Source organism: Manis pentadactyla, chromosome 4 (genome assembly GCF_030020395.1).
Source record: "Manis pentadactyla isolate mManPen7 chromosome 4, mManPen7.hap1, whole genome shotgun sequence".
Lineage (NCBI taxonomy): Eukaryota > Metazoa > Chordata > Mammalia > Pholidota > Manidae > Manis > Manis pentadactyla.
In genome coordinates, this window is record NC_080022.1 from 12,302,498 (window position 1) to 12,586,474 (window position 283,977).

The window sequence follows — 283,977 nt, forward strand, 5'->3', positions numbered from 1 at the left end:
CCTCTCTTCTTTGGGCTCTGATTAGATGGCCCAACGTTTTGGTTTATTTTGGGAAGTCCTGGATTGCAAGATAAAGAGCCATATCCTCCATCCCTCCCTCTCTTCCTTTCATTCATCCATCCAGCAGTACTAATCAGGTAAACCCCCAGCTAGACAGTGCAACCCTTGTTGGGCTCACCCAGTCTTTATGCAGATGAAACTTTCAATCAATTGCATTCCCAGGACACAATTTGCGTTGTAACATAAGAGTTATTTGCATTACTACTGGTTTTCTACAATTTGTAGAGTGACAAGTTACCTGAAGTTGATGAAAGGCAGAGGTGGATAAACTAGTCAGGATACCCACTGTGTTTGAAAGTCTTTTTGCAGTATCTCCCACTTGTCTTGCCTTCTTTCCCTTCCTCCCGCTGTCATGCTGTTCCAGCCACATGGCCCGTGCGTCCCTTGAGCAGGCTAAGCTCCTGTCCTCAGAGCTTTTGCTCCTGCTGTTTGTCTTCCTGGAATGTGCTGTCCCCAGATGCCCCTGAGTGCCCCAAACCGTCACCTCCCTCGGGTCTCTGCTCAGATACCACCTCAGGGAGGCCCAAACAAATAGCCGTCCCCACCTGTTCCCTTCTCTGCTTCATTTTTCCCTCTAGCCCTTTCCATTTGCTGGCGCACTTTGCATTTCCTTGTAAACTCTGTTAGCCTGTCTTTCCGGCTGCACAGTTGTTGAACGGAAGAATAGAGCGACTACCAGGTCCCAGGCAGCAGGAATTATATTATTTTTAGAGTTGGAAGTGGCTTTAAGATCTTTTTGGCCCCCCCGCTGTTGCAAGGACAGGGAAACCCAGAGCAGGAGAGGGAGGAGCTCCTCAGGGTCACGCAGGGGGATGTGGCAGTCAGATCTGTGTTCCCGTGACCTGCTGCGGGCTCAGTTCTTGTTACGGGATGCTAGACCAGTGCCCTCACCTCCTTCCATCTCAGCCCCCTCTTCTGGAGAACACAGGTGTCCTGGGGCCGGTGCTTGTTGAAAGGACAGTGGTGACACAGCCCAGCACAGTGATGCCGGGGTTCTTGTTCACGAAGCCAAAGAATGAGCTCCACAAACACTCAACGTAGGAGGAGAGCAAGGTACAGGCTTTTATTAATAAATAAAGTGAGAGAATAGAGTTCTTGGCTCACGCCTGGAGGGGACAAGAGAGCCCAGGGTGGTGTGTTTGTCCAGGGATTTATAGGCAGTTGAGGATTTTTGGGAATTGAGGGCGTAGGGTGTGGACTTGTACCACCTGCCCTGTCCTCAAGGTGGGCTGGGTTGTTGTCTGCCTGCTAGGGCTGTTTACAGTGAAGTCACGGCTTATGCTGAGATATCCTCACGGACCACTCAAGCATTCCAGGCCAAGGTGCTCCTGGCCTTTTGACCTTTAATTGATCTCACTGAAGATGTCTATATTCCTAGTCTAGTATCTTTACCCTAGAGAATTACTATTACCTTGACTTTGCCTAATGCTAAACACAGAGTTTCGATAGGGACTTTACACTGTTACATAGCTTTGACTGTAAGCATCTTGCCTTGCTTTCTCTGGAGGCCCTCACCCTACTCTGTCTAAGCCCATGGTCCCTGTCTCAACAGGACACCAAGCAACAAATGCCAGCATGTGATTAGGAGCCCCCAAACCAGGAAACAGAGCCATGTGGTTTTTTAAAGGCAGCTGAGCCACTGTTCTTCTCTGGAGCTCCCCTGGCTTTTGAAGGGAATTACAGGTGTGCAGGGAATTGGCCTTTTGGAGCAAGGGTCAGAGAGCAGGGCTCTGAGCAGCTGCTTAGAGCAGGGGTGCTCACATTTTAGCATCACCTGGAGGGTGTGGCTTGTTTGGCAATCCGTTTTCTAACAAATACCCAGCCATCCTGGCTGTCAGCCCAGCACTACTCTCTCTGTCTCTGCTGAGTCTGCTGTGCTGTGAACTTGTGGCTCCAGTTCCTACCTGCTTAGCCCAGCTTCCTGCCCTTTCTCCACTTCCCCCAATCTGACCTGGATTTCCTCTTCCGTCCTTATGCATCTTTACATACATGGTTCTTCTCACCCTCCCCACTCCATTAATGCCTTCTCACACTTTAAGATAGAGCTCAGACCACATTCTTGGCTTTTATTATCATGGGTATGGTGGCTGATGCCAACTGCTCTGGCAAGTTAAACCTGAAATGTTTTGGCCTCCGTGAATTGAACTCCTGAATCAAACAATGTAGCTCACCTCCTCCAGGAAGCCTCCCTGGATGCCCAGGCTCAGTCAGGTGTGCCTCTTGAGCCCTGTGCTTATCTGCCTCATAATGGTCCATTTCCTGGGAGGGGACTGTGAGCCTAGCAGAGCAGGCAGGGATGGTGTCTTATCCAGCTCAGCATTCTTGGTGTTGTTTTCGTTGTGACCAGCAGAGAGCGGCTCAGCACCACCATACAGCTTCCAGGGTGAACAGCCCCGACCTCCTCTGTCCTCAGGAGGTCTCCGGGCAATGGTGAGGCTTTACCTTATTCTCTAAGAAACAGATCGCCTGTGGCAAGAGCCTAGGACTTGGGTCCAGACATTCCTAACTGCATGGTCTTGGGCTTTGTGACTTGCTCACCTGACCCTTAAATTTATTTTATAAATTGGCTATAATAAGGCCTCTTGGGGGTTCTTAAGTATTTAATAAAATAATCATGTGAAATGCTTAGTCCAGCCTGGCTCAGGAGTAGCATGCCCGTCACTTACTAGCCGGGTGAGCATGGACCTGTGCCTCAGTTTCCTCATCTGTAAAGTGGGGATAATGTTGATTACCTCCTCCCAGAGCTGTTGTGATAATTAAATGCGTTAATATACATAAAACACTAGCAACAGTGCCTGGCATGTTACGGGTCTGTGCCGTGTTCTCACTTCCCTTCATTGTCAGCACTACTTAGTGATGATGTTACTGACCAAGCTCGGTTTTCACCTGTCACATCCTGGCTGATGACGGGTCCAGAGTACATGCTGCTGCACCTGTGTTCCTGGGCGCCCCCTACTCACGCTCCTGGCGGGGGCAGATCTGTGCTCCAGCTTTGCCTGGAAAAGGTTGGTGGGGGCTTTTGGCCTGAGCTGGGGTGCTAGGTGGTGTCCTCTAAGCCTGGCTGCAGCTCATGGCAAGAGTGGAAGTTCAGGGTTTCCCCAGGACCCCCCACCTGACCCCACAGAAACAAGACTGCCCTGGATCCCCGGGGAGGCCCTGCTCTCCATGAGGAGGCTAGAAGGCAGCAGGGAGGCTGGGGGCCAGGCTGGCAGTTACAGCTGGATGGCAGGGGTCAGGCTGGGGATACTTGGGCTGTCGCTCGCTCACTCCATCCACATGACGGGGACAAAAAGACCTGAATCCCCTCTCGCCCTCGGGGCGTGCTGATGGAGCAACACCTCAATCCAGGAGGGTCAGATGCAGGGGAAAGCCCGCATTTGGGAGCCTGATGATCTGGCTTTGAATCCTGACCGATTTCCTACCAGCTGTGTGACATTGAGAGCATGACAGAACCTCTCTGAACTTCAGTTTCCTCACAGTGACGCAGCTGGCAATGAAAATGTTGTGTATGTAGGGACCAAGGGCAGGCCGCCCCAAGACGTGCCATTGTGACATGCAGATCATTTTGAGCTGAAAACCATCAAGGCCCAAAAGACTCAGGAAGATCCTTCGGCCTCCCGCCCCGCTCACCCACCCCCAATGCGCAAAAGGCATTCAGGTGGAGGAACTGTGCAGAGAGGAGAGGCATTGCCTTACAGAGCTGCCTCATAACGTGGACTCGGCGTGACGGACTGGGAGGAATGTGGCACAAGTCTGTTAACATTTCTCTCTGTGCCCCCCGTTTTTCTGTGTGGCCCATCAAGTGTTTTGTGTACCGAACAGTTACTCTCTTCATATTCCTGTGACTTACTTTCCTTTTCCCTTGAAGTCTCAGACCCCTGCCCCCTTCTCCTTGATTCAGGATGATGCATAGACCTGTTCTCCCTGACTGGCTTTGGAACCCGTGTCCACGGCTTGCCAGTTAATCCGTAATTAGACTTTGGTTTTTTCCCCCTGTTAATCTCTCATGTCAGTTTGATTCTTAGACCAGCTAGAAGAACCTCGAGGGGGCAGAGGAAGACGCTTCCTTCCCAACATACACATGTTGTGTGTTCCTGCTGTTTCACTCCTGCAATTGTTTTTAATATTAGAAACCAAGTGCGTTTGGCAATCTGCAGGGTAATCTTCAGTGAGGTGATACACGACCATATTCTCTGGGCCAGCACCTGGCCACCAGCAGTGGGCCTGACTCTGCACCTCAGGTCGTTGTGCATGCTCTGTCTCTGAGTGGACAGGCAGAGGGAAAGCCCTTGGGATGCATGGATGCAGCTCAGAACATCAGCCCTGTACACACGGGCTTCTCTGATTCCTCCCAGCAACAGTGAGAGGTGACATCGCCCCAATTTATAGACAAGAAAATGGAGGCTCTAAGAAGTGGAGCACTTGTTCAAGATGCACATCTGCAGATCACGTGGCTCAGGGTGCCTCTTGGGTGGAGGAGGGGGTGTGAGAATAGGAGCACAGACTCACCCTTAACCCTGTCCGTAGTCCTGATGCTACTGCTCAGACTACAAGGCCAGGGGGTGACGTGCACATTGCAGAGCTTCCTGGTGACCCCCTGCCCTGCAGAGCTGTCCCTCTGAGCTGCAGGTGAGGCTGACCACTGATTTCTGTGAAGACACTTCTAGGAGAACAGTATTGTAGCTGGAAATGACCAATTATGCCTATCACTAGCCTCTTGGGACCTGGGCCCCTTCTAAGCCACTGGCTCCCATGCCCTCTATGACTTGCTTTCTGCTTCTGAAATGTCTTGAGTGTGCCCCAGCTGCTTGTGCTGTGCATTGAATTCTCAGGATGGCCCTGAGCTGGGCAGAAGGTAGACACAATCGGAATCTAATAAATGTGTGGGCTGCCAGGCAAATAGATGTACATAAATTATGCCTCTGAACCTCTCAGTGGGGTAACATCCTTAGAATACTGTTCAGGGGCCTGAGCTGGGAAGTGAAGAGGCTCAAGTTCAATAGCAAGGTAAATGTTGGTGATTTGAACTGCGACTAGAGACAGGGTGGCATAATAGTGAAGTGACAGGGCTGTGTTCAAATCCTGATCCAACCACTGTATAAGCGACAAAAACAACCACCGTGCTTCATTTCTCCCAGTGGTGTGGACCCTGTTTTTCCACTCATGCTTTGACGGATGGAATGTGGTGGCAGCGGGGGCCTGTGACTCTCAAGAGGCTTGCACATTCTCTCTCGGACCTTTGTAACTGTTACGTGACCCCAGCCTATGCTAGTGTGCCTGGGGATGAGAGACAACGTGGAGAAGAGGGTCCCCAACAAGGCCATCCTAGACCAGCTGACAGCAGGCTCAACAACAAGCCAAGTCCAGCTGAGATCAACTTAGTTGGGTCCTAGCCGGAAGAACCACACAGCTGACCTTGAACTATAGTAGATACCTATTGCCTTAAGCCTTTACATTTGGCTTTTTATGCAGCTATAGTTTATTGATGCAGTTACTAATCATTAAATCATAGTGGCCAAATTGCTTACCCTCTCAGAGCCTCAATCTCTTAATCTGTGAGATGGGCATGATTACAGCCCATGTCCCAGAGGAGTGACGTGTGGAGGATATGAAATGCACAGAAAGTACTTAGCACGATGCCTGACACGGAGAGGTCAGCTAGAAGAGGCCCTGTTGTGCAGCCATGAGAACCAAATCTTCATCACGGACATTACCAAGGTCTGTTTCTTGCTCTTGTTGCTTGTTGATGGCAGGTGGCCTGGGGCTCTACTCATGGGGACTGAGTAGCATCCTGGGTGGGTGAAGTTCCCCATCCTGAGGGGCGCTGTGCTGGTCACTGTGGTGGAAGTGACATAGGTGGTACTTCTGTTCACAGCTCATTGCCCCCACCCAGCCAAGGGACCAGGAAATGCCAGCCATCCTTCACACCTGAGGAGAGCTGGACATATTTGGCCAACAGCATTCATAAATGTGAGCTATTATTTGTTGCTTTTCAAGTCCAGGGAATGAAAAAGCCCTAACAATACTAGAAGCAATGCTAATAGAAAGAATAGTAGCAGCTCTATTTACTTAGCACCTACTGTGTGCCAGGCACAGTGAGATGTGTCACTATCTTGTCATCTCCATTTGATGCACGATGTGATTCGGAGATGGGGCCTGCCCATAACACAGACCAGGTTGGTGGCAGAGCCCGAGTTTGGGTCCAGGCCTCTAAAGCGCCTTTTCTTTCTAGTAGACTGTGTGGCCCCCTTTCAGGTCTGACTAAGGGGCTTTTGGGAGAGCGTCCAGGAGTTAGAGCAAGAAGCTGGACCAGGCTTTGCATAAATGGTGCCAGGGCATCAAGGCTCTTCCTGGACTCCTGTCAGTTATGGTCAGAAATTTAAAAAGCCATTTGTTTTTGTACTTTTATTCCCCCTGCCCCCTCCAGACTCATAGCACAGCTTTCCTCCGAGGAACTGCAGTGTGGTCTCAAGTGAGCCAGGAGGTACCGGATTTTCTTGTCCCCATCAGACTGGATGTGGGCTCTTCTGCTTTGGAAAGTCATTCATAACAGTTGCCATCGTTTACTACACTCTGGCTGCTTACCACACTCCCTCGGCGCTTCATGAGCATTTTTTAATAGAAACCCGTCCACAGCCCTGTTATCATTCCCACTTTACACAAGTGGACACAGATGCACAGAGAGGTCAAGTCCTGTCCTAGGTCACACAGCTGGTGAGGAACTGGGCTTGGAGCCCAGGCAGCTTCGCCCAGGATCGCGACTTTTAACCACTAAGCTCTAGAGGGCTTTCACATTGTTGCCTTCATCTGATCTTCCCCCCAGATGCACACACACACACGTGCACATACACACACACCACCACCTCCACCACCACCAAACCTGAGAGATGGATAGAGCAGGTATTATTACTTTAACTCTACAAACTAATGTGGAGTCTGAGGCCTGGGGTCATTTTGAGGTCACAGGTTTCCAGAGTAGGGGCCCAGGGGGGATGCAGTGTGGGTGTTCCGATCAGTGTGGGTGTTACAAACCTCCCCAGAACTTCATGGCACCAAAAACCATTTTATGAAGCTAATAGACACAGGCATTTGGACAAGGTCCAATGGGGACAGCTTCTCTCTGATCTGTAGTATCTGGGGCCTCAGCTGGAATATTCAAAGGCTGGGGGTGACTCAGTGGCTGGGCACTGGGACCATCTGGAAGCATCTTCCCTGACATGTCTGGCCGTTGCTGTTAGCTGTGGCTGGGATGCAGTCAGGCTGCAAGAGCACCTGTACAGGACCCCTTCATGTGGGGTGGGCTGCCCGTCATCATCAGTGCCTGACATGGGGGCTCCAGAGGTGAGTATCCCAGTTACAAGACGGAGACGGCCTTCTCTGACCTACCGGTGTCCATTCTGCGGCATTCTGTTGCCTGCAAACCAGTCATGAGTCTGTCCAGATTCAGGCAGAGACCCTCTCTCTCCGTGAGAAGAGAGTCAAACAGTTTGTGGACATATTTGAAAACTGCTCCAGGTGGGTGGCATCAAAGCCTGGCCAGCCCCATGGGACGGGGTGGAACCCTGGTGGGATCAGGCCGGCTCAGTGAGCACCGCCCTCCAGCGTCTGCTCGTGGCTTCTTGGTGAAACTGTCTTGGGTGTCAGTAATTCTAGGAGCTTCCTGTCCGCATCCTGGAGGAGATGCTCCTGGTGACCAGCAGGGGGCGCCCAACATCCCTTGGTGTCTAAAGGGAGGAGGACATTGGTTGCCTTTCTGGACACAATCACCCTTGGATGTTCAGCAAGGAGGCCTTGAGGGGGCTCCGGCTGTGTCCACGCTGTGTTGGCCCACCCCCACAAACTCCACAACAGGCTGCTGTTGGCTTTTCTTGCCTTTCGTCTGCTGTGCCAGCCCCACCGTACCCTCTGGGTTACCCCTGTGGGCAGGGGGTCCAGCACTGGCTTTGCCGCTGGGCAGGCAGTGAGGTTGGACAAATCACGTTCCCGGTCTGGACCTTGGAATTTCCAGATACAACAGTGGGGGGGCTGGACCACATGATCCCCCAATTTCCAGAACTCCAAGGAGCACCTGAATTTCTTCTCAGGCGAAAGCCTCATCTCCCCAGGCTGACTGCAAGCTCCTGCAGGGCAGACCACGTCTCCTTGACTCTGGACAACAGCTTCCCCACTCTGAGCCTCAGTCTCATCTGGAAAATGGGCATGTGGACAACACCTGCGTCAGGGGACCGCTGGGAGCCCCAGGGAAGCCCCTGGCACCTTACTGGTGGTCCACAACGGCTGCTTATCTGCTTTGGTGCAGGCACACCCTGAACCCATGGAGGTGGGGCCACGAGGCACTGGTCCCCTTGGGTCTCCTGGGGGCTGGGGCAGTCTGTGGATGGTTGAGAGCAGTCCATCATGGCAGTGGGATGCAGACTTCCAAGAGCAGGTCTTCTGGGGCAGCCTGGCCTACAAAGGATGCTGAGTGAGGGTTCAGGAAATATCCCTTATCTTTACAAAAAGACTCGTTTTCCCGGGCCTGTGCCCGAGGCCCCTGCTGTGCTGCGTGGGCACCATGTCGGGTGGCCACTGTAGGTGGGAATCAGGCCCAGGGTCCTCGGGAGACACTGAGATCCAGGGAAAAGGCTGAGACTTCTCAGGAGCAGTTGCAGCACTCCTTCCTAGGAATGGAGGCGCCAAGCGCCTAGTGTGCGACCTACTGTGTGCCAGGCACCTCCCCCTCCAAGTGGGGAGGGCACTGCCATCAGTGTGGGATGAGGAAGTTGAGGCCACCCTGACTTTCCTGTGGTCCTCCCTGCTCTTTGCCGCTCTCCCTCACAAGGGCTCTGAGACACTCCCACCCCGGCCCCCAGGCCCCACAGGCCCACACTGCAGAGGCAGGGCCTTGCTCACCCTTATCTCTCCTTGCTCAGCCTCCCATGTTGCGGTTGTGGCTGGTGCAGCCCCAAGAGTATCAGCTTGGCATCGCTGCTGGCTGACATTTGTCTAGAGAGTCATGAGCCCCAACCAAACAACTTTCTGAGTGGTAGAAATCACTTGTCTTGTTTAAACATTCCCTCCTCTCAGGTGTGATCCCTGATTGGGAGTCTTTGGAGAAGCAATGTTAACTCTTAAAAGCACAGCCTGCCACAGCCACTGGGACCCACAGGACTCAGAGAGGGTGGGGTTGGGGATGGTCCTCTGGCAGGGACTGTTTTTCACAAATCAGCTTTAAAGTTCCCAGGACTCGGGGAGCCTTGCCTTTTGTGCAGCGAGGGTCCCTGATGTTAGGGCCGCCACATACAGGCTTGCAGGCTGACAGTGGCATGACTCCAGGGGCACCGACCAGATGGGCTGTACATGGTGGCACCCCCCGAGCTGTGCACTGTGGCAGCCTGCCTGGTGCTCTGCAGTGCTGGCCTGGCCCTCAGCATCCTGCTTGCCAGGTGGGGGAGGGAGGACCCTTCATGTGCCTTTTGCCTGTCCTGTCCTATGGACCTGGGCACCTGCCTTGGCTTCCCTGGGCTGGGCCCTGGCACCCTACCCATCTCTTGCTGTATAAAGGGGCTGGATCCCCCTTCTCTGGCTCAGGCAGCTAGACAGATGGTCCCAAATTGCAGTGCCACCAGCCTCCTAATACTGAGTAATGCTGCCACCTGGACACAGCTGTGGAGACCCCAGCCTGGGATGGACCTCTGATGGGCCAACATTTGCGCACATTGGGATCAAACTAGAACAAAATAGAAGCTTCAAATTCCAACTCTACCTCTTTCTCTGTCTGATTGTGGGCAAGACTCTCAAATCTTTCTAACTCTCAATTTTCTCATCTGCAAGATGGGGATAATACTAGTAAATCTGTAATAAATCTATGGGGGTGGATCTTGGTGGCACACTGATAGGGATGGGGCAGACTCTGCAAATGCCAGCTGTCAAATTCTCGTCTCCTTGGGGAACTGTTCTTTAAGGTAAGGCTTCCCACCTCTGTTCCAACGAGATCATGTAGATGGGCAACTGAAATCCTCAATTCCAAGGAGAGCTGAATCTCTTCGATGCATTTTTAATGAACTGACTTGATCTAGGAGAGGTTTTTGGTGGATCTGTTTAAATGACAGAAAGAATAATTTGCCATTAGTGGGGCCCTCATGAATGTAAATGGGGGTTTCTATGGTATTCGCTTAAAAGTCTTACATTTATTTATGCATTCAATAAACCTTAAGTAAACACCCACTATGTGCCAGGCCCTGGGTTAGGTGCTGAGGATATTGGTAAATCAGGCAGGCAGGCTCCTAAATTCATGGCGTTTATAACACAGCTGAGGGCAAAGATAAAATCCAAGCAAACACATGGATATATTACATAATTACAAATTACATAAGTGCTTTGGAGAAAACAAACTGGTTTGCTTACTAAAGCATAAATGATACAATGGTAAATTTTAGCCTGGCCCATGGACTCTAAAGGTTTTTCTAGGATATTATGATAAAAATGACAATAGGCACACACCGCACTCTCCAGAGATGGCCATGGCTTGCTAAGGCTCCAAGTATAAATGAGTGCTTTATGTAATTGGAGCTCATTCACTCCTTACAACAGCCCTAGGAGGTGAGAGTCATTATCTCCATTTTAGAGATTAGCAGACAGAGGTCAAGGGGTCAGGTGACTTGCCTGAGGTCACATGGCTTGCTAATGAAGCTGGATTCCAACTTGGGTTTGTCCAATCCGTCCTGGCTCTAATTACAGACCTTGTCCAGGCAGTGCTGGCTGCGGCTCCTGCTGTGGTGTTTGTCCTGCTGTGGCTGAGCCTTGGCAGGGAGCTCTGAAAGCCCAGTGGCCAGAGGCCTGGGAGAGTGCAATAGAAGATAACTGAGTAGTGGGACAGGGCTTGTCACCAGGGGAGGAGGCTTCCCTGCTGAGTTGGCAGAGGGGTGGGAGGGCCTTGAGACCTGGGGCTGGAGGTTGTTAATGGCAACGCAGCCCAGAAGCTTGTCTCAGAACGAATGGGAGACAATGGTGTCTGTCTCCAAGATGCACTGGCAGGTCTCCTCGGAAAAGGGCCTCTTGCAGCAATCTTGTTTGCAAAAGCTGGATGAGGATGATGGGGTGGGGCTGGGGGGCCCCAGCTCTGTACCCACACAGCACCTGATGGCCAGCATGTCTCACAGCCTTGACTGTTGACATTTCAAGGCTGTAAGCGGGTGGCCTCCCAACCCTCCAGGAAGTTGGGACTTACATAGTGGACCCTATGCTCAGTATCTGGATTCCCTGCTCCAGTACCACCGGCCATTGGCAGCCCCAGTCCTGTTCTTCCTGTGGTTAAGAGCCTGCGCCCAGGACATTAAAGGACCTAGATTCAAATTCTGTATCTCCCAGTTTTCTAGCTGTGTGACTTTTGGCAAGTTACTTAACTTCTCTGAGCCCCCACCTCTCAGGCTGTTTGGGAGATGAAATAAGATGATTTATTAAAGTATATCACCCAGGTCCTGATCATACTGTAAAGGTCAATGAGCATAAAGTCAAATCCTATTCTTCCAGGAATCTGGGTTTGGGCATCTCTGCAGCTGATGTGGAGCATTGCAAAACAAAGTGTGACCCGCTAATGCTCTTTCTCTGACTTTGTTCTAACTGCTTGAGTGTTTATTCTTGTAAAAGAGTATTGTCCCTTCAGAGTAGTCACCTGGGGAAGCTTGGCTCTTGGAGATGTTTTCAGAGCCTGTGGTCCAGCTTTGCATGTGCTCAGTAGCATCCCTGAAGGTGGGTCTGGTGAGGAATTAACAAGGCATCTTTTGGACCCAGGGTGGGGTTTGAGCCAGGAAATGCTGCCAGGGAAAAACAGAACCACAGTGCATCCAGGAGGGTGGAGCGGTTTCTACATGGAGGGCTGTGGACCTGATTTAAGCAGTTTTAGAATGAATGTGTAGAGGATGGGCAGGAGACAAGCTTGGGCTGTCCAGGCACCAGGGCTTTTGGGAGCTAAGCTTGGGCAAAGGGTGATGCTTTCCCTGAAATGATGGTCCCAGACATGTCATCAAGATCTTCTCACGTGCAAGTACAGAGCTCTGTTTGAATGGATTTCAGCAAATGAGAATATATCCTGAGGATTCAGGGGTGTCTCAGAAACCCTGCCCTGGCTGCCTGAGTGATACCAGGAGCTGGACAAAGGTCAGCCTGCCCGCCTGCATCTATTTCCACAGTCTCATTCTCTCTCTCTCTTACTTGTGGTAAAATACACATAACATAAACTCTGTTATTGTAACCCCTTTTAAGTGTACGTTTCAGTGGCATTAAGTACATTCACAGTGTAGAACTATCACGACTCCCCATTTCCAGAAATTTTCATCACCCCAGACAGAACCTCCTCTCCTATTAAACACTAGCTCCCAGCCTCCCCCTGCTCCCAGCTGCTAACCACCATCCTACTCTTTTCTTAGAATGTGTCTGTTCTAGGGACCTCATGCCGTGGAATCGGGTGATCTGAACTCTTATGACTGGCTCATTTCACTTCACATAGTGTTTTCGGAGTACACCCATGTTGTGGTGTGTGTGCCGGAATTTCATTCCTTTTTAAGGCTGAATCATATGCTGCTATATGGATAGACCACATTTTGCTTATCTATTCATCCATCTATGAACATTTGGGGTATTTTGCCTTTGGCTGTGGTGAAAAATGCCAATAGCTTCATCTTATCTCTGCTTCTCCCTTGGCATCTGGGACGTATTTCTCTGCCTCTCTGGGCATGAGGCAGAGGGTGGCTGCCCAGCAGCTTTTGAGTTGCAAGGGCTTGGTTCCAGCCCTGCGGAGTCCCAGTTCCAAATTTCTGAGGCAGAGACTGTGACTGTCAGGTGAGCATGCAGTGGCGTGGGGCCACATGGTGCCAATGTGGTTGCTGGGATCCAGCATCAGGGGTGGGGAGTGGTTCTGAGAAAGGAGATGGGAGTTGTTTGGATTGGAAAACATCCCCTTCAGTAAGAAACTAAGCGGGTTACTCCTGGATGGAGATACTTCCAATTTAATGAGACTGTCTGGACTTTTTCTGTCAGAAGACTCAGAAGGGTGCTATTTTAATTTCAACATACACACATGCTTTGTGTCATCTGGCTTACTGTTTTTGAGGAATAAGTGTGAGGGCCTCTACCAGTCATTCCGGGCCCTGGTTTGGCTGACATGCTGACTCAAGGTGGGGACCTATTTGCCTTGGAGGTCAGCTGGCTGGAGGAGCAGGAGCGAAGAGCATCAGCCAGTTGCTACTTCAGAACCTCTGGGGCCGGCAGTCCCTGGTCCAGCCCCACCTCGCCCCAGCAAAGAATTACCTGGTCCAGTGGGCCAGTATTGCCAACAGTGAGAAATGCTGGTCTGGAGCAGCTTGGAAGATTCATTCACTCAGTACATCTTTAATGAGTATCTTTCGGGGCTGGGTGTGGGGGAAGGTGAGGGGTTGGTAAGGATACAGGGTGGGCATGAGGAGTTGGAATCCAGCTTCATTAGCAAGCCATGTGACCTTGGGCAAGTCACCTGATCCCTTGACCTCTATAGTGGGGAGGAGGCAGAGGGTCTGGCAAATGGTAGGCACTTAGATACGGTTTCTAAATCAATGTTTAGCCTCAGCTGCAAGCCCAGCATGTTACTCTGTTTGGGTCCTGCACAGATGACGGAGCAGACCAGGTGGGTAGAGCTCGGTGAGAGGGGACTCTTTGGGGTACTGGCCCAGCAAACATATAAGTGGCCTTGGTGGGGCATAGCCTCCATTGGCAAATAGGTGCTTCTGAAATGCTTGGTGAAATTGCCACCCTGCAGCCTCAGCCAGCTGTGCATTGCTTAGGCAGTCACTACCTGGAAGAGAAGCAAGCTCCTCTGACCGCTTTGTGTTACCAACAGATTGGGGAGAGAAGTGGAAGTGGATTTATAGTCTTTGCTGGATTTGCGGCTCCTCCTCAATGACTATTCAGCCCCTCCTCTGTCCCCTGGGCCTTGGGGGCAGGTGGGGAGAGGGGGAACAAGAGAAGAGAAGACCCCTAGAGAGCAGGAAATTCCAGAGGCCTGTATACCCTTCAGAGGATGGGGCCTGGTTCAGGTTTCCAAAGAAAATTACCAAATGCGACTCTGGCCTCCCTGACCTGTGCTTCTGCTTCTGGGAGTGGAAGGCCCAGGATGGCGCTTCTGGGTCGGGGAGGTGGGAGAGGCAGTAGCCCTCTGGGGTGGGGCTCTGGGATCAGAGTACAGCCTCCCAACAGGGGCAGCCTCTCCCCTGGCCAGGGCAAAGGGAAGGTGCTGGAATGAAGGCCCCCTTCCAAGGTTCTCCTTCCAAGGCCAGGAACTCCCCTCTCAGCTCTGGCCAGACCCTCTTAAAGGAAGAGCTTTGCCCTCTGTTAACTTCTGCAGGTGGAGAGGCTGCTTCTCCACCTCCCTCCTCTTTGCTCACAGTTCAAGCCCTAATGATACAGACAGCCAAGCTCTAGCAACAAAGGAGGGCTGTTCTAGGTGCTTGGATTGTGCGGTCGCACTGAGTTTCTCCTGCGCTATCGGTGTGCCCACCTTATACCCTCCTCTTCATGGAGCCGATGCTCACACGGAGGCAATCTTGTCTCTGGTCCAAGTCAGCAGCCTCCCAGGTGAGGATCTGGTGAATCAGGGCACGCGTGCTCTCTTTCACCGTGCAGGGCTTTCAATACTACGAGGGCTTACCGAGCCCTTTGTGCTCCAGGCCTGTGGCTCACTTGGGTGACCAGTGGACCCCGGGCAAGTTTCTTATCTCTCAGAAGCCTGAGTTTCCCTCTCTGCATAAAGGAGGAACCTGGTTGTGAGGTTTATATGAAGTTAGGCCTGGAGAGGATTTTAGTGTATAAAACATGTAAGACCCCCAACCCAGGATTATTGTTACTGTTATTATCATCTAAGACAGGGGTGAGCAAGCTTTCTCTGTAAGGCCAGACAGCAAATATTTGTGGCTTTGCGACGCTGCAGTCTCTGTTAACACTCAGTTCTACTGTTGTCTCACCAAAGCAACCATGGACAATCAGGAAATGGGTGTGCCTGTTTCAATAAAACTTTATTTACAACAACAGGTGAGGGGCCAGATTTGGCCCAAGGTAGTTTGCTGTCCCTTGATCTGAGACCCTGAGGCTTGACTGCCAGCATGCTGTAGCAGAAAGTAGAGCAGGGCCCAGGCCAGGTTTAGTGTGAAATCTGAGCATCCGTGTCCAAACTGCTATCTGTGAGTGTTTTAAGGGCAGGGACTGATATCCCTGGAGACCCCATTCTAGATTCTCAGGGGCATGTGGTAAGGGCAGAGTAAGTATGGTTAAATGACTTTTCTCTGTATTCCAGATACTCATTCTCTTTTCCTTACTATTAAAATATAGTTGATATACAATATCATATTGGTTTCAGGTGAACAACATAGTGATTCAACAATTATGCACATTACTAAATGCTCACTGTGATAAGTGTAGTTACCATCTGTCAACATACATAGTTACTGCAATATTATTGATGATATTCCCTATGCTGTACTTTTCATCCCTGTTACTAATTAATTTGATATAACTGGAAGTTCGTACCTCTTCATCCCCTTCACCTATTTCACCCATCTCCCAGATCCTTGAGTTCTTAAAGCAGTAGACACTTGGCTAAAACCTGGGGGTGGCTAACACTGACAGGAAGAGTCTAGGCAGGCCCAGGCTCCTGAGTGAGCCTTTCTGCTTTCCTGAAAAGATGTCCCCGGAATCAGAGCCACCGTATTGTCTGTCCCCTGGAAGCCAGACCTCAAGAGACCATTCCTTGCACAGTCTCATTTAATCCTCACGGGAACCCTTTCAGATTGAGACTATTACTATCATTCCAGTGGAACAAGGCAAAGCAGGCTCGGAAAGACAAGGCAAAGCACAGCTGGAAAGGGAGGGATTCCAATCTGAAACTTTCCAGCTTCCAAGCCTGTTGTCTCCTACCTGCTCTGGTTAAAAGGGTCCCAGTCCACGGGAGTCTCCAACCCTCCCGATGCCCTGTGCCTTTTCCCGGGCCAGGGACAGCTGGCAGTGCCCAGCCTTTCTGCTTGCACCCCTCCTAGAGGCCCCCACCTTTGATCACGCTCCAGTTCCTTTCCTCATGCTGGTAACTTCCTGGTCCTCCTGGGACCGGCTGACTGGCTGCCCAGCCCAGCCTGGCTGGGCCCAACCCTGCCGGGCCTGACTCAGTCTAGTCCTTCCTCCTGGCCTGCCAGAAGCTGCCTCTTGTCCTGCTTGCCCGCCTGGCAGGTCTGGCAGGTGAGTGATTCACACTCCTGGGTCCTCTGCACACCCAGTGCAGGGAGCCAGGGTACTTGACCTCTGGATTCTCCACCGCCCTGCCAGCTGCTTCTACAGACAGACAGACGGGACTGTTCCCTGCCGGGGAGGCCTGCCCCCAACACCTGCACTCCTTTCTCGCGGGCTGGATTTGGACTGCACAGAATCCAGGTGAGAATTTGCGTTTTTAAACATCTCTGTGCCTTGCTGAGCCGAAGGAGGATCAGCCGGAGGTCGCTGCTGGTGTGTGTGAGGTCTCTGCTGTCTGCTGTCACTGACATCCTTGGGCTCCAGGCCCAGGGACAGCCTGCTCCCTCCCAGGTGCTGGTGGAGCCCAGGGAACACCCTGTAGGGAGCTTAAAGAGGAGAACTCTACAGGGATCTCAGTGGACGTGACGCTGACCCTCGTGGCCACCTGCGGGGGCAGGTCAGGGTGACTTGGGGTGCAAGGAGGAACGCAGAGGGAGCCTCATGCGGGCGTGTGTGCCGCGGGAACGTTCTCCAACCTTCCTTACGGTCACACAGTTTGAAGGCTCCAGCTTGATAGGGCCTCAAAAGACACCCAGGTCAATGGCATCATTTTACAGTTGGGAAAGCTGAGGGTCAGAGGACAGGGAATAACGTGGGGTCACACTGTGGAATGGTGGCAGAGCCGGGGCTGGAAGCCAGAATGGGCTGCTCTCCCCCATTCCTTGCTCCTCATACCCTGCTCTTCTGTTTCTGCCCCCAGCTCACCCGGGTAGCCCTCTCCCATCTCCTATCCTGGCCATATTATGGGCTCACAGTTGGAAGCATTTTAAAGGTCACCCAGGCAGTCCTGGCTGTGTGTCCCCGACAGGTGGCTGCCTGAGTACCTCCGGTGCTGACGAGCTCACTGTTCTTGTGGGCAGTGCCTTCCATCGGCGTGGCCAGTGTCTGCTGAATGGTGATGTCATGCCTGCTGGGCGCTAACTTTGTACCAGGTGCTCAGCTAACAAAGCACGTTACATGTATTAACTCAGTAATCCTCCCAGAACCCCTATGAGCTAAGCAGTAGTATTATCATTCTTATTTATAGCTGCGCAAAGAGGCACAGAGAGCTTAGGTAAGTTACTCAAGCTTTCCCAGCTTGAAAAAGGGTTGCTGAGCTCTGAAGGCAGGCCGGTCTGGCCCCAGAGCCCGATGGAGCCTGGGGCTCCTCCACTTTACTGCAGCTGTGAGATGGGGCTTACTGGATGGGGGCGTGGGGTCTGGCCAGGCATGGCGAGGCAGAGGCTGTAAATGGAATGTGTGGCTGGTTGTGTGTCCCTCTGGCCATAGCTTCTCAGGGTCCTGGGACACAATGTTTCTGCTGAAGCTTTTCTCCCACACCTGCTTCAGCCCCCTGGCAGACCACTTTCTGCCTCACACAGCCCTCCAGCTGCAGTGACCACGACAAATAGTTTATGACTTCAGGGTGGTCTGTATTGAGTGAGAGAATAAGGGTAGAGAGCAACTGGCCCAGGATTCAACCCCGAACACCACTGTCAGGACTTCCACGGGGTCTAACCTGGGCAGAGGAGGCAGCAGGTGTGTGTGTGGGGGGCACATGGAGCAGGAGCATGAGGAGCCTAGTCCTGAGTCTGTTTACTTCTCCGCATTATCACCTTCCGGGGTGGCCTTTGCCGTGCCGCCCCTCTTCTGTGAAGGGTGCCTTGGTGACTGACTGTGGCAGTGCCACATCCTGAGGGGCTTGACAGTTTGCAAAGCAAGCCCACCTCTGTGGTCCTTGTCCTGTGTCGATCCGTCTCCACTACCTGGGGAGCTGGGCAGGGCAGGAATTGTGATCCCTGTTATGATCCTCCTAATGGAGGGACAGAGGCTCAGAGAGGGGAGGTGACCTGCTTGAGGTCACAGAGCTGAGATGGCAGAGAGGCAGCCCTCCCTCCAGGCTCCACCCCAGGTTGGTCTTTTTCTTTCAGACGTCCTGGTGCCCCTGGGACAGTGTCTGAGGTGAGGCTGCCTCCCAGCTTTTGGCCTCCTGAGGCTTGGCTGGGGCCGTGGCCTCTCTTCTGTCCCCCCCAGGGCTGAGCTTTTCTGAGAGTGCTGCCCACCGTCCTGGCTGGGGCTTTTCATTTAGCGGGACTCTGGGGCCTGCAAGGGGGTGACCGATCTGGCCCCATTCACATCCCTATTCCCAGGAGGGGAGAAGAGTCCCCAGTGCCTCCTTCCAGGGCCTCCTCCAGACAGTCACATGGGCAAGAGGTTGGCAGGGCGATGTCATTCTGTCCTAATAATGATGCTAACAGCAATAGTGACTGCCAGCACTGCCACCATTACTGGTACTAGTACTCGTTGGTACAAATGCACACTATTGGCACAAATGCTAGTACTGCATTTCCATTTTCTGGGCACTCACCATAGGCAGAGTTCTGTACCAGGCATTCTTCATGCCGTAGCTCCTTTAGTTTGCATTTCACTGATGAGGAAGCTGAGGCTCCGAGAGGCAAAGTCATTTGCCCAGAATCATACACCTGGTCAATGGCACTGAGGTCCCCAGTCAGACAGTTGAAAGCTCACTTCCAAAGTCACCCTCCACAGCCGCATGCTGAGATCACGGCACAGCCAAGACCAGGCCCCCGGTGGGTTGGCTCCTGATTTCAAGTTCTCCCCACTTGGTGCCTCTGGGCTGGGCTGGGCTGCAGTGGGCCTCAAGAACCATGGGCTCTGCTACTAAATACTGCAGGACCTTGGGTGGCTCCATCTGGATGAAGGGGCTGATCGTTTCTTTCCTGTTATCTCCCTGAGGGCTGTGAATCATAGTTATGGCTGGGAATGCCTTTCAAACCTTGATACGATATGCACACCGAGAATTAGTAAGAAAACAGGCAATTACCCAAGCGGTCCCCTCTGTGCCTAGGATAGCCTTGGGGTGCAGGAACATGAGCCGGGGCTCTGTAGCGGGGAAGCTGGGACCCAGGCAAGTGAAGTAATGTGCTCAGGGCCATAGGACGAGAAGGGGGGGTAGCAGGGATTTGAACCTTGTCTGTGTATCCCCAGAAGTGAGTGCCCCCACCGTGATGAGACAGCTTGCTGGGCATAGGGGTCCCTCAGGGTACCAGGGGCTGGGACAGTGAGCGGATTCAAGGTGGTCAGACGATGGGAGCAGGTACCTAGGCGTTTAGCAGATGTATCCAAGGCAGGTGGGGTGGTGCTGCCCCACAGTGAGTCCCTAGCTTCCCTGTTCAGGCCTCTCCCCACTTTGCCCTTCAGCGGCACAAGAGAGCACATCCTTCCTTGTCTCAGGGACAGGGCAGCCCTTGTTCCAGGGGGACCAGGAAAACAGGGCGCTCTCCTAGCCATGCTAAGACCTGCTCAGCAGGCAACCCTGACCCCGCCCCTTGGCCCAGCCACGCCCACCTCAGCCGCTGTGCCCAGAGGACTGACCCCGGAGGGAGGCAGTGAGGTTAGGCAGCACCCTGCCCACCTCCTCCCTCCCCATCTTACCCTACCCGCTTCTTCTCCTGAGCAATGGAATTAAAGCTGATAACCCTTTGTTCTATCTGATATAAGGGGCTCCAATGTCAGGGCTTGTTTGAGACGCGCTGGGGTGGGGGAGGGGACCCCGGGCTGGGAGCCAGGAGGCTGCCTCTGCTCCCCCTCTATTCTTCTTGTTCTGTGTAACCTTGAGCAAATCTTTTGCCCTCTATGGGGCCTGTTTCCCCTCTGTGAATGGAGGGAGTTGGCACAGATCATTCCTAAGGGCCCTTCCAGCTCTGAAAGTCTCTGAATTTCTCAACTGGGTGGCCCCGAGGTGCTCCCTGGGCTCCCTGACAGCTGTCCCTCCCTCACATGGCCACAAAGCCCGGGGAGCACAGGAATGTGGGGAAGGCTTGGTTTGCTTCTGCTGTGTGGGGACTGGCAAAGGCTAGGGTAAGCACCATAAAAACCTGCTCCTATTCTTTCTATCCAGTTTGGGGATAAACCCAGGTTGCCAGTGTTTGCCCAGCTGCTGGGGAGAGCCCTCCTGAAGCCCTTTCCACCTGTTTATTAGTAACAAACATTATGCGCTTTGGGGTCAGACAAGGGTTCAGATCCCAGGTCTGCCCCTTTAGATGGTGAGAACTTGGGCAAGTCACTTGGTTTTAGTTTATGCATCTGAAAAAGAAGATAATGACACCAAACTCACTGAGGTGTTATGAGGGTTGTGTGTTATCCCAGGCATAGCACTTGGCCTGACATATAGTAAATGCCCAGTAAAAGGGCCATCTGGACTCCCGTTTCTGGCAAACAGATAAAGCTCTAGAATGACAGAAGGCCTCTCTGTGCTTTTCAGGACCTCAGTGCTACGTTCCATGAAGACAAGCAGGGGTCTCTCGTTGTGGTAGAGATATGGTGGTATGACATGGTGCTTTATAGTCCCTCCTCTTAATCTTCCTTAAAGTTCCTCTGGAAACCACAAAACTGGGCCACATGCCTCAGGCTCTCCTGGGACCACTGGGTTTCTTCATCCCTGAGCCTTGCTCTCCCCACAGGAAACCGGAAGCCCCAGGCTCCAGCCAGGGGACAGTGGGGAGGAGGGCAGCTGCCTTTTCCCTGCACTCTCCCCTGAGTCCAGCTGGCCGGTTCAGGCCACTGGTCAGAAGTCACGAGGTGTGAGGATCGGTGGGTCAGCATGAGATCTCTTAAATTAACTGCAGTACAAGCCCCCTAAATCACCTGGTGGTGTTCCAGAATTCTACGATAGCACTCAGGGAGGGGGCTGGGCGCTGACTCTGATGAGACCCTAGGGTCTGTGCAGCTCTGTTCCAAGCACCAGTCCTGGAGCCACTGGGCAGGGAGCTCACCACATAGGGCACATTTTGTGGCTGCCTCCAACTCAGGGACACGTGGTTTGGGATTGAGCAGATGCGATTCCCTGCCAAGTGGTAGTTTCTGGGAAGGGGAACCATGCTTGGTCACACTGCATGCTGCTGCTTTTAGGAAGTTGTCTCAAGGCTCATCAGCCACATAGAACTCCTTGTTTTCACCTTTCCTAAAAATCAGCAACTCTTCTCTGCTTTCCCTGGAATCCTGGCTTGGGGGATTTCCACTTAGCAGAGCAACTGTATCCAGCTTCCTCTTGCTTCGCTGAGTCGGGGAGGTATGGCTTTATAGTTCTTTTCCTCTTGTTTTGCAATAGTATTCATCCATCCATCAGTTGTCCATCTTTCCAGCTCTCCACCCATCCATCCACCCATCATCCACCCATCCATCTACTCTTCCATCCATGTATCCATCCATCCAAAGACTATTTACTGATAACACTCTGTGCCAGGCACTGTATTTTGGAGATACAGCTCTGTGCAAAATAAGCGTGACCCTGTCCTTAGGGATATTATAGTAGATGAGGGGTGACAGACAATGTAACCAGCAATACTGTACTTTGTGCTGTGGCTTTATCACCTCTGTTTATCATTTCTTTATCTGTTAATAATACCGACCTCATGGGACTATTGTAAAGAGTTGATAAGATGACACAGGTAAAGGGTTGGCTCAGTGCCCGGCATGTCGTACATGCTTGATGGTGTTAGCTGTGAAGATAGTGCACATCATGCACCTAAGTCAGGGCTTGGCACTAACTAAGCAGCTGTGTGTATCCATGAGTTGTTCTGGGCAGGCTGGCTTTCCTCGGCAGCCACAGTAACAGGGAATTGGTGATGAAGGGCAGGCCCCAGCCAGCTTCGCAGGGTGTGGCAGCCCATGAGCAAATCATCTCAACAAGTGGGACGTGGGTGCTGGCTGTGCCATCTGGCACTGGGGCATGTGGGTTTGGGCTTCTTGGGGCAGCCTGAGCCAGCACAGCCACCTGTCTGGTTTGCCCAGTCAGGACTTGGTTGCAAAGCATCTCAGGGAAAAACAGGCTAGGGGACCAGGAACTGTAGACTGCTTTGTGGCCTAGGGCAGGCTACCTGGAAAGCTCCCAGGAGCTGAGGGGTGGCAGGTGGCTAAGGGTGCCAGGGGTAGGGATAAGCCCCTGCACTGGGGGCTCAGGGGAGATGGCTGAAGCTGGAGCTCTAGGGGGAACAGCCAGAGTGGTTGGGGTCCCTAGTGGTCCCCCATGGGGCTGAGGGGGCCCGAAGCATGTCAGTCATGTTGACCACTGTACCTCCAGCTGCTGGAATGGTCCCAGGCACATCATAGGCACTTATTTGGAAAGTGTTTGAGAAGATTTGTTGAATGCACGCTAAGACTCTATTGGGACGGTCTGATTTAACCATCACAGTGGCTTACCTGGAAGAGGCAGTGGTTCTGGAACCAGACAGAAGTGGGCTCAAACCCTGACACTCTCATTTCAGCTCTGTGTGACCATGGCTAAGACACTTCCTTTTTTTCAACCTCAGTTTCCTAATTTGCAAAATAGGAATTACAAGATTGACATTGAGGGTTGTTGTGTAGAGGGGGATGGTGAAGGGGTTTAGTAGGCACCCAATAAAGAGCTGCTGCTATTGTTATTTATCTACACATTGGGGGTGACACCAAGTAGTGAGCCAGGACTGTGGGATTGCGTCAGTGCCAATGGAGCATTGGCTGAACCGCACATTGTGAAATTTTGGGGAGGTGTGCTGGGGTAGAGTCAGACAGACCTGGAATCTGTTGCTGACTTGCTGTGTGATCGTAGGCAAGCTACTTACCTCTCTGGGCCTCAGTTCCTGATGTGAAAAAGCAAATCTTGAAAGGAGCCATTCTATAGAGTTCTTGCAAGAGTAAATGGGATCATGCACGAAGAGCACAGGGTAGGGCCTCCTCTAAATTCTGAGTAAAGGGGAGCTATCATTATCATCAGTGGTGTTCAGAGGGGGTATGGGGGTAGAAGGACTTCGGGAGTGTGAACATGAGATACCGTAAGGGACTCTGGGTTTCCAAGGAAGGGGTCTGTGCTGGGGCTCCCTTCTGTGTGGGGCTCCCTGCTGTGTTGGGGCTCCCTTGGGAAGTGACCCACCCTGATGTAGCTCTGCTGACCCATTGGGTAGGTCAACAGGGCCGCCCTAGTGAAGACGTTGAGGTTCCAGAACATGCTTACTTCCGGGAGAAAACCTAAGCAAACCATTTGGCCTAACTTCTTGGGTTCACGGGGCAGTTCACAGGGTTCACATAACCGGAGGCACACAGTATGGGGGAGGGAGCCCCGACTCTGGATTTAAATTCCAGCCCCTTCATTGTCCCACAGTGTGACCCTGGGCAAGTCACCTAACCCCTCTGGGTCTGTTTCTTTATTCATAAAATGGGACAAAGCCCCTTCCTTGCAGGGCTGCCCGGAGGCCGAGCACCCAGTGCGCCCCTGTCAATGGGAGTGATTTGTGCTGGCTCCATGGAGGGCAAGGGAGTAGATGTCAATGAACGCTGGGGCTGGTCCAAAAATCCAGTCTATAAAACTCCTGCCTGCAGCTTCTGGTGCGTTGCTCATGGGAGTTTATGTGAAGGACACAGCAGGATAAGGGCCCATTGTTCGGAGTGAGGACGGTTTTATGACTCTTAGAAAGCTCTTTCATTTGGAAGACCAGGGAGCTTATGGAACCTCCCAGCCCTGGGCGGTGAAGCCGGGGGATGCTGAAGGTTTCTGGGGCTGGTGCCAGGCTGCAGCCAGGGCCAGGCCCTCCTGCCAGGGGCTCCGGGCAGTCTCAGTGGGTGAGGGCTAAGGCCCCCTGGAGCGTCACTGCAATCTCAGGGCTGCCAGAGGCCGCACCTCCCTTTTCCGAGGTCCAGGACCTTCTCTCCTGGAGATCTTCTGTCCAGCCTGGCCTGGTCTGCGTGGCAAGCCTGGAGGCTCGCTGTGCTCCCCGAGCTCCCTTCCTCCTCCTCCCCTCCTCAGCAGCCAGTGCCGCATCCTCTTCAGCCATAAGGCAGCTTCTAGAACAGGCCTCGGGCCCTGCCTACCCTCAGCTGACCGGCAACTCTCATGCCTGGGAGCCTTGCCTGGCACCCTGAGCCCTGGGTGGGGACAGTAACCTGATGCCAGGAAATGAAGACCTTGTCCCTTGTCCTTTCTAGCTCCTTGGCCAGGCCCCAAGCAGAGAAATCCAACTTTCCCTTGGCTCCCCACCCCTCAGCCTGCTGATCCCCAGCGGAGGCTGCAGGTAGCCGGAGGAGGGGGTGAGGCTGGCTTCCTCGCATAGGTTGGGCTGCCACACAGGGCCTGTGGGGTCTGGGCTGATGCCCAGGCGATCTATGTCTGTGTGCAGCTGCTTCTGATGCCCTAGCTCACATGTATCCCAGGCTGTGAATTTTCCCCCTTTTCCTCTTTTTGTCTTTTCCACTGGGGGAGAAACAGGAAGGCTAGAGCAGGGTGTTGGAGATGCTGCTTGTGCCTTAATTGGTCCCCTTCATCCTGCCCCAAACAGTAGGTAGCCATGGGCAGTGGGCCTGGCTGGATGTGAATCCCTCTTCTTGACATACGCCTCTTTGCTTTCAAGGAATAAAAATCTATATTCAGCTGAGTACAAGTGAAGGGGGGCCCTCCGTAAGGATACAACACATCACTCTCGTGGACATTCAGGCTAGGACAGAATGTCTTTGTGCCTCATTTTCCTCATTTGTAAAACAAGGATAAAGGTACCTACTTTATAGGGTTGCTGTGAGATTAAATGAGTCGATACACATCAAGTGATTAAACAGAGCCTCATATTGAGAGAGTGTTTAATCTGACTAGACACTTAATATAGTGTTTGCTATTGTTATTATTGTTTTTATGTGAACACCTTCTGGAGCTGTACAGTCCCAGCCTTACTGTCTTTTACCCGGCACTCCTGATTGTTTTTTCTTTCCATGGCATTTCTGATCCCCCAGCATCTCAGCCTGAACTTGGCTGTGGTTTGTTGCAGGCCCTGGTTCTGTACAACCTTTCAGGCTTAGTGTCTGTCCCCTGGTCATAGTCATTTGATTGACTCAGTCTTTGATCTCTCCAATTCCAGATTCCTGGGAGTAATGATCTGATTGGCTGGGTTTCAGTCAGATGTTCACCCTCTTGTCCAATCAGTGGTGCTGTGGAGGAGTGGGTTGCCATGGCACATGGGTGTGTGTGGAGGCCATGTCCTGGCATGTCCACCAGCTTTCGCAGAGGCTCTATCAGGATGGCAGAAGAACTGTGAACAGTGGCTTGGTGCTTTTTTTCCCCAACCCACGGGGCTTTCCTATATTTCTAAGTGTTCAAGACAAGCTTTCAGAACTCCTCCTTCTGCTGGCACTTGGAGCCAGTTTGGTCCACAAATTATTCGCCCACTTAAAATCTGAAATAGTTGTTACTATTAAGAGTCAGGGAATTTCATATAGAAATCTGGATTTCTGCCTTCTTTTTGGGAAAAAAAACAAAGCTCTGGAGGACATAGGGCTGCATCTATTAGATAGAACTGGGTGGTGACTGTTGCCCCTACCAGGAGTATGTGCTTTCCCCACCTCCAGGGGTCCCCCCCTCCCTGCAATGTGCTCAGTCTTGAAACCTAGTATTGGCTGTGGCACGTCCAGCTTGCTTCTTCCATTTTCAACCCCTACCAGGCCCCTAGGCTCTGGAGATGCCACCTTACTGTATACCCTGGCATTTTCCCAGGGAATAGGAATTTCACAAAGAAAAAGAAACATTATATAGTTCCTCGAAATTTTGGAATATGTATATGAGCCCAGTTCTGTGTTAAAGAGCCCACAAACATGATCTCATCTAATGGTCTAAACAACCCCATGAAGTACGTATTATTTCATCCATATTATACAGATGATAAAGCTGAGGCTCAGAGAATTAAGCAACTTGCTCTTAGGTTGGCACAGGCCATCTGACTTTAGGAATAACTTTAAACTTACAGAAAAGCTGCAAGGACAATACAGCTTTCTTACCCTGAAGCATTTGAGAGGAAACTGCTGACTTGTTCTTTTACTCTGGCTCTTTAGTGTGTATTTCCTGCAAACAAGGTCAGGTTCCTTTACAACCATGAGACAACCATCAAAATCAGGAAATTCTCATCATACATTTCTACCACCAAATCCTCAGACCCTATTCAAATTTCACCGAATTCAGAACCATATTTAGTTGCATTTAGTTGTTCCATCTCTAGTTGGCTTCAATCTGGAAAAGTTCTCCAGTCTTTCCCTGACTTTTGTGACCTTGGCATTTTGGAAGGCATTAAGAGCAATGTCCCTCAATTTGGGTTTGTTTGATGTTGGCTCATGATTATGTGAGTTGTTCATCCCTTTGGCAGGAATATCGTGAAATGATGTTGTGTCAGGAGGCTTGTGATGGCCGAATATATACCCTGACTGGTCATGTTAACATGATTCGACCACTTGAGTGAGGAGGTGTCTGCCAAGTTTCTCTACTATAAAGTTGTTCTTTTTCCCCTTTGTGGTTAACAAGTATTTTGTAGGGAAGTACTTGGAGGCTATGTAAATAGCCATTTCTAGCTTTCATTTTATTTGTAAGCTCATTCACATTAGTATGGACTCTTGGTTTCCTCCTGTATTCATTGGAATGTAAATCCTTACAATCATTATTTATTTTGATGTTCAAATTGCCCTCAGTTTGTCCAGTGAAGGCTTTTTTTTTTCTTGTGTTGCTATGTTCCCATCACTTCTTGGGATTTATATTAATTTCAGACTGTAAGTCCAGGGAAAGGAAATCCTGGGGCAAAATACCTCTAAAAGCCAAAATCAGTCAAAGGGAGAAATAAAGTTTAAAACCCATTTATTGCTTACAAACTGCAGTCCAGCGCTGTCTCTCTTCCCTGCTACAGAAGAAGCAAGCAAGCAAGTCAGCCCCTCCCCTTAACCTCGCAGGTTCAGATACACCCTTGGTTGCCCAGGTAATTTACCCATTGACATGGAGACAAACTTCTCTCCACCCCTCAGGATACGCAAATGCACCAAAGCCAGGCGAGATATTCTGGAAATGTTACAGTTTTACCCACACTGACCCAAACAACATATTCCAGGCTCAACTTGTTCTTCCCCCAGAATCAGCCCTTTCTCCCAGGAGCTCTGGTTCTTCTGAGTAGAGGATGGTATTTAGAAACCATGATCTGGCCACTAAGTGTGCTCATTGCTATTGAGGTGTCCCTGCTCCCAGGACTTCTTGATGGACAGAGCTATGAGCCCACACCAATGCTTTCAATTCCAGTCCAATACCACAGGGATCATTTTATTTTTCTCCCTTTCCATATTGGTAATTCCCTTCTGTAACAGTGAGAATTCCAAAAAGTTGAACTCTTGACTACTATAATGCTAGATTGTCTCTTACAAGTAATAGTTATGATTGTTTATGACAATATGATTGTTTATGACAATAAATAGTTGAAAAAAATCTGTTTGACTATATTGGCTTGTTCCTTCAAAATCCTATGAGTTAGGAGAGGCCAAAAGGATTCTTTTTCCCATCCTCTAGGTAGTGGGGTCAAGCGGAAGAGGTTGAGGTCTGTTCTCAGGTTCCTATGGAGAGCTTGGGATGACAGAGCCTTGTATTGTGTCCATGTCTAGCCCACTAGACATGAGTGTCCATCATCTCCCTCTCCTGGTTGTTCTGGGAGAATTTTGAGGATACATTCCCAAGACAAGGTGCTGCTCAGACTGGCCTTTCCCTGACACCAAGGCCTAGGAAGTGGTGGCTCAGAGAAGTCAAGCCTCCTTCCCCACCTGGGTCCCTGGAACCATCTCTACCTTTGGCTATGCCTTTGGCCTCAGCTGGCTGCCCCACAAATGTAGGTCTTGGGTTGTGGAGGAACATGTTAGGCTTGAGGTGGGGGGACGGTTGCTCAGTGCACCCCAGTCCCCTTCAAAATGCCCATCCCACTGAATGGGGACAGGAGTAGGAAGACAGTTTCATCTTGGTAAGGCAAACTCTGTCATCTTCTTTTATAATCAAAATGTGATCCAGCTTCTCTTAGATAATAGCCTGTTATCGGTTGGTTTGATGATATAGTGAATAATAATGACTGACTGCTTCCTGTATATTCTCCATTCACACTGCTTGTGTGAGGGTGGTATCTGGGCTTGGGAAGTCCACTTTCCCGTCCGCCCATTTCCTTTTCGATCCACTATGAGTTGGACTGGTGGAAGGATGGCTGGCTGGGCTGGGAGGCAGAGGCAGGAGCTCTGGGTTCCCACTTTGACACCAGCTTGCTGGACACACTTGGGCAAGTCACTTAGCCTTTCTGGTCAATGGAAAACATCACCCCTGCACTCCCTCCTTCTCTTTCTCCCAGGTCAGGGGTGGAGATGAGAGTGAAGAGATCCCCAGTCCCATCCAGATGTACCATTAATAATTATGTTTACACAGAAGATCCTGCACTCACCAGAATGCTTAGTGAGTGGGAAACTCTGGTTAACTGAATGTTCTGGGACATGGAGACGTTCCCAGAAATCCTTTTTGTTCATTTTGTGGCTATTGAAACTTATTCAGTCATCTGTTTAGCAAACACTGGTCTCATGCCTATGTGCTGCCAGGCTCTGTCACAGGTGTTACGGATTCCACGTTGAATGAGACAGCAGAGGCCCAGCCCCCAGGGACTCACAGTCAGGGTGGAGGACCTGGGGCAAATACAGTACAACATAAGGTAGGATGGGACTGACCAGGGGACTGTGTAGGACACTGGGGGAGGAGACCAGGAGTCCAGTCTGGGGGCACTAGAGAAGAGATCTTTGAGAAGGTGGTATCTATGTTGACAGCATCAAAAAGCAGTTAGCCATAGTGTTTGGGAATTGAGCAAAAATGACATTGCAGGCAGAGGGAAGAGCATGGGCAAAGGCCCGGTGAAATACCTTGTGCATTGATGCTGTAGAGCTGAGAATGTGAAGCTGGGGAGGTGAGAGAGAAGGGGTGTGTGGGTCAGGAGAACAAGATAGTGCAGAGATGGAAGAATGTGGTCTGGGCTGGGACATGGCCTGGAAGGTGAGGGCTGCAAGCTCATTTATTCTTGAGTATGTGTTTCGTGATGTGGCTCTTCCTTTTAAAAGTAGAATGTAGAAGAAAAATGAAATGAAAACACTCATTCACAGAGGAGGAGCTTCAAGTCAGATGGGTACCACAGGGCTGGGCGGGATGGTAGCAAGTGGAGGAACACAGCTCTGGTAAGGGGCTTGTTGACTGTGGCCCAGCATTTTCAGATCTTCAGATTTGTTAAGAGAAGCCAGCAATCTGGCTTTTTTATGGGAAATCTCCCAACTGTTAAATGTTGGCAACTAATTAACAACAAAGCAAAACTACTGCGAGCACAACAAAATGCTTGTGTGGGCTCCGTTTGTTCTATGAGCTGATAGATCCCAATCCTGGATCCAGAGGGTTCTACTGATGATGGTTTGAGGGTGCCCAACTGGAATCCAGTCCAACAATCTGATGCTAAATGTGTCCCTAACCTGTGCTGGGCCCTGGGGGCATAATGGTGGCCTGAGGTATGGCCCTTGCCCTCAAGCCTGGATCATAGCTGCCCTCAAGCTGGAGTCAGTTCAAGTTAGTATGTGTCCAGAGCTAACAAAACAACAAAGGTGCTAACAAATGCAACTAACCATGGCAAAAAGTGCTATGGAGCTTAAAGGAGAGGTGGTCAGAGAACAGAGGCCATGGAGGGAGCTTCCTGCAGATGCTGGGCTTTCTGATTGTTCTGGAAGGAGAGGGCAGGCCTTAGTGCAACCACAGAGGGGGAAGGCATTCTGGACCGGAGGGTTCAAGAGGGCTCAGACCCAGGAGGGAAATAAGACAGCCAAGGAGGGGGGCTGGAGTGGGTCTGAAAGCCTGTGAATGCAGGTCCAGGGACTTATACTTGGCTCTGTCTCTGTTAACAGGATCCAAATGTCTAAATTCTGACCCATGGCTTAATGCTGTGAACCCTACTGTCACTCAATGGACATCTGAAAATGTTCTTGCTGCTTTGCTGGAATTCCAGAAACTTTCCTCTCTGTTGTCAGGTCACTGTTTATTCACCCCTGGAGTGGAAGCTCTAGCAGGGCAGGGGTCATGTTTGTTTTGTTCACTGATGTCTCCTGAGTGCCTAGAATGATGTCTGGAATATAGTAAGTGCTTAATAAATATTTACTGGCTGCTCACTAAGAGCCTAGTGTTGCCCTAGGTCCAGGCCTCGTGCAACATTATGAGCAACTTTTAGGACCGGCTCTATGGAGCTTATGTTCTTGTGTAGAGATGGACAATAAACAAGCAAACACATCAATGAATAAGAGATTTCAGAGAGCATGGTCTGAGTGTGGGTTGTCTAACTGCACTGTAGTGGCCTGTTTATTTGTGTGTCCTCCTAGCCTACGGGAGTAGAGGGGGCAGGGCTGGGGTCTTTCTGGTCCTTGTTTCATTCCTAGGCCCTAAGGCTGGTGCCTGAAAAATAGGGATTAGTTAAGAAAACGTTTTTGCTGGCTGTATTGAATGAACACAGGCTGATAATGATTCTAGCGTATGTACACCTGTGCCCTTTGGAGGCTGCAGAACTCATTATTATCAACCCAGGAGTAATTGCTGATAAGCCTGGGTGTGAATTTCGTTGCAAATAGAGAGGTGGCAGGGCAGTGTTTAATAACGAGGATAATCTTAATTAATGACCTGATAACTGTAATTAATTGCATCATATCCAGAGGCACCCTCTGGAATTCTGGGAGGGAGTAACTAGTGTTTAGCAGCTTTGGGCTCTGGAAGGGAGGGGAGTGCTAGGATGTCTGTTCCACCACTTCTGTGCTGGGTGAGCTTTGCAAGTTACTCCCAGCTTGAGCCTCAGTTTCCTCATCAGGAAGATGGGGCTGGATGGTGGGGCTGTTGCCAGTTCAGTGAGATGATCTCGAAGCCCTCAGCATGGCTTAGGAATCTCTCGCCTTCCAGGGAACCCCTGGGCAAACTCCTGGAAGTGAGAGGGAGAAGCACGCAGCCAGTGTGCGGGGCACCTTCCGGAGGGAAGTAGGATGGCGTGTGGGGGCTTCTGGTGGGAGAAACAGAAAGTGGGAGGGGACACTGGGGCTGAAGGAGAGAGGGGTCCCTGGCCGACCTGGGGCAAGGCCTCAGTTTCCCCAGCGGCGGCGGCCTGGTGCGAGTGACCCGGCAGGGCTCGCGGGGGGCTCCAGGCCTCCCCCAGCCCCGGGCGGTGCGGGGCCCCGGGCTCGGGCGGGGGCCCGCGGCGGCCCGGCCACCAGGGGTTAAGCGGTGACCTCAGCCGCGGCGCGCGGGGCGAGCAGCCGGGGCGGGCGGGGGCGGCGCCGCGGCGGGACCAGGCCGCTCGGAGGCGGCGGGCGCACTCCCGGCCGGGCCGCGACCTCGCGGAGGGCGCGCGCGGCGCGGCCATTGGCTCGGGCGGCGGCGGGCCGGGCCGCGGGGCGCGGGCGGAGCGCCGTCCGGCCATGGGCGCCCGCGGCGGCCTGGGCAGCTGACGCGCGGGGCCGGCCGCCGGCGCTTTGTGAGCGGCGCGGACAACAAAGGCGCGGCCGGGCGGCCGGGGCCGGTGAGTGCGGCCCGCGGGGCCCGGGCTGCGGGGCCGGGCGGGGGCTGCGCTGGCGCCGCGGCCCGAGACCCCGCGCGGCTGCTGGTGGGGCCGCGGAGAGCCCGGGGTCCCGCGCGTGTCTCTGCTTCTGCGAGATCTTTGTGTGTCCCTGATTCTCCGAGTGTGCAGCTCGCCGGCAGCCGGTGCGTCTCCGTGGGTCCCCGCTGTGTCTGCGAGTGTCTGTGGGTGGGAGACTCCCCGGGGCCGGGTCTTCCCTGTGCGCCTCGTGTGTCCCCGGGAGCCGGCGTCTCCTCTGCCCGATTGTCCCGGGAGCTGCTGTGGTGTGTGGATGTACGTGGCTCTGGGTGAGTGAGTCCTCCGCAGCCTGGTCGTCTCGGTGTGTGTGGGTTCCTCCTTGTGTCATTTGAGTGAGTGTGTGTGTGTGTGTGTGTGTGTGTGTGTGTGTGTGTGTGTACCCCTTCCCCATGGGAATGTGGGCGTCCTCTTCCTCTGCATGACTCCGGAGTGGCCTTTGTGTATCAGTGTGCGTGCGTGCACACGTGTGTGTGTGTGTGTGTGTGTGTGAACCTGTGCCCAGCTTTCCTGTGAGTTCAGTAGGCCTTCAGGTCCTGCTGTCACTGTGCTCCACCTCCCCCTGCACTGACCTTGGGGGTTCCTGGGGTTATGTGAAGTGAGGGCATGCCCCTGTGGTCTCTGTTCCAGGCCAGCCTCTCCCGCCCTGGACCTCTGCGCAGAGGCCTCACGGGCAGCCTCACCGAGGAGGGGCATGGGAGGAGAGGAGGCCCTGGGCAGCTGGAAGGCCGTGGCCCCAGAACCTGTCAGGCCTGGACAGTGCTCAGGGCAGGGTGTTGTGTCTGGGGTGGGACTGCTGAGGGTGGAGGCCAGAAGGGGCGGCCTCTGCATGGGCGCCCAGGTCTGATGTGGGTTGGCATAGTTCTTTCCTCCCTCTCCCAGGGTGGGGTCCTGGGGTAGGGCTCAGGAATTTTTTTTTAGCTTGCAGGGCTGGGGGACCCAGTCTCCGGCCACAGCAGGGAGGTGGTGGGGATGGGCTGCACTTTCTGTTTGCTTTGGAGTCCGATGTTGCCTCAAAGTCCTTGGTCCTCTGGAGGGATTCAGCCAGGGGAAGCCCGCCCTGCCAGCCCAAAGCCCCATCTGCTCCTGTTTGGATGCAGGGGAGAGAGGACAGGTTGTGCAGGCTCATTAAAATGCTCAGCCCTTCCCTGCAGGCCCTGCACTGGCCATCAGAGCATCCACCCATCCATCTGCCCACCCACCCAGCACGGTGCCCCTAAGGTGTCCAGGCCTCGAGCACACAAACGAGTAAGGAGGGCACAGTCTGGAAATCTCCAAGCTCCCTGGGACTCTGGCTTGTGAGGCCTCCCACTGTGCCTCTGTCTGATTGTCACTCTGCTCCATCACACTTGCCTTCCTGAGGTCCCCTGCTCCTCCCTTTTCCACCAAAGAGCCTTCACCCTCACTGTTCCCTCTCCCCAGAAAATTGGGCCCATCCTTCACCTCCTCACTTCTTATTACTCAGGGGTCTCTTCCTCTTTGGCCAGCCAAGCTGACTAAAGAATTCATGTTTAAGGTGCTCTTAGAGCCCTTATTGTGATGAGGTGGCCTGGTTATGCGTCCCAGAGGACTTTAAGCCTTTGCAAGCAGGGACCATGTCTGTCCCTGATCACCAGCATAGAATAGTACCTGACACATAGTAGGTGCTCAACAAATAGTTTCTGATTAAGCAGCTGTCCAGTAACTAATGGTTCCTAAATTCTGCTGTTTCATGTTTTAACTTTGGAGGAGTCTGGGAAGGAAGGGAAAGCTAGCAGGTTCCTTAGGGCTCAGGTACCAGGTTAGTGTAAGATTTAATAAGCTATAGTTAGATAAGTAACAAATTAATTAACAGATATTTATAGTATCTAGTCAGTGCCAGACACTTCACATATGTGATCTAGTAAACAGTGGGAAGGAATATAATCTTCTTAGATAAGTTTTGAAATGATAAAGCAGGTGATGTATACATATGATAACAGTAACAGATTTATATTGCGATTTTCATGTCTATGAGCTCTTTGTTTCTACAGCAGCCCTGATAATTAGGGAAGATGGACTCATGCCCATTTTCCAGATAAGGAAAATGTAGCACAGTATTTAAGTGACTGCCTGAGGTCAGTTAGTCAGTGAAGGACTCAAGCCTTGCTCTGCCTGACTGCCCAGGCTTTGTTCGCTTCTGCAAGCTTGTCTTCAGTGCCTTCCTGTCTCATCCCCTGGCTGGACGGTGGTGGAGGAGCCATTTCCTTGCTCCTAAAGTGTCTGAAGTCTAGGGAAGAGAATCAGATTCATGAACAGTGAAGTGGGCCAAAGACCTCTTTCTACGCCACTGTGCCACCCGGGCACCAGCTCAGCTTCCTGGCCGTGTGTCTCTGGAGAGTCCCTTGGTCTCTCTCTGCCCTGGTGGAGGGTACGAGAGCCCCTTCCTTTGGGGTCCTGGTTTGATAGAGCTCCCAGGAGGGACACGTCCTCACAGAGCCTGTGCTGGGTCCACTGTGTGCTGAAGCATGAGAGCTGATGGCTTGATTTTGGAATTTTGTGAGCTGGCTGTTAAACACAGTCATTATAAAAAATCCTAAGTGTATAAATTTACAGTTAAATAAGTTATACTAAAAACAAGGGTAATAAATACTCAAAATACAGTATTTCCTAATTATTTCACTGGCACCTATGTGTTTGTGGTCATTTGTGTCTTGGTATGTGTGTGTGTGTCTGTGTGTGTGTATAAATAGATGGGTAGATAGAGAGATGGTCATACTGGTATGCTACTGCACATCTCTTCCCAACTCTGTGTTCAGTGCTGTCATCTTGGTAGCTGGAAATGGGCCATAGTGAGAATATTTACATCATAGAAATTGGCAAACACTGCAAATCAGAGTCTCCTTGCTCTCCCCTGGAGCCAGTTGTTAAACACTTACCAGCACACCATGGGGATCAAGCAGTGAGCAACTCAGGCATGGCCCCTCTCTGGAACTTGCATTCGGTGTGACACCACTCCAGGGCTGGTTTAGGGTCTCACGGGTGCAGAGCAAGAGGGGCGGCTGCTAGACTGGGCCCTGGTAGGGGTTATAAATTGCCCTCAGATGAGCTCTCCACTCCAGAAACGGTTGTTAAATCCCATGCAGCAAGAAGAGGGGATATGGGATGAGGATAAGATTCAGTTAATTGAGAGCCTGCTTTACTGTTGATTGAATAACCATACTCAGGGTGCCCCAGGCATCCGGGAGGCCAAGTGGCCGTGGTGTCTGAGGCTAGACTGTGGACAGGTCAGATAGCTCGGGGCTGGTGGAGGTGTGATTTCCAGGACACGGGTGGCTAGAGTTGTCTAGGGGTGGCTTAGGCAGCATGGTCGCGTCTTACTCATATGAATTCAGAGACAATGTAAGAGAGTAGAGTCAGATGAATGGCCAGGCTGTAGCTCTTGTACAGTCTGAGAGCTCAGGCTGGGAGATGGACATATGTGCAGTTACTTGCAGTGGAGGTATGAGCAGGGTATAGCAGGAGAATGGGGTGGGGAGAGGGAAAGGGTCTGTGTAGAAGGAAAAGCACATGCGAAGGTTCAGAGGCATGAGCTGGAATGGGGTGGGGAGAGGGAAAGGGTCTGTGTAGAAGGAAAAGCACATGCGAAGGTTCAAAGGCATGAGCTGTTAGAAGTTTAGTGTGGCTCAGGTGTCAGGTGAACCAGAAGTTTTCAGGGCTTGTGGCAGAGCAGGGGAAATGCTGAACCCTCCTCAAGTCAGAGGGCACGGCATCATCGGGGTGCCTGCCAGGGGGCATCTTATGCTGTGGACCACCCCTTCCTCCGCAAACCTTTAGTTTCTTGTTATCCCTCAAGCTTGCTGCTGCTCCATCCCTGGCATCTGTGGCTGGTGGATTCTCAGAAAAGGTCTCCATTTTAGTATCAGACCAAACAAAACGGAATTGGGAAGGTAAGTCTGCTGTCCACCCCCAATAATGCCAGAAATGCCGAAGATAGAAGTTCCTGCTTTTGGTCACCTCTGCTACTTTCACCCTTCATTTAGGCAGATCATTGAGAGCTTATTTGTTTAAAGGCAAGTCATGTTTACTTTATGCTTATACCTGCCAGACATTTTTCATGCATCAATCTATTTCATTCCCATACTGATCCTGCAGCTAGATCCTATGATCCTATCTTACAGATGAGGAAACTGAGCCTCGGAGAGGTTGAGTGACATTCTCAAGGCCACAGTGACTTGGCAGGATCCAGGCCAGCAGGCCTTGAGATCTTTCTGCAATCCTATTTCCCTCTCCTTTTGAGGAGGGGGCGGGTAGAGAAGATTCAGCACAGGTCTCAACACACTTTGCTGTCCTTGGTTGAAGTTAATGTGTGTTTTTTCACTAGCGTATGTGGGTTCATGCCCTGTGGCTAAGGGTCAAGGCTTAGAATAGAAGTCCAGTGCCCAGATGGGGCCTGGGTCTGGTGCCAGGAAAGAGCTAATAATAATAATGGCTCATATTTACGGATAGTACTAATAGCCCATATTTATGGAGTGGCAGGCATGTGGCTCCTGGGAGCTTGTTCAGTCCTCAGCCATCCTGAGAGCTCGGCTGTATCCTTGTCTCCATTTTGCTCCCATGAGGCAGAAGCCTGGGTAAGTGATCTTGCCCAGGGTCAGGCATCTGTAAGGGGTGGAAGTAATAGGGGTCAACCTTGTTCTGTTTTCCCCGGAGCCCCAGCTCTCAACCCTGAGTTCTAGAGTGGTGCCACCCTTTCTGGGGCTCAACCTGGCCATGCCTTTGATGTCCCCTGGCAGCAGCACCCATGTCCTGTGGGAACTGGGGAAGGACAATTAACCACTTGGCTAGAAGCACAGGTTCTGCCCATCTCTTGGCTCGAGCCTGGCGCTGAGCCCCAGTCAGGGGATCCATCTTCCCACCGAGCAGTTTGACAAGAGGGTGGTCTTGCCCAGGCCCACCACTACCTTCTTTGCAGGTACTTTCCTGGTCCAGGGCAGTACAGGTAGTTTGGGGTGGCCCCTGCCTTTGACGGCATGTAGGGTCCTAAATAAGGTAGTATTTTTGGGTTTGGACTCCCTCCTTCTCCTTGAGAGCTTGGCCTCCCTACAAAAATCCCCCTTGCAGTGGCTGCCTGATTGGTATGCATCCCTGAATTCCAGCCACTAGCACACAAGGCGGGAACCAGCTCCCATTTCTTCCCTCTCTTCATTGTTTGAAGTGGGCAGACTTGGAGGGAGCTGTAAAAATGCAGGCTTTTTATTCAATTTCCCTAGAAAAACAATGGTTCAAACTAAGTAGAGGAATAACAGTCTCTGGAAATTGAAGAAAAATATCCCTGAACCCAGACATTTCCCAGAACCTTTGAATTTCTTTTAAAATAAGAGTTTATTTTACTTTAAATTATATGTGTATTCAATGACCATTGAAGAAAACTTGGGAAATACAAAGAGAAGAAAAAATCACCCATTTTTCCAGCACTCAGAGACAACTGCTGTCAATATTGTGGTGCATATCATTCATTTATTAGGTGATGGTTCACTTATCTGGCAAGTACCTATGTAGGGCCCTGTGTGATCACATGTCTGATTGCACGCCCAAGCAGGCAAGTTGCGATGGGAAAGTTCTAGAGAGATAGAAGGAGAGACCTGAAAACACTATGTGACAAATGAGGGTTTATTGGGACTTAAATACAGGGAGTCCAGGAGCCAGCTGGATGAGTTTTACACTGCTATTGGGGACAGGGTGGGAACTGCTTATATGGGGTGAAGAGACAGAGACTATGTGCTTTACTAGAAGAGATCAATCTTGTGCAACCAGCACCCCAAGGAACCTTGGTCAGAGAAGTCTGCCTGCCAAGATGTTTCCGTTGATACGGAGGGCCTGGATTTGGCCAGCCCCAAGCCATCGACATACTGTATACTTGGCATGCTGCCTGAAGGAGGAGGCCATATGGAAACAGGGTTACACTGGGACAGAGGCTATAAGCGGGCGGTGCTTGTCCCCACTTGTGTTGAGCTTGGGGAGTAGACGGTACTCTGCTCTGCTTTCTGGTGCACCTCTTTCTGGGCTGGATCTCAGGCACCTCACTTGGCCCCTTTGTATCTCAGTTTCCTCGTCTATAAGATAGGGGTAATCTAGCAGCTGTGCTGTAGGGCATGAGACCTCAGGGAGAAAGTGCCAGGCTCTCCTCAGGACAGTACCTGGCCCCTGTAAGAGCATGGTAATGCTGGTAGCTGTTGCTATCGTGAGCAGACAGCAGCCTTGCCCTGTGAACTCATGTGGTGGCAGAGGAGACAAAAAGCAAACACATCAAACAAATTTAAAAAGTAACTGCTTGTCATGCAGTAAGTCCTTGGAAGGAGGCAATCTGATGTGATGTGTTGGGAGTAACTGGGGATGGGGTTGATGGTGGGGAGGGTGTCCATGGAGGGGGGTGCAGAATTTGGTAGCTGGAGGGGGTCAGGGAGGCCTCTGAAGGAGGCCTTGCCCCCAAAGAACTGAGGGAGAAGTGTTCCAGGCCGGGGTTCCGAAAATTCAAAGTTCTGAGGCCAGAATACTCTTGGTCTCTTTGAGCAGCAGAAAGCCCAGAGCCTGCAGTGGGCGAGGGGGAGAGGCCAGTACACCAAGAGGCTGTGGGGAGCAAAGCAGATGACGGCAGGCAGGCAGGACGGTTGATCCAGGTGCAATGGGAAGCCATTGGAAGTTTCCTTTAAGTTTCACATAAATATCTTTATTAATGAAATATAATTCTAGAATTCCAGCTAATAATAAATGTTTTAAGAAATTTACCTTTTCTAGATCACTTATTAAAAAATGATTTACTGAGAGCTTATTACGTGGAAGCACTTGAGTAGGTGCTGTGGGGTAAGGTAAGACAAGTGCCTTGCGCGGGCAACACGCCGTGGTGCTTGCGTTCGGTCCCACTGACCCACCACAACCCACTGGAGCCTTCTGGTCTCCACTTTGGAAATGGTCCTCTGGCTGCAGGCAGAAAGGGCTGTGGGGCTGCAATAGATCGGGCCCAGAGGAAGGGCAGGTGTGGTTCGGATCTGAGTTGTAGCAGTGGAGTTGGAGAGAAGTGTCTGGATTCAGGTTAAGTATCAGGGATAGAATCAGCTGGAATCGCTGGTGGGTTGTTCACAGCGGGTGAGGGAAAAGGGAAAAGAGGAACCAAGTGTGTTCTAGACTCTTCTTAAGAGTATCTGGGTGGGTGGTGGTGTCACGAAGCCAGATGGTTCAGCGTGGGTGAGGAGCATGGTCCTTGGAGAATCCAGGAATCCAGTCTCAGACAGGTTCATGTTGAGAGGCTGCTTCGAAGGCCAAGGGAGTCCTGGCGGTCCCAGGCTGAGAGTCACATGTGGGGGCCGTAGTGTATTGATGGGACAGGTGGGATGGCCTAGAGGGAAGGTGTGGCGGACAGGTCTGGTCAGGCCCAAGAGGAGCAGCCGGGCAGAGAAAGGAGAGGGCAGTCACTGGGAAGCTGATGTGGGGCGGGGTGGGGGACCGTTTCAGAAAAGCCCTAGTGTTCAGCGGGGCTGCAGGCCATTAAGAGTTCAAGTACGATAAGACAGAAAGTAGCCTCTGGTTTTGGCAACATAGAGGTAGTTTGGCCTTTTGTAAGAGCAGTTTTGGCGGAGTGATGAGTCTGGAATCTGAAGTGGGAGTGGTCGGGGGGGCGGTAGGTGAGCCAGGAGGCAGCGGGTGTGGACAATCTTTGAGGCTGTGGATAAGTGGAGGGTCGCTGGGAAAAGATGTCTCAGTTATGGGGGGGTAGGAGAATGGCTTGCGTTGTTGGTCAGGACTGCTTCAAGACTGGCGAGACACGTGGGGCAGCCACAGGAGCTGGGCCTTTAGGCAATCGGTAAAGAGTGGCACCCAGTGTGGTGACGTGGGGGTGGCGGGCTGGTGGGAGCAGGGATGCTTCTTAGGGGATGGGAGGGGGGTCGATTTGGATTGTGCATGATGGGAGGTTGAGGACAGTCCCACTGATGTTCTTATGTTTCTCAGTGAAACCTTGACCAGGGGAAGGTGGCATACAGTCCCAGTAAGACTGCCCACCCTGAGAGAGATCATTCTGTAGCCCCTAAGAGAATGGGCAGAGATTGCTGGGTCCCCAAAATGATGGAAGCTCCTTAGCCCGCCTTCCTCTAGAGGAAGAAATGGGCTTAAGGAGGTCTGTGGTTTGTTGGAGGTGGTACAGTGGGGCTGACCCCTCATTTTCTGACTCCGTGGGACCCACATTCTCCCAGGTGCTGGGCTGCTGGGACCTGGGGTCCTGCTGAGTATTGGCGCCAGGTGGGAGTGTGGTGTCAGGAGAGCCGGTCCCTGCTGCAGTCTCCGCTGTCAGCTCCTGGCCCGCTGTCATGCTCACCTCCCGCCTGGCTTCCCCAGAGGTCAAGTACAGGGAACTCATCTTCATGTGCCAGGCACTGGCCTAAGCACTTGGGAGGATTAGCTCACTGAGTCTTCACAGTGAGGGGCACATGATGTTTACAGAGGGTAGGGGGGCTCCGAGAGGTGAACTATTGTGCACACAAGCACACGCAGGAGCTACACGGGGGGCCGAGGGTCCACACCCGGACAGTCCAGCTCCTTCTCCCACAGAGTTTCCGTTTAGCAGAGGAGGGTTCCGGAATTCATGGACTGGTTAGTTTGTTTTCATTTGTCTGGGCTTGCATTCCTCTCCTCCCAACACACTTACGGAGCACCTGCTGGGAGCTGGGCACTGGTTTAGGAAGTAGGGATGAGTAAAATATGGTCACCCTCCTCCTGGTGGAGAAGGCAGGCAGGTTATCCACGGGAGATGGAGGAGTGTGTGACCCAGGCCCAGCGGCCCAGAGAGGTTTCCTAGGGGCGTGTCTGAGCTGCGCAGCCAAGAGGCAGAGATAATTCAGGGAGAGGGAAGCATTCCGGGGCCTAAAGAGCTGGGGGTGGGCGTGTGGTCCGCTAGGGACAGAGTGGTGGGGGATACCCCTGAACTGCTCCTGAATCTCCTCAATTGCTTGCACTTCATCTGGAGACCCTGTAGGGAGCCTAGAGGGAAGGGAGGGCCGTAACCAGAACTTTTTGTCCTGGGTAGAGATTGGATTGGAAAGGACAGGAGCCATCAGGAGACCGTAGAGGCCGTTATAGGCTCTTTGATTCCTAGGTCTTTCTGTGAATCCTGCCATTTCCTTAGTGCTTCCCAAACTGCTCATTTCTCTAAAAAGGTTCCTGAGACTCCGAGAGGTTCAGCAACTCGCCTGAGGTCACACAGCATAACACAGGCTGAGACTGGTCCCTGGAGTGAAAGAACAGTGTCAAGGTCGGAAGCAGGCAGTGAAGCAGCCTGGGAGGGGCCCACTGGAGGCTCCGGTGGATGTCCCCATCCACGGTCCCCTGTGTCTTTCAGTGTTGCCCTTTCACAGCCTCAGAGGAAGGCAGTGCCTCTGCGAGGGAGGGGCTGGGCTGCTGTTGGGCCTGGGAGTCGGCCTCCCCGGAGCCACAGCCCTTGGGTTGGCTAAGCAGTTCCCCAGGAATTGGCTTCCCCCTGGGTGAGTGAGTGGAAAACTCTCTGGGGCTGAGCCCGGTCATGTGAGACCAGTGAGGGACGCAGTCCCTGGCGGGAGGGCCGCTGTACTTTACGGATGCCGGCAGAGGCCTTATTCCCAGGGGCTGGAAGTGATGGGGAGCAGTCACCAGAGCCCTGCCCCGTAGGGGCCCTGCCGTTCTGGGACGGCGTTTGGGCACATCCCGCTGGGGTCTCAGTCACCTCAGCTGCGAAGCAGGGATGATACGAAATGTGTTTGCAAAGGATCGAAAAAATAGCCAGTGTTTACTGAGGACCTAAAGTGTGCCAGGCACCCTGCATTATCTCTTTCAATTATTTATGGCACTGTTGTGAGGTATGTGTGGTGGTTGCCATCATTTTACAGGTGAGGCAGCTGAGGAGCAGAGAGGCCCAGTAGTTTGCCGAAAGTCACACAGCTAGTTAATGGCAGAACTTGAACCCTGATCCGCCTGACTCTGTAGCCCTCCCTTGAAACCCCTCTGGTCCTTGTCAAGCTTTGTTCAACTGAGCCCTTCTTGGCAAATCCCCTGATAGAATCCTGTGGGTTCCAGCATCTGCCCATCCCCTTGGGGCACCCCAGTCTGTTTTATCAGTAAGCTTTGGAGCTCCAGCGGCCTTAGCCCCTTGCTCATCATCCCACAGCCACTTGGGGCAGACTCAGGATGTGCCCCCCAGCTCTTCTCAGAACCCCAGGGTCTCAGGAAGAGCACTGGACTGGGAGCCGGGCACCTGGCTTCTATCCCACCTCTTCCTTGAACCAGCCAGCACAGCTTGGGCAACAATTTCATCCTATCCTCAACATCACCCTAAGCCTCCATGTCCTCGTTTTCAAAGTGAGCAGGTTGAGGACCTGGAGTCTCCACCAATTCCAATAATCCGTGAGTATGATTTCAGGCTTCTAGGAGTCTGCAAGAGCCAGACACTTGCCACTTTTCTCTACTGCCTGTCCTGTTGTCTGGGGGTTTAGGGGAGATTGGATTGAGGGAACTACTCAGAGAGCCTGATAGTTAGAAAGCAGCTGATGACACAAGCATTAATCGAGCACCACTGTGTGCAGGCATTGAGTGGCTGCTTGGCGTGTTATCTGAGGGTGTGCTCAGCAGGGAGGCTTGCATTATTAGTGCTGTTGTACATGTGAAGACTGTAGGGCCAAGAGGACAGCAAGCTCTCCCGAGGGTCCAGTGGTAGAGTTTCCTGTATGAGGCCTGGGCCTAAAGGCCCAGGGACAGTGCCGAGGGGGACGCTGCCTCTCCACATGCATCCCACAGAGCTCTTGGCAAAGCCACCTTCTGGGATCCCAGATGAGAAAATCCACCATGTCCGTCCATCCTTGAGAAATGGTGATGAGGGACCAATCTGGAAATGCAGAATGGGTGAGTCCCAGTGAGGACAGTGAAGGGACAATGCAGGGAGAGCGAAAACAGTGCTTAGGGCACTGCTGGCCAGAGCTCTGGCCTGTCCGTCAGCCCAGACTGGACAGCAGGCCTCAGCTGTTTCCAGAGAAAGGCATGGGACCAGGGAGAGGTTGTGGCTGGCAAGCAAGGAAACAGCCGAGGGTAGGGTGATGGAGTCACTGGTTATTTAGAGCAAGAAGGGCCTCTGGAATCCTGGAGTCCGAGCTCCTAATTTTATGTACGGGGACATCTTAGTCTGGAGAGGGGCTGTGACTTGCCCCAGGTCACACTGCCAAGGCAGACCTGGGGACAGAAGGGGATTTGGAAAGCTGGATCCTTAGGCTCACCTCCTGGCCATGACTTCTTGCTGAGGCCCTGCGCCACCCAACCCCTCTCCTTCCCACCAGAAGAACAAGAGCAACAACAGTAACAAATGAAGGCAGTCGCCTTGCTGAATACTCAGCACGTTCACCAGAAGGACTCCGGCGGCAGGCTGTCTTGCTCAGGTCCCACTGGCCCTGCTTTCCTAGCCCTGTGACTTGGGCAAGGCATAGCTCCTCTTAGCCTCCAGCTCTCTTCATCCATCATGATTTAAGCAGATTTTGCAATTGCAGGACTTCTCGGTGCCTTTAATGTACTGAGTATTATTAGTGTCTGGGAGGGAGATTGCCTGTCTGGTTCTTCCATAGATTTGACCACTAAACATCTTTTTTTCCATGAACCCCTATTAGCATGTTTTAGGACACACTGTTCTTCTAAATATCCTGGAGAAACACTGATGTCACTGGTTCCTCAGGACTGTTTAAACCTAGACTAAACTGAGACACTGTGGGCTGATTGTGGAGTTGTGGGGAGGTATCCCTACTCAGTTGTGACAATCAACCCCCCTTTCCCCTCCCTGGGGTCAGCAGAACCATAACCTCCCAGACCATATACACTCATTTCATTCTCTGATGCCCACTCCTCCCGGGGGCACCCGGTGGAGGCAGTACCAGGCACCTTCCATCATGGGAGCTGCCCCGTCTTCCTGGGGCAGCAAAACCGGCTCAGGTGTCCAGGGTTGGCAGCCGTTGCTCTGACGAAGTCTCTTCCCAGGAACCCTGGCTCACTTGAGAGCAGGTACGGAGGATGCCAGGGAGGGGCAGAGCCTCCCAGCTGGGCTGGGGCAGCCTGGGACCATGGAGTGAGCCCGGGGCACCGCTACCTGGCTTCTAGCCTGGCTCTGGCACTCACATGTGGGTAAGACACAGCCCTCTCTGGGCCTCAGTTCCCTCATCTTTAAGATGAGAGGCTAGCCTTGGTGATGTGTTGGTTCCCTGGCAGGGCCGATCTCAGGAATGGGTGCATTTGGTACCTTTTGACCTCACTGTAGTTTGCTGGGCTTCTTGGAGCATCCAGATGCCCTGTCAGGAACTTTTCTCTTTTAGGGGGTCAGGTGCGCATGAAGGTACAGGACCCATCAGGTGGTCTTAGCCCCCCAAGGAGCCCACGTAAGTTTGACATATTCTGTGTTCCAGGGTCACCCAGACAGCCTGCTGAGAATGCAGACTCTTGGGCCTCACCCCAAGAGACTCTAAGTTTGTAGACCTTAGAATCTACACTTTCAAATAGCTGCCCTTCACTCAGGAGGCTCTGAAGCCGGTATTTCAAGGACCACGCTTTGGAAAGGCTGTTAGACTCTCTCAGAACCAAAAGATGCTCAGGAGAGTGATGGTGTCCTGAGGTTGGAACATCCTCTTCCCCACAAGCTGTTATGTCCCAAGCCTGCCTGATTACTGGACTCGTCAGGAAGCTTTTGAACAAAGTATGAATTTTTAAGTCTCACCCTTAGGGAGTCTGAACCAGTAGATCTCAGCCGGGACCCAGAAATCTCTGTGTTTAAAGGTCTCCCTAGGTCTTCTCATTCGTTTGCCATTTGTTCAAGTATTTCCTGAAGCCGGCACTGGCCTAGGCCCAGGGGAAGGTACTGAGGACATAATCGTTAGGCCAGACCCAGTCTCAGGCATCACGTCAGCTGTGCTGTAGCTGGTGATGATGTAGGGGGGCTCTGCCAGGTTGGGGAAATGTGACTAGGAAATGGTCGGGTTCATACTAAATGCCTGCACAAAGCTGAGATTCCTGAGCGGGCCCAGCAAATTCCACCGATGTACAGCCTTAAGCCCATTGGCCTCTGGTCACTACTTATAGACCCCTGTCATTTATTCATTCACTTATTCACTTATTTATCCATCTATCCACCCAGCCAGCCTCCCATCTATCTACCCACCCACCTAGCCACCATCTCTTGAATCTCTACCATGTCCTGAGGACTGTGCTGGGTACTGAGAGATGGATCATGAAAGGCATTTCCCTGCCCTCAAGATGCTCACAGTCCGGTGGGGAGTCAGAAGCAGAGCAGATGATCCTGTGCAGTATTAGGTGCTTAGAGGGGCGGGTGGCCGGCTCTCCCAGGGGCATGATGGATGATTTCCCCGAAGTGGGCTGTGTTAAGGCTCAAAATGAGGGTGGGAGTGTCCCCGGCAGGTGAGGCGGGGCACGGCTTCCAGGCCAAGAAAGGGTCTTGCCCTTGGGAAGGCAAGGCCCTGTGGCTGGGGCAGGCAGGGCGCCCCTCCTGCTCCTGGGGCTCGGGCTGTGTTTTCTTGTTTGTTGCCCCGTGAGGCCTGTTCCACAGGGGGGCTCAGCAAACATTTGTTGTTGGTGAACGGAGAGATGAGGGCTGATCTGTCAGGAAGCATGGCCGATGGGCTGAGTGAAGGGCCTGTGGCCCTACAGGGCCCTGGACGGGGTGTGGGGGTTGCGGGTGGGAATGACACCCTCACCCAGGCTCCCCGGTGTGGGCAGGAAGAGTGCAGAGGCCACCCTTCCTCAGCCTCCTTGGCCTTCAGCTTTGGTGCAGATTGGAGCCTTTGCATTCATGAAACCTCGGAGCGCCTGTGACTCCTTCTAACAGCGAGTTTGTCCTGCAGTTCAAAGGGGACAGTGGAATACAGGGGCGGGTGTAAGTAGATGTGGCAGCAGCTAAGAGCCTTGGCCTCTGGAATCAGACTGCCTGCTTTTGATTCTCACCTCTGCCTCCTGTCAGCTGTGTGTCCTGGGAGAAGTGTCTTTACCTCTCTGTGTTTCAGTTCAATTCCCCAACTTGTCAAATGGGGATAATAACAGCCTCTCCCTCATCTGGCTCTTGTAGTGAATAAGCCTTGTCACATGTAAAGCCCTCAGAACAGTGCCTGGCATGCAGTAAGCATCAGGTAAACAGGGGAAATGTAGAACTTCGGGGGCAGTTGTGTGGGGTGGTCAGATGTTTATTAGTCTTGGAGATGGAAGACCTGTTTCGAATTCCACCTCTACCTATGACTAATTTTAGAGACTCTGGCAAGCTGACCCAGGCTCTGAGCTCAGGATTCCCATCTGTGAAATGGGGATTGATGCCCAAAGGTCACTGGCAGGAACCCTGAGTGAGATGGTTCATTCTCTGTGTTGGGCTTATTATTAAAGTCAGAAAACTTAGGTGTAAACAGGTAGAGCGGAATCTCCATTTGGTGACGGTGGTGTGGACAGCTCCCTCCATAGGCTGCAGACCCTGGGGGTCAGTCTTTGTCTGCAGGGCTGCCTCTCTGTGCCCCAGCCTTCCCCTTAACATGCCTCACTGGCTCCAAGATGCTATGGAAATGGATCTTGTATGAGGGGCTTGGGGTCTTCAGAGCAGGTGCTGTGGGGAGAGGGTCACAGTTAGTGTGCAGGGGCATGGGGGGACAGACTGTCCTCCTCTGGACAGGCTGGATATGACACCTCTCTGGGACGAAGCACCTCCCACCTCGTGTTCCTGCTTGGTTGAATTCTCAAGGGTTCATGTCCCTGAAGATTTGGGTCATAAGCAGGTAAATATTAACCCGAGAGATCGAGCTCCGACTGTAAACCTGTTTGGGCGGGCTGCCTGGGGTACTGACAGGTTCTGAGTGCCCTACCCCAGTTGATGTCCAAGCAGGCACCCTCCAGTGGAAGAAGGGGCACCTGCTGGACACCAGATCACTCCATTTAATTGCTGCTACTGTCCAGTGGCCAGGGGCTGCAGTGTCTGCCTTAAAGGGAGGAGGAAATTGGGGCATAGAGAGGGCAGGAGGCCTGCTTAGCTTTACAGAGCTGATGGGGTGACCTGAGGTGGACCCGGGAGTGTCTCCCTGCAAAGCCCATGTCTCCCACCCTGGTCTTTTCCCCACGTGGTCTCCTTTCTGCCTTTAGGGCCACACTAGGATGTTTCAGTGTCCCAGGTGCTGAGGTTTGCTCTCTGACTCTCCTTCTGCAAAGTGGGGACAGGCCAGTTTGGGGTCCCTGGCTGGTAGGACTGGCCCAGGACACCTGAGCATGGGGCACTCTCCCTTCTAGTGACAGGTGAGTCTCCTGGGGACCTGGGCCGGGGTGTGGGGGTAACTACCTGACCAACCAAAGAAGCCTTCTCTTTAAGACTGTGTACGAGGCACCGTGGGGACGCCCAGGGCCCAGTCACAGTCGCTGTCCCCATGGAGCTGGCACAGGAGCAAGAGTCAGGACACAGATGCAGGACTTCCAGACCTGGGATTAAGGCCTGGGTCCGTTAGTGCTGTGGTCTTGCGCAGATGCCTTCGCCTGGCTCAGCCTCAGCAGCTCAGGTGTTATAACTCCTACATTGTGGGTCATGGTGAGGATGGAGTGAGATGGTGTGTGCAAAGCCCCCAGCACACAGTTGGTGATCAGTAAGTTGATTTCCCTCCTTGGGCCCTCAGATGCTAGTCTTCCAAGGCTGAGAGTGATGAGCAGGTCTGGAAGGTGAGTGAAAGCTGCTTGCCTGGTGATGCCTGGGGGCAGCATGGGGTGGTTCCGTGGGCAGCATGGGCCTTAGCTCCGCAGTGGGGTGGCTGGGATGTGGGGCTAAGTTGGGCTGCAGAGAAGGAGATGTTGGCTTTTACTTGGTCCTCCCCCTCCCCAGCCCTGTCGGCCGAGGCTCCAGGGTGGTCTTGGTCTGTTTTCACAGACAGGGCCACTCAGAACTCTGGGAGGGGAAGTGACTTGCCAAGTGTCAGTGGGAGTTGGTGTCAGAACCAGGCTGACCCCCAGCCCCAGGCCCACCCGGGGCTGCACCTTTAGCCGTCTGAGGTAGGTCCCTGGGCTGTCTGGCTCCTGGCCTCTCCGGCCTGCCCTGGAGCCAGTGGTGAACGGAATATTTGGGGCATGTGACTCACAGGACTGGCCCTTCCTCTGCCAGGGCACTGTTCTGTTTGCCTTTCTTTTCCTTTTCCCTAATAAGGCCTCATGTGGCTCTTGCCTCTCCTTTCTTGGGGCCTGGAGGGGGCAGTGACTTTGCCCTGGCAAGTCTGTCCCAGGAGACAGTGTCCCGGAAGAGCACCTCCTATCAGGTAGCTGCCAGACTGCGGGTACACAAATGTGGGAAAGTTCAAAGGGAGGCTGAATGGGGGCATCAGAGCTGCTTAGACCTGGGTCCATAGCTTGACTGGCCCATAGCTTGACTCTCTAGCTGTGTGACCTTAGGAGAGTCACTGTACTTCTCTGAGCCTCAGTTTTCTTACTCAGTCCAATCCAACCAGCATTTATTGAAGACCTGTTAGATATCAGGTATGGTGCTAGACGTTTTGGGCAGTGAACAGACTTAGGCACTGTCCTTTGGGAGCCTCGAGATTGAGGGGAGATTCAAGTGGGGACCTGGATCTCCACCTCGAAGTGTTGAAAATCTCATGAAAACAACTACACATGGCTCCTGGTTTTAACAGGAACTCTGAAATGATAGCAAGCATCCATTTTATTCCCAGCCCATGCGAGCAGTATCAAGGATTTCACCTGAATTACTGTCACTTTGATTTTATGCTTGTTAGCAGGAAAGTTCCGAGGTTACTTCCAGGGGGACACTGTTGATGTTCCGTGTACACTGGTCATGTAAGTCAGCATCACTGGCTGTCAGCTGAGGCTGGCGTGCTCCCTTGTGACCCCAGCCTCTGCAAGGAGGCAGTGCAGCCCAGGTGGTGGTGCAATGGTGGGTAGTCTGCCCTGGGCCCTAGTGGGTGCCTGAGAGTGTTTGTTGATCTCATGAGAGGTTTGGGCAGTGGCAACCTGGAACCGCATCCTAGTGCAGCTGTGACCGCCGTGGGGAGGGAGGGGCAGCCGAGGGGCATCTTGGGTAGGAGAGAGGAGCTTTGTTCTGAGAAGTTCCAGGCGATGAAATGAGAGAAGGTTTTGACCCTTCCAGAGTGGGACAGTGACTCATCTGCCAAAGGAGGGATTCAGATGAGAAACTGACATGAGACAGCGGCTCAGGCTTGGGGTAGAGGTGGGGCATTTACAGATTACCCACTCTTGCCAGGCACAGGGCGAGGCTCTGCAAGCTCCATCTGGGCAGGGAGCCTTTTTCTTTTTTGGGCACTGATGTATATCATGCACCTGGAGCAACTCAATGGGGTGCTTAATGAATAAGGGTTGAATGAATGAAAGAGTGAGTGTGTTACTTAATTTGTTCTCAGGAGTGTTGTTACACTCAGTTTGCAGATGAATAAACTGAGGCTTGGGGAGTTCAAGTCACACATTTCCTCGTGGTTCCATGTGCTGACCCGAGTGTTTCCCTGAAGCACAGGAGCTCAGCCAACTGGTGACTAGCTGGTGGCTGATGTTTAAAGGAGCAAATACGGTAGGGGTTCAAGGCACAGCCCTGCAGCTAGAGGCCTGGGTTGAAATCCCAGCTCAGCCATCTATGGACTATGTAACCTGGGGCAAATTTCTTCCCCTCTCTCCTAATCTGTAAAATTGGGACGATAATAGTTCCTCTTTCAGAAGGTTATTGTAAAGATTAAAGTAATTATAGGAATAAAGGGCTTGGAATAGCTCTGGACACTTAAGCAACTGATACATGTTAGCTGATGTTGGCACTCCTCGGTGGCATCAGGCAACCCAAGGAGCTGTTGCCTTTTCTCTGTGTCCAGTGCCTGGCCTCTGGATTCTACCCACCCAGTACTGCTTGTCAAGGATGAGGGAGTCCCTGGGCCAGGTGGCTGGGGAGAGAGGAGTGATGGCCGTGTTTGGGCTCTTGGCTGCTGCTTGGAAGCCCCCTTTCCTCCTTCTTCCCCCCTGTCTCTCCTGCTCACATGTTCTCATTGTGATATGTCCCAGGCCTTCCTTGCAGGGATGAACTGTTCATGCTTTTGTTCACGGTTTCAAGGAGCATTGACTGAAGGATAGTGTGCATACCTTCTCAGTCCAGGGCCTCTCCCAGGAGTTCTGGTAACCCCCAAATCTTCCCGCAGAAACACTGCTTGCTGTTTTTATTGTTGGAACATATTCTGTTCTTCCCCTGCCAAACGGTGTGCTCCAAGGGGTAGGGACCCATGAGGGTAGAACCATGAGCTAGCCTAGGCTCAGGGACACATCAAGGAGTGGGGCACAGCCCCTGGCCTTGGAGAGCTCACAGTCTGATCATTTATTCATTAACTCAAAGATAGCGGCTCCGTGCCAGGAATGGTAGTGGGTGCCCAGGAGAAGGGGCAAAGATGCTATCCCTGCTGTGAAGAGGTTGCAGTCTGCTCCCTCCCTTCCTCCCTCCCCACCTTCTATATTCCAGACCCTAGGCCAGGGAGAGGAGATGCACAGGGAAATGAGGTGTGCCTCTGCTCCCAGTCGAGTGGGGAGATCCACCTACATAAGAAACTGCATGTAGCATAGAGCAGTTTCCGTAGAGACCTGTAGCCTGATATTTATCAACATGGAAACCAGTGGCCGTGACTTCGGTTTTTGTGTCTCTGTGACTAACAACAGTAATCTGACCTGTGTTAACAGGCTGGTATCTGCTCTAGATCCTCAAAGGACTTGAGCAGATGCCCTCAGACCAGGGGTTCTCCACCTTGATGCTGCTGGCACATGAGCCAAATCATTCTCTGGTGGGGGGCTGTCCTTGGCACTACAGGATGTTAGGGAGCGCCCCTGGCCTCTACCCGCTAGACACCAGTAGTGTCCCCCTCCCCTCCCAAGTTGTGACAACCAGAATGTCTCCAGACATTGTCTAAAGTTCCCTGGAGTTGGGGGACAAAATTGCTCCCACTTGAGAACCACTGCCTTAGATGGATCAGTAAAACTGCCTAAATCAACTTGGGATGGACACTGTGAAATCCAATATTGCCTTTCCCAAAAAAGCAAGAGAGGAGAAAAAGAGCCCACAACATCCTGTATTCCTTGGGTGAATAAATGATCTGGTTTGGCATGAAATGCAAACATCCGTTGGGAGGTAGGAGGGCCCTTGGAGGCTGGAGCAGTTGTGTGCCCTAGCCAAGCCACACAGAGGCACAGCCCCCGGCAGAGTTAGCCTGAGCATCACCAGGTCTTCGAGTCCCCTTGCACTTATCATGTAGGGTGGGTCCTCACATGAGCACGTGGAGTACATGAGACCAGCATCAGTCCTACGAGAGTAGAGTCACAATGTTCTAATGTCCACCTGAATCTCAACGAAGCCCTGGTATCTCTCTCGCCTCATAGTACATATCCTGGTTTGTAGCAATGTATGCATCTGGGTGATTGTTTAATATCTGCCTCCCTGTAGGACTTTGGCCTGCAGGAGGGCAGGAACCAAGGCTGCTTTCTCATCAACAAGTCCCCAGAACCTTGCATGGTGCCTGGTGTACAGCATGATCAATAAATACAGGTGGATCAATTAAGGAATATTGTTGGATGGCAGGGATTCGGGAAGATGAGGACTGACTCTTCTGTCCTTCCCTTGAATGCTGTTGATCTTAAAGGTTCCCAGAACATGGGAGTGGGTCTGGAGACCTCGGTTTTAGCACAGATGGTATGTATGTGGAAGGTGTGACCTCTGTCACTCACTTCCTGACTTCCTAGTTTGCACCACACTTTGGAAGGAGATGATGTCCCTGTCCTCTGCCCAAGACTCTGGCCATGGGACAGGACAGACTTTGGATGAACTTGGCAAAGGCTCTGTCTTGGTGGGGTGTGCCCAGGTGCCCATGCATGCCACCCTGCTCTCTTTCCACAGGTCACTTGAGGATGCTCCTGATGCAATGTTGAGTGACAGCCCTGGGCATACTAGAGATCACTGTATACTTGCTGCGTGGAAGCAGGTTCTTGTCCCTGATTTTAACAGGATATATTTGTGTTTGAACAAGGAAATGGAGGTATCTGATATTTGCAACCCTTACCAGAGCCAACTCTCTGGCCAGAGTGCTTTACATAAGGCTTAAATCTGTAGCCGGCTCCAGTGCCTGCCTCCGCTTGACCATACGAATTCAGGGAATTGGAATGTCTCCCTGGCACCAGGCACCAAGCTTTGATCCTCTCCATGTTTCGCACCAACTAAGGGAACTTAGCATGATTGTTTCATTTTGGGATCCTCCCTTTCCTGACCATGACCCCTTTCCCTGGAGTCTTGACTTTAAAAGGGGTAGGAGGTGGTGGAGGCTTTGGGAAGCTTATATAAAGCTGAGTGTTAGCCTCAGGGTCAGGCCAAGCTGATGGCTGTCCCAGAGCATGTCAGTGGGCACCCCTTGCCCTCTTTGGGGTGCTGCATGGTCAGATGCTGCTGTCAAGGCCCGCCCCCCCACCCCACCCCAACCTTGTTTTCACTGACCCAGGGAGGCTCTGGAGGGCAGCAATGGGGAGGCCTCTACCTGGAACACCACTCTTCTTGGAGGACAGGGCTGCTGTCCAGTTAGAAGGAGGTGGCTGTTGTTTTGTTCATTTAACAAACATTTATGGAGCGCCTGTTGTATTCCAGGCTCTCAGTGGAGCACTTTATGTGAATTATTATCTCATTTAATCCTTATAACAAATCTATGTGGTAGGGATTCTTACCATTCTATAGCAGAGGGAACCAAGGACCTGAACAGACCATCTGTGTGTCACAGCGAGTAAGCAGAGGGCCAGGACCCAACCAGGTTCGATCACAGAACTCACTATCCTAAACACCACACCTAGGGCGTGATGATGGCAAGAAGGGGCACCTGAGGGACCCCTCTCAGGACCAGAGACTGGTCACAAAGGGCAACCCTGAGTGCAGTGGGCTCCCCATTTTCCCCCTGGCGAGCAGCTTCATCTCTGGCTGCAGGACCCACCAGGGGCGGGCTTCCCAGGTGGGTCCTGTACCCACCTGGGAAGCCATGCGGCACCCAGGGCAGTTTCAGTGCCACGTGCAGAAGAAACACGAGGAGGGAGTTTAGGAATTCTTTGTAGGACCAGTCTCTGGGCAGCACTGGTTACCCAGGACCCCCTGAGTTCCACCACAGGGCTGGTGGGTTCTTCTTCAAGCAGCTAATGAAGGAGGACAGGTGTTTGGGACTGGTTCCCACGGTCCCATGACTCCACCCCAGGACAGCAGGATCTGGGGCAAATCCGTGTCATGGCTGAAAACATCCCTCCGTTCTCCGGGCCCCAACACCTCCCACCAGCCTCCCTGCTGCCTTCCTGCAGCCCCACACAGCATTCTCTAGGGGTGTGAACTTCACTGCAGGGCCGGGGGATGGACCCATTGGCCTGGTGAGGGAGAGGCAGCCTGCTGTCGGGGAAGACTGGACAGCTCTTGGGTCTAATCATGGATTAGATGGTGAGCTTCTCGAGTTTGCACAAATCTATTTCTGAGCCTCAATTTCCTCATCTATAAATGGGGCTGATCCCACCTTCTCGTGGGACGGCTCGCCCCTTTGTGTGGCTGCTGGGAAGACACATTTCTGCACCTTCCTTACAAGAGGGGAGAATGGAGAGCAGCTGGGCGACCCTCCTATCTTTCCTGGGGGGAGGGCAGCCCATTGTTAAGGAGGGTGATTTGAGTCTAAGTGCTGGCTGCTTTGAGAGTGCAGCCAGAGCTATCCTGGGCCATGTGGCTGAGGCCCCTGGGTCCCCTGGGGCTCCATGTAGGGCTTGTGTTTCAGGAGACTGCAAATGCTGCCTGGCCTGCTTGCCCTGCCTGCATTGGGTCGCTGAGTTTTTAGCTCTGAGTTTGCAAAGGCTCTTTTCCTGCCTAGAGCTCTCTTGTGGGACAGAGTAGGTGGCCTCCTCCCTGTGAGAGGCAGAGCCCGGACCTGAAGAAAGAGATTGTAGCTAGGTTGGACCCTAGTGGGCTTTGAAAAGGAGGTGTTCTCTTCTCTCTGCGGCCTGCCGGCCTGGGGCATCAGTACCTGCCATTGCTCGCTGTGGCCACGGCGGGAAGCTGCCTGCCCTTCCCTTGGAAGACTGAGTGTAGGCCAGGATTCCCTCACCTGCCTGTGTGGGAAAGGCTGGCAAGTTGCCTCCCTGCTAGAGTGGCTGTGGGTGGCAGCCCTTGGGGCTCTGGGGTCTGTCCCCTCTCCTGGCCTCGTGCTTCTGACTCATCAGAGCAAGAATGTGGTCTTTTTGGAAGCAAGTTTTTAAAAATAGTCCGAGTCCTTCCTCCAGCTCTTACCCCACCCCTCCTCTGACACACCCTGGCGATGGCCCCAGATCTCTTCCCGTACTGGTTTTGGGGAGCTGCCTCTTGCACAGCTTGGCAGCGAATCTGTTTGTGGGGCTCTCCTGGGAGGAGCTGTCTGGCCACTGGATGATTTCAGATGGGAGGAGCCTTCTCCCCTCCCGTGCTGGTGATGGTGAGACTGACCCCGGGGCTGGTGGGGACCCGGGCTTCCTGCATTCATTCAGCAAGTGTGTGCTGAGGTCTGCTGTGTGTCAGGCGCTGCTCCACGGCAGTGGACAGAGGGTGAACAGGAACAGGAATTTCCCTGCCTTCGTCAACATTCTAGCAGAAGGAAACTGATGTAAACAACTGGAATATCCAGATGTCCAGGGGTGTTAAATGCCATGAAGACAGGGCAGCAGGGGCAGGGGCAGGGGCATGGGAGGGATGTGTGTGCTATTTTAAAGAAGGTAGTTGGGGAAGGCCTTTCTGAGATGGTGACCTTTGAGCGGAGCCCTGAAGGAGGTGAGGAAGCTATCCATGTATATGTTTGTAGGACCAGCATTGCAGGCAGAGGGAAGTGCAGGTGCAAAGGCCTTGAGGTAGGAGCGTGTGTGGGGTGTTTGAGGAACTGCACAGCGATCATTGTGATCAGAGTAAGCTATGGGGAGTGAGGTAGTCCCCCAAGTTGGGGGGCCACACCATGCAGGGCCTTGAAGGCCAAATTAAGGACCCTGCTGTCTACTCTGAATGAGGTAAGAAAACATTTGAGGGTTTGAGCAGAGGGATAACTTGGCTGCTGTGTCAAGAAGAAAGTGTGTGGCGTTGGAGGTCAAGGTGGAAACAGACCATTCGGGCTATTTTAGGGGTCCAGCTAAGAGATAACGGCGGTTTGGACCAGGGTGGTGGCTGGGGAGATGGTGAGAAGTGGTCCGATTTTGGACATATTTGGAGGGTAGAGCCAACAAGGTTTGCTGGTGGATAGGATGTAGGTGTGAGAGAAAGAGGGAGTCAAGGGCGAGCCTGAGGTTTGAGCCTGAGCTCCTGGCAGGATGGGGCTGCCATCAGGTGGGATGGAAATGCTGGGAGGGGCAGGGGTGGGGATCAGGCATTTGTATGAATGCTAAGTTCAAGATGCCTGGGAGACCGCAGAGCAGGTATGTTGAGCAGGCACGTTGGGCAGAAGTTGGGAGTTCACGTGAAGGTTAGGCTGGAGGTATCGCCATAGAGACAGTCTTAAAAACCACAGGATGGGTGAGGTTGCCCAGTGAGGCAAAGGTTGAGCTGAGGTCAGATCCTGAGTCTGGGGGCAGCCCAGTGTTTGGGCAGGAGGAAATGGGCAGAACAGGAGGAGCTGAGAGGGGATGGGATGGGTCAAGGCACGTCTACTGGATTTGGCTTTGTGGGGGTCACTGGTGACCCCAGTGAGGTGGCTTGTGGAGCAGTAAGGGTGGCACCTGTCCGGAGGTGGGTCAGCAGGGAATGGAGGAGGGGACCTGGAGAAGCGCAGGCAGCTCTTTGGGAAAGGGGAACAGGGGAGCCTGGTGGGGTCTGGAGGCCATGCAGGGTCAGCCGGTGCAGTGTTTTTGTTTTTTGCTTTTTAACTTGAGCAGGAATGTGATCTTTATATTTGTTGGGAATGATCCCGTAGAGAGGAGCTGAGGTGTCTGTTGGCTGGCTGCCTTAGCTTATCTCCCAGGAAGACATCCCTCTTCCTTGCAAAATGTTGTCTTCCCCTCCCTCCAGGCCCCAACTTCATCCCATCTGACGTTAGCTCAGAGTCCAGATCTTGTGGTCTAAAGGGTCCAGGTGCCCAGTTTCCCCGTCTGAGGACCCGCACAGTGGGAGGTGTGACCTGAGCATCAGGGATGGTCAAGCGGGGTTAAGACGCTCCCTTCTGGAAGGTGGGGGCAGGCAGGCATGGCCCTGGGGAGCCATTCAGGAATCAGCCATGTGAAACCAGCACCCTGACTGAGCCCTGACTTCTTCACTTCTAGAAGCCAATCCACAGATCCTGGGGGCTCGGCACACAGGGCACCAATGAAGAGAGTGTGTCCACCGGGAGCCTAGAGGGAGCCTGGGTGCCTCCCTGTTCCCCAGGGCCCTGTGGGAAGCTCTGCAGGTGTGGAGAGAGTGGTCTGGCTGTAGTTTAGCTCCTATTTGCAACTTCCAGGCAGCAAGGTGCGAGCGTCTTTGCAGCTGTTTACTGGCGGTGCTTTTGGTAAGTTCCTGCCTGTGCCCGGCGATGCCCATTTCCTCATTTGTTCCTCATCCTAATTAGTCCACACACAGCTAAGCAAGTTCTAGAATGTAGTGGAGTCAGGACTTGTTTACAGTCTGGCCCCAGAACCCCTGCACCAGAAGCCCTACACTGGGCTCTGATCTGGAATGACAAGCACGCCCAGAACCCTCTGGGCTCCTGTGGGATCTGCCCTGCCCTCCTTGCCCTGGGCAGTGCCCTGTTAGAAATGTGGGCTAGACCATCCCCACTTCCATGCTCATGGAGCATCTGGCAGGTGCCCTCCTGCTGCACAGGTACAGACCTCCTGGTGTTTGCTCCCTGCAGACTGGAACCCGGACTCTCTTTTGTTCCTTTGTCCCAGCACTGAGCTGGGGCCCGGCAGGCAGTAGGTGCGATGGAAAATGTTTGTTCAGTGTTCAAAAGGATGAGTGACTATTGCTATGTAAGCTGGTGGAGGTGAACTTGACCCTCTGGGTGACTGGAGCAACACCGAGTCCAGTCTGTCAGCCCCTGCATGGTGCGACCTGGTCTCAATGGGCCAAGGCCACTCAGGAACCTTCAGCGTTCCTGTGGCGGCCACCTGGGATTCCCGGGGAAGCAGTTGCGCATCAGTCTGCTCTCCTTGAGGCTTCAGCTGGCTGAGTGGCGGGGAGTGACCCTGGCCCCTGCCTGTGGCTCCCCCGGGATGTCTCATGCCTCTGCCACTTTCACCTGCAGGCTGACCCTGTTTCCCATGGAGCATCACTCCCTGGAAACCCCACTTCCTTCCTGCCCTCTGCCTTTGCCTGGGCTATTTCTGCAGCCCAGACAGGCCACCTGTCCCCTCTATCAGCTCCACCAAATTGTATGGAGCCCCACACACCTTCATTTCCTGGTCCCGCCCCATGCTGCCTGGGTGGCTCCAGGAGCCAGGTTGTTTGGCAGATCTGAGCCTCAGCTTCCCAGCTGTGAAAGGGAGGGAGCAAAGCCTACCTCTCAGGCTTATTCCAGCATGAGAAGGCTCTGCTGCTAGAATGAGTGTTCTGTGGCCCTGCTGATACTAAAGGGTCTGAGTTGTGGACTTTGGATGGGGAAACTGAGGCTCAGCAAGGGGAAGGATTGGCTCAGAGTCAATGCTGTCCCTTCCAGCCTCCAGGTTCGCCTGCCAAGGAGCCCCATTGTGTGGGCTCCCTAGGATGTGGCAGAGGACCTGGGACATGTGGGAGATAAGGGCAGGAGATGAGGGCACAACATAGTAGGCTTTTCACCTGGCCCTGCAGCCTGGGACCTCCTGTCTGGCTGAATGCTGGGCACAAAGGGGTTAATGTGTTACGGGAAGAGGAGGAGGGGCAGGGGGCCAGTCTTGTGGCAGCCCCTCAATATAGGAGCCAGCAGCTTCTCTAGGCTGGCTTTGGTTTCCCAGGCAACAACTCCCAGCGATCCCCTCTGGGGTGGGGGTGGGCTGGCCCTTCTGCCTGGAGACCTGCTCCTGGGGACTGCCCCCCACCTGTCCTGCCTGGGGATCACTGACCAGGGGCATGCCTAGGAAGTCAAAGAGGGAGGGAAGGTGGGTGTGGGGACACCTACTCTGGGCAGAGACAGAACCTCCATTGTCTGCGGCTCCAGCCATTGACCAAGTGTCAACCCTGTCCACAGCCAGGAGGGTGCTCCTCCACCCCCTTCCCACTGCAGGAAGCCCACTGAGTGGCTTGGCACCTAACGGGCAAGGGAAGGGGCTGGCCCAGTTGTATCTCTGGCATTTGGAGGCTCCTTCCCACCATGGGCTGGGGAGGGCCTGGGAGGATACGTCCCCACTCACCTGTGTACTCACCCGTCACTTGTTTACCCAGCACCCACTCCGTCCTGGGAATCCCATGAAGACCAGCCCCAGGGGCCCGCCCTGCTCTCCAAGCTTCCAGCCTGCTCAGGAGCTCTCCTTACTCTCCATGCAGTAGCTGTGTGGCCTTGGTCCTGTCCCTCAATCTCAGCCTCATTTCCTCGTCTGCTGTGGGAATGAACACAAACTGTGAAGTGTTCAGCATGGGGCCTGGTGCATGCCAGAAGAGTGGCATCAGGAGACGTTAGCTATTACCATTTCGAAGACATTATTATGTGATCTCAGGGCTGATGAGGGTCATGAAGGCCGAGGCTGGTATTCTAGTGGGTGGTCACCCTGGACTCAGGTGAGCAGTCTGCAGATTGGGATGACGCTGCTTTCCTTGAGGAGTGGCCACAACCCTGGAAGAGAACTAACACTGGTTAAGAACCCACCAGCATTGTCAGGCATCATTTCATTTACATCTGCATGGACAGGCGAGGACAGGACACACAGGGAGGGTGAATGCCTTCCTGAGGCCTCACTGCCGCTTAGCAGCAGAGTCAGCATCTGAGGCTGGGTCTCCAGGACCCTAGCCCGAGTCCTTTCCACATAGCTCACATCCGTTTTTCCAGGGCTCTGTCTTCTGGTCACGTGCCTCTGGTGTTTTTGGACAAGGCATGTCATCTTACAGCGGCTGTGGGTTCCCCTTCCTGGCTTGGCCCCCTGCCCAGCTTGCATCCCCTCCTCTTCCCCTTGGCTCCGGTCTTTCTGGACAGGGCAGAGAACATGTGGGGTACTAGGTTCCTACCTGGGCCCATGCCCTCCCTTCTGTCAGCAGCAAGACCCCCACCCACAGCTGCCCCAGGCCCAGGGACGCTCCAGCCCCACAGGGTTCTCGGGCTCTGGGCTTAATTCAGTGCAGATCAGCAGCTGCTGTCCAGCGTGTGGGCCAGTGCTCCAGATGCCGAGATGAAAGGGCCACCGTCTAGTGGGGGAGAAAGTTATCATAGGGGCTGGATGTGTCCCAGAATCACTTGTGCTTTTTGAAAATAGACTCTGTCTGGCTGCATCTCTGAGCTACTGAGTCAGAATCATGGGCCTGGGACACAAGTATTTTTTTAAAAAGCTCTACAACCAGGCTGGGGGACCACTGCATGAAATAAATCTGGGGAAGTCTCACAGAGGAGAAACTGGGTCTGTGCTTTGAAGGTCGAATAGGAGTTTGCTTGTTGGTTGTGACAGAGAATTCCACCTGGAGGGAATGGGCCTGAGCAACAGGCCCAGAGACATGAAACAGGTCGGCAAGGCCACGGGCCTGAAGGCTTGTTCAGAGTTCCCAGGCAGGCAGGGGTGAGAGCAAGACCGGGAGGTCAGTGCAGAGGGGGAGGGGTGAGTCAGTGAGGCAGGACCCAGACTTCATTCTGAAGGTGACAAGGAACAGTCACTGTGGCAGTGGAGGCAGGGGACAGGCTGGCCACGGTCACACTGACAAAGGCCAAAAGCCAGAGAGACCTGTGGGTAGGGGGTGCATTGCTAATGTGGAGGAGCTCTGGTCTTGACCAGCCTGGCACCTGGTCTTGCTCCCTGTCCCACACTTTTTCTTGGCTTCCAGGAAACAGACAGGTGCCTCTGAGGCCAGGCTTGAGATAGGTGCCAGGGCCAGAACCTCTTCCTTGTTTCCCTCTGTGCAAGGCTGGGCGGCAGGTACCCTTCCTCTAGTGACGCTGCCTGACTCGGATACACCAGGATCTGCTGCTTCCCCAGCTTCTGGGACTGACTTCCTGCCTGCCTGGACCCCTGCCCATCTTCCCTTCCCCAGTGGCCTCTCTCCCTAGAGGCCAGCCTTTCCTGGCCAGACTTGTGCAGACTCCATGACTTTCAGGAGCTCTCCAGGCCTCATTCGGGGGAAGTGTGATGGGGGTGGGAGATGGCCCGGGATGGGGTGAATCTCTCCAGCTAGTAACAAGGGGCAGGTGCTGGCTGGAGGAGGTTTCTCCTGGGCTTCTGGGCTGATTAGACTTTGAACTCTAGAGGGAGAAGGAGCTGATAGCATCTCAATTAAATTAAAGGCAGAAAGACGCCTGCTGCAGGGAGCAGGATTGCTGAGGGTGGCAAGAGGCTCTAGTGCTGGCTGCTGTGGGGTGGTCCCGGTCACTGGGCTTCACCTGCTGGAGTACACCCTGCAGCCTGGGAGCTGGGGGCTTCTCCCCTTGCTCCTCTGCATCTTGTCGTATCTGAATGTGGCTGAAAAGCACAGCTCCCTGCTAACCTTTCTGCAGAGTGTTGTGGGAAAGAGCACTGTTCAGGGCATCTGCCTGCCTGTCCAGTTTTGGCAGTCATTTTAAAAGAGATGACCCCAAGAGAAGATCTTCTATAACCTTACGACCCAAGCATAGCACTGGTAACATCACGATGACAGTAGCCACTGTTTACTGAGAGCTTTACTCTGTGCACAGTACCTCCTTTCATCCATGTGGGATATCAGCTCGTACTCCTGAGAAAGGTATTAACTACACTGCCGGTAGGTGGCAGAGCTGGGACTTGAATGGAGATCTAGCAACAGATCCCCTCCTTTTAATCACGGCTCCCATCTCTGCCTCCAGGGCCGCAGTGCTGCAGGCCAGGCCCTTCCTCTCCTTGGGCTCAGTTTGCGCACGCACAAAGCCAGAGCAGCACCCCCTTCAGTGTAGCTGCTTTGTGGTTCCAACCTGCTATGATGTTTTTGCATCCATTAAAAAATAAAATGAGAATGGTAATTTTCATTTTTTGTTACTATAATGCTTACTGTAGATCTGGTAAATTCAGAAAAATAGGAAACAAATCTATAACCCTGCCACCTGAGCATAACCCTGTTAATATCTTAGCGGATTTCCTTCCAATCCTTTTCCTCTGAGCACTTTTAAGACACAGTCTGAATCCCTTCTGTGCACTGCTGGGCCGCTTTCGGTTTCCACTTGGCTCTCCTACACCGGTGGGCCTGCCTCTTCTGCCAGAAGACTGTCATGGCGGGAAGGTTCTTTTCTGAAAAGATGGCTCTTCAGAGAGATGCTCGCTTAGGGGGCATCACAACATGTTTCTTCTGGCTCGGCCTCGCACCTTGAAAGCTTCCAGACCAAACACAGCTCAGGGAAGACTTAACACAGATGAAAAGGAAACAGCCGACCAATTGCACCTGTTTGCTTAGTACTTTCACGCCCAAGACCTGGCTCCTTGCTTATAACAGCCTAGGAGATAGTCTGGCCAGGTGCTGTCATGCCCACTTCAGCAAGGCGAAGCCCGAGGCTCGGAGAGGCCTGAGGTCACTCTGCAAGTCTGAGGCAGAGCTCAGACTGCAGGTGGGTCTGGCTGCCCCAGGCCACTGCCCCCAGATCCCCATAGCTTGAAGTCATAGGCTCTCGGGGTCCCTCCACGAGCCTCCTCCAGGGTCCCTTACACTCCTGGAAATCCAGACATAGAGTCCCTTTTGCTGTCCCCCAGTTTGGTGGTGACAACCTCAAGGATGAGCACTGTGGTACTGATGGAACCTGCTTGGGGCTTTGGGTTGACTCCCAGTGTGCTGCTGGGAGTCCCATGGGGCAGGCAGTGGTATGGATGAGGACATTGAGGCTACACCTGGGTCCCTGACTCCCAAGGTGGAGCTGTGGTCATCAGAGCCTGTGACAGGAGTGTTAATGACCGACACAGACCAGTATGTCTCAGGGTCCCTTCCAAGAGCTTTACATTATTTACTCTTAATTTTCTTGTTAACCCTGTGAGGTGGCTGCTTTTTAATCCCCATTTTGCAGATAAGTAATCTGAGGCCTAGAGATGGGGGTTCACTAACTTATCTAAGGTGCCAAAGCTACTGAGTGGTGGGACCCAGGCAGAATCTGAATTCTTTCCTAAGTACTGTGCCATGAGGGGCTCTCGTGGTAGCGGCAGGCTGCTCTGAGTTATTTCTCCTCTCTCACTTTTCTGAGATTAGGGGCATGTGTGTGCAAAATGGTGGCCATAGGCCTGCGGGTGTGCATGGGGCTTGGGGGCCTGTGTCCTTGCTCGGGGACCTCACTGCCTCAGACCAGTCTGTAGCAGATGCCTGCCAGACGCCAGCACCGGATGCCAGGGAGGTGGTGTGATTGAAGGAGTGAGACTGGGGTCTGGGGTCTGTGTCTCCGCCATTGAATCCTAGTGTTGTCGCCTTGTTCCCTTGCATCTGTGGCCTTGGGCAAATCCCTGCCTCTCTGGGCCTTGGTTTCCTCATCTGTAAATAGAACAACACAGATGAAAGCTTTGGGTCCCATGATGGCTGATGTCTCTTCTCCTCTCTCAGGAGAGCCTTGGGCTTGAACTGAGGGTGGGATCAGGCCTCAAGGGTGAGGGGGAAGGGGATGGTGTTGGGCTTTCTGGCCTGAGGGGAAGGCTCCTGGCTTTCTGCCTCATCATAACATGGTATTTAAGGAGCAGTGGGTCTAGGAACCTGGGTGGGCACCTCTCTTCTCCTCCTGTAGAATGAGTTTAAGTCTCCCCACTCCTTCCTAAGTGGTTCTGCACGAGTCCCGGTGGGGAGGGACCTGCTGGAGGACTGCTGTGCTGCTGTGTCTTGCAAAGGTTTCCAGGTTATTTTAGTTTGCTCTCCTTTGCTGAAGATAAAATTCTAGTCTTGACGGTTTTCAGTGTGGGGCAAAAAGACATAATCACACACTTAGTGGACAGTAGTTTGCATTCATCAGAATGAAAAATGTGGTTCTCCATGGAGAGGATAGTCAGTGGTTCTGTAACATCTTTCTGTGTTGACAGATAGCAACTGTACTAGTTGGGGTGAGGATTTAATAATTGGGTAACTGTTGAATCACTGTATTGTGTACTTGAAACCAGTATAGTTTGTATATTCCCTATACTTCAATTAAAAAAATAAAAGAAAAATGTTGTTCTCTTCTTTGATCCAGAAGATCCATGTCTGGCACGGGAGGGGTGCCCTGCGTGCACAGGTCCATTTGCTCAAGGCCCTGTGTACAGAAGACGTTAGTTACTGTCTTGTTTGTAATAATGAGAACCCAGAAGCACATCAGTGTCCATTGATAGGGATTACATGGATCATGGTACATCCGGAAGAAACCCCAAACAAAATGATGCATCTGTTAAAAAACGTGAGACTGATTTCTGTGTACTGTTCTGAGATGATCACAGAGATTCTTAAGCAAAAAATGTGGTTGCAGCACAGCAGGGACAGTGTGCTTCCTCCCGCATCCAACAGGGCATATGTACAGGTACATACACAGGTGCAGGCATGCAAGCTGGTGCATACATAGGGTAGCTCTGGGAGGATTCATAAGGAGCTAGTAACTGGTCACTTCTGGGGTGTTGGGGGGCTGGGATGAGAGGGTGATTACTTTTTTTTATCAAAGTGTCATTGCTATACAATTTAATGAAGGTTCCCATGAACGCCATTGTGGTTTCAACATTCACCCATATTATCAAGTCCTCACCCCCTCCCCTTGCAGTCACTGTCTATCAGTGTAGTAAGCTGCTAGAGAGGTCATTACTTGGAGGGTGACTTACTTTCCATTGTGCACCCTTTCTGTTTGAGAGGTACTAGAGCGCAGGGGTTACTTAATGAACACAGACTTGGGTGCCCATTGCCAGGGTTCAAACCCTGGCTCTGCCATTTACTAGCTGGTGATCTTGGGCAATTTCCTTAACCATACTGGGCATCAATTTCTCATAATTTGGATTAGTAGATGTCAATATTTGTAATGTACTTAGAATAACATCTGGGATATAGTAGGCACCACATGAATGTTTGCTGTTATTAATTGCCATTTATATGCATTCTGCTTTTATTTAGGAAACCAGTCATTAAATATAAAGGCTTTGGGATTGCAAAGGAAAACAGACATGTGGCCAGTTTGTGGCAGGGGTTGATTGTGGGGAGCTTGGTGCTTGCTCTCCAGGACTGATTCTCGCCTCCACAGGGAAGTCTAGAAGGACAGCACCTAGCTCAGAATTGGGGGTGCTGGTAGGGAGTGGCTCTTTCCCTCCCTGCTTGCAGGGGACATCTAGTAAGGCTGGCTCCAGGGCCCAGGAAGCCCAGCAGAGGCCCTGGCCTCTAGGCTGTGTGAGGCCCCATTGTGAGGCCAGGAGAAACCGAGGTCCCTGCTCCCAGCATTTGGGACTCTGCTGCTATCTCTGCCATCTGCCTCTCTGCATCCCTTTACTTCCCTTACACCCATGTGCCCAGGCCAGGTGTCAGTCAGCCAACCCCATGGGCAGGATAAAGAGAGACAGGGAGTGAATGGCTTTCAGTGGGGTCACAGTCGGGGCTGCTGAGAATGTGGACTAGAGGGAGCCCACCATTACTGGGCAGCCAGGAGGAAGTGTCTGACCATGTCCATGACAGTTCTGACGTGATCCAGCTTCTGGAACACAGGGGTCTGAGCATGATCCTGTCTCTGGGGCTGCAGTTTACCTGTAAGCCATGGAGGACGAGGGGGTTGTCAATCCGCACTCACCAGGCTCCTGAGGGTCCTTGGCATTGGGCAAAAAGGAGGTCTGTGGCGGCAGGGGCTTCTGAGAGGGAGGAGTTATAGTTCCGCCGCTGCTGGTTTCTCTGGGTTAATGATTTATGGGGGTGGGGGCTGGGGCCGCCCTGCGCTCCCGGAGCTGCCGGGGAAGGGGTGAGGAGGCTGGCGGGCTGGAGTGCCCAGGCTGTGAGCCTGTAACCCTCTCTATTGACGAACCTCAGCCTTGAAGGCCAACTAATTAGATTTTTGGACTTGTTTTCCCAGGTGAGCGGCTGGGACGGTGCTGGTCTGAGCTGGGCCCTGTCTGATGGCTTCCTCCAACCCTCCTGCACAGGCGGCCAGAGGTACCGTACCCCAGGCTTCTTGCCGGGTCTCGTGTCTCCTCTCCCCGGGGCCGGGGAGGTGGGGGTGGGTCCGGCAGAGGGCTTCTAGCTTTGGAGCGGACCGACCCTGGCTGTGAGTCCCGCTCTGCTCGCAGTCAGCTGCATACCCTTGGCAAGTGACTTCACCCCCTGCCTCAGTTTCCTTTGTCTACAACACGGAAAATTTCCTCCTCCCAGGGTAGGCTCCAGACAGGGAGTGATTCCTTACCCGTCTCCCTGATGTCGCCTGGAGACTGAGGTGTGCTTTGCGGTGAAGCTTGTGAGTCATGGCAGGGGGGAACCTGGGGGTCTGAGAGTTGAGGGTTTGAGGGTTGCCAGTTAGCCAAAAGAGAAGAAAGAAAAATGCATACTTAGGCTAAAAAATTATTTGTTGCTTCTCTGGATTTCAGTCTGACGTCCTGTATTTTATCTGGCAACCATAGCAGGGAGGGGCCTCAGATCTAGGCCCCGCCCAGGAGCTGGACGTAAGGCCCTTTCACCCACTGGGCCCCGTGTCCTGTCCTCTTGTCCATCTTTGGAGGAGGCAGATAGCAGAATGGTCATGAGCAAGGGCTGTTTGTCACCGCGGCTCTGTCACCGCTGTGGGCTCGGTTGAGTGACTTGGTGTCTCTGTGGCCCAGTTTCATCACCCATAATGCCATGGGGATAATAACAACACCCTCTCCTATGTTGTTGTAAGGTTTAAATATATGCAAGGCCCTGGTGTGTGGTAATTAATCACTCAGTGAATGGGAGTTATCGCCATGGGGTATTAGCAGGACACTGCTGTGTGTACTCCGCTCTGAGCCTGGCACAGCCCGAGGAGGAGCCCCTTCCTGAGCCTTTGAGGCCCTTCTCTGAAGGCTGGGAGACCTTCTCCATGGGGCGGGCTGGCTTTGCAGGGTCCTGCATCCTGGACTCCCTGGGGGTGGCTCTCCTGAGGATGGGGTGTGCCCAGCAACAGCAAAGGCCTGTGTGGCTGGCTTTAATCTTGCCACCTGTCCAGGTGGGTGGGAAGGGCTCAGTTCCGATCTCTATTATCCAGGGTGGGGCCTCCCTATTTTTCTTCTGATAAGGAGTCCTGTCTGATCGCCTGGGTCTCAGGAGCCTGGGAACAGAGCTTTGGGGACAAGGGCATCTCTGGATTCATGCCTGTGACTTGGGTCCCAGGCTCCTGCTCTCATGGGCATCCAGCACCCTTTCTCCTACCCACCAGGGAGGCCAGACACGTAGAGTAAGAACAAAATTGTTTGGTGATTAAATCAGTTCAGCTCCATTCAATATTTGACAATCATGTATTGTTTCAGCTGTATGTGATAGTGCTGGCTGGTGTCATGTGGTCGGCCTAGGCTCCTCCCCACTTCTGCATCTTTGAGAGCCTCCCCTTGTCTTACCAGGTCAAATCCAGATTCCCCCAGGCTCCTCATAGCCCCTGCGGTCCTTGCTCAAACTTCGGCTCTCCTGGGTCCCTTGCTGTTTGTTCTCTGTTCCTGCTGTGGCCTCAGTTGGAACACCTCCCAAACCTGAGCCTGTCAGACCTTTGCTCATCCTTCAAGGCTCTGTGCAGGGGCAGCCTTGTGCCCGAAGCCATGCCCCATGCCCCAGTTAGTGCGAGCCTCCTCCCTGTCGGTACCAGCTCAGTCTCTGGTGGTTTGTATTTTTCTCTTGCTGTGTCTGCCTGCCTTGTCCCTCAGTGAGCAACTGGACACAGCTGAAGCCTCCCAGCCCAGGGGCTGCCGGGAACAGTTCTTTGGATGTGGGATCAGCTGTATTGATTGACTGATGGGCTGACTGAAGTCATGTATACTCTTAAAGGGCAAAGGTGCAGAAGTGACCCCAATCCCTGGACACAGCCTGTGAATGGGGAAGTCCTGCCCATTCACCAGGTCAGGGGCTGGGCTATGATTCAAGACAGTAATAATAATAATAATAATGCTTATCATGATAATGATGATGCAATGACGATGACAAAAGCGAGTCATCATCGTAAGAGTAGCTAACATTTAGTGAGCACATACAGTGCCCCGGGAGCTTTTTGTGCTAACTCGGTCCACCCTCCCACAGCCCTGTAAGGCAGTTACTAGCGTCGCCCTCTTTGCAGGTCAGGAAACTGCAGCTCGGAGGGGTACAGTGACCTGACACTCATGCAACCAGGATATAGCAGAGCTGGAGCCTGAGCCCACGTGGTCTGACCGTGAAACCATAGTCACTGTGATGATAATGGCCATGTGGAAAGGGAGGCCTTGCCCCACCGCCTGCCCAGCAGATTCAAGTGGCCAGGGACCAAGGGCACTTCAGTGGCAGGGTGGGTCTATATCCAGAAGCCCAGTAGTATTACGCAGGGGCTTTGTGGTCAATTATCCTAGTACTTTTTAAACTTTTAAAATGACAACCCGTAGATATGACAGCAGGAGTGAACGCGCGTGTGTGCATTCAACAAATACTTATTACGTGCCTGTGGTACGCTGGGCCCTGCATCAGACGCTGGGCTTACAAGAGTGAGTGAAACAGAGAATACCTGCCCTCAGGAAGCTTATGTTCTAGTAGGGGAGCCAGACAGTAAGATTAATAAAACCTATAGCATATCACATGTTGATAAGGGCCACAGAGACAAATAAAGCAGGCAAGTCACATGGGGCAGGGGGGCGCCCACGACATCTCCATGGGCAGTTTTTGTCGTGGCAGCAGCCTTCCTGGGAGATGACGTAGAGTAAAGACCTGAAGGAGGTGAGAGCAGGGGAAGATACCTGGGGGAAGAACATTCTGGACTCCAAGATTGGAGGTGCAAAGGACCCGAGGCAGGGGCAATCTGGCATGTTCTCCATGAGCAAGGATGCTGGTGTGGTAGAAGGGAGTGAACCAGGGGAGGGGACTGAGCCAGAGGAGGGCAGTGTTAGTAACCCTTAAGGGGTTGCTAGGAGGGTGGACCGAGTTAACGCATATAAAGCTCCTGAGGTGCCGTCTGTGCTCACTGAGCGGTAACTACTCTTAGGATGATGATCTGCTTACGTCGCTGCCTTCTGCACACACATTGTAGATGTATCACTGCAACAGAAGCATCAGAAACAGTATCAAAATAACACCAAATGTGATTGTATTAATATTGTAATAAGACATTTAAAAGTATCTTAAATAAGCAATTCATAAACAAAGCCAAATACTGCCTGGGAATCCCCTAAGTGGTTTTGTGACCCACCAGTGGGTTGAGAACTGTAATTTGAAAACGTCTAATCTGGCTTCCTACTCATCCCCTGGATTTCCTTTCTTTAGTTCATCATCACAGGCCCAAGTGTCCAAGGGCTCAAGCAGCCTCCAGGAGGCAGCCGGGCTTAGTGGAGAGTGTAGAATGGGAACAAAGACAGATCTGGGCGCACACCAGGCTCCTTGCTTATGAGCTGTATGACAATGGGCGCATCACTTTACTTCTTGAAATCCCTCTGGCCATGTCCTATAAGGTGGGGGCCCTGAGGCTGAACCGAGGAGCCACACGGGCGCATTCCAGGGTCTCTGTGAGGGTTTCTTTCTCCACACCTGAGGAAGGAGCTGGTGCCATAGGCCACATCGTTGCCCAGTGGAGTCCGCCCCTGCCGATGTTGGTCCATGGGGATCCCAGGCTCCCAGAAGAAGAGGCTGGGTCCCCACCTCAATGGCTTCCATCTGCTCGTCATCCCCAGAGGAAGTTGGGAGGCAGGGTGAGCTCTGGGCTTATGCTGAAGTTGAGCAGCTGAGGAAGGGACTTCTTGAATTTGATACATTTCTGCAATGTTCTGCTCTGGAACACCCCCCCGTCCCCCCGCCCAGGTCACTGTTGGGGAGGGACTGGATTTTCTGGTCAGAGAGGCCGTGAGAATTGGATATGTCCCTGTGTCTCTCTGCTCCGTCCACCTCCCCCTGCCCCCATTCACTCATTGCTGCATCTAAGAGTACCTGCTGGGACTGGGTCCACACACAGGGACTGGCCAGTGCTGACCTCACCCATCTCAGGCTGGGAGGGGACTGTGATTACAACAGGTGCTATTGTGTGGTCGTGCACATGTCCAGGCACTCTGCCAAATGCCAAATCTTCCCCAGTGGTTCTCAATGGGGGTGGTTTTGTCCCCCAGGGGACTTTGGCAATGTCTGGAGAGTTTCTTGGTCGTCGCAGCTCCCAACCGATCTGGCCGTGGCTCCACCAATTCCCACCCCTCTGGCTGGCTCCCCTTTTTTCCAAGCACCAAAACAAAGGAACTGGGCTCACTTACTGTGTCTGGGGCAGCGCGGCTGCTGGGTCTGGGTCTGTGGGAGGAGAGCAGAGGGAACCGTCAGGCCAGCCCGCCCCCTTTCCCAGCCTCCCCCGGGGTGCCAGAGACTAGGCCTGGCCATCGTGGGTGCCTGCTGGGTTCCTGTCTCCCTTCCTCCAGCCCCTGCACGGTCATTAGGCTCCCTGCCCTGCCCTGCCCTGCCTTTCCTGATCTTCAAAGAGGGCGATGCTAGTAACTGCCTTGCAGGGCTGCTGGGAGGTTGTACCAGTGTTGCTGACGGGTAGAGGACAGGAATGCTGAGCTACACATCCTCCGGTGCCAGTGAAGACCATGTGGCCCTTATGCCACAGTGGTGAGACTGAGAAACCTGGACGTACATCTCAGCTAGCATCAGGTCCAGTTTACAGAGGAAGAAACCATGGTTCAGAGAGGCGAAGTTACTTGCCTGGAAACACACAGCTGGGAGGGGGCCCAGAGAAGACTGACTGAGCCCAAAGCTCATGCTCTAAGTTGTGGCGTGAGTTGTGACAGGAGGAGGGGAGGCCCTCTGCAGACTTGTAAGACCAGACCACACTGCCCTTTGGTTTGGGGTGGGCTTGCATGAGGAAGGGGGATGGGCTTAGCGAACTCCTGAGGTCCTGTCCAGCTCCAGCTTCTAGGAGAGAAGTCTTCTAGGGGAGAAGACTGGGGGATCCCAGTTTGGTGAAATGGTGGAAAGGTGAGGGCTTGTTAAGTTCTTTAGGAGTAGGAGAGAGATTCCATTTCTTCACTTGTTTAATGAAAGCTGTGGAGTTCTAACCAGGACCAGTGCAGCATCTGTTCCCTTAAAGGGGATGGTAAAAGGGCCTGCCCTGTGGGGCCTGAGATTTGTAGGGCAGCACAGTTGAGCAGAAAACATCACATCGTTATAGGCTATACATTAATGGATGAAGAAAAAGGGTAAGACAGAGAAGGGGGGCAAGACCTCCTTTAGTTAGGGCTGTTAGGGGGCCCCACTGCCTGAGCTCTGAAGGACGGCAGGAGGACGTGGCCATGAAGGGGATCTCCTAGGAGGGAGAAGCGGGGCGTGAGGCCCCTTTGCGCAGACCTCTGTGCTGGGAGTGCAGGCCCCTAGCCCTGTCCCAGCCAGTCTGTGCCCTGCTCCCTGAAAGCCGCTTCCTTCAGGCTCCAGATACTCTCATGAGCTGTGATGTGCCGCCGTGCATATCAAATAAAGTGCAGCGCTCAGAAGAAGCCTATATGTGCTCATTCGCATGCGAAAAACACAGACACATACGCACACTCAGAAAGGCTCACAAAGGTGTGTGCCCACATGCACACGTGCAGATGCATTTAAAAAGGCCCCTTGCTCAGAAAATAGGAAAATGGAACACAGGAAGATGAAAAACTTAGGTTCAAGTGCAGATGCACACCCGCTTACTGTGGAAGCTTGCTCCCTCCCCTCCGTGCACTGCTCATCTGCTTTGACCCCTAATCCAACCACAGGTCACCTCGGAGCACGGAGGGCCAGCTGGTCTGCACGTGGGTTTACTCTAGTCTCTGGGAACTGCCCTGGTGCCCTCTCTCAGACCCACAGTTGCTCACCCCTTGCAGCCATCTCCCTTGACCAAACCCTGAGACCCTGCAGCTGGCTAACTCCTCCCTTCCAGGAGATCAGCTGGTTCCTGGAGGCCCAGGCCCCTCCCCTGAGGCGGAGGACGACCCTGGAGAGGCCTTTGAGTTTGACGACAGTGATGATGACGAGGACACCAGCGCTGGCCTGGGCATCCCAGGCATTGCTCCAGAGAAGGATGCAGATGCCCCACTGATCGACTTGGACTCCGCCCCCAACACTGGTAAGGTGTTTCTGGGAGCCTTGGGTCCTCCCATTTCCGGGCCTCTGGGGTTACAGAGAGCTTAAAGCTGGGTGGGAGCTGCCAGTGAGGCCTCACAGCCCCTCCGCTGTCCTCAGAAAGCAGGACGGGAAAGACCACTGGCAAGAAGCTGCATTCCGTTGCTTCCCTTAGGAACTGGAGATTCCTAGCATTCCTGCAGCATCTGGTGCCCTTTGACACATTGTAAATGGAAATGGTTGGTGCTGGTTGCGTTTTGGACACAGTTACTGCCCAGGGCGTGTATGTCTGAAGCACCCCGTCCCCTGCAGCTTCTCCCAGGGAATCACACCAGCCGGATGAGCCACCTCCCTCTCTGGCTCCCCGGTCCAGTCGGCCATGGGGAGCTGGTGGCTCTGGGGGCGGGAAGGGCCCTGATAAGCTTGGTGTTAAATGGCAGCTTCTTGGGCTCTTGGACTCTGTCATCTGGGAGGGACAGGAGACTGGACTAGCAGGAACTTCCTGTGGGCTTGAGGACAAGGGGCTCCTTGAGGAGCTGGGGACGGGGGGCAGGCCCAGAGCAGGCAGGGCGGCTGGTTCCAGTTGGCGTTGGGATGTGGGCCATGGGGGTGGGGGTGGTACAGGTAGGGCAGGGCAGGGAGCTTAATGACCGTGCAGGGGCTGGAGGAAGGGAGACAGGGACCCAGCAGCCACCCACGATGCCCAGGCCTAGTCTCTGGCACCCTGGGGAGGCTGGGAAAGGGGGTGGACTGGCCTGACGGCTCCCTCTGCTCTCCTCCCACAGACCCAGACCCAGCAGCCGCGCTGTCCCAGACACAGTAAGTGAGCCCAGTTCCTTTGCTTTGGTGCTTGGAAAAAAGGGGAGCCGGCTGGAGGGGTGAGAAACGGTGGAGCTGTGGCCAGGGGGGCGCAGGACAGGACTTTGGCCCAGGAGGAAGGCATTTCAAGATCCCTGGGCTCAAAGAAGAAGAGGTCAGTCCCTGAAACTCATGTTACTTCTTCCTTTATTTTGCTCACAACCTGTGAAGAAACAGAAAATAGGCCTGGCTCTGCCCTTTGCTAGCCTTGTGGCTTGAAGGAGTCACATTAACTCTCCCAATGTCAGTCTGTTCATGAGCTGAGTGGGAACAGTGTGCCCACCCAGGGGTCTGGCTCTCGGATTTCCAGTGCACTGTCTGCCCACCATACTGTGTTTGCCATTGCTGTTTCTTGGCTAGTTCCATTCCCATCCCCTTACTGGGACTTGCTGGGGACACTGTCCTTCTCTACCTGGGGGGCTGTCTGAGGCAGGGCAGCCTAATCTCCAAAGGCCTGGATATGGGGGCTTTGGCCTGCCTTTTACTCTGGCCCCAACACTGGCCATGGGTCCTTGTGTAAGTCGCAGTCTTCTGGGCTTTGGGTTCTCTTCTGTAAAACGGGCCACTGCTTCCTCCCTGCAAGTACGGTGGAGTAAGCCTCCTAGCGCTGAAGCAGGCACCTAATCCAGGCGTTTATTTTCGCCACTGTTCCCTCTGTGGTCTTCTGGCAAGTCAGCTCAGGGTTGGACTGTGCATTTGGGGGTTGGGGGCCCTGAAAGCTGAGGCCTCTGGGAGCTTTGCCCACTGCTGCTCACTGTTCGGCTTTGGGAACTTGGGTGCTGAGAGAGTCCCCTTCTGAGGGCAGCATTAGTGGTGCATGTGAGCCCCGGGGCTTACGGCCAGGGGCACTGGGGACCCTGAGTCTAGGTACTGGCCACGTTGGTCCGGGGACGGTTGTTTGAGTTGCCCTTTGTCTTCCTGGTGTGAGCTGAGTCAGGGGGCTAATCCTCATGTATCACCCACCCTGCTGCAGGTCTCTGAGATGCAGATTACAGCCCTGGGCCCCTGGAGCCACGGTGGGTCTGGATTCAAATCCAGGCCTGGAGTCCTTGCAAGTGCTCATTTGCCCTATGGAGTGGGTGGACCCTAGGAAGGTTTCTGCTGGGCCTGCCATTGTGTAATTAAGGCCTGAAATAGAGGCCAGCCTCCCTGCCCTGATTAGGGACCTGTAATGAATCACCAGTCCTTCTGAGATGGCTGTGACCTCCTGGGGATTATAGCCCTCTTGGGTGGGCCAGGCATGAAGCACCCCAGAAACCCAGTCTGCTGGGGGATAGAGACACATCAAAATGGGACAGAGAAGGATGCCCAGGGGACTGGAGGGGACCAGTGGGGGTTTTGGCTGAGCAAGGGGGTTTAAATTCCCTGCAGGGGAGAAGAGAGGGTTTGGAAGGAGTGGCCACACCGAGGAAGCCACTCCGCAAAGGCACGGGGTGGGAAACTGTGTGGCTAGTGAACAAGTGCACCCCCTCTTGGGGTTCGGCGCTCCTGGTTCTCTCAGGCCCACCCTCCTGGGGAGCTCTGTTCCACGGCCCCAGGGTCAGGAGTATGGCAGCCTAGCCCATCCCTGCCCACCTTCTCTCTCTTTGTCCTAGGGACCCCATGACTGCAGCTACATTGTGTTTGGCTGGTACCAAGTGCCATGCTGGGCTGTGACCCAGTGGCCCCCAGAGCTGGTGCAGTACGGCGTAGTGTTCAGCAGCCCACTGCTCAGGACAGCTCAGGGTGGGCCAGGTGTTCTGGGGAGAGGGGCCCAGCCTCTGCCTTTAACTCACTGCAACACCGTCACCTGTCTAGCTCATCCTGGAGAGACCCCAGCCCGTTGAACACCGTCTCCTGGGGGCACCAGGGTGTGAGTCCTGCAGGCTCAAATCCCTCAGTCCTCACTAGCTGGGTGGCTTTGGGCTGCCTGTGAACCTCTCGGAGCCCTGGTTTCCATGTCTATAAGATGGAGATAATGTCCACCTGGACGGTTCATAAGGAATAATAGGTGGGACTGGTCGTGGGAGGCACTAAGTATGCCCATCACGCCTGCTTCTGCTCCTGCCTCCTGCCAGGCTGGATGTCCCCAGGGCAGTGAGGCTGGAGGGGCAGAGACTGTGTGCCCCGTGCCTCGGACTTCTGGGCCATCCTGGATTGCGGGGCCTGTGTTTCACCAGCAGCCTGCGTGAATAAGCACCACTTGCGAGCTCACTGCATGGGGCAGACACAGGACATGAGCCCCTGCAGAGCATTATCAGGGTAGGAGTCTGCAGAGGCCTCTATTTCAGCCCCTTCATTTTACAGGTGGACAGTGAGGGCGGGGCTGCCTGAGGTCACACAGTGAGATGCTGGCAGCCCTCGGATTCCCTGTCCAGTGCTCTCTCTGTGGTGCTCTGACTTCATCCCTGCCCTCTAGGTCTCTGTGTATTTGTTCCAGCTCCATCTCTGGGTGGTGATTTTCCACTCTGGAGACCTCTGGGAGAAGAACCATCCACATCACTTTACTTCTTGTTATCCAAGAGACAGGAAAAAAACCTTGGTTTTCTTTTTTTTTTAATAAACTTCCCTAAAGGTAGTCACTAAGCGAACGCTGCGTTGAAAAATCGCATTTCCAAGTGAGGACATTTCACCTCTTCGCACTGCATTTCTCCCAGTTGACCCTGCCTGGAGGTTTGGAATTGGCCTTGGGCTTCGCCTGGCTGCCTACCCGGCCTCCGGAGAAGCAGGAGCTGCCTGACCTGAGGTTCCTGACAGTGTAGCTGGAGTAACAGCCCCCATCTGGGCAGAGCTGCAGCCTTACTCGGGCTGCAGCAGAGCTCGGGCCCGTCAGAGCCCTTGTCCGCAGCTGGGGAGGGAAGGATGCGAGTTCAGTCCTGATCCCCACTTCCTGGCTGGTGAGCTGTCCCAGGCAGCAGCGGATGGGTGAATTGAGGGGTGGAGTCTGGGTCTGTGGGTGTCCGGAAGCTCAGGCTCTGAGCCACATGGAGTTGGCTTCCAGTCTTGCTCTGCTACTCTCTAGCTATGGGCAAGTGGCTTCCTGTTCCAAGCCTCACTTTCCTAGCCAGTAAAATGGGAAAATAAATCCACATTCTAGCAGGGCTTTGTGAGGCATACGTAAGTTAACATCCAGTGCTCAGTCTGGCTGGCATGTGCTGGCTGCTCCAAATGTATATGCAGTTGTTATTCTGGGCCCTGGTTTAGATCTGGTTTTAGAGAGAACTGGTTGGGCTCTGTACCCTGGGAGTCAGATGGATCTGGGTTTGATCTGCCTCTTACCTGCCACTACCCTACCTGCACAGGGAGCAAAATCACACCTGCTGGGTGGGCTGTTATGAGGGCGACTGAGGCTGACTGGCAGTCCAGATACCTTGGCAGGGGTGTTGGGTCTGTCTCTGGCTTTGAGGCCTGTGGTTTTCTAGTCCCTTTGCCTGCTTGGGCAGTGAGGAGGTATCCAGGCTGCTGTGGGGTAAAGAGAGCTGCTGGCATTGCTGGGTGTGTGTCATACTGAAGCCCCTGGAGTGGTTTGAGATTTGGGGCCATGCTGCTTAACAGTCCCAAGGAGTGAGGATGGCTGGGGTCTCCTGTGTCCTATTGCTGGGCAAATCAACCTTCACAGTGCTCAGCTAACTGCTGGCACGTTCTCTTTCCTCAACAGGACACCCCTATTATCAGACAATGCTAATATGATAATAGCAGCAAACAATGGTAATAATAACGTTAGCAATAATAACGATCATGTTTACTGTGTGCAGGCACTGAGCTAAACGCCCAGCCCCAGTTACTCCTATCTCCAGGAAGCAGATGCTGTCAGTACCCAGGTCACTGGTGGGGAGATCGAGGCTCAGGGAGTTGGGTGGCTAGGGTTACATATAGATAGTACATGCTCCTTCAGAACAGAGACTAGAACCAGGGCCTCGCTGACTGGGGGCAGGTGTGTGACCACTGCACTACCTCCAGGGATGCACTGGGGGCTCCATGTCTAAGCTCAGGACTTCAGACTTTGGCTCATGGTGGGATGTGTGGCCAGCTCCATGTAATGACCTGACAGTACATGTGTTTACTGGGGTAGGAACTTTGCCTGCTAAGAGTCGTCACTGCCTCACTGAGCTCTTGGGAGAGTAGTTTCCAAGCAGTCGGTGGAATGCTCCATGGACCTGACCTGGGGAGCCAAGTAGGGTGGCCTTGGCCCTGCCCGTGGATGATTCTGGGTGGGGCTCCTTCCCTGGAGATGGGAGCAGGGTAAAAGCGGATTCATCCCCCTATGGCTGGCACAGAGGTCCTGCGATGGTGGAGGGGTGTGGAAGTGTGACTCCCTGCCTGCAGGTGGGCTCCCAGGGGACAGGGATTTGGGTTGGTGAGGAGAGGGGGATATTTTTTGCTTCTGTATCCTCATGGCATAGCACAATGCAGGGCCCAGGGTGACATCCCTGTTGCATGAATGATGGGTACTGATGGTGGAAGAACCAGTGGGATCTGAAAGTCAACTTTCAGTGTCTCCATGACAACAAGGAGAAAACAAATAGTGTGGAAATGTGGAGTCTCTGGACCTTGGGTTCTGTCTCTGGCAGCTGATGGGGGCCAGGATGGAGGCCAGCAAGAAGGGAGTGGCTGAGTGGTGACCCTGCTGATGCCGATGGTGTTGGCTGTCATTTACTGAGCCACACACCAAGCTAAGTGCTTTGTCACCGGCTCTTGACTATGCCCATTTTGCAGATGAGCAACTGAGGCATAGAGGGCTGATGTAGTTTACCCCAGATCTCTTAGAGCTGGTAAATGGCAGGACTGAGCTCAACCTGTCTGACCCCACAGCCTTCTGCTGGAGCCTGCAGGGGTGGCCTTTCCTCGTGGGCTTTGAGTCCCATGCACTCACAGCCATGCTGAGCTCTCTCTGGGGCAGTAGTGGATGAAAGAGCAGATGACCGGTGGTTGCTGGGAAACGAGCAAGTGGGTAGCTGGCTTCCTGTACTTCCGTGGATTCAGGCCTGCCTTTCTCACCTCTGAACACCCTGACCCAGTGGACTTCAGCCCCCTCTGGAGTTGTTTGCTTTTCCTGTGCGGTTTGCTGCCATTCCCATGGGCCCCCTGTGGCCTTGGTATTTCCTGTTGGGTCAGACCTTTGGCTCCTGTCCCAGCTGTAAGGTTTCTCAGTGGCTCCCTGGAGGTACCTGTCCTACCTTTTCTGGGCTTATCCAGACCAGATGGACTGTGTTGCCCAGTGGCCAGCATTTCCCACCTGAGCCTGGACCCTGAGGGAAGCAGTTGGGCAGCTGGGTCCCTGGAAGGGCCCAGGAGACCTACCCTCCCTGGACATAACAGGCATGGAGAGGATCAGGCCAGGCTTGGGGAAGCAATGTTTGAACAGGCAGACCAGAGGGCCTGCCTGCAGCCTGGCTCTGGGGGGCACGGGGGCTCTTGGTGGGGCAGTTCAACAAGGCTGGAGTGTTCCCCAGCCCCCAGAGGGCATTCTCCCTGGGGAGGTCAGACAGCCAGTTCTCAAGGTTCTCCAGATGCTGCAGACCCAGTGTGGAGTTGTTTGGAATCCCAGGTTTGTCCTTAAACATTTCCACAAATCCGGAGCATCCATAGCTTCTGTGTCCTGTCCTGTGGGTCCTGCGTGGGACCTGAGACCTGGCAGAGATCAGCTCCCTGGTGGAGTCCCGCATGGGAAGGTGACTGGAACCAGGTCCCTTCTTCCATTACAGACCTCTTTCTGGCCCCTGAGCAGTCCCTAGGTTGGAAAAGCTGTATTTTGTGATGGTTTTGCTTTTCTTCTTTTCCAGCTCTGGTTACAAGGGCTTTTCACATCAGAGCCATGACCTCTGGACCACAGACTCTCTGGGTGCCCCTGTAAAGGCCCCCCAGTCTCTTCCTTGAAATAGGTGCACATTTGCCCATCTGTCACATTGAGTACATCTTTCGGGAGCCTTGGGAAGTCTGTTACTGGATCTCTGGGTGTGCGACTCTGCCTCATTCATCTTTCATCCCTACGGCCCGGCACAGAGAAGGCTCAATCTTACAGCTTCCAAGTACATGGACTTTACCGTTCCTGTAGTCCTTTCTGCACACATCTCGTTTTGATTCTCACAACTGTGGTAGGCAGAATAATGCCCCCTACCTCCACTGCCCTCTGCCAGCATGTCCACGTCTTAATCCCTGGAACCCGTGATCATGTTACCTTATGTGGCAGAGGGACTTTGCAGTGATTAAGTTAAGGATCTTGAAATGGAGAGATTATCCTCTGTTATCCACTGGGCCCAGGGGAATCACGAGGCCTTATAAAGGGAGGTAGGCGGGCCTGAGTCAGAGAGAGACTGAAGGATCCCAACCTCACTGTTGGCTCTGCAGATGAGCAGGGGGCACGGACAAGGAAGACAGGCTGCTTTCAGAGGCTGGAGAAAGACAAGGGAATGGAGCCCCCAGAGGGCGCACAGCTCTGCCAACACCTTGCTTGTACCCTAGCGTAACCCGTTTTGGACTTTTAATGTCTACAACTGTAAGATAATAAACTTGTATTACTTTAAGTTGCTAAGTTTGTGGAAATTTGTCACAGCATCGGTAGGAGATGAACACAGTAGCCCTGGAGGGAGGGGATTATTAGATCCCATTGTGCAGACACAGAGAGGTAGAGCCCCTGGTCAGGGGGGCGGGCCGGCAGGGGGTGGGGCTTGGCTGTCTGTTCTTCCTCTGCAGGCCCCACCCATCCTCCATCTAGGGCAGTGCTGGGCCTACTCTTGGCCAGTATTCTGCCCTCCATCCCTCTATCCAGCTTGCCTTTACTGAGTGCCCATGAGGGGCCAGGCACTGGTGACCCAGGAACAGCCCCTGCCCTCCCAGGGGTCGACATTCTGTGCCAGGTTGCATTATTTTCATGTGCCTGGTGTGTATACATGATCCACTGTCAGGTAATAATGGCCTACATGTGGTCAGCACTCATTTTTGCCAGGCCCTATTCTAAGATCATTACCTGCCTTGTCTCATTCATCCCCAGTACACTCTTACAGGCAGGCACTGTTGTAACCCCCATTTTACAGATGCGGAAACAGGCGCAGAGAGGACATGCCATCAGCCTGAGGTCCCGGAGCTGAGATGGAGCAGAACCAGGGTTGAACCCATTCAGCTTCTAGCATCAGCATTCTAACCCTCTACCTGCCATCTCCCAAAAAGATGTGGTTTGGATTCTGCCCACCTTACGCATTAGCTCCCTGGCCCAGGGCCCATTTATTGCTGTGTCTGCCTAACGCTCCATTTCTTCTGTGTGCAGTGGGCCGACTGACTCACCCGATGGGGCCGTCAGGAGGATAAAATGAGATGTAAGGATCAGTTGCTCAGTCAGCGAGCTGCTCTTTATCGCTGTCCGAGAAGGTGTGGGTCTGTCTGGGGCAGACTCCAGGGTGCAAGGGTCCCATGCTGGCCACTGCATTCCATAACATTTTCTGAGATATGTTTCTGTCCCTCTTTCTCTTTGTTTTACTTTTCTTAGTAATAGTCATACATGTCATTGTGGAAAAACTGGGAAGAGCAGAAAAAGACTAAATGCAAGCTTTAATTCTACCTCTGAGTGTTTCTGTCCAGCTTCATTGCTATGCAGATTTGTGACTATACATAATATTTTTCACAGGACTGTGGTTTTATTGCCTGTGATGTTTCATAGCTCAGTTTTTGACCTAATTACATACCATGAGCATTTTCCCATCGGAACTCATATTCTTCTTTGACACCCTGCATGGCTCTTGATAAGTTATTGCCAGGGTGCAGTGGCTGGCCATGGTCTGACCCTGAGCTCCAGGGCTCTCAAGATGTTGGGGTGGGAGGTGTGCACACCTCCAAGCAGGAGCTAGACTCGGGATCTAGGTTGGCATCCGTGGCTGTGGGGCCAGGCTTGTGTGTTGAGATGGTTTCATGGTTGCTCCCCACTGAGGACTGTGTTATGGATACCGAACTGGGGTCCCTCCCCAGATTCCCCTGGGGGCTCCTTACTACTCTGCTCCTTCAGTAAGTGGATTTGTGACCAGGTGTAGGGTGGCACGGGACAAGCAGGCTGGGTCCCAGAGCCCTCCTGTGTGTGAGGAAGAGCTGGGCTGCAGCAGCGAGGGGGTGAAGGCATGCAGGGTGGAGGCACTGTGCGCTGACCAAGGAGGGACCCTCTAACTGGAGGAGTGAAGGAGAGGAGGCGGTGGAGGAGGAAGGAACACGCAGTAGGATTTATCACTTGCCAGATGCTATGCTAAGTATTTACACACCTTTTCTATTTACTCCTTACCAGAACCCTAAGAGGGAGGTTCTGTCACCCCATTTCACAGATGTGGAAACTGAGGCACAGAGAGACGCTAAGTGCTTTCCTGTGTTATCCCACTGAACCCTCACAACAGGAAGCAGAAGCAGTTATTTGGCACGTTCTGCAGTAGCTCTGGGGCGTGAAGTAACTGTGCTGGTGCGCATGGCCACGTGGCAGAGCGGCGGTTTTATCCCGGGTCTCTTGGCTCTGGAGCCATGGCCCCTCACCCCTCTATCCTGCTGAGCCTTGGTTCTCAACTCTGCCTGCGCATTGGAGCCAGTGGGGATGCTTGGACCCCTCCTGACCAGCAGGTCAGAATCGCTGGGGCAGGGGCCCCGGGCCTGTATCTGTCAGGAGCTTTCCAGAGAACTGCACAGGGCAGCTGCTTGGAGTCATCCAACCCCACATGATCTTTATTTAAAGTCCTTCTGGCTTTAACATACTATATAAACTAGAAAGTGGCCCAGGATGAAAAGTTCTGGCAGCAGGCTTATTATTTTGTTTTTGTCTTTTTTTGTGTGTCTCTTGGATGTATTTTTGTGTGTCTCTTGGATGTACGGAAAGTGGAAATGGTGTAGTGGGGGATTCCTGTGGGGGTGGTGACCCATCCTGGGCAAGGCCTGATCTCAGCCCTCCGTATGCTGTAGATCAGGTTTTACTCAAGGCTTTACAAGACAAATGTTAGTCTTCTCCTTTCTGTTCCTCAAAGGTAGAGTTCTTTCTTCTTTCATATTTTTCATATCTTGTTGTGAAATATACTCAGGAATGCCCTCCGTGTGGGGGGACCCTGCTGGCCAGGGATCCTCAGACGGGTCTGGTTTGGGTGACCTTCCACACTCTACAGCCCCTGGGAAGGGATCCTGTGGAGTCTGCCATTCACAGAGCTTTGCTGAGAAACTGGGCCTGTTCCAGCAGCTGCAGGGGTGGGGGCACTGCCACTCTCTGGAGTGGGCTTCTTATGTAAAATAGGAGGGCATCAGTCTTCACCGAGTGCCCACTGTGTGCTGGGGGTAAAGGAATGGGGCAGCGAGGCCAGAGCAGGTCCCTGCTGTCACAGGCACTCACCCCCCTGGCATACCTGGCCTGTCCCTGGAGAAAGAGAAGGTGGACACAGAAGGTGCTTTGAGCTGCATGGTAGCCTCTGGTGTACTTGACCTAAGTCTGGTTGACAGTGGGCACTGTGTTGGGCACTGGGAGATGACCTTTTGTCTATCTCCTGCCTCCTCTTTTTTGCCCAGCTCCTCATTTTCTGCTCCTTTCCATGAACTCCGCTTCTTTCCTTTGCATTCTGCTGGCAGTGGCCTCACCTTATAAGATTGGTATCATCTTAGTCACTGGCCTTTCTCTTACGTGAAAGCCGAGAGGCATTTGAAGTGCAGGGAGCTCAGATAAGGGTGAGATAACTGGCTTCTTATTGCATTTTATGGTTCTAATTATCTGGACCTTTTGGGGAGGCCCCAGAAAGAGTGTTTGTTCACAAGAAGAATTCCAGGCAGGCAGCAGCTGGGAGAGGATGCCCCCGGGGATCCCCTGGGTACAGGGTGGATCAGTGGCTTCGGTGGGCAGTGAGAAGGGGCAAGGTTGGGGAGGCACCCCAGCCCCATTTCTTGCGTGTCCTCCTCTTCTCTTGTCTGGGAGGCCCTTTCCCCCGTCTTGTCTGCCTGGGGAACACATGCTCCAGTCGCGGTGCAGCAGAGCTGGTGTTGGGAGCAAGGCTTTGCAGGCAAATTATAGCTCTGCTACTTGCTGGCCAGGTGACTTGGGGTAAGTCATCTGCCTATTCTGAACCTCAGTTTCCTCCCTGGTAAAATGGTTGTGATAATAGATGACCTTGTGCTCAAGAGGGTGTTGCGTGGGCATTCCGCACAGCTCTGGGTACACAGTAGGTACCAGCAAAATGCAGGGAGGGCTGTGGTGGTCTCCAGACAGCCAGGCCTCTTCCCTCCCTTGGGGCTCCCAGTCTGCAGGCAACGTCTCTGTGTTGTGTGACCCCCCATTCCCCAGCCCAAGAAGCCAGGACCAGTACCTGGGCTGGCCACTTGATGGAAACATGAACCTGGACTAGCCTCTCTAATGGTGCAGGTGGCTTAGACTTGCGCTGCCCTATAGGGTGGCCACTAACCCCATGTGACTGTTTAAATTTAGGTTACTTAAAATGAAATAAAATGAATTAAGTTCACTGTGTTTTGGTAATGCTCAAACCAGGAGGCTCATATTTCAGCCTCCCCCAGCTTTTAGTATGTCATTGAGTATTTCTGGATCCCGTCTAAAGCTGCCTGACCTCATCCCAAAATACCTACTGCCCCTTGAAGTCATCTTTAGAGTTTATCTGGGGCTTTCTTGGTGTTCTTTGGTTGAACTACACCACCGCCTTGGAGCTGGGTGCTATGATTTCTCTTGGACAGTGACTTGAAGTTGTGTCTTGGGCTGTGTGCCCAGTGCTATTTCTCTCCTTCCTTTTTTAAAAAATAAAGGTTGTCTAAATAGTTAAACAAATTTCAGTAACCTTATGACACAGAGTATCTGTGATGTAGATAAATATTAAAATGCAAGTTCCCTAACCAAGTTGTTTTGTTTGGGAGAATCACAGACTTTGCAGGCAGTTAGTCTGGGCTGTAGATCCCTGCTCCCTTGGACGAACCGAGTGACTTTTGGTAAGTAGTTGAGTGTGAGCCGTATTTCCCAATTGTAACATGAGGATAACGATGTCTACCTCATATGCATTCTTGCAAATTGACACATGTAAGTATAGATAAAGCAAAGCAGGCAGGAGGTCCTTTGTGATGGTTGTTGACTGTGGTGGTTAACGTCCCAAGTAAAGAGGCTCTGCGGCTGGAACTGCCACACACCAGTTTGCACACCAAACTGCCAAGCTCACGTCGGCTCAGGCTGGAACGCTCTGGTTCTGTCTCCCTGGGTGGGCTCAGGCCTTCAGGATGTCTCTGGGTTGAGAAGGTGGTGGCTCAGGGAAACAGCTGTTAGGGATTGGGCCTCAGCTCGGCACCCTGTCCTGGTCTAGACTAGCCCTGTCCCCATTTGGCCCATGGAGAGTGTTACCCCAGGTCTGAAATGTGCCATCTTTTCACCCCAGGGTGACACTGCTCACTTCTGGCAGTAAAAATTGAGCTGAGATTTGCTTCTCCAATAGTGCAGCTGGCTTAGATCTGCACCATCCTATGCAGTGACCACTAGCCACATGCGGCTTTTTAAAATTAAGTTTCTTAAAACGAATGAACTTAAAAATTAAGTTCCTTGGTCACATTAGTTCTACAAATTAAGTTACCCTGGTCCATTTCAAGTGCTTAGTAGCCACGTGTGGCTCACTACACAGCACAGACCTAGAAGGTTTCTGCCATCACGACAGTCAGCGCTCTGTTACCTGAGCTGCTGTTGTAAGAGCCCAGCTTGGGACAGGCAAGCTGGCTTCATGCTCCGGCTCTGCCACCTGGGCAGGCTCCTCTGCAGCTGCCTGCAGTGGTGGGGGAAGCCAGGGACGTTACTGGGAGCTGGGTGTTACTGGGAAGGTGAGGCAGGGCCGCTCAGAAGAGATGCTCCACACCCCCTGCTCCCTGCCCCCTGCCCCGTGCTGTCCTGCTGCTCATCTCTCTACTCCCCCCCCCCGCCACCTGGTCCCCCCACACCAAGGGCTTGGGGGCCAGGGAGTTCGAGTCCGTTCTTGGCAACAGTGGCTGCTGTCTTGGACAGTTTAAGACCTCTACCCTCCGTTCTGGGAGATGAGGCCTTTCTGTTTTTATGAGCCTGGACGTAAAACATAAATTAACATTCATTCTGGAATAGATTAAGATTCACAGAGAAGTTGTAAAAGTAGGTCACTGAATTCCATGTACCCCTTCCCCCGATTTTCCCCATCGTCGGCATCTTGCTTGACCACGAACACTCGTCAGAATTGAGAAATGGGCACTGGTACATTACCATTCCCTGAACTCTGGACTTGATCCGCATTTCACTAGTTTTTCTACTGATGTCCTTTTTCTGATTCAGGACCCCATCGTGGTCTCACGTTGCATTTAGCTGCCCTTTAGCCTGCAGTGGCCTCTGACAGTGTCTCAGAGGGGACACTCACTTCCCCTGGCTTTCAGGATCTTAGAGCACTGAGGAGTAACGGGCAAGTATCCGCAGTGTCTACAGTCTGGGTTTGTCTGGCGTTTCACTCAAGCCTGGACTGGGGTGATGGGCCGGGGGTAAGATCAGGGCAGAGGTGAGGTGCTGTTCTCGTCAGATCATGCCGGGGGTACCTGATGTCTGTGTGACGTCCCTGGAGGTGTCCCCTTGGTGCCTAGGTGACGGTGGTGCCTGCTGTCTCTCTGCTGCTTTCCTTTGCAGCCCTGCCCCTGGGATGGTAAGTCCATCCATCCTCAAGTATGTGTGGGGCTAAGCTCTGCCTCCCGCACATGGTCTTGTGCAGCTTTACATTGTCCTTGTTTCTCACAAGAGGCAGGGGGCCCCCAGCACCAGCCCTTGTTTGCATGTGGGAGATGGAGATCCCCATGGGGGCTGTCCTGGAGGAAAGGCGGGTGCCCCAGCCTGGGCAGCACTTGGTTCTTATCACTGTGACACATTTGATCTTTTTTTTTTTTGAGGTGAAGGCAATGAAAAGAGGCACAAAATTGTCATCATGATATAGTCATGGGGGTGAAATGCAGCATGGAGAATATAGTCAGTAGTTCTGTAACATTTTTCTATGCTGACAGATGGTAACTGTGCTAGTTGGGGTGAGCATTTAGTAATGTGGACAACTGTCAAATCACTATGTTGTATACTTGAAACCAATATAATATTGTTTTATATATACATGTAAACATATAAAAGACACATTTGATCTTATGCTCTTGTAAAGCAGCAGGCTGGCCTTACAATTCCTTCTAAAGATGAGGAAACCGAGAGGGGCCAAGACCCTTACTTGTCCAAGGCCAACCCAGCTGTGGCCTCCTCAGCCCTCCTGCCTGATGGCCTTGGGGGCAGTTGGCTCTGGGCCTTCTGCCCACCCTTGCCCGTCATGTGTCCTGCTGCCCTGGTGAGGGGCTGCCAGGAGCTTCAAGGAACCGCTGTCCTGTCCCTGCGGGCTCACTGTGGCTGTATCCGGCCTGCAGGGTGCCGGCTGTGGTGAGCAATGGGGATGCTGTGGATGCGGCTCTCTCTGGGGTCCGGCACTCCAGCTGGAAGCGGAAGAGCTCCCGTCACAGTAAGTGCCCCCAACCCAGGTCTTAGCCCCAGGAGGGTGGTGCCAGGGTCACTCAGTGACCCCTCTTCGGGCTGAGAGAGCTGCTGTGGGCACGGTGGCAGCTCTGAGGTGGACTGGCCACTGCCCACACTCGGGAGCTGCCCCCATTTGCTGCCTGGTGAGAGCTGTGACACATCCCACCAGTCGTTCTGTCCCTCAAATACTTACAAAGCTCCTACGGTGGGCTGTGATGGGCTGGGCAGGGGGTGCACCCCTGTGACCAGGATGAGGTGCCTCTGGGAGCAGAACCAGATACATAGGCAGCCAGTGACACTGCAGAGGGCAGGTGCCAGGATGGGGAGGTGGGACTGAGGAGAACCGTGGGTCCTGAAGGCAGAGGGAGGGAGCAGGGAAGAGTGTCCAGGCAGAGGGTGGCTTGTGCAGGAGCCCAAGCCCTGGGGTGAGGGGACTCCCGGCACCAAGGCAGCAGCCAAGCCTCGGTGTGACGGCGGATGGATGGGGCGAGGTGAGGCTGCTGGCTCCCTGGCTCCTCCTTGCCCTCAGAGCCACGCTTTTCTGAAAGCAGCACAAGGGAGATGTGGCCACATGTGCATTCCAGTCCAGTGCCTCGCTGTGGGGTCGGGTGAGGCCACGAGACAAGGTGGGCTGGGCTGGAGCCCAGGGAGGAGGCTGTCCAGGCGATGGAGTCCCAGGCCCGGACTGCGGCCCTGGCGAGAGGCGGGCAGGTCTGAGAGCCATGTGGGAGGCAGAAGCTGTGTGGGGGAGGCAGAGGCGGTCAAGGATGAGGCTTGACAGGGCCCCGGGGGCCCCGGACCTGTGGGATACACTGCAGTTAGGAGTAGGAACTTGAGAGTCCTCTTGGCCTGGCGTCTTCCCAGGAGGCTGGTGGAGCGAGGGCTGGCTCCCGTCATGGGGTAGGGACTGGTTTCCCAAACCCTCGCTCCGCAGGGGCCCCACCCCCCTTCGGAGGGCAGAGGTTGTGTCCACAGTTTTGGGAGGAGACCTCCTTTAATTTCCACCCTGGTAGCTGCGAACATGGGCAGGGTGCATGCTCAGCCCTGCTCATAGCTGCCCAAGAAACGTTAGGACAGGGATGTGCTCCCTTCTGAGATGTTCAGTCAGGACCCTGCTGGCTGAGTTCTGGGGGGACCCTCCTTAACCCCACGCTCTAAATCCAGCCTCCTGTCCCTCCTTCCCTGCACTTGCCAGGGTGGCTCTGCCCTGGCCCGCCTCTGGGTGGGAGTAGCTCCTTTTGGGGGTAGTCCCGGAGTCCTGGGCGACTGAAGATGCCCCCGGGCCCCAGGACACAGGTGCTGGGTCTGCTCCGTGCTCCCTGCAGGTGCCCTGAGCAGCGGCTGCAGCGGCCTGATGGGGAGGCCTGTGGGTGGCAGGCGGCTGGTGGGGTCTGACGGTCACTGGGGGCGACTTGGAGGGGCCGGGGGATGGGCAGAAGCATCGGATCCTGTGCCTTCTGAGGGCAGCGGCCGGGGCTCCCTAGGGGCCGGCTGTGTGCTGCCGGCCAAGCCATCAGGACGCCGGGCCCGCAGGCGGGAGCTGCCAGCTGGTGCGGTCCTGATGTCACTGGCAGCCGCCTCCTGCCTGGGCCGCCACAGCCTCATTACTGCTTTTCTCCGCTCCCTTTGTGCCCAGTCGACCGGTTCACTTTCCCTGCCCTGGAGGAAGATGTGATTTACGACGACGTCCCCTGTGAGGCCCTGGACGCCCACCAACCCGGTACAGCCTCTCGCTCAGCTCGCCGCTGCCTCTTTCTGGGACGGGTGGGCGGGGCGGGGACTGGGGAGGTCTTCTTTCCATTTTCCCCCTGGCCCCACCCAGCCCAGTGCCCCTCCTTCTTGCTTTAAAACCCAGTGCAGTCATCAGGAGAAGGCTGAAGGCATGGCCCCGCTGGGGCTGGGGTGCGTTAGAGCTTCACAGGCTGGAGATGCCCCCCACGTCATTTCACCTCTCCAAGCCTCGATTCCTCCCTCAGGAAAACGGGGTAATAGCCCGGGCTTCCCAGGGCTGTTGGGGAAAACAGCAGCTTGTTAACGCTACCCACTGAAGCGGAGAAAGGCCTGTGCCTGCTCTGTCGTGAGGCCCAAGGGGGGACTGGAAGGACAGGAGATGGTTGCCTCAGTGGGGAAACAGGGTGGGGGTGGGGATGGTCCTGTTGAGCTGGGCCCAGCGTAGTCACCCAGCAGGAGAGAGGAGAAACATTTTATAATGATTCACAGCCTGAACACATTAGGCCTGCTCCTTGTCCTGTCTGGTCACGCGTAATCTGCTTAGAAACTTTGATTTGGGGTATTATGGCCTTGTTTTACAGACAAGGAAACTAGAGGCAGGGCTGGGATTTGAATCTGGTTATTCTGATGCCAAGTCCAGAGCTGTGTCCCCTACCCTAGGGAGATTTGGGCAGTGTCTTGTGACAGATAAAACACACGTGTTCCCAGTGTTCAGTCAACCCTGTGAGGCCTGCAGAGCATGGCTCCAGTTGACAGTTGTATCAGAGAGGTTAAGCCACCAGCCCCAGATCACACAGCCAGTATTTGAACAGATATCTGTCTGACTCTGCTTTTCTTACTACACAATTCGCTGCTTTCAGAGGCTCCCTATGTGGGGAGAAATAGCCTCTGTTTTTGAGGAGCTTCTAGTCTGATGGGTGACCGTAACCATCCTTGGGCTATGTGCAGTTCAGTGGGAAAGATGCTCAGACAATGTGACAAGGCCCAAGGGGCCCAGAGCCACACTCCTGACTCCTGTCAACAATACCCACATCCCTTTAACAAGCCTAGGAGGTGCTGAGAACATCCCGGCTTGCTGCTCATCTGAGTCCAGGGAGAGGTGGGAAAGGGTGCTGTGATGGGAGGCGGGGTTTGGTAGGAAGGCCCCAGAGGGTGAGACCTGAGTAGCCTGAGCCCCTTGTTTAGCCCTCTTAGGCTGTTTTCCCACCTGAATCTAATCAAGCAACTAATTAGTTGGCTCCATTAGTGGAGCTCTGATATGGCATGTTCCTGTTATTCTGCAGTTTACCCTGAGTTGGTTAAGAGCAGGTGGCCTGGGAGTCAGCTCTGAGCCTGCAATTTGGGGACCACGACACTCATCCTAGGACCCCCCATGCATAGGCTGTAGGAGGGTTGAGCCAGACAAGGCCATGGCGGCCCTCAGGAGGTGCGCTGCACAAGCCATGTTGCTGCTGCTGTTAGTATTACACCTGCCGGGGCCTGGCTTTGACCTGTGTGGACTGGGTGTGCTCGGTGGGCACTCGGAGAGGAGCTTGTCAGCTGAGGAGCAGTCACACATGCTAACCTGGGTTCAGATCCCAGCTCTGCCATTGATTGGGGCGCTGGGCCATGTGCCTTTGGGCCTTGGCTGCTTCATGCAAAATCAGAATGTGAGCCTGAACCCACAGGACTTTGGGGAGCATCACCTTGGAGAACTTCTGCCTGCCCTCTCTGGGTCTCAGTCGACACAAAATGGAGGCCACAGTAGCTCCGTCCTTGGCTTACGAGGATGCCATGAGATAATTGATGTAGAGTCCTGAGCAGTGGGGTGGGTGGGGGGCGGTAAGTGCTTAGGAAGCAGGGCTGCCTTAGTGAAGCCTGAGGCCCAGGAAGCAGAGGGTAGGGACCAAGACTGCTGTGAGGTCCCCAAAGGCTGAGGATTTGGCATAGACTCAGGAATCTAGTGACAGTTTCTACCAGGGACAGTATTTCTCAGTGAGCCCACAGTGATCACCAGGATGGTGGAGTGTTGGCAGAAGGCATTGTGGTGAATGCGTGGAGCCTGGCTTGGGAGTCTACAGCCCCCTCCCCTAGCCCTGTCTGATCGCCAGCAGGCCACATGTCTTCTTGTCTTTCTAATGGGTGTGTGTGTGAGTGTGTGTGTGATTATTCGCACCCTGCTGAACCCAGAGCTGCAAGAAGCATCTAGTGATGAATGTGGTGCCCTGGAGATGTAGGTGGGTGGGAGGCTGGTGAGATGCTCGTGGAAGTGTGGGGAGGTAGACGATGGAGAGGCATTGGCTGCCTGTGTTCTTCCTCAGGGGAGTCCCCAGAACTGGGCTCTGCTCCTGTGCTCACAGGTTGTGGGGCCTCCACTGTAGTGACAGGACAATCAGCCCAGCCTGGTAAAGGTCACAGCCTGGTCACCAGCTGCTCCACTCCCTGGAGACATTAGTCATTATTATCTTTTGCTTAAAAATAACCTCGCACTCCCTCCCGACCCCGGACCCGAGGCCCCAGCTAAGCCGCAGTGCATCTGCTCCTTCTCTGGCTGAGATCTCCCAGACCCCCACCCCCACTGCCGCAACTCTCCTGTGGGGTGGAGGCGGGGGCTCTGGGTCAGTGCGATGGCACCCGAGCCCACTGAGCATCCCCACGAGGAAGGATTGGCTGCTCCTGGTGAGCATCTGCCACGTGTCGGGCTCTTGCTAGAGCTTTTTGTACAGATTTGATGTATTCGACCTTTGGCTTATTATCATCCCCATTTTTGAGAAAGATCTCTGATAACCAAAGCTTCCTGTTCTTCAGCACACATGCTTTGAGCGGATTATTTTTTAACCTTTCCCAGGGCCGTATTCCTTCTCTGTTGCTAAAAGCATTTTCATCTTCCTGCCCGTTCTGGGGTCTGGCCTCTCACTGAGGCCTGCCCTGCAGTTCTCCAGGGAACAGCCCGGAAGTGCACCCTGGAGGGGTGAAGCCCTGGGTCCCGGGGCAGTGGCTTCCCCACTGCAGCCTTGAAGCAGCGTCTCACACCTGATTTGACAAGAGACTCCAAGGGTGCTGCTGGGGGTGCGGTGTCTCCAGGCCAGTGGAACAGCTTTTCCCTGCCCTTTTCAGTTCAAAGTATTTCCTGTGGGCTTTGGTAAAGGGAACGTTCTTGGAAGCCGGACCAGGCACGCCCCCTACTGGACGATCTGGGGTCCACATGGTAAACCCAGATTTGGACTGAGAACTCATGCTGATGCCCCTGTGATCTCCAATTTACCCCCAGGAATGCTGAGGCCAGAGCTGAGGGCCTGATGCAGAACTTGGTCCTAGGTCTTCTCTTTTCCACTAAAAAAAAAGGTGCCAAGAAGGCCCAGAATGAGCACTCAGATCTCAGGAAAGCAGTACTGATCATGGGGGGAATTGTTGAGCCTGTTGCATACTTGACATATTCCTCATGCTTTTCTGCATTTTCTCCTGTCGTCCTGGGTGGATGTTGTGTTTCATCACCTCTGTCTGATGGACAGGGAAGTGGAGGTGAAACCTCAGGGGCAAACCACATCTACCCCTACCCAGCCCCACCTGCCTTCCTGCCTCAGAAATGGGTCTGGTGGGCTTGGCCTCAGGGCCTCCTCTCACCAGCCCTGTCCCTTGGCCCACAGGGGCAGAGAGGAACCTGCTCTACGATGATGTGCACCGGGACGGGGTGCCCAGGGCGACGGAGGACCTAGGTTGGAGCTCCAGTGAATTTGAGAGCTACAGCGAGGACTCAGGGGAGGAGGCCAAGCCAGAGGCAGAGCCTGTGAAGCATCGAGTGTCCTTCCAGCCCAAGGTGAGGGGCCAGAGGCATCTCTCAGCCCAGTCAGGGGACTGAGGCCCCCCTCAGGGAAGGGTAAGGAGGGTGGTAAGGGCCAGGCTGAGACTCATAGCTGAACATCAGTGATACGCAGGAATGCCTGGTGAGAGAGGGAGTGGCCCAGGTGTCCTGAAGTAGGAAATGATGCACCCACATTGCCGTTTAGCTGTGGAGCGTCCTAAGCCTGGGATAGGTGCAGTCACACCTGCCTAGGTGCCCCTCACCCATTCCTATGGCCGACCCCAGCAATTGGCCATGAAGCTTGTGGGCTCAGATCTGGCCTCGGAATCCTCTCGAACACAGCGCTCCAGGCGGCCCAGTGAACTGATTCGAGTTGGCAGCTTGATCTTCCTGGCCTCCAGGATGCATTCTCAGTCCTAGAGCCACATAGTCCTCTGCCCTGGGGAAGTGAGGGAGCCAGGGCCGCCGCGGCTAAGGCTTTGCTGCCCAGAGGCGTCTTCCCAAGGCCTTTCCAGGTGCTGCCCACACGTTGGTTCCTTTGGGTGCGTCATTACGCTGTGCAGGGAAGGAGCCACGGCAGCCAGGAGGAGGAAGGACTGTGGCTCCTCCTCCCGTCCGCTCTGTAGAAGCCACCGAAAGGCAGATTCTGTCCCTGCTGAGATTTGGGCTTTAACGGGGGCAGCTGCTTATAGGCAGGCTCCACCCAACCAGAGGTGACCACGGCCCTTTGGGCTGGTTTGAAAAGACAGCCAGGCACCTGCAGCAGCACAGGGACAAGGCAGGGCGCCCCAGGACTGGCCCGGGACTATGGGCACTGCCGAATCTTTCCTAATTCCCCTTCCTGAGTTTAGGGGTCCCCTCTGGGAGATCACCCATACTAAGAGTCTTCAGACAGGATGGGCTCCCTAAATCCTTGGGAAGCCCTGGGGGCTGAGCAGGTCCCTGTGGCAGGGCCTCCATGGGCTGTGCCATGAAAAATGGCTTTGATGTCCTACTAAGATAAAGTCCAGTGTGTATGGTACCTGCTTTGTTCCCAGCCGATTTATTAGGGTGTGGGCTGGGGTGCTCGGCAAACCATTATGGTCCAAGAGGAGATACCAACTATGAAATGATTTGTCAAAAATGAAGTTAAAAATGCCTATCTATAAAATGAGCCTGTGTACCTGTCCCACATGCCTCTTGTGGATGGGATCCCACAGGGCTATCAGATGGGGCTTCCCAGAGAGGTGAGTTGGGGGCCAGGGTGCAGAAGCCAGAGGGGAGGAAAAACCAGGCAGGAGGCATGGCCCAGGTGAAAGCGCAGGGACAGGTCTGGTACCGTTCTGTCCTTGGAAGAGGCACCAGGCCCTACTCTGGGATAAGGAGAGCTCTGGGCAGGAGGCCACCGTAGCTTCCAGTTGCCTCTCAATGCGAGCGCAGCACGCGTGTGTCCTGGCCCAGCTCTGGGTAGTGTGAGCAGCCCGTGCTCTCAGCCTCTGGCTGTCTCTCCTAATTCCCCATAGCCACGTCCCCAGCTTCCTGCCTTCTCACTGGGGACCAGGAGGAACCACAGACATCTCGGCGGGCGGGAGGCATGAAGGTGCTGACTTGGGGCTCTCCAGTGGTGGTCCTCCAACTTGTGTGGGCAGCGGGATCATGTGGGTAGTGGTTGAAATTGTAGATGCCAGGGCCTCCCTTCCAGGGACTCTGGTTCAGGGTTTGGGTAGGGCCCGATGATCTGCTTTCCAACCAGCACTCTGCCCTCCAGGGTATACAAGGGACCCACAGAGCCCTCTGAGAAATGCTGCGCTGGCCCTCCCCGTGGCCCGGCCCCAGAGCTGGGGTCTCTGGGGGCTGCCCGTCAGCTCATGTCCCTTACACCCTCAAGCTGCAAGCTTTGGGCTCTTTTTCAGCAGAAAAACTATGTGGCAGAGTTCTTGGAATTTCTAATCATGAGGACTTTTTCTCTGGCTGCCTACCAAGGCCTGTCTGATCCCTGAATAGCAGGCTCCCAGGGAGATGGGGCAGTGGAGGGGCCTTTCCTCTGGTACCTACCCTGCCGGGGAAAGCCCCCTGAGCCCAGCCTGCAGCGCTCCGCCCTCCTGAACTGCTTGGGGGTGCCCCCGTCCCGCGCCTGTGTCTCAGCAGCTGCATGTTTTTGGGCCTCTGCTGCTTGGCTGTGTGTCGTGTGTGATGGGGGGCAGTGGCCAGCAGAGAACCCGGGAAGTGTTTTGCCCTGTCCTTGGAGAAGGATGGGGCCTGGCACTCTGCCCAGCTGCAAGAGAACTACTGGAGCCCCTCCTTCAGATGTCTCTAGAGGCCAGCCCTCTGTGGGCAGATTTTTGCCAAAGAAAGTTACTGAGGGTCTTCAGAGGGACCCCACTGGCAGCTCCTGACACAAGTGTAAGCGGGAGCTGGGATCTGACTGGGCCTGTTACGTTAACAAGCACCTGCTGGTTGCTACACATGGTCAGTGGGAGTTTTTTTTTTTCTTTTTTCTTTTTAGTTGTGAAATAATCTGCATTGAACTTTTCCACTTTTTGGTTGTGACCTCTTCATAATTAAGGCCACCGTATCCAGCTGGCCAGGGGATTGGGCAGAAATGCTAGCTCTGACCTCAGCCTTGTCACTCCCCTGCTCCGATCTGCCCAGTTCCACAGTTAACCTTCCATCCTGGTTCTTCTGACCCTTAGAGAGCTGGAGGGGCATCAGAAGGCCCAGGGGCTTTATGATTTCATTTACAACCTTATTTTATTTTATTTATCAATCTTATTCATCGATGAAACAGGACTCAATACAGAGCCCAACTCTCCAGTTTTTTTTAGAGTTTGTATAGTTCTCAGAAGGGTTCCTATTGTTGCATAACAATAGTGAACATTTGCCTAGTGTGGCAAATCAGTACCCCAGAGCAGTTGGTCTTATTTGTATTAAGAATCTCATTTTGTTGATTAGAGAACCTAGATAGAAGCTTAGAGAGGTTAAATGATGTGTTTAGGATCCAGTAGTAAGTGGTTAGCCAGTAAGTGGTAGAGCTGCAACTCAACATCACATTTGACTCAAAAGAAAATACCCTGTCCTTCCATCATCCATCCGTCCGTCCGTCCGTCCGTCCATCCATCCATCCATCCATCTAGGCATCTATTCATCCATCCATCCAAACAACTATCCATACATTCAGCAAATATTGAGCACTTATAATTTGAAAGAAAAGTTCCATTTTTTGAGCATTTACAAAGCTCTGGGCCTTACGAGGATTGTCCATATAATCTTCTCAATAACTCTGTGAAGTAGTGATTATTATGTCCACTTGACCAGTGCGGAAGCTGCAGCTGAGCGAGGTAAAGAGCATTATGGTTGGTGAGCAGGGTTGGTGGTTTGAATGTAGGCCTGCCTGCCTCCACAGTTCATACTCTTGATTCTTCTACTTGTCTGTCTAGAAGTGGTACCTGTCTTGATCTTCTATATACTTTACCAAATGTCACTATTGCTCATACAGTTCATGCATTTGAATGTCTGTCCATCCATCCATCTTCCCAGATGATATGTAAGCTAGTGCGCCCATCCTTCCATCCATTGCCTACCCATCCCTCTTCACCTCCCTCCCTCCACTCATCACCCCTTCCTCTAGTGGGTGCTAGAGACAACTCATTCAAGCTAATAGGAACCTGGGAACCAATTATGCACATCTTTTTCCAACTCCGCATGCAGTGATACCACATTGGTAGTTTGAAATTAGCCACGGGGGAGTAGTCATGCTATGGAAATACTGCAAAGTAGGATTCTTTTTCCTGGAGAACCGCTTGTTTGATATTTACCAGCACAGCACTGCCTCTGTCTGTCCACCCACCAGTCCATTCATGCTTTTATTCATTCATTTGACTTTTTGTCCCTCCATCCATTTGCACAGCCATCCAACTAAATTCATCTGTTTGCTCACCGTTCCATTTATCTGTCTGCCTATCCTTCCATCTGTCCATCCATGAGCCTGTCTACCCATCCCTCTGTTTCTTGTCTGTCCATCTGTCTAACCATCCCTCGTTCCTTTCACCCATCTTCCTGTGCACTTGCCCACTCATCCCGGTTTCCCCATGCTCGCCCATTCCACCCATCCACCCACCTGACATCCATCCATCTCACAAACTTGCCAAGAACCTCCTATGTCACATGCCCTCTGCTGGGCCCCCAGGATGGGGAGATGAAGAAGACATAGTCCTTGTCCTTTGAGCACCGTTCCTCTTCCCTGACAGTGGGGGCTCCCCTCCCACCTCTCCTCCCCAGCAGCCGGGATTCCCACCTGCAGAGACCCAGCTCCCAGCTGCCTGGCGCGTTGGGTTGGGCACTGTTGCAGCCAGTTCCAGGGAGGAGCCTGACCGGATTGCTGCTTGGGCCCTGGTCACCTGCAAGTCCCAAATCTTGCTTTCCCTGGGTTGTCCATCTGTCACCTTACCTGAGTCTCCTTTTTCCCCTGTTGTCCATGTTTTGTCTCCTCCCTGCCCTGCCTGCCCCTCTCACCTGCTCTCCTCTGCCTGGCTGCTTGGGGGCTCCAGCTTTCTCCAGACCTGACTAGGCTAAAGGAGAGATACGCCAGGACTAAGAGAGACATCTTGGCTTTAAGAGTTGGGGGGAGAGACATGCAGGAGCTGAAGCACAAGTACGATTGGAAGGTATTGTCCATCTCTCCCTCCTAAGTGCGGGGTGGGAGTCCCGGGGGGGGGGCCTTTCCTGCCGCTTCTGGGGCTCGGGAGGGTGGGCCTGAGCCTCTGGCTCCCACTCCAAGTCCCAGGGCCGCCCTGAGACCTGGGCCCTGGCCACACTGTGTGCCTGTGCTGGAATGGGTTGATGCTTTAAAGCGGCTTGTTCCTTTCCGCATTCTTGCCTCTGTCTTCCTTGCCACCCTCAAGTGAACCCTTAATTGCCTGCAAGAGTTTCTGGGTGGGTTTTCAAACTTTAGGGGCCTCAGAATCACCTGCTTCAAAAAATGTGGATTCCTGAGCTCTACCCCCAGAGATTCTGAACCTGTAGGTCTGGACCAAGGCCCAGGAATCTGCAGATTTGATACCTGTGTTGGGTGGCTTTGGGTTACCCTTTGAACAATGTGAGTGGTGACGTGAACGTTCCTCCCCCTCTGAGGTATTCAGAGAGCGAGGATAGGCGTGTCTGTAGGAGAAATCACAGTATCTTATCAGATGGGACTCAGACTTCTGGATGATGATATTGACAGCAGTAACTTCCATCAATTGAGCACCTACTATGTGCTCTGTGCTTTGGAGGCCTGGGTTTGAATCCCAGTCCCACCAGTTCCTCTCTGTGTGACCCTGGGCAGACCTCTTCACCTCTCTGAGCATCAGGTTCCTCACCTGTGAAGTGGGGGCATTAATAGCACCAGCCCCCAGCATGGCTGCAGGGATTAGATGAGCCCAGATCATGAGGTGCTCAGTGCTGTGCTTGGCAGAACCCAAGAGCTCAGTTATTACTCGCGTGACGGAGGTTTTGTCCCAGGCACCCTGGGAGGCAGCTGTTTTACTGCTGTCATCTAGTGGCAGAGAGGCCAGAGAGTGAAGTAATTGGCTAGTGGACATACCAGTGGTCATCGGTAGAGCAGGGTGCAAACCTGAGTCTGTGTGTGCCGAAGCCTGGGTGCCCCGCCATCCGTGGCACTGCCTGCTGGAGCAGGACCCAAGGCTCTCCAGGAGGATGGGGAGAGGCGCTTCACCGTTTGCAAAGGCCTTATGCAGACACTCCCTGAGAGGCATGTGACCCCAGGCTGGGGCAGGTTTAACTTCAGGAAGCCAAGGCTCAGACAGGAGCAGGGGGCACATGAAGGGCAGAGTCTCAGTCCAGGGTGCATGCCCCGGGCCCAGTCCCAGAATCGGAGTCCCCCGGCCCAGCCTCTGCACTGCAAAGATGGGTGGAGGTGGCAGTTGACTCAGGGGTGCCTCTTGGGGTGTTCACCTGTTGCTCCTTTTTGCCCAGGAATATGCCAAGAAAAGGTTCCTCTGATGATTCTCCCAAATACTGCTCTGGGAATTTGTAGGACAGCCCCCTGATGGCTGCCTGCTGGGGCAGGAGCTGGGCTCTAGAACAGAGGTTTACAACCTGGGGGGTGGGACCCCCCCGTGGGACCCCCCCAGAGGGGGATGAGCATCTTTGTACAGTTTCTGGGGTTGGCATCTGTCCCCTTCTATAGATTCTCACAGGTGCTCTGACCAGCCCCACTAAAAGGCCAAGAATCGCTGCTCTAGAATTTTGTCATTAATTATAGGAGGGGCTGGGGGCATCCCTTTCTCTCCTGCTGGTTGTTGCCAGACAGTTGGCCTTGTTCCTGAAGAGCTGCCACCCTGTCCCCTAGCCGGGGCACCCAGCATGCTTTCGGCAAGCCTTCCTTGGCCAGACCCCCAGGAAGTGCCTGGGCACTTGCATTTGGAGGAAGGTGGTAGTGAGAGCAGAGACCTGTGGAGAGCTTTATCGTGTTCCTAGAACTGCGCTGTCCGTTATGGTAGCCATGTGGCTATTTAAATCTAAATTAATTAAAATTAAATATAATCGGAACTTTGGGTCCTCATTGCACCAACCACTTTTCAAGTGCCCCATAATTACACTTGGCTAGTGGCTTTCGTATTGGACTGCACAGATAGAGAGCGTTTCCATCACTGTAGAAAGTTCTATCAGATAGTGTTGACTGTGTGTCAGGAAAGATGTCAGGGCTGGCACTGGGGGCTTGGGGGACACAGGAATGAGTTAGGGGACAGCAGCTCTCTGCAGGTGCAGGGTACTCGCTTCCCCCTCCTGAGTGTGCTGTCCTCGTGTACCTCAAATTCTGCTTAGCTTGCTATGCCAGTATCTGTGGGTCCCTCCGCACCCAGGGGAAGCTGTGCTGTGCTCCGTGGCAACTTCAGAAAGCCTTCTCCCTGTTCCCGAGGCAGTGGGTCAGTAAGAAAGCAGCTGGTTTGGGGGGCAAGGGATGGGTTTCCTTGCGTGGCTTCTGCAGATAGGGTAGGGGCATGCCCTCACCTCTTTTTAGTTGCCCCGAAAGTAGTCACCACCATTTGTCCAGCTTATTTTACTGTTGAGCATGCTTCCCAACACCCTGTCTGTACAGTCCTCCCAGACCCTGGTGAATCTCAGGAAACTGAGGCTCAGGGGGTTAGGTGACTTATCCTGAGTCACACTGTGGGGGAGTGGCAGAGCTGGGATCTCCACCCAGGCCCGGGGCTCCAGGGCACAAGCCTTTTTCCCAGGGTCACACCATCTCCTTAATTTGGCATCTACCCATGTAGTTTGTCCCAAAGGGAAAAAATTGGGTTAGGACCTGTCCCCCACCTTGCTGGTAAAGAAGGTTCCTGCAGGCCACAGATGCCCCTTCTCACCCCTTTCCAGGTGGTCTCAGGGTGGCACTGCTCTGCTGTCCCTCTTGGCCTCTGCTCCCTGCTCCCTGGGAAAGAATGGGCTCTGGGGTCCCAGTGCCTGCAGCCCAGGCTGGGAGGCCATGGGTGGAGCTGGTGGTCCTTGGTGGCAGGTGTCTCAGGGCCTCCCTCAACTTCTCTGACGAGCTCCTCTGCCTTTGCTCAGATGACCCAGCTCATGAAGGCTGCCAAGAGCGGGACCAAGGACGGACTGGAGAAGACAAGGATCGCTGTCATGCGCAAAGTGTCCTTTCTGCACAGGAAAGATGTCCTCGGTGAGGCACTGCGGGCTCAGCGGGGAGGAGGGTTGGCGCTCAGCTCTGTGACAGCGGGGTGTGTGTGGGCGAGGTCGCTTGGTGTCTGGGCTCCTCTGGAGGTGGAGATTGGGGCCGAGCCCCGCATGTCCGGGCCCTTGGTCTTTGGGATGCGTCTTGACCTCCTGCCTCCTGTGGTATCTGGCTCGCCTGGCCTCAGCTTTGAGTGCCCCCATTCATTCCTTCTTTTATCCATCCCACATCCAATATTTATTGAATACCTACTAAGTGCAGGATGCAGGACCACCAAGATGAAGTAAGCAGCATTTCTCCCAGGAGCCCCTGGCACAGTGGGGGAGTCAGGCATGTAAATAGGAAGTGAATACAGATAGACTGGCGGGGTGGTGGGCCACCGTGACATGAGTGTGGAGGACATGAGTGTGGAATTCAGGAATGAAAGGTAGGGAAGGGCTGGAGCAGAAGGAGAGGGAGAGCACAGAACAGGGCAGGGGCCAAGTGCTCCAGACAGAGCATTGAGCACGTGCGAAGCCCCAGAGGCGGGGAGGAGATGTATGAGATGTTCAAGAAACGATTTTCATGACGGTCAACATTTATCGCGTAGTTATTGTGTGCCAGGTACTCTCCTAAGAGCTGAAGCACACTTCCTCACTTAATTCTTAGAAACACCAAACAGACACAGAGGCCTGTCCTGTTCCCATTTGGAGATGAGGGAACAGAGAGGTTCAGTGACATGCCTGGAGACACACAGGCCTGGAAGGGATGGAAGAGGGAGTGTTGGGGTGAGGATCTTGGGGCCAGGTCAGCACAGGCGTCCAAGCCAGGGAGAAGGTCGAGACTCTGCGTCTACGTGAAAAGCTGTGTATTTCACTCCCTCCATGCCTCAGTTCCCTCTGCACAGTGGGGCTAATACGGCATGTGTCTTGGGGCTGCGGTGAAGATGACCGAGGAAGTGTGTGGAAGGAGCCCAGCGCTGGCTTCTGGGGGGCAGGCGTCATTCTCGCGGGCAGTCACGGGTGGAGGTGTTTGGTGCTAGGATGGCCTCTCACTGACCTGGCTTCGGGCCCCGGCTCCGTGGCCCCTTGGCGGGTGATCCTGCGTCCTTCCCGACCCCCGAGCAGCAGGTTCCTCATCTGTGAAGTGGGTCTGACCCACCACTGCCTGCGCTCGATGCAGTGCCAGACCTCAGGAGGGAGGGGACGGGCCAAAGACCCATTTCAAACTTAGCAGAGTGGCCCGGAGGAAGGACAGAGGGGACAGGCAGGCTGGGAACTCTTCCTGGTCACCCTGCCCACAGGCCAGCCGGGCTGCCAGCGGGCTCTCCCCAGGCCCTGCCCACGCTGCCTGTTAGCCCAGAGCCTTTCCTAAAGTGACCCTCCCACCAGAGGCGTTATTAATAGCCGAGGCAGGGCTCGAATCACCAGCCAAGAATGTTGCCCAGTGGCGCATGGGGGAAGAGGAAGCCGCGGGGCCGGCGGCCGGGGTGGGTGCGGAGTGATGCCCGGGGTACCATGTGGGCCAGGCAGGAGGGCCTGCGCCACCCCCACCCCCATGCTGTCATCCGCTGTCCCTCCTCCTCCTCCTCCTCTATCTCCTGCTCAGGTAAGGGCCCGCCTGCTGCCCCTGCTCCCTTTGGCCCCCTGGGTCACTGCTACTTCTTTCTCCCCAGCTTCCCCATGGCACCCACTTCCTGCTGCCCACAGCTGCCCCCACTGGCTTTCAGAGCCACGAGCTGCCGGAGTCCCGGGTCCCTGTGCCTTGTCTCCCTTGTGGGCCCGGAGCCTCCAGGGCCAGACCCCTGTGCTCTGCCTGGCCTCTGGCTGTCTCCTGTCCCGCCGGGGCTCTGTGCCCACTCCTGGCTGTATTTCCCTCTTGGACACCAGTTGAGCTTTCTCCCTTTTGGGTCTCTGAGTTTTTTTTGAAAGATGAAAACACAAAGCCCAGTAGCCCCGTTCTTCTCAGGGCTTGTTTCTTCCCCCTTTCAGGCGGCCAGAGAAAAACTATTTTTAGTGCCTAGTGATGGGGACATGGGCTGCCTGGCCTTCAGCAGGCCGGCAGCGGGCGGGTCTGAGCAGGGACCGCGGCTTCTGGCAGAGCGGCTTCGGAGGGCAGGAGCCCTGACGGCGTGTTGCTTTGTGTCCCCCCCACCGCTCAGCGCGTGTATCGAAGGATGGGCTCTCCTAGCCAAGTGTGGCTGTGAGTGTGGAAAGCGGGCGCTGACCCCAGGGCCCTTCACCCGCCAGGACCGGGGTCTGGGGTGGGTCCCGGCCACCGGAGTCTGAGCAGGGTGTGTTGGTCTTGCCTTGCATGTGTCACCAGCCTGTCTGATTTTCCAGGTGACTCAGAAGAGGAGGACATGGGGCTCCTGGAGGTCAGTGTCACGGACATCAAGCCCCCAGCCCCGGAATTGGGCCCCATGCCGGATGGCCTGAGCCCTCAGCAGGTCTGTGGGGGCACAGGGTGGGTGGGGATCTTCGGGGAAGGGATGGCTGGGGGCCACACAGATATGGGTCCTGAAAGGGAAGTGACGATCAGGGGGCCCTTGGCAGCACCCTGGCTGGGCTGGGAGCCTCTTGGGTTCTCTTCTCCATGAGCTGCACAGACCTTCCAGATTGGGCCCCATACTCTTGTGCTGGGGGTGCCCCAGCATTCGGAGCACGTGCTTCTCATCCTCATGGCCATCAGAGCAGCTCCTGTTTCACTGTTTCAAATGAAGGTGTTGTTTGAAAAAGTGGACTGCAGTAAAAAAAGGGTTGAAGCATTAAATTTACACTGCTCAGGGAGGACTCTGGAGGTGCCCAGCCCCACCCTCTGTCCACTGGTGGTCAAGCTGGGCCTCAGAGTCGCCATGGGCACTCCCAAGAGCTGAGGCTCCCAGGCGATGTCTTCCTTCTCCAGAGGGTCCCCCCGAGATCAGGGAGGCTTTGCTCTGGGGCCTTGGTGGGGTTGCGCCTGAGTCCCTCCCAGTCTGGGCTTCCCCGGCCGCAAACAGGGTGAGAGGCCCCTGCTTTCCTGTGGCTCTGAGGACACTGAGCAAGTCACGTCGGGGCAGCGTGCTCAGTGAAGGGATTTGCCAGTTTTTTAGTTGGCAGAAAATCCAGATGTTTGGCCATTTTTGAAAATCAGGGAGATGTGGCCACATCCAAGACTCTGTCTTGGGAGTCTTTCCGCCTGCTTCCTTCATTCCGTTACCTGCCTGGCCCCTGACTGGCACTGAGATGGGAACCCCCTACTCCCTCCCAGGGCAACAAGCCACTGTTAGGGCTGTTGGACCGGATGTGGCCCCAGGCTCCAGCTCACAATCCAGGGCTCCTCTTCCTCGTGTTGGCTGGGTCTCTGTCCTCGGGAGCTTTTTGCATTTCCTGGATCAGGCAGTAGTAGTCAGCCTCTGCCAGAGGCTCTCAGTGGAGGCGATTTGGCCTCCCCAGAGGACAGCGATGTTTTTGGTTGTCACAGCTGGGAGGTGCTAACCGGGATCTAGTGGGCAGGGGCTAGGGAAGCTGGGGGCAGCCTACAGTGCACAGGACGGCTCTGTGACAGCAGCCTGCCCGGTCCCAAACATCAGCGTGCTGAGGCGGGGAACTCTGCTCTGAATAGCTTGGGCACCTGGGACCTATGACAGTGCGCCCAGCTGTGGGACAGCTTGAAGCACAGTGGCTTGGCCCCTCACTCAGCCGTGAGGCTGTGGGCCACGGTCAGGCCTGGGCAGTGGGAGGAGACAGGAAGGGTGTGCCAAAGGGAGGAGGGAGGTGGCAGAGGGGAGCAAGGGAGGTGGTGGTGGGGGGTGCCTGGGTCGATGCTCTTAGATGACTGTGGGGGGCACAGTGGATGTCGGTCACCTTCCCAGCCCTGGCCCAAGGTGGACAGGCTTTCCCTCTGGGACACCTCACATATGACACCTTTCTTGAGCTCTGTTCTGGCTTCCCTGCCCAATAGAACCATCCAGGAAGCTTTAAAAAAACCTGGCGGCCCAGCGGCATCTGATATCAGTTCAGTCAGAACGTCTAGGACAGGGGCTTGGTGGCAGTAGGTTTGCAGATGCTCACGTGATTCCACTGTGCAGCAGTTTGCCGCCCAGCGCCTCTGTGCTGCCGTGTCCCCGTGAGGACTTCTGAGCTGGGTGCTCGCTGGCTGCACCTGAGGATGAGTTGCTTTGGGCTGAGGAGCAACAAGGACATGGGAGGGAGAGAGGAGGGGTCGGGGCTGTTGAGCCTGAAGCCAGGCCCGCTGGGTAGGGCAGGAGGGCTCCTTGAGGACAGTCTTGTAGAAGTGGGTTTGGTTAAGGATTGGATCTGCAAGTGGTGGGAGCTGAGGTTTCAGCTTCAGCTAAGAGAGAATTTTCTACGAGAGTTGTCCAAAGACGGAGGAGGCTGCCTGACCCTAGGAGAGGTGGTGACTCCCCTCCTTGCATCTGTGCCAGCAGAGGCTGGGCAGGGGCCCAGTGGTCCCAGGAGCGGGCTCTGGGAGGCATGTGACCCTCCTGTCCTGCAGCAGTCAGCTCCTCTGGGCATTGCAGCTTCTCCCCTGTCACCCGGGGCTCCGCGTGCAGCTGGTGCTCACCCTGCGAGGTGGCTGGCGCAGGTACTCACTGCCCTCTGGCCCGAGCAGGTGGTCCGGAGGCACATCCTGGGCTCCATTGTGCAGAGCGAAGGTGGCTACGTGGAGTCTTTGAAGCGGGTACTCCAGGTATGACCCCAGGGGCCTCTCGGAGGGGCAGAGCAGGCCTTGGAGGGACACTCTATGAGGAGTGTTTGGGGACTGTGGGAAGTTTTAAGGGGAAGGAGCCAAAGGCCACCACTTTTATGGGGATAAATTGAGGACACCAAGAATTCCTGATGCTTTGGTGTTCACAGAAGGACTGCATTTGCACAGAGTTGGGGTTCTGCTAAATGATGCCTGTCTTATAGAGGGCACATGGTCCCTTTTGTGCCAGAGAGGACTGTGCCTTCCTGGCTCTGGGGACAGGGCTGTGTCTCCCTGTCGTGCCAGCACTCCCTGAGGCAGGAGGGCAGCAGGCGCAGCCTCCCTCTCGCTGTCAGGATGCCCAGGGACTGCTGTGCTGATGCTTGCGTGACCTGGCTCAATTGTGCTGACCTGTCTATAGTTCACTTCCTGAAATGCTGGATCCTCTGGGGTGTTGTGGGCTACAGGAGTGAGGCCAAGAGGAGAGGAGATGTTCGCCAGGGTTGGAGGGTGTTGCTAAAACCGTTCTTTTCCCCTCCTGAGTTCAGATCCATAGAGGAGAAGCCCAGTTGTCTGGTGGGTAGAGATGAAAATGTCACCATGTTTCTGACAAAGCTGGTCGGAGATTGTGGCTCTAGGCCTGGGGGCCAAGGGTGATGGCTGTGAACAGAGCCAGCCTGGCCTTTGGGGCCCGCCTCAGTGGAAAACCTTGCAGGCAGGCATCTTCCTCCCAGCCCAGCTTAACACAGAAGTCATGGGGGTGAGTTGTGGGTGGGCAAAGAGGGGCCAGGAGTGCTATATTCATAGAGATCTTTCCAGAAAGACGGGTGAGGAGTGAGGGGTAAGAATCCCCCTCCCCAAGGAAGGTCTGCCATGGCCTGCTGGGTTCTGATTGGCCTTGTGCAGGTTGCCATGAGGGCAGGAGGGTGGGAGGCTTGTGGCCCGGCCTTGGGGTGCTCACCCGCACTGGCCCTGGCAGGACTACCGCAACCCCCTGATGGAGATGGAGCCCAAGGTGCTGAGCATGCGCAAGTGCCAGGTGGTGTTCTTCCGCGTGAAGGAGATCCTGCACTGCCACTCCATGTTCCAGATAGCCCTGTCCTCCCGCGTGGCCGAGTGGGACGCCACCGAGAAGATCGGGGACCTCTTCGTGGCTTCAGTAGGTGTCCCCAGATTCTCTTTCCCCAACCCACCAATGTAAAAACCATGGCTCCGACCTGGCTGTTCCCCAGGCCAGGCTCCTGCCTCCATCAGGTTGCTTTGTCCAAGCCAGTGGGGCTGTGGGGTGGCAGGGCCTGAATCTGCCAGGCCGGAGCTGGGGGTGGGCAGGACAGCGTCCAGTTTGTCCTTGGACGTGTCTGCAGTTGCGGTACTGCTGAAGCCAGCACACTGTCCTGGCTCTGCCCAGGCACAGGGCCTCCAGGGGACTGGCCAACTGGTGGGCCTGAAGAGGCCCTGCTGAGCACTCGCAGAGTGACTGCTGCTTGAGGGGCTCGCACAGCCTGTGGCCTTGGCCCCCCGAGAATATCAGGGCTCGGGCCCCATTTGGGGAATGAGGGGGTGTGCTGGACTTGTGGGTTTTCAAACTGGAGTCTGTGGATTTCACCTGCAGAGAGATTCATGGAGTGAGGGAGGGTCAAGTGGGTGGAACTCCACTTCGGTCTGTTTTAGGTCATTGGGTTCTGCTAAAAGGAAAAAAGTATTGTTCTGAAAACCCCAGAGCTCTGTAGATCTGATGCCCTGGTAGGTGGGTCCAAGGGGCTTGGGGTGGGGAGGAAGTGCATGTAGAGAAGGGGCATCACACCTGTGCCCCGCTTCTTACCCGGTGGGCAGGAGGGGTGTCCCCGGGCTGTCCTTGGCATCACCTCCTCCTCCCTGTGACCTTGGGTGTCTTTACCTTTCTGAGCCTGGTTTCTCTCCCTCAGTGGGGGGACAGGTTTCCTGACCTCAAGGCTCTCTGTGGTGCCATCAGAACAGTTGTGGCTGGCCCTGAGGTAGGGGGCGCTGGCTGCCCTCCCTGGCATCCATGTGGCCCTCCCTCACCGTGCCTGCACCGTTTCAGTTCTCCAAGTCCATGGTTCTCGATGTGTACAGCGACTACGTGAACAACTTCACCAACGCCATGTCCATCATCAAGAAGGCCTGTCTCACGAAGCCCGCCTTCCTCGAGTTCCTCAAGGTGGGCCCGGGGGGAGCTCCAGGGCCCCTCTTAATGGGGTGCTGGCCGTGGTGAGGGCAGGAAGGGTTCTCAGGTGGGAGGGGGCACTATAGCCAGATGCGCAGTGTCAGTCCACAGGGGAGCTGGGCCCTCCCTGCAGAGGGTCCGCGAGTGATCCCGTCTCATCCCCAACAGCGGAGGCAGGTGTGCAGCCCCGACCGCGTCACGCTGTATGGGCTGATGGTGAAGCCCATCCAGAGGTTCCCACAGTTCATCCTCCTGCTTCAGGTACCGCCTGGGGTGCCGGCAGCCCCCAACCCGCAGGGTGCGCTGTGGGCCTCTCATCTGACATCCACCCACCCATCTGCTGTGGGGAGGGGGGGGCCTTACACCCTACTCCCATCCCCCTCTGTCCACTCCTGGAGGGTCCCTATCGAATTGGACAGCTTATTTTCCATGCCCAGTGTGGTATGCTGAGTGGCTGGTGTGGCGTGAGCCCAGGTTTCGGGAAGGGATCGAAGGGCATGTGGAATCCCAGGACCTGCAGGGCCCCTGGCAGGGGCACAGTTGCTGAGTAGTAGATGAGCTGACCTTGGTCCCTTGAGGCCTTCTGAGAGGCCATTAGCCCCCATAGAGGGCCCCAAGAGTTTGGGGTGCCTCCTCTGATTGCTGAGGGTCCTTAATTGGGGGTGAGTCCCCACTGCTGAGCTGGGAAGAGTGGCTGCCTGGCTGGGGACCCCAGCAGTGTCCTCAGAGATGCCAGCTGGGCCCTTGCAAGCCTGTGTCCACAGGAGGTGTGGAGGGTGAAGCTTTGACCCCAGGCCAGGGGAGCGTCTGCTGGGTGGGGGGTCTCAGTCCTCTCTCTCTGGGCCCTGGCAGGACATGCTGAAGAACACCCCCAGGGGCCACCCGGACAGGCTGTCACTGCAGCTGGCTCTCACGGAGCTGGAGACGCTGGCCGAGAAGCTCAACGAGCAGAAGCGCCTGGCCGACCAGGTGGCGGAGATCCAGCAGCTGACGAGGAGCGTCAGTGACCGCAGCAGCCTCAACAAGGTGAGCGCCCGCACTCCCTACCTGCACCCTGACCCGTGTGCAGCTTTACCGCCTGTTGCTATGCCTCCCGCCTGGCGCCCACCCACCAGGTGGCGGTGTTCTCTGAGGGAGGGGATTCCTTGTTTCTCTCTGAGCCCTCAGACCTTACCGTGAGGGTTAGTATCAACTGGACCCCCACTTTCGTTACTGTTCATGTTGTTTTAGGATGAGAGCTGATTTTTTCCCATCAGTGGTAAAGACATGATCTTCTAGTACTGTCCTTAAATGAGTTGGCTCTAGAGTCAGAATCTGGGTTTGAATCCAGATTTTGCCCCTGGTACTTGCTGTGTGGCCTCAGGGGAATCACCCAATCTCTCTGAACTTCACTTGCTCCTTCTGAAACAAGGTGAGTCCAGTGGCACCTGATCCCAGGGCCAATGAGAGGCAAATGAGGGAGTCAGCAAAGCAGCAGGCCCAGAGTCCTTCACACAAGGTGGCTGTTGTCATTATTAGTGTTATTTTTAAAGAAGAAGAAAGATGAAGAATCCATGCCATGTTTTGTGGGTACAACTTAGGATCATTCTAGCAAAAAAATCTTGGAAAACTTTCAAATGAGTCTGTAGAGAACCCTGTTTTTAAAACACAAAACCAGTACAAAAAAACCATAGTCACTTCCTGAAGTCACCTTTTGTAAACTTTAGTCTCTCTGTTTCCCTGGCAGCACGTGGCATGAGCCACCCGCAGGGGCACTCAGATCTGGGAGGTCCCGCATCCTGGGCCCCACCTTCTCTCACCAACCAGAGGGCAGAGGTTACTGGAGGTGCTTCAGGGTGAGATGACCCTGCCTCGGGACATGTTGGCAAGAACACAGACTGCTCTTCAGGGCAGGGACGTTGTGTGGGGTCACAGGGAGGTGTTAAATCTTGGAGGAAAACCAGAGCCTCCTGGCTCTGGGCCCCCAAAGCAGAACAAGGGCCAGCGAGATTTCAGCCATGTGGGGTGAAATTTTCTAATAGTACAGCAAGGGTTGCTGGGAAGACGATAGCCCTTTCCATGTGTACCGCACTTAATGGTACATAATGTTAACTTACACGGCAGTCTGTAGTCTTCACCGTGGGCCTTTGAAACAGGGCTGGGACCAGATAACCTGCAGGGTCCCTTGCAGTTTTAAGCTTCAGGGGTCCTACATCTTAAGACTCTCCTACCTAGGGCCAAATTCAGGTTGCACTTGTGTCTTTAGGTCCACACAGTATTTTTAAGGATGAAGAATTAGTTGCTAACATTTAAAAATGGAGAGACATCCCATAAAATTCAGACCTGTAGATCTTCTTAAAGGGTTAGAAGAGCTGGCACTGTGGCCCACCTTCCTACATGGCACCAGTCACCTGGTAGCTGCTTCCCGTGTCACCTCAGTCCCACGTCCTTCCAGGCACGACTCCCTAACCAGGCCACACAAGCCTTCTATTTTGGAATGTCTCTCGAAGAAAGCACCTCAACCAGCCCTGGCCACCTGGGCTGCTATTTAACGGTCTTTGCAGTTGGGAGGTGTCTCCCTCTGTCCCCTCCTCTAGCTCCTTTTCTGTAGCTGAGAGGGTTTCTTTCGCTTCAGCTCCCACACCTGTGCCACCTCAGTGGGCACTGATGGCCGGCAAGGAGAAAGTCCTTCTCTAGAGTGGTTCCTCTGGACAGAGCCGTCTGCTCTCGTCTGCTTTACCCCCCATGGGGACCCAGGCAGTGAAGAACAGTGGTCACTGGCTGGAGGTCGGGAAAACCTGTTTGATGTTGGGCAAGGAATGAAGGCTCTTAGCCTCAGTTTCTCCACCTGTCAAGTGGGGGTATTTTTGAGATGTGGGTTGTTGTCGTGGATGGTCTGGTGACGGCCGAGCTCTGTGCCTTCCCCACCCCAGGGCTCCCTTGGGCAGTCAGTGCCAGTTCTGAGGCCATCCGATGATTTTCCTCCTGCCATCTGTCAGACGGCGAGAAGCGGAAGTGAAACAGGGTGTGCCTGAAACCACGTCGGCTATTTCAAAATGTGCCGGCTCAGGGCCGTCCACAGGGGTGTTTGTGCAATATCTGGGTTTTCTTTTTCCCTTTTATCTGCCTGAGGGGCAGGGGAATGGTTACCAGAAGCCCAGGGAACTTTTCTCTCCCGAGTGTTGGATCCCCACACACTTTGTAGTCTTCCGTGGGGCCGGCTGTCTTTGGGGTCCCAGCCACATTCCCATGAGTGGGTGGTCAGCTTGGCAGAAGTGGCAGGGTAGGGGAACCTAGCCTTAGCAGTTATGGGGGAAGCCCTGGGACCCTGAGTCCCGGGGAGCAGTGGGGCGTCCCCTGGCCCTGCCGCACCCAGATGGAGGATGTGCGGCGGGCTGGTCATTCCTGGACAAAGTGCACGTGGCCTGGCTCCGTCCTGTGCTGTCACTCAGCTGGTGCTGGGCCTTAGCACATGACTTTACCTCTGGAATCTCAGTTTCCTCATTTGGGAATGGGGATGGCCTCAGGGGACTGCTGAGCCGATGAAATGAGAGGTGGAATATTCAGTGCCAAGCACAGTGCCCAGCACAGAGTGGGGCACTTAGGACCATCCGGGCATTTTTGTTGACTTGAGAAACATGGTTCTTCACAGAACAAGGGTATTCCCTCCAGAGGAGACTTTGGGGTGACCCGCCTTTTCTCATCGAAGATGAGAGGGAGAGGGCAACTGTTATCGTCACAGTCATGGGTTTTGAGAATGCAAGTTGTTTAATACTCCCTCCCGCAACCCCCGCCCCACAAATCCCTATTAGTATAAAGGTGTTTTCTGGTGGGTCCCTGCGTGGGATGGTGGGCCCATGGGGGTCTTGATGTCCAGCCTGAGGTTGGCAAACTCCTGGTCAGATGCCTGAGGCTCAAAGGTCTTCTGCTGCCTCAGAGGGTCACCTGACAGACCCGCAGACCTGTCCTGACCCCATCACACGGCGAGACTGGCCACGGCTGCTCAGCAGGACAGGGTGTGGGGGCAGGACCTGTCTCTCTGCTCCAGGCTACACCTCTTCACACTGAGGACCGTCAGCAGCAGCTGTGGGGACAGCAGAGGGCACCGTGTGCCACGTGCAGGGCCAGCTTCCTGGGCGTGTGATCTGTGCCGTCACAGAGCCAGTGCTCAGGACGGCCCCACACTTGCTTTAATGCTCTGCTGTCACCATGTGGAAACTCTTGATGACTTTTGAGTGAGGGCCACATTCTCATTTTGCCCTGGCCTTTGCAAATCACAGAGGCACACCTGGGCACGTGTCACCTTGGGATCTGAGTGGTGGAGGTTATTGCTCCATTTGACAGCTGAGGAGGCTGAGGTGTGGGGAGGTGAGGTGACCTGCTAGAGGGCTTGTAGCTGGTGAGCAGGGAGCCAGGGTGGGAGCACATGTCTGCGGCCCCAGCGGGTGTATCGCTGGCACTGACAGTCGTGTGGGACTCCCAGGGGGGCTGGCTGTGGCCGGCTCGCCTGCAAAGAGGTGCTGGCTGCTAGGCAGTGTGAATCCAGCATGTGGTCCCCCAGCCTCCTCCCCAGTGCCGTTTGCCACGAGGGGATGGAGGGAGTGGTCCCCTTTGTGCACAGCTGGAGGAGTCTGGGTCTTTGGCGTGGTGACATCTGTGTAGCAGCCTGTGTGCCATGCTGATGTTGACTGCTCTGTCCCCTGCCCCCAGCTGCTGACCTCGGGCCAGCGGCAGCTGCTCCTGTGCGAGACACTGACTGAGACCGTGTATGGTGACCGCGGGCAGCTGATCAAGTCCAAGGAGCGCAGAGTCTTCCTGCTCAATGACATGCTGGTCTGTGCCAACATCAACTTCAAGTAAGTGGGGTGTCACGCCTCCTGGGGGACCCCCTTCTCTTGTGTTCCAGTCTCTCCTGGTCTTGCTCTGACTGATGGGGTCCCATGTGGGCCTGGCTTAGGTCTCTGATATCCCGGCTTCCTCTTCCATCCCTCTTGGCCTGTTCTGTCCCTGGCCCCCAGAGCTAGGAAGTACCTGGAGAGGTCATCGGGGGCAACCCCTGGCTTTGGGCAGCTGTCCATTGTACAGAGTGGTCTGCTCTGGACCTCTGCTGTCGGTCACTGACCAGCCTCCTGAGTTTTTACCGCTTTGAAATTCAAAAGATTCTTCCTTGCATCCAACCCAAATCCCTGCTGAATAAACTGGTTTTCCTCTGGCCAGATTGCAGTGTTTCTCCTGTTGAGTCTTTGCCTTTCCCCCCCTGTGCAGAGCATCTTCTCCAGGAGCCTGGTTTCCTGGTTCTGGGTCAGAAGTTGTAGAAATGCCCAGACTGTGCCAGGAAGAGTTGGCGCCCTGGAGGGTGCAAGGGTCATTCTATAGACCAGAGCCTGCAAGCTCTGGCTCATGCGTTACATTAGGCCTCCAGGAATCTTTTATTTGGTTCACACAAGGAGTTCACAAAAATCGAGACATTTGACTTCTCTTGAAAATTTTAACATTCTGGTCCCACTTTGCCCAGGGGCCACATGGGCCTGGAGCTGGGTCGCGCGGCCTCTTCCCTAAGGCTGCTCTGCCGTTGCCCAGGGTCCCCACCTGGCCTGGTTCACTCACTTGCACCCCCTCCCTGGCCCTGTGGGCATTGGGGATTATGACCCTTTGCCAATGAACTCCTGCTGTGACCTTTCCAGTCAGACTCATCCCCGCCAGTGGAGGAGAATCTCTGCTCTCAGTGTTTGACTGCATGTTAAAACATCCCGGAGACAACATGACAACAACTGGGACCCCAAAGGGGGCTCACCTATCATGGAATGTTAACCCCACTGGAGGGCTCATGGGGAGCAGGCTCCTGCTTTAGGCTCCACACCCAGCCTTGGCTGGGACAGTCAGGCCAGAGAGTGGACTCGGAGAGTGTCCGTGGCTGTGGGTCACGCATCCTGGGAGGGCAAGCAGGGCTGTTTGGGAACCTGCACAGTTACTCATCTGCCACCCACCCGGCCATCTGTCAGTTAATCCATCACACGTGTACTAAGCCCTTACTTTCTGCCAGTTTACATGTCTGAACAAGACCTGGCCCCAGTAGGGAACTCAGGCACGGAAGCCTGTGTCCCAGATCAGTGTGGGGGTGCTCACAGGGGACTCGCTCACTCACCGATGTATCCAGCACTGTGATTTTTAAGTCCCATTTATGCCCAAGCCCCAGTATCTGCCCCACACCCTCTGCTGTGCTGCTGACCAGGACCTAGTATGGTGTGAGCTTGTAATGGGGATGTCAGTGTCTCCTTTTTGCAGGATGAGTTTGGGTGATTTGGGGTGAGCTAATACAGGCTTCCTAGCAGGACCATTGTAGGACTCAGTGTGGTCCCCTCTGCCCTCACCTGGCCCCTGTTGTGTGGCTCCTTCCAAGGAGGCCGCCTGCTCAGCCCCGTGGCCAGCCTCTGCAGGTCTCAGCCCCCATGGAAATCACTCAGTAACAGTAACCACCTGCCCTTCCTTTTTGTCTTTCTCCCCAGGCCTGCCAACAACAGGTAGGGCTCCAGACCTTAGGGGTGTGTGATTCTGGACTGGGGCTGGGGCCTGGGCGCCTGGGTGCTTCTGCCTTATTGACAGTGCTCCGCTCTGCCCAGCTTGGTTTTGGCCTGGGGCCTTATGCTTGGCTGAGAGGTGCCCGGCTGAGCTGGTGTGCTGAGGAGTGGCACTCCATCCTGGCCCAAGGTCTGGGGAGCTGTGGGCTCTCCAGGGCCTCATCTTCTCTGTCCCAGCAGGGGCCAGCTGGAGATCAGCAGCCTGGTGCCCCTGGGGCCCAAGTACGTGGTGAAGTGGAACACGGCACTGCCCCAGGTGCAGGTGGTGGAGGTGGGCCAGGAGAGCAGCTCCTATGACAAGGACAACATGCTCATCCAGCACGCTGGTGCCAAGAAGGCCCCTGCTTCAGGCCAGGCCCAGAGTGAGTACCTGTCTGGGTAGCATGTCTGGGCTCCTGGGCCTGTCTGGGGACTACCTCCTCCACACTGGGCCACTTGGCCGAGAGGCTCTGCTAGTTCGCAGCCCCAAAGACACACACCCATGACCCACCTGCACCGCACACCACATCCCGTGCCATCACACCTCCACCCTGCATGCTGGACACCACGCTGCCCATCCCCTGCAGCCTCATATACCCTCGTGCACATATGTGCATGCACACACGATGACTTCGGGTCAGGAAGTGTGACTCTGAGTCCTTGCCTGGCCACTACCTGTTTCCCTGTAGGACCTTGGCAGGTGTTGCCTCCTCTTCGTGCCTCAATTCACCCCTCTGCACACTGTGGGGCCCAGGTGACCTTTCTCTGCCATCTAAACTCTCAGGGAGCAGGCCCAGTCTGGCTCTGCCTGGCTTCTCCTTTCCTTGTCCTGACCACCCCCAGACTGTTGGACGCAGGAGAATGAGAACTTGGTGTGACCTGCAGCAGCCCAGGCGCTCCCCGCCCCCTCCGCCACGGCCGCCACAGTTGCCCAATGCTGCTGCAGCGGCATCCTGCCTGCTGTCCTTCCAGCCACCTTTGTCCCCTTTCTGCCCGTCCTCTACCCATCCCCAGAGCTGACTCTTCAAAATGCATGTCAGATCTGTGTGTGTCACCTGCCACCCTAAAATCTGCCAGTGGCTTCCTGTTTGTCAGGGTAAAGTTCCAGGTCCTCTCTGGGACCACAGGCCCTTCCTGGGGGTGCCTCCCACTGCCTACCTCAGCCCACTGCTCCTCCCGTGGCTTGGCCACACTGGTCTCTCGGCTCCCTCCTGCCCCAGGGCCTTCTCCCACCCATGCCCTCTCCAGAGAGCATTCTCCTGCTGCCCAGTTTGTCTGGTTTGCCCTTATTCATTTTAGCTCAGACGGCACCTCCTCAGAGAAGCCTTTTTGGCTTCCTTCAGATTGGTCCAGGCCACCCCCATTCTGTGCGCTCACAGCCCGGCTTTATGTTCACCTTCCTTGGTGATGGTTTGGTTGCTGTCTCTCACCAGGAGGCTGGAGTGGGTTAACAAACGTTTGGTGGATGAATGAAAAATGCTGAACTGCAGGGCCAGCAGAAAGGAGCCTTGTGCCTGGGCGATCCTTCCAGGGGCTGGGGAGGCGCTTGGCCCTCCCTCCCTCTCTCTACCAGCCAGGCTCTGTCTATGGCCTGACCCGGGAGGTTGCCTCACAGGCTGCAGGCAGTTCTGAGGCAGAAACTGAGGGTGATTGCACCACACAGTCTTCCCACCAGAGGGCTGGGCCAGACAGCTGTGCCCACTTCCAGATGCTGCGTCTCTTTGCCCGGATGTGTGAGCAGGAAGGTCTGTTCACAGAAACCCCTCTGGGAAGGGCTCCTTGATCCCACTGGCCTACCTGGGAGACGCTTTCAGCCCCAGCTTGACTCCACTACCCCCGACTGCTCTGGGGCCCCGGCTCTGGGACCCCTTTTGTAGGACTGTTTTGTCTGGCTGCATTCCTCCAACCAGAGTAATACACTGCCAGGTCCCCTTTAAAGGGGGAAATAGTTATTCTTGTTGAACCCCCGTTGGCCTTGAATGTTTTTTTATTATATTGTTATTCAAGTATGAGCAAATATAAGACTAGGTATAATAAACACCTTATGCTTAGATCCCTTGAACAACCATAAAACCAAAACAAAATCACAAAAGGAATAGAAATGAAGCTACGAAACAATAAAATCCAAATTAACCGCATTAATTTAATGTGATGGATGATGTTGTTTTGCTGGAACCAAATTGCTCACAGTACGGCTGTGGCCCTCTCACAGGGCAGGTTTCTCTGCCTTTCCTCCACCACAGGGAGGTGCATTTCCGCCCAGCTCTCCCCACCGGGGTCACTGCTGAGCCTGCCTCTGCCCTCTTCCGGTGTGCACACCTCACCTCCCTCCCACTCCCCCCCTGCTCCCTGCTTATCACCTGCTGACCATTCAGGTAGCCCCGTGCAGGACTGAAGTCCTCAGAAGCCCTGACATCGTGCAGCAGAATGTGACTCTAAAGTCATCATAGCCATGTGATTCAGGATGTACATCTGTTTTTTAGAAAACCATCTAAATGAAAACCCAACATAAGCTGCTCCCCCCAGGATACCATAAGCCCTCATCTGGAGAAACCGTGGTCTAGAGAAGACAGCCCTGATTTCCTGGCTTGGCATTCTAGGACTCCCCCATCTGGTCCTGCTGATCCCTCCTGCTTTGTCTCTTGCTGCCCACCCTCTACACCCCCAGTAACACATTTGTATCATCACCAGAGATCTAGGCACCCTCACCCCCTCTCACTGCCCCATCACCCTAATATCTTTCTTCTTAGTATCACTCCACCACTATCAACAACCATCTGTGGCTGTTAATTGACTGCTTCCTTCCCCCCTGTCTACCGGGTCATATCTGTCTTGTTCATAGCTGTCTCTCCAACACTTGGAATAGAATCTGGCACATAGTAGGTCTTCAGTATCTCTTTGAACAACCTGCTATTCATAGAGTTCCTCAAGCCACAGTGGCTTTGCATGTGCTGTTCTTTTTGGCAGTATCCACCACGCTACCAATGCTGTGAAGGCTTCTCACTGCTTGCAGGCACAAGACTGGCTCTCAGTCTCTGGTCTCCTGACCCTTTGTACAGACTGAGCATGTCCTGGGTCCCAGGGGCTAGGCTAGGCTTTACCTGAGATTGGCTCTGTCCCCTGAGCAGACTGGGAACTTCGTCAAGATGAGAGCCTGGTAGTGTTTCCTTCTGTATCTCTGGTGCCATATCCCCAGGGTGACAGCCCTTCCTTTTTGCAGAGAGCTTGGGTTCTTGTTAGAGCCTTCTCCACCCCTGAGACTGAGTTGAGTCTCTTTTCTGCCCAGATAAAGTGTACTTCGGCCCCCCGCGCCTCTTCCAGGAGCTGCAGGACCTGCAGAAGGACCTGGCTGTGGTAGAGCAGATAACCTTCCTCATCAGCACGCTGCATGGCACCTACCAGGTACGCAGGGCAGGCCTGGCCTGGTTGTGCAGCAGGCTGCTCCCTGTGGGTGGTGGCCAGAGTGGGGAGGGCTCCTCTCTCAATCCAGTGCTCAGACGTGCGCCTGGCTTCTGAGCTCCCACAGGCAGCAGGAGCCGCTAACTGTCACCGCCTCAAGGTCTCGTGTGTGGCCTCTGGTTTGGGTTGAAGCTCTGGGCTGGGGTGAAGCGGGGCCTGACTGCATGACTTTTTTTTTGGTTCTCTGCATAGTGGCCAGTGGTCTTGCAGCCTCTTCCTGGGCCTTGCTCCAGGCTGGAGAGGAAGCTGGCTGGGAGGGTGTGTCTGTCCCTCGCAAAGGAGGGGTGCTGGTGGGGTCTGAACCAAGGACTGGGAAGCCTGCCCTTGGCCTGGAGCACAGGGAGTCATTCCCCTGCTTGGGCTGGATGAGCTCTCTGGGTTGAACTCTAGGATGTCCCCTCAGTTCCTCTCCCTCTGGGGTGTCCTGATTGCCGTAGGATCTGGGGTGGCTTTTGGGGAGCCAGGAGGCTGTGTGGTGACCTCCCTGCCCTCCTTGACTCTAGAACCTGAACATGACCGTGGCTCAAGACTGGTGCCTGGCCCTGCAGAGGCTAATGCGAGTGAAGGAGGAAGAGATCCACTCTGCCAACAAGTGCCGCCTTCGGCTCCTGCTTCCTGGGAAACCTGACAAGTGAGGGGGGAGGGGCTGCCGATGAAGTGGGGGTTTTGGGGGTGCCTGGAGCCCTCCTCTTCATCAGTCCTGCAGTGGTGGCTGAGGGTGTGTATGCTCTGGCTGGGCTCAGCTGGTGTGGTGGATGACGAGCTCGTTTTTGAATGAATGAATGAGCAGTCGACTTGCTCATACCGTGGTAAGGCCCGTCCTCTGCTGGGAGACTGACTGTCTGCTGCTGGTTGGTTCCATTTGTGCCATGCCCTTCCCACTCCCAGGACCCTAGGACCAGGCCCAGGTCTCTTCTCACGGACTCAGCCTCACCCCAGCATGGCCCTGCCCCCAAATGTGCACAGAGGCACTTGTGTTCATAAATCTGCAGCTGATGTTTGTGACAGACTGAGCGTTTAATCCAGCAGATTTGGGGAAGGATATCTGATCCTGTTTTATAGATGAGGAAGGCAGGCTCAGAGAGTTACCTGATGGGCCCAACGCCGCAAAGGGAGAGGTGGAGCTGGGTTCCGAGGGGGTCTAACTGGGATGCCTACCTGGGGCAGCGAAGGGGCTCAGAGCCCAGGTCTTGACCTCATGGGTGGAGGGATGGTGGGGGCAGATTGCTACGAGCACAGTGGCCGCAGGGCAGGGAAGGTGGGAGCACTGTTGTTTTGGGCAGGGCCCGAGCCCAAGATGCAGGCTTCAGGGCTTGAGTCTGAGAATCAGCAGCTTTGAGCTCCAACCTGCATCTGCCCCTTCCCTGCTTTGTGGCCTTGCCCATCTCCCTTCCCCTCTCTGCGCCCTTTTCTCCCCCTGGGCCCTGGAGGGCTGGTGACACTGACTCTACCCACTCCCTGGGGGTGGGGATGGCCCACGGCAGGGAACAGGTCCAGGGAACTCTGAGGGGCCCCCTGCTCCAAGGCAAGGTGACAACTCTGACCTCCAGTGCCCCAAGCCTGGGCGCAGCGTCATTCATTCATGTGTCCCTTCAGCACACATTTACTGAGCAGCTGTGCTGTGCCGGATGCTGGAAGCAGACCTGAGTGAGACCTGTTCTTCCCTGCAGATGCTCCAGTCAGGCATTCACAGGTGTCTGACTAGGCCTGTGGAAAGCCGACCAGGTGGAGCCCTGGACAGGCCTCTCAAGTGTCAGCCTGCGGAGGGTCAGGCCCCCTCTAGCTTTGCTAGGCACCCAAGCCAAGGTTCCTGGAGTGGGGCGGGGTGGGGGAGAGCCACCTGGCTACTCTGGGGAGGTGCCTGCCTCCTAGGGCCGTGGTGTGTGGAGGGCTCCTTTCCCAGGGGACTGCAGCTTTGCCGGACCCCTGGCCTCTCTGCCCACACTGGTGATCTGAGGAGACCTTGCTTGGTCTGTAAGGCGTGTGGGGCAAGGGGTGAGCTGGGTGCTTTCCCAGGGGAAGTCTGGCCTTGTTCTGGGGGCTCCAACTCCTCACCATCCTCACCGCAGGTCCGGCCGCCCCATCAGCTTCATGGTGGTCTTCATCACCCCCAACCCCCTGAGCAAGATCTCCTGGGTCAACAGGTTGCACTTGGCCAAGATTGCACTCCGTGAGTAAAGCCTGGGACAGTGCCTCGGGGACAAGGGTGCGGAGAGGGGAGGTTTGGGGGGTGTATGTGTGAGTGGGTGGGGGACATCCAGGCTCATGGGGGGCAGAGAGGCTTCCGAGTGGGAGGGAGGCTGTGCAGTGGAGAAACTCCTGTAGCCAGGGTTCTGAGTGCTGAGGCCCTGTTCAGTGACCTTGGACAAGTCACTTCCCTCTCTGGGCCTCAGTTTCCCCATCTGTATAGTGATGGGAGTTGACAGAAGGTAAATAGTGGTTACCAGGTACCTGGGGGAGGGAAGATGAGAGTGACTGCTAAGGGTTTTCTTTTGTTGGGGCGATGAAAATGTTCTAAGTAGATAGTGGTGCTGGTCGCCCAACTCTGAATATGCTGAAAACCAGGGAGGCGTACAGTTGAAAAGGGTGCCTTTTATGGTAACTGAATTATAGCTCAGTATAGCTGTTACCAAAATATCTGATGCAGGTTAGACTAAATGATTCTCAACCAGGACCTCTTTGTTATTTCTTTCTCCCGTGCACCCGCTAATAATATATAGATAAATGATGGACTTTCATATTTACAGAGCACTTCCTGTATGGCAAGGATTTTTCTAAGCATTTACGCAAATCTCTTTCATTTCACATTCATGAGACCCCCTAAGAGGTAGGTCTGTTGTGAACCACTTTTTGGAGCTGAGAGTTCTGAGGCCCAGAGAGGTGCAGTGACCTGCCTGAGCTCACACAGCAGGAAGGGGCAGAGCGTTCAGACCCAGGGCAGTTAGCCCGCAGAGCCCACTCTCAATTCCTGTCCACTCTGCCTCCTCAAGTTGGTGAGTTTCCATCTGCCAAACCATGTTAAGTTGAGTTATGGTTACCCTATTGGTCCTGTTTCTGCATTGGCGAAAGCCCTAGGTCCTTGCTGATCAGAGCTGTTACTCTCAGTGATGTACTAGAAATCCCATTTGCTGATCTCAGCCAATGTCAGGGAGCCTTTTCAAAAATTTTTGTCTTTGTTTCTGGTTCTGATCTTATTATAGGTAAATGTATATTTCTAATAGGTTCTAAAACATTTCTGGAAGGAAGGTAGGATCTTTTTCACTGGCTTTCATCAGTTAAAAAATGACTTACTGAGTCTCTACAGTAACTTTAGGTCTAGGGGAGAGAAGAACAAGGACACAAACAGAAAGCTCCCTGCTCTCAGGGGCTAAAAGTTTGTGGGGGGCAGGCCCACTTTCCACAGGGAGCCAATCAACAGGGAGGGGGAGTGCTGGGAAGGGGGGTAGAGCTGGGTGATGTGACTGTCACCGGGCTGGGGGTCTGGACTGCTGTCAAGGAGGGCCTCTAAAGAGGTGACATCTGAAGCCATACAGAAATCTGGGCAAAGCAGTCTAGGCTTCAGAATAGCAAGTGCAAAGGTCCTGAGGTGGCCAGTGCTAGTGAATGGGGAGAGATAAGTAGGCGGGTGGAAGGGGGGCAGGTTTTCCAGAAAGCCAGAGCAAGGTGTATGGAGTTTGTTCTGTACATGATAGGAAGCTGTTCATGTAGCAGTGAGAGCTGTACAGTGTCATGATGTCATTTCCATTTAAGTGGGTTATTCTGGCTGCAGTGCAGATGGGGCATGTGGAGGCAGGGAGGTAGTGGGGAGGATGTTATGGCTTTGGAGAAGCCAGGATCAGAGGCTTCTCCTCAACCAGTCCCTCCTTGGATCTGGTGCTGACATTGCACAAGCTTCTGTTGGATGTTTCTGGGTGATCAGGAGGCCCGTAGAAGGTGGAGAAAGGATTTTAAGCAGAGGTTGCCCTGGCTGTGGCAGTTCTGTGGGAGTTCTGGACCAAGGAAGGTTAAGGTGGCTCCCCTGCCAGGCACAGGGCCACACTCTCCCCTGCCGCCCTGTGGAGCACTTCCATCGTAGGCACATGTGGAACCCTGTTTGTACACCTGCTCTCAAGGCAGGTAAATCTCTGAACCCCAGATGCTTTTCTGAGTGGGGCCTGGTGCTGGAGGGAGGGGAGCTGACTGATGTAAGCATCGCCTTTCTTGGCTGCCTGTGTGAAGATGCTCAGCCGCCTTACCTCTGCGCAGTTTCACTGCAGCAAAAGTTTTAATGGAAGGAGAGTCATTTGAAATCTTGTTTGAATGCCTGGGTTCCCCTGGGGCTTGAATAATTTGTTCCTTTTATTTTGCCAGTTTGTTTTTTAATCTGCAGTGCCTGGTGGGGGCGGGAAATAATATGAGCCCATTAGTAATAGAATATGTTAAAAACATATATACACAAAGGATGTTATTTCTTTATTTTTTTTCTTTTCGTGTCTTCGTCTCTCCCTGACTACAATGTGCTGAGATCACAATCCGCTGAGGATGGAGCAAGGCGAGGCCTGGAGTGGAGGCAGCCGGGGTCTGGGGTCGGGGGCCATTTCTGCCCCTTGAAGGGCAGGGTTCCCTGGGGAATCTAGGGACCCAGTTCACACCCCACATGGCCACTGCCCTGCTGCAGGGTCCTGGGAAGGGCAGGCTCCCTCCTCACTTGGACTGGAGCTCCAGGGGCCCTTTCCCCTGTTGCATTTTGGGTCTTAGCACCCCATGAAATGGAGCCAGGCTGCCTGGGTTCAGTTCCCAGCTCTGCTGCTCAGCTCTAAATGCCCTAATTGGATTCTCTATCAGAAAATGGGGATAATGCCAGGGCCCCCCCTTCACAGGGCTCTGAGCCTACAGGGCAATGGCATGTCGGAGAAGCTCCTAGGACAAGGGGTGCCTGCATCTCATTGATGGGGAAGTGACTGGCCTAAGGTCACACCTGATTTAGTGCAGAGCTGGGCCTCGTACCCACTCACCTCTCTCTGCCAGTTAGTTTCCCAGAAAAGGGTTGCAGGTAGAAGGCCGCAGAGGAGGAAGAGGTGAGGCTGGGGGCTTTCTGCACCCCCTTCCTATGTCTCCCCACCTGCTGCAGCCCTCAAAGTGCTGCATCCCTGACCTTACACCCTGTGGGCCCTTGAGACCTCTCTCCTGACGGCCCTCCTAGTTCCCACTTCTCAGGAGGATGTGGGCCGGCAGGCTGAGGGCTGATCCTGTGCCCCCAGGGACGTAGCCTCAGGGGGCAGCCTGGGGCTCCCTCCCTGCTGCCTCCGACCTGTTTGTTTCCCAGTCCTCAAGGTGATGATTATGGAGTCCTGAGCATGGCTCAGGTGGCATAGTGAGCACATTCTAACCCTCATCTGTATCAACCCACAACCAGCTCAGAGGCTGGCGCTGGGACCTGCCCACGCCCTTGGCTGGCAGTGGAGAGTCTGCTTTTTGGGAATGAGGGCATTGACCGTGAGGCCTGACTCAAGGTTTGCCCCATCTGGTGACCATGGCCACGTGTCTGGCCTCCCTGGACACCACTGTCTCTCTGGGCAGGGGAGGGGTGTTTGGATCAGATGTGCGCTGAGAGGCCCCACCAGCCCTGCTGTCTGTGGCTGTGGCCAGCTGCATCTCTGCGGTGCTTGGAGGTGTGAAGGGGCCTCGCAGGCAGCCTTGGATTTGGGAAGGGAGAGGGGGGCTGGCTGGGCTGTCCGGTGGGGCGGCAGTGACAGGGAAGGCCGATGCCGGGACTGAGCACAGGAGGAGTGTGGGAGGCAGCTCGGGTTGCAGAGGCAGGGCCGGGCGGTGGGGCTTAGCCCCGTGAGGGTGGCCCCACAGGCAGCTGCCCTCAAGCATGGCACTAGGCATTCTCTTACCCTCAAGGACCGTGGTCACAATGGGTGCTATTTCCTGAGGCATTACATATATTCTTCCTAGTGCTCATGACTCTGAATGGTTGGAATTATTTCCCCCTCTCCCAGAGGAGGTACTAGGCTTGGAGAGGTGAAGCGTCTAGCTCTGTGTCTCAAGGTGAGCAGGCTGAGTTGGAATTTGCTGGGGCCTCTCCCGGCGGGGCAGTTGTGCAGGCTCAGCGGCTGCTGGAGCAGAAGGGGTTGTGGCCTCCCGCTGCCCCATGGGGTGCCCTGCTCTCGTGTTCAGTGGGTGCTGGCAAACAAAGTCGGGTGCTAAATAAGCCCCCACTTAATGTCAGTTGGAAATCACAGCTCCGCCATCAGTGCCAGTTCTTAATGTCACTTATCCCAAGCGGGCTTTCAATTTCAGTGGCAACAGCCTTCTAATTTGGGCTCAGCCGCTCTGGTTTTGTGACGGGAACAATGACAGTGGCAGATGGGGAGCACCAACTCCATTTTCTCTTAACGCTTCCAATCGCAGACAGGGAAGGCACCATCTGGAAGGAGAAGGTCAGATCATTAAAAAATATATACTAATAAATTGCCAGGCCTTGATGGGCTGGGGGCGCCTGGTGGGGAGAGTAGATGAGCTCAGGGTGGTGCAGTGACAGCAGCAGGGGCTATGCTCACCGGCAGAGCTCCAGGAAGCACCTGGCCAGGAGCAGGGCTGTGAGCCTCTGTTGGGCTCCTGTCTGGTAGAGGCGAGCCCGCATGACATGACGCAGGCTGCTCCGGGGCGGGGGCAGACTCAGATCTCCCCCATCTCCATTCCCTGCCCAGGGGCTCGTCCTGCAAGCAGTGCGGTGGCCGTGGCGTGAGCAAGGAGAGCACGCTGCCCCACTGGGTGGGCTCTCTCGGCTGTCCCCAGCTGTCCCCGTGGGTTAGTTCCTTTCTGCTGGCCCTGCCTTTGACTTCCCCTGGCCTCCGTTTCCCCAGGGTAGAATGGGGATGGAAACATCCGCCTCTCCTGGTGGCCATGAGGATGAAACAAGACAATGTTGGCGGCAGGGGGGTGGGGGGGACGGAGGTTGGGGAGGCGTTGTAAACTGTGAAGTGTGGTGCATGTAGTCATTCCTGTGCTATAGTTGTCCTTTGCTTGATGGCTTCTTCTCCTTGGTGCCAGGGACCAGGCTTCATACGATCATCTCCAGGACGCAATGGGGCAGAGGGCCTGACACTCGGGACGCCTCTGGGCCCGTTTAGGGAGTGAGTTCACTGCCCAGCAACTCCACTGCTCGAGGGAGCGGGTGCATGGGGCTGCAGGTGGCCAGGGCAGTTGCTGGGCCCTCTGAAGCAGCAGGCTGCTCAGATAACAATGCCTGACATTCTTGATGTCTTTAACCTCTCAAAGGGCATCCACACCTGCCACCTTGTTCCAGCTCCTCTTGCTGTTACCGGCACTCAGATGCCATTTTTCTCTGGTGGCAATGACATTTTTTAAAGCCTCTTTATTGAGATATGATTGACATACAAAAAGCTGTACATATTTAATGCATACAACGTGATGAGTTTGGAGATGAGTATTCACCCATGCACCCCATCACTGCAATTCATGCCACAAACAAATCCACTTCCTCCCAAAGTTTCCCTCCTGCCTTCTTATTTATTATTATTTTTTTGTGATAAGACCACTTAACATAAGGTCTGCCCTCTTAGCAAATTTTGAAGTAGGTCATCCAAAATTGTTAACTAGAGGCATTATGCTGTGCAGATGATCTCCGGGATTTATCCATCTTGTATGACCAAAGCTTTGTATCCTTTGATTGATTCCTCCCGTTTTCCCCTCCACAGCGATGGCATTTTTCCAGTGCTTGCTCTGTGGGGGGAGACTGTGATCATTCCCATTTGACACATATGGAAAATGAGACTCTGAGAAGAGACTTTGTTCATGCCACACAAATGTACTGATGGTCTGTTGTGTCTGGCGCTCGGTGTGGGGATGGGTGAGGTATAGAAAGAGATGGTATGGAAGGCTTCAGCCTTTATAGAACACAGGCATAGTAGGGTAGCCTGTGGGTGAACCTGCGCACACACGAACATGTACACACTGGCACAAGCATGCATGCATGCACACGTGCACACACACACATAGAGGAAAAAGAGAGACAAGCCGATGGAAGAGCTAGAAATTGTGGTAAGGGCCATGACCCACCCTGACGGTTGGAGGCAGAAAGTGATGGAGATGGTGGTGGGGTGGTCAGTTAAGGCCATTCTGAGAAGGTGGACACATGACCTAAATCTCAGGGAGGAGAGGAGCCAGCCCTGCAGAGAGCCGAGGACAGATTCCTGGCAGAGGGAACATCCAGGCTCGTCCCCATGTTTACGTTGCTGCGGAAAGCCCAGCAGTCTGTGACCGGGGGATGAGCTGGAGGGGAAGGAGAGTCCCTGTGGGTTTTCTGGAACAGGATGGACTGTATTCCAAGTGACCTGGGACTAGGTTGACATTTCTGAGCCGGGGACTGGCGAGGCCCAGCAGTGGTTAGGCAGGCTGGCTGTGGCTGCTGTGGTGGGGGGTGATCGTAGGGGGCAGTAGTTAGCTCGGGCAGGCTGGCCGGGAGGCCCCGTGAAGCCAGTGGCACTCTGACTGAGCTACGCTTTGGCAGGGTGGGCCTGGGGCCTGCTTTCTGTTTGCCCTGAGTGCACGTGCTGGGGGTGGGGGTCTCCTGTTGCCTCAGTTGGTGACCTCTCATCTCCGGAGCTCTAGGAGCCCCTCAGCTTGATGTCGTTGCGTTAAGTTGCCCTTCTCATCCAGGACACCCTGTCCAGTGCCTGTGGCTCTCTGGAGTAAAGCCCCTCCTGGCTTTCCAGTGTCACCATATCCAGGGTCAGTCATGCCTGTGGTCATCAGTGGGGGACTGGCTACTGGAAGACAGTCTGGCTTAGTACAAAGAACCCAGCCTTTCAGTCAGACAGACCTATGTCCCCATTGGGGCTCTGCCACCTAGCTATGCACGTGACATAGTCAATTTACTTAATCCCTGAGTGTTGGCATCATCATCTGTAAAGTGAATCATTATTCTGACTTTGCTCAGTTACTGTGAAACTGAAGCCAGGCAACATGTCTATAGCACTCAGTGTGTGCCTAATGCATGGACACACAGTAGGTGTGTCTTAGCTGCACCCTGCCTCTATTGCTGGGATCCCTGCAAGGCAGTCCTTATACAGAGTATAAAGGATGGGCTCCTTAGCAGGTAGAGTTCTTTCAGAGGGTTGGCAGGTTTACTCATATGCTCACTCACTCCTTTCATTCATTCTTTCAGCCCATGTTTTCAGAGCACTCATTATGTGCAGGCCACGTGCTAGGTGCCAGGGAGACAGTGGCAAATAAGACAGCCCAGATCCCTATGCCTTGAACTTACATCCTAGAGACATACAGAGACAGACCATAAACCAGGAAGTGGACAAAATGACCTTAGATTGTGGTGAAGGCTCTGTGGGAAGTAAGAAAGGGTCTTTAGAGTGGTTTCTGAGAGAAAGGGGCCATTGTAGCCTGGGTGTACAGGGAGGACTTCTTGGACGTGGTGGCATGTGAGATATCCCTGACCCACATGAAGGAGACACTGCAGAGTTTCGAGTCCAGGGTCTGGGCAGGTGATCTCCTAGGTTTCAGGGTGGGTCTCAGAGGAAGCAGGAGAATCTTCCTCTTGACCATTATGATTACGTCGAGTATAACAGCAGCACGGCTGTGTCACTGCGACCCCAGCTCCCCTTGCTGGTTTGCTCATCCTTGGCCGTCTCCCAGCTCTAGAAGGTAAGGCAGGGCAGCAGGGGCCTGGACTGTGCTCGCTGCTGTAATGCTTTTTGAAACCCTTTCCCATCTATTATTTCACTAGGTCTTCGCAGCTGTAGGATGAAGCCATTTTTATCGTCCCTGTTTCATAGGTGAAGAAATCGAGGCTCCGAGAGCTGGGGAATTTGCACAAGGTTGCGTAGTGAGAGGGTGGGCAAGCCAGGACTCAAACCTTAGGCTTCCTGACTCCCTGCCTGGGATGCCATGACTGTGGTACAAGGCCGAACCTCATCTCGATGGACAGGAATGGGGCTCAGAGTCAACTGTCTGGGTCAGTCTTAGCCACCGTGTGGGCTGCGCCTCTGGGGCTTGCAGCATCTCCCTGGGTTTACAGGGCTAGTCACTGCCCACTTGACTCCTGGGCTGTGACCAGCTTCACCACCTCCTTCCTCTCACCGTAGGGGAGGAGAACCAGCCAGGATGGCTGTGTCCGGATGAGGACAAGAAGAGCAAAGCCCCGTTCTGGTGCCCGGTCCTGGCCTGCTGCACCCCCGCCTTCTCCTCCCGGGGCCTCAGCCTGCAGGTGAGTGGAGCGGCTCTTGCCAAGCTCACCGTGAACGTGGCTCCTGGGAAAACCAGAGTTTCCAGACTGTACCTGCAGCAAGAGAGACCCAGGTTCTGGCTCCAGCTTCTTGACCTCTTGTTGATGGAGATGATCAAGCCTTTCTGTTGTTCTAGGAGTCAAAAAAAAAAAGTGGGGGTAGATGCCCTCTGTGGGTCAAGTGAATGGAAAATTCCATTATTTTGTGCTAACAAATAGCAATGATCTCATCAGTTGATGGCATGACTCCAGCTCAGAAGATAGGCTGGAATATGTGCAGGTGCTGTGCTGGACTTTGTGGATTGGCCCCTTCCTGCTGCTGCCAGGTGGGAGCCAGCTTTGGCACCACAGCCATCATGCCTCATTCGCCAGGCAACCTACTGTGCTCCCCCAGAGCTTTGTCACCACTCTCTTCTTTCAGTATTTATAAGAAATGCATGAATAGATGTTTCTAGACCCCTTTCATAGGTAAGGAAGCTAAGGCTCAGACGGGTGGCATGATTTTCTACAAATGACACAGCCAGGAAGGATGGGCCCAGGAATTGGAAACTTGCTCTGCCTGATTCCAGCGCTGGTGGTCTTAACTGCTAGGCTGCGCAGCTCCACTGTCAACCATCGCTGACGCCCTGCCCGAGCTTGCCCCTCCATCTGGAGTACTCGCTGCCCATCCTCTTCCCAAGGAGATGAGTCATCTGACCTCTGAGGAGGGGAGAGCAGGCTTGGGACCAAGGCCAGACACATACACTCTAAGAGACAAGCTTGTTGGGCTGTAGACCAGGGCTCCAGAAAGCTGAGAGAGCATGCCCTTGAGACATCAGTGCATTCATTCATTCACTCATTTGTCCATTCTGCATATGATTTTTGAGCACCTACTGTATGCCCAAACTCCCCTTGCTGGTTTGCTCATCCTTGGCCGTCTCCCAGCTCTAGAAGGTAAGGCAGGGCAGCAGGGGCCTGGACTGGACCCTGGGAATATGGTGGTGGCCAAAACATCCAAGGGCCCTATCCTCCCATAGCTTTCAATCTAGAGGAGAGAGACAGGTGATGCCCTAGCAAACAGAAGGAAATAGAGAAGAATGATGTATGCTATAAATCAGATATAATAGATGCAGAGTCAAACTGTTACCTATTAGGAATTCCAAATAGACAGACCAATAGAGGCCACAATGGGACCAGTCGGGGAATCCGGTATGGCTGCGGCTCAGGGACAGAGGAGAGTCCGGGTGATGAGGTCCGACAATGGGTGAGCTGGGCCACGCCAGCCATGCAGGCCCAGTTTGGATTTTCGTGACGGCTCGAAGCAGAGGACCGGCGTGATCCGATTTATATTTTGGAAGGATCCTCTGATCCTTCTGTGTGAGAGTGAGCGGTGGACCCGAAGGGAACGAGAGTGGGTACTGGGAGACCGACTGGGGGCTGGAGTGGAGTCCCACTGAGGTGGGAAGACTTGGTGCAGCCGGGGGTCAGGGCCGGGCCAGGGTGGGGCAGACCAGACACTCACCCCAGTGCCCACCATCCCAAGCGTCAAAACAAGTGGTATTTCAGCGTGATACTTTAAAAAATCCAATCAGTAAATTGTGGCCTTGGCTTGGCTGCTTTTTCTTTTGTAAATAAGGGGCTGGGATTGGGGTGAGACAGGGCCACGTGAGTGCAGGATCCTATCTTCATTTAAACTCTCAGTAATTGTTCATCATTGATTCTTTGGCATTAATTTTTATTGTAAAGAATTGCGTCAAAATATTTTTCTTGATATCTGAGTGTTTTGCCCCGGTTCCCAAAGATTTGTGTGCCCCTCTCTCCTCACTCTAGTCCCAGCCCGGGTGGGGGACATGGGGACACATCCGGGGAGTGTGTTGGGGTAGGACTGGCCGAATTGGTGAGATATGAACTGGGGGGGCGGGGGTGAAGGAGAGGAAGCGTGTGCCCAGGACTTGGGCTTATGCGCCAGAAATGGTGTCTGAGGGGTGCGGTAGCGTTCTTGGGCCATGGCCTGACTTCGGCGTCCGATGAGAGAGCCCAGGTCAGGTTCCCAGCCTGTGCTCAGTAAACAGGGGCCAGGACAGTCACAGATTCAATGTCACTTAAAACTGAATCCTGACAATAGGGTGGCACGCCCTTCCACAGGGTGTCCCTGTGCCAGGCTCTCTAATTCTCCCACTGCCCTCAGGTGGGGCTGTGAGTCCTGAGGCTGAGGGAAGGGATTCAGGAGTGAGACCTGGGAAGGAGAGTTTTCTTGGCTCCTGCTCCTTTCTGCCTCTTTCTGGGGCATGGCTGGCATGTGCCCTGGCCTCGGTCCCCCCCAGACCTTGCCAGGGGAAGGCCAGCATGCTCTCCATTTCTGGGGCTTGGGAAGCCCAGTCTTTGTAGGGCTTCAGTCCTTATTTATTGATTAATGGGGAGGCCTGCTGAGCCATGTAGGCTCCTTCCCAGCATGAGGAGGGGGTGTTACCCGTGGGCCTTGGGGCAAGGGTAGGCAGAGCCCTTGCAGTGGGGATTGTTCAGGGTCCAGCCTGTCGGGGGCTCGCCTGGCTCTCTGGCGTCCCATGGGGCAGGCTGAGCTGGGTAACTTCTGGGGTGGAAAGCGGATTCTCCCATCTCCCCCCAGGGCCTTGGGTGTCTCAGGAATATTGGACACTGGCTGTGCCCTGATAGGTCACACTGGGTTGTGGAGTCACAGGCTGCTGCTTCTAGGGTCTCCCTGAAAGGAGTCCCCACCCAGGTGGGGAACTGTCTGCAGCCTCACGCCAGGGCACAAGGGCCCAGGAGGCTCCTCATTTGGAGCTCTCAGAGCTTGGGGACATGTAGGCTGGAAGCACCCTCGGTGCCCCCAAACCCCTATCTGCCACCTCCTGAGGAGCCCCTGTGTGAGCTGAGGGGACTGCGTGTGAATCTCCGGGGGTAATGAGCCTGTGGAGCTCCTGGGGGATATGCTGGTGTTTGCACATCTCCACTTGCTGCGTCCCAAGGCACCCTTTTCGCTCCGCCTGTGCCTGCATCTCAGCCCCGACCAGACAGATGTGCCCTATCAGCTCTGTACCCACATCCAGATGAATTAGGGCCTTGGAGTGCCAGGGCCTTGTCCAATTACTGCAGGAACAGATGTGAGCCTGTTACCTGCTACCTGGGCCTCTTTCCCAGCCCACCAGCTCTCCCCAGGCCCAGACCCAGGGGCCCAGGACTCAGGCTGTGGCTGGCCTAATGGGAGCTGGTGACTGAGTATATTCCCCAGGAAAGTCTTTCTGGATCCAGCTCCTCTCCCAGTGTAGACAGGATCTGTGCTCTTGTACTGCCATCTGGACCAGGGAGCAGAGATGCAGGGGGGCTCAAAATGGAGCATATTTCTTGTCAGTGCTGATGTGGCCAGTGCCCTGGCCTGCCCACCAGGGTCTTCAGACTCAAGAGGAGTTGAGCTGGGACAGTGAAGGAACGTCAGTGGGGTGCCACCCTGCCCTGGGCCTGAGTCCCAGCTCCGCGTGCCCCAGCTGTGCAACACGAGGAGTGCTACTTCCTCTCGGTGTCCCCGTCCCTGCTGTGACATGAGTTGGGTGGCCACAGTGCCTCCCTGACTAGGTCAGAGTGAAGAGCAAGTGGTTCCATTCGTATCAAGGGCTTATCATCCTTTGCATGGTGCACAGAGTTCAAGAACTGGAAGCAAATGTCCGAGGACAGTTTGGTCCTCAGGAAAGAAAAGCCACTGGGGTCTGTTTTGAGGGATTTTGGAAGGCCTGACTGCTGAAGTGTTGGGAGAGTCTTCAGGGATCCCTGGCTGCATTTGAGCTGGAGGAGCAACAGGAGGACAAGGGGAGGGCTCAGTGCCCACCTGATGGTGGGCTGAGGTCCATCCCAGTGGCCTGCCTGGGGACTGGGGCTTGGGCAGGAGTACTGCCCACTTTGGGGTGCTTTAAGATGCAGGCACCTTGGGGGACCAGTAGGGCTGTAACCCAGCCTACACAGGGGTCTGCAGCCAGACCTACTTAGGCCTGAGCACTAGCTACGGGACCCCCATCCTGACCATCACACTACATCAGCCAGAAGTGCTTGCTGTCTGTGGGGTCCCCTGTCTCCTAACTCTGCCTCAGTTGCTTCTCTGAACAGCCCCTCCCCTCCTGGTGTTGCTCTGCTGATTAGATGAGCTGAAAATGGAGAGTGCTAGAACTTCCCACAGGAAGTCCTTGGTAAGCAGTAGCTGTGCCTGGGGGCCTAGTTCTGTGCTCAATGCTTCATGTCCATCCAGTCCCCATGACCATCCTGATAAGGTGTCTGGGTCCCCATGACCACAAAGAACTGGTTTGTGGGGTCACCAGCTGGTGGCAGCTGAGCTGGCACCACCCAAAGCCTGCCCCCTCCCACCAGCCTTTGCCGCTCTCCTCTGCAGTGCATGGGGCACCTTGATTTGGGGGGAGTTGGCCTCCTGTCATGGACAGGCCTTCTTGGTCCAGGCCCTCACCATCCAAGAAGCCATTTGAGTTTTTGCCATCGTCTTGGATCCCGGCTCTGTTGACTCAGCTGACATCTGGGCCCACTGGAGTTGCCATGGAAACGTCTGAGCCAGGGCTGCGGGTGTCCCCTCCCAGACCGGGGAGTGGACAGGAGCAGCAGCCTGGCAGAGAGGGCGAGGCAGAATGGCTGGGAGCAGGGGCCTGAGGATGCCCAGGAGGCCAGGGTTAGAGGAGCCTCCCGCTCTGGACCTGTGCTCCCCGCCAGGTAGAAGCGGCAGCTGGGAACCTCAGCAGCATGGCAGCCTGGCCCCTGGGTAGAATTCAATCAGAGTAGAAAGGGCACCGAGCTGGGGGAGGAAACTCCATTCCAGCCGTGTCTCTGTCACTAACTTGCTGTGTGACCTTGAGCAGCCACAGTCCTCCACCCTAGCCTCCGTCTCTGAACTTCAGCTTTGCTGATTCCTAAATGAGGGGGCTGGCTGTGGTGACCTCTTTGGGCCCCTTCATCTGTGGCCATTAGATATTTTGTTTAGAGTGTTCCAGAAGGGCTGGGGCTGGGCAGGGCCTTTAGCACCAGCAGAGGGCAGCACACACCTGACAGGTCCAGTGGCAGCCACATTTATTCGTCCGTCCCGCAAGCTACCCCAGTCTGCCTCCTTCCCCTTCCGTCTAGCTGGGAGGGGTTCCAGCAAGGCCCACGAAAGGCCCCATCCTCACATTGCTGTCCTGGCCAGAGACACAGACTGGCCCAGGTTTAGCTCAGGAAGCAGGTGCCAGAGAGCCACCTGGCATGGGTTTGGGGTAGGAGGTGTAGGGGAGCAAGCTGGTGGCTGTCAGTGCAATCCCATTATAGACAGAGCTCCTGGCCCCCGTGGGCGACCTGCACGAGCCATGCAGGTCAGAGGGGTTTTGTTGTTCAGTGGGGTGGGACCCAGATCGCCAGCACCCCTCCTCTCCTCCAATGTGTCTCTCTGGAGGAATGCGGGCAGGTCAAGGAGGAGGTGGGTGCAGGCCAGGCCCCATCCCTGGTCTTCCCTGTGGCCTAGGGCAGTTGTATGTCCTTTATGGACCTCATTTCCCCTATCTGTAAAAGAGGGGGGTTGGGCATTAGTGGTTTTCAACTTACCTGGCAGTTGCTCAGGACTCTGAAAAGTCCTCAGTTGGCCCAGAGTATTATTCAGGCCCCTTCTAGCCACAAGATTCTAGGACAGTGAATGGTCACATACAGGTGCATAGGAGCTGCCTGGAAATCCTGTGAAACCTGTCACTTTCCGGGCCCCACCCCCAGGGATTCTCCTCTGGGGCCTGAATGGGGCCCAGAAATTTGCTGGTAGTTGAAAGGCCCTGCGGGCACCTTGACACTTAACCCTACGTGTGCCTTCTCTGTTTCCACAGCTTGGGGCCCTGGTGCACAGTCCTGTCAGCTGTCCCCTGCTGGGCTTCTCAGCGGTCAGTACATCCCTTCCACAGGGCTACCTCTGGGTGAGTCACTCCTGCGCCCACTCCTATTCAAGCTTCAGGACGGGAGCAGGGAGGGAAAGCCTCCTGCCTGCTGACCCCCGTTTCGTGCACCTTCCCCCAAGAGGTCTTCCTGGGAACCCCTGTGCCAGGCTCTGCTGGGAGCTGGCAGGTGCAGCCTCATCAGGGACAACAGAAAACCGGGGCACAAATAAGTGAACATGATTCTTGCAAGTGGCCACAGTGTCACGAAGGAAATGAACAGGGGCTGTGCAGAGTGCCAGCATGGCAGGGGCTGCACCTGGGGGTGGGGCTGGTTACCACCCCTCTCAGAGAGCCCAGCAGCTCACCTCTTTTGCCCCCTTGGGGTCCCTGGCGAAGCCTTTCTTGATTCATTTAGGGGTCCCCATGCTCCTCATGGTGCAGAGTGTGCCCCTGCCAGGCTCCCCAGCACGTTAGCCTGGCCGCCCGTCTGGCGATCCTCCAACTGCTCCTGCTTGTTCCTGTCCCCAGGCACTTGTGTAGGAAGACCCCTCTCAGAGTCCAATGCAAATGTCCTCTCTGAGGGTGATGTGTCCTTCACTGTTTCCCCAGGATGTAGCACATGATATATCCATCCATGCAGCCAGCCAGCCAGCCACGCACCTGCTCTTCTATTCCTCCCTTCCATCTGTCCATCCATCCATCCATCCATATATACATCCATCATGTACCTAGCGTGTGCTTGACAGGGGTAGAACAGTGAACAAGACAGAGGACGTTCTAAAGGGGTAGAGGGCATGTTCACTATTTGTTGGTTGAAGCGCACCCTAGGGACAGGGAAGTAAAGAGTTGATAGGGTATCTAGTCCACCTGAGCTCTTTACCTGGTTTCCTTTGGGCTCTGAATGTAACTTGTTGCCATGGCAGCTGGGGATAAGTGGCCTTCGGGATGTGTGGGCAGGATGGGGGAACCTCTTGATACCTAGCCCTGCTGGCAAGCAAAAGCTTGGGGTGGGTGCTGGAAGGGCAGGGGCTGAGGTCTGCCTCTGCTCTCATGGTTCTTTCTGCCTGACGGCTTTTCTGCGTCTCTGCCCTAGGTCGGGGGCGGGCAGGAGGGCGCAGGGGGCCAGGTGGAGATCTTCTCCCTGAACCGGCCCTCACCTCGCACTGTCAAGTCCTTCCCGGTGGCGGCCCCTGTGCTCTGCATGGAGTACATTCCAGAGCCGGAGGAGGGGGAGAGTGGAGACGGAGATAAGAACCACGCGACTGCTGACCCCTCAGTGGCAGCTCACCCAACCATCTGCCTCGGGCTCCAGGATGGCAGGTGAGGGGCCTGGGGTGGAGGGGCTGAGGACAGCCAGGGGCAGGGCTGGGCAGACTGGGGGTGCGGGGCTCTGTCCCTCTAGCTTCCCTGTTTGGCTTGGTACCCACCACTGTTCTCTGCCTCTGGTTGGCAGAAGGAAGGTGGGGACCAGGGATGACCAGTGTGGGAGCTGAAGTGTCAGGAGCTGCTTGAACTTTAACCGAGACTCTTCAGGGGCTTCTTGCGCACTGGCTCCCCGCCGGGCAGTGTGGCACCAGGCGTGCCTGCTGGTTTTGGTGGCAGCTGGGGCTGCATTTGAATCCACCATTTCCTGATGGAGGATCCTCCAGCACACCTTTTAACCACTCTGAGCCTCAGTTTCTCTTTTCTAAAGCGGGGTTAGAATCCCCCCCACTGCAGGGCTGCTGTGGGAGCCCACCAAGATGTGGGGCATGTGAAGCCCTCGGTTCGCTTGGCTGTCACCAACAGTGTCCCACCTATGGCCTCAGTTCCCCCTGCAGGGTGGGCAGGGTCCCGGACGTGCCCAGGTTATGGATCTGCCGGCAGAGGGGGCTTCCCCTGTAACACACGCCCCATGTAGCCCCCGAGCTTGCAGTCAGGGGAGCCTCAGCCGGAGCTTTGGCCGCCAGGACCCACAGCTGCTGTCCAGTAGTGTGGCTGCAGAATGAATCTTCGTCCTGGTTAGCTGGAAGGTGAGGGTGAGGATTAAAGACCAGAGATGAGTGGCACCTCTATGCTTTTCGCTCCTGTCCTAGAGTGGGGGGGAGCGGAGAGAGGCTGTCCTCTAAGCCCCTACATGCACTGGTTCCTGGGCCCGGGAACCTTACAGCGGCCCTGCTGAGAAGTGCCCCCCATTTCCCCCATAGGAAACCGAGGCAGGAGTAATAAGCTATGTATGTAGAACCAACTCAGAGAGTCTAGAAGCTCTGTGCAGTCCAGGTTGGGGTCTTGGCAGGGGTCCAGTGAACACCTTTCTTGCTTTTAATGAGATAAAATTCACATAACATAAAATTCATCATTTGAGCCATTTTTAAGTGTACAGTTAGGTGGCTTCCAGTATATTCATGATGTGCAACCATTACCAATACCTAGTTCTAGAACATTCTAACCACCCCCAAAGGAACCCTGTGCCTATTAGACAGCCACCCCCATTGCCCGCCCCTGCCTGTGGAGTTGTCTCTTCTGGACATTTCATATAAATAGAGTCATACAGTATGCAGTAGGTGGTCTTTTGTACCTGGCTTCTCTTACTCAGCATGACATTTTCAAGGTCTCTCCTTAGAGCAGGTCTCAGTGCTTCATTCCTTTTTGTGGCCATGAGGCAGGTATCATTGGTCCATTTTATGGGGGAAACCGGGGTGCAGCAGCCTGGGGTCAGTCATCTGGGAGGTGGCGCATCTGGATCCATACTCGGCCTGTGTGACCTGAAAACAGTCGCCTCAGTGTGCCTTTGCTGTGCCGCCTCTGGAGTCTCCGGGGTGGGCTGTGGGGGCACCACTCACGGATCACCCACGGGAGAGTCTGAGCCCCTGAAAGGTGGAAGGAAGGCCTGGAGGCCTGGCTGAGTGGGGGGAGCCCCGGCCCCGTCCCCCTAAGAGGGCATGTGGGGCAGTGAGGGCGGGGTCTACATGAGTCACTCGGGTCTCTCCTCGCAGCATCCTGGTTTATGGCAGTGTGGACACGGGCACCCAGTGCCTGGCGACATGTAGGAGCCCAGGTCTGCAGCCCGTGCTCTGCCTGCGGCGCAGCCCCTTCCACCTGTTTGCTGGCCTGCAGGATGGGACCCTCGCTGCCTACCCTCGGACCAGCGGTGAGGATGGGGGTGCTGCAGTGGTGGGGGGCAGCCCTGGGCACCAACTGGGAGCAGGATCCTGTACCAGAGTGGCTGTGGGAGGAATACCAGAGAGGCAGGTCAGAAATGAATCAGGAAATCTTGCCACTGGATGGTGGGCGGGGGGGGCGTTAGAGATCCCTGATCCCCGCTGGGGTCACTGAAGGAACAGGTGCCCACGACCACCCAGGCAGTTTAGCCCATTGGCAGGAGACTCTGGTGCATAAGAGCAGGGACTCTGGGGTCAGATAGATCTGGCTTCGAGCCCAGGTTCTGCCCTGCTGTCAGCTGTGTCCATTGGTGACCCGTTTTTTCTCTTGTGCCTCAGTCTCCCCATCTGTCAAATGGCAAAAATGGCAGTACCCACCACTCATGGGTACTGGTGGGTTAAAATCCAGTGAAGGCAAAGCACAGGGCCTGGCATGGTAAGTGCCCAGTGGAGTTATACATTTGAATCTATGATTTTTTCAAGCCATCGGGGACACAGATGATGTCTGGAAGGCAGGGCTCAATTCTGGAGCTGCTGTGCTCCAGCGACTGGGTCCTGTGCTGGATGCATGTGCGTTATCTCAGTTCTCACCACAGCCCTTGAGAACTGCCTCCCTGGTTACGGATGCTTCTGCTGGGACCAAGGGAGGGCAGCGGCTTGTCCACAGCCACGCAGAGGGCTGTGGTCCCCTGTCCGCCTGAGGCTCGCTCAGCTCCCAGTTCGATGGGTACCCCTGCCAGGGACCCCGAGAGGGCTGACAGGCCTGACGCTCTGCGACCTGGGCTGGTGCTTCTCCCCCTTTTCCCACACGTCTCTAATAGCTGCGTCATCACCGCCTGTTGCAGGGTTATAAATGGATACTTGTACTGAGCTATTTTTTATTTTGCCACTTGGCACTCTGTTGGTATTTTTAATTAGCTTTTGATAAGGTATTTATAGTTTTTAATTAAAGGGGGAAGAGGGAGGGAAAAAAATCCCTCTCACCATCAGAGAGCATGCGTGTGAATGTAAATATGGTCTCAGATCTTCAGAGACTTAGTTAGACAAGGGGCTCTCAAGGGACCCCCACCCTCTGGCTCCCCCTGAATGCCCTGAGCCCTGCCTGGCCTCACTCTGCGCCTCCCCATCCTGGGCTGGCTGCCTTTGGTTCTTTCTCCCTTGGGTCCTGACTTATCAGCCTGGGCGCCCAGGCTGGGAGGCTAGTTTGCTGGGGCTGCTCTGCAAAGTACCATAAACTGAACATTTTAAACAACAGAAGTTTATTGTCTCACATTCTGGAGGCCAGAAGTCCGAGAACAAGGTGTGAGCAGGGCTGCGCTCCCTCTGAAGGTGCTCAGGACGTTGTTCCAGGCCTCCTGGCTTCTGGCGGATCTTGGCTTGTGGAGCAGAAGTCCAGTCTCCACACACGGTCCCCTTTGGGCCTGTGTCCACGTTCCTTTCTTATAAGGACACCAGCTGGTACTGGATGAGGGGCCACCCTGCCTCAGGATGACCTCATCGTGACTAACCACATCTGCAGCAACACTATTTCCAAATTAGGTCACATTCTGAGGTACCAGGGTTTAGGACTTCAGCAGATGAACTTTGGGGCATACAAGTCAAACCCATGGTAGGGACTTTTGGGTCTAACCATTGGCTCTCAGCCTGGGGTTGGAGTCTGGTACTTTGTTAGAACCAGAAGGGCAACTGGGGACCAATGGACCCCATGCCCTCATTTTCTGGGCTGGAAGGGACTGTCCAAAGTCCCGTGGGTGAGCTGAGACCTGAACCTGTGTCTTCTGTGCAGGGTTCGGGTCCTCTCCAGGCCTAAGGGGACTCTCTGAGCAGAGCTGGAAGCTGTCTGGCCTGGAGGAGAAGGCTGAGATGTCCACCAGCTTTCTAGCTTTCCCACCTTTCCCACCTTGCAAACATTCGTCCACCAAATATTTACTGAGCACTTACTATGTGCCAGAGATATGGCGGCCAGCAAAACAAATGTGACCCTGCCCTCACAGTTTATCGTCTATAGAGGGAGCAAAGCTTATGATTACACTTTGTGCTGAAGGTCCAAAGTGTGGCAACAGGGTGTCAGGTGGGCTGCTTAGCAAAGGCCTCTCTGAGGAGCAGGATCCTGAAACTGAGACCCAAAGAAGGAGAAGTGGCCAACAATTGAGGGAGCAGTGGTCTCACAGAGGGAGCAGCATGTGCAAAGGCCCGGAGGCAGAAGAGGGGTTGGTCTGGTGGGGAGCCCACAGAGGAGGCTGTTGCGCTGGGCAGTAACCAGAGGGGGCAGTGGCATGAGGCAAGGCTGATGGTGGGTCTGGAGTTTGTCTCAGTTGATGGGAAGTAGAGCGGAGAGTTGGAAGGGGCTGAGCACCATGCCCCTCTGGCTGGGGGATAAGAGTGGAAGCAGGCATTCTATGTGGGAGGCTGCCACAGCCAGCCGGGCAGGTGAGTCTGGGGTCACTCTCCTTATGAGCCCACCCTCTGGGCCTTTGGTCTGGCTTTGGCCTTGCCTGCATCCCTCACCCTTCCCTGCCAGCCTCCAGAGGTGGTCCAGGCAGGAGGCAGGGCTCCCAGGACCTGTTGCACATGGAGTCTCGGAATGGCAGGGCTGGAGGAGCCCTGGAGTCCAGCCTCCAGCTGAGACAGGGAAACCAAGGCAAGGGCATGTGGCCGTCCGCCGGCTGCCCCAGGAGCCTGTGCTGTGTGCATTCTTTCACGTTTTCCTCACGCATTCGCTCACTCAAAAAATAAGTGCTCAGTGCCCTAAGGGGCCTGGTGCTGAGCAGGGTGCTGGGACTCAGAGACAAGCTCTCTGGATCCTGTCCGTCTCCCCATCTCTGAGCTGGCGCAGCAGCAAGACTGGGCCTGGGCAGGGGTGTGAGACTATCCCTGGTTAGGGGCTGGGGATGAGGGCCAGGGCCACCCCTTGAGGAGGCAGATGACAGAATGGGGAAGGGGGTGGGCTGGGGAGCCAGGCTGCCGGGGATTGAGTCCCAGCTGTGGGAGATTGGACTCATTGCCTTACTCTCCGAGGCTCAGGTTGCTGCCCTGTAAAATGGGGGTGAACCACCTCAGTGTCTGCTGTCAGTCACACAGGTGCCCAGAAGGGAGCCTAGCCTGGAGCGTAGACCTGCGAACCTTGTCACTGTCGTTCATTACCCACTGGCACAGACTGCCCTTTGGGCCTCCCAGGGTCCATGAGTTTCACTCTGTTCTGCCTTCCGGCTTGGGCGGGGTCCAGAAACCCCAGCTGGGCTTTCTCCCCTGCGGGCGGTGCCGGAGGGCGGCTCCAGCCTCCTGCAGGTGCTTTTGCTGAGACAGGGCCTTCGTCTCCCCCGTCTGGCGGGAGAGCTGGTGCTGGCCCGCACGAATGGGCTGTCACTCAGGGGCGGGTGTGCGTGTGTGCAGGTGAGTGCCATTCGTGTTCTGGAACATGTGTGTGCTTACCCAGGGCCGCTGGAGGGCAAGGAGTGGGTTGGAGGGATGGATACCCCGCCAGGCTCGGGATGCGGGTGGGCTGGCCCTGCCCGGAGCTCCCAGCGATCGCATGTAAAAGCTTGGCACTGTGGCGCATGAGGCTGGGAGGACCTTAGAGGTCAGAGTTCTATCCCCCTATGTTGTGCATGGGAAAACCGAGGGCCAGCAAGGGGGAAGCCACCTCTTCAGGGGTCTACCTGGGCCCTCTGATCGGGGCCTTCTGTCTAGTGAGTTGGTAGTATTGAGTTTTACCGTAGTGCATCATTCTGTCCTGGAGTCAGGGCTTCTCAGAGGACTCCCGGAGACACCCGGCGAGTGGAGGAGTGGCCAGGGAACGCTCGGCCCTTAGGGGTATCAGACCCTAGCCTTCTGCGCCAAGTAGCTATGGCCCTACTCTGTTACAGGAGAAGCGTAAGACAGCGGATGCGAGGGGAGTAGCCAAACCTGCTATCCGCAGGGGGCCGAGCCCCCATTTTCCTGTGTGGTCCCGCCATCTCTAGCTGCCGCCCCCTCTGGGAGAAGTCAAAGCACCGCCCCTGCCTCCAGCTTCTGGCACAAGCGCTGCTCACCTCTGGCCACTGGGGGGCGCTCAAAGCATTGCATTTTTGCGGCTCTTGTCAGTGTCCGTCCTTCGTTGAGGCCTGGCCGCCTTGTGGTCACACGCCCCTTCTGGACCCCAGTCCCGGCCCCAGAGCCCTTTGGAAACTCTTGGAACCTGAGAAGGTAGCAGGGGTTAGGGAAGGAGGCTAGAGCCAGAATCAGCTGAATTCAAATCCTACTTGGCCTGTCACCGCTTGTGTGTCTTTGTACAAGTTCTTAGCCCTCTGAGTCTCTTGCTGTTACAAGAGTCAAGTGGAGTCAACACCTGCTTCCACAGGCTGTTGTGTTGTGGCAAATGACACCACATGACAGGAGCTAATGAGCACCGGATACTTTCTAGCTATGTGATTTGGGCTGATTATTTAAACTCTCTGTGTCTTGGTTTTCTCACTTGTAAAACGGGGATAAGAATAGACTCTTCCTCATAGGAAGCTTGCTGGGAGTTAAGGAAATAATTCATGGAAAGAGTGCCGGGCACGCTGATGTGAAAGGTGTGTAACAGCCGCTGTCAGCGCTCCTTACTGTGCGCCCTCCCCTTGCTGAGCACTCTGAGCTTCCCTTGATCCCCGTAGCATCCAGTGGGGTACACGCATGGTTGTATTTTACAGATGAGGAAACTGAGGCTCAGACAGGTGAAGTCACCTGGCCAAGTTCATGCAGAAGCTTAGTGGCTGCAGCCAGGATTTCAGCCCATTCTCCTTCCCATGTGTTCATGTTCATGGGCTAGAAAGACCTGGCTCTGTGTTGGGGGAGTGGATCCCTATTCCCCATCTCTTAGCTGAGCTAGGAGTCTGTCAGTGTTAAGTTGGACAGAAGGGCAAGAGAAGGTCTTTTACTTTCTGTGGGGCAGGGCGGGGAGAGAGCGACAGCCTGGTGGAGGAGTGGAGGTAGGGAATCCAGTCTGACCTCTGGGTGCTCTTCCCAGCACATTCCAGGCTGTGGCTTCCACCACATACGCTGGTGGCTCCTCTAGCTCTGCAGACAGCTGTGCTGCATCCTGCTACTCGGCAGCTGGTGCAGAGGGAGGGTCTGTGTTGGGGCTCCTCCTCTGCAGTCCCTCCGGGGACCAGCAAAGCCAGCAGCAGGCTCTGTCCTGCCTCCAGGCCCCAGCCACTGCTGCCTGTGTGTCTGGAGTGTGCCCCAGATTGCTCCTCAGCCCCTCTTCCCACCTAGCACCCCAGCAAGACAGGGCAGCCCCTGGGGTTCTGTGTGGTATCATGTGTAACTTGACCAGAAAACCACTCTCAGTGAGCACGGCCCACATGCCAGGGATAATTCTTGGCATGTTCTTGGGTGGGCTGAGCACCCCTGGGGTGGTCAAGTAGGGGCTTTGTTCAGTGCCAGACCAGGTCCCTCCATCTGTTCCATCTTCAGGGGTGATGGCCTGGGGACTGATTGCCTCTCAGGACCCTCTCCTGACGCACCAGGAGGGGAAGCATCTCTCGAGGAGGAAAGTCACCAGAGACCTTGCTAAAGCTGATAGCGTCTTAGAGCAGGTGGGAAGAGCTGGGAGATGGCTAGAGTCAGTCTCTATAAGCTACAGTGTCAGAAAGGTCTTTAGAGACAATCTTGTTGGTGTCACCCCTCCCCATTTTATAGATGGGGAAACTGAGGCCTTGACAAGGGGAGAGATATGTCCAAGGTCCTCAGCAATTTTCTACCAGAACCAGGGCCAGACTCCAAGTCTCTTGACTTGGTCCAGGATACCTCCCACCATGTTGTGTTGCCTTCTTGGCAGGGCTGCATGGATGCTGCCTCTTCTGGGAAGCCTCCCTGGGTTTACCCCCTGCGTGGAACTGGTTCCTTCCATCTAAGTAGTTCTCAAGGCCTCCTGAGCATCCTTGGTCATTTGTGCTTGGCACTTTGTAGGGTACCTGATCATTAACTCCTTGATGTCTCTGGCCAGCAGGGGTTTCCTTGAGGGTAGGGTCTGTGTCTGATTCATTTCTGTCTTCCCAGCACCCAGCACTTGGCCTAGCATGGAGTAGGTGCTTACTAAGTATGTGTAGAATGAAAAGAACAGGAGAGAGAGGGAAAGGGAGAAAGGAAGGGAAGCAAGGGGGGCAAGGGAAAGGAGGAATGTGGGTGAATTTGGGAACACAGCCTGCAGAGGGGGTGGAGCATACTGGAGGCAGATGGTAAGAGCTGCCATCCCACTGGGAGGAGGCAGAAGGGCCACAGGAAGGGGCAGGAGGTTGTTGTGGGGCCTGGCTGGCCCCTGCTGTGGGCCACAGTCCCCGGGGGTTGAGGATCCCTGGGCCCCTGACCGCTCGCTGCTCCTGACCAGCTTCCCCCCGTCCTTCCAGGAGGAGTCCCCTGGGACCTGGAGAGCCCTCCCGCGTGCCTGACTGTGGGGCCAGGGCCCATCCGTGCCCTGCTGAGCCTGGAGGACACTGTGTGGGCCAGCTGCGGGCCTCGGGTCACCGTCCTGGACGCCACCAGCTTGCAGACTCAGGTACTGGCCCTCTCAGTGTCTTGAGGCCTCTGACCCATGGAGCCATCTGCTGGGCACACCCTGTGACCCTTCTCACACTCCACCAGGCACTGCTGTGGGCTCTAGCTGTGTCTCAGGGGTCAGAGTTTGTCAGGACACAGAGGGAGACCAAGCTGCATGCCGGGCCCTGCCCTCTGCCTGACCCGCATCCCCCTAGGCTGCTTCGAGGGGAAGGGTCCCGACCGCCCTGGGCTGTGATCTGGATCCTGAGTGGTGTCTGTTGCTGTCTGTGGAGGTGGAGCTGGGATCCCTGTCCTCCCACTGGGCCAGGACCTGGCCATGCTGAGGGGAGGCCGGTATGGACACAGCCACCCTGGAGGCTGGGCTCTGGAAACAGCCGGGAGGTAGAGGCTGCTGGGCCCTGCCTCCTCCGTGATGAGGGCTGGTCTGGGGACTGGTTCCTGGCTCAGCCTGGGCTTACACCTGTGCCCGACCAGCAGCATTGCCCACCCCACCCCACCATGCCCCAGGGGCCATCCTGGGCATGAGGCTTGGGTGTGGCTTCCCAGCAGTGTTTTGGTGATGTTTGCTGTCATTTGATTTGTTTGAATCATCAGCTCAGAATGAGCTGCCTCCAGGCTCGGAGTGGAGCTCTGGGTAAAGGCTTGCAGTCAGAACAAACAGCCCCCCAGGGGGTCATCCATTGGAGGGAGAGTGCCATTTGCCCACTCGGCCATCTCTCTTTAGGCCATAAATTGGCTACTTAGTAGCCAGGCAAGAGCACTAAGTGAAGTCCTGCTATTTTAGGATTACATGTGATAGGGCAGGATCCCGGATGACCCAGTCCTCATTTAGCAGATGGGTAAACTGAGGCCCGGGGAGCTGTCGGTGAGCCCTGAGAGCCAGGCCTGAGTCTCAGGGTTGTAGCACTTGCTTGCCCACTTTTGTTGGAGCAGGAGGCGCAGTGTTCCAAGCCGTGCCCACCTGGCTGTGTGTCCCAGTGCCGCCACCCGCCTGCTGGGGACCTGCACCAGCCCCTTTGTGAACACTCGTTTTCCCGTTGGTAAAGGGGAGTCAGTGTCTCTTCCCTGGGGTCCTTTTGCTCACCGAGTGAGGTCATGCTTGGGAGCTACGTCCTGGGTAAGGGCGGTGTGGGAGCTGTTTGCACAGCGGCTCTTCCTGGTGCTGGGCAGGGAGGAGTGGGTGTCACAGCTAGCAGGTGAGAGGCAGGGCCAGCAAGGCACCAAGGCTTCCCAGGCCTCAGTCACTCTGTCTGTAAAATGGGATGATAATAGTACTGTGTAGGGTTACTGGGACAACTGAAGGAGGACGTTGATGTAAAAGGTTGTTTCTGACAGTGCCTGGCACAGTAGGTGCCATGGGCAGACCCAGAGGCTTTGGGAGGTAGAGGTGATTCCTGGGACCCCCTTGCTGGAGATGTGGTGCAGAGAACCTGTGGCCTCGCTGGCATTGCTGACTAGGCTAGGTGGGGTGGGCCCTGGGAAGGAGCTAGGGAGGTACCAAGAAGAAGGAAACTTCTGGATTTCTTGGTCCTCTTGGAGTGGGGAGACAGAGCCCTGAGCGGCTACAGCCACAGACTCCCTTCCCAGCTCCCGGTTTGCTTTGGGGGGCGTCCTTGCTACCCCCATCCTACTCTGTCCCTCCAAGGGCCTCTCATGTCTTCAGCCTCCTGAGAGGAAGGTGGGCAGGGACAGCTGGCTACCCAGGGCCTTTGGGGTCCCCAGCTGATCTGGATTACAAGCCATTTGGGAGATGCCCACCTCTGACTCCTTGGCCTGCCACCCTGCAGCCCTTCCCTGAGTGTCCCCATATTGTCCTTGTTCCAGACCCAGGGCCCCTTCCAGCTGTCTCCGACTGGCAGCCTGCACAGGCTCTGACTGCTCAGCCCTGGAGGAGGGCCGCAGTGGAGGGGTGTGCAGCCTGCCGCTGAGCACCAGCGCCCAGTTTAGGGCAGCAGTAGGAGGGGGGATGGGACCCAGCCCTGCCCTTGGGGGGCCTCCAGTATAATGGGGAGACCCAGGCTTTGTTCTCCATATGGAGAAAGTGAGCACAGAGACAAGAAGAGCAGAGAGAGCATGGGGTGGGAAGGTGCGCGTGCTCTGAGCTCCCTGGGGCCAAAGAACATTCTCAGCACTGCCAACGGGGGAACTGGGACACAGAGGGAAGAGGCAGCTAAGGAAGGTGGGAGGAAAAGGACTTTTCCTTTTCTAAGGAAAAGTCCAGCAGCTGTGGGACCTGGAAACCACAGGCCTGTGGGAGTAGAGAAGTGGCGGTGGTTGCTGGGGGAGGAGGTGTGGGTAGCAGGGCCTGAGAAGCTGGTGACAGCTGGGCCCCCCATCGGGCTTCTCCCAGGGCCACCAGGCTTTCTGGAGGGAGAGGAATTGGGAGGCATCATCAAAGGCAGTGGCCCCCATCCCTGTCCCAGCCATGCCCACCTTGGGTCCCCTGGGTGCCCCACTCCTCGGAGGTGTGTGGTTTGCTGGCAAGCTGCTTCTGATAGGACCATGGCTCTGTCCCTGCCGAGCTGGGCAAGGCACCAAGCCTTCCTGGGCCTCAGTCACCCCATCTGTAAAAAGAGACAATAATAGTACAGTGCAGAGTTACTGGGACAACTGAAGGAGAATGTTCACCTAAAAGGTTGTTTCTGACAGTGCCTGGCACACAGTCAGTGCTCAGTGAACATTAGCTGTCATTGTAACTTGGCCTCATTAAACCCTTATTGTTGTATATGTGGTTTATTTGGAAATCAAGCTGATCCCTTAGAGTCTGTGGTGTTGGAGGGTATGGGGCATGTCTCAGAATTGCGGGTCTGACATCCTCTTCCTTTACTGGCAGGAAGGCTTCCCCCTGCCGACAGCTGTCCTAAGAGCATGAGACAGATGGACAAGGGGAAGGCCAGGCCAAGCTCTACCCAGTTCTCACTCAGTTTTGCCCCTCGCCAGTCGCGTGCAGTCCTGCTCAGGCCCTGGAGCTCAGCTCTGGCCCAGCCATCCCTGGGGCTGAGCGGCCACCAGGCCCCGGAGCAAGGCTGTGATGATTTAAGATTAGTTCCAGACCAGCTGCTCTTAAGAAGGGGATCAATATGGCCTTTCACCTGCTTTGCACCCCATGGAGGGCACTGGGGGCACTGGCTGTGGGGAGGCAGGATGGAGGGAGGGGTGGCGGGGCCAGAGGAGGACACACCCTGGCCTGCAGCCAGGGGAATTGAATAGTGTGCGCTGTGCAGTTCAGGCAGCTTGCCTTCAGTGCACACGATCCTCTGGCACGGTAGCTAGGTGATCGCCGTGCATATTCAATAAAACCGCGCTTGGCTGCTGCTTGGGATAGAGAGGAAGGCAGCCCACCTTGGTGCTGGGGCTCTGGGGATGGTGCCATCCGGCTGCTGCCAATGACCACCTGCCCCGGCCAGCCAGTGCCACCCCTGCCTCGGTGTCCACCACGTCCCAGGCAGGCCCAGAGGAGTGGGTTGGAGGGGGCTGCTGGCAGGCTGCCATGGTTGTGTGTGGGTCCTGGGGCTCAACGCACATCCTGCGGCAGAGTGCCTCCCTTCAGAGGAAGGGCATCACTCATTGGGGGCGACGTGGCAGGCTCTCCCCCAGGCTTGAGAAACCCCCACGGGGATGTGAGATACTCAGAGCTGCTCAGTGCTCTAAGCTGGGGGGCTCCAAGTGTGCCCTTGGCTGAGTAGCTAGCGTGGCTCTGGCCCAAATGGGAAGACCTGGGGGTTAATCTAGGGATTGTGTTAACCAGAAGGAGCTCCCCCTGATTTCTCCGACCCCAAGAAGTACTTAGTAACTCACATACACCGAATGCTTAGTGTGGGCCAGATGCAGGTTTAAGTTCTTTGCATGAATTAACTCGTTTAGTCCTCAAACCACCCTGTGAGGTAGGTACCGTTATTATTCTCTCTTTACAGATGAGGAAACAGAGGCACAGAGAGGTTAAGTGACTTGCCTAAGGTCACACTGCTAGGAGACTGAGTTGGACTCTGAGCACAGGCATCTGGCTCCTCAGTCTTCTCTTAGCCTCTGTGCTGGCCACCTGGGTCGGCAGAAGGCTCGGTCCCTTTGGGGCTGCATTGTCCCCCCGAGGTGTCCATCCTGTTGTATGTGACTCTTGGGCACCCTCATTTGTTTGCATGCCTGCTTTTTCCACCTGCAGAACTTCTGGGCCCAGGGTTATTCCCTGTTCATCGTCATTTCCCCAGTGCAGCCCCCAGAGCAGGTACTCCTAGTAAATGGTTGTGGTGGACAGACAGAATGGGTGCTGGGAGGATGGAGGGGTGTGGGGTGCTGTAAGGCCTGCTTTCAGCTTTTCAGGAGCTCAGGGCCCAGTGTTGGGGAGCAGACCCAGGACGGTGTCAGCCCAGTGCGAGGGGATGGGGTGCCGCCAGACCAGCAGGAGGAGGGGTGGGAGCAGGAGAGGTTCCTGGAGGTCAGGGTCCTGGAGCGAGGCTGGGTAGGCGAGGTGGCTGTGAGCGCTGAAGGAGGGGAGGGGGCGGAGAGGACGCTCTGGGCAGAGAGAGCACCGTGAGGCAGCCCCAGGGCAGCGTTGGCCTGGGTTCGGTGGCACACAGGGCGGGTGTGGTGGCTCCTTGGGGAGGGGCCTCTAAGCTGTCTCCATTAGGCCCACTTGGCCCCTGCTGGCCGACCCTGACCTTGCCGAGCCTGATCCCATGGAGCCAGCGTCCATCCGCAGTCTGTCTCTGGGTTTGACGCTCGCCCACCAACCGCTTGTTCAGCTCCTTGATCCCAGCGGAGGCAGCAGCGAGGCCTGTTAAATAATAATGTAGCTCACCAGGGCCTGTGTCAACACTGCATCCCCCGTGTTCATTATCTAGATCGCCACCTTCAAAGTCTAATCCACTCGTCTGGAGTTCATTTTAACTGATCGCTGGAGGGGAAGCTGGCTGTGGGATGATTGTTGCATCTTAATTAAGAAAAACTTACTGGGGGCAGGCTGCTTGGAAAGTGCTGGAACACAGGGCAAGTTGTGTCAGTGTTGGGACACTGGGCCTGGCTCCGCCCCGCAGGGCCGCTGCGAGTGTTAACTGAGGCAACCCTCTCCCACTGGACCCTGAACCTCCACCCTTGGAGGTCTGGGCCACCTCCTCCTCCTCCACGCACACCGGGTCATACCCCTGTCACCTTCACATTCTCCTATACAGCACTGGCCACAGCCACACATTGACATTTTGGGGATGATTTTCTGATAAACAAGGCCAAGAGGCCCTGTAGGGCCGGAGTATGCCTGGCCGGCTCCACTTGCTCCCAATGCATCCCTGGTGCCGAGACCAGCTAGCGTGTGGTAGGGGTCCAGGGCAGGGTTGGGAAGGACACTGGCATTTCCCTTAGGGAATGGGCTCTGTCTGGCTGGTCCACTAAGCTTGGAAGGAAGATTTGGGCAGGAGGTGTGCAGAACAGATGACCGAGGGCTTGACTTCAACCAGCTCCAGAGCTGGGTGCTGAGCACACGAGAGGCTCCCCAAAGCACATGCTGTCAGTAATTCGCCTTGCATAGGCTCGCATCTCCTGCGGTGGCTGCTCCCCTGCTCCTGGGCGCTGGCCTCTGATACCGGTGCTAATGCTTTTTGTCAGTAAGCACGCCGGAAGATCCACACTGTCACTAATCCATGCTGGATTTCTGGACACCAAAGGCCCCCAGGTTTTCCCCTGCACATTCCCACGTATACCTGCCTCCTCACCCTTAATTTTCACGTTTAGTGCCCAAACTTAGTTTGCATGTATTAGCTGTTGTAAATCTATCATAACAGTGTGACGCAGCATGAATAATGCATCACTGGGCTGTATTAGTTTTCTGTCTCCTATCTTATTTATGACACGAAACGGGTGGGAATTTGCAAAAGTGAAATCCAGGCGCAGTGCTTCTTGGGTAATGGTATGCAAATTGGCTTGAGGGTGGAAAGATTCACCAAGTCTTCGGATGCCAAGTGTGAGCCCCGAGTTCAGGCGAGCATGCAGGTCAGGGATCATGTCACTCCTCGGAGTCATCTGTTAACGTGTTTTTTTGTGTGTGTCATTGTTACTGTTGTCATCTTGTCATCATTTTTTAATTCAAAGTTGGCAGGTGAAACTTGAGAAATCAATTTTCTAAAGATTGTGGAGGCTCTGACAGTAACAAGTTCCAAAGGAGGGTGAACGTTTTCCAGCAGCAGGAAGAATTGAAGTCAGATGTTCAGAAGAACTTCCTTTCAGGAGGGGGTAGTGGGTGGGCTTGGCTTGTGGATCCTGTGGGCCCCGTGCCCAGGGAGTGCTGAGGGGTCAGGACTAGCTCAGCGCTCTGGTTGCCAGCTATGTGCCGGGGCCTGGGGGTTGTAAGGAGGCATCTCAAGGGACATCTTTTGGGGCTGGGGCCGGCTAAGGGGCACGGCTCTGGGCCCCCATCCCACCCTCACCTGGAAGAGCTCAGATCTTTCTTGTATCTAATATTAGGTCTCCCCTCATCCTGGGAGAGTCAGGTTGAGGAGAGGATTTCATGGTTTAAAAAACAAAAACTAATTTGAAGCTGTTGGCTCATGAAACAGGTTCTGTGAAGCCATGGAGGAGGAAAGGGGGACAGCAGCGGGAAGGCAGACGGACAGGGCCTCGTGGAGGGGACAGTCGGGGCTGGAGGAGATAGAGGGGTGGGTAGGTGATGGAGGTAGGAGGTGTCCTCCCCTTCTGAATCCCTGCCCCCAGCCTCTCCCCCTGTCAGTCTGTCCCCCGCCCAGTAGCTCCTCCACGTCCCAGACCCCCGGTCTGAGCCCCATTGCAGGGGCGGGGGCCGGGTAGCTCACAATCCCCTGGAACTTCGCAAAGACACACAGAGCCACGCACGGACCCACTGGACGCCAGGCCCCGGGCTGGGCCTTAAGACAGGGGAGGCTGAGAGCAGGACCCAGAACCAGGGCCTGGGCGTAGCCGCAGACCGGCCAGGCTCACTCGGGGAGAGGTTTTAGGCCGGTGCCTGGTGCTGAGTGTGCATTCAGGCCCTTACGTGAGGCTCATCTACAGCCCGACAGCTGTGCCGGGGGAGGGTCCCCGAGGTGGAGAACTCCAAGGAAAGTGTTTCTGGCCCCTGCTGCCTTGTCTGAGCTTGGATGGCGGTCGTTGTGGGCTAGGGAGCTGGGATGGCTGGCTTCTACCTCTGGTTCCACCATCACCGATAGCCTCAGTTTCCCCACCTGTGAAATGGGGATAATTACCGACCATACCCCAGGACTGAGCAGCTTCAGGTGCACCTGAAGCACCGAGGACGTGCCAGCCGCCCTCTGGTGTGGTCATGGGACATGGTCACATGGAGTGCCCCGAAGTAGTGGAGCCAGGACCTCAGCGCCTCCGCCTGGCACTGCTCTCCGGTGCCCTGAGCCTGGGGCTCAGTGCGGATGTGTGTGTGCCTGCCTCCTCCCACAGGGTGGCAGGTCATCTGTGAGCAGGGACGGTGCCCCATCGCTCCTCATGTTCCCCCTGTGCGGGGGAGGGAGCTGGACTGACTTCTCTGCTTTCCTTCCGCCTCCCCCCGACCCCCCACCTCCTCCCACCCTCCCGCACCAGCTCTCCTCTCCTGCCCCGGCTGTGCTCCTCCCAGGACTCCTGCCTACCCCAGCTCCCTTGCCTACCTCCATTGAGCTCTGATGACCAGAATCAAAGAGCTGGGCCATTGGGGAGAGAAGGGAGCTCTGTGTTACCAGCAGTGAGACGGGCATCATGGTCGGCACAAGGCCAGCCTGGCTCCAAGTCAGTGCCCTGGGTGTGAGGCCTCACCTCTGGGTACGTGCTCAGCTACGGGGCAGACACAGCTGCCGCTGGGCCCAGGAGTCCAGGAAAGGGGTGACAGTGTGGTCGCATGGTGGACCCGGCTTCCTGGAGTGGGGTCAGGGAGGCTGGGGTGCGTGGGAAGGGGCTCCTGAGTAGTGTGAGTGGATGCGTGTGTGCACCACTTACAGAGACCACCCCACCCCCGGCGAGTTAACCCTTACTGAGACTCACTGGTCCTAGAGGCTGTTCTGGACTCTTTGCAAGTAGCACCCCATGTAATCTTCACAACAGCCTTATATGATCATTATCACCTCCATTTTAAAGGTGAGGAAACTGAGGCAGGAAGCAGTAGAGCTGGGACCTGACAGTCTGACCCTGAGCCCATGGCCCCACTGCTTCTCCCAAGCAGGAAACAGATGATGAGATAATATCAGGCCACGGTGAGTGTTATGCAGAAGGTGAGCCAGGCACATAGAACTCAGGTTCCACTGCTTCTGGAACAGGTCACCCACCTCTGAGACTCAGTTTCCTGTCTGACCGCATCACAGGGTGGCAGGGACTCTGTGCACCGTGCTGAGCAGTGGTGACTGCAGCCCGACCATGCATGGATGCTGCAGATTCTTGTCTCCATTTCTACTGCTCGGTCTTCACGGGGTCCCCTGGGGGCTGGGCAGGGGCAGACCCCAGGCCAACCCCAGGCTCAGCCCAGGCACCTGCTTGTACAGGGCAGGGCCAGAGCAGCTGCTGGGGCAAGACTCAGGCAAAGGTGCTTGGTGGCCCCAGGTGGCTGACAGCCCCACCTCCCTCCACAGGTGTCAAGAGAGAGGAAATGCCGTGCTGGCTGGAGTAATTGAGGACAACAAAAGGAAATCACAGAGTACTAATGAGGAGAATATCAGCAACATACACTTGGAGATGCTTTCTATATTCCGCCTCCTCCAGAACAGCCAGATACACGGGTGGATTTTAGTTTAGTTTTTAAAGGTAGGATGTCAGTGTGGCTGTGGCAGGATGGCTGTCCCTGCAGTGGTGCTTCCTGTGTCTTGGTGTAGGTTGTGGCTGGGGTGACAAGGGGGTGTCCCCAACATTGTGCCCACCTTCTTATGTGCTTAGTGATAGGTAGGCTTTAGTGCAGGAATTTTTAATTTTTGGGGGGCCAAGGGTTGTTTACAGATTCTTTTGTGAAGTTGGCCATCTCAAAAAGAGTTGACCGTCTTTCTAGAAAAATGCAGCAAAGACACCATATTTTGTACAATCAGTTTCAAACTAGGATGTTAAAAATTTGGTACTGGCTGTCGGACTTGGAGCTGACAGGGACATCTGTGCTTGCATTCCTGCTGGGTTCTGGTGGTGGCCCCAGGAGAAGAGCCCACCCAGCACCAGTGTAGTCTCTTGTTAGTCAGAAAGGACCTCCTGCCCTCTTTACAGATGAGTAAAGCTGAGATCTGGAGATGTTACCTGACTTGTCAGTAAGAGGTAAAGGTCAGTAAGAGGTGGAGGTGGATGTCACACCTTAAGCCTTCCCCTGAAATATGTCAGGAAGGGCGCAACTGTTGCCCAGGTTCCGTCAGCCTTGACCAGGTTGGAGTCTGAAGGCAGAGTGGGCATTCGATGGAGCCCTCACCAAGGAGACCAGGTGTGGGTTTGGAGTCCCACGAGGGTGGCCAGCCCACCTGGTTTGCCCAGGACTGAGAGGTTGGACTTCTAGTGCCACAGCTGGGCCTCCCTGGGTAAACCAGGCCGAGTCGGTCACCGAAGTTGGATTCCTAGCATTTCCCCCATTTCCTGACTAAGCACTGCAACTTTGTGAACATGGTTCAGCCTCTCAGCTGTGGAATGTTGATTAGAATAAGATAGATAAAGAAAGGGAAAGGAGTTGTTGTGCTAATTGCCTTTAAAAGGCAGGCAGTCTGGCTGAAGAGCTCAGAGCGTGACCTCTGGGTCTCAATCCCCAGCCTGCCCCCACCGGCTGGCAGAGTGACCCTGCGCCACTGATTTCTGGAGCTTGGGTGTCCTGCCTGTTAGAGGAGGAGGACATGGGTGGTGGCCTTACCCCAGGTGGCTGGGACCTTAAAGGGAGGCAGAGCTGGTAGGTGCTGGTGGGTGGTCTGTGGGGGTCTCTGCACCCATGACTGCTTCCCAGCCAGCCTGTGGGGGAGAGTGCACAGAGAGTGGGAGGCAAGAACCCCTTCATGGCCCACACCCTGTTCTTGGAAGAGCACTGAGCGTGGAGTCTGCAGGCAGGCCCATGTTCCAGCTCTGCCCCTCCCCAGCCGGGCCCTGGGCTCCTCACTTTCCATTTCTGGGCTGTTCCCTCTTCTTTCATGAAGGTCTCTGGGGGGATGAAACACTGCAGCATGGGGAAGGCCTGGCACACAGTAGGTGCCCAGCGAGCATTGGATAAGCCCGGCTGCCTGCCGTTTCCTCAGCAGCTCCCAGCCCCCGAATGCCCCAGCAATCCTTCCTGGCCCCTTGGCTTCATCTCAGTTCTAATGACTGAGCGGGGAGCTGCTCACCATGGGAATTTACAGAAACCAAGCACAGAAGCACAGAGGCGTCACCTGGAGGCACATAAATATTGTACAATGAAGAGTGGACTGTGTCAGCACTGTTCGGGGCAGAATAACCCACCTGAAACCCTCTGTGTGGATGCTTGTTGCCAGGCTGCTGTGAGGCTGCAGGGAGAGGGTGAGCGGACCGGCCGCCGCAGGTTCAGGATTCCTGGCTTCTTCCCAGCTCCCCTGACCAGCTCCCAGCTGCAGCCAGCTGCATGGAGCGCTCACGCTGTGCTGGCAGGGTCCCTTGCACCTCCCAGCTCCCCAGAAGGGAGTTTTTTTTCCCTTCCATCCCCGTTGACAGACAAGAGAGGAGATGGAATAACCTGGGCAGAGATGAGCGCGGAACCAGGATCAGACCTGGGCACTCCCCTCAGCTGCCAGCATTTGTTTTTTCATTTAAATAATTGCTTTTGCCCCCAACCTTTTATTTAAAACAATTTCAAACTACAGGAAAGTTGAAAGAAACATACAATGAACACATGCATAGTCTTTATGTAGTTAACCAGCTGTTAGCATTTTGCCATAATTATCCATAATTATTTGTCTAATTTTTTTCCATATTATACATATATACACACACCCCCTTTTTTGTTGCTAAATCATTTAAAAGTCAGTTACAGCCATCATTGCCCTTCACCCCTAAATACTTCAGCTTGGCTCTCCTATGTAACTTCAGGAGCTTCATACCCAGGAATTCAACATCAATATACTGTCCATATGCCCTTTTCCCCAGTTGTCCCCCAAATATCTTTCATAGCTTCTACCCCTGACCCCATCCAAGATCCAGCTGAGATCATGCATTGCATTTGGTTGTCATGTCTCTTTAGTCTTATTTAATCTAGACTAATCCCTCTACCTTTTCTTAGTCTCCACAAAACTGACTTTTTGAGAAGTCCAAGCCAGTGTCTCATAAAAAGTCCCACAATCTGGAATTGCCGATGATTTCCTCCTGATGAGACTTGAAGGCTTGGCCAGGTTCTGCACAGGGAGCTGTGCTGTCCCATTGCATCATTCAAGGAGATGGGAAATGCAGGATTGTCCCGTCCCTGATCATTTGGTCTACGTGCGGTCCTCCATATCTCCCCATTCTACAGGTACTAGTTTCCCTTTCAAATTACTCAGTCACTTGCAGGTGACTCTTGGAGAGTGTGCAACCATCCTCTCTCTCAGCAAATTTTCATTAGTTAGAGAGGAGTCTTCCTTTCCCTGACTTGATCCCCCTTCCTTCACTGCCACTACAAATTCATAGATCTTTTTAAGATCCAGTGCTATGATCTAGGACCATTGTTATATTTTTGATGCTCAATTATCTCAAATTTGGCCAGTAGGAGTCCCTTTGTGCTGGTTCTTGGGTCCGTTGGACACTTCTCCATCATTCTTTGAGTACTTCTTTGCTTTTTTGCATTAGAAAATGTTCTAGGCTCACCTGGTACCTCCCCTGCCATAGTTAGCCATCTCTACAGGGTGTCTTAGCTGGCTCTCTTTTGTGGGGAATGGTATTTAGAAACCAAGATCTGGTGTGCTCACTCCTGCTGGGATGTCATTGCTTCCAGACCCCTTCAGTGAACAGAGCCAGGAGAAAAATCTTAAGTTCATACTGATACTTCTAATTCAAATGCAAGATTGTAGAGCTTACCCTAACCTTTTCTCTATGTTCAACTCTTTTCTCCTGCTGAGGACCCAGGTCTCCCAAAATAACATCAGCATGCTTCAGTCACACCATATAGTTTACAAACTGCTATACCCTTTCTTCCACCAACACGACCAAGCCTACTAAGTAAAGCTCAGGATTTCTTTGCAGATTCTTTTGTCCTTGAGGAACAACAGTGTATAGTCAGAGTACTGAGTTCCAAAGCTACTTGAATGGATTCTTTTCTAGTGGATGTGGTCATGTTCCAATAAACTTTGATTCACTGAAGTAGGCAGCAGGCCAGTGTAGCCTGAGGGCCATTTTTTTCAGACTGCTGGTCCCTAAGATCATCCTAACAGTAGTTCCTGGTGCAGGGACTAGCCAGGCCTGGTCTATAGGGGCCAAGTGGGCAGGAAGCACTGGGCCTTCCGAAATCCAGAAGAGGGGCATGACTGTGCTGGTGCCAGGGGCAGAGGGGGCCTTTTTCAGGGACAAGGGGAGTAAGTTAAAGGCCTCTTAGAGGATAAGGTAACACCCCAACTCCTGGGCCCCCAAACCAGCCAGGGATAAAAGAAGGGCCTGGAGGTGAGAAATGGGAAGCTGTGGCCTGGGATTGGGGTGCTGGGTTGGCAGCATTTTACCTGGCCCCGGTTGGGAGCAAAGGAGAGCTTGATGAGCTGATAGCTGACCCTGGAAATTAGTTCTGAGTTCCTTTCGGGACAAGTGAACACCCACGTTTGGAAGGCAAAGTGAGCGGCGTGGCTTGTCAGCACCCAGGCCAGTGGGCAGCGAGGGTCTGCTGCCTGCCTCCACCTAGAGGTGCCGTGCGTAGCTGCCTCAGCCCTTGGTGGACACTGGAAGTCCATTGCTTCCAATGTTTCACCTACTCCTGCACATGTACCCAGGAAGCCAAGCCAGGACTCCCAAGACCCAGTTCCCATGAGTAGGCTTCTGGTATGGGGAGGGGTCCGGGGGAGCCCACAGATAACCAAGGAGTGAGGAGCTTGAGCTGCTCTGCTGCTGTTTGTATTTTTCCCTGCCCTCTCCCCACAGGCCCTGGCACGTTTGCACAGGCCTTGTGCAAAGCCCCTTGAACCTAGAGACAGACTTGTTATACCTCTGGAGAAATGAGCCTGGGTTTCTGCCGCTGACTTCTCTTTTAATTAGATTCTGACAACAGCAGGCATGGCTGACTGGCTGCAGATTCAGGCGCAGCTTGCCATGGTCCCAGGCTTCTCAATTTCACTGAGGTTTGGCTTTTTCAGAGGCAGGAAATGCTTCTGCCCTTTCAACAGGAGCCAGGCAGGGGTCTTGCTGCGCATGTGTGGGTGCACATATGTCTTCCTGTGGGTGTGGGTGTGTGTGCATTTGTGTGCAAGTATGTGCATGCTGTTTTTGGAAAAGTCTGCAGACAAAGCATGTTGGGTGCCCCCTTCCATCCTGCCACCCTTTCCGCTCATCCATCTGCTTGCTGACAGCAGGCACTGTAGGAAGTCAGATCTGACCCTGGCGCCTCATCTGTGACTGGGGTTGGTGGTTCTCGGTTGGCCTTTCCCAGCAAGGTCCCTCAGGAGGTGTCCTGTTTGCGCCGGGTGTTCTTTCTGGGTCTGGGCCTTCAGGAAAGTTGTCTGGAGTACAGGCCGGGGCAGGAAGCCACCCCGCCTTCCTAAGGGTTTCCTGAAGGAGTGTTCCTCTCAAGGAATGAGAACCAAAAGCCAGTGCTGCCGGGGCTGTGGGTGGCAGATATGGGGGTGAAAGACCCCAGGGGTGGAAATTCTCCCCTCCCCTTGGATTGCAGGGACTGGCCCTGCTTTGTCGAGGCTGTAAGGGGCTTGGCCTCCTTCCAAATCCCAGATGCTTGTTGGCTGAGCCTCCAGCACTTGGGCCTTCACTGGGGTAGGGCAGGGGCGCTGGGAAAAAAGTAACAGAGACTCCCCCCACTTCCAGGGGCCCAGAGTCTGAGCCCCCAGTCTAAGGGAGAAATAGCTCCCTGCCTTCTGAGTGTGCCCAGCCTAACAGGAGACACCCCCTCCCCTTGGGGAGCCCCAATTTGATGGAGACAATGTACCCTTTGGTGAACTTCCTGTCTGAGAGGGAGCTACAGCTTCTGCTCTTGGGGTCCCCCTAGTAAGTGGGACCCTGCCCCCTGAGAGCAGCCTGGCACACGGGGAGAGAGGGTGCTGCTCTGCCTCTCCCCCTCCGTCTTTGGACACCCAACTTTTCTCTTCCCCCAGTCCATGTAATCCTCATGACAACAGCCACTTACAATTGGGGAAACTGAGGCCCAGGTCTGTGAGGTTATTGAGGAAATGAGATTTAATAGTAGGTCTGATTAAATTCTGTCCAGCATCTTCCTGCCATCTAGGATTTCTATCCAAGATATGCTCTTTATAGAAAAAATGGAAGAAAACTGCAGACTGGAAAGAGGGACAGTCACCAGGTTCTGCTCAGGAATAATTTTCAATGTGCAGGTTTATCCTCCTCTGCCCTCCTCCTCCTCCTCCTCCCCCAGTTTTGGATGCAGCCCCCTTTTTTTTGGCCACTTACTGCTAAAACATTCGTATTTTCTATGTTTATCACATAGTCTCTGTAAACATTTTAAATGGATGTAGAGGAGTCTGCTGAGTGGGTGTACCGGACGTGCCTGGGTGTCCCCAGCTTGGGCATTTGGGTTGTTTCTAGGCTGGTGTGCTCGAGTTGTTTGTATCTGAGGAACAACGGAATGTTATAGATGGACTTCCAGTGTCCAGCCATTCACTCTTTGACTGAATTCTGCTGTGCTCTGGGCCCTGTGCCAAGTGGGGAGGATTTTGAAGGGCCGAGCTCATAGTCCAGTGTCGAGGCAGCTGATTAGAGCCACAGAGTTGTTGCTGTTGCCAGGCCGGGTGGCAGAATAGGGCTTGTAGAAGCAAGTGGTTGGGCAGGGGTGGCTGGGGCAGGCCTTATGGGAGAGGGGCATCGCTCTGAATTCAAGGCTTCAGATACTGCAAAGCTGACCCCAGGAGGGCAGTGGGGGAGGCATGTTGCAGACAGGTCATCTCCAGGACAGAGTGGCGGCCACCTGGCACTTCTTGAGCATCACTCTCACCCAGGCTTTGCTTGACCTGCAGCATAGGAAGACTGCCAGGGAAGGTGGGAGTGCTGGGCTCTGGGTCACTGAATAAAGGAGCTTGGACTTCTCCTGTAGTGGATCGGAACCCTGATGGTTTGTCTCCTCAAGAGCTTTATTTTTATTTTTATTTATTTTATTTTGGTATCATTAATCTACAATTACATGAGCAACATTATGGTTACTAGACTCCCCCCATCATCAAGACCCCACCACATACCCCATTACAGTCACTGTCCATCAGTGTAGTAAGATGCCATAGAGTCACTACTTGTCTTCTCTGTGTTGTACAGCCCTCCCCGTGTGAGCTTTTGTTTTTAAAGGTCAAAATTATACACACACCTGTGAACAACAACAAATAACATGGAATAGTTTATCCTGAAAGGCCCTCACCACTACCCATCCTTAGTCCTGCTTCCTGCCACCTCTCCTGTTTTTAATCCACCAGGCACTTTCCTTATGATTAATGTGTCTGCTCTGCTGTTTCTTTTCTTTTTTTTTTAATTTAAATTCAAAGTCAAAGTGAGAGGCCTTCAAAATAGTAAACCCTTGACATCCCATAATTGTGTTTTTATTATATAAGCTTCAGGTACATAGCCTCGAAATTTGACACATGTATGCACTTGAAAGTGATCAGTGCCACAAGTCTGGTTACCATCTGTCACCATACTGTTTACCTTCTTCATTTCTCCCATTTCCCAGTCGCCTCCCCTCTGGTAACCACTAGTCTGTTCCCTATATCTATGAGTGTTTTTTTTTTTATTCCACATGTGCATGAAATTGTATGGTATTTGTCTTTGTCTGACTTATTCCACTTAGCATTATAAGGTGGACCTTTAGGTCCAACCATGTTGTCACAAATGGCAAGATCTCATTCTTTTATGTGGCTGAGTAATATTCCATGTGTACATATATACCACATCTTCTTTATCCATTCATCTATTGATAGAGACTTAAGTTGTTCCCCTATCTTGGCTTTTGGCAATAATGCTGCAATGAACATGGGGGTACATACACCTTTTCGAATTAGTGTTTTCCTATTCTTTGGATAGATACCCAGAAGTGAACAGCTGGGTCATGTGGTAGTTCTGTTCTTAATTTTTTGAGAAAGCTCTCTACTGCTTTCCTTAGTGGCTGCACTATTTACAATCCTACCAAATGTGCAACAGGGGTCCCTTTTCCTCACATCCTCTCCAACACTTGCAGTTTCTTGTCTTGATAATTGCCATTCTAACAGGTATGAGGTGATAGATAGCTCATTGTGGTTTTGATTTGATTTTTAATAATTAGTGGTGTTGGACATCTTTTCATGTGCCTGTTTACCACCAGTACGTCATCTTTGGAGAAATGTCAGATCCTCTGCCCATCTTTTAATCAAGTTGTTGGTTTTTTATTGTTGAATTGTGTACATTCTTTACATATTTTGGGTATTAATCACTTACCTGATCGATGGTTTCAAATATCTTCTGCCGTTCAGTAGACTGCTTTTTAATTTTGACAGTAGTTTCCTTGGCTGTGAAGAAGCTTTTTAATTTGATGTAGTCTCAGTTGTTTTTGTTTATAGTTGCTTTTGTTTCCATTGCCATTGGAGTCAGATCCACAAAGATGTCACTACGACCGACGTCAAGTAGCTTATTGCCTATTTTTCCCTAAAAATTCATGGTTTCAGGTCTTATATTCAAGTTTATTAATCCATTTTGAGTTAATTTTTGTGTATAATATTAGATAGTGGCCTAGTTTCATTCTTTTGCATGTGGCTAACCAGTTTTCCAACACCATTCATTGAAGAGACTGTCCTTTCTCCATAGTATGCTCTTGTCTCTCTTATCATAGATTAATTGTCCATATATGCATGAATTTATTTCTGGTCTTTTGGTTCTGTTCCATCGATCTGTGTGTCTGTTTTTGTACCACTACCATACTGTTTTGATTACTATAGCTTTGTAGTGTAGTTTGAAGTCAGGGAATGTGATACCTCCAGTTTTGTTCTTTCTCAGGATTGTTTTGGCTACTCAAGATCTTTCATGATTCTATACAAATTTTAGAATTATTTGTTCTAGTTCCATGAAGCACTGCTGGAATTTTGGTAGGTATTGCACTGAATCTGTAGATTGTTTTTGATAGTATGGACATTTTCACAATAGTAATTTTTTCAATCCATGAGCACAGAATATCTTTCTATTTACTTGCATCTTCTTCAGTTTTATTTATCAATATTTTACAGTTTTCACAGTACTGATTGCTTACCTCCTTGAATAAATTTACTACTAGGTATTTTATTCTTTTTGGTGCAGTTATAAATGGGATTATTTTTTAAATTTCTTTTTATGATGATTCATTATTAGTGTATAGAAATGCCACAGATTTCTGTATATTGATTTTGTATCCTGCATCTTTAATGAATGAATGAATTAATTCTTACAGGCTTTTTCAGTTGGATTCTTTAGGGCTTTCTATATACAGTATCATATCACCTGCAAATAGCAACGATTTTACTTCTTCCCTTCTTATTTGGATGCCTTTTTTTTCTTTTTATTGCCTGATGGATGTGGGTAGGACTTAGAGTTCTATGTTGAATAAAAGTGATGAGAGTGGGCATCCTTGTTTTGTTCCTGTTCTTAGGGGAAACACTGAGTATGATGCTAGCTGGAGGATTGTCATATATGGCCTTTATTATGTTGAGGTATGTTCCCTTATACCCAGTTTGTTGAGAGTTTTATCATAAATAAATGTTGAATTTTGTCAAATGCTTTTTCTGAATCTATTGAGATCATCATATGATTTTATCTTTCATTTTGTTAACATAATGTATCATGTTGATTGATTTGCAGATCTTGAACAATCCTTGCATCCTTGGAATAAGTCCCACTTGATGATACCTTTAATGTATTGTTGAATTCAGTTTGCTAATATTTTGTTGAAGATTTTTGCATCTCTGTTCATCAGGGATATTGGCCCGTAATTTTCTTTTATGTGGTGTCTTTGTCTGATTTTGATATTAGGATAATGCTGGCCTCACAGAATGTGTTTGGAAACTTTTCCTCTACTTCATTTTTTAAAAAGAGTTTGAGAAGGATAGGTATTAAATCTTCTTTGAATGTTTGGTAGAATTCTTCAGTGAAGCTCTCTGGAATGGGACTTTTGTTTCTTGGGAGATTTTTGGTTACTATTTCAATCTTTTTACTAGTAATCAGTCTATTCAGATTTTCTATTTCTTCATGATCCAGTCTTGGAAGATTGTACATTTCTAGAAACGTATCAGTTTCTTCTAAGTGATCCAGCTTGTTGGCACATAGTTGCTCTTAGTAGTCTCTTATGATCCTTTGTATTTCTGTGATGTCAGTAGTAACTTCTCTTCCATTTCTGCTTTTGCGGCCTCTCTCTTTTTTATTAGTTAGTCTAGCTAAAATTTTGTCAATTTTGTTTATGTTTTCAAAAAACCAGCTCTTAGCTTCATTGACCTTTTCTATGGTCTTTTTGGTCTCTATTTCATTTATTTCCACTCTGATCTTTATTATTTCCTTCCTTCCACTAATTTGGGGCTTTGTTTTCCTTTAGATGTAAAGTTAAATAATTTATTTGAAAATTTTCTTGTTTCTTGAGGTAGGCCTGTATTGCTAGGAACTTCCTTCTGTCTTAGGACTGCTTTTGCTGAATCCCATAGATTCTGATATATTGTATTTCTGTTTTCATTTGTCTCTAGGTATTTTTTTATTTCTCCTTTGATTTCTTCATTGACCCATTCATTGTTCAGTAGCATGTTGGTTAACCTCCACATTTTTGTGTTTTCTTTTTTAACATTTTCTTCTTGTAATTAATTTCTAGTTTCATCCCATTATGGTCAGAATAAATTTTATTGAATTTATTGAGCCTAGTTTTTTGGCCCAACATGTGATCTATCTTGGAGAATGTTCCATGTGTACTTGAGAAGATTGTGTATTCTGTTGTTTTTGGGTGGAATGTTCTGTATATATCTGTTGAGTCCATCTGGTGAATGTGTCATTTAAGGCTGATGTTTCCATATTGATTTTTTGTCTGGATGATCTATCCAATGGTGAAAGTAGAGTATTGAAGTCACCTACTATTTTAATGCTTTCAATTTCTCCCTTTAGGTCTGTTAATATTTGCTTCCTATATATTGGTCATCCTATGTTGGGGACATATATATTTATAACATTATATCATCTTGCTGGATTGACCCCTTTATCATTATGTAATGCCCTTCTTTGACTGTGATTACAGTCTTTGTTTTATAGTCTTATGCGAGTATAGCTACACCAGCTTTCTTTTAATTTCCATTTGCATGGGATATCGTTTTCCATCTCTTCACTTTCAGTCTCTGTTTCCTTACTTCTGAAGTGAGTGTCTTATATAGACTGCATATAGATGGGTCTTGTTTTTTTTCTTAATTCATTCAGCCACTCTTGTCTTTTGATTGGTGAATTTAGTCCATTTATATTGAAATTAATTAGTGATAAGTGTATATTCTGGCTATTTAATTGTTTTCTGGCTGTTTTTATAGTTCTTTCTGTTCATTTCTTCTTTTTCTCTCTTTGTGGTTTTATGGCTTCCTTTTAGTGTTATGTTCGAATTCTTTTTTCATTTTCTTTTGTGTATTTCCTTGTGGTACCATGAGGTTTACATGAAATATCCTATGTAAATAGTAGTCTGTTAAGTTGATAGCAACTTGAACACATTCCAAAGCTTACATTTTATTCCCCCAAACATGTTTTTATATTTTTGATGGCATATTTCACATCTTTCTATTTTATGCTTTACTTAACCAATTATTGCAATTTTAGTTGGTTTTACTACTTCGGGATTTTAATCTCCATGCTTGCTTTATGTGTGATTGATCCATATCTTGATACATATGTTGATCATATATTGATACATATCTTTGTTATATATGTAGCTTTTCCAGTAGCATTTTTACTTTCATATGTTTTCTTATTATCAATTAGTGCCATTTCCATTTGGCTTAAAGAAGTCCCATTAACATTTATTGTAGGGCCAATTTAGTGGTAACAAGCTCCTTTAGCTTTTGCTTACCTGGAAAGCTCTTACTCTCTCTTTCAATTCTGAATGATAACTTTGCTAGGTAGAAAATTCTTGGTTGATAGTTTTTTCTTTTCAGGACTTTGAATATTTCATGATACTCCCTTCTGGCTTATAAAGTTTCTGCTGAAAATCTTCTGATAACCTGATGGGCTTTCCCTTGTACATAACAAGCTGTTTTGTTCTTGCTGCTTTTAGGATTCTGTCTTTATCCTTAACTTTTACCATTTTAATTATAATGTGTCTTGGTGTTAATTTCTTTGGGCTTCCTGGACCTGGATGTCCGAGTTCTTCCTCCAGATTAGGGAAGTTTTCAGCCATTTTTCTTCAGGTAAGTTTTCTGGCCCTTTCTTCTCCTTCTTGGATTCCTATAATGTGTATGTTATTCCACTTAATGTTGTACCAAAAGTCTCTTAAGGTATCTTCACTTTTCTTAATTCCTTTTGCATTTTGCTGCTCTACTGGGTGAGCCCCATTGCTTTGTCTTTCTGCTTGCCGGTGCATTCTTCTATGTCATTCAGTCTGCTATTGAACCCCTATGGTGCATTTTGTCTAGTTATAACTTCTGTTTGGTACTTTATTATATTTTCTATCTCTTTTTGAAGTTTTTTCTGTCTTTGGCCTTTCTTCTCCTGAGTTTGGTGGGCATCTTTATGCCCATTTAACTCTTTATCAGGTAGATTCCTTATCTCCATTATGTTTAGTTCTTTTTCTGAGGTTTTGTCTTGTTCTTTTGTTTTGAACGTATTCCTCTGTCTCCTCATTTTTCCTAACTCTCTCTTTCTATGATTAGGTAAATCAGCTACCTGTCCTGGTCTTGAAGGAGTAGCCTTATGTAGATGATGTCCTGTGGGGCCTAGAAGTGCAACCTTCCCTTGTCACCAGAGCCAGGCACCCAAGGGGTGTCCCTATGTGGGCTGTGTGTGCCCTCCTGTTGTGGCAAGGCCGTAGCTATGATGTGTTGATGGGTGGAGCTGGTGCTCAGTCTGGCTGTGTGCTGTGTCTGGGACTGCTGCAAGTGCTGGTATGGAGAGCTGGCCCCTGGCCCAGCTGCAGGGCATGTCTGGGGCTGCTGCAGCATGTTATGGGCATGACTCTTGGCAGAGCACACTCACTGGCACTAGCAGGTTGGAGGGAAAATTTCAAAATGGTGCCTGTCAGCATGGTATTATTAAAGTAGACTGAGATTGCAAAAGTAACTCCTGCCAGCATCTCAGTCCTTGGGGAGCATCCCTGCTCTTTCCTGCCTCTTCTGCAGATGCTTTACAGTTAGTAAACGGGCCTCCTTTACCTGGGATCCATGCACTTTTCAAATTGGTGTTTTTGTGCTAGTTTTTGGGTCCAGTGTGTCTGCCCTTTAAGAGTGGATTTTCTGTTCCCTATGGTATAGTTTTCCTGACTATAATCCCTGTTGCTTTTCAATGCCTGGTGTTGAATTGTCTCTTATCAGTAGGGTGTAAGGGTTGGGGTGCCTGCTGTGGAGTTCAAATTCCTTGCGCCTCATGGAAGTCCTGTACCTTCATATCCCTCCTGTTGTGGCTGGCTGTGGCTGTGCTGTGCTGTTTTCCCTGGCGAGTCCATCTCTGCCTCTCCTTCCCATCTCAGTGCTGTCCTTTGTCCTTTGTTGTGGAGACTTTGTCTCTTCCAGAGGGAATTATTCCACAAGTATTAGTACATTTGTTGTGTCCATGGAAGGAGGTGAGTTCAGGAACTTGCTGTGATACCATCCTGAACCCAACTGTCTGCTGTTTCTAGATGTATCAATTTTTGGACATTATGTGTTGCCACTCCATTGTGCAAGGCGAGGAACTGGCTCACACCACCCACCTCCCTTCCCAAGCAGTTCTTTTGGTTGCCTTTGTAACTTTAGATACTATACATAAGCTTCTACTTCCTCTTCCTTTGACTTTAGGCTGCCTTCCCCTTTTGTCACAGTGGTTAGAAACTGTACCTGTTAACTCCTGAGAGCCAAATGTGCATGTATTTTTCCCTGTTCCTTCTTCAGTGATGTGATGTGGGGAGCTTGAGATGGGCCATGTTATAAATATTTACACCATGAGAAACGGCAGACACGACAAACCAGGATTCCCCTCAGCAGTTGTAAACATTTACCAACATCCCACTGCAGGGCTTCCGAGGTTTCCTTCCTGTGCTGATTCTGGCCCCCAGAGCCTGAGCTGGCAGGCCCGTCCCAGCACCACACCAACACCCCTCCCTCTGTGCCGTAGCAAAGCTTCGAGGCGCACCAGGATGAGGCTGTGAGCGTGACGCACATGGTGAAGGCAGGCAGCGGGGTCTGGATGGCCTTCTCCTCCGGCTCTTCCATCCGCCTCTTCCACACCGAGACGCTCGAGCATCTGCAGGAGATCAACATCGCCACCAGGACCACCTTCCTCCTGCCAGGTGAAGTTGCCGCTGGGGTGCTGTGTCCTGCTGTCCCGGGCGAGGAGGGAGGAATCGACATTCGTAGAGCACCTTCCACACAATAGTGTGTGACAGCTGCCACCCTGCTTGAGCACTAGGATCCAGGGGCTTTATGGACAGGCTCTCATCTCACTGTGGCTCCATGAAATGGGGATTGTCCCTATGGACAGACGCAGAAACTGAGGTTTGCCCAGCAGGGTAAGGTGGCTTGTCTGTGGTCATGCAGCAGACCGGAGGCAGGACCGGGAGTCACATCAGGCTGGACTCACGTCAGAGCCTGCTGGGTAACAGGGAAGTGATGGCTGCAGAGGAGACCAGAGTCCTGGCTCACCCAGTGTGGGGTCTTGGGCAGGTCTCTCCACCTCCTGGAGCCTCTGGTCCATCTATGGGACCTCTCGGTCCGTGCTGGTGTCCCCCTCTATGGGACCAGAGGTGGTTCCTGGTTCAGGATAAGTGCCCTTAGGAACGGGAAGATGCCTTGCCCAGTCCTGGGGCATAGTAGACACACTAGAGCAAATGGCTCTCTAACGCTCTCCCTGGGGCATAGGGGCTTGATGGGACCCGTGTCCTCGGTCTTTGTTCTTCCTCTCTCCCTCCTTCCTTCCAATTCATTGTAGTTCATACTATTAGCCATTATACAAGGTAATTCCATTTTAACTATGATAAAAATTTCTCTGTATCACAAAAATATTTCCACTTTATGCTGATAGCTAAATTATTTCAAGTTAGTGAAACACAAAAAAATGGATTATGTTATGGGTCTTTTTAATCTCAATCTCATCTGCGGGGCAGAGGAGGGGGAGAGAAAGATTCCACCTTACCACACAGTCAGAGGCAGGATTTGTGGACATACCCAGCCCCCACCGGCACAGCTCTGACGTCACTGTTTGTTTAAAGCACATTTTCATATCCGTTGACTGACTTGCTCTTAAAGAAGGGAGGGCCTTCATTATAATGATAATTATGATTATTTCAGAGCCAGGTAAACTGAGGTTAAATGACTGGCCTAGGGGCAGGCGCACTGCTGTGGAGGCCAGAGCCAGGACTGGAATCACAGCCCTCTCACACAATTGCCATGCAGCTCTCCACTCCCCGGGCCTCAGTTTCCCTGAGAGTTGAAGCCAAGCTTGGCCATGCAGTGTTGGGCAGACCAGAGCCCGGAGTCAGAAGGCCCTGCTGCAGTCCTGGCTCTGTCGCCTTCCAGCTCCGTGGCCCGGAGTGAGTGGGGAATCTCTCAGATCCTCTGTTCCTGCCCCTCAGGGAGGTGTGGGCCTTACCTGAGCCAGTGCAAGGGCAGCACCCCACAGTACCTGGCTCAGGTAAGTCTCTGTCTGTGCTGGTGTGCTCTCTGTCATCGTCCTCTTCATGTTCATTGTCATCCCTTTCCCTCACTGCACTGACCCATCTGCCGTGCATCTCCCGTGGCCCTTCCGGCTCAACCCCCACCCCCCAGTCAGTGCCCTTCCTATTGTGTCAGCTACATCTGAGCAGACAGGAGCCCCCTCTCCTCTTGCCAGACCTCCCTGGGGCTGGACCTTGGACATGTCTGAGGTTCCTGGGCACAGGGCTTCCCGAAGGTTCCCAGGACTTACTGCCTGGGGTCCTCCTTCCCCCAGGCCTGATGGTCCCTAATCAGCAACACCAGGGACCTTGGGGCCCCCCTAAACCTGAGAGGAGCCAGGCTGGAGCCAGCTCCAGGTGGAGGGCAGCTTTAAACCCACTCCACATTGTGCCCTGGCGGAAGAACAACAGAGCAGGATTCTTAAATTCTTTATTAGAGATATTTTTAAAAGGCTTTTAAGTATTTTTTCTTCCCTATACCACAAAATGAAAGAATTGTATAATTAGTTATAAATTTGTTCCTCCTCTTTAGTGTGGATTTTTTTAAGGGTGTGTTAAAAATTTATCACACTTCCTTCCCCCTGACCCCTTTCTTCTGCCAGCGTCCCCGACTGGTATTAATCCATTTTTTAACCTAAACTCCCTCCTCCTCTTAACTAGACAGGTCATTAATAAAATGTTCTCCGAGAGCCTGAGCTTTTTAAAGTTGTATATCTCCAGATAGATGGCTTGGGTGAGCTGAACACTGCTGCATTAAGTCTCTGTGATAAAATATTTATCCACCATTAGAATTTTTTTTTCTTTCGGACTGTTTGTGAAGTGTCTCGCTCTTTTCCTCAAGGCAGAAGAGGAAGGAGGGAGGGCCCCAGGACGAGGTCTGCAGATGAAGTCATTTCTCAATTCTGGCATCCACCCTCCTTGCATTTGCTGGTTTGGCTGTCCAGTGGGGGCCGAGAGAGGGCAGGAGCGCCAGGGAACGGCCACCTGCTGGTCTCAAGACCCTGGGGGCCCCGAAAAAGGAGGAGGCAGTGAGATGAAAAATGTGCCATTGTTCCCTCTCTTGGCTTTATTATTTTTGTGTGTTTATGGCTCTGATGGAGCTGATCTTAAGACATTAGAGTCTAGTCTTTTTAATAATCACAAATGTTTCCTAATGGCCTCATTTATTGATTGTACACTCTGGGCTAAGAGCTGTGCTCAACTGTCTGTAGATGGGATACACATCCATAATTCTCATCATCATAAAGTTGAGCAAGGTGGGTTTATAATGCTCATTGATTGATGAGAAAGAAAATGAGTTGTCAGTTCACACAGCTAGTAACTAACGTCAAAGCCCGTGTCCTTTCCTGCATCCCTATTTCATTCATTCATTCACTCAGATGCTTTTTGAACATCTCCCCATGAGCCAGGGTGCTGGGCCAGGCGCTGAGGAATCAACTCTGAATACAGAGACAAGCTGTTGTCCTCATTTGGGAAGCTTACATTTGGGAAGGTGAACCATAAATAAGTTGAGAGAAGTGCAGGAGTTTCAGACCTTGACCAGGGCCAAGAAGGGAGGCCGGGCAGTGAGGGGGGTGGGGGTCGCAGCCTGAGCCTTTTGTAATTGCTGATTGCATGAGGGCTGGGAGCGCCCGCTGCTGGACTGGAGGCTGTTCTAGTAGTCAGGAGCCTATGCCCTCTGAATGGATGCAGGTGTGGGTAAGGGGCCCAGCTCGGCCGACAGCCAGATACTGTTGGTGAAATAGCCCCCACTGTCCAGGGACGGACTGGCTTTTTTTCAGTGTGGTTTGTGCTTCCACATGGAAACAACACTAGAAATGTGTCTTTCTGAGTTTGCTTCATGTTGTCAGACTCATTCATCTCACTGCCTGCTGACGGCTTTCCTCGGATGTCTAACGTGCATCTCCAACACCACATCCTGCAGGGAGCTTGGACTCCCACTCCAAGCCTGCTCCCCTATCTCAGTCAACAGCACTGCCATGCAACAAGCAATTTGAAACAAACCCTTGGAGTTGTCCTTGAGTCCTGCCCTCTCTCCGCTCCTCCTGCTTGAGTCTGACAACGGGTTTGTTGCCGTGCTGCAAAACAGATTGAGAACTTGCGGGCTTCTTATCATCTCCCTGCCACCACTGCGACTTGGCTGCCACCATCTCTGCCTCTCTGGTCTCCTTGCTCCCTCCCTCCCTCGGCCCTGACACTGTGGTGAAACCACTTCTCTGAAGTCAGCTCACATCACTCCCCTGCTTAGACCTTCTGGTAGTTTCTCATTATGCTCGGAATGAAGAGTCACAGTCCTTAGCTTGGTCTGTCTGCTCTGCTGACCTCTCCCCTGGTCATCTCAAGTGTGCCCCCATCCCCGAGCTGCACTGGCTTCAGTCTGCCCCACTGAGCTAAGCTCATCCTGTCACAGGGCCTTTGCGCATGCTGCCTCCGCGTTCTTAGCTGAGGTCTTCCTGTGGCTGCCTCCTTACCATCCAGACCTTGTCTCCTAACACCCACCTCCCCATCCTTCCAGGAAGCAGAGTGAGGCCACAAACTGGGAATCCTCCCACCCATTCTCAGCCACATTTGGGTCCTCTGCCTTGCATTTATGTTCCTTGTTGATGTTTTCATTTTCTCTTTTTACTCTCTAGTGCTGCACTGTCTAATGTGGTAGCCACTATTAGAGATAAAATGCAATGAAATAAAAAATTCAGTCCCTTCATCCCACTAGCCATGTTTCCAGTGCTTAATAGCTACACATGGCTAATGGCTCCTGAATTGGACACACAACAGAGAGCATTTCCATCATCGTGGAAAGTCCTAGAGTATTTGCTCCTCAAGAGCAGAACTTTGTGTGCATGGTTCTCACTGTGTCTCTAGCACCAAGCACTGAGTCCTGCACACAGTAGGCATCCAGAGAACAGATCAGGGATGGTATAGGACACTGTGTTAGACAATGCCATATGAGCCCCAAGATGGCAGCCCTGTGGAACCACACCATCCTCCTCTGAGGCTGTTTGATCTGCAGAGAAAGCCCATATGCCTGCACATAGGGAGCTGAAATCATTTGCTCAAGAGCAGAGAGCTGACTGAAGCACTAAGCTGTGAGAAGCAGCAGATCAGGGCTCTCCCCCTACCCCTGGGTGACCAGGTGGGTGACCTTTTTGGACCTTAATGTCCTCATCTGGAAAATGGGCATAACGTCTGTCGTGTATACCTCTCAGTTGTTGCACGGCTTACGTCAGACTAGAGAAGGCTTATGAGTGCTTGAGAAGCTGCCCTCCTGGAGGTGCTGCTGCACACCCAGGGAGAGAGCGCCCCTGCTCCACGCGTCACCTCACGAGCACGTGGCATTGTGATTGCCATGGTGTGTGGCATGAATTTGAATTTCCTTTGAGGTAAAAATAAGTCCCTCTCAGTGGAGCAGAATTCAGGCAAGAGGTGAGGCAGCCCTTTGGAAAGGGAGGAGTCTGTTCCCAGCCTCTCCCTCATGCCATTCCCACTGACCAGAATCATTAACTACAGAACCACACGGTGATGGCAGGCAGCACCTCTCTGCGTGTGCCGGTGTCAGGCACTGCTTAAGTGATTTACATTCGTTGATTCCTTTAATCCTCAGGGCAAGGCTATGGAATATTACTGTCCTCTTTGGCAGGTGAGGAAACCGTGGCACAGAGAGGTTTAGGGAATGGCCTGGCTTGTGTAGCCAGGAAGTGGCAGAGCTGAGGCTGAAGGCAGCTTCTGGTCTTAGAGCCCTGTTTCTGGCCACTGCCCTGTGCAGCCCACACTGTGCTTCCTCCCTGTAAAGAGCAGAGGGGTCACTATTCTTGCTAAAATGAAGAAACAGCACCCAGGGGACAGCCCAACAAGAGCTAATATGGGCCAACATCAAAACCAGGCTGGTTCCTGGCATTGAACTGTCCATTTCAGCACCAGCTGGACCCAGGGAGTGCAGGGTGCCCTGTGCCCTCACTGGAGGACGGGCCCATGTAGGCAAAATGTCAGGTCCAGGCTGGAAACCAAGGGGCTGCCGACTTGCCCTGCTTCTTGGGTCTACTCTGGCCCCCTCCCCACGCACTGTCTGCACCAACATGTGTTTCACCCTGAAGCCCACCTTCGCACCTTTGCAGGCCTCGCTGGCTTCACCCCCCCACTGGCTGGTTGTGTCCCTGGCATGTATACCCTTTGTGCCAGATGGTCCAGCCACTGCAGGCCGAGAGCACACTTGGGCCAGCACCATGCTCTGTAGTGTCACTTGCTGTGCCCTCACGGCAGCCCCACTTCACCCAGGAGGAAACTGAGGCTGGGTGGGGGAGCACTCAGCCTGGGGATCCAGGGGCCAGATTCCAGCCAGGTCAGCCTCCCAAGCCCCATGTCTTAACCCCGTCCAGCTTCTTGCTTGTCTCACAGGAGGAGCCCAGACTGAGCCACATCCTCACCTTGGGGTGGCTGGCCCCAGAACCCACTGCCTTTCCCCGAGGAGGGTGGGCCGCTCATGCTGGCCTCTCTCTCTGCAGGCCAGAAGCAGCTGTGTGTCACCAGCCTCCTGATCTGCCAGGGTCTGCTCTGGGTGGGCACTGACCAGGGTGTCATTGTCCTGCTGCCTGTGCCCCGGCTGGAAGGCATCCCCAAGATCACAGGTGAGAGCCGGGAGCTGGTCTTGGCAGGACTGGGGAGTCGGCTGCAGGTGGGCCGGGAGGGTGAATCTGGTGCCCCGATGCTTACCCTCTCTTCTGAGACGAGGTTGGGGGTCCACTCTCCAGCATCGTCTGCCATCACAGGTGGCACAGTGGAATCAAGTCACCCCAGCCCCAGAGTTTCCACCTTCTCTCTGAATCTCAGTTTCCTAATCTGGCAAGTGGTAGTGGTGCATACCTCCTTAAGTCCTGGCTGAGACACCCGATGACCGGCAGAGGCTCTGCGGGCCCCTTCTGCTTCCTCCCCACGTAGCTTCAGAATGTCCAGGCTCCAGGGATCCGAATATCTGAGGGCTGCAGGGAACGGGGTCCGGGTGCGAACAGTTTGTGTGGGTTAGAGGGGACTTGCTCTGACCTGTGGCTCCGGGGCCCAGGAGAACAAGTATGGGGGCAGGGAGGACTCCAGAGCCCAGGGCCCCTTTCTGCCTCTGCCCTGATTGTGGTGACAAAATGACCTCCTCCAGCAGCTGCCAGAGAGCAGGGGTGAGGGGAGTTGGGGGAGAAGGCCTGGGGGTGGACCAGTCCTGGCCCAGCTCGATCCCCTCTGCTAAAGAAAACTTCTCCCACATTCTGAGGTTTCCTGTTTTCATCGTATAGATCATTTCGTTCACCCCAGGCTTGGTCCTGGGGTTGCAGGGATACATTGCGCAGAGACCCTGCCCCCCAGGGCAGACAGCCTGGTGGGCAGCTGTAGTCCAGGGTCAGGTGGGTGTCCCAGGGAATCTGGGACACAGACACAAGAGTAATTCTGCTCTCTGGATGAATTCAGAAAAGAAGCACTGTGGAGGGGCTTGCGCTGGGCATCAGAGGGTAAGGTGTGGGAGCAGGTGGGCGGGAAATCCTCTCTAGGCAGTGTTGTGAACGCATTCTGGGGATGTGAGGGTGGCTCAGGCAGGGGCAGCGGGTCCCCTGCCACCGAGGCTTCTCCCTTGGTTTGGAAGGTCTCTCCTGTCTCCCGTTCCAGTCCTCCAAAGAAAGTCTCTATGGAGCATAAGGGATCCCTCCCCTAGATCTAAGTCCTTCTGGAAGGTTCCAGCATAGGTTGTGGCTACCAAAACAACAATTTAGAAAGTCCTCCAGGAGAGATGTGTGGGTGCCCCCCTAAATATCTGGGCCTTTGGGCTCCTTCTTTCCTGCAGGGAAAGGCATGGTCTCGCTCAATGGTCACTGCGGGCCTGTGACCTTCCTGGCAGTGGCTACCAGCATCTTGGCCCCCGACATCCTGCGGAACGACCAGGAGGAGGCTGAGGGGCCGGGGGCCGAGGAGGACAAGCAGGACGGGCAGGCTCATGAGCCAGCTCCAGCGCCTGCCAGCCACATGGGTGGAGAGCTGACCCGCAAGAAGGGCATCCTTCTGCAGTACCGCCTGCGCTCCACCGCCCACCTCCCGGGCCCGCGGCTGTCCGTGCGGGAGCCGGCGCCCCCTGATGGCTCAGCCCTGGAGCACAGCGAGGAGGACGGCTCCATCTATGAGATGGCCGACGACCCCGACGTCTGGGTGCGCAGCCGGCCCTGCACCCGGGATGCCCACCGCAGGGAGATATGCTCGATGGCCATCATCTCCGGTGGGCAGGGCTACCGCCACTTTGGTAGGGCCCCGGGTGGCAGCGGAAGGCCGGCCCCTTGTGGGGAGACGGACAGCACCCTCCTCATCTGGCAGGTGCCCTTGACGCTATAGCCCTGTACCCCCCAGTGCACAGCTGCAGGCCTGGCCACAGCCATGCTGGACTTAGCCTGCGGTGGGCCCTTCCAGCTGTCTGGGGTCCCTGGGGAGCACTGGCTGGAATCACCTTCCAGGAACCCCGCAGGTGGGCACGGATCTTCAGTAACTACCTTGGCGGAGCAGAGGAAAACCTCTTCCTTTAAATATATATATATATAATATATATATATATATTTCAGAGTGTTTGGGGGACGGGTTTGGGCTTGGGGAGAGGGAGGACACCTCTGGAGGAAATGGCCTTCTTTTTAAAAGCAAAAAAACACAAAACCTCACAGCTGCCTGGCAAGCCCAGCGCCTCTTGTCCGGGCTGGAGTGGGGCTCAGAGGCAGGAACGCATCCCTCCTGGAAGGGCGCGTGTGTGTGTGAGTGTATGAGAGCGTGTGGGCTGGTGTGTGAATATATATAAATACGTATATATGGTGTACATTATATGTGTATAAATAAAATCTGTACATATTGGAGCTCTGGGAGATGCTGGAATAAAGACAAGAATAATGTCAGTACTTGGATTGAGGGGCTTTTCTTTTCTGAGATGTGATAGGGAAGAGACAGCAGCAGTCACTAGACAGGTTGTTCCAGGACCGGGAGCAACTCTGCTGTCAGCAGGAAGGGCCGAGGCTGGGCACCAGGGAGACCCGGCTGCAGGCACCGAGCCCGGAACTGTGCTGTCCGGTGTCGTCACCATTGGCCACATGTAGCTATTTAATTTTTTAATTAATTAAAATTAAATAAAATTTCGGATTCAGTTCCTCAGTCCCATTAGCCATATTTCTAGTGTGGCTTGAAGAGCCCCAGCGGGGTCAGTGCTGACCATTGTTGGACAGCATAGATATGAAGGTTTCCATCATTCCAGAAGGCTCACTTGTGCTCGAGAAGGGGCTCTTGGGAGCTTCTTTCCTGAATATTTTTTGAAGGAAAGACTGGGCCCCCACACCTGCTCTGGAATGCTATGCAGGAAGGAGGCCTGGGCGTCTGTCATGCCAACCTGGGAGGAAAGGGAGCCAGAAGCTTCCCTGGGTGGAGGAGGGGGCCTGCGGCTGTTGCTCTGGGCAACAGAGGGGGCGGGGCAGGGGCGAGCCCCCAGGTCTGAGGGAGGATGGGGGGAGTTCTGGACAGTGGGGGAGGAGCCAGGCTGTGGGCGGGTGGGTGCCTGGGGCCTTCTTCCCTCTTCTGGTTCAATCCCCATCCGTGGATTTCTGGAGCTGCCTGCAAAGGAAAAAACAAAACCCTAATCCAGCACCCAAAGGGGCCATGTTTCCTTATCTTCCCACCCATCCACCTCTCACCTGTCCGCGTGTCTGTCCACCCATCACCCGGCGACCCGTCTGTCCTCCCTCCACACTTCACAGTGCAGCACCAGGTTGCAGGGAGCAGGACAGCGGAGCTCAGCAGAGACGAGAGGGAAGCCTCTCACCCGGACCTGGAAGAGCTTCCTTGTGACAGGGGCAACGCAGCAGGGAGAGTCCCTGCAGAGAGGACATTTCAGCCGGGTCCTAACCACCTGGCGGGACTCTGCCTGCTGGGGGAGTCACCCATTCGCCCCTTGAGCTCTGGGTGTCCTCAGGCACCATGTTTGCTGCTGGGGCCACGGAGGTGAGCAAGGCGGTGCCATCCCAGCCCCCAGGAAGTCACAGGTAGAGGGGAGGGCAGGCAGATGTGCCAGTCGGCTCAGGCTCAGGCTCGGGGGAGGTCGAGGTGCTGCTGAGGAAAGGGAAGGCCTCGCGGAGGGAGCCGCCAGCACAGGTGGGACGTGCAGACATTGACTCATTCCCCAGGCAAGGGGTCCAGCATGGGTCCCAGGATGGGGCAGAGGGCCATTCTGGCGGAAACATGGCCCTGGACACTGCCCAGCTATGCCCCATTCTTCTCTGGGCTCAGTTTCCCATTTTGTACCAAGGGAGACTCACCACTGGCCTGCCCACCTCTTGTGGGTGAGGAGGATCCTTTCTAAGAGCACTTGGGCCAAGTGCACTGAGCTCAGGTTCCTGACTGAGTGCCCTGTCTGGGCGGGGCTCCCACTGGGTGCCTCTATGCTGTTAGCCAAATGCTGGTGGCGACTTCCTGAGACGGTGGCCGCCAAGTGGAGGCTGCAGGGGACGATGAGCAAGCCGGGAGCCTGGGACCTGGCAGGCCTGCGCTCAAGTCCAGCTCTTCAAACAGCTGCGGTGTGCTTCCCAGCGTGTCCCTCCACCTCCAGGCCTTGGTTTCCTCATCTCTAAGACGGGACCACGGTGCCTTGCAGAATGGCTGAGGGCAGGTGGTAACAAGTCTACAGAAAGCGCTGGAACAGTCCTCTGACAGCATTGTGATTATTTCTTACATCGCTGTAGTCTGCCTTGTTCCAAAAGATTTGAGGCCGGTTGTTATTAAGGAGCCCCCACCAACCCCCTTTTGTGCAGGAGTTGGTGTCTGAGAACTCTGTGGGTCTGTTAGATCCTAGACCTGCTGATCAGTCTGCTGAAGCGAACCCTGGAGATCTGATGGGCCTGTGAAATCCGTCACTGAGAAAATGACTGACTTTGCTACTATAGTGAAATTATCATATCAGTCAACAGTGCGTCTCCCGAGTCTCCCACACCAAAGCGAGGGCGGATTGGGGGTGTCGGAAACAGTTCCTGAGACGTGTCAAGGACGTGCCTTGCATGTAAGAGAAGACTTCGCTTTAGATATTGGTCAGAGTCATAATAACCATAAGCACTTCAGGTGCATCAGCTCATGCCTCCTCAGCACCTCTCTGACCAGCTGCTTTGCTCACCCCCTTGTGCAGGTGAGGGATCTGAGGCTCAGGGAAGTGAAGAAACTTCTCGAGGAGCATGAGGGCCAAGACTGAGGGCTGTCCGCCAGCAGGACCAGGCTCTTAGCCGCCAGTCTCTAAAGCCTCCAAGAATGAAACTGGAGACAAACAGACCAGAGTTCCAACTGTGCTTTCTCCACTTACTAGCTGTGTGATGCCAGCCAACTGCCTTAACCTCTCTGTGTCTCAGAGAGGGGATAAAAACAGTCCCTGCCATGGGAACTGAGTGTCATTCATTCTGTGTTCATTGAAAGTCTACTGTGTGCCAGGACCTGGATCCAGGTGGGCACCAGGGAGACTGTGGTGAACAAGACACTGCCTACACCCTGCCCCCCCATTCTCCTGAGGGTGAAAGGGAATGGACAATAGAGAAGGAAAATGTGTCAGATGGTGACTGTGCTCTGGACAGAGATGACACAGAGAAGGGGAGCAGAAAGTGCTGGGGAGGGGCTTGTGATGTTAAACAGATTGTCCTAGGAGGCCCCCGAGGAGGGGACACTGGAGCAAAGACCTGAGGAGGAGCAGCTGTCCCGCCACAGAACATTCTGGGCAGAGGGAACAGCAAGTGCGAAGTGCTGAGGCAGGACACATGGAGCAGGGGCAGCGAAACGGCTGTGAGTTGCCAGGTTGGATCACTGGGGGTCTTGGCCTTTTGCTTGGGGGCGTGTGAAGTCACTGAAGGGTTTTGAGCCGGAGAATGACACCATCTGTTCTTGGTTTTCAAGTAATCACTTTTGGTTGCTACATTGAGGATAATCTGTAGGGACAATGGCAGAAGTGTGGGAGCTGGGAAACCACCGAGGAAGCTGTAGTGATGATCCAGTGCAAGTGTGGCTGGGACGAAGGTGGACCTGGTAGAGGTGATGGGAAGTGGTCAGATTCCACATGGGTCCCGATGATGACCCCGAGGTGTCAGGCCCCACAGGCCGGAAGGTTGGGGTCGTCCTGCACTGGGGTGCGGAGGGCTGGGGGAGGGGCGGGTTTTCTTGGGGAAGACTGGGAAGTGTGAGTCGCCATTGGACATCCAAGTGGAGATGCAGGTAGGCCAATGACTCTGTTTTGAGCTCAAGGGAAAGGTCCAGGCTAGGGACTGCCATGGTGAGGGCCCAGGAGCCCTGGCAGTGGCTTTTATAATTTTCAAAAATTTTTTTCTGTAATTTCCAAAAGGCTTTCTTGCTATGAACACAAGCATATCTCATTTGGAACTCAAAGCTGGTTGCTCTAGGCTGTCTCCCCCATCTCAGTCACCATGGATGCTGTAACAAAACACTACAAACTGGGCAGCTTAAACCATTTGTTTCTCAAAGTTCTGGACCACTGGGGAGTCCAAGATCAGTGTGCCACCACACACACACACACACACACACACATGCTTCCCAACACTGATTCTGATGGGTGGGGACTGGGGAGACATTGGCTCATCAAGATACATAGGGTAAAAATAAACCTGGGGTTTATAATTGAACAAATCACCCCACTACATACTCCTTTGCTGGTCTGACCTTAGCCAGAGTCCCTGGAGATATAAATTGTCCCTGTCCTCATGGAACGTATAGTGCAGTGAGTGATCAGGCTGCTGGTGCCAAGGAGATTCAACCAAGGAAGGCTTCCTGGAGGCAGTGAGGTGGGGGCACAGCAGATTGGGCTGCAGAGTGATGCAGACTTGGGTTTGTATCTTGGCTCCATCACATAGTTACTGTGTGGCCTTAGACACTTGACAGCCTGTGGGCTTCCGTGTCCTCAGCTGAGCAAACGGGCTAATGATGCTTTCCTTCCAGGACGGCTGTGGCTCCACGCACTGCTGGTGGGTGTTAGCCATTACAATGACTGCCGCACCATTTCCATGAATCCTCAGAATTAATCAGAGAAGGGGGCAGATGAAAACACCAAGGCTCAGAGGATGCAGGAACTTGGAGCTCACAGAGCCTGGGGCGGGGGTCAAGGGCGGAGCGGGTGGGGTCTGCAAACCAGGAGAGGTCTGGTTCTGGGAGAGACTGGGGCTGAGGGTGGGGGGCAGGCCTGTGTTCTGGCCCATGCTAACCTGGCCTGTTTCTGGACCCTGACCTCAGGGATAGACCCCAGTTATCCCTCTCTGGGGCCAGAACTATGTCAGGCTCCTGGGCACAGGTTTCTTGCCCTGTCAGGGAGGAACCAGTCCTCCTGCCACCAATGTATTTTGTGGGAACCCTGGCTGGCCCCCCAGCCCTATGAAAGCCCAACATACATGTACAAGGCAAGGAACTTGTTCTGTGGGGATAACAGAGCCTCTGAAGCCTTCTTGTGGGCTAGACACCTGCTTTCTTTCAAAGTATGTGCCTGTAGTGTTCATGCGGGTGGTGGTCACACAAGGATGGAATTTGAGCTTCAGCCACAGAGCATATTAAAAGGATTGACCCCACCAGTCTGACGGGCCAGACAGAGCCACTGACGTGGAACATTCCCAGTCTGATGGGTGAGAGGTCCTTGTTCTCAGGAAGCTCCCAGTCTGATGGAGAACTCAGCCCCATCACCTAGTTTGATACGAAAGCAGCTAGTCTGATAGTGAGGCATGGGTCTGCCCCTAGAAACTCCAGATCTGATGGGGGAACCCAGCCCAACTTTCAGGGACCTGCCATTTGATGGGGAAGATACAGTTTCTGCCCAGCGAGAGGCCTGGTCTGATGGGGGAGATGTATCCCTGTCCTTGGAGGGTTCTCCTCTCAGACGGTGGGGCCCCCCTGGGCTGTAGTGGGAGGTAAGTCCCCTGCCTTGAGGAGGGCCCAGTCTCAGAAGGAAGTCAGGACCCTCAACCCTGAAGAGACCTAAGAATAAGACACACAACAGAAACCTTTTAGCGATGCAGACGTAACTGCAGGGCTGCTGAGCTGCTTTAAATTCATTTACATGTTCCTGGGGAAATGGCAAATAGCAAGAATGTGTAAATTGAGGAAAATTAATATAATTACCTGAGCGATTTCTTGTCATCTTTTCATAGCAATAGAAACCACAGACCTCGCCTGGTGAGAAGCGTGGTCATTATGAGCTCTCTCCCTGAGGCAGCCAGCTGGCGCCTTCTCGGCGGGGAATAGGTTCTGACAGGTGCCCCACGCACCTGTCCGCCAGCCCCAAAAGACGGCTGGGCTGCGTGGTGGAGAGGTCAGGAGATGCGGGTTTGAGGTTTGGCTCGGTCACCAGTTTGTGGCCGGCATGAGCCCAAGTCCGGCCCAGTGTGAGCCCAAACACGAACTCTTGTTTGGGTCCAGGTTCCACATTAGGTGCATTATATCCTTGATCACAGTGAATTGTCACAATCACCCCCAGAGGATGTTCTTTTATGACCCTCACTTTACAGATGAGGAAACTGAGGCTCAGGGAGGTGAAGTTGCTTGCTCAGGATCCCAGAGCATAGGAGAGGACCCCAGAGCTGAAGCCTTAATGCCCATACCCTTAACCCTGTACTACCTGTCCCCGATCTTCAGTGGTAAAACAAGGCTTATTTCCTGGCCCTATCAGTTCCACTCTGCCACCTGAGGACCCCGTGTGAAACTAGGTGCCCATGTGCTGATACAAACCCCAGAATGTTGGCAAACATCCTCTAGAACTTGGGGATATTAATAGTGCTGACCACATGGGCTGCATTGAGGAGGAAATGAGTTAATGCATGTAAAATACTCGAGCAGTTCCTGGCCCAGAGTAGCCCTCAGTAACTGGACAGCTGCCGGGTGTCTGTATCTGAGTTATATTAGAGCATTCAGCTCCCAGGTGCGTTGCGAAGGGCTTGGCACCTTCTTTGAGGAGGCCCGGCTCTGCTTCAGCCAGCCTGGAGGGGCCAGGAGTTTGTGCGGACGCTTCTCTCAGTTCTGCTGTCTTAGGACACGCAAACGCCCGCGCTGCTCACCAAGCCTTCTGGGAAAATGAGGCAAAGTGGACATCCCATTGTGGGCTGTTTAATGGGTCCAGAAAGTAGACATTGGACCTTTCCAGAAAAACACTCTCATGTTTGAGCAAGCCACACCTTCGTTCTGCAGGTGCCTCCTGCTGGCTGCTATGGGCCAGTCCCTGGGGCCAGGGCGGCGAGTGAGTAGACATGGCTGCTGCCTCCCTGGAGCTGAGCTCCCAGCCTTGCAGTAACAAGTTTGTAAAAAAGGCTCTTGGGAGCCAAACCTGTAAGGAAGAGAATGCTGGTTTGGGGGGTAGGGTCCCTCAGATGTGGCGTCCCCCACTTGCCGGCCTCAGTTTTTCCCATTGTAAGAAGGTAGGTGATAACGGCTCCATATCTCAGCTGCTGCCACGACTGAAGGAGCCGAAGTGTGTGAACGGCTCAGCCCAGGGCCCCTCCCTCCGTGTCAGGCTTCAGTGGCGATAACATTACTAATAGGTCTGACTGCTAGCCAGTGCTGGCTCTGCACCGGCAGGCAGGGGCGCTGGTGGTGGGGGGCATCCTCTTCCAGGGCGTCATTTGGAGGGAAGAGAGCCAGGGTGTTCCATTGCCGGGAGCTGGTAGTCTCACCTGGAGGTCTAGGCTGGCAGTATCACCTGGGGGCTTGGCTGGCAGTCTCACCTGGAGGCCTGTGTGGAGCATATCACTCAGGAGCAGCTGAAGAAAGTCCTCTTGCCACAGGCATCCCCGGGCCTGTGTGACGGCAGCCATCCCACTGCGGCTGTTACTCTGCAGTCTCGCAGTATTGGTCTCTACCTTGACTGGAGCTGGTTATAGGAGGAAAATGAAGTGAGATCTTCAAATGCACTGTCCCAAGTTTTCCTAAAACTGTTGACCTTTGCCCAGAAAGTAAGGATGAAGAAAAGGTCTAGCTTTTTATTTAAAACAAACAAAAAAACTTCACAGGGGCTCCACTGTGGAGCTAGACTTTGTTGGCAAACCTAGGGCTGGGGGATCCTGGTTCCAGTGGTTGGGGGGCTGTGGCCCAGGGTGGCCAGGGATCCCTCAGCTCCACTCCAGATCTCTTGAGTTCTTTTCAGCCTGTCTCTAACTCTGATGGGCAGACAGCTTCTTCTTACCCTGTTATTTCTGCTAAATTAGGTGACCAGACCTCTTTCTTTGGCAAATCTAGGGACATATATTTGCATGCTATTTTGCATAAATCAGAGACTCATTTGCATCTATTTACATGTTTCTCTGGTGAGATTCAAGAGGCCCAAACTCAGTGTGTGTAAAATGAAAACATATTGAGTCCAAGCCCTCTGAGCTGGCTTGAAGCCCACAGGCAGGCAGGCAGGAGCTCAGAGGGGCCAGCGGCCTCCTGGGGACGGTTAGCCAGGGGAGGACTCTGGGGCCGGCTCTCCCGTGATGCTCAGGACTGATCAGGAAGGAGGGCTTTGGGCCCCTGGGTACAAATAAGCTGAAGAAGCTGAGATAAACCACAGGGCAGAGTGCCCCAACTACCCAACACACACCTCGGAACAGGTGGAGACAGGGGGAGGGCGGTTCTCTTTATTCAGCAACTACTCTGTGCCAGGCACTGTACTAGGGTCGTTATACCTTAGTCCGTTTTCTCCTTAGGGCCTCTTGAGGTGGGCTATTATCACCCCCTCTCTAGAGATGAGGAACCTGAAGTGCAGACAGCTGGGGTGAGCCATTCACGGCCACATGACTGGTTCTAGGACCTTTCCGCCCTGATTAGGGGGAGTGAGAAACCCAACCTCTGGCAGCTCCAAGAGCCCCTCTCGGCACCTCTGAGCCTCTCTCCCTCTCCTGATTCTCACTGGACTGCCTCATGAAGATGGAACCGTAGCAGGACCAGTGCCTCCCGAATGGCTTGGTTTCCATGGTAACAGTGCACACCAGCCCAGGCGCAGGCTGCTCCCTGGAGGGAAGGAACTTCAGCCCCAGCCTCTGGCACAGCACCTGACACCCAGGGGGGCCTCCGTGGGTGCTTCTGGAGCTAATTCAGGATAAGACGACCAGCAGAGATCCATGGAGCCAGAGAGTGTCCCAGCCACGGGCGCCATGCACACAGGTGAGCCATCTTGGATGCTGCTGCTGGTCAAGTCCCCAGATGACTACAGATCCTGACGACATCGTGTCAAGTGAAAGAATTTCCTAACTGAGCCCAGGCAACCCAGGGAGTCATGAGCGATCATAACAAAGGGTGGGTTTTAAGCTGCCAAGTTTCAGGGTGGTTTGTTTTGTTCATATAACCACATGCCTCCTCTTTTTCTGACAGTGAAAGCATCCTTTTGGGAGGCCCCCTCACCTGCTCACTTGGCTGGGGCGTTAATCATAATGATGCCGTGTTCCTTCAGGCCCAGGAGTGGGCTGGGGCCCAGGCCTGGCCAGCATAACAGTACAATGTTTCACGCCTTGCATGTGACTCTAGGTGAACTATTCAGGGTCCTTCCCTGGGCTGTAAATATTGATGCTGGGTGAGAGAAGCCCTGTTTCTGGGGACGAGGTAAAGCCAGATGCTGTCTATGTCACGTTCCCCACCGCTGTCCCCATGCCAGCTCAGTGGGGAGCAATCCCAGCCGCAGAGGGAGAGGAGGCGGCTAAGGCGGGGACAGAAGAGGCAGTGGGGTGACACCTTTGGGTTCTTGGTGTCTCTGGGCTGGCTCTCCCTCTGGACTTCCCAGTTTCATGAGCCAATAAATGTTCTTTTTTCTCTGAGTTCGTTTGAGTTGATTTCTTTTACTTGAAATGATGGGACACACATCATACTGATCACATCACACATTTCATTCTCTGTCTCATCAAACTTGGAAATCTCATAGGCTGGACTGTGCTGTGTCTCAGAGGCTCTGTTCTCTGGGAAAGGAAAGGAAAGGTACTCCTCCTGCTCCATCCGAGGCCCCGGAGCTGGGTGCTTTAATCTCTGACTCATCTCTTGATCGCTCCCTGCTGCCTCCAAGGGAGGTGCCTCCTGACCCTTTTGTGGGGTGGGAGCAGGTCAGAGGCTGAGTGGCACAGCCCCATCGATCCTCTCTCTCCGTGTGGCAGCTCTGTTTCTGGGCACAGCAAGGCAGAGGCTGGGCGGGGGAGGTGGGGGGAGGCAGGGGAATCCCATTAATTTTTTCCAGTCTTAAATCAATTTAATGGGAGCCTCCGATGACTCTGATTTGACTTCTCATTTTTAGTATTACAATTATCAGCTGGTATTACTGGCAGCTCAAGCTTGAAATGGGATGTCACAGCAGAGGCTGTCAAAAAGGGGCTAGTACCATATTGCACCAATTATCTAATATTTTGCTAATTAGACACCCAATGCATCGCTCTCCTTTACAGCAAGGAAAAAAAAAGGCTTCGCACTATCGTTGTTATCCTTCCTTGCTGGTCGGCAGTTATCACGTACCCGAGCTTGGGGACTTTACATCCCAAGGAGGAATTCCATTTTCAGGATCCTTTACCCCATGTTAGATCAGGGAACCCCGATGTCCACCCTTAGCCCTTCTTGCTGCTCTTGGAGGAGAGGGAATGCAGGTGTGTGGATAAAATGAGAGTTCCTGTGGCCAGGATTCTCACCTGGCTGTGGTTGACTAGCTCACTGCACACCTGTGGGCAATACATGGCTGATGACTCTATATAAAGAGCTCCGCCTAGTGCCCTGGGCACGACACAGGCTGTAGGAGAGCAGAGGCTGGAGTGGCGGCAGCGCCGAGGACAGAGGCCCAGAGGGTGGCTGTGTGGGACAACTGTGCAGAGAGGCCCAGAGGGCAGCTGTGCAGGACGACTGTGCAGGCAGAGAGGCCCAGAGGGTGGCTGTGTGGGACAACTGTGCAGAGGGTTCCAGAGGATGGCTGTGCAGACAGAGGGGCCCAGAAGCAGAGACCGGCTTGCTGCACACAGACTCACTCTGAGTGAGTGGGATTCTAGTGACTGACCTGCCACCTGGAAATAAAATTGGGTATAACCCTTTCACCCCAAGAACGTTTTGCTCTCAATTCCTTTGGTCACACTGAATCCTTAGCGAACTTGCCCAGGGCTGAAACCCATTGGTGAGACAAGGTGGTGTCCACGTGCTCAGGCCCTGTGGGATGACACTGCTAGGACACAGGATGTCATGTGAGAAATCGCTGGCCTCCTCAAACCAAAGAGCAGGTGGCTCAGAGGAAGATGCATGGAACAAATCAGGCTGGACAGGTGTTCAGAGTCAGAAACCTTCCTACCCCTTTACAGATGGGGGAAGAGGCTCAGAGAGGGGCATGCCTTGGCTAGGGTGCCACACAGAGTTGTGGCAGAGCTGTGCCTGAACCCTGACTGGGCAGTCTTTCCACCCACTGCCTGCTGCCAATGTGAACTCAGGCTGTTGAAGTCTTTCACGTAACTGACTGGATTGGTGAGCAAATATGGATCAGTAGGAAAACAGAATCATCCAATGTGTTCAGACACTAGTTCAGCCTATTTGTCTGCGAGCTCACGTGTCTGCACAGCCACCCATGGTGGGGTGGGGAGGGCTTTACTTTGGGAGCAGGAAAATTGGGTTCGATCCTACATCTACCACTCACCCTTGACCAAATTCTCCAAACCCTTTGAACCCTGCAGGGAACAGAAGGCCCAGAATGAGCATGGGCTCATGAAAACCAGGAGTGAATGGTTTATCCAAAAGAACCATTTTCCAAATGGACACACGAGGTCAGTGAGGGGGCTTCCCTTGTTTTATTTTAATAATAAAAATAACTGCTAGTTACTGTGCACCTGCTATATACTCTAGGCATGTGTCAGATGCTTTACATGTATTAATCTCATTTAATCAGTGCCAGGAAGCAGGGGTGTCATACCCATTTTACAGCTGAGAAAATGGAGGCTCTCAGAGGTCAGGTGACATGACCTCCATGGCACATGGCAAAGCCAGGATTGAAACCCAGCTTGAAACCTTTAGGACAAGATAGGGGACCTTCAGCCTCCAGAGAAAATCCATTCTTTTCTCTGAACAAGGGACCCAACACAGGATCTGAGGTGTTGGGGTTTGGCCCCAAGTGAACAAGATGAGACACTTGCCCTCATGGAGCTTACATCCTAGAGGGAGAAACAAGTAAACAAGGATGTCATGACAATCTGTGATGACAGTTATCCCAGAATCTAAAATTCTAAATGTTTATCAGTTTAAGACTAAGTCTTAACTACAGTGTTGGCTCTGTGAAGACAACGATTTAGACTATGTTGTTCACGGTTCGATTCCCAGTACCTGGTATCCAGGGCTTGACATACAGATGAGCAATATGGGTGTGAGTGTGTGTGTGTGTGCATGCCAGATGGATGAGTGAATGAGGGCCTCAGCAGGACTGGCCACTCTCTGCCCAGCTGCCCGGAGCAGAAAGGAGGGTGCCCCCCCCGACTCGCCCTGCCCCCAGGCCTCCTGCCTCCTGAGGAGCAGCTCTGCGTCAGCCCCCTCCTCCTCCCCTGCACACCTGGAGGGCTGCCCCAGCCCTGGACTGGCCTCCCTTGCCTAGCTTCCCCTCCCACCTTAAAAATCTCATTTACAGGAAGAAAAGAAGTTCATTAACCAAATTGGGGGCATTCGGCTGCAGGGCTGGGCCGGTAACAGGCACAAACAGACAAGTCTTCTCTCAGTCACTCAGAAAATGAGAAGGAGCTGGGGTGCTGCGGACCACAGCACACCCACCCTCCCAAGAAGCCCTGGAGAGCCAGGGGGCACCACAGCAGGGGGATGGACGAGGGGACTGGTGGTGGTCACTCACAGCCCCGGACCGTGGCAGAGCAGAAACCCCCCAGCGGTCTGCCGCCTCCCCCCGACCCAACCCCAGGACACCCTGAACCTGAGTCCAGCCGCTCCTGCCTCATTAAGCAGCCGGCACACAAGGCCCTGGGAAACATCTTAATTAGGTGGCCACACTAGCTTGTGCAAGTTAATTTGATAAAGATAATGAAGTTCAGCCAAGCAGAGCTGACCATGTTTCCAAGAGCAGCTGCCCAGAGGCCTGAGCTCTGGGAATCAGAATCTAGGGAGGGGCGAAGGGGCTGTGGGCAGTGCCGCCAAGGTGCGCCGTCCCTCCCCTCTCCTCCCTGACCTCCCTTGCATTTCATTCTCTGGAGGCTGAAGGATGGGGGACCTATCTTGTCCTAAAGGTTTCAAGCTGGGTTTCAATCCTGGCTTTGCCATGTGCCATGGAGGTCATGTCACCTGAGCTCTGAGAGCCTCCATTTTCTCAGCTGTAAAATGGGTATGACACCCCCTGCTTCCTGGCACTGATTAAATGAGATAATACATGTAAAGCATCTGACACATGCCTGGAGTATATAGCAGGAGACAAAATGCCCAGCCCCCCTTGAGCATAGTACCGTCTAGATGTGGGGCTGCCTTCATCCAATCATTCCAGAGCAAATGATTATAAACAACAAAAAACCCCAGAAGCAATCATCAGTTGGAGCCAACTCGCCTCTTCTTTCTATCCCAAACTTAATGCTGCCCTGCGCTGCTTCCTACGAGCTCCATCCAAGCCCCGCCTCAGCTGTGATGTCAGTGTGGCGGCCCCTGGGATCCCAGCCTGATTTGCCTTTAAGTTTTACAACCTTGTTTATGCAACTCAAGGCCCATGCGCTAGAGACCACATGCTCCGCTGAGCGTTTATGGCATGAAAGGCTCTCCGTGTGCGCTGGTGGGGGCTGTGCAATGCAGCGGCAGGTCCAGGGGAGTCCAGTCCGCTTGGTCCAGCTCTGTCTCAGAATTCCTCCCTTGGCCGACTCACTAAGTCTTTTCTTGATAGCATCACTCAGTTCCCCAGTTCACCCACATTAGCCAAGCAGCCTGTGTTTGGCAACAGTGCTAAGTGTGGGAGTAGAGGTGAGCGCGGCAACTGCCGCTGCCTTAGGGGGCTGGGGGGACGAGGATTTGGGTGTGACTGAATGAGGGAAGCAGGACAGGGCTGGGGAGGCCTGGGGGGCAGCGAAGGCATTGTGTGATTTCAGGTAAAGTGGCAAAGCCTGATCCGCGGCCGGGGACTCTGGGGTGTAAGTTACATCTCCAAGTTGGTCCCGACTGAAGACCTGTCAGTCACCTGCCAAGAGCCAGCCTTGGGGTGGCAGGCCCCGACACAGCTCAGCTTCTGGGGTGGGGCAGCCCAGCCTCCTGAGGAGAGCTGCAGGGGCAGATGTGGGAGGGGGAGGCTGGAGCCAGCAGGGAGCCTCCCAGAAGGCGTCAAGGGGCTCTGGGGGGCTCTGGGGAGGCCGCTGGCAGTCTTGCAGGTGTGATGGGTTCAAGGGCAGGTGGCTTAAAAGAGTCAGTGAACGCGACGACTGTGCGTGATACCTGTGACCCCTAATGAGAACCACTCGCTGGTCAGTGCAGAGCCAAGGCTTGAACCCCTGATCCTATACATCTTTTTTTTTTTTTTTTTTACAGTTCTGGGCTTCAGGAGAACTCAGATAAGGTGCCCTTAACCCAGTGTGGGTGGAGGGTCAGGGAAGTCTTCCTGGAGGAGAGGGTCCTGGTGGCAACCTCATGGCCCCTGCTTTGCCCTGTTGGTTGGTCAGTCATTTAACAATTACCTCTCAGCTCTGAGAACGCGGCAGGTGCTGCGCTCAGCCCCAGGAGCACAGTGGAGAACAAGGCTTGGAAAACTGATCCCTGAGGGAACGGACATTCCTGGTTCCACGTTCTGGAAGGCAGGGAGGGGCAGACAGGAGGCAAAAGGCAGCGAGGGTGTCGCTGGAGACGCCCCATGAGGAGGGGGAGGGGCTCCCAAGCCTGGTGGGTGGCGGGGGCCCCTCAGGCTTTTCCTCAGGAGAGAAACCCACATGTGGGGCACTTAGGGAGTGCCAGGAGCCACCTAAGGGACAGTCCTGCCGGGGTGGCTGTATCACCTGCAGCTTTGATGAGAAGACTGGGGTTTGGAGAGGTGAAGGTGCTGCTCGGGGTGGCGCTGCTGAGGTGGGAGCCGCGGGTGGTGCAGGCGGGGCAGATCGATAGCTGTGGCGGGGCAGAGGAAGGCGGCGAGAGGAAGGAACATCAAGTTAAACTGCTTTTAGAGGCGCTGGGTCTGCAGAAATGGTTTCCCATCATCCCAAGATGCTTGTGAATTGTCGCCTCTGCTTCCGTGGGCCTGGGAGACGGAGAGCAGCTGGAGGAAGCTCCGGGCCCTCCCCACCCGTCAGACACTGTCAGGCCCGCCCTGCAGGGAGGTTCCTGCTGCGTCCTCTTTGCAATGGAAGGTCAGAGCGCGGGTCGCCCAGGAGGGTCCAGGGGTGGGGACAGACTTGGGCTCTAACATCTCCCCACCTCCTGTCAGCCAGGTGAGCAGGGCACACGGTCCCCTCAGCCTTAGTGTCCTCATCTGTAGAGTGGGAATCCTAAGCCTCTTGGGCCTGCCCAGGCCGTGCCGAAGGGGTAGGAGTTCCTGTCCTGGGCCCTGGAGACAGATGTGGGACCAAACACCAGGTGACTCGGTGCAGGCAGCCTGGGACAGGGCCTGGGAAGGAGAGGGAAGGACGAGGGGCACCTGCCTGCCCATGTTACTTCTTCTGACCGGGGACCCTGAGAGGGAGGCTCCTGGCGCTGGGAAGGCGCACTGGCTCGCGACTAATGGGCTCCACAGCCCACCTATGGGACATTTTGAGGCTTAGTTTTTCCAATGTCCGGGCTCAGTCACCAGAGCTGGTGTGATGCCTGTTTCCTGGTGTGACGGGGAGGAAACCACCCCAGCCTCCCATTTCTCATTCACTTCTGGAACTTTCCAGGTCCTTCTAGGCTTCCTCAGGTGTTTCCTCACTGACCCTTCTGAGAGCTCACATCAGCTCCTAAAGTCTGAATGAGCTGGCTTGATGGCAGGCAGTGAGGTCCCAAGCACAGGGTCCTCACCCTGCATCCAGCTTCCCAGGAGCCAGAGCCCCAGAGCCCCTGTCCAAGAGGCTTTGACTCTTCAGTCCATCGCCAGCAATCCTCTCGGCCATTTGCTCTTCCCTAGCATCACTATTTTGTTTTCTCAAGTTGCAACAACCATCTAGTATTATGAATATAAAATAACAACAAAATTAATGCATGTTATATTAATGTTCGCCTCTAGACCCTCAGTCCAGCCTGCTCTGGGGCTGCTTTCCCTGACTGGGGTGTATGTCACAGGCTCAGTGACGTCTCTCACCACCATGAATGCCAACCCTGAGACCTGTGCAAAGGAACCCGAGGTTGGACAGGTCGAGTTCAAACCCTGGTTCCACCACTGCCACGGTGCCCTGGGGCCTTTGACCTCCCCATCACTGTGGCAGGCCTCGGTTTCCTCATGTGTCCATAGTGGAGAAGGGTGCTGACCTCCTGGTGGGTGTTGTGATTCTCAGACACAGCAGGTTTTATGACTCACGCATCATCGAGGGATCTGGGACATGTGACTTACCCATCCACCCTCTGCAGAGCACAGAGGTGAGTCCCTGCCCCTGCCTGCCCCAGATTCAAGGAGGCAAAATGCAACATGCAGTCAACCCCCAAGGGGTAGTTCAGGTTGTTGCAATAGACATTCACTCTACCTGCAAGGAACTCACTGTCAAGCCTGGGAAATAGGTAATAAACATTTCTGTAAGAATAATACCATTAATAAAGAATGACAATTTGTTGAGTATTTATTATAGACTAGGAACTGCAATGTGCTTTATGTGGATTTTAATTCTCACACAAACCTGAGAAGGTAGATGCGATCATCCTCAGAGAGGTGACACACAGGGTCACAGCCGAGCTCCGAGGAGGTGGAGCTGTGATTTAAACTCAGATGGGTCTGTTCTGTGTGTCTGTGCTCAAGCCTTTGTGCCCCAGGCCATGGTCTCCTGAGCGCCCTCTGTGGGCCAAACTGGGCACTGTTCCTGCAGCAATGCCCATCCTTAGTACTGCAGTTTGGGTTGCGAATGACAGAAAACAGAACTCGAAGGAATTTAAATAGTAGAGGGAATTCATGACTGGCTTACATAACTAAAAAAGAGGCATTTCTGCTTCAGGCAAGGATTGATCGAGCCTCCAGATACTGATGGGTAGCCATAGGACCAATGCCCTGTCCCTCTCTCCGTTTCTTGGCTCCACTTCCTCAGTATGGCATCAGTCACAGCAGAGCTGTTCCTCCTGCCTCCAGCACAGCCACAGCAGCTTCCTGCTTCTCATCTGTGAGGAACTGAAAGCCCACGTCATCCAAGAGCTCAATCCAAGTCCCAGAATTTGGCCTGTGGCTGGCCAGACTTGGGTGCCCATTCCTGCACCAGTCACTATGGCCAGGGAGCTGGAAGACACTGACTGCTTTAAGCCGGGCCAGCCCTCCAGTGGCCAAAGCACATGGCCAGGAAATTTAGGGCAATGCGAAAGACAGGGAAGACGGAAGAGGATGCCAAGGAAGCAAACTGCAAATAAATGCCCACTGCTTCCTTCCTGTAAGACAGGTGTTATTCTCCACCACTTAATGAATGAGGAAACTGAGGCTCAAAGCAGCCAAGCAACAGGATGGTGCTCTCTGATGCAGGAAGGAGTGTTCCCAGGAGCGGAGAACCAGCTCACCATTATGAGCGTCTTACATAAAAAATCCTGTGCACACGTGTGTGCTGAACAAAGTTTTTACAATCCAAACACGTCTGACTTTCCCCCAGCACACTGTAGCATTGCGCTCTAGTAACCAAAGCAGGCAAATGGTAAAAGTGAGATTCTAATTTTTGGCCCATCAAATTGGCAAGTATGGACAAAATGATATCCTTCAATGCTGGGGAGCGTGGGGTGAGGCAGGCTGTTTATCCCTGGCTGTTGAGTAGAAAGTGGTACAGGCTTTCTGAGAGTGCTTCTATGTTGAGTTAATAGCCTGAGCAGTTAGTAGCCTTTGACTCCCAGCAATTTTACTTCCAGACATTCATCCTTAAATGATGGGAGATGGGGACCATTCAATAAGGATAGACAGGGTTGTCCAGAGCTGTGTTGCATGCAGCAGGGGAAACCTGATAGCACTGTAGTCTCAACGTTTTACACGTATGTGTCTTTGGTACACACCTTGTCTACCAACTGCAATGTGCAAAAAATGCAAACATCTTTATTGTTCTAAAACTGTTTCAAGTTTCCATTCTGACCAGGGGCAGAAACCTAAACTGTGGGCTCATGCTCCCCCTGCCCCACTTCTTTCCCCCTTTGGGGTGCTCTTGGTCTCCTGAGGTGGTTAGTTCTTGACCCATTTAGTCACTGCCTGTCCTGATCCTACAGGCTCTCCCAGTCCTGTGGCTGTCTGTGTGGGGACATGCTCCCTCTGGGATGTGGGAAACTGGCAGACCCTGCAGGCAGATGTTTCTCCTGCTCTCATTCTGTGTTGATGCGGGGAACTTGGGGGCTCCTGGCCTCCCTGGGAGCTCCAGCATGTGTCTCATTGGACTTCACATCAGCCCCAAGTTACAATTCATCTTTTACAGTTGAGGAAACCAAGGCTCAGAGAGGTGAAGTCACTTACCACAGGTCACACAGCCTTTGATCCCCAAACTCTTATGGGATTTTCTCCAGAATCTTCTTGCCCTCTCTGCTACCTTGTGTTTAGCCTTAGCTGGTCCAGGTGGGAATCCTTGCTTTTATACCCTCCTGCTTTTTTCCACGTCTTTTGCCTTATGTCAGAAGCCAAGACAATTAACATACAGTTGCCTGGATTGGGTGTGGGGTGGGGGAGGGAGGCTGATGCATGAAGGAGGACTCTGGGGGGAACCTTGGTTAGAACCTCAAATAAGAATGGCTAATATTTATTGAGCACTTCTGATGTGCCAAACCCTGTTCTAACTGATTTACATGTATTAGCTCATTTATTTATCTTCAAACCTACTTTGATAGTTGAAGAAACAGGCACAGACAGGGGAAGTAATGTACTCAAACTCTCACAGCTGGGAATGTTTAGGACAAGCCTTTGACCTGAGGCAGTCCAATTCCAAAATGCTGCTCCCAGCCATTCCTTCCTTGGCCAGCGGGGGCTGGGAGGGGTGGTGGAGGGGAGAAAGTACTGAGGCAGATTGAGCCCTTAGGGGTGGCCAAGGGGGGAAGACATTGAGGATCACCTCTTCTCTGATGTGGGGAAAATGGAGGTTCCTATGGCCAGGGGCCTCACCTGAACCTAAACTACTTGATGGTGTAACTGGCCTGCTGCTAGGCTAATGCTTCCACACCCGTGGGCAATTAGCTAGTATTGACTGAGTCACTATATAAAGAGCTCTGCCCAGTGCTCTGTGCGGAGGTGGAGATGTAGGAGGGTTACAGACCTGGAGACTATTGGATGCAAGCATAATGCTATTGCTCGACCTACTGCTGGGAGAACAAGCTGGGTAATAAACCCCTTTACCCCAAGAGAGTTCCATTGTCATTCCTCAGTGTCCCTGAATCCATAGTGAACTTGCCTGGGGCTGAAACCCATTGGCAAGACGCATGGTCTCTGCAGCCCTGAGCTTCCTGTCACCTGGGAGGGGCTGCCTCTCCGTTGGGGTGTCCCGGGCCCGTGTCTTGTGGTAGTGACTAAATCATGGACCCCCTGGCTTTGACTTCAGTGCCACCGGTGGGGTCACTGTATGAGTCACCTCTCGAGGTTTCCAGTAGCGGATGGGTTCTGCACAGGAGCCCTGGAGGCCAGATCCTTCTTCCATGGTGGTCCTGGGAAATCCATCCTCCTCCCACCCACATCCAGCCCTACTCTGGTCTGAGCCGAGGGTGGAGTCTTAAGCACCTACTGTGTGCCTCTCTATGTGCAGTCTCATTGGACTTCACACAGCCCCATGTTATAATTCACCTTTTACAGTTAAGGAAACAGGCTCAGAGAGGTGAAGTCACTTACCCCAGGTCACACTGCCAGGAAGGGGGCCGCTTTTGCTTATCCCACTGTGTTAGGGATGCGAATGAAAGGTGTGGTCCTTGCCTTAGAATCTGAGACCTGACCGGACCCTCTGGAGAATGGGGCCAGGGTTTGGGTCATGGGATTGGCCACGGGGAGGGCAAGGGCTTGGGAGCTCCGAGCTGAGGGCCTTGTGTGATGTTGGCTGATGCATGTGACTTCCTCTCGGGATTCTTTCACAGGAACCGCTGAGTGAGAAGGAATGGTGACGTGGAGAAGTCTGCTTTGGTGTTCAGGTGATGGGCTCTGGGGTCACGCGGACTCGGACTGAAATCCCAGCTCTGCCTCCTACCGGCTATATGGTTTGGGACACGTCCCTTATCCTCTGAGTCTTGGGCTTCGTATCTAGACAATGGGTATAATAATGCCTCCCGTGACCCTATAGAGATAGCAAAGTAAACACCCTCTATAACCTTAGCCAGAAGCATTGAGTGCTTACTATGGGCTGGGCACCATCTTAATGCTTCGTGCCTTTGACTTCATTGGAGCCTCACTGCAGCCCAATGGGGCGGGTTCTCGGAGAGCTGCGTCACCAAGGTCACACGGCATAGAAGTGGCAGAGCTGGGACTCAGCAGGCCTGTCTGCTTTTTAGCTCCACCTGCCCTTTCTCTTTTACTCTGTCCCTGTGCTTGTGGGCGGTGGCCCTGGCTCTGTGGAGTACCTGCACAGGAAGGTACTTCGGGGCCAGCTTCCCTCCCCGTGTCCCATCTTCCCCGTCACTGGGACCAGACCACCCAGTGGGAGGCACATTATAGATTTTTCAAGGCAGAAAGCCATGAAGGAGCCATGGAGTTGGAAGGAAGTAGGGAGATGGGTGGGTGTGGGAGCTCCATCTGGTGGGTGCTGTGTTGTCTTTTAGTCCTGATACCCCTTCCCCAGCATGCACTCCTCGATTTCATCTCCCCACCTTCAGCCTTGTCCCCTTAGATGGCTGTTCATTCATCCAGGCCTGGCTTCTAACAGATTCCTTGCAAGTAGTGAGACCCTTTGTTGAAAGAACATCTTAATGGACTTCCAGCACATCAAGCAGATATAAAGGAGTCTGGTCTGGTGGCAAGGGCGTCAGAGCCAGAGCTCTGCTTTCTCTTTCTCCCCTTCAAAATGCCCCTGAAGCCATTCCAGGGACCCATGGGGTCCCAAGGGATGCACTGAAAACCCCTACTCTCATGCATGGCCCTCTTGAGTGGATGGGGAGAAGGAGGCCCAGAGAGTTCACCTGACCTCAAGGTCACCCAGGAAGTCAGAGCAGAGGCAAGGTCTGGGCTGCACAGCATCCATGGTGTGTGTCCCCTGTGCCCTCTATGCTGCTGGGGGCCTCCACAGGGCCTCCCAGAGCTGCACTTTGTAAAATTCCCTATGCAAGTGCCATGTGTGCTGTGATGCTGGGTTTGCTCACAGCTGTGGAGGCTGGCGCTTCCAAATCCTTATCACTAAAGTGGGGGTTGTGGGGGGGTCGTCACTGTGGGCCTTCCCCCACCCTGCTGAGATAAGGGGCATTATCTGTCTCAGAGAATAAGCTCCAGGAGCAACAGAGGTAATAAATGGTGTTTGCTGATCAGCGCCAGGTTTGGCTGAATGTCCTTGAAGAAAAGACACAGAAATAGCTCAGCAGGGACCCACATGCCCCATGGCCTGACTGCCATGGAGACATGAGGCAGGCAATGTGGGGCTTTGACAGACCCCTGCCTTTATTGGGCCCCCTTCCCGGTGGGATTCCACAGAGAGGCCCCCAACAAGACACCAAGATGAGCTCAGTCACCAGCAGGCAGCGGGGAGACCCCGTGCCTAGTCCGTTTCCATCTGGCTGTGTGTCCTTGAATCTGCTCTTCTCTGGGCCTCAGTTTTCCCATCTGTACCGCAATCTCTAGTGCCTCAGTAGCTCAGGCAGCCTCTGTCCTCTAAACCCCATGCGGCCCTGGACCCCCCTGATGCGGGCGAAGCTTGTGGGCTCCCTGCCCCTAGTCTGCAGGCCCAGCGTCCAGTTCCACGCTGCAGCCTTCCCTCTACAGCTGGTGACCCCCACCTGCGCCCCTCCCAGAGGACCAGCTCTAAAGGAAGCCTGTCTTTTGTCTGCGGAGCTGCCTGGCCGCCAAAGGGGCTTTCATCTCTGTGAGCAGGATTTCCCGCCGCTGCATCAGCAGAAACTTCTGGCTGGGGAAGAAACTGGCTCCTGACTCTGATGGGGTATCTTGTCCTCTGGCATATCAGGGCTACAACTGGTTGCAAGAAGCTGCCTGTGCTGGTGTGGCTTGGTGGTTAAGGGCACGTATGTTGGAATGAAACAGACCTGGCCTTGACTTCTTGTTTTTCCATTTGTTGTTTGAACTTGGCCTAGTTGCTTAATTGTCATATGATCAGTACACCTAGTTGGAGTAGGGGGGCTAATAATAGTACCTAGTTAAGTTATAGGAATGGTTTAAGAAATAAATAGCCAGTATAAAATATCCAGCATATTGCCTGACATGTGGTAAAGATGCTAGTGTGATAAATTGATTGCTTTAGCAGCCCCGAGTTCCCAGTCTTACACCTCCATCCTTCGCAGTGAGACCTGTGGCTGCGCTTGCTCAACGGGCAGAGTCTATTTCTGCATCCCTTGTACCTGGTCTGGCCTTGTGATTTGCTTAGGCCGAGGGGTAGGAGCCATGCTGTACCAGTTCCAAGTCTAGGTCTTGTACATTCCCTCTTTTTGGCTCTAACACTTTTGCCTTTGTCCTGAGAACATTGCCTGCGCTAGCCCCCTGGGAGAATAAGAGACCTACAGAGAGGAGCTGAGTTGCCCCAGGTGATCAGCCAACAGCCAGCCAACCACAGACACAGGAGCTCAGCCCAGAGCCACTCCAATGGTCCATGGACTCATGAGCTAAGTAAATGCTTATTGTTTTAAGCCACTGAGTTTTGGGATGGTTTGTTACACAGCATTATTATGGCACTGGTTGACTGATACAAGCTTTTTGTAGTATTAGACTTAGAGTGGCAGAGATAGCCCCATGTGCTAACTTGCTGTGTGACCTTGGGGAAGTCACATTTCTCTGAACTGTGCATTCCTATTTGCTAAATGGCAGTCATAACACTCAGGGCTTTTGAGGTGACAATTGTGGCTTAGATGCTGGAGCTAGACTAGGGTCTAAACCATAGCTCCACTATTTTCTTAATGCTGAACCTTGAAATATCACTTGACTTTCCTCAGCCTCACATTTTCCCCTTCTTGGGTAATAAAGCCATCTCAAAAGGACTATTGTAAAGATTAGAATTTCTTATGTCAAAGGCTGAGCCTGGTGTTTGGCACATACAAGGAACATGTTTCAAACTTTGAGGTATACAACAATGGTTGTTTACTATTTCTCTTGACTCTGTGAATTGATGGGTTGTTTTCTCTGCTTCTGTTTTCTGAAGGGTAACTGGGATGGTTGGGGGGCATGTTGCTGGGAAGTAGGACTTTTTGGTGCTGAAACTGGGGGAGTCCCAGGCAGCTGAGATGAGCTGGTCGCTTCTTTTGTTTGGGCCCCTCATGCAGCTGCAGCGGGTGGGAGGCTTGACTGGGCTGGGACAGCCAGGATGGCTTCCCTCACAAGGCTGGCTCTTGGTGCTGGCTGTGGGCTGGGAGCTGGGCTAGGGTGCTCTGCAGGGGCTTCTAGGTTCTTCTCCATAGCCTGGGCTTCCTTCCAGCTTAGGAGTCTTAAGGTGGTATTCTAAGAGGGGGTGTTTCAAGAGAAGAGCCCACAAGCGTGAGGCCGGTATAGCTTCTGCTTGCTCCCGCTTGCCCACAGCCTGTTGGCCAAAGCTAGTCACGGGGCCCACCCCAGAGCCAGTGTGGGAGGGGCCTCTACAAGCTCCGAAACAGCAGGGGGTGTGGCCACCGGGGCCACCAATGCACTGGTCACCACGGGGTTCTTGGGGTCTTGGGTTGCTGCTCTGCTGTGATTCTTATGGATATACTGAAAGGCTTGGATTGTTGATCTCTGAGGTTCCTTCCTCCCGGTTCTTGTATTCTGTGATTCAGGAGGATAAGTGACTCACCCAGGGCCACATGGGGAGGGGGGCACAGAACCAGATAAATCACGGAAGTCACATAAGCAGCCCTATTGGTAAAACAATCAGTAACTGAGAACTGGCAGAAAACATAAAACATTATACATCTGAGCATTTGTTAAGGGTTTTAATGTGGCAGGACCATCACAGGGGTGAGCTGTTCTGTGCCTATGTTACTGCAGACAACAAAGTGTTGGGAAAAGATTCAGAGGGGCCTGGGGCAATGGGGGTGACTGTCACATGGACCCTGGACCCCTTCATATGACTGTGCTGAGGCTCTGCTGGAGGGGCTGTTTTTTCAAACCAAGGGTACAGGAATGTCTTTAAACTGAGGTTCAGAGTGGTCAAGTCACTTGCCCAAGGCCACACAGCTAAGACATGGTACGACAGGGATTTGAAACAGGACTCTGTGGTTGCAATGCCCAGGGTGTATTTTTCAAGCCAAGCTGCCTCCAGACTTCATATAGCAGCAGCCTTTCTCCAGGAAGCAGGGTCACGGCAGACAGTTGGTGCTCAGATGGGCACCAGCTCCTGCCTCCCTTTTCCAGAGGAAGGGAAACGCCAGGCTTTATTGAAATGGGGCCACTAGGGACCACATCCCATGGGTCTACAGTCAGAAAACTGCATTTCCTTGCATTCTTGACTCTAAAAACCTTCTGACAGGCAGCCTGATGGGAGGTTAAGGTCAGACTTTGCATGGGGGTAAGTTGGACTTTGAGCCTCAGCCTCTGTGGCTGGGGCACGTTGGGCAAGGATGCTAACATCTCTGGACCACAGTTTCCCCAGACAGCTGTAAGGGTGGAATGACAGGACGCACACTGAGTTCTGAGCTCCCAGTAAGCCCTCCCTAGTGCTCACTGTGGTCCTGTGCTGGAGCTTGGTGGTCCTACCTGGCAGTGCGGGGGCCACGATGACAAGTGACCTGTCTAGGCCTCTTTCAGACAGAATTCTCCCCACAAGGCCCAGGAAAGCAGGCACAGACATGCCTGCCTCCCCCACCCCTCTAGGCCCTGTCAGCAGCAGAGGATCAAAAAGGAGACGTGAGCAAAACAGATCTGATCAGTTGGCCTGAGCTCCAGCTGTTGATTTATTCTCGGGAGGGGACCTGTATCCCCTGGAATAGTGACCTCCATTAATGTTGACGTGTTCAGAAGCCATATATTGGGATGCAGTGTGCCTCCCTGTCTCTTTAAAGAACCTGTGTTAAGTTTCAAAGACCCTGGCCGAGCGTGAGGAGCACCTAGAAGCGCACTTCCTCGGGGAGGATATTCCATCAAATGCCTCGTGATAAGTGGGCCGAGCCAGTGTAGACACTCACTTTGGACCAGCAGCCCAGCACAGGGGACTTCACTCGCGGGGATAAGAGGAGATTGATGCCAAACAGAATGCCTGAACAGACAGCATTTCTGCTGCTCTGTCTTTTGTTGCAGTCTGGTTTCCCTGCCTGGCCAGAGCCGGTCTGGGCTTGAGGAGGGCCAACTCCTCACCAGGAAGCAGAACCAACCGTAGGTACTAAGGGGCCTCTGTGTGTGTTGGACCCGCTCGCTGGGTGCTTGGCATAAGCAGTCTCGTTGCATGCTCACCAGGTGGGAGGTGTTATCCATCCCTGTTCTGTACAAGAATGTGAAGAGTGTTTGGGGACCTTGCCTAAGGTCACACAGTCCAGGAAGCCAGGAGCCAGGAATTGACTTGGAATTGGTTCTTTGCACTACTCAGAACTCCAGTCCTGGATGAAACCTTGTTGTTTTATAGTAGGGAAACTGAGGCCGGGGTGGGGGGTAATGTGACTTGCCCAAGGTCACATAGACAGTTCAGCAGAGAGGTTTTTTAGGCATCAACAGAGCAGGAAGTGTAGCTCCTGGTCCAAAGCTGGCACTTATCAGATTGAAGCCACCAGAGGTTGAGGCCCCCAGTGGTTGCTGTATAGACTGTTGTAACTGGATTGTTTGTGAGCTGCCATCCCTTAGCCTGTGGCTGGCCTTGGGATATGGGACTGGCTATGTGTGTGTGTGTGTGTGCATGGGAGTATGTACATGAGTATGCATGTGTATGTGTGTGCATGTGTGTGTATGTATATGTGTGGGGACCTTGGAACCCAGCTGCTCCTTTGGAGAAAGGCCCAGGAGTCATGGTTCAGGTTTGAGGGGCCTGTAGCTTCCTCCCCTGAGCCTCCTGCAGGGAATAGTCTGTGGGGGTGGCCAGGGCCAAGGCCTGGTCCCCAGGCCTCCGTTCATCACACTTCTGAGCTCCCCATCAATCCCCCTCCTAATGTGCCCAAGGATTGATATTCTTTCTTGACCTGGCCAAGGGCCGGATCGATTCCTGTCTTAAAGGCACTAGCCTCCCTTCAGAGCCATCAAACGGGCATTTTGTGGAGGTGGTTATTTAAAAAACCAGCACCTTTCGTTTTGCCTTTGACTCAGAAGTAATGTGGGTTCTTGTGACCTGGGCACAGGGCAGGTGCTGTGCCCAGTGCTTCCTATGGATTATCTCATTTAATCGCCTGATAACCACTTGATATGGGTTAATATGATTCCCTATTGGGTGAAGACACAGAAGCTCAGGCTGGTGTGGTCCGCTCGTCCACGGCACACAGCTGAGATTGGAACCCCATTTACCTGATGCTGGGTCCATATGCCTAATGGCGACCCAGCCGGGCTCGGGTGGAACCCCACCGGCAGCCCCTCCCCACACCCACTAAGGGTCGGGGGGAGATCCCTGGAGCCCTCAGTACACTGCAGCCTGCTGCACTGGGCTGCTTCTGCCGCAGGCGTGGGTCCTGGAGTGGCTCCCTGCCTCCCTCTCCCCACAGCCTCCTGTCTGCTTGATTGTAATTAAGGCTGAGAACCCCCGGATAGGGCTCCCTGGTGAATTAATCACCTTATCTCTCCCGGGCCAACTCTGGGCGCTGCACACCTCTGGCCTGGGGCGGGGATGCCTTTCTCAGGCTGCAGGCAGAGCTCAGGTTTTCCTTCTAAGGCGAGAGAACACAAAAACCTCGCCTGTGGGCTGCTTCCATTCCCAGTTCCAAGCTGCCGTTGCCAGTGCCAAGAGCTGCCTGGATTTCCCCAGAGCCCAGGGCTGCCTCAGGAGCAGTCCTGAGTTGTTGGCCTGCAATCTCAGGGCTGCGTTGGTTCTAGACCATCCTTCCTCTGTCACCAGGCAGGGAGTGACCACATGCCCTCGGAAAGGATGCTACTCCGACCAGCTTTGTTTTGGGTGGTGGCTGTGAGTGTTTGCAAGCCGAGGTCCCACCTGCAGAGACTGGGGCCTGCACTGGGCCTGGCACGGTGCGTCATAGTGAAGGAAAGAATTCAACGTTTCAGGGTCTTCCTTGGCCACTGGCTCATTTTCTTCCCAATTGTGGTGGAGATGAGGGTCTGCCTCAGGCGGAAGGTGGGGGCACCCCTTGTCATCGTGAAGGGAACCAGAGGTGGGCATGATGCTGTGGGGAGAGAAGTGGTTAAACCCTGGAACACGAGCTCGAACTCAGATGTCCTTTCAGGTGGCCCAATGCAGTCCAGACCGTGCAGTCCAGAATCACATGCATCTGTGGCACCCTGGCTCTGCCACTTGAAGCTGGTGTCTTTGGATGAAGGATTTGACTTTGCTGAGCCCGTTTGCTTCTCTGAACTGTGCATTAGAGCAGTAGTATGTACATCATGAGTTGATGGAGAGAAAATGAATGAGTCGATTGGTGTAAGTTTCTACAACAGGGCCTGGCTCAAAGTCAGGGGTGTGTGTGGCCATTATTTTATTTGGCCTTCATTTGAATCTTCTGAGAGTTCATCAGGAAACTGAGGACCAGAGAGGGTGAGGAGTTTGTCCAGGTCACACAGCTATAAAGAGAGAGCTGGGATTTAAATCTTGAAATCCTACCACCCTATTCAGTGCTGTCTCTCTTTAGAGGGCAGGGGCCCAGGGCTCTGGCTGTCCCCTTTGTCCCTGACTCATCATGTGACCCTGGAAAAGTCACATCACCTCTTTGGGCCTCGGGTGTTCCACCTTTAAGACAGTCCTATTACTCCTGCAGCATGAAGGCAGACAGCTGGATTAGAAAGAATGGATTAGGCTGGAAGGGGCCTCAGAAACAACCCAGCCTCATTCTGTCCTTTTAAAGATGTGGTCACTGAAGCCCAGAGAAGAACAGAGAGTTTCCAGAAACACACAGCATTTGGGATGGAGTCAGGACCGGAAGTTTCCAGCCTCCAGGACTGAGACATTAAGTCAGATGGGCCTCCATCCTACTGAGACCTCTGGGTTCTCCCCAGCTGACAGGAGTGTGCCCCATCTCCCAGCTGCAGGTGCCCAGCTTCTCGCCTCTCTGTCCTCTGCCTCTTCTGATGGGCCTGGCTACTTAGACTGTGCCCTGCTCTCGAGGCCTGTGGTCCCAGGGATTCCACCTTCACTTGCCCTGTGCCCACCTAGAGCTGGGGTGGACATACCCTCAAGAAGTCAATGTTCTGATTGGATCATCATTAAATGTTGGAGTGACTGAAAAGGCACTTGCAAGGTCACCAGGCAGTACCCACTGCTCCTCTGCTCCATCAGCTCCTGTCAGCTACTTGGGAGGCAAAGGAGGAGGTCTTGTTTGGAAACTGCAGGACCCCATTGCCCTCTCCATCAAGTCTCAGGAGCTCGAGGCAAGACCCACAGATCAGGCCCCATTTGGCCAACAGGCTGGGCAAGACAGAAAGGGATCCCACAGCAAGTAGAGAGAAATACCCTGGAAATACACGATGCCCTGCCAGACCTGATTTGGAGGGGGATTTGAACCCCATCTCAGGAGATTAATGTCCCAGGCGTGTTGGTCTCCTACAGTTGATTCCGGATTATTGATACCCCAGAAAGTTAGTGCCCTGGGCATACAGATATTTAAACATCACTGGGACCCCCATCTCTGGGAATTGTGATCGTAGAGTGTTTATTGAAGAAGTACTGAGGCTCCCATCCCAGGAGACAGGCCCTCGGCCACCTGGCTTCCCTGCGAGCTCGTTCCAGGCCTGACCGGGTCCCTGTGAGTGACCTCTGCAGGGATTCTGGAGAAGCGCTCTAGAACATGGTTCTTTTAACTGATTGGCCATCAGGATCGCGTGGAGGGTGTCTGAAAGCCCACGCCGCTGGGCCCAGCTCCGGAGTTTCGGGTTCAGCAGGTCCGGAGTGGGGCCCAGGAATTCACATTTCTAACAAGTTCCCAGGCGATACTGATGTTCCTGGTCCAGGGACCACATTGGAAAACCCTCTTCTGGAATTTAGACACTGGGTTCTTGACTCTGGCTGCACATTAGAATCATCTGCGGAGATTTTTAAACCGCTACCAAGGCCCAGGGCCCCCACTCTGAGAAATTGCTTTAATTGATTTGGGATGGGGCAGGTAGTTTAAGACATTCTTTAAGTGGTGCTAGAGTGCAGCTGAGGGAGGAGGAGTACTGGTGTCAGCCACGCTTGGGATGGGCTGAGTAAGCAGCAGCTGTCCCTCGCTAGAGGTTCTCAGATGGGGGAGAAAAAACACACCCTGGGGCTTTGGAGGAAACCCCTGGGCTTCGCTCCCAGCAGGGCCCACCCCTAGACTCCGGGCCCAGACAGCTCAGGACCCTCCTCTCGGAGCTACTGAGATGGCTTCTCCTGGATCTCGTACTGCTAGGGTGTCTGTTCATTCATCCACCCGTATTCAATAGGTATGTATTTGGCACCTTCTGTGAGCACTGTTTAGGCTCTGGGGGCATACAGCTGTGAATGAAACAGAGCGAGATCCCTGCCTTTAGAAGCTCATGCTCACGTTCATAGCACCGACCCTGCAAAGCATGATCTGAAGGTGCTCTGGCAGCTGAGCGATTCTTTGTTCACACTCATGACTGGCAAAGGGGTGGAGCCTAGAGATGGGGGCAGGTGGTGGGTGACAACTGGGCACAGGGGCGGGGAGGCTCCCAGTACACCTTCTAAATCTGACCAAGAAGAGAGTCAGACTCTTTCCTGAGTTCCACCTCCTGTTGGCTGACATGGTTCAGTTTCCACGCAACAGGCTTTTGGGGACCATTCGGTCCATCCTCTGCCTCCAGCCAATGGGACAGCAAGTGTCCCCCAGGGCCTGTCCCACGGAGGTGGCTCTGGGAGGCCCTCTGCCTCATGCTTTGTGCTCTCCCCATTTCTCCTGTGTTTGCCTGTCTCCATCCCTCTGGCACAGTCACACCCCTGACCACCTTACTACATTGGGAAGCATCTCTCTGATTGGATCTTCTTGCCACATCCCTTTCCTTCTGATGAACATATTCTAAGCCCAAAGCTCCGAGACCACTTGGGCACTTTGATGCATTTCCCTCCCTCTGCCACCAGATGCAAAATTCTCTCCCTGGCCAGGCATGCAGACTATGCCCTACACCCAAGCCTGGAGGGGTAGGGAGCTCCTCAGGGGTCAGGATGCCCATTGAGCAGGTTCTGATCATGGTATGGTCAGGAAGTCCAGCCCTCAAGACTGGTTAGGACAGTGATTCTGCCTCATTCTCTGACACATTAATTCAATGAACAGCTGTTGGCTGCCTATAATGTTTCAGGCACTGAGGTAGAGAGATAAATAAATCACAGTCCTTACTCTAAGGAGTCAAGTGAATAATGTGTAAAGTGCCATCAATCCACTTTTCTATTCCTTCGTCATTCATTCATTCATCTATCCATTCACGTGTGACCACCTACCATGTCACCGGCACACATGGGGATACAGGAATACACCGGGACAGTCTCTGCCCTGAAAGTCACTCCCAAGTGAAACAGACAGGCAAGCACACAATTAAGGGGCTCTGAGTTCTCACTGGATTCCAGGTCTGGGCCTCCAGATCTCTTGTGCCCATCTGGTGGGGGGCTTGGTGGGCTGGCCTGGGACAATCCCTTCAGGCCTGGCTGAGGGACGTGGTGGGGTTGCCCGCACCTACCTTGGAATCTGTGGTCCTGACATGCTACTAAGCCTCCCTGAGCTGGGAAAGGGTTAGGGGCTGCAGCCCAGGGTCTGCTGTAAAGTGTGCCCCTTAATGCCTTGATAGTGTTATGCATGAGAATGCAAAGCACCTGCCACAGGGAAGGGGAGGAAATCCATTTCCCAGCTAGGAAATTATTGAATATTTAGGAGCTGGAGCAGATCGTTTAGAGGGGGAAATGAATTTCTCCCGCTCCTTCTGGCTGAGATAAATCAGTCCAGATGCTCTTACACGTTCATCTACCCCTGTCAGATGGGCCTGGATGGGTGTTTATGCAGTGCTAAAGTAATCGCTCTTCCACAAGTGGTAACAATTGCTTCCAAAGCCATCAGCTCCCTCTTAATGCTGGCGTGGTGGATCCCATTGGTCAGGTCCTGGCCGAACTCATCCCCGGGGCCTGGAGCCCAGGAAGGTGAGAGCAGGCTGCCTGTCCGTAGAGCCATTTTCCCTCCTGATGGTTGAGGTCTTGTTGGCTTGATGGGGCATTTAGCAAGATGGAAGACTCAGCCAATAATAATGGTGCCCAGAGGTTGAGTCTGAGCTGTGAGGCAGGAGGATTAGGGGGTGCAGGATTTAGGTCAGACTTAAGGAAGAACCTCCCCTGTCCGAGGGTGACTGTGGTATTACTCTGAGCCCTAGGTGATCGGTCAGAGCAGAGGAGACCCTCCTCTATGAGGAAGGTAGGCAGAGGAATGGACTGAATGGACTCGGAATCCTGAATGACCCAGGATTCTATAATGCCCAGATTACCAACCTGTAAATGTGTTAGACTCCTGCTTTGGCACCAGGCACTAACTTTATCTTCACAAAGTTATATTCTTCTGGACCAGGGCACACTTTTTCTGTAAGGGGCCAATTATTTTTGTTTCTGTAGATCATACACTTTGTCACAACTACACAACTCTTACATTGTATGTCTAAAAGGGCCACAGACAATATCTAAATGAATGGATGTGGCTGTGTTCCAGTGACACTTGTAAAAACAGGTGGCAGGAGACAACAACAAATGCTGGTGAGGTTGTGGAGAAAGGGGAACCCCCCTGCACCACTGGTGGGAATGTAAAATAGTTCAACCATTGTGGAAAGCAGTATGGAGGTTCCTCAAAAAGCTCAAAATAGAAATACCATTTGACCCAGGAATTCCACTCCTAGGAATTTACCCTAAGAATGCAGGAGGCCAGTTTGAAAAAGACAGATGCACCCCTATGTTTATCGCAGCACTATTTACAATAGCCAAGAAATGGAAGCAACCTAAGTGTCCATCAGTAGATGAATGGATAAAGAAGAGGTGGTACATATACACAATGGAATACTATTCAGCCATAAGAAGAAAACAAATCCTACCATTTGCAACAACATGGATGGAGCTAGAGGGTATTATGCTCAGTGAAATAAGCCAGGCGGAGAAAGACAAGTATCAAAAGATTTCACTCATCTGTGGAGTGTAAGAACAAAGAAAAAAACTGAAGGAACAAAACAGCAGCAGACTCACAGAACCCAAGAATGGACTAACATTTACCAAAGGGAAAGGGATTGGATTGGGAAGGACGGGTGAGAAGGGAGGGATAAGGGGGAAAAGGGACATTATGATTAGCATGTATAATGTAGGGGGTGGTCACAGGGAAGGCAGTATACGAGAAGACAAGTAGTGATTCTATAGCATCTTACTATGCTGATGGACAGTGACTGTAATGGGGTATGTGGGGGGGACTTGATAATAGGGGGAGTCTAGTAACCATAATGTTCATGTAATTGTACATTAATGATAGCAAAATAAAAATTAAAAAAGCAAACAAACAAAAAAAACAAAACAGATGGCAGGGCGGATGTGTCCCTCCTGCCAATTTCCTGACCCCTGTTCTAGACCTTTGGTTGTCAAACTGAGACTGAGCCAGGGTTTCAGGTTCTAACCTGTTTCTGAGGTAGATCTATTTCATTTTCCTGATTAGAAAAGTAATGTTCGCTTACATAGTTGACCCTTGAACAACACGGGTTTGAACTGCACAGGTCCACCCAGATACAGATTTTTTTCAATAAATATACAGTTGACCCTTGAACAACAGGGGTCAGGGGTGCTGACCCCCAGCGCAGTTGAAAATCCATGTATAACTTCTGACTTCCCCAAAATGTAACTACCAACAGCCTACTGTGGACCAGAAGCCTCACCGATAACACGAACGGTTGTCCACTTACATGTGGATTATTTTTAATAAATACTGTGCAGGACTGTGAATGTATTTTCTCTTCCTTATGATTGTCTTGATAGCATTTCCTTTTCATTTCTTTCTCTACTCAGAGACAACCGCTATTCAGAGTTTAATGTCTGTATATACTTTTGTCCTAACGCAGTATTCTTTTTAAAGGTCACCTTGTACAGACCATGTTTACTGAGGTTGTTACATTTTGAGTCCCAGTTGGTCTGGATTGAAAAGAAAACTGGAGATGGCTGTTGGGAAATTGAACCTAGGGTGATAGGAGATGGACTAAGTGGACTTTTCTTTCCAGGGGCTGTTCCCCCCTAGGGAGCAGCTTGGTGTCTCTGGTACATCTGCTGTGCTAGCGGGGGCGGTGGACTGGTTGGAGGAGTCCCCGAGGGCACCGGGGCAGCTCTGGGGGCCAGTGGGGGGTCAGAAGTCCCTGGGGAGAGCTTGCTGAACCCAGCCGTGGGGCGGGGGCCCTGACACACGCCTGATGGGAGACTTCTTGGCAGCAGGCGGAGGAATCCTGAGCCACCCAGGGGAGGGTCTTTGGCTGCCCTGAGGGCCTCTCCCAGCTTGGGGCCCTGGGACACAGGCTGACTTGCCCACTTCTGGAAGAAGGGGAAGATGCTTTCCAGGAAAACCCTCAAATACAGGAGGAAGTGCTCCTTACCCTCCCCAACCCTTTACCTTGAGCAAAAATACGTTAAAGCATCGGAGAAAAGAGGGTACAAAGAGGCAGGGAGAGGCCCGGTCTTGAAAAAGGGTTCCCATAGTCCTCCCTGTGGGTGGCGGGTGGAGGAGCCTGGCTCCGTCTTGGGTCTCAGCGCCATCTGTGCCCTGAACGGGCCCAAATCCGCCAATGCTGGCTTCTCTTCAGCCTTAGTTCCAAGGAAGAGAAAATCACCTTTCCCAGCAGTGACAGGATTGAGACGAAAGGAAGAGAGCTACGTGCTCGTGGGTGAGCTGTGTCTCGGAGGCAGAGAGGAGCGGGGTCCCTGCCCCCCAAGGCCAGACTCCAGCACTCATCTCGCCGCTGCCACCATGCCCCTCCGCCCTTACTCACTCATTCCCAGTCCCTGGCATTCTCGGACCTCGCTCAGGTCTGACCTGGGCACAGGGGAGAGCCGGGGTGCCCTGGTGTTCTGTGAGAGGAGGACCAGCCTGGTAGTTGTAAGAACAGGTTCGGGAATCATTCAGGTCTGGGTTCAAGTCCCAGCCTTGGCAACTTTTGCCACTTTGAACCTCAGTTTCCTCATCTGTAAAATGGATATAATATTTGTACCCTAAAAATCACTTGAGATGATCCATGTAATGTGCCTGCCCCAGTGAAAGCTTGGGAGTTGTCTTTCATTCCTTTGATAAAATGTATAGTTGACCCTTAAACAACAGGGCGCTTTGGGCCACTGACCCCCAACGCAGTTGAAATCCACGTGTAACTTTTGACTCCCCCAAAATCTTTACTACTAATAACCTACTGTTGACCAGAAGTCTTCCTGATAACATAAACAGATGACTAATACGTCTTTTGTATGTTATATGTATTACACGCTGTATTCTTCCAATAAAGTAAGCTAGATAAAAGAAAATGCTTTTTTAATTGTTGCACATCTCCAAACATTTCCCAATTTATTTATTTTAAAAAGTCCACATATAAGTGGATCCATGCAGTCTGAACTTACATTGTTCAAGGGTCACCTGTAATTCGGGACATGAGCATGATCTTGTACCGACACACAGATCATAAATTCTAGGCTGATAGAGGGTCTGGAGGAAGCCCTGACTATGAATGGCCCATCTTTTTTTCTTTTCTTTCCTAGAATCTTAAGATTCTCAATGACTAATTCGGACTGCAACTCCTTGGACAGGAGCCTTGACTGGCTTGCTCTTGGCAGTGTCTCTAATGCCAGCCAGGGCCGGGGACCCAGGAGGGGCTCATAAGCAGTTGTGGGAAGAATGAATAGACTACAGGTGCCCAAGGAAGGGCTTTCTCCCGAGGACAGTGTACAAGGCAGAAAAGCTGAGCAGTGACCCCCGAGCTCCTACCTCCCCTCTGGCCTCTGGGCTGAGGCCGGGCTTCTTGCCTCTCTTTCACCAGGCAGCCCAAGAGACACTGGTCCAGTGATCCACACCACCATGTTGTGCCAAAAATTAATTTCAGGTCAGCTGGATCCAATATGGTTCCCAAGTTAAAAAAAAGGAGGTGTAATTAAAAAACTAACAACAATGAAACAGAAGCTCAGCTATCACAGTTGATTTTTCACAGAAGCTGGTGATAGGGAAACTTGTGCAGACCTGACTGCTTCTGGAAGCTGCCCCTGACAGGCAGCAGGCAGGAGGGCCCTCCCCCGCCCTCCCAGAGAGTTTTCAGTGCCAGGAGGGACTCTGAGGCTGGGCATCGCCCCGCAATCCCCTGCATCGCCACCCCTGGGATCGATCTTGCCCCTCTGTCTTCTGCAGTGCCGAATCTCCGCTCAGCTTTCTGCAGCCGTGCCCACGCTCCTCTCTCCAGGACTCACACCCTGGTCCTCCCCCCATCCCCTCCCCTGCAGCAAGGCTTCCCAGCTGCCCTGCCACATCCCTTGGAAGGCACAGAGCCAGCAGTGGGGAGCTGGAAGGGACCTTGAAGAGGGAGGGCTCCAGCCCCTCGTGACACTGACCACAGCTGGCTGTTACTGAGCACCGTGCCCACAGCTCCTCCTTCTCCTCATGACATTGTGGAGTAGGTGCTGCTATGTCTGCATTTTATAGACAGAGAAACTGAGGCTTGGAGAGGAGAAGTGCCTTCCAGGGATAACAACCAGGGAGGGGTTAAGTTGGAAAAGATGGGTGCTAATGCTGTGCTGTGTAACAGCTGGAAATACAAAAAGCAGGTAAGGCATAGCCCCTGATTTCAAGTTCACAATCAGGGCAAGCCTTGAACCAGGCTGACTGGCTGATGGAGAGAATGGTTGGAGGGTTGGAGGGTGGAAGGGATAGAGGGAGGAAGGGATGGAGGGATGGACAGACACATGAAAATTCAGAGACAGAGAAAATTAGGTAATGAAGGGAGGCTGCAAAGTAGACCCCCTTGTCCCCATCAATTTGATGGGTAACCAGAGAGCAGGTTTTGTGGATGCTGACAGCTTGCTGTGTGACCTCAGTGATCCCCCTGACCTCTCTGAGCATAGTAGTACATTTGTGAAATGAGGTCTGAGATACCACAGTCTCTAAATGCCCACAAGGCTCCAATGTGTAAAGTCGCTCAACCCAACCGTTGTAAGATCGACGCAGAGGCAGTAGTCAGTGTGGTGGAGGATGAAATTTTAATTCTGATTTGCTGAAATTCTCTAAAAGCAACAATTATAAGCTGGCAGAAGAGAGTTAGGCACAGGTTTCTTTTGTTTATGCCAGTAAACATTATTTTTTTCTTAATTAGCAGCTGGCATTTAAAAATCAGGCAAATTTTCAATTTTTCTTGGGAAACCGAAAGGTTGGACAACATGGGTTACCCCCCAGCAGAGTAGTTTAGGATCAAGCTTTGTGCCTAGCTCAAGGGGTTCAAAGCCCAGTGCTGACATTTTTTGACTGTGAGTCTTTGGGGAAGGTTACTTAAACTGCATGCCTCAATTTCGTTAGCTGTAAAATGGGGATGATAATAGTACCTACCTCATGGGGTCGTTGTGAGGATTAAGTAAATTAGTACCTGTACCTGGGACACAGTGAGGGCTTGTAAGGGTTGGCTTTTTCCACTATTATTTTCCCATGTACACACTAGTCTGTTTAGGGTGGCCGTAACAAAATACCACAGGCTGGGTGGCTTAAATAACAGAAACTTACTCTCTTATACTTCTGGAGGCTGGAATTCTAATATCAAAGTGCCAGCAAGGCTGGTGTCCCCTGAGGTCTCTCTTGCTGGCTTGCAGACGGCCACCTTCTTGCTGTGACCTCATAAGACCTTTCCTTTGCACACACATCCCTGGTGTCTCTCTCTCCTCTTATAAGCACACCAGTCCTATAGGATTAGGGCCTACACTTTGGACTTCATTTAATCTTAATTTTCCCCATAAAGGCCCCATCTGCAAACACAGTCACATTGTGGGGTAAGGCTTCAAGATGTGAATGGGGGACCACAATTCAGTTTCTAACACTGTGTGGTAGCAAAAGGCTTGAGGTGAGACAGAAGGTTTTTTTTTCTGCTAGCAGTTGTCTCAACTAGGGTGACTCCCCTTTGTGGTCTGTCCAGGACAAAGGGGGTTCCTGGGACTGCAGACTTTCAATTTTAAAACAAGGCAAACCAGGACGAGCTGGACACTTGAGTTCTAATTACAGTCCACTTCCTTCATTTGTTTTCCCTGCCTGGCCCCTAAGTTTTCACCTTGTCTTTGAGCGACCCCCTGGGCCCCAGGAGGCCGACAGGAGATGGCAAAGATGCTCCCTGTGCTTCAAGGCACTAGGTGAGCATCTTGGCCTAGGGAGGGAGAGGGTATAGTGCTGGGGACTCTGCAAGAGCCGGGGCTGCAGAGGGTTAAACCTACCTAGAGACAAAACCTCCCCAAACCAAGGGATGGAACCAGCAAGGGCATTATCATGATTAACGTTATTTCAAAGACTTGATTTTTCCCCCTCTTCCAGGCATGTGTGCGTGCTGTTGAGTGCTGCCTCTGGATTCTGAGCGTCCTTCTCCTGGAGGGATTTGGAGCAAGGTCACTGTTCACCAGGCAGGCCTTGCCTCTGATCTACTGGCTGACAACCCGGCGAGGCTCCAGGCCATGAGCAGCAGGAGGCCTACTGATGGAGGAGGCAACAGGACCAAGCCTGATGGAGGAGGCGGCCCGCTAGGCCTGATGCTTTCAGGGCTGGGCCCTCCCGGACTGTACCCTCACCTTGCCTAGTTGTGGATGGAATGTCCAGCCCAAGGGGCAGGGATGGGAGGGACTGGGTGAGGATCAAGACCTGTATTCTCGCTCTACCCCTTGTTGGCTGGGAAGCTTTTCCAAGTCTCAGTTTCCTCACCTGCAGAGTAGGGACAGGAGTGGTATTTTCCCTCCTGCATCATTGTGCTGGCTCTGGATTCTAAGACGTTTATTTGAGCGCTTCTCAAACTCAACTGTGCATGCTGATCCCCAGGGACAGGGGAGCGAGGCAGATTCTGAAGTTCTAACAAGTGCACAGGTGGCGCCCATGCTGCTGGTCCGCGGACCATTTTAAATGGCAAAGATGTGCCAAGATGAGACGAGGTAAGTTCTTTGCATCATAGAGACTCAGGTGCTTATTACTTATCACCACCACAGCATCATCACTGTTGCTCCGTCTTCATCATCTTTCTCACTGCCATCATTATCGCCTTCTGTCGTCATCATTTTCACTGTGGTCAGTGTCGTTGCTGGGTCTTGTCTGGGCCGTCTCTTCCTCCCATTCTCCAGAAGAGTAAACTGAGACCCAGAGACTTGTACCAGCCAATCTTATATGGGAGAGAAGCTACCGGGGGCTGAGGGCTGCTATGTTGAAGTAAAGAGCTGGGTGGTTGGATGTCAGGAGACTGAGATTCAGGTCCGACTTTGTACCTTGCTAATTAAGCCTTTGAACTTTCCAAATGACAGACCCTTAAAGATTACCCCCTCTTATGCCTTCCTCTAACATTTCTAACATTTGGGGAAACTGGGGCCAGATTGAGAAGATACACAGTTAAAGGCATAGATGTTGGAACTGGACAGTCTTGCATTCAAATCCTACTCCGTCACTTGCTGGTTGAGGGACCTTGGGCAAGTCACTTCATCCCTCTGAGTCTCAGTTTCTTCATCTGTAAACAGGGTGTGATAGCCAGTTTCCAAGATGGCCTCCAACGATCCACACCACCTGGTGTTTCCACTCTTCACTGAACTCCTCCCACATTGTACCAGGTTTGATCTGTGTGACCAGTAGAATATGGCGGAAGGGATGGTGTCCACTCCCAAGGCTAGGGGACTAGGTTATAAAAGATGCTGCGGCTTCTGTCTTGGGTTCTCTCTCTCTCTGATCACTTGCTCTGGGTGAAGCCAGCTCGGGGAGCCTGTGGAGAGACCCGCTTGGTGAGGAAGTGAGACCTCCCATCAGCCACTTGGGTGAACTTGGAAGTGGATTCTCTAGCCCCAGTCAAACTTGGAATAAGACAGCAGTCTTGGCTGACAGCCTGCCTGCAACCTCTTGGGAGACCCAGAGTGATCCAGGCAGCCCACTTCCACACTCCTGACCCTCTGAAGCTGCCTGAGATAACAAGTATTTGTCATTTAGGCTGCAAAGTTTTGGGGTAATTTGGTACACAGTAGTGCATGAAAAACATATGTGGGTAATAATATCTCTGTTACAGGCTTGTGAGGATGAAACTCACATGAGTACCAAGTATATGATGCATGTTGCAGGCTGCATGAAATGTAACAAAATGGTGACAGTATAAATAATTATATAACTGACAACCCCCAGGGTCACATAGCAAGGGTGTGACAGGGTCAACAATGATGTTGTGGTCCCCAGCCGACCAGTTTTAACCATTTGTATCTCCTAAGCCTTACTGACCTTGGTGGGCACTAAAGGCTTTGTCAGGAGGGAAACAGCAGAGTCAGGGGTTGGAGGGACAAAGATATGATTGTGTCAGTGGCAGTCACTTGACCTCTGGGAAGGGGAGCAGCCATGGTATATGTGTGGGGGTATAGGACTGAGGCACAGGATTGGATCTGTGTACATACATGTGTGCACACGTGTGTGTATGTGTGTGGAGTTCACCCCTGAAGGTCCTTCAGCCTAGAATTGGCTGATTATCTGATTCACTGCTAATTTCTGGTCTTGCTCTCTGAGGAAGGCTCAGAAAAGCCATGACAATGAAGGGGTAATTAACAAGCAGGGATCAGGGAGACCAGGAACCTGGGTAGCTCAGAGGCCACAGCAAGAGAAGCTCAGGAGGAAGGTCACTGGGTTTGTCTCCCTAGCCATGCAGGGCTTCTTAGGTAGAGAGAGCAGAGAGGGCCTGAGTGGCAGATAAGCCCCCAGACCTCCAATGCCAACATCCCAGGAAGCACAGGGCTCTCAGTGCCCACCAGTGCCCCTTTGGGCTTATCTAATCCAAGGTCCTGGGCTGCTGAAGTTAGATGTATTGTTACTGGGAGGCTGTCCCTCCCTTCTACCAGGTTCTCAGATGCGTCTGTGACCCAAACCATGGAGAGACTTCCTAGATGTTACTTGATGTAGAGACAAGAGAAATGGAGGCACAGAGAGATTGAGAGACCTGCTTTAGGTCACACAGCAGGCTCTGACTGAGTTAGGGCTGAAATCCAGTCCTCCATTCTGAACACCTGTCCCACGGTGGGGCTTAAGGTGGGTGTCCTAGGATGCGCTGGCTCGGAGAGCTCTGGTACAGGTGGGCCTCTCTGGCTGGTAGATTCTCTGCCAGGACAGCTGGCCCACCCCTCCCTTCTGCCTGGACCAGATGCGCAGACCTCTCGTTCCTTGTCTTCTACACCCTTGCCTTTTCACAGGGAATAACTGGGACAAAAAGTCCTAGGGGAGCACAGGTCTGTCAAGTTGGAGCCTGGTACCGCCTGGGCACTTGATTACCAGGTGGGTTGGAAATAGAATTGGTAAAGGGGGCCCCTGGGGGCTGAACTGCTGGGAGCAGGTTGGCAACTGCCCTTCTTGGCTCCTTGCCAGAACTTCTATCCCAGGATGTCTCTTCCATGACACATCCCACCTGCCATGTGCCAGAAACATCTGGAAGAGAGTTTTCTGACAGGTACTGGGGTGCAGAATGGGGTACAGGGTTCTTGGTCATGTATTCAGTCAGACACCTGTCAAGGAAAGGGAAGCTGTGTGTGTCCAAGTGCTACTAAAGCAAGGCCTTGAGCGAAGCCCTGAGCTGTGATATCCCTCCTATGATAGAGAAGGGCCCATTTTGCAGTTGAGGAAATTGAGACTTAGGAACTCTAGATGATGCCCAAGGTCATCCAACTTTTAAGTGGCAGAGCTGATTTGAATCCAGGTCTGTCTGACTCCAAAGCCTGCTTTTTTCCAGCTCTGAGTATCTGCCTGAGTGCCTCTCACCCACTGTGTCCAGGTATCAGTCTGCACATTGGAGATATGGAGGTGAATAAGCTTTGGACCTTGTCCACAGAGCACTCAGTTAAATGAGCATATTAGCTACTGTTAGTGTGTTAATGCTGTATAACAAATAGCACCCCCACTGCAGTGGCTTACAACTGTAAGCAATTACCTCTCTTGCTCACAGTGGTTGGGTTGGCGAGGGTGGCTCTGCTTTAGGCTGCAGGCTGGGTCCAGGTAGGCTTCTTTTGTCTTTCTTTTTCTTTACATCAGTGGCCACTCAGGGGCCTGCTTTCATGGCTGGGAAGAAACATGTAATGTCTCCTATGGCTTTATTTGGAACTGATGCACTGTCCTGTTGCTAACATTCCGACGCAAGTTGCATGGCTAAGCCCTACATTGGTGGGATGGGGAAATTTTCTTTGCCTATGCTAGTGGGATGCACTGTCAAGTCACATGACTGAGGCATGGCTGTCTAACTCTAACAGGGTGGCAGGAAGAATAGGGAACAATAATTTGTCCACAGCAGGGAAGACAGACTTGTGGTGATAATACTGTAGTGCATTTCATCAAACCTAAGAAATCATCACCTGTAAGGCACACCATTAATTTATGTACCACTAAGAAAGAACAGTAGCTGCAAAGTAAAGTATGACATGATGCTTTCTTGGCTCATTGTATTCTTATTGAAAGAGCTATTTGATATTTACTTAGACATGGAAGTGACAACAATATGAAGAGTTTTGGCTGGGTTTGCTCTTGCACAGGCAGTGACAACTATGTCACAACTGTGCCACTGTCAAAAGATTTTGTGAGATGCCATTGACTGCAGGACACATTCTGATTTCAGAGATGTTAAAATGTGAAAACATGTCTTAGACTGGATGAAATCCATTGTTTATTCACGGTGAGCACTTGCTCTGAGATGGACACTGGGCTAAACATTCGATGTGGATAAGCTCACTTGTATTTTATGAAAACTCAAGTGGAAAATATTATTGTCCCTATTTCAGAGATGAGAGGAACAAGGCTCAGAGGGAGCACGTCTTGAGTGCTCTTGCCCAAGACCCCCTAGTTGGGAAGCTGACGAGCTGGGATTTGAATCAAGGGCAGTCTGACTCCAGAGGCAGTGGACAAGAGTGTGGATGCTGAGACAGATTGCTTCTGTTTTCTCATCTGCAAAATGGGAATAATAGAAATAACTACTCCACAGGCTGTTATGAAAGGTAGAGTTTTGGAAATTGTCAGACTCTGAGCTCTCAAGACAAGCTGGTCACTCTGGAAGTATCTTTTGCTTCTCTGAAGTCAGCATTAGTATAATAAAAGCTGTGACTGAACTCAGAGCAGAGGGCTATGGCAACCCAGAGAAGTAGGCCAGTACAGCAGTCCCCCCTTATCCACAGGGGCTATGTCCCAAGACCCCCAGTGGATGCCTGAATCTGTAGACAGTACCAAACCCTATATATACTATGTTTTTTCCTATACATACATACATACCAATGATAAAGTTTATTTATAAATTAGGCATAGTAAGAGATTAACAACAAAGACCAATAACAAACTAGAGCAATTATAGCAAGACATTCTCATAAAAGTTATGTGAATGTGATCTCTTTCTCTCTCTCCCAACAACTCATATTGTCCTATAGTCACCCTTCTTCTTGTGATGATGTGAGAAGATAAAAATGCCCGTGTGATGAGATGACGTGAGGTGGATGACATCATAGGCATTATGATGTAGTGTTAGGCCACTGCTGACTTTCTGATGATACATCAGAGGGAGGATCATCTGCTTCTGGACAGTGGTTGATCATGGGCAACTGAAATCACGGAAAACAAAACCACAGATGGGTTGCGTGGGGAGGGTGGGGGTGTGCTACTGTAGCTTAGTGATTTGGGAAAATTGTCAAGTTTGGTGTGAGGAAAGTGGCAAGAGTGTGTGATTTGTGCATGTATTTATTCAAACATATTTGTTTACCTACTGTGTGTAGGCAATATGCAGAGGCTGGGTTTGAAACCAAAAATTGGGGGCCTAATTTTTAAAAACTGAGGTATAATTGATCTGCAGTGAAATGTACACATCTTAAATGTTCAGTTTGAAGTATTTTCACAAAGGTATTCACCTGTGTTATCACTGCCCCAGTCACAATAGAGACAATTTCCGTTACCCCAGAAACTGCCATTGTGCCTTTTCCCAGTAAACTACCCCCTCCCCTCCCTTGTTTTTCAAATTTCTATCATTGTAGTTTTTCTGTTTTTGAACTTCATATAAGTGGGTACTTACATGATGTGCTGCTTTGTGTCTAACTTCTCTCCCTCAACATGATATCTATAAGACTAATCCATGCACCAGTAGCTCCCTTTTTCATTGTTGAGTAACATTTCATGGTGTGCTGGTTATTGATGATTGCCTCTCAGCCCCAAGTACATACCTCTTGTCTGCTGAGTGAAAACGGATCTGGGCCCTTTAAATTCTTTTTCCCTGGCTGGCGGGCAGGCCAGCCGGCTTGCCAGTAGGGGGCGCTGCGGAGACCTTGCCGCCGGAACCGGGCTCCGCTTCCTGCTTTCCATGTGCTCACAGGCTCCTGCCACACGAGCGGCGTCTCCAGTCTTGGCTCCTGCATTGCGCCGTGGTCAGGAGCACCCAGCGGCCAGCAGCTCCCCCAGCAACCCTTTTACGGGCGTTTTGTCGTCGAGTGCCTTTGTGAGAACAGCTTTTGTGGGATTCCGCAGGGCAGACTTCTCGTAAGTTCTACAGGTTGGATTGCTAGCCAGTTCCGCTGGTGTGGCCCCAGACCACCTTTTGCCGTGCACTGAGCCGCAGGCAAACCCTGCCAGGCAGGGTCTGGATGTCGGCCCTGGGTGGTGTGTGTGTTTAAACTTCCTTGGGGTCCTACCTCAGCCTCGGGGGCTCTTCTGTGGAAGTTCCTGGGTCAGGGAGAGGGGAATGTATATTTTAGCCTGGTGTGGTGGTGGTGTCTCTTTTTTGGGGCTTTATATGAACCTGTAGGGGCTCTTCCTTGAGGGGTCTATTTCAGGCCTGGTTTTTTTGGGGGCGCTCTATATCAGCTTCAGGTGGGGGTGCTTCTCCTTGGGGGCTCTATCTCAGTTTGGGGAGACTCTTTCTTGAAGGCTCTACCTCAGCCCTGAGGGGATCCTTCTTTGACTTTATTTCACTTCCTGGGGAGACACTCACTCACTCTTAGGGGTCCTAGCAAAGCCCTCCCAGGCTCTTGGGGACTATCTCAGCCTTGAGTGGTAGGGGATCTGTCTCTGCCCTGGGTGGGGTATCTTCCTCAGGGGCTCTATCTTAGCTTTGTGGGTGGTGGCTATTCCTCATAGTTGCTGTTCTTAATTAATGATAGTCCTCTTTATTCTTTATTATCCAGTGTCTCATTCTTCCAATCTCCTATTATAATTTAATAATTCTTCATCTAAACTTTCTCTATTAAAACGACTGAGTGGTTTCTTTCCCTTGATTAGACCCAAACCAATATAGAATTTGTGTCAGGGGTGATACTAGAGATGGGCCTGCAAAAAAGAGATTTGGAGACTGGTTTTCTCATGCCTTTGGGGCTGAGGATGGTTCTGAGCACTTAGCCAAAGGGGAATGGGATGCTGGTCACCAAGGCATGTAGTGGTCCTGAAATTAATCAAGCTAATACCTGTGGTTGATTGAGATGAAATGCCACTGAGGCACATCCCTTGGGAGCCGGACTCATGGTGCACTTGACTGTTATGGTGGTAAAGATGACTCTAAGGACTGTGGGGGGATGGATTCTTTTTTTTTTTTTGGTATCATTAATCTACAATTACATGAGGAACATTATGTTTACTAGACTCTCCCCTTCACCAAGTCCCCCCCACAAAACCCATTACAGTCGCTGTCCATCAGTTTAGTAAGATGCTGTGGAATCACTACTTGTCTTCTCTGTGTTGCACAGCCCTCCCCGTGCCCCACACACACTATACATGCTAATTGTAATGCCCCCTTTCTTTTTCCCTGCCCTTATCCCTCCCTTCCCACCCATCCTCCCCAGTCCCTTTCCCTTTGGTAACTGTTAGTCCATTCTTGGGTTCTGTGATTCTGCTGCTGTTTTGTTCCTTCAGTTTTCCTTTGTTCTTATACTCCACAGATGAGTGAAATCATTTGGTACTTGTCTTTCTCTGCCTGGCTTATTTCACTGAGTATAATACCCTCTAGCTCCATCCATGTTGCGAATGGTAGGATTTGTTTTTTTCTTATGGCTGAGTAATATTCCATTGTGTATATGTACCACCTCTTCATTATCCATTCATCTACTGATGGACATTTAGGTTGCTTCCATATTTTGGCTATTGTGAATAGTGCTGCGATAAACACAGGGGTGCATCTGTCTTTTTCAAACTGGAGTGCTGCATTCTTAGGGTAAATTCCTAGGAGTGGAATTCCCGGGTCAAATGGTATTTCTATTTTGAGCATTCTGAGGACCCTCCATACTGCTTTCCACAATGGTCGAACTAATTTACATTCCCACCAGCAGTGTAGGAGGATTCCCCTTTCTCCACAACCTCACCAACATTTGTTGTTGTTTGTCTTTACGATGATGGCGATCCTTACTGGTGTGAGGTGATATCTCATTGTGGTTTTAATTTGCATTTCTCTGATGATTAGCAATGTGGAGCATCTTTTCATGTGCCTGTTGGCCATCTGGATTTCTTCTTTGGAGAAGTGTCTGTTCAGCTCCTCTGCCCATTTTTTAATTGGATTATTTACTTTTTGTTTGTTGAGGTGTGTGAGCTCTTTATATATTTTGGATGTCAATCCTTTATCGGATCTGTCATTTATGAATATATTCTCCCATACTGTAGGATACCTTTTTGTTCTATTGATGGTGTCCTTTGCTGTACAGAAGCTTTTTAGCTTGATATAGTCCCACTTGTTCATTTTTGCCTTTGTTTCCCTTGTGCGGGGAGATATGTTCAAGAAGAGCTCACTCATGTTTATGTCCAAGATATTTTTGCCTATTTTTTTTCTAAGAGTTTTATGGTTTCATGACTTATATTCAGGTCTTTGATCCATTTCGAATTTACTTTTGTGTATGGGGTTAGACAGTGATCCAGTTTCATTCTCTTACATGTAACTGTCCAGTTTTGCCAGCACCATCTGTTGAAGAGACCGTCATTTCTCCATTGTATGTCCATGGCTCCTTTATCGTATATTAATTGGCCATATATGTTTGGGTTAATGTCTGGAGTCTCTATTCTGTTCCACTGGTCTGTGGCTCTGTTCTTGTGCCAGTACCAAATTGTCTTGATTACTGTGGCTTTGTAGTAGAGCTTGAAGTTGGGGAGCGAGATCCCCCCCGCTTTATTCTTCCTTCTCAGGATTGCTTTGGCTATTTGGGGTCTTTGGCAGTTCCATATGAATTTTTGAACTATTTGTTCCAGTTCATTGAAGAATGCTGTTGGTAATTTGATAGGGATTGCATCAAATCTGCATATTGTTTTGGGCAGGATGGCCATTTTGACAATATTAATTCTTCCTAGCCAGGAGCATGGGATGAGTTCCCATTTGTTAGTGACCTCTTTAATTTCTCTTAAGAGTGTCTTGTAGTTTTCAGGGTATAGGTCTTTCACTTCCTTGATTAGGTTTATTCCTAGGTATTTTATTCTTTTTGATGCTATTGTGAATGGAATTGTTTTCCTGATTTCTCTTTCTATTAGTTCATTGTTAGCATATAGGAAAGCTACAGATTTCTGTGTGTTAATTTTGTATCCTGCAACTTTGCTGAATTCTGATATTAGTTCTAGTAGTTTTGCAGTGGAGTCTTTAGGGTTTTTTTAATGTACAATATCATGTCATCTGCAAATAGTGACAGTTTAACTTCTTCTTTACCAATCTGGATTCCTTGTATTTCTTTGTTTTGTCTGATTGCCGTGGCTAGGACCTCCAGTACTATGTTGAATAACAGTGGGGAGAGTGGGCATCCCTGTCTTGTTCCCGATCTCAGAGGAAAAGCTTTCAGCCTCTCGCTGTTCAGTATGATGTTAGCTGTGGGTTTATCATAGATGGCCTTTATTATGTTGAGGTACTTGCCCTCTATACCCATTTTGTTGAGAGTTTTTATCATGAATGGATGTTGAATTTTGTCGAATGCTTTTTCAGCATCTATGGAGATGATCATGTGGTTTTTGTCCTCCTTTTTGTTGATGTGGTGGATGAAGTTGATGGATTTTCGAATGTTGTACCATCCTTGCATCCCTGGGATGAATCCCACTTGGTCATGGTGTATGATCCTCTTGATGTATTTTTGAATTCAGTTTGCTAATATTTTGTTGAGTATTTTTGCATCTATGTTCATCAGGGATATTGGTCTGTAATTTTCTTTTTTGGTGGGGTCTTTGCCTGGTTTTGGTATTAGGGTGATGTTGCCTTCATAGAATGAGTTTGGAAGTATTCCCTCCTCTTCTATCTTTTGGAAAACTTTAAGGAGAATGGGTGTTATGTCTTCTCGGTATGTCTGATAAAATTCTGTGGTAAATCCATCTGGCCCGGGGGTTTTGCTCTTGGGTAATTTTTTGATTACCACTCCAATTTTGTTGCTCGTAATTGGTCTATTTAGATTTTGTGTTTCTTCCTTGGTTTTTCTAGGAAGTTGTCCATTTCTTCTAGGTTTTCCAGCTTGTTAGCATATAGGTTTTCATAGTATTCTCTAATAATTCTTTGTATTTCTGTGCGGTCCGTCGTGATTTTTCCTTTCTCGTTTCTGATTCTGTTGATGTGTGTTGATTCTCTTTTTCTCTTAATAAGTCTGGCTAGGGGCTTATTATTTTGTTTATTTTCTCAAAGAACCAGCTCTTGGTTTCATTGATTTTTTTCTATTGTTTTATTTTTCTCAATTTTATTTATTTCTTCTCTGATCTTTATTATGTCCCTCCTTCTGCTGACTTTAGGCCTCATTTGTTCTACTTTTTCCAATTTCAATAATTGTGACTTTAGACTATTCATTTGGGATTATTCTTCCTTCTTTAAATAGGCCTAGATTGCTGTGTACTTTCCTCTTAGAACTGCCTTCTCTGCATCCCACAGAATTGGGGCTTTGTACTGTTGTTGTCATTTGTCCCCATATATTGCTTGATCTGTATTTTAATTTGGTAGTTGATCCATTGATTATTTAGGAGCATGTTGTTAAGCTTCCATGTGTTTGTGAGCCTTTTTGTTTTCTTTGTACAATTTATTTCTAGTTTTACCCTTTGTCATCTGAGAAGTTGGTTGGTAGATTTCAATCTTTTTGAATTTACTGATTCTTTTTGTGGCCTCGTATGTGGCCTATTCTGGAAAGTGTTCCATGTGCACTTGAGAAGTATGTGTATCCTGCTGCTTTGGGTGTAGAGTTCTATACATGTCTGTTAGGTACATCTGTTCTAGTGTGTTGTTCAGTGCCTCTGTGTCCTTACTTATTTTCTGTCTGGTGGATCTGTCCTTTGGAGTGAGTGGTGTGTTGAAGTCTCCTAAAATGAATGCATTGCATTCTATTTCCTCCTTTAATTCTGTTAGCATTTGTTTCACATATGTCGCTGCCTCTGTGTTGGGTCATATACGTTATATCCTCTTGTTGGACTTCCCCCTTTATCATTATGTAATGTCCTTCTTTATCTCTTGTTACTTTCTTTGTTTTGAAGTCTTATTTTGTCTGATACTAGTACTGCAACACCGGCTTTTTTCTCCCTGTTGTTTGCGTGAAATATCTTTTTCCATCCCTTCACTTTTAGTCTGTGTATGTCTTTGGGTTTGAGGTGAGTCTCTTGTAAGCAGCATGTAGATGGGTCTTGCTTTTTTATCCATTCTATTACTCTGTGTCTTTTGATTGGTGCATTCAGTCCATTTACATTTAGGGTGATTATCAATAGATATGTACTATTGCCATTGCAGGCTTTGGATTCATGGTTACCAAAGGTTCAAGGGCAGCTTCTTTATTATCTAACCGTCTAACTTAACTCTTTTATTGAGCTATTATAAACAGTTTGATGATTATTTATTTCTCTCCCTTATTATTCTTCCTCCTCCATTCTTTATATGTTAGGTGTTTTATTCTGTGCTCTTTTGTGTTTCTTTTGACTGCTTTTGTGAATAGTTGATTTTATTTTTTGCCTTTAGTTAGTATTTGGTTGGTCTGCTTTCTTTGCTGTGATTTTATTTTCTCTGGTGACATCTATTTAGCCTTAGGAGTGCTTCCATCTAGAGCAGTCCCTCTAAAATACCCTGTAGAGGTGGTTTGTGGGAGGCAAATTCTCTCAATTTTTGCTTGTCTGGGAATTGTTTAATCCCTCCTTCATGTTTAAATGATAGTCGTGCTGGATACAGTATCCTTGGTTCAAGGCCCTTCTGTTTCATTGCATTAAATATATCATGCCATTCTCTTCTGGCCTGTAAGGTTTCTGTTGAGAAGTCTGATGATAGCCTGATGTGTTTTCCTTTGTAGGTGATCTTTTTTCTCTGGCTGCCTTTAATACTCTGTCCTTGTCTTTGATCTTTGCCATTTTAATTATTACATGTCTTGGTGTTGTCCTCCTTGGGTCCCTTGTGTTGGGAGATCTGTGGGCTTCCATGTTCTCAAAGACTATTACCACCCCCAGTTTAGGGATGTTTCAGCAATTATTTCTTCAAAGACACCTTCTATCCCCTTTTATCTCTTCTTCTTCTTCTGGTACCCCTATAATGTGAATATTGTTCCATTTGGATTGGTCACACAGTTCTCTCAATATTCTTTCATTCCTAGAGATCCTTTTATCTCTCTCTGCCTCAGCTTGTCTGTGTTCCTGTTCTCTGATTTCTATTCCATTAATGGCCTCTTGCACCTCATTCAGTCTGCTCTTAAGTCCTTTCAGAGATTGTTTTATTTCTGTGTTCTCCCTCCCTACTTTATCCGTTAGCTCTTGCGTATTTCTGTGCAGCTCCGTCAGCATGTTTATGACCTTTATTTTGAATTCTTTTTCAGGAAGATTGGTTAATTCTATCTCCCCAGGCTCCTTCTCAGTGGTTGTCTGGGTTATTCTTGTCTGGATCAAATTCTTCTGCCTTTTCATGGCGATAGAGGTAGTCATGGGCAGTTGGCATGTGTGTCTGCTGGGAGAACAACATCCCCTCCCACTTGCTGGTTGCCTTCCTTTCCTGTGAGAATGGCGACCCCTAGTGGCTTGTTCTGTGCAGCTGCACACTGGCAGGGCCTCTGAGTCTGGCCTGGGTGGCTGTGGAGGAGGCTCTGGGCGGTTGCTATGGGCGCAGCCGCTCTCAGGCTGCTCCCCTGCTATGGCGGTGCCATGCCAGAGGGAGAATGGATGGGAGGCTGTTTATTGCCATGAGGGGCCTCAGAGCTGCACTGCCTCCCAGAGGGTTAGGGCGCCTGGAGTTCCCTGGGATTCCCAGCTGCTGAGCTGAGTGTGCTGGGATGCTGCCATCCAGCTGTCAGGCCCCTGTCCCTTTAAGAACTTCAAAAAGCACTCACTTTTCTTTTATCCCAGGGGCACCAGCTGCAGGGACCCACTCGCAGGTTTTACTGTTCCGTTTCCTTAATATCCAGTGCACCATGTACTGTGTGTCTGTGCTCCCGGTGCGGATGACTGGGGCTGGGTATTTAGCAGTCCTGGGCTCCCTCTCCCTCCCTGCTCCAACTCCTTTCCTCCTGCCTGGGAGCTGGGATGGTGGCAGTGCTCAGGTCCTGCTGGGCCGTGGCTTGCATCTTACCCCCTTCGTGAGGTGCTGAGTTATTGCAGATGTAGATGTAGCCTGGCTGTTGTACTGTATCTTCTGGTCTCTCTTTTAGGAATGGTTGTATTTGTTGTATTTTCAAAAATATATACGGTTTTCAGAGATTTCCGCTGTTCTACTTATGCCACCATCTTGGCTTCTCCCTCTCCAGGATGGATTTTTTAAGGGCTCTTGAGCACTTACAGAGAGATCATAAATGACATGCTCTGGTCTATTGACTCTCAGCTCAAGTTACAGTCTGAAAGCCAGGGATTTTGCATGACGACCCTTACAGAAGCTGTCCTTTCTTGCAGCCACAGGACTTTTTTGCTGAAAATCAAACACAGATTTTAATTGTGCTGGTTGCTGATTACAACCACAATTGAATTCACATATTGACAGATTTCTCAATTAAAAATTAGGGCATTAATTTGGAAAGAAAAGTGTTCTGAAATGTGGAATGGGGACACCTGTTGGACCCAGGTGACACTGATGATAGTAAACCCCAAGGGGCTCTGAGCCTCCCTTATCAGTGGTGGTGGCTTTCCCCCCCCCCCCCCCCCCCGTGTCTGAAGAGGCTATTCTTCCAGTGAAAAACCCTGTGATAACCTCATCAGGGAAAGATGCCCTGAAAGGGGATGTCTTGTCTCTTCAGGACTCACCATGCCTACCCCCTGTTGTCACTAGTGAAGGTCCAACTTCAGCATAGTCTATGGTGACAGAGACACACTAGGGGATATGGGCAAACACCCCTCTCAAAATTGCAAGACTTTGCTCATATATGTTAGCATAACCTGGGGAAGAAGTGTGGGAGTGGATTCTAAGGGTTTCATACCAAAGAGGGCAGAATATAACACTAGATTAAGCTGAATTTATTGTTATGGATGTACTTACTAGAGGTACTGGATTTGATTATTAGCATGTGCAGCTGGAAGTGGCTCTAAAAGCTCACTCGGCTGATTGACTGAAATATGGATTCAACAGTGGCCTACAGTTAGTGAGGTTGCAGTGTCATGATGTGGAAGAAGGAACCCAAAGGCAGGGGAGAGACAGGAATGTTGAACTGGATGTATTATGTGTGGTCTGCACTGCCCCCCTCAACTACATCGCCCAAAGGAACAGAAGACAGAGGCATTGAGAAATACATGAGAGGGGGGAGCACCTTCATCTCTGAAATGCTCTGTGTCTTTTTTCTATTGTAGGCTGGGTGTGACTTAGAGGCTGCCTCCATTGAGACAGGCTCCGCAGTTGCAGTGGGGAGAAGGGTATCCCAGAGTAGCAGAGACCTAGAGGCAGCACTTCATTACCAAGGACAAGGTGGGCACATGTGTAAGGCAGCAGGATGTACAGTCAATCAGAAAGCCTTGGCCCATAGGCTAAAGGATCACACTGTCCCTGGGAATGAAACACCTGGAGGCCTACTAGAGTATTGCTTGCTATAAAATATAAAAAGTTCTGGGTCTGCACCACAGAGGCAGAGCAGCCAGAGAGCAGCCCCACCCACAGCAACTACACAGAGTCTCCTCCCAGTGCCCAGCTACCCAGTACAGACCTAGAGGCTGCCGCTGGTGCATAGCTGCCTGGCACAGACAGAGGAAGCTGGGGCAAGGCACGAAGGGGTGCCATTCTCACAGGAGAACACACCCGGCGTGCCTGCCACTCCCCACAGGGCTCTGGGCTACCTCGAGGGCTGCCCTGCCCACGGCAGTTCAGAATATTAACTCAGAGGCTGCTCCCGGTGTGTGGGTAACTGACACAGGCAGCGGAGAAGGGCAAGGCAACCAGCAACAGGAAGGTACTTTGTTCTCCCAGCTGACACATGCACCACCTGCCTACGTCCACTTCTATTGCTATGAAAAGGCAGAAGAATCTGGTCCAGTCAAGAATCACTCAGACAACCCCAGGGAGAGGGCCTGGAGAGATAGATATAACCAGTCTTCCTGAAAAAGAATTCAAAATAAAGGTCATAACCATGCTGATGAAACTGCAGAGAAATATGCAAGAGCTAAGGGATGAAGTCAGGAGGGAGATTACAGAAATGAAACAATCTCTGGAAGGACTTAAGAGCAGACGGGATGAGTTGCAAGAGACTGTTAATGGAATAGAAATAAGAGAACAAGAACACAGAGAAGCTGAGGCAGAGAGAGATAAAAGGATCTCTAGGAATGAAAGAATATTAAGAGAACTGTGTGACCAATCCAAACGGAACAATATTCACATTATAGGGGTACCAGAAGAAGAAGAGAGAGAAAAAGGGATAGAAAGTGTCTTCAAAGAAATAATTGCTGAAACTTCCCTAAACTAGGGGTGGAAATAGTCTCTGAGAACATGGAAGCCCACAGATCTCCAACACTAGGGACCCAAGGAGGACAACACCGAGACATGTAATAATTAAAATGGCAAAGATCAAAGACAAGGACAGAGTATTAAAGGCAGCCAGAGAGAGAGAAAAAAGGTCACCTACAAAGGAAAACCCATCAGGCTATCATCAGACTTCTCAACAGAAACCTTACAGGCCAGAAGAGAATGGCATGATATATTTAATACAATGAAACAGAAGGGCCTTGAACCAAGAATACTGTATCCAGCAAGATTATCATTTAAATATGAAGGAGGGATTAAACAATTCCCAGACAAGCAAAAGTTGAGGGAATTTGCCTCCCACAAACCACCTCTATAGGGTATTTTAGAGGGACTGCTCTAGATGGAAGCACTCCTAAGGCTAAATAGATATCACCAGAGAAAATAAAATCACAGCAAAGAAAGCAGACCAACCAAATACTAACTAAAGGCAAAAAATAAAATCAACTACTCACAAAAGCAGTCAAAGGAAACACAAAAGAGCACAGAATAAAACACCTAACATATAAAGAATGGAGGAGGAAGAATAATAAGGGAGAGAAATAAAGAATCGTCAAACTGTGTTTATAATAGCTCAATAAGAGAGTCAAGTCAGATGGTTAGATAATAAAGAAGCTGCCGTTGAACCTTTGGTAACCGTGAATCCAAAGCCTGCAATGGCAATAAGTACATATCTATCGATAATCACCCTAAATGTAAATGGACTGAATGCACCAATCAAAAGACACAGAGTAATAGAATGGATAAAAAAGCAAGACCCATCTACATGCTGCTTACAAGAGACTCACCTCAAACCCAAAGACATACACAGACTAAAAGTGAAGGGATGGAAAAAGATATTTCACGCAAACAACAGGGAGAAAAAAGCCGGTGTTGCAGTACTAGTATCAGACAAAATAAGACTTCAAAACAAAGAAAGTAACAAGAGATAAAGAAGGACATTACATAATGATAAAGGGGGAAGTCCAACAAGAGGATATAACGTATATGACCCAACACAGAGGCAGCGACATATGTGAAACAAATGCTAACAGAATTAAAGGAGGAAATAGAATGCAATGCATTCATTTTAGGAGACTTCAACACACCACTCACTCCAAAGGACAGATCCACCAGACAGAAAATAAGTAAGGACACAGAGGCACTGAACAACACACTAGAACAGATGTACCTAACAGACATGTATAGAACTCTACACCCAAAGCAGCAGGATACACATACTTCTCAAGTGCACATGGAACACTTTCCAGAATAGGCCACATACGAGGCCACAAAAAGAATCAGTAAATTCAAAAAGATTGAAATCTACCAACCAACTTCTCAGATGACAAAGGGTAAAACTAGAAATAAATTGTACAAAGAAAACAAAAAGGCTCACAAACACATGGAGGCTTAACAACATGCTCCTAAATAATCAATGGATCAACTACCAAATTAAAATACAGATCAAGCAATATATGGGGACAAATGACAACAACAGTACAAAGCCCCAATTCTGTGGGACACAGCAAAGGCAGTTCTAAGAGGAAAGTATATTGCAATCCAGGCATATTTAAAGAAGGAAGAATAATCCCAAATGAATAGTCCAAATTTACAATTATTGAAATTGGAAAAGAAGAACAAATGAGGCCCAAAGTCAGCAGAAGGAGGGACATAGTAAAGATCAGAGAAGAAATAAATAAAACTGAGAAGAATAAAACAAAAGAAAAAATCAAATGAAACCAGGAGTTGTTTCTCTCAGAAAATAAACAAAATAGCTAACCCCCTAGCCAGACTTATTAAGAGAAAAAGAGAATCTACACACATCAACAGAATCAGAAATGAGAAAGGAAAAATCACGACGGACCGCACAGAAATACAAAGAATTATTAGAGAATACTATGAGAATCTATATGCTAGCAAGCTGGAAAACCTAGAAGAAATGGACAACTTCCTAGAAAAATACAACCTTCTGAGACTGACCCAGGAAGAAACAGAATATCCAATCTGAACAATTACCAGCAGTGAAATCAAATCTGTAATAAAAAAAACTACCTAAGAATGAAACCCTTGGGCCAGATGGATTCACCACTGATTTTATTAGACATATAGAGAAGACATAATACCCATTCTCCTTAAAGTTTTCCAAAAGATAGAAGAGGAAGGAATACTTCCAAACTCATTCTATGAAGCCAGCATCACTCTAATACCCAATCCAGGCAAAGACCCCACAAAAAAAGAAAATTACAGACCAATATCCCTGATGAACATAGATGCAAAAATACTCAACAAAATATTAGCAAACCAAATTCAAAAATACATCAAGAGGATCATGCACCATGATCAAGTGGGATTCATCTCAGGGACGCAAGGATGGTACAACATTCAAAAATCCATCAACATCATCCACCACATAAACAAAAAGAAGGACAAAACCACATGATCATCTCCATATACACTGAAAAAGCATTTGACAAAATTCAACATCCATTCATGACAAAAACTGTCAACAAAATGGAAATAGAAGGCAAGTACCTCAACATTGTAATGGCCATATATGACAGATCCACAGCCAACATCATACTTAACAGTGATAAGCTGAAAGCTTTGCACCTAAGATCGGGAACAAGACAGGGATGCCCACTCTCCCCACTGTTATTCAACATAGTACTGGAGGTCCTAGCCATGGCAAACAGACAAAACAAAGAAAAACAAGGCATCCAGATAGGTAAAGCAGAAGCCAGACTGTCAGTATTTCTAGATGACATGATATTGTACATAAAAAACCCTAGAGACCACTCCAAAACTACTAGAACTAATGTCTGAATTCAGCAAAGTTGCAGGATACAAAATTAACACACAGAAATCTGTTGCTTTCCTATACACTAACAATGAACTAGCAGAAAGAGAAATCAGGAAAACAATTCCATTCACAACTGCATCAAAAAGAATAAAATATCTAGGAATAAACCTAACCAAGGAAGTGAAAGACCTATACCCTGAAAACTACAAGACACTCTTAAGAGAAATTAAAGAGGGCACTAACAAATGGAAACTCATCCCGTGCTCTTGGCTAGGAAGAATTAATATTGTCAAAATGGTCATCCTGCCTAAGGAAATCTACAGACTCAATGCAATTCCTATCAAAATACCAACACCATTCTTCACTTAAAATTCTTATGGAACCACAAAAGACCCCAAATAGCCAAAGCAATCCTGAGAAGGAAGAATAAAGTGGAGGGGGATCTCACTCCCCAATTTCAAGCTCTACTTCAAAGCCACAGTAATCAAGACAATTTTGTACTGGCACATGAACAGACCCACAGATCACTGGAGCAGAATAGAGACTCCAGACATTAACCCTAACATATATGGTCAATTAATATGTGATAAAGGAGCCATGGACATACAATGGGGAAATGACAGCCTCTTCAACAGCTGGTGTTGGCAAAAATGGACAGCTATATGTAAGAGAATGAAACTAGATCATTGTCTAACCCCATACACAAAAGTAAATTCAAAATGGATCAAAGACCTGAACGTAAGTTGTAAAACCATAAAACTATTAGAAAAAGACATAGGCAAACGTCTCTTGGACATAAACATGAGCAAACTCTTCATGAACGTATCTCCCGGGCAAGGAAAACAAAAGCAAAAATGAACAAGTGGGACTATATCAAGCTGAAAAGCTTCTGTACTGCAAAGGACACCATCTATAGAAGAAGAAGGCATCCTACAGTATGGGGGAATATATTCATAAATGACAGATCTGATAAAGGGTTGACATCCAAAATATATAAAGAGCTCACACACCTCAACAAACAAAAAGTAAATAATCCAATTAAAAATGGGCAGAGGAGCTGAACAGACACTTCTCCAAAGAAGAAATTCAGATGGCCAACAGACACATGAAAAGATGCTCCACATCGCTAATCATCAGGGAAATGCAAATTAAAACCACAAAGAGATATCACCTCACCAGTAAGAATGGCCACCATCCAAAAGACAAACAACAAAAAATGTTGGCGAGGTTGTGGAGAAAGGGGAACCCTCCTACACTGCTGGTGGGAATGTAAATTAGTTCAACCATTGTGGAAAGCAGTATGGAGGTTCCTCAAAAAGCTCAAAATAGAAATACCATTTGACCCAGGAATTCCACTCCTAGGAATTTACCCTAAGAATGCAGGAGCCCAGTTTGAAAAAGACAGATGCACCCCTATGTTTATTGCAGCACTATTTACAATAGCCAAGAAATGGAAGCAACCTAAGTGTCCATCAGTAGATGAATGGATAAAGAAGATGTGGTACATATACACAATGGAATACTATTCAGCCATACGAAGAAAACAAATCCTACCATTTGCAACAACATGGATGTAGCTAGAGGGTGTTATGCTCAGTGAAATAAGCCAGGCAGAGAAAGAGAAGTATCAAAAAGATTTCACTCATCTGTGGAGTATAAGAACAAAGAAAAAACTGAAGGAGCAAAATGGCAGCAGACTCACAGAACCCAAGTTACCAGTGGTCAATTAATATGTGATATTTGGACTAACAGTTACCATAGGGAAATGGACTGGGGAGGATGGGTGGGAAGGGAGGGAAAAGGGGAAAAAAGGGGCATTACTATTAGCAGACATAATGTACAGGGGATGGGGGGCACAGGGAAGGCAGTATAGCACGAGAAGTAGTGATTCTGTAGCATCTTACTACGCTGATGGACAGTGACTGTAATGGGGTATGTGGGGGGGACTTGATGATAGGGGGAGTCTAGTAAACAAAGTGTTGCTCATGTAATTGTAGATTAATGATACCAAAACAAAACAAAACAAGAAAACAAAGAAACAAAGAAACAAACAAAAACGTTCTGGGTCTGGTTGCCCAAATCTGACCTGTATTACCACAGTAGAGAGGCCTGGCCTCCCCTCCTGTTTCCAGATGCAAGTCAACTCACAGACCCTGAAGCCCTTAAGAGGCCATGTCCCCTTGAGAAAGGAGCCTGCATGATTGCTGCAAATACTTCATCCAAAGGGACCTGTGGCCTTTTATCAGAGTGACTGTGTATTGGGAAAAGGAAATATTCAGATGCCTCTGGGATTACTAGGCTCTGGTTCTGCATAGACACCAATTTCTACAGAACTACAATGTCATTCTGGTCCATAAGTCAAAGTGGAGGCTCATGATGTCAGGTGACAGAAAGAGTCTTAGCTCCAGTGTGACTCACAGTTGGTCCATAGACACAGCCTGAAGTTATTTCCCCAGTTCCTGAAAGAATAATTAGAATAAACATGCTCAGCAACTATTTCCTTCTCTCTCCTTTCCATTTTTATTTTACACGCCAGTTTTTGGGACTTAACATTACAATTTAGTTTTTAGATGACAGAATATTCTGTGGAACCTTGACTGAATTTGAGGAATAATACAGTCAGTGATGACTTGTGGAAATGTTATAATTCATTTTATGGAAGTTCTCTTGTAAGAATGAGAGCTGTGCCTTCTTAGGTTGAAATGCAGTGTTGTGTTGTTTTACAGGAGTTCAGCTGTGGGTTGCACTGAAAGCTGAGCAGCTGAACAAATGGAGTTTGCTGGTTATGCATGATTGCCTCTTAGCCCCAAGTTCATCCTTCTTGTCTGCTGAGTGAAAATGGATCTGGGCCCTTTAAATTTTTTTCCCTAGCTGGTGGGCAGGCTAGCCGCTTTGCCAGTAGGGGGCGCTGCGGAGACCTTGCCGCCGGAACCGGGCTCCACTTCCTGCTTTCCATGTGCTCACAGGCTCCAGCCTCACAAGCAGCGTCTCCAGTCCTGGCTCCTGCAGTGCGCCGTGGTCAGGAGCACCCAGCGGCCAGCAGCTCCCTCAGCAACCCTTTTAAGGGCGTTTTGTTGTCGAGTGCCTTTGTGAGAGCGGCTTTTGTGGCATCCCGCAGGGTACATTTCTTGTAAGTTCTACAGGTTGGATTGCTAGCCAGTTCCACTGGTGTGGCCCCATACCCGCTTTTGCCGTGCAGTGAACCGCAGGCAAACCCTGTCAGGCAGGGTCTGGATGTCGGCCCTTTGTTTCTTTGTGTTTATACTTCCTCGGGATCCTCCCTCAGCCTCGGGGGCTCTTTCTTGGGGGCCCTATCTCAGCCCTGGGGTGGGAGATGCTCCCTTGTGGGCTTGATTCAGCCCAGGTTGGGGGTGGGGGGCTGTTCCTCAGAGACTGCATGTCCGTCTTGGGTGGATTCTTTATTGATACTATTCTTTCTAGGCAGTCCCTTGTTAATTCAATCTGCTATTACAGTTAATAATTCTTTATTTGGAACTTTCCTTGTTCAAATTACTGTGCGGTTTCTCCCTCCTGATTGGTTATAAAGTGATTCACATTGAATGTACAGACCACAGTTTGTTTATCCATTTTCATGCTGTTATTTCAGTTTGGGGCTGTTATGAATAATCTGCTATGCATATTCTCAAGTGGACAAGGCTTTTTGTGTAGTATATTTTCCTATTTCTTAGATAATTCACATGGGGTTCCTTTGTGGAGGCCAAGCTAAGGGGCTTTAAATTTGTCTAGAGGACTTACTGGGAGATTTGAGGGTCTGGTTTTTTTTTTCTTTTCATAACAGTGATGGGATTTGATGTGAACCTTAGAAAGATCACTTGGCCTTGTGTGAGTGGGAGGGAGGGACACCAACTTTCATCTCCCCAGATGAAGGCGGCAGCTCAGCCTAGTGACTCTGGGAATGTGAGTTTGCTCCTCTATTTGTGGATCTGTGAAATGGGGATGTTTGTGTGCATCCATAGGATTGTTGGCAGGAGTGAATGGGATAGCACACGGGTCCTTGGCACAGGCTGGCATGGAGTAGGTGCACTGTGGGTGGTTGTGACATGCTGTTGGTATTAGGTGTTAAAGCCAGGATGTCCCAGCTTCCCCATCATGTGTCCAGAGACCAAGAGCCTGAAGTGCTTGGTAGAGGGTCTCAGCACCCTGCCTAGAGGCACCTTTGGACCCAGAAAAGGTAGGGCACAACTGCCCATTGCTGCCCAGTGCCTGGCATTTTCTGATGTCTTTTCATGGCTTCCCTCTAAGGAGTGGACCCTCAAGGTGGCCTTGGTTTTGGGCTTTTTGCCCAACCCCCCGATAATCACCTCAGTTGGCACCCTGCCTGTCTGAGCCCCAAGGCTCTGCACCCCAGCAAGTCAAATGGCCATGATTAGTCAAATAAAATTTCCATCTGTTGAGGAATTTTCAAGAGTTATTACTGGCTATAAAACCGATTGGAGGAGAAGGATGGATCCGAGGGGGTAAGTGCTTCTAATTATGTGCAGTAGTGACTTTTAAATAAGATTGTAGATATCCTCACAGAAAAGAGCCAGGTCCCCATCGCTGTCTGGGTTGGAGGGGGTGGACTTATGGGGGTGGGGCCTTCACTGCGCAGGGAAGAAGAGGGGCTGCAGTCTTCCACTCGGGTATCATTCCAACCTTGCGCATTTAGAGAGGTCCAGGATGCAAGTGTGCCTGGCGCCCTGCAGGTGCTTAATGCATGTTTCTGCTTTCCCTGCCTCCCTCCCTTCCTACCCTGGGGACTGGGCCAGGCTTTGGGGTGGAGGCAGCCATCTCTCTGGGCCAGGTTCTTGCTGTCACAGACCCCATATGACCAGTCCATATAATCTTGCTGGGCCTCTATGGCTTCATCTTTAAAATGGGACAATTGATTACCAAACATCCATCCTGAAGAAACACCAAGAGGGAAGATTTGTGGGAATGTGGGCACAACCCTGCTGTGTTATTAGTGTTGGCTTTGCTCTAGGGCCTGACCCAATTTAATCCCTCCGCGTCTGGGGCTGCAGGTGACACTGTGGGACTCTCCCTGTATCAGATGGGAGGTTTGGTGGGTCGGTGGGCTCCTCTGAGCTCACCTGGATCCTGGGTGGGTGCCTCTCCTTTCTTGGGGAGACAGAGCATTAGAGGTCCAGTCCCCTACCTTTGCCCCACTAGAGGTGCTAAGAGCCAGCTGCTCTTTGGAGCAACCTTGGGCTTCTGGTGGCTGGGGAGGGCCGGTGAGGTAGGTGGTCTTGCTGGAAGAGACTCAAATGTAACTGAGTCCCCAGGACCGAGGGTGGAGGGAATGGTTCCCAGGGTCAAACCCTCAAATTCTGGGCTTTGGGGGCCTGAAGTTGCCTGACTGGTAGGCCAGGGGTCTTTTCACAGCCACTCTGTCCCTCCCTGCCTCTTGCCCTGGGTTCCTTTCTCTCTGCCAAGAGGTTGAGTGTGGCTGTTGAGCCATGGTGTGCACTGTCTGCACACGGTGGTGTGCACTGGGTCTTGGCTCCTGACTGGGAGCCAGGGCCTGGGACCGAGGGCAGGAGGGCAGGGGCTGGCTGAGCCAGGGTGGGTTTGCAGCAGTTGCATGAAGGCTGAGCCCTCTCGCCTGGTTGTACCTGTAAGGTGAGGCCTTTTCCCTGAGCGCCTCCAGCCTGAGGGCCTCCCTGAGGACTCGGTCCTTCGGGTTGATGGTGGCTGTGGAGGGGAGAATATGGCTACACAGAGCTCCCAGCTCTGCTGCTGGCTGCGTGACCTGGGCTCGTCCCCTGACCTCGCGGGCCTCGGTTTCCCTCCCTGTGAGTGGGGACGATAAGGCTGGCCTGTAGAGTCCTGGCAACAGTGAAAGGAGAGTGTGAGAGGACTCCCAGGACTGGGACCTCTAGGGATGGGTGGCTAGGGGGCTGGAGTGGGCTGAGTCTCTGGAATTCTCCCTTGCAGTGGGGTGGGCGCCAGGGAAAGGTCTTGGGCCTGTGGGCTCTGGGGAACAGTGGGGTTTCTGTCTTTGAAGGAGCTTCTGTTGTGCTGATGGCTTCACTCCTGGCCGGGCTTCGTGGTGTCTAAAGTGGGGGTGGCGCGGACTTTGCCAGTGCAGCTCCCGTGGTGGTCCTGGGCTCGGCCCACGGCCCACGTGTGCACCCTCGCTCACACCGCCCTCCTCCATTCCCCTCACCCCAACCCCCTTCTTCCCGCCCATTTTCATGTCAAGAGGGCGACAGAGCATTTGGTTGTCACTCCCATTTCACAAATGATGAAACAGGCTTAGGGGTTAGGGCTGGGGTGCAGAGAGGGCACGGTTGGTTCCATGCCCCAAAACTCAGACTTCATATCATTACTGCAGCACTTATTAATTGAGCATGCCTGCCTGTGCCAGATGCTGGGCCAGCGGCAGGGCATGCAAGGAGGGCTGGAAGGCAGCCCTCAAGGCCCCTCTGGCTGGACGGGGAGACAGGTGAAGAACAAGCAAATCCAGGCAGAAAGAGGTTTCAGATCCGGGTCCCCCATACTATCCAAAAGTAGAGCTTTCCTATGAAAACTTTCATGAGCCGAAATGACATCAAACAAAGAAACACCATTTCACAGAAGTGAAATCCTCCAGGGCCTTCTGGTGAGCGAAGACAGGTACTGATGTAAGTCTGTGGTAAAGGCGAGGTGGCAGAAAGCAAACTTTGGGATAGTGGGGTAAACCTGGAGCGGTCAGTGTTGTGATGATGTCATAGATGATATTCGGAGGCCGGGGGAGGGAGTTGGGGGCTGTGATCCTCAGAAAGCTCCTCCTCCGAGGAGATGACATTCCTGGTTCCCTCACTGTCACATTTGCATGCCTCTCCCTCCCCCCCATGGCTCTCCATCTTAGACCCAGGGAGGATTGGATCCTGGCACCAGGCTTCTCACGGCCGCAGGCATTGGGACCCCCCAGGGCAGGAGTCGGAGCTCTGAGCCCCCCTGGTGCTCCATCCTGCTCTGCCTTCCCCATGGCTGAGCCACAAGTGAGCGACCCCGGCTCTACTCTCTGCTGCTCCCAGGGCCCCTTGCCTCCAACCTGGGAGGACAGCCTAAAGGATGGCTTGGAGGACACTGCAAATCCCTCTTCTGCTTGGACGGGTTTTTACAAGGGGCTGAAATGCTTTTCTCTTCTTAATTCCTCATTACCTGAGGCCTTCTTCATGAGGGGGTTCCCAGGACTTCTGGGTTTGTATCCAAGCTGTGAGAAGGTTTAGAGCAAAATGTTTCCTAGTTTTTTCCCCCCAATTCCACTGTCTACAAAAGAATGGGAGTTTGGGAACCTCAGAGCTGATGAGGTGCAGTGTGTGGAGTAGTGGGTGTCAGCCCTCAGGAAACGGTCTGAGATGGAGCTCAGCACCCTACCGGTGGATGACCTGGTCAGTCTGAGCCTCAGTTTCCCATTTGCTAAGTGGGGATGGTAACCTCACAGGGTTGTCACCAGACTTAAATGAGACAATGATTCCTCCAAGGCTTTCCATCAGGATCATCATGATTTTTGCAGATGTGTCCAAGAGCCAAATAGCAAAGGATGGAAACACAGCTCTGTGGGTGGTGGAGCTGAGCAAGGCCCAGGAAGCCATCTCCAGGCCCAGGAAGCCAGTGCCTGAGCTCATGGAAGTGCTGGCCCCTCGATACATGCACTAGCCTTTGGCTGGTTCCTCCCCATCGTGGGCAGCTATGGGTCCGGCTCTGGGCATGATCCTGTGGCTTACCTTCCTGAAGATCCCTCTATTTTTCCCAGAGGATAGGTGACCTGTTCCCATAGGCTTTGTAGTTTAACAGCCTCTCCTTCAACTCCGATGGATTTCCCTTCTTGACCAAAGGAAAGAATCTAACCCCTTTCAGTATGAGGCTGAGAATACCCTTTCTGGTATAAATTCCCTGGGGTGAGGGCTGTCCTGGGTAAGCAGGTGACCATAGCCTGGTCCTGCCCCCAGAGTGCTTCAGTGTGTGCTATGATGGAGTTCCACGTGGGGCCTTGGGAGCACAGGGGTGTGCACATTCCCCAGGGAGTGAGGAGTAGCAGGGAAGGCTTCCTGGAGGAGGTTACATCTGACTGGAATCTTTCAGACCCCAGGCAGATAAGGGGGTTGAAAGAAGGACAAGCCAGGAGGCAAGAGGACCCCTGAGGCAGGGATGACCTGTGCTTTGCTGCTGGGGGATCAAGTATGGGGCAAGGTAGAGTGGCCAGTCCTGCCAGGCCTTGAATATCGGGCCATGGAGCTTGGACCCCATGGCAAGAGTCATGGGCTCCAGGAAGGTTTGAGGCAGGAGAGCAGCGAAGTCAGGCTTGTTCCTTAATTGCTTTCATCCTTTTAGGCCAATAATTTTTAATTGGGGGCAATTTTGTCCCCCAGGGGACTTCTGGTTGTCCTAACCAGAGGAAGGTGCTGCTGGCATCTAGTGGGTAGAGGCCAAGGATGCTGCTAAACACCCTCTGGTACACAGGGCACCCCCCAACAGAGCATTATCTGGCCCCAGATGTCAGTAGTGCCAAAGATGAGAAATCCTCTAGCTCTGGGCCTGGCACATAGTTAATGCTCAGTAAAGGCAGGGAGAATGAGAATCTGGGGCCGGGCCAGGGGATGCTATGAAGTCAGCTTGAAGTCAGACTGGGAGCCTCCTTCCTCTTGCTCCTTCCTGCGGCTCCTTCCTGTGGCTCCTTCCTGCTGCTCTGATAAGTGTGGAAGGGAACGTGTCAAGTTTCCCGTAGGCAGGCTCCAGCCTGGGCACCCTTGGTGGGGACAGTGCTGTGACCACAGTGGTCCAGCCTCCTCCCCCTGGTCTCACCCACATGCTGCAGACAACCACCAGCCCCACTTGGTATGCAGCCCCCGTGTGGCTCGAGAGTCTGAGTTTTAATAGCTGAATATTTCTTTTAAAAAATCCTGTGAGTCTTGAGGCTCTTATTCCTCTAACTCTGCCTGCCTGGCTCCCTGGGGGAGTTCATGCAGAAGCGGATGTGTTAATAGGCCTGGTGGCTTCTTCTCCCCTTCTGGCTCCCCACTTAGCCTCCTGTGGAGAAGGCTGTAGCCCCTGTATGCAGGGACCCAGTGTCCAGGCAGTGGGGGCTGGTGGACACCGAATGTCTGTCCGCCTGGGGGACTTCCTCTGTGGCTTTGGAGGTGCGGGTTGTGGGCACCAGGGCTGCTGAGCGCTGGTCTGTTCTAGGATGTGGTCATTTATCTGTGACTTGCTTGGCCATGCCCTCTCTGTGAGAAAGTGGAGGGAGGCCCTCCTGGGCTGTTCTGAGGACACATCCACCCTCTGAGCCCCAGATTTCAAGGCCTTGTGACCTGCCTACTTCCTGTCCCTCCACTCGCATCGTCTCTGACTGATGTAGTGAAATTCCTCGAGCGTATAACCTGCCAGGCGCTGTACTAGGCACCTGGCGTGCCGCCTTTTATTCAGTCCTCACAATAACATTACCTAATAATGGGTGTGCTGTTATTTCCCCCATTTTACGGACAAGGAAGCCATCACCTGAAGGGGCCCCTTGCCCAAAGTCGTGCCTCCTGCGAGTGGTGACCATGGGTTTGGAGCCAGGCTGATGCCCATGGAGCCTGCCCCACAGAACCATTTTCCCAGACCTGCAGGTTTCTGGTAACTTCCTTTCAGTCACATGACACAGGAGCAGTCTTACTCCGTGGGGTCAAATGCCAGGACTCGCTTCCAAATCGAGAACTTTCTAGCAATAGACCAGCCTGCCTCACAGTATGATGGGTTTTCTAGTGAGGTGATGAGCATCCCATCGCTGGGAGCATTTAAGCCAGGGCCAAAAGCCGTTGTTCAGGTGGGACAGAGAGAACCCTTCTCAGGTGTGAGGAGCTGGACTGTGGGACCTTCGCTTCTGAGGTTCAAAATCCAAGCCTTGATTCTCTCGGAGGAGATGGGGTCAGCACTCCCGTTCTCGGGATGAAGACCTGAGGCTCAGAACAGCCTTTCTGTGCCCAGGTGGCTGGTCTCCATCCTCCTCCCCACTTAGCCCAGGTGACCAGGTACAGAGCGGGTCACCCCTTGTGTCTAGCTTGGTGGCAGCACAATAGACCATTAGTGACCTTGGGTTGGGGGCAAGATGGCATTTGATCTAGTTGATATTTCTCCACTCCCACTGCTGAGCACATACATTCCCCTGAGCACCTACTGTGTGCCAGGTGCTGGGGACATGAGGCAGAGGGAGGTGCTTTCTGCCATCAGCCAGCTCATGGTTGAGTGATGGGTAGGTAAGTTTGCCCGTGGTTCCCAAGCATCAGCACGAAGTCCTGGCCTTTCTTAGACCTGAGTCAGTCACTGGGTAGGGCCCAGGCATCTATGTTTTGATTCAGGACCTGGGGACATAACCCAATCAGTGGGCAACTGTGCAGCAGGTGGGGGGCCCCAGCCAGGGGGCAGGTGGTGGCATCCAGTCAGTGGAGAGATGGGGCTGGCTGGGGGCCTGGTTGCTTCCTCCCATCAAGAGCAGCAGGCAAGGGCAGTGAGCCTGGGGCTCTCTTGGAGGCCTGGTGGGGGAGCCTTCCTCCTGCCCTGGTCCCTGGGTGCTGGAATTCTATCCGCTTTAGTCCACAGCCAGCTCTGGTGACCAGGACAGGGCCTGGCATGGAGGAGGGGCTTACACTTTTGTGTAAGTTAACTTGGGAGGGCAGCCCATCCTCTGTGTGGGAGCTTCGGGCCAGGCCCCGGGCTGAGTGCTATGTGTATAGTAAGTCCTCAGATGCGCACAGTGACCCTGTGGAGGAGGCACAGCAGTCACACCCATGGGACAGGGGAAGAAGCCCGAAGCCGGGGGAGGGGAGGTCATGTGGCCAGGCTCCTCTCCCTGCCGGCTCCTCACCATTGTTTAGGGCTCAGCTCAGGTTTTGCCTCTTCAGAGGTGTCTGCCCGGAGCCCTGGGCCAAGGACACAGACTTCCTGCTCCTTGCTTCCTGCGTAGCGTGTGTGCATGTCTCTCTTCCCCAGCAATGCAAGGTCTCCGAGGACGGCATCCGGCTTGTGGTCAACACAGGGAGGGCAAGGCTGGCTGATCCGACTTGATGCCTGTGTTCTCAGGCACTAGGCGTTCCTGCCTGCTTGGCTGACGGCAGTGATGGAGTTCATCCAGTGACATCAGCATCATTTCCCAGGTCTCTGATGTGAGGCGGAGGTTCCCCTCATTGCTCCCCCGGCCCCCGCGCAGTGAAAGCTCACCCCAGGTTTTAAATCAGCCAAAGTTCATGCAGCCAGCCCTCCCACAGAGTAATTACTATAATTTCCCCTGCGTAACCCTCAGCTCTTGGATGATATTGTGACCGAAATGTAAGAAGTGGTAACACTTCCTGCCCTTGTAATTGAGGTTTTGAAAGCGCTGCTGACATCTCCAAAGGGAGCTGCTGCTCAGTGGTGTGTGTTGGAGGCGTCACCTTTGAACTCTAGCTTTTTGACTTTGTGGCTGCTCTGCAAATCTAATAATGAGTAATGGGTGGGGTGCGTGGATTTGCTGTTCAGCCCTGTGGCAGCCCTGTGAGCTGGGAGTGGCTCCAGGCCCTGACTCGATCGCGCAAAGCTATGTGTTCCCTGAGACTGTGCAGCGTGGGAGCAGCAGGGCCTGGTTCGAACTTGCGTCCCCCGCCCCCATGCAAAACATGGTCCCCTGACCCTTCTGCTCAAATGCCCCGTTAAGGAGGACCTCCCGATGATTCTGCCACTCAGCTGGAGTTTGTTACGGAAGAGCAAGAATAAAGCAAAAATCAAGACTGGGGGCAGTGACAGCTCAGACACTGTCCTCACCACATTGCATCGGCCACGCATTTATTCCTCCCAGCAGCCATCCTGGGGGGACCCTTAGCACCCCCGGTTTGCAGGCAAGGGAGCTGAAGCCCAGCTAGGGTGTGCTGACCTGAGGGCAGGGACCGGGGAGGTGAGAAAGCAGGACTGCGACCCGGGCAGTCTCCAGGGCCAGGCTTCTCACCAACCTGCCATGCGAATTGTTTAGAGTCAGCATTCCTGGACGGGCTGCGTGCGTCCCTTTGCGGTGGTCATTAATTCGTTCATTTACTCGCTCCCTCAACCTTGTTTATGGGTACCTGTTATGTGCTAAGCAGCGTTCTAGCTGTTAGGGTGTTAGCCCTGACAGAACAGACCGAGTCCCCACCCACCAAGGAGCTTCCATTCCATTTGGGGGAGACAAACCACAGGGAGACAAATAGTGCAGCTTTGGGGTGGGAGAGCTGTGGGGAGAGTGAGTGGAAAGGGGACATGGTGTTGGAGATGGGAGGCTTTTGCTAGAGTGGTCAGGGACTGGCTGCACAGGGACTGGAGGGAAGCAAGAGGCAAGCCATGAGGACGACATGGGAAAGAGGTCCCAGGCAGAAGGAGCAGGTGTGCAAAGGCCCTGTGGTAGGACCGAGTAAGCCATGCTTAAGGACCTGCAAGGAAGGGGCAGGAGGGGAGTTCAGAGAGGTAAGAGTAGGGAGACTCTGGATGGTGGGGGGCTGTTTGAGCAGAAGAATAAGATGGTCTGATGTCCACTGTGGAGGACAGGCTATAGGGGGTGAGGCAGAGGAAGAGGGGCCAAGCAGGCAGATGTTGATGTGGTCCAGGCCAGAGCTGATGCTGGCTGCTTAGATCAGGGTGGTTCTGAGGCGCCTCTTCTCTGAAATCTCTCCCCTGGGCCTTTCCTTATCCGGCTGACCTCTACACGTGCTTCCCTCCTGGCCTAGGCCTTCCCTGCTCTCCTGCTGGGGTGAGTTTGGCTGCCCCGTGGCCCACCAGCCCCCGGCACTGCTCCTGTGTGCCCCCTGGGCTGTCTTGTCCATTAGTCTTTTGGTGCATTGCAAGCCCTTTGCTCTTTGGATATTGGATGAAGATCTGTGTATGCCGTGTTTATCCTACTTAGGCACTCATTTTTTATTTTTGGCGTCTGCAGAAACACCTGCTTTGTATGTAATCTGCTCAATTACATCTCATTGTTACTTTATTTATTTATTTATTTCAAACAAGAGGCACCACCCCCGCTTGGTTTCTCGGCTCACTAGGAATCCGTCAGCAGACACCCGGGAGGGATTCAGCTGCAGTGGTGAAGCGGTTGGCAGCTTGGCTTTTTCTTGAAGCCTGAGAGTCTCAGCCTCTCTGTTTATGCAGGAGGGTGCCCAGGAGTCCCTCCAACTGGACTGGGGGTCTGTGGTTTTGGTTCTGGGAGGCAGGTGTGAGCGTGTCTGTGATGTGGGGTTTAGAGAATCAGTCAGGGCTCCTTTTTTGGCAAACAGCAGAAATAGGCCCTGGCCAACCTGAGCAGGAAAGGAACTGGCCAGAAGGAAGCTTGTGGAATTTGTTTGACTGAAGGACTGTCATGGAAAGGCCAGGAACCCCACCAGGATGGGGGGCCCTGGCCAGCTGTAAGGGATCTTGCAGGATCAGAATTCTATGTCCTGGGAGAGAGGGGATCTAATTAACAGGAGGCCATGTGACCAGTCCTGGCTTGGTGGTGTTCAGGGCCTCATGATCAATAGCCTGGCCAAGCCTGCCCTTTGGGGGCAGGCTCAGGGCTGGAAAGGCATCTGGGGGTGCTAATATCAAAAGAAGAGAGGAAGGGTGCTTTGGCTGCTGCAAGCACCTAAGTCCTTTGAAAAGGTCTCAGAGATGTGAGAGTTGTGTCCTGGGCCTTCAAGATGCTAAGGGCAGATGATATCACCATAGGGAATATTGGAGAACAGGACCAAGTTCCTGTGAGTGAATGAAGGAGCTGAGTTGAGAGTGGCCAGAGGATCCTGGGTCTGGGGCAGGTTGGGGGAACTCTGGGTCTGGCTGGTCTTGAATTGGAGGGGGAGGAGCGGGGACGGCGCTGTGAGTGGCCCATGGTGGGGCTCAGTCACGGAGGCTGGAATGGGTCTGCTCTGTTTCGTGGCTGCTGACTGGCTGGTAGGGAGCGGGGAGCGTGGCTGGCGCTGCAGGCTGACGATGTAACTGAACACCAGGCAGAGGAGTTTGGACCTGGGCGGGTGACTGTCTGGCTGGGATGGAAGCAGAGTGTGAGGAGGAAGAGAAAGAATACGCTGCTTTGGCGGAACGCCTACGTGTACCAATGCTCTGTGAAGCATTTTGTCCTGGCCTTATTTAACCTTCACAGCAATCCACCCTACGTATGCTGCTATTACCCCTCCACAAGGGCTCAGAGAGGTGAAGTGACTTGGCCAAGGTCACACAGCGAGCAGGGAGCAGAGGGGATTTTCAAACCCAGACTGGCCAACATTCCCTACTTGTCTACTTGCTGTGAAGTTGGGGTCAGCCTGCTGACCTAACCTGGGCTATTGCCCCGGTGCTTTTTCTTCTAGCCTTTTCTTCTTTTGTACTCCTAGATGGCTCTGAGCAAGGCTATGGGCAGGCAGGGGTGGTGGAACGCAGGGGGCTGGGAGAGGCGCCAAGGAGACTTTCTCCTTGTCCCTGTACATCTTTTTCTCCTCCCTGCCCTCCCCCTGCACAGAGCTGGGGCAAAGCTGGCAAAATTGGAGTCAGCAGAAAAATCTAATTTTCACCTTAGACACGTTTGTAGCTGACAGATTTAACCCAGCCTATAGATTGTCCTTCCAGACAGTCTGAGCTGAGTCCTGCCCTGGACACTGGGAGACCAGTTTTGTCATGAATTCGATGTTGCATTTTAGGCAAGATGTTTCTCCTTGATATGTTTCAGTTTTTCTCCCAGTAAAATGGGGATTGACTATCACAAATTCAAATGCCTACAGGGGCCCTAAAATGCCTAAAGGTGTGTGAAATGGGCCATGCAGGAGAGAAGAGGTGCTGGGAAAGTAGGGGCCTGGCAGGCAGGTGCCCTGCCATGGTGTGGCTCCTGCTTGGGGCTAACCAGTTGCTGTGTGGACTGCTATTGCCAGATCTTTGAATTATTTCAAGAAAAGCCAAAAATCTGAATTGTGCTATAAAATACTTCAAAGTTTAGATGATAGATTTAGAGGTTTTTGGAAAAAACAAATGTTTCGGTCAATTAACAGCAACTAGATGAACTGAACCTGGCGTGCGGGTCACCAGCTTGCATTGCCTGGGCTGGATTATTTGTGTGTCTTCCAGCTGCATGAGATACAGCTACATTAACTATGCAAGTAAATAAAAATCAAATATTGGCCTTCTAGATTTATCGATTTGTCTTTATTGATGAACCTGTGGTTTATAATGTACTCCTAAACTCAGAGTTAATAATGGGGAGGAAACCTCTTTGAGAAACTTGAATCACGGATTAGGAATCTGTGTGCCTGGACCCCCTCCCTTTGGATTACTTCTACCTCTAATGTCTATCTTTAATCCTTCCTGCTGCAGACGAAGCTTTGCCTCGTTCCTATGGCAACAGAGCATGCTACCTTCTCCCCTTGTATATTCAGAGAGATAAAAGCAGGGTAGGTGGCCTGGAGATTTCCATAACCTGGACAGCAGTCCCAGAGCCTTCTACTTTCTACCTCTGTGAGATCATGGGTGGGTCAGTTTTATTTGAAGCCAGTGGGCAGCCCAAGTGCAAGATTTATTGGCTTTCATAAATTTTTAGAGACCTCTGGCTAGAGCTACCAACTTGATCACATTTGTTGCTGTCCACAGTCTGGAGGGTGCTTATAGATCGATTTCTTTTGTATCCAGAGAGCAATGGATTTATAGGCCCTTTTAAGAGTGGGCTTAGACCTAAAAGAGCCAAGAGGATTAGAAGAGGATCTGGGGGTCATAGTGGCCAATGAGCTGACCAGGTACTCCGGTCATTCCTACCATGCGCAGTGAAGCCTGGAGGACCAATGGGCAGGGGAGGGAAATGGCTGCACTGGGGCTGTGGTGTGTGATAATTATCAGCCCCAGACTCCAGCCAGGAAGAATAAGGGGGTGGATAGGACACAGAAATTGGAGTCAAATTGCCTGGGTTCAAATTCTGGCTTGACAACTAATGAGGCTGTGGGACTTGGGCAATTTACCTAACATCTCTGAGCTTTGGCTTCCTCCTATGTAAAGTGAAGATCACAGTGTTGACTTACTCATGGGCTATTGTAAGGATGGAGATGATGCATATAGAATATATAGAACAGGAGCTGGCCAACCTTTTCTGTAAAGGACCAGATAGGAAACATTTTAGGCTCAGTGGGCCGAGTCTCTGCCAAACTCCTTAACTCTGCTGTAGTAACTTGAAAACAGCCGTAGACAATATGTAAATGGTGGACATGGCTGTGTTCCAATAAAACTTTATTTATAGACACTGGAATTTGAATTTCATATACTTTTCCTGTGTCACGAAAGAGTCTTCTTTTTCTGATGTTTTTCCAACTATTTAAAAATGCAAAAACCATGCTTGGCTCATAGGCCATCTGAAAACAGGCAGTGAGCTGGAGGTGGCCATGGGTCACAGTTGCTGACTCCTGATGTGCAATAGTGCCTCTTATATGTTCTTTAAATGTTCACCACTGATGTTACCTTTATGTTCATCATCATTCTTTTCGTCCTAGGAGGGTGGATTGAAGGCAGTCAAATGTTTGGCCCGGAAAGATATGACTTGGGTAGGGGAAGAGATGGTGCATGATAACCACTGTCAGGGAAAGAAGGTGGGGTTGGTCCTGTTATCCCAGTGGGGGTATCCTCTGGGTCTGCAGGGCAGAACTGCCAGGGAGATGGATTCTTGGCTCCAAGCTAGGGGATCTAAAGTCAGAACAGACTGCCTGGGCTCAGTGAGCTCCTGCCACAGGAAGTGCTAAAGCAGAGGCCAGAGCCCCCTGACACACTGCCGGGGAGAGGTTGGCTTGCTGGATGAATGACGCTGGGATCAGAGCTGAGTTTTTACAGCTCCCACCGAGGGGAGGGAACGAGGGGAGATTCCTGTCCCTCCATAGTTCCTTTTCCTAATTCTCAAAGCACCTTGCCCTCTTCCTTGCTTCTCGGATAGTCCAGTGATATGTATGGGCCCAGCATTGCCCCCACGTCACAGGCGGGTGAACTGGGGGATAGAGGACACGCTGGACGCACGTGGCAGCCGGCGGGGAGGTGCGGCTGGGTGGAAATGCTGCACCGTAGTCCTGGACCTGGCTCAGATACCAGCTTTGCTGCTTCCCATCTTTGTGCTTCTGGCAGAAAAGTCATTTAACTTCTCTGAGCCTCTGTTTCCCCATCCGTAAGTGGAGGTAGACGACCTCCTTGACAAAGTGGTTGCTGCATGTCAAATGCCTGGCAGGTAGGACAGTAAGTATTCAGGCAGTGCTCACTCACGTCCACCCGAGCCCCAGCTGCTGATCCCAAGGCTGCTGGGGTGGCCCGGGAGGGTCAGAGAGGAGCCTGTCCTTGGGGAAGTGGCCTGCCCTCCAGCAGTGTGCCGTAGTGGAGTCCTCCTTGGCTCTGCAGTGCCGACATCTCCTGGGGAGGGGTGGGTGTTGGGAGGCAGAGCCTGGGTTGCCCACAGGCCCAGTCAGTGCGCTGGGGCCTTCTTCACGGAGGTACGGATACATGGGTGCTGGGCAGGGAAGGCTGTGGTCTGGAGGGCTGCCTCGAGATGGTGCAGTAAACTAGAAGGGGATTCTCTTCCTGCACAGGTGGGGCTGGCACCCTCCAGGGCCTTGGAGAGGGAGGCTGCTAGGAAGCCTAACCAGGAGACCAGGAGAATGGGGGGTGGGGTTCGGCTGAGGCGGCCCAGGGTGGCACCTCCCGCTCACCTCCTGCTTCATGTACTGGGCCTTCTGCATGGATGACTTGCACATGGAATCCCATGAATCCTCACAACCAACCACCCCGTGAGGCACATGCACCTTTCAGCCCACTTTATGGATGACCGAACTGAGGCTGAGGGGCCAGGTCATCTGCCTGGGGCCACAAAGGAGGAAGTCAGAGAGTCAGGATTTGAACCTGGGTCTGAGAGCAAAAGCCCCGCAGCCCACAATCCAACATCCCCACGTCCTGTCACCTTTTGGCTGGCACTGGAGTCACAGAGCCAAACTTGTAGAGCTGGGATTTGAACCCAGGAATTCTAAGGGAAGCTTGTTCTCACCCAGCTCTCCTGCCTTGAACTTGGCTTTCAAGTGCTGAGCGTACGTAGCATTGGACATAGAATAGGTGCACAATAAACATAAAAACCCAAGACAAAGGGGCCAGCATGAGGTTATTAGGAGGTTGGTGAATCTGAACCCACTCTGGGGCTTTATGTTCCCTTCTGTGTGATGGGGACATGATCCTGCACGCACTGCCCTTGTCTTGCAGGGTGCTTTGCCCTTGGGAAGAAGAGCGCCTCTGCTGTCCCAGACAGGGGTGTGCCTCAAAATCACCATCCGAGGCAGAATTGCACAGTAAAAACCACAGGTTTATGGGACGCTGGGGTTAGGGGCACACAACACTCAGGTACTTTGTCAGTGACACATCAAAAAAGGTAAGAATCTAATAATATGGTAGCCAAGTTGTACCCCCATTTAAGGTTGAGAAATGCATAAATACTAAAATGATCTTGACCTTGAATCTTGATGCACTTGATCTTGAAAAAACCCGAAAGTTTGCATGTGGGAGTATGTGCCCACTCTACCTGCTGGCTACCAGCCAAGCTCCTGCATCTGCCACCAGGTGTACAAGAGGAAGAGAACAAACACAGAGATAAAGAGAGAAATAGACAAGAGGAGGGGGAGAAAAAACTCAAAATAGGCTGAGGGGACATAGAGGGAGGGTGTGAAGTTATCTGTGAAGTAATACAAGAAGGAACTTCAGGTGGAAATGTGTGTAACGGCAGGTGTGGATGGGTAGGGCTGTTGTGAGACGTGTGTGTTTGTGTATTCCTAGGTGGCTCCTGTGAGCTGGGTGTGACTTTCTGTTTACTTGGTGTTTCTCTGGGCTGAAATCTTACATGAGCCAGCAGGACATTTACATGATGTTCAAATTGTTCCTTCATACATGGAACATGTTGGAACACACTTACATTTTCAAAACAAGCATTGTAACAGAATGACTATATTTTGGAAAGTCAGAGGTTAGGAGGCATGGGAGGGTCTTTTCTAAATGGGAGCTTCTCTGTAAGCTTTCTCCCACCCCAGAAGATGGGCTTTTGCTCTGCAGTTCAGGGCTAGGATGAGCTCTGCGACTTGAGGGAGGTTGACCCTCCCCTGAAGTCTGGCCCCTCACCAGTCCCCTGCAGCTGGTCTTTCGGATTCTTAAGGCCTGACAGTAGGTCCTGTAATAAATCCCAATCCCACCCATGTGCCCAGATCCCTGGAGCCTCTACGCTTTGACTAGTGAGTCCCACAGGCTCTGGAACTTTGGGGCACAAGGGATCTTTCTCTGGTCAGACCCATCAGAGCTCATGATGGGGCCTCCACGTGTGTAATGAGGTCTTCTTGGAAAAAAGAGGGAGGGAAAAAAAGGATTGCCTGGAATTTATTAGTCTAATTACATCTTCCTAATGTGGTTGACCCCCACTCACAGCAGGGTGCTTATCAAAGCTGCAATCAAGCCAGCATTATTGGAGTTTTAATAAGAGTCAATTGGTTATTGTCCTTGCTGTGTTGGACACTGTAGATGTAATCCCCGAAGCCCCCTGGGGAGGCAGGCAGCTTGCTTTCTTTGCCGGAATATTATTTACATTAATAACGAGAATTAGGGACTTGTTTTATGTGCTTGTTTAAGCAGCTCCCAGCCACTAGCTGAGTGCGGCCAGCACCCTCTGAAGTCAGGAGAGCGCCGGGCTGGGAGTCAGGGGCTCATGGCTCATCACGTCTTGCTGTGTGTGCTTTGACAAAAGGTCTCACCTCTCTGGTCCCAAATGTGTGAAATGAGAGGACAGGAATAATGACAGTGCAAAGGAAGCACTTTCTGAGCACATAGCAGGTGTTCATAAATGCTGCTTGTTTCGGGGACGGCCCAATGAGGGTATAGTGGCAGCCAGGCCCCACCCCACGCACACAGACACATTTACTGGGTCTTCCACTCTAGCCGTGGCCCGTCTAGAACAAGCTTTACTGGAGTGCCTGATTCTGTTCTACTTTACAGAATGTGGGGGGCAGGTTCACCTGGTGGGGATGACATGGGACCACAAGGCTCAAATTTCTGCTGTCCCAGAGTCTGTGTGAATTTGGCACCATTCTTGACTTCTGTGTGCCCGAGGTTCCCTGTCTGTAATGTGGGGTAATAAGAGGGTCTCTCACAGGGTTAGTGAGAGGATCAAAAGAGGTAATCCAGGCAAAGCGTAGGACAGTGCCTGGCCCATGCTGAATAGATGCTGGTTATTGTGAGGTTAATGGGATTTCTAAGCTTCTGTTTTCTCCTTTGTAATGTGGGGGCGACGATGCCACCACCTTCCTTGGGCCATTTTGAGGATGTGGCGGGATTGTGTTCATGCCAGTGTTGTGGTCTTTTGGTTCTCACCATGACCCTAGAGGTGTCTCTTCACACCCTTTCACGCCCAGGATGATCAGAAGCACACCTGCTGCCAGTTGCTTAGGAACCAAAGCCCAGGGTTCTCTGAGGCCAAAACTGGGCCTCATTTGGCTTCAGTGGGGGCCATGGGGGCTGTTACTCTGACAAATGATTATTTCCTGCATTTGGTCCTGGCCCTGCATTTCTCCCTTTTTGCTGGTGGGGCTCTCTTCTGCCAGCTGAGCAGCCGTGGTTCCCTTGCTTCCAGCCAGAAGGAGGCAGGTGATCCAGGGCAGCTGGAGGGAGGCTGAGGAACACCTTGGAGTCTTACTGCCAGTATCTTTGCCCCATCTCGGGCGATAGGTGCCCCTTTCGCCTAGTCGGATGCATGTGCCCGGCAGGCTCTGCCTCCCCCATGGCCCCCAGCCCTCTTCATGTATCTGATTCATATGCAGGAGGCCTGGCCCTGGAGCCTAGGGGTGAGGAGGTAGAGCCCCAGAGGTTCCTGGGAGATGCTTCCTCCTGAAAGCTTTGGCAGGCTCCCTGCCAGCTCCTAGGAGAGGACTTAGATCAGAGCAGCGTTACGTATGGTATCTGAAAATATAGGGGTTTGGACTGAGGTCAGATAGGGCAGGGATTGGCCAAATTCACCTGGCAAGTTTGAGACCCTGGGCTGCCATGAGACAGGAACTCTGGGGCCCAGGGGTCCAGCTGGGTGGGGCAGGAATGAGGGTCCTGGGAGGAGCCTGCAGAGGCCGTCCTTGCACCACCCCACCGATTGGCTTCAGGAGCCCGAGTTAGCTCTGCCTGGAAATGGAGGAAAGAGAGTTGGTTTTTAGGATGGGAGGGGCTGAGAAGTTCATTAACCAGCACTAGACCAGGGAGGCAGGAGGTTCTTGAGGGCAGTGACCACAGAGATGCCAGAAGCCAAGAAGTCAGCCAGCCAGGGCTGTGCCACCAGCATCAAAAGCACAGGCAGACCCAGAGGTGACACCTGGAAGGAAACCATTGTAGGCTGGGGCCAGGGGTGTGCCATCAAAAGGCTACAGCCCCCTGTCAGGGGGACAGCTAAGCCTGATGGCCGCTTCGGTCTTCATCCTGATTCAACACAAAGAAGGCCCTCTCCGTCTTCTGGCTGGACTCAGCTCCATGCCCCTGTTTATGTGTGAAAGCTCCTCTTTTCGGGCTCCTTGAGGCTTCTCCCCTCCTCCCTCTTTCTTCTTTCTTTCCTCCTAACATTCACCTGCCCTAGGTGTTCTCAGCCTGGTAGGATGGACAGACTAGGGCTAATGAACCTCGCATGGAGTTGGGAGTGGAGGTCCTAGAGCAGGAGATTCCCAGGACAGTGTGGGGAAGTGCCTGGTTTACCTGGAAGAGTCAGGGAGGGCTTCCTGGAGGAGGTGTCACTCCATGAGAGGACTGGAAGAGGAACAGTTACCCAGGAGTCTAAGGTGGGGTGGAGGGAAGGCCACTGCAGGGAGAAGAGAACAGAGCTACGAGTGTGGCACACCTGAGAGACTGGAGAGCCTGCTGTTAGTCTCTGAGGGTTGCGGTAGGTTTGGATAGGAGGCTGAGAAGAAAAATCATGGACCGTCTTGTGCAGATTGATAATAGTGACTCCTTGAGTATCCATGGGGTTCTTGTCACTGGCTGTCTCTTGTCCTCAACTCTGGGAGTAGCTGTCCTTATTGGGCTATGGACATGCTGAGGCTCAGGGAGGTGGACTCACTGGCCTCAGTCACACAGCCTGTAAATGATACGGATGGGATTTGCACGCCTCTGCCCCTTCTCCCCAACCAAGACTTGTGACCTGCCCCTGAGGGCCACAGGGAGCCACAGAAAGCTTTAGAGCTGTGGACAGATGTTCGTGGTGAGGGCAGCACCAAGTCCTGGGCAGGAGGGGACCCACCCGAGCAGCCTTCATCCTGGGCCTTCCACCGGCTCTGGGGAGAGCTGTCCTCTCTGAGAGGCACTGTCTGGACCTAGAAGATGGAGAGATCCTGGTTCAAGCTAGATCCTGTGAGCTGCTCAGTGCCTGGAGCAGGCAGTGAGGACCTCTGTGTTGGCCCTGAACTTGTCTTGCTCCTGTTCTGGGCCCCTCTGCTCCCCGCTGGTGCACGGGCAGCTTCAGGAGGTGTGACGGAGGTTCCCTGCAGTCTTCCAGGCACTTGGGCAACAACTTTCTCCCAGTTCCCATCTCCCTGGCGCAGACTTGGCTTCACTTCCCCTGCTCTACTCCCTTCTCCCTGCCACGTGTCCCTGATGGCCTCATTTTCCCTCCCAGGCAGCGTCAATGCCATCTGCAAACCTGGCAGTCTCGTCTACTGTCTTCCACTCGGCTCACTTGTAAAGGTTTTAAATAAAACTGGTTCTAGCATCAATCCCTCGGGTGACCTAACTTTTTACATTGGTCCTTTCCAAGGAGTCTATTTGTCCCTGTTCTTTGTTTCCTGTTTCTAAGCCAATAACCTAACCACAGCAGAACAAGTGCCTAAGAAATGTACATAATGTGCATGTGACACCAGGTCAGAACTTTCAGGAAGTCTGATTCTGTGTCCCAGTTCTCGAGGAACCCCAGCCAGTCCAGAGTGCTAACCAGTTGTTTATATCATAGGCATGCCTCCTCTCCCAACCTGCTCAGCATCCATCACTTGGCAGAATGCCACGTGAAATTCTTTATCGTGGGGCCCCAGGCATGCATCATTCCCACTTCCAAGTGTGTCCTGATTCTTTTACTTATGCCAACAGATAAATGTGTGCCCAGAGGTGGAAAGCAGCCCTCATATCTGAGATCTTTGGACGGTGATAGGAGGTGTGGAAATGGCTTTCATCTAGTGCACCAGTTCTGATAGATGGCCATTGCTAACTGGAGCGGGGTGCAGAGAGATTCCAGGCTGATGCTTTGGCTTTACGGGAAAGAATCTGATGATTGATTAGTGATGTCTGCCAGGACTGGGAGGGAGCAGAATGGTGGTTTGTGCCCTAGAGTGTGCCATCTGAGGCTGGGCCTCTCCTCTTCCTCCCTTGTCATGTCATGCACTCTGGAAGTTGGCATCAGGGGTATTGGTGCCCACTGGCTGCTTTGAGGGCTGAATGGGAGGCAAATGAGTCCGAACTGGTTCTGGGGAACAGTTGGGCATCGCCCTATCCTGAGATGCGGGTTTAGCCAAGGGCATGTTCTTTGTTAATAGCAAGTTGTGAAATGCCCCCAGGGCCAAGATGGACTGAGGCACCTCTAGGAAACTGGGGTGAGCTGGAAGGGTTTATCTCGTCACCACGCCTTGAGATTCTTCTGGCCTTGGTGCGAAAGGTTTGCTCCTTCCTTAGTGGAGTCTCACTGGGCAGAGGGGCTGCACGGCTGAAGCATTTCTTGGGCCATTTCTCAGGATGTCTTTCAGGATCCTGGGGGTGGGAGTGCTGAGGAGCACAGGGCTGGGGTCTCTTCCAGAACCCATGGAGGGGTCCAAGCTTAGCTGTTCCCAGTGAGAGTTTGGGTCGTCCTTTCCTTCCTCCCTGCATGAAAACTAAAACTGGGCCTGGTTGAATTGTCGGGTATCAGTGCGTTGTTGGGCATGGCTGCTGATTCAGAGAGGGGCGAGTTTCTGGTGAAACGGAAATCCCAAGGACCCTGGCATCTGAAGAAGCAGGGTACTAAAAGACAGAACGGCATGCATGGGACCCAGTCTGCATTCTAGGGATTTGGCTGTGTGGCTTTAGGCGAGCTGCTTCCGCTCTCTGTGCCCATCTTTCTTTGCCCAGGGAGGAGTATGACTAGAGATCTAAGGGCCTTTTCTGCTCCAACTGGAAATGGCTATCCTGGGCACAGCCCTGTGTCTCATTAGCCTCAGCTGGGGCGTGTCTGGGGCTTTAAGCCCGGCCGAGGGGGTGCGTCCCGGTGCCGGCTCTTCCGGACATGGACTGTGTTCTTCCGCTCCTGAGCGGAAGAGGTGGCAGGTGGCCCGCTGAAGAAGTGCCGGAGTTGAGTGGCCATATAGAGGGATGGATGATAGGGCCTCTTCAGGGCTAGGGGAGCCGCGCGTGTTTCCGGAAGGCCCCATGTGCAGCCCACCTCTGCCCGGGGCTGGTTTAGCTTGGTGGTAGGGTGGGCTCCTGGGAAAGCCTCTGGTCAGTTCTGCCTCCCTCGTGTTCCTTTCTCTGCCTCGCTGGCCCCTGTTCCCTGTACACACCTGAGACTCCAGCCATGTTAAATGATGGGCAGCTTCATGTTTCATTTTTTTCTCGGAGCATTTGCACCTGCTGGCCCTCTTTCGGGTCTTTTTCTTCCTCTTCTTTCTCTCCTCCTTAAGCACTCAGCTTGGGTGGACCTCCATGGGAAGACACCTCTGACCTCTGCCCTTTGCCTTGTGTCTGGCTTGAGTTAGAGGCAATCTAAGATCTATCTGCTCCCCACTTCCCGTCCCCTTTGCCATTCTGTCTGGGTTTGATAGCTGTCAATTTGTGAATTTGAGAAAGTCCCTTTTACTTTCTGCCCAGATTCTTCATCATGAGATCCTTAAAAGGAAATAGTATCTGTGTTAGTCAGACAGGCCGGGCAGTGCTGCATGAATACATCCATACCTCTTGCAGTCTCAGTGGCTTAAAACAACCAAGTCTGTTGCCCATTTGCTATTGACCATGCAAAGTCTGAGGTGAGCTGGGTGACTCCCCAGGATGGGTCTCTTCCAGGCTGTGACTCAGAGATCCAGGGTGGATCAGGCGCTCTGCCATCTCAACATGGGGCCTCCACGGACACCATTAAAGGGGTTAAAAAGGCCCAGTGCTTTTTAAATGCCTTTGCCCAGAAGTGATCACTTCTGGGCTCACTTTGTAGGCCAGAGCTGGTTTCATGGCTCCCTCTGAGGCTGGGGATTACTCTTCCCCGCGCCTGGGGAGGGGGACCTGCATCTGGGTGAACACTAGGTGCTCTGTCACACTCCATGAATCTAAGAAGGGTTAGAATCTCTGGTGTAATGACTGGCAGTAGCCAAGATGTGGCGTTAGCCTGGGCAGATCTCAGAATGCCTCCCACGTAACCCTACAGATGGGAGGACCGAGGTCCGGAGAGGGCTGGGGTCTTGTGTGAGACGTTCCTGAGAGTCTGCGAAGTGGTCAGGGGGAGATCCCAGCTCTCCAGTTGTCCAGGCCCTGTCCTCTCCCCCTTGTTGTTCTGAGTGTAGCCTGGACTTCTGCTGCCTAATCCTGCCGTGAGATGCACGCAGGGATGGGGGCGGGCATCGCTGGGCTCTTGTGAAATTATTTTAAGACCTTGGAAAGCAAATTAGAATTTTAAACCATCCGGCCCTCTTGAAAGCAGACTGGGGGTGTGTTAGAAGTAATTTAATTTTTACTTTGTTTTATTAATAGGATGTGGGAGGTGCGGGGAGGGTATTGGCTTCAGAGCCTGGGTTGATGGAACCAGTCTTGAGTCAGGAACATCGGAGAGGAGCAGGGGTGGGGCCTTGGCGGGGGCGGGCAGCCCAGAGGCTGAAGGGTGGAGAGGCAGCCACAGGCAGCGTCCACGGAGCTCTGGCCTGCAGATTCACAAACTACTGGTTCCTACCAGAGAGGTTCCAAACTGGGGCCTAGAGTCTCTCTGGGGTTGGGGGCTGCATCGGTCTCCCAAGGCTGTCATAGCAAATTACCATAAACTTGGTGGCTTAAAAAAACAGAAATGTATTCCGTCCTGTTCTGGAGGCCACAGTCTGAACTCAGTCTCACCACGCTGGAATTGAGGTGTCGGCAGGGTGGCGCTCCCTCCAAAGGCTCTAGAGAGGATCCTGCCCCCAGCTCCTGGTGGCCCTGCACGTTCTTGCTGTGTGGCTGCGTCACTCTCGTCTCCGCTCTGTCCTCACCTGGCCTCCTTCCCATGAGTCTCTGAGTCTTTTCCTCTTCTTTTAAGGATACTGGGAACTTAGAAGTCATTGGATTTAGGGGCCAGCTAAAATCCAGGATGATTTCATCTCAAGATCCTTAGCTAATTACATTCACCGAGACCCTATTTCCAAAGACAGCCATGCTCTGAGGTTCTAGGTGAACACGAATTTTGGGGGAACCCTATTCAACTCATTCTGGGGTCCATTTGTGCATGGACTTCAGGAGGGTGTGAACCACTTAGATCCATAATAAATTCAATGCATACTTTTCCCTCAGAGAGACACCATAGCTTTCTTGGACTGGGCAGAGATGCCAAGATGAGAGGCCCGCACTCTTACAGGACACGTCTTTGGCTGGTCTGTTAGGACAGAGGACAGGTCATGGGAAGCACAAAGAGAAGGAGAGATCTGAAAAATGGGCCACCAATAAAGGAGCCTGATGGAACAAAGAGGAGATGGGCAGAGGCTATTCTGGAAGGCCTAGGTCAGCAGACCATACCTCTCAGAAGTCATAAGCATCCTTAAGCATATGAGGATTTCACATTCTTCTCTAGGAAAGTATACTTTATGAACACATACACCTTTGGTGTACAACTCCAGGGGCATGCGCCTCCCCCAAGCCAAAGCCCATTCCCGGGTCCCCAGAGGACCTAGTAGGATCCCCCCACAGAGGAGGAGAGTTCTGGAGATCAGAGAGGAAGAAACAGCATTAAATGCTGCTGACGGTGCAGACAGCTCAAGTTGGATTTGGCAATTGGGAGGCTAGGGGTGCCCCTGCTTCTGGTTTTGAGGATTATAAGACATAATATGGGTGAAAGTGCTCCCTGGCCTTAAAAGCTAAGTTACTTATTTCGTCTTTGGTTGCTAACCTGTACAAAGCAATATGTGTTCCCAGTAGGAGAAATGAGGAGTGCAGATAAGCAAGAGGAGGAAAATCCCTTTAATCTCATTACCCACAGATACCGCCTTGGTCCATGACCTTCTGAACCCTTTTCTGTATTTGATTGGACACAAAAGGGATGATAATACATGTAATAGCAAAGCTCACATTTTAACCTGAAATATTTAATAGTTTTCATGTGAAGAAATGTTCACAAAGCATCTGTACAGACCACAGAGAAGTCTGCTGTCTGGATGTACCGTAATTTAACCAATCTTCTGTTTTTGGACAAATTGCCCTGTTTCCTTGTCTATAAACAGCTCTGTTGTGAACATCCTTGCAGCTGCTTCTGTGTATCTGCTTGTGTAGGGGAAGCAAGTTGTAAACCCTGAGTTGTAAAGTACTTTACTGATGCACTCATTCCAAAAGCCTTTATTGGACACAATCTGTGTAGGGGGTGTGGGGGAACCCAGAGTGGAGGGTGATGTCCCGGCTCTTATGATCCTAGCTAGGTTCCTGTGTCAGATTGTGCCTGGGGGCTCTCTATGAAGGTAGATTTTTGTTATTTAGAATGTTCATTACTTAATGCTGTGTTGCGTCCGGAACTGGCTCGGAAAAAGGGTAGGAATCCCATGCCTGCTGCCCTTTGGCATGCTGAGGTTTGTGCAACTCTGGCTTCCTGGTGTGTCCTAGAGATGAGTTCTTGGTTTCTCATGAGGCTGGGGGATCTGAAGCTACACAGCCATGTCCACAGGCCTCTTTTGCAGGTGAGTGTTCACTCCCATTGTAAGGAGGAGCTGGGTTTTCCGGGCAATGCGTCTCTCGGGCCCCCCACCTTGGAATTCTGGAGTGAGACATAGCTCTTGGCCTGGACTGGTACAAAGGGATGTCTGGGCCAGTTGAACTGTTAATAGCTTGGAGCCTTGGGTTCTGGGGTGGGCCCCGAGTTGCCCTCTAGGTCTACACTGGAGTCCATCTTCTATCCTGCCTCTCACTGTGTGGATGGGTCATCAGTCAACCATTTCAGACCTCATTGTCTTATCTGTGTTATGGGAAGATACCTCTCCCTTATGTACCTCACAGGGATGTTACAAAGCCAGAAAAATGATTTATAATAACCCATTTCCCCAGGAGTTGTTACTGTTGAGAAATTGAACTTTTTATTCTTTTGGTGCTCATGTGTTTGAGAGGAGTGCAGAACAATAGGGGCAATGCAGCGCTTTTCTCCTGCCAGGCTCTCTCCCAAGTGCTGTCCATGCATGAGCCCATTACTCCTCCTGAGATAAGCACTGGGCTTCTCCCCATTTTGTAGCTTGGGGAGACTGAGGCCCAGGGGGCAGGTGTATTAAGAGCATGCATGGGCTGTGGAGTTAGATGGGTGCCAGCTTGGCCTTGGCACCCAGCAGAGCCAGCTTGAATGCTGTTGGGCCACTTGCAGGCTGTTTGACCTTTGAACTCCTGTTCTCTCATCTGTAACATGAGAGGCAACACCTGCCCTCAGTGGGCCCATCTGGACTACTCCAGCCTGGGACCCGTGTGCTCGGTCAGCACCTGGCGCTGTATGCCCAGTGTGTGCTGGCGAACACACAGCCAGCGTCGTTCACTAGAAAGGTTTCCTTCCTCAGTGTGCTGTTGATTCTTGACAAGGTGATTTGGACTGTCCTCTTCTGTTTCAGGGGATGGTAAGAGCACCCATGTGATAGGTCACGGCAGTATAGTTGCCAGTTCAAATGTTCACTGCTCCCTCCATCTCCTTGCCACCCCCAAGCCCTTCAGAGGCTTAGGTGTCCACCCCTTGCTGGGACAGGACACTTACAGGGTCCTTTGCCCTAACTCACAATAGTCCCAAGCAGTCGTTAGCTAGTTTGCATCTGCTGTTCTTAATCCTAATGCTCATGTCTTAGAGTTCTTGGTATATTTGTCTCAATTCACCCTTGTATTTCTTCATTTGATGAGTATATTAGATTTCTCTTGCTGCATAATGAATTACAACAGATTTAGAGGTGGAAAACAACACCCATTTACTACATCCCAGTTTCTGTGGCTGAGGAGCCCAGGCACGGCTGAGCTGTGGCCTCTGCTCAGGATCTGACTGGGCTGCAGTCAAGATATTGACTTCACTCTGTTCTCAGGTGGAGGCTTGGTCAGAGAAGAATCATTTCCAAACTTGTTCAGGTAGGCAGAATTCATTTCCTTGTGGTTGAATGACCAAGGGGATCAGTTCTTCTCTGGCTGTTGGCTGGGACTGCCCTCAGCTCCTGCAGGCCACCCACAGGCCTCTGCCTCGTGGCCCTCTCCATCCACAGTGCAGAACATGGCCCTTTGCATGCCCAGGGCCAGCAGGAGAGTGTCTCTCTCTTCACCTGCTAAGACAGTCTTACATAATGAAACAGTCATAGGAGTGACGGTGCATCACTTGGCAGTATCCTATTGGTTAGAGCAAGCCACAGGTCCCGCCTTCCTGCAAGGGGAGGAGATTACCTGATGATGTGGATCACCAGGGTCACCTTCAGCCGTGTCTGCCACAATGGGCTTAATAAACTATTAAAATTGTATAAAATAAGAGTAATTAGCTCAAAGTGCTTTCCTCCGAGTAAAGAATACGTAATCCCTTTTGGCTATCAGATCTGTATTTTGCTTTGTCTTTCTAGGCTGTGTTTTGGAGAATTAAGGGGGCCAGATAAATCAGGTATCTCACTTCGGATTTGAGATCTTTGTTTTTCTTGTCTGAATTGTGTGAAGTGAGAGGAAGAGTGAAGAAACCTGGGGATGAACGTGAGCATGAGGCCGAGAGGAACACAGAAGGGCAGAGTGGGCTTCCTTTCCATACCTATGTAAATTCTTCTTACAGACAGTGCTACATAAATGCACACATCACATTATACATTTTGGTGTCATTTCCCTTTGTTTTGTTTATTCCATAACCCTCCTTCAGGGACATCATCCTTCTTTCATTTCTTTCCTTTTCCTTCTTCTTTTCTTTTCTTTCCTCCCTCCCTTCTTCCCTTCCTTCTTTTTTTATTAAGGTATTATTGATACACACTCTTATGAAGGTTTCACATGACCAGCAATGTGGTCACTACATTCACCCATATTATCAAGGCCCCCCCACACCCCATTGCAGTCTTCACAGTGCTATACTGTCTTCCTGTGACCCCCCACCCACACCATGTGTGTCAATCATAATGTCCCTAAATTCCCTTCTCAGTTCCTCCCAACCCACCCTCCCCTTTGGTAACTGTTAGTCCCTTCTTGGAGTCTGTGAGTCTGCTGCTGTTTTGTTCCTTCAGTTTTGCTTTGTTGTTTTACTCTACAAATGAGGGAAATGATTTGGTACTTGTCTTTCTCTGCCTGGTTTATTTCATTGACTGTAATACCCTCTAGTTCCATCCATGTTGTTGCAAATGGTAAGATTTGTTTTCTTTTCCTGGCTGAATCATATTCCATTGTGTATATGTACCACCTCTTCTTTATCCATTCATCTACTGATGGACACTTAGGTTGCTTAAATATCTTGGCTATTGTAAGTAGTGCTGCAATAAACATAGGGGTGCATCTGTCTTTTTGAATCTAGGATCTTGTTTTCTTTGGGTAAATTCCTAGGAGTGGAATCCCTGGGTCAAATGGTATTTCTATTTTGAGTTTTTTTGAGGAGCCTCCATATTGCTTTCCACAATGATTGAACTAGTTTACATTCCCACCAGCAGTGTAGGAGGGTTCCCCTTTCTCTGCATCCTCACCTGCATTTGTTGTTCCTTGTCTTTTCAATGCTGGCCATCCTACCTGGTGAGGTGATATCTCATTGTGGTTTTAATTTGCATTTCCCTGATACTTAGCGATGTGGAGCATTTTTTCATGTGCCTGTTGGCCATCTGAATTTCTTCTTTGGAGAAGTGTCTATTCAGATCCTCCTCCCATTTTTTAATTGGGTTATTTGTTTTTTGGGTGTTGAGGCAAGTGAATTCTTTATATATTTTGGATGTTAACACCTTGTCGGATGTGTCATTTACCAATATATTCTCCCATACTGTAGGATGCCTTTTTGTTTTGCTGATGGTGTCCTTTGCTGTACAGAAGCTTTTCAGTTTGATGTAGTCCCATTTGTTCATTTTTGCTTTTGTTTCCCTTGCCTGAGGAGATATATTCAGGAAAAAGTTGCTCATCTTTATATTCAAGAGATTTTTGCCCATGTTTTCTTCTAAGAGTTTTGTGGTTTCGTGACTTACATTCAGGTCTTTAATTCATTTTGAGTTAACTTTTGTGTATGGAGTTAGACAATAATCCAGTTTCATTCTCTTACATGTAGCTGTCCAGTTTTGCCAACACCAATTGTTGAAGAGGTTGTCATTTCCCCATTGTATGTCCATGGCTCCTTTATCACATATTAATTGACCATATATGGTTGGGTTAATATCTGGACCCTCTATTCCATTCCATACATGTATGGATCTGTTCTTGTGCCAGTACCAAATTGTCTTGATTACTGTGGCTTTGTAGTAGAACTTGAAGTCAGGGAGCATAATCCTCCCAGCTTTATTCTTCCTTCTCAGGACTGCTTTGGCTATTTGGGGTCTTTTGTGGCTCCATATGAATTTTAGAACTATTTGCTCTAGTTCGTTGAAGAATGCTATTGTTATTCTGATAGAGATTGCATTGTATCTGTAGATTGCTTTGGGCAGGATGGCTATTTTAACAATATTAATTTCTCCTATCCATGAGCATGTGATGTATTTCCATTTATTGGTGTCTTCTTTAATTTCTCTCATGAGTGTCTTGTAGTTTTCAGGGTATAGGTCTTTCACTTCCTTGGTTAGATTTATTCCTAGGTATTTTATTATTTTTGATGCAGTTGTGAATGGAATTGTTTTCCTGATTTCTCTTTCTGCTAGTTCATCATTAGTACATAGGAATGCAACAGATTTCTGTGTATTGATTTTGGATCCTGCAACTTTGCTGAATTCAGTTATTAGTTCTAGTAGTTTTGGGATAGATTCTTTATTGTTTTTTATGTATAATATCATATCATCTGCAAACAGTGACAGTTTAACTTCTTCCTTACCAATCTGGATGCCTTGTATTTCTTTGTTTTGTCTGATTGCTGTGGCTAGACCTCCAGAAGTATGTTGAATAACAGTGGGGAGAGTGGGCATCCTTGTCTTGTTCCCAATCTTAAAGGAAAACTTTTAGCTTCTTGCTGTTAAGTGTGATGTTGGCTGTGGGTTTGTCGTATATGGCCTTTATTATATTGAGGTACTTGCCCTCTATACCCATTTTGTTGAGACTTTTTATCATGAATGGATGAATGGATCTTGATCTTGAATTTTGCTGAATGCTTTTTCAGCATCTATGGAGATGATTATGTGATTTCTGTCCTTTTTGTTGATGTAGTGGATGATGTTGATGGATTTTCAAATATTGTACCATCCTTGCATCCCTGGAATAAATCCTATTTGATCATAATGGATGATCTTTTTGATGTATTTTTGAATTCAATTTGTTAATATTTTGTTGAGTATCTTTGCATATATGTTCATCAGGGATATTGGTCTGTCATTTTCTTTTTATGTGGTGTCTTTGTCTGGTTTTGGTATTAGAGTGATGCTGGCCTCATAGAATGAGTTTGGAAGTATTCCCTCCTCTTCTACTTTTTAGAAAACTTTAAGGAGAATGGGTATTAGGTCTTCACTAAATGTTCGATAAAATTCAGTGATGAAGCGATCTGGTCCAGGATTTTGTCCTTAGGTAGTTTTTTTTTATTTCCAATTCAATTTTGTTGCTGATAATTGGTCTGTTCAAATTTTCTGTTTCTTCCAGGGTCAGTCTTGGAAAGTTGTATGTTTCTAGAAAGTTGTCCATTTCTTCTAGGTTATCCAGTTTGTTAGTATATAACTTTTCATAGTATTCTCTAATAATTCTTTGTATTTCTGTGGTGTCTGTGGTGGTTTTTCCTTTCTTATTTCTGATTTTGTTTATGTGTGTAGACTCTCTTTTTTTCTTGATAAGTTTGGCTAGGGGTTTATCTATTTTGTTGATTTTCTTGAAGAACCAGCTCCTTGTTTCATTGATAAGTTCTATTGTTTTATTCTCAATTTTATTTATTTATGCTCAGATCTTTATTATGTCCCTCCTACTGACTTTGGGCCTCATTTGTTCTTCTTTTTCTAGTTCCATTAATTGTGATTTTAGACTGTTCATTTGGGATTGTTCTTTCCTGAGGTAGGCCTGTATGGCAATATACTTCTCTCTCAACACCTCCTTTGCTGCATCCCACAGGTTTTGTGGTGTTGAGTTATTGTTTTCATTTGTCGCCATATATTGCTTGATCTCTGTTTTTATTTGGTCATTGAGCCATTGATTATTTAGGAGCATATTGTTAAGCCCCCATGTGTTTGTGGGCTTTTCTGTTTTCTTTGCATAATTTATTTCTAGTTTCTTACCTTTGTGGTCTGAGAAGCTGTTTGGTACAATGTCAATCCTTCTGAATTTACTGAGGCTCTTTTTGTGGCCTAGTATATGATCTATTGTTGACAATGTTCCAAGTGCAGAGAAGAATGTGTATCCTGCTGCTTTTGGGTGGAGTGTTCTGTAGATGTCTGTTAGGTCCATCTGTTCTAATGTGTTGTTCAGTGCCTCTGTGTCCTTACTTATTTTCTGTCTGGTTGGTCTGTCCTTTAGAGTGAGTGGTGTGTTGAAGCCTCCTAGAATGAATGCATTGCATTGTATTTCCCCCTTTAATTCTGTTAGTATTTGTTTCACATATGTAGATGTTCCCATGTTGGGTGCATCGATATTTATAATGGTTATTTCCTCTTGTTGGACTGACCCATTTATCATTATGTAATGTCCTTCTTTGTCTCTTGTTACTTTGTTTTGAAGTCTATTTTGTCTGATACAAGTACTGCAACCCCTGCTTTTTCTCCCTATTATTTTCATGAAATATATTTTTCCACCCCATTGTGTTTAGTGTGTGTATGTCTTTGGGTTCGATGTTCGTCTCTTGTAGGCAGCATATAGATGGGTCTAGTTTTTTTATCCATTCAGTAACTCTGTGTCTTTTGATTGGTGAATTCAGCCCATTTACATTTAGGGTGATTATCAATAGATATGTACTTACTGCCATTGCAGGCTTTAGATTCATGGTTACCAAAGGTTAGAGGGTAGCTTTTTTACTATCAATCATTCTAACTTAACTCACTTAGTATGCTATTTGAAACACAGTCTAAAGGTTTTTTTCCCCTTCTCTTCTTTTTCTTCCTCCTCCATTCTTTGTGTATTGGGTGTTATGTTCTCTACTCTTTGTGTATCCCTTGACTGACTTTTGGGGAGTTGATATAATTTTGTATTTCCTTAGTAGTTAATTGGTCTACTTCCTTTATTGTAGTTTTATTTTCTCTGGTGACAGATATTTAGCCTTAGAAGCACTTCCTTCTATAGCAATCCCTCCAAAATACACTTTAGAGATGGTTTGTGGGAGATAAATTCCCTCAACTTTTGCTTATCTGGAAATTGTGTAATCTCTCCTTCAAATGTAAATGATAATCTTGCCAGGTAAAGTATTCTTGGTTCGAGGCCCTTCTGTTTCATTGCATTAAATATATCATGCCACTCCCTTCTGGCCTGTAAGGTTTCTGTTGAGAAGTCTGATGATAGCCTGATGGGTTTTCCTTTGTATGTGATCTTTTTTCTCTGTCTGGTTGCCTTTAATACTCTGTCCTGTCCTTGATCTTTACCATTTTAATTATTGTATGTCTTGGTGTTGTCTTCCTTGGGTCCCTTTTGTTGGGAGATTTGTGGCCTGAGAGATTATCTCCTTCCCAAGATTAGGGAAGTTTTTAGCAATTACTTCCTTGAAGACACTTTCTATCCCTTTTTCTCTCTCTTCTTCTGGTACCCCTATAATGTGAATATTGTTCTGTTTGGATAGGTCACAGAGTTCCCTCAATATTCTTTCATTCCTAGAGATCCTTTTTTCTCTCTGTGCCTCAGCTTCTTTGTATTTGTGTTCTCTAATTTCTATTTCATTTACCATCTCCTCTACTTCATCTAATCTCTTTTAAATCCTTCCATTGTATGTTTCATTTTGATACTGTATTTTTCAAAGTTTCTGTATTTTTCTTGAAGTCCTCCCTGAGGTCTTTAATATTTTTCTGTAGCTCCGTGAGTATGTTTATGATTTTTAGTTTGAAATCTTTCTCAGGAAGATTTGTGATTTCAGTTTCACTTGGCTCTCTTTCTGGTGTTTGTGGGATTTTGGTTTGTACCAGGTTCTTTTGACATTTCGTTTTTGTAATGCATATTATGTAATAATAACTTTGTGTAAGCAGTGCCCTCTAGTGCCCAGAATCTCTACTCTCTGGAGCTGCTTAGCACCTGGAGCGATGGCCAGGGTTGCAGGTGAGCAGTGCTGTTGACTGCCAGGAGGAAAGAGCTCTTTCCTGCTTCCTGGCTGCAGTTCCTGCCTCCATTGCCAGGGCCAGTGGACTGAGTGTGCAGAGAGCAGCCTCTGCATTATGCCCCTGTAGCCACTGCATGCGGGGCTGCCCTTCAGCTGGCCTGACACGATGGCAGGGGCAGCAGGTTTGTGATCTGGTGCTGGCTGGAAGGAAGGAGTGGCAGGTTGCATATCGCAGTAGGGGGCCTCTGGGCTACATTGCCAGCCAGGGGGATGAAGCACCTGAAGCTCCTGAAAGTTCCCAACCTGTTGGACTGAGTGCACTGGGACAATTTTGTCCACCTGTCCTTTCTCCTGAGCAGCAAGCTCTGTGCAATCTTTGCCACTTTAGCAGCCCTCTTGCTGTTGGCAGGTCTCTCTGAGTGCCCACCTTTCTTTTGTCCCAGAGAGGCCATTTGTGGGTACCTGTTCTCCACAAGTGGCTGGAATCTCAGTCTCTCCAAGTATTCTGCCTGTCTTAGCTTTCCAACCCCATTAATCTCCAGAGCACCATGTAATGTAGGTTCGTGCTCCCAGAGAAGATCTCCAGGGCTAGGTGTTCAGCAGTCTTAGGCCTCCAACTCCTCCCCGCTCTGTTTCTCTTCCTCCTGCCAGTGAGCTGGGGTGGTGGTAGGCCTTGGGTCCCGCCAGATTGTGGCTTTGCTACTTTACCCTTTTCCATGAGATCTTCTCTTTCCCAGACGTAGGCAGTCTGTTGTAGTCTTCTTTCCTGTTTTGCTTTCAGGATTAGTTGTATTTGCTATATTTTCATATTATATGCAGTTTTAGGAGGAGTTTATGTCTCAGTTCTCATACTGCCATCTTTAATCCCCTCTCTCATCCCTCTTATTTCTACCTTGATACCAACATAATGTTCTTGTATAGATCTTTTCATATTTCCCATGTTTTCACAATTGTATATAAACATTAATATTCCTACATTCCTGGATCATCTCTCCTTCAACAATGCCTTGTAGAAATCTTTCTACACCAAAAGCTGTAGTTCTAGCACATTCTTTTAAATGACTGTATAATATTCCAAAGCATGAATGTACTGTGATTACACCAACCATTGCCCTATAGATTATCACTCATTTCCTACTGTTACCATAATGAGCAGCATGAAGGTAATCCTCCATGCACCCATACATCCTTAGGTACATCCTTAGATTTTATTTCACTGGGGTAAGATGCCAGGAGTCAAATTGCTGGGTCAAAAGGTTTATGTACTTTGAATTTTAATAGCTGCTGTCAGCTTGATTTCCCCAGAGGCTGTCACACTTCTCATTTTACTCTTATAATTTGAGAGTCATCTTTTCCCTGTATCCCACCAGCAAGAGTTGTTTTTGTTCTTGTTAGTTTGGACCAGGTAGTGAGGTATAAAGGGATATTTTGTTGTTAGTTTTAATTTGCATTTCCCTCACTGGTGGTGAGTCTGAGCATCTTTTCATCTGTTTGGCCATTTGGATGTGCCTGCCTGTGAATTGCCTCTGCGAATCCTTTGTTCATTTGTCCATAGGGTCATCTGTTCCCTTCTTGTCAAGTTATCAGCTCTCTGTTTAGCACATTAACTGTCTTGGGGCTTCTGCAGGGCAACTGTATTGCAAGAGATTTCAAGTTGTCTGTTAATCTTGTTTATGGTATCCTTTGCCATGCAAAACCTCTGAATTGTTACACAGTTAGAAATACCTGTCTTTTCTTCTGAGGCTTCTGGGTCTCTAAGGTTGGCTAAGATACCTTCCTCACCTATAATTGTTTGCCTTTTCTTTCCATCACTAACTTGGTCTAACAAATATTTGCCAAGCGTATGATCAGCACCAGGCCCTGGGCCACCCACCACAGATGCAGGATAATAAGAAATTGTCCCACTCTCAAGGAGCTCAGTGTCACAAAGTTACTTACACTCTGCTTAATGGAGTACTGGGGGCCTGGGGTCAGGCACTGTTACCTCAACTCAGAGCCTCCTATCCAGAATGCAGCATACAGATGTGCCAAGGCCTAGTGCCCTCAGGCATTAGGCAGGCAGAGGCCCAAGCTCCCAGGAAGGTCACTGCTTGCCCTGGGCAGCCTCATCCAGTCTCCCCACCTAGGTGTCATCTTCTCTCTGCTCCATGATGTGTGGTTGCCTTGGCTGATACTTCAGGGATGTAGGCTGAATCAGCCAGGGAGGCAGGAGAGTGGTGAGGGGAAATGCTCAGAGGAAGGAACTGAAGGAGGAGTTGTAACATAGGAAGGTTGTAGCATGGCCCACCTGGGCCATAGGAGGAGGTCTGGGTGCAGAGGAGGGTGGGGATGGGGTGGGCGTGTGCTACTTGGCAGTGGAAGATCGAGTGCCTAACAGAAAGGGGCCCCGAGCCCATAACCACCAGTGGGGACGGAGGCGGATGTTGAGCTCTGGACGGACAACATGACTCCTTTCTGGTGCATCTGTGGTGGGAGGGGCCAGGTCCGCATCTGCCCCCCAACTTTCTGGTGTGCCTCGGGCCACCTCTGGGGCTGCTGGCTGCTCTTGATCGATGGTCGCTGGAGCGGGTTATGTGGATCCTCAGGAGAGTGTGAACAGAACCTGGGAGACAGAATTAGAACTTCATTTCTATTTATGTCCTCATCTTCTCCTCTAAAGGTATATTTTTATGTGTTTAATGATGTACATAAAATCAGGAAGGCAGTGCATGTTTATAACCACAAATGAATGCATACTGGGACACATGCACTACCGTGAAGATTGCTGATCTTAGTAGGATGAGCCATTTTGGTCACTCCCAGACCCCCCCCAAGTGAGGGGACCTGTGTCAGGGAAGGAAGGGACAGTCACGTGGGTAGGGGAGGCCTGGGAAAGTGACTTCCTGGAAGAAAAGAACTTGCCCCATGCTCCTAAAAGGGCCAGTTCCTCATGAATCATCTCCACAGAGCAGCCGCCTCCAGTCCCTGTTGGTTTGTGTTAACCGCTTGTTTTTTCCCCTAGAAAATACTTTATATTTTGTAGTTACTTTGTCTGTTCACCTTTTTGACTGTTTCCCCCACTCGTCTGCAAACTCCATGAGAGTCCAGACTGACTGTCTCAGTCTTTGGGCTGCCCCCAAACCTAGTACAGTGCCTGGCAGGTCGTTGGCACTCATATCTACCCACAGCATAATGACTGCATATGGCAGCACACCAAAGGTGTTCTCCATGCCCCTTGAGTGTTGATACCATTTTGTAGGTGAGAAGGTCACCTGCAAATTCAGAGAGGCTGAGTGATATGCTCTAGGTCACACAGCTGTTTGGGTATGGGAGTAGGAGGAAGGGAGCTAGCATTTTCTGGGTACCCACTAAATGTCTGGCTCTCACTATGCCTTGATACCACCTCATTGGCTACAGAGAAGACATTCACAGAAGAGTAAACTGAGGTGCTGAGGTGGGATGTGAATTTCCCATGGCCACTTAGCAAGTAGAAGAGCTGGGATTTGAGCCCAGGTCCATTGGGGCCCCATGCACATTTTCTCTCCACCATCTCAATGACGATTCCTTTAATCTTGGTTAACTTGAGGTCTGTAAGAGGCACATATGGGCACAAATTGGAGGGAGGGCACCCTGGCAGACACCCCTGTGAGCAGACAGCGAGGAGGTGGCTGGATTGGGCTGCACGATGGTGGGCGCTGGTCCAGGGCCACCAAGTCCCGAGGCACAGCTGATTCGCCTGCCTGACGAGGCATGTGATGTTTTATGCATGGTGCCTAATTTTGCCCCTGCAGTCTCTGGCTATATTTAACACCATTAATCATTATTGTTGGCTCCCAAGAGGATGGATCCCTGATTAGTGTCAGAAACACATCACACGAGGAAGAGAGAGGGAGAAAATAAGAGCTCACCCTAACTTGATTCTTCCTAACTGGAGACGAGATGCGTGTTCGTGGCGCTCCTCTCTGCCATCTGTGGGGTTCGTGACTCACAGTTTCCTTCCCTGGATTCCTGCCCCTCTGTCCTGGGCTGCAGCCAGGGCCTGCCTCCTCAGCGGGCCCCTCGTGGTGCAGGCACCCCCTCTTCTTTGTGCCAGAGCAGTGTGAAGCTCAGCCAACTGAGGGCAGCTGCCTCAGTCTGAGCTTGTGGAAGGGCCAATCGAGCACTTATTAGGTTCCGTCTGTAGGCGCATGTCCCCTCCCAGTGCCTTACCTTCCTTATCCCATCACCTTAACCCTCAGCTTCCTAGAGGACATGTTTTTAACCCTTCTTGACAAAATGGGGAAACTGAGGCTCAGTTATATTTCACAGACCTGTGGCTGGTTATCAAACATGTGGAGATGCTTCCCCGTTTAACAAAGAACTGCTTGAAGACTGTGTGACCATGTGGCTTTGCCTTCAGGTATCTGGCAGAGTTTTCTGGTTGCATCAGGCACAGGAAAGAGGCCAGTCTTTCTCATAATCACATGCAAACCTACATGCAGACCAGAGATCTGAGTATGGCATTTATTTTCTGTTCCTTTGAGTCTTAGATGGGTGGCTGGAGGTCCCCCCTCCATCCTTCTCATCTTCCTCTTACTCTACCCCTTTGTCCTTCCCCAGGGCCCTGCTCATCCTGTCCCCCACCTTTATGTTGACATGGGGACAATGAGACTATAATTGCAGAGTTCAGGGGGGGCTCTTTCCTGAGTGGGGTCTGTCCTCCTGCTGTGGTGGCAATGGCCTCTTTGGTTTAATTTTGATGCTTTGCTGAGACCTCTCCCCAGCAGTGGTGAAGATGGGAGACAAAAGAGAAGGTGAAGACTCAGGACCCTGGCCTGTTGTCACTAGTCACCCAAGTAGGTAGTAGACTGAAGGTCAAGGAGAATCAGACAGAGGTCAGCAGGGTAGAGATGGATGCAAGGGACAGGTCTCATGAGAGGGCTCTGAGTCCCCCAGTGTGGGTCCCCAATTGGGGGATGGGCTTGGAGGGGGTGATCGCAGCCCTCTCACCCCTACATACAGGGAACTGATGCATTTGACCACCTGTTCTGTGCACAGACCCTGTGCAAAGGGCTTTACCCACATGGCCGGTTGGCTGGAAAGCTTTGTGGGTAAAAACTGGAAATGGTTTTGATTTTTCTACTTGCTGCCCTTTAGAAGTTTCTTCAAGTTCTCCTTCCTGGGCCTTAATGTCCTCAGGCAGATTTCACTATTTTCTGGTCCTTTTCAGTTATTAGAATGTAGCCCAGTCTGTTTAGAACCTTGAATCTCATGTTTCCTCAAAGGCTTTCCATTCTGTTCCCACCCCCAAGCTTTCCCAGGTCCTGCAGGGCAGCGGAGGACAGGGACTCAACTCCTTATGGGACCAGGCAGTGTTGCAGAGGGTGGGGGGCTACCCGCCCTGGTTTGGGTTGATTCCATGCACTCTGGTGGTCCTGCTGCTCCTACGGCATCTCCTGGTGTGGGCTTCTTGATAAACGCCATCTCTGCCTGTGGCATCGCCCCGTGCCCCGTGCTCAGCTCTGTGTAAGGCCGACCTTCTGTGCATAATATATGTGGACAGAGAGTTCCACTGCTTTCTGGAAAATCTTGGAGAGGACACGAAGTGGTAGACTGGCTCCAGTTTCACTTACAAGTGCCTTGTAAGCGCTCTCTAGAATCTGAGGGCATGTGGCCCTCCTTATCTCCCATTTTGACTTTAGCAGTAATTCCATGGCACCAGGCAGTCTTACCCATATTCTAGTACATGCAAATTTCTCTTGCTGATTTCTCACAAGTACCTGTTTGGTTTATGAGATTATTCTCAACCCAGGTAAGGGACAGAAGCTCTGAGAGGCACAGTCACTTGCCCAAGGCTGGTCAGCTGTAGGCTGTGGATAAGATTTGAACCCAGGTCTGGCTAACATTCAAGACCTTGGTTAAGGGCCTGGATTATGGAGTCTGACGTCCTGGACTGGAATCTCAGCCCTGCTACTCACTAGCTTTGTGACCTTCCTTGGTTTCCTCCTCTGTAAACCTGGATGACAATTAACAACGGTACCCAGGGTTGTTGGGAGGATTAAAATACATTGTACCACAATGCTTGTTATTGCATTTGCTGCCAGAACTGTTGCTGGCATTGTCCATCAACTGCACTGTCCTCTCAAGGTTCCACAGGAGAAATGGCTTTCAGGCCTCAAAGCCTGGAAAACAGATACTGAGCAACCATCAGTCATCATGAGTTGATTGTTTCCCTCTTTGCTTTGGCTGCTAGGAAGCTCAGTAAAATTGCTGCACATATATAGGTTTTCCTGGTCTCATCTTATTTTTCTACTTTTCTCTGCTATAATTTTTTCTATTTCATTGTGTCTTATTTCCTACTATGTGAAATTATATAACAAATTCCTATGTGAAGCACTGGTTGCCTCAAGCTGATGTTGCCATCAGAGGGGAAGTCGAGGTCAACGTAGGGAGCCTAGAGAGTTGCTCTTCCAGATGGAGCCTACTGTTCCTCCTCAGAGAAGAGCATCTTTGAAAACTGAACCACCCTGTGGGAGTGGGTGGGTTAGCAATCCTAGAAATGCCCTCTAACCCTTTGAATGCTGAGGCAGTAGGGCAATCTGTGATAAGGTCTGCAAAGAGGAGGATTACCTTGTAGGTCCCTGTATTGGTTTAAGATTAATGCAGGAAAACCCCCGAAAAGAGGCTTATGCAATATAGAAATCGATTCACTTTCATGTTCACATAGTTCAAGTGTGATCCATCTGGGTGTGGCATGGAGTGCCCCCCCCCACAGTGCCGGAACTAGGGTTCCACTCTATTTGTGCTGTTAGTCACTCCCATTCTCCAGGCCACTCATGCTCCAAGCTGGTAACTGGAGCTCGCCGTCATGTCTGCATTCCAGCAGCAGAAGGGGCGAAGGACCAAGCAGGGCACACTCTCTCCCCTTAAGGACACTTCCTAGAGTGGCAGATAGAAACCCGCCCCGTCTTTCTTCCCCTTTCACCAGTTTCAGGACCACACTCAGCTTCAAGGGAGGCTGGGAAAGGGAGTCGTCTGTGCAAACCTGGGTCTCCCTGAGCCTATTTCCTCAACTATAAACACTAACTACTTTGCAAGGTTCTTGTGAGGATTAAGTAAAAATGTAGTGAAATATAACAGGTGTTCTGCAAATGTAAATTTCTTTCTATTTTTAGTTTCCTCTTCCCTCCATTACTTGGGACTAAGAGGGAAGCTTCAGCTACACCAGGAAAGATTTAGGAGCAATAAAAAATGAACACTCTTTGGAAGGGAGCTGTAGCACACGGCAGAACGCTGGGTGACAGATTCAGTTTGGCTCCAAACAGAAACTAAAATGCAGGGCCAGGGTTCCATGTCTGTCACTGGAAGTCAGATTTGTAGAAATGGGGCACAGACCCAGTGACCCTGGAAGGATGGTCCCTGCCCTTTGATTCCCAACCGTGTTTGCCTCCCCGTGTGCAGGCAGAGCTTGGGCGAGGCAGTCGGGCTTTGCGTGTGTGGCTCTTTTTCTCCTCGAGATGAGCTTGGACGATTCCAAGATGGTTTGTGTAATAATAAAACTGGCATGGGGTGTAACATCTCATCCCTCTGACACCCACTTCCTGCCAGGGCGGAACCCCCAGGAGCCCCCCTGGGGCCTTTACAAGCTGGTAGCCCAGCAGGTGGCTGGCTCTGCTCTGCAGAGGTTGCTGGGAATTATGCTCTCCTCCTCCTACCCTCAAGTTGTGTCACTAGGGGGGTGTGCAAGTCAGCAGGCGTGGGGACCCCCCCACTGCCCTGGCTCCCGAGCATGCCCAGCCTGACTCTGCTTGGTACGGTTGGGCTCCTTGGAGAATGAAGGAGAAGAGGAGGAACAGGCTGTGGTTTGGATGGGCTTTGATTGATGCGTGGGGCAGGAGGGTTCTGCGCGTGTGTGAAGATCCTGGCATAGGTGATGCTGGAACTTTCCGACTTCCAAGCTCACACAGCTACCATGTGGCTGGTCCAGAATTCAAACCTCAGGTCTGTTTGGCTTCAAACACCGATGGTGTCTTTCTTCATCTGGTCTTCTAAACCCTTCCAGGTGGAGCCTTCTGCAGCAGCTGATAAAATGCTCCAGACTAGCCTGCACCGAGTAGGGAGACTTAGGGGGCAGCTTGTTGGAATGTATGGACTTGTGCTCCTGGAGTTAGCTCTTTAACTTGCAGGCTGTGAGTTCCCGGGCAGCCCTGGGGCAGTATCCATCACTCCTGGCTCCGCACTCCCCACCCAGGCTTATGCAATTAAGAAGGGCAGCTGGGATGGGGTCCAGGAGGGCAGGAGACTCTGACGCTTGGAGGCAGGACCTGGACCGCATTTCCAGGTGGGCGCCATCTCTCAAAGGAAGGCAGACAGACAGCTTACCTGGTGGGTGCTGAGTGCAGGGAAGGACATTTTAGCCAGAGAGAGAGGGAAAGAGAGAGAATAAGCGAGAATGGATGATAGAGACATTTGAAAGGCCCGTAGAGTTTTCTTGGGAGCTCTGGTTTCAAGATTGTTCGTCTGAGCCGTGCTTTAATTTCTATCAGGATGATTGAGATGCGCGTGATTGCCTTGCCATGATTTTCAAATGCCAAACTAGGGCTTTTAAAGAAATTCTTCTATTTTTGTCCCCCAGGTGAAGCAAGTTCACATCATTCTACTATTTGTCTGGTCAAGGCCCCTCTCTGGTTTCACTTTTTACCAATCTCTCATCCCTGGTGCTGCTCCTATACCCTCCCCACGGGGACACACATGCTTGTGGTCTGTCCTGAGATGCGTGTGCATCCACATAGAATAGGCTTTTGTGTTAATGTACATCCCCAGTATTGTGCTGTTGAAGAGCTTGTTTATTTCTTAATCGTTTTGACTCAACACCCATTATAAAGATACATCCGAGTTGCTGGTTTGTCTAATGACAGCTTCCTATGGATGCATCTCCCTGAGTGACACCCACATCAGTTATGTCTCTAGTTCCTGCTCCACCAATAGGCCGCAGGGGACATCCGTGGAAAGGCCCGTCACAGGGTTGGAGGGGGTTGTTTCTCTGGGGGTGCAGACCAAGGCATAGGAATGCTGAGTCCCCAGGACACACACATGCAGTTCTCTAGGTTGACCTTCCAGAAGGACCTGCTGGGCTCACTCCCACCAGCAGGCTTGGAGTCTCCTTTTCCCTACCTCTTGGCCAGTGTTTGTCAGTGATGTTTTAGTTTCACTAATCTGATATATGTCAGATATCTCACTTTACTGTGTGTGTTGCTGATCAGTGTATGGTTGAGCACCCCTATGTGCTGGCTGGCTGGTTAGGTTGCTGGTCTCTGAATTGACTAGTTAAACATTTTATCCATTTCCCCATTTTGGGGTCTTCTTTTCTTGTTGGTTTGTGTTCTTTACTTGTCACTTTTAGGCATTGCCAGTATCTTCTCCCATTTTGAAAAGTTTCTGTTACATGTGTCTGTGTGCTGAACAGAAAACTATCATTTTCATGTTGCTGGAACTCTCTCTTTTTTTTGTTTTGGCCTTAGAAAGTGTGTGTATGTGTGTGTTTTCTGTCTCGGTTATAGAAGACCTTTCCTATGCCCAGACCAAAAAGAATCTCCCACGATGTCTTCTCTTAGCTTTATAGTTTCACTCTTCAAATTCAGGACTTTAATCCATCTGGAATCTGTTCTGTGTCCTCTGGATGGTAAGCACACAACTTTATTTCTCCACACTGCAAATCCAATGTGCCTCCTGCCCTGCCCCATTCCATCCTTCCTGCTCCAGTTTCAGAAGCCACATTTATCATGCTTCAGCTTTTCACACATAGGTTTCATTTCTAAGCTCTCACTTCTGTTCTGTTTGTTCATCTGTTTTTGTATGAGCATCACAGCTGTTTTTATTACCACCCCTCTGCAGTATCTCTTAATCTCTCAGAGGCCAGGTGCTTTGCTCTTTCAAGACTGAGCAATTGGTGGACCTTTTCTTTTTCCAGATAATTTTAGAATTAGTTGACTAAACTCTTTAAAAACCCTGCAGGTTTTTTTTTTTTTGAAATTGCATTAATATTTAACATTTCTAGATTACTCTGGGAGTTTAACAAATTAACAGTGACACCTGGGTTTCCTTTTTTTGTCATGTAATATTTTAAAACTTTATTAGGCTAACATGACATTTAGGGTTTTTTTCTTTTTTCTTTTTGTCCATTAATAATTTGAAATTTTCTCCATACAAGTCTTGGACATTTGGGTCAGTTCTAAATAGTTTATATTTTTAAATTGACAACATGAATGTGTATCTCTTTTTAAATTGTTTCTGATTGATTATTGCCAGTATAGAAATATGCTATTAAATTTTGTCTGAATATGTTGGTTGTTCCACGTGTTCTGATTCTTTTTGAATTTTTTTTCTATAAATGTGGACACTATTATGTTAAATGTGAACAATGATAGTTTTCTCTCTCTTCTTCCAATTACTTTACATTTTATTTCTTCTTGTCCTCCTGCATGTGCCAGCACCTCCAGTACGATGTTGAATGGTAGCAGGTATGGCAGGCTTCCTTGCCTTATTCCCACTCTTAAAAGGAAATAAGGCTAAGATCCTCAGCTAAGGATGCTGTAGGTTTTACTCTGTGGAGTTGATCCAGTTGAGGAAATGCCTTTCAATTCCTTGTTTGAGATTTAAAAAATAAATAGACGTTAAATTTGATCAAATGCTTTTGTCAATATGTATTAACATAATTGAAATAATTCTCGCACTTCTGTGCTAAACCCTACTCTGTCTAAAAGTACTTAGGTTGTCCTGTCTATGCACCAGATTAGGTTATAGGTGCTTTATAAATATTAATCCTTATGACTTAATGCTTATTACAACTCTATGAGCTGGGCACTATATATTTAACCCTTTCTTAGATGAGACAAAAATGGTATAAGGAGGCTAACTTGCCCAGTCACACAGCTAGTCAGGCCCAACTCTAGCATTTGCAAGGCTCAGGGAGGAGTATAAATGGAGACTCATATGCCAGCTCTAAATACTTATAGTTACAAAACAAGCTAACAAGTTTAAATGAAATATATCCTCCTATCTGAGACATCTATCTTGATAAAGCACAAGTGTACAAGATAGCAAAATGGCTGATTTTAATAACTACACATTTCAGAGTTCTGATCAGTCTGAGATACTTGGATGAGTAATAAAGTCACACATAATTCATAAATTATATATTTCTTCTACAAATCTTGCTTGCCTCCAGTTCAATAAAATAACTAAATTTTGTTATCATCAAGGTTTTCACATACTTGTGCTCTATCAATAGTACTTAAAGAAAAGATGAAGAAATACAGCATCATCATGTTTAAAGCACACAAAATCGAACTCTTATCAACCATAAGTCAAATTAAAAAAAGAATTTCTCTTTTCAGAACGTTTTTCATCTGAAATTCAAAGCTATCTGCAAACATTAAAAGGCAAAATATACAGTCATAAAATTTTTAAATTAAAAATTATTTGAAGCTTGAATTTATTTACCCTTTGGAGATAAAACCGTAGCCTTCGATGTCCATCTAGTTGCCAATACAAATAATCGGCGTCAGGCTTTTACCCATTACGTCTCGGTCTAGACACATACAAATATAAGAGTCATATGAATTGTTCAGTGTTTCAAAATGTCCCTGAGCTGCCACATGAGGCTGTTGGTAATACAGTTCTCAGCCAGCTCATTCATGAGTACCGCTGTGGCCACACACTGGAGCAGGAAGGCTAGTAAGGAAACGGATGCACCGTGTTTCTAGGAAATGCTGCTTCCTTCTGCTGGAATCGTTGCACGAGTGCTGAGAGGAAGATGGGACAAGGTGATGAATTTGTCTTTTCTCTTACCAGAGTGCTTCTGTGGCACATTTCCCTCCTGCAGCTCAGAGCTGTGTCCTGATGTGCACAGCAGCATGTAGGGCAAACGTCCAGGGCGTTTGGGCTCAGATTGCTGCCTGTTTTCATGATGTTGAGCAGGAGCTCCTGCAGAGCATTTCTCTGGGGTCTGAACAGTGTGAGTCAGGAGTGTGATGTTGAGTGTGGGTTGGGTCGTGCTGACTCTGAGTGATAGCAGATGTGTGTGTGCGTGCACGCATGCATACTTACCATGGGTGGAGCCCCTGATCGAGGCTGGGTCCCCTCTTACCTGGGTCTGAGGGAGTCACTACAGCTAATAAGGAGTGAAGAGTCAGGTTTTGAACCCAGGCTGTCTGACTTGAGTCCCTAATGCTTCTCTACCAGCACGTTTTACGTGACTTTTACACTCGGTTTGCTGATAGTTAATGTTGGAGGTTTTTTCACATATGTTCATGAGTGGCACGGGCTTATAATTTCCTTTGCTTATACTATCCTTACTCAGTGGTGAAATTTAGATTACTAGCCTCATTAAATAAGTTCCATACCTTTAGTGTTTCCTGTTTTCCATAGGCTTGGGATAATCAGCTCGGTGGAACATCTGGGGTTACGGCCCCTTGGGTGGGGGTGTCTTTGATTACCATTTCAACGTATTTAGTGGTTTGGTCTCCATTTTTGTTTCGTCTTTTACCAATGTTGGCATTTTATATCTTCCCAGAAACTTTGGTTCATTTTCAAAGTTGTGACTGACTCGGGCAAGGTGGGAGAAGAGAAAGAATGTAATTGCTGTCTTCTGGCCTCCTCCAGGGGTGCCTGGGGCCTCCTCCCGGCTGACATTTTCCCGGAGGGCCAGCCACCACCTGTCTCCCAGGGGCTGCTGCTGGTTGTCAGCATCAATGCCCGTCTTCCTTCTCTGGCCCCTGCAGGCTGTTGTCCAGGAGGGAACAGCTTGCAGAGGCTTGGCAGGCATAGTTCAGCGGCCAGAGCTAGTTCTCAGCCTTGTCAGCACCATGGTTAATTATTATCTCACGTGGGAACTCCAGGCGGCTGGAGTGTGTGAAGGGATTCCACACTCTAAAGAGGTCCTGCCGGACAGAGGTCTTCAAACATATAGTTATATCTGCTGGTTATGGTGTCTGCTAAGGGTGTGAGGGGACAGTGGATGCTGCATTGATGATCCTGAATTAAATCATTCAGCCCGTCTGATGGTCCCTGTGATTTAAAGATCGAGAGAGAGTGAAGGAGAATATAAGCTCAAAGCAAGGATTTTAAAGTCAGCAAGACTGTGCTCAAATTCCAGCTTTGCCAAATTCCAGCAATATGCCATTGGGCAATTTATTTTTCTGAGCCTCAGTTTCCTTCTCTGTAAACTGGAAAATTAGATGCTCTTCTTCATACAGCATTTTTAAGGCTTTGGTGAAATAATACACATAGCATGAGAGTTGTGTGTTAGTTAGGAATCTAACCTACCCAAACTGGCTTAAACAAAACAAGGAAATTGATCAACTCAAAGAATTGAAAACCCTAGAGGAAGTCTGACTTCAGGAGCAGTTTGATCCAGAAGTTCATGGTGTCATATCCTGTCCCCATTTCTCCAGGATATTCTTGGTCCTTATATCCTCAGGCTGAAGCCTGTCACAGTAAGGGCTGTGGGAGTTCAAGACCTGACATCCACATAATAACCAAGAGAAAATGGTTCTTTGGAGGAGGGCCTCCTATGGCAAGAGGGAAATATTTCTTTTAGCGGAAGCCCTGAGTTTATGTCTCCTCATCTCGTTGGCTTACATTGGGTCACGTGTTCCTCCTGAAACAGTCTCTGTGGTCAAAAGGTGGGGATGAGCTTGTGGGATCAAGCCTGTTGGGATTCCCCCCTGAGCTGAGTGTTGAGTAAAGGGCAGGTCCAGAGCAAGATGTGGGTGCTGTTGATGGTGACACGTATACAACCAGGGAGGTGACAATGCTGCCCCTGATGATTGCAGCTACCCCCTCACTGGGGCCCCACTTCCACCTTTGCTCATCACCCATCCCTCCCCCCCCAAGTAGCCAGTGGGATTCTCCTAACACACAAGAGGATCAGACCCCTCTCACCTCCACTTTGAAACTTTCTGTGGCAAAATCTTCCTGGGGACAGAAGCTGGAGTCTATGACTTCCTAGGGTCCTGGATGCTCTGCACCCTGTGCTCCCCACTCCTGCCCTCCAGCCCCCCAAACCTCTGGGTCACTCCCTTCTGGCCACACTAGATGCATTCCCACCTTGGGGTCTTCCCTGCTCTCTGTCCTGGGCATCTGGATGCTTTGTGCCCTTGCTTCTTCTGGGTCTTGGCCAAATGGCCCCTCCTCAGAGAGGTCTTTTCTGATCAGCCCATCTAAAATAGGAACTTTCTTCCCACTGAATATCTACCCCTGTCCCTTGTTTTATTTTTCTTTATAGCCAACATTTTATAAAGCAAATAAGTTTTCTACCTTCCTGGAGTATGCATGAGTGCGTGCACATGCACACATGACAACACCACTGTCTTCTTGTTCCCTGGTCTATCTGCAGAGCTCAGTACAGTGCCTGGCACAAGGTAGGTACTCAATAAATATCTGCTAAAGCTCGTTTCTGTCTAAGTCTGCCACCTCCTCCTAACGGCCCCATGAGGGCTCTGTTTCTCTCATTTGTCTGCCTGCTTGACCTTGTCCCAGGGACAGGGCAGGAGGTCCCAGGGACCAGATATTGCCTGCCCCAGTGATCGGTGATATGTGGCCTGGACCTTGGTGTATCCACTCTGGGGCAACTGGTTAAAGGTGTTGCTCCCCACCCTTCTTCCTTTTCCTCCTCACTCTAGGCTGCCAGGATCTTATTAGCCCTGTTTACATGGCCGGGATGTCGAGCGATTAATTTTTAATGGCTTGGTTTATTGCATGTTTGAACGGTTTATTGAGTAATTCCCACATTTAAGTGATTAATTCCCCGGAGTTCAGAACGACTGGTTAGTTTTACATTAATCAGGGTTTCTGAATGCCAAGAGACAATCAATCAATCCTTCCTGCCACGGAGAGTAATGTTAAAATACCTCAAGGTACAATGAAGTTAAGAAAAGGAGTAATTAAAACCCTGTCTTCCCTTCATGCAAATTTGATGTCCCTCTGTCTCTGTCTCTGTCTATTCTGCCCTCTGTCCTCTTTCTTCAAAAAAGGCATTCTTTGAACCTGGTTTCTCCTTGGAAGAATCAAACCACACTGCCCCCCTAACCCTCCCACCCCCTGCCGACTTTCTATAATGAGGTTCAGCCCATCAGCCTCTGAGATGAAGCTTGATCGACTCTCTGCCCCTGGGGGCACTTTGGAGCTGATGAGGCCTGTTACAGGGTCCCTGACTTCTGCCCTCCCAGCTTGGTTCCTGATTTGCAGGAAAGCTGAGCCATGTCTGGTTTTTGGAATAAAAGGGTTTCATTGGGTAGCCATACAAAACCTGAGTGGGCCTCAGGTGGGGTCTCCCTACAGGGGGTGAGGGGAGGGTGTTTGGGACGGCGGCTTTATCTTTGGACCTTACCACAGAGCCCATGGGCCTGGTCAGCTCTGAGCAGCAAAGAACTGTGAGTTGTTTTTGCATCTGTATGAGTTTCTTACTGCTGCTGTGGGCAAATGACTTACAAACTTAATGCTTAAAACAACACAGATTTATCATCTCACCGTTCTGGAGGTCAGAAGCATGAAATGAGTTGCACTGGGCTAAAATCAAGGTATTGTCAGAGCTGCCTTCCTTTTGAAGGCCCTAAGCAAGGCCTGTTTCTTTGCCCTTCCCAGCTTCTTGAGGCCACCGGTATTCCTCGGCTAATGCCCTTTCTGCCCTCTTGAAAGACAGCAGTGTTCTTGCATCTTCTGATCTTTGTCTGACTCTGACTTTTGCCTCTCTTTCCTGCATTTAAAGGACCCTTGAGGTCCCACTGGGTTCACCTGGGACATCCAGGTTACTCTCCCTAGCCCAAGGTCAGATGATTAGGAACCTTAATTCCACCTGCAGCCTTGACTCCGCTTTGCCATGGAACCTCACATGCTTACAGGCCTGGGATTGAGAAACAGCATGGCTCCCTGGTTAGGGGCACAGACTCTGCTGCCAGAGATGCTTGGTTCAAATCCTAGCCCAGCCTGTCAATAGCTGTGGGAACTTGGGTGTGTTTTCTAACTGTGCCTCAGTTTCCTTACATATACATGTGAGACCAGTGCCCACCTCATGGAGTGGTTGTGCTCATGAAGTGAGGAGTGAAGCACCTGGCATGGTGCCTGGATCAGAGCAAGTATGCTCAGCATTAAGAGCAATAAAGTGCCAGTATCCATAAACTGGGATGGAAATCAGAATGATGTTGCCTACCTCGTGAGGCTGCTTAGGATTCAGTGAGAATGCAGATAAAACTGCTGAGTAAGGGGAGAGTTCCTTGTAAAATGTTTTTAACCACAAAGCAATTTGTAGGGGCCTGGGCTGGAACTTTGATGGACAAGCCCTCGAGTGTGCTGTGTGTACAAACACTGTGCACGCCCCACGGGAGAGCAAAGAATCCAGGTGGACAGTTAACAGCCAAGAGCAGTAAGAGGCCCCACTGATGAACAAGAGCCAGTGGATATGCTCATCTGAGAAGTAAGGCTTAGAGAATTGATTACCCCGAGACTACATGGTCCATCATGGCGGTGGAAACCCACAGGCGTGGATCTGAATGCTGATTGCCCTGTAGACGGGGTGCCTTGGAACTGATTCCTTCGCTTCTCCAAACTTGACTTACACTGACAGATGCACTGCATGTCGAGCTGGTCAGACTTCATCTTGATGGCAGTGGAAGCTGGTCCAGGGTTTTGAGCAGGAAAGTCATCAAAAGCCTATAGAAGAAACTAATGTTTTAGGGACATGGGAGTAGAGTCCTTGTGGAACCATCACGCGGCCAGCAAACCAATGTCTTTTAATAACATATTCATTCAACACAGAGTGACTTAACAAAAATATGTCTGTTATATGATGGGAATATGGAAGCCAAAGACAAAAACTTGTCTGCTGTGGAACCTAGACTGGTGGCTCTTAGCGGGAGACAGACAGCAAGCCAGGAAATGCCCAACAGAATCACATATTGGGATAAGTGCTATGAAAATAATATAAGTAGTTGGTGTGATGTGTCTGGGGGTAGAGTGAGTGGTCAGGAAGGCTTCTCTGATGGGGTGACCCTTGAGCTGAGACTAGCATGATGAGAAGCATCCAGCTTCTAGAAGAGCTGGGACAGGTGTTCCAGGCAGAAGGTAAAGCGAATACAAGGCCTCTGGGGAGGAAGGAGCAGGTTGTGGTCTAGGGCCAGAAAGAACAGGAAAAGGTCGGTGGGGCTGGAGGCCTGTAGCTGAGGGAGAGGCTAGAAGGTGATGTCGGAGAAGTGGGTAAAGGCTTAAGAGTGGAGTCTAGAATTCACTGTGGTTCTGATTTGGTTCAGCTTTTTCCTGCACTGGATTATTCCTATCACCACAAAACCTTAGCAGATCATTTCTCATCCTAAAAGACCCCAACCCTCCCGGGACTCCATATCTGTCTACCATTGCATTTCTTTGCTCCCTTCACAGGAGAACTCATCAACACTGTCTGTACTCCCCATCTTCAACTCCTCTCCTCCCATCCTTTCCTTTTCTAAAACATTTTAATTTTAAGAACTGTTCATACTTAAGGTGAAAGGATAATTCAGTGCATTCTCAAAAGCCCTTTGTCTATATGCAGTAATTATCCTTTGATCACAATTAGGTTTAAACTTTTTCTCCTCTATAAATGTATTGTTTTTCTCCTGATCTACTTGAAAGTAACTTGCAAGATATTTTACCTTAAATAGTTTATGTATCTCTTTACAATCAAGGATATTCTCTTTCAAAACCATACTATAGTGATCAACTGCAGGAAATTTAACTTAGAAAATATAACTTATATTGAAATTTAACCAATAATATAACTTTGAAAATATAACTTATATTACTCTTAAGAGAGCAATAGTTCCCCAAATGCTCTTTTAAAAAATTCCCCCAAAATTTTTACATGCAAGTAAGAGTCATCCTTTTTGATGGGTAGTTCTAAATGTTGCCATATGCATACAGGCCTATAACCACTACTACAATCAAGATATAATACAATTCCATCAACTCCCAAAATTCCTTCATGTCCCTGTGTAGTCAGCCCTCTGCCTGACCTCAGCCCCTGGCAACCACTGATCCGTTTTGTGTCCTTATATTTTTTTGCCTTTTCCAGAATGTTCTATAAGTGGAAACATCCAGTATGTAGTCTGTCTTATTTCACTTGGTGTACTAATTTTGGAAGTCATTCATGCTGCTGTGTGTATCAGGAGTTGATCCCTTTTTACTGCTGAGTGGTATACTGTCATATAGATATACCACAGTTTATACATTTATCAGTTGGGAAAATTTAGGTTGTTTCCAGTTTTTGATGATTTACATTCGTGTAAAGGCCCTTGTGTGAACATAAATTTTTATTTTTCTGAAGAGTAGGGTTGCTGGGTTGAATGGTAAGTGTGTGTGGAACTTTGTAAGAAACTTCCAATCTATTTTCCTGATTGTACCTTTAAAAAAAAATAGTAGCCTTTCTATTATGTATATAGTAGTATCTCACTGTAGTTTTGCTTTGCATTTCCCTAATGACAAATGATATTTAGCATCTTTTCCTGTGCTTATTTACCATCTATATGACTTCTTCGATGAAGTGTCCAAATTTTTGACCATTTAAAAAATGTTCAATTTGTTAATGATTGATTTTTTGATAATTCTTTGTATCTTCTGGATACAAGTCTTATATCAGAAATTCAATTTGCAAGTATTTTCCACCAGTCTGTGGCTTATCTTTTTCATTCCCATAAAAGGGTCTTTCAAAGAGCAGAAGTTTTTAATCTGTGCAGCCTAGTGTATCAATTCTTTCCTTTGATGGATTGTACTTTGGTGGTGTATCTAAGAACACCTAGATGTTCTTAGGTAAGGTCTCAAAGATTTTCTCTTATATTTTCTTCCATAAGTCTCATAGTTTGGGGTTTTATAATTGCAGTTTACATGACTTATAAGAGGTGAGGAAGGGGTGGAGGGTATTATTTTTTTTCCAGAGAGAAGTTCAGTATTTTTTCTAGCACCATTTGTTGGGAAGACTGTCTTTCATCCCTGCAGTGTCCTAGTGCCTTGGTCAAAATCAATTGGCCATATTTGTCTCAGTATGTTTCTAGATTCTCTGTTCTTTTCCACTGACGTATATGGCTATCCTTTCACCAATGCTATACTGTCTCAATTACTATAGATTTAAAATGGGACATGAAATCAGATAGTGTGAGTCTTCCAACTTTGTTCTTTTTCAAAAATTGTTTTGGTCATTGCAATTCCTTTGCCTTCCTTTATGAATTTTAGAGTCAGCTTGTTGATACCTGAGAAAAATCCTGCTGGGATTTTGAATGGGATTGAATCTATAAATCAGTTTGGGGATATGTGACATCTCAATGATACTGAATCTTCTGATCAATGAACATAGCCTATCTATTTATTTACATTTTCTTTGATTTCTTTCACCCGTGTGTGTAGTTTCAGCATATTTTCTAATTTATTTTGTTAGATTTATACCAAAGTATTTTATGACTTTTGATGCTATTTAAAAATTTTTTGATTTCCAGTTTTTTTGCCAATATGTAAAATATAATTGTCTTTTAAAATATTAAACTTGGTTCATGTGACTTGGCCAGGCTCACATATTAGTTCTAGGATCTTTCTTGTAGGTTCTTTGGGATTTTCTACATAGGCAATTATGTATTATGCAAATAGGGTTAGTTTTATTTCTTTCTTTCCAATTATTATACCTTTTTTTTTTCCTTGCCTTACTGTGCTGGCTAGGACTTCCAGGTCATTGTTGAATATGAGTGGTCAGAGTTGGCTTCCTTACCTTGTTCCTGATCTTAGGAGGAAAACTTTCAAACTTTCATCATTAATTATGATGTTATCTGTAGGATTTTTAAAAATAGATGACCTTTATCAGGTTAAGAAAATTCCCCTCTATTCCAATCTATTGAAAGTTTTTATTATGAGAGCATGTTGAAATTTATTCTTTATTTTTATTTTTTGCATTCATTGAGACAGTCATGTGGTTTTTTTCTCTTTGTTGGTAGGTTAAATTGCCTTGATTTAAAAATGTTGAACCAGCCTTCATTTCTGGGATAAGCCCCATTTAGTTGATAGGCATTATACTTTTTATATATTGCTGGATTTGTTAGTATTTTATTGAGAATTTTTTATATCTATGTCCATGAAGGATTTTAGTTTGTAGTTTTCTTTTTTCTCTTTTTTTGTAATATCTTTAATTTTGGTGTCAAGGTAGTGTTGCCTTCACAAAATGAATTCGGATGTGTTCCCTCTTCTGCTGTCAGGAAGAGTTGCTTACAATTTGCATCATTTCTTGCTTAAATGTTTGGTAGAGGTTACTAGGGAAACCATTTGGGCCTGGAGTTTTCTGTGTTGGAAGGGTTTTAAACTAAAAATTCAATCTCTGTAGTGGTTATAGGGCATTTCAGTTTATATATTTCTTATCAAGTGAATTTTCGTAGTTTATGTCTTTGAAGGAATTTCTCCATTTCATCTGAGTTGTCAAAGTGACAGGCATAAGGTTGATCCTAATATAATTTTTTATTCTTTTCCTATCTGTAAAGTCTAAAGTAATGTTCTCATTCTTGACAATTTGTGTCTTCCCTTTTTCTTAGTCTAACTAGAGGTTTATGAATTTATTGATCTTTTCAGAGAACCAAATTTTGGTTTTATTGACTTTTCCCTGTTTTCCTGTTTTCAGTTTCAGTGATTTCATTCTTTGTTATTTCCATCCAAGGATTCCTTTGAGTTTAATGGGTTCCTCTCTTTTTTTTTTTTTTCTGGTTTCTTAAGATAGAAGCTTTGATTATTGACTTGAAATCTTCCTTCTTTTTCTAATATAAATATCTAATGCTATAAATTCTCTCTGGGCACTGCTTTAGCTACATCCCACAACTTTTGATGGGTTGTATCTTTATTTTCATTCAGTTCAAAATGTTTTCTGATTTTTTCTTTGAGCCATGAGCTACTGAGATTTTCATTGTCTAATTTCCAAATGTTGCAGATACTCTCATTATCAGTCTGCTTTTGACATCTAGTGTAGTTCCTTTATGATCAGAGAACATGCTTTATATGATTTCACGTCTGAATTTGTTAAGATTTGTTTTGTGGCTTATAATGTGGCTTAACTTGGTGAGCATTCCACGTGCTCTTGAAAAGGATATGTAGTCTGCTGTTGTTTAACGGAGTGTTGCATAAATGTCAGAACACTGGCAAAGATGTAGAATTTCTGAACTTTTCTCTGTTACTGAAAAAGGAATTAAAGCCCACAAGTTGAATGGTGGATTCTTCTATTTCTCTGTGCACATCTTTCAGCTTTTGCTTAAAGAGTTTTAAATATCTGTTTGATTTAGACATGTTTAGGACTCTTACATCCTTTTAGTGAACTGA

General features: G+C 51.7%; 1 protein-coding gene across 17 annotated transcripts; it reads left to right on the forward strand.

The window, feature by feature from the left end:
• Positions 1–16,278: 16,278 nt before the first annotated feature.
• Positions 16,279–172,007, forward strand: ARHGEF10L (Rho guanine nucleotide exchange factor 10 like). Of its 17 annotated transcripts, none has more exons than XM_057499778.1 (29): positions 16,279–16,488; positions 64,904–64,983; positions 70,892–71,077; positions 71,859–71,892; positions 85,300–85,391; positions 87,042–87,125; positions 90,763–90,932; positions 95,444–95,560; positions 98,466–98,574; positions 100,908–101,014; positions 103,180–103,257; positions 104,234–104,413; positions 105,317–105,433; positions 105,608–105,700; positions 106,292–106,465; positions 110,129–110,274; positions 111,925–111,939; positions 112,177–112,358; positions 115,262–115,377; positions 115,938–116,065; positions 117,504–117,604; positions 125,541–125,662; positions 131,515–131,601; positions 132,656–132,882; positions 134,538–134,692; positions 141,071–141,219; positions 163,560–163,734; positions 169,596–169,718; positions 170,915–172,007. In XM_057499778.1, the coding sequence occupies exons 2-29, from the start codon at positions 64,947–64,949 to the stop codon at positions 171,451–171,453; spliced, it is 3,843 nt and encodes a 1,280-aa protein (XP_057355761.1). In that variant the 5' UTR covers positions 16,279–16,488; positions 64,904–64,946; the 3' UTR covers positions 171,454–172,007. The 17 variants fall into 17 exon arrangements, with proteins under 17 accessions (XP_057355761.1, XP_057355768.1, XP_057355764.1 ...); XM_057499781.1 differs by lacking the exon at positions 16,279–16,488 and adding an exon at positions 30,953–30,971; XM_057499782.1 differs by lacking the exon at positions 16,279–16,488 and adding an exon at positions 30,979–31,183.
• Positions 172,008–283,977: the final 111,970 nt, after the last annotated feature.

Excerpts from the sequence above, each read along its gene's own strand:
- ARHGEF10L (XM_057499778.1), top strand. The coding sequence starts at position 64,947 with ATGGCTTCCTCCAACCCTCCTGCACAGGCGGCCAGAG. Across the intron at positions 101,015-103,179 it reads ATGGCCTGAGCCCTCAGCAG|GTGGTCCGGAGGCACATCCT; the intron begins GTCTGTGGGGGC and ends TGGCCCGAGCAG. Across the intron at positions 116,066-117,503 it reads CTTCCTGGGAAACCTGACAA|GTCCGGCCGCCCCATCAGCT; the intron begins GTGAGGGGGGAG and ends TCCTCACCGCAG.